Source organism: Telopea speciosissima, chromosome 7 (genome assembly GCF_018873765.1).
Source record: "Telopea speciosissima isolate NSW1024214 ecotype Mountain lineage chromosome 7, Tspe_v1, whole genome shotgun sequence".
Taxonomy (NCBI): Eukaryota; Viridiplantae; Streptophyta; class Magnoliopsida; order Proteales; family Proteaceae; genus Telopea; species Telopea speciosissima.
In genome coordinates, this window is record NC_057922.1 from 18,865,980 (window position 1) to 19,101,897 (window position 235,918).

The window sequence follows — 235,918 nt, forward strand, 5'->3', positions numbered from 1 at the left end:
TGATTACCGGGTCAGTGCACCATAGGTTGCTAGTGGGTAAGACCTAGGATCCATTGGGTTTCGGACCTACATTTGGAGTTTGGGTTAGGGCCTGGGTGCAACTGTAACATCCCCTCCCCCTTACAAGAATTTCGTCATCGAAAAAAAAGAGAAAATTCACTTGATTCAAAGAAGAGAGATAGAAATAGAGACTGCAGGCTTATCATCCTGCACCAGCGCTTGCTTCTTGCAAAAGCTATATTCTAGGCTTCTAACAATATAATTCCACCGAAAAAAATTATAGGAATATAATTCATACTCACATACGAGTGGGTCCCACATGAGATATCTAGTGGGATCCATTGAAATCTGGGTCCCGCTCACAAGTGCAGTCACGCTTGCGGCTTGCCGTAGTTCCCGATGCCGTGTTCGTGTCGACGTGTAGTGTCGATAAATTGAGAAAAAAACCAAAAAAAAAAACCCGGAAGAGACGATGAATAAGTAAGAACTAAAGAAGCCCACCGGTCCAAATCTCCGACTCCGACAGCTGAGACTTGATTGGTCTTACCTAGATCTCTGCGACTCTTGTGTGTCTCTCACCTTTGATTGATCTCCGCATCTTCTGACCTTCCTTTATTCCAAACAAAGGAAAAAGCTTGCTCTGTTCGGAGATACTCATCGTTATAGTGATTTCTATTAATGGCGGAGTATATATCTCATCCTTTAGTACTCTCTGACTACTTTTTCTGGTTTTACATTTACATTGGCTATTATTTTTTTCTTGAATTTATGTTATTTTTACTACATTTTGAGTTATCTGACACTCTGCTGTTTCGAAGAACTCCTTGTGGTCTAAAATTTCCGGTCAAATGGTGAATTTTAAGTGCCGCACCGGTCAATTCTCATGGCTGTACTCCCTTTTGTTGGCTTAGGGCTGTTGGATAATTTGTAGAGATTTCGAGATCTCAACGTTGAACATTAAGTTGCCTAATCTAGTTTTTGTTCATAATTTAATGATTGTCGTTTGCTGTTGAATATGATTACTGGTTCTGTTGTTGTGTTGCATCTGAAATTATTTCGGTGCTTTATGTTTATTGTTCAGGATAATGTAATTGGTAATTTTGGAATGGATAGAATGTAGAGTGTCTTGCTAATAGTGTGTGAATTCTGTAATTATTAGCGTTAGAGATTGAAAAATAAAAAATAAAATGAAAGTGTGTATGCGTGTGTTTTTCTTTTTTTTGGGAATATTTCCAGGCAGCAGAGCAATCCATGCATATTTGCCTTTTAATCTGATTGAATCATCAGTGACTTGCTGTGGGAGCCCCTGATCGCCATGGACGAGTATGTATCCTTTTTATATATATTTTTTTAAAGCTTGAAGATTATGGAGATTTTCCATTTTCATTTAATTTTTGGAAATGATGAATTCAGGGAAAATGCTTTTGAGCTTCTACAACGTTATCGTCGTGATCGACGTGTACTTCTTAATTTTATCCTCTCTGCCAACTTGGTCAAGAAAGTCATAATGCCTCCCGGTGCCGTTTCATTAGATGATGTGGATCTAGATCAAGTCAGTATTGATTATGTCCTAAATTGTGCTAAAAAAGGTGAACTAGCATCTTTAATACCTAATCCCATTGGAATAATTATAATTGTGATTTGCCATCTGAATGTGTTTGTTTATTGATGTAGGTGAAATGCTTGAACTTTCAGAAGCAATTAGAGCGTACCATGATAGTACTGGCTTCCCATCCATGGTAATCTATTTTTATATTTGCTGATCCATTGTGTATTAGTTATTCTTGACATGTTCACTCAATCGCTCTTACCTTGAGTACTTTGAAGGAGTTTATGGGGAAGTTTGTGACAGACTATAATGTTGTTCTGTTTTTTTTTTTTTTTTTACTTTTTGATAATTAATGTTGTATGTTTAGTTTGTGAGTGAAAGGGGGTACCCTCGTACCCTCTTGTGTACAGAATTAATACTACAAACATAAAGGCAGATTGGCTCTGTCAACAGGGTAAAGTGGAATCAGCTGCTACATTTCACAAAAAAAGATTAGTGTCCCGTGCTCCTTCAAAACAGATTAACAATTGGATAGGAAGGGCTATTTCTTATGAATCTTATCCTCCTCGGATAGTGGCTTGTTGAAACTCAAAGTTACCGTGTCTGGAACCATTGGCCATAAGAATTTTATTAGATGCCAAAAGCATTCTAGTACAAGTTAATGGTCATATAGCAGCATAGTTGTCACGGCGTCTAGGTGACCCAAGGCAAACCAAGGAGACACCAAATAGTCGACCAAGGCGCCTGGACGCCTAGGCGACGCCTTGACAACTATGTAATAGCAGATATACCAAGTTATTGTTGTTGACCTTGAGATATTATTACGACGAAGTAAAAACAAAAATTCAGTGCTTTGATTAAAAAATTATCTTGATTCATCTCCCCATAAGGAATTACCAAAGTATTGGACTTTATACTCATTCCATATGATGGATTACTGAATCAAATAATAGATAGTAAATGAGTAGGTTTGGAAATAAATGAGTTGTTAGTTTTAGAATATTATTCCTGCCAGACTTGAGCCTAATTAAAATGGTTCAGACAATTTTGATCTCCTTTGGCAGAAAGAAATCGACCAAGTATGGGGTTTGATGTGGACTTTTATCCCATTCATGTCTCATAAATGGACCGGCAGGGATAAATGATATTTTCATTCATTATCTATCCTTCCTTTACAAAACAGTATTTTCAGTACCAAACCAATGCAGTTAGAAAATAGAAAATCTATATGAAAGAAAGATCTAGCTGTTCGAATAACTCAATAAAATTTTTGGGAGGCTGACACAACACAAAATAGGGCTAGGAAATGGCGTAATGGACCAAAGTACTCTTATAGAGGCACAATGAATAAGGAGGTGATCGACCAAAATAAAATCCATTCAGACCTTGATTCGCCTCTTCAAAGAAATATAGTTTCTTCGGGTTCTAGTTCAAGATCAATTTAGCAAAACCCAAACTTATGGATCCGACTTTAAGATGGTGTACAATTCTTATTTCTTAGGGACTGATTGTAATTTATGAAATTGTTTTCTCTCCATAATAGTCTTTGGACCTTTACTAGGCTTAGTGTTTTTCCGATGGTCTCATGCCTCCCTCTCTCTTGGGTCTTGCTTAACAAATTTACCTTCTTTAACACTAAAAAGAAAAAGAAAACGAGGAAATGAAAAGAAAAAGGAGGTTGTTGGTTGATCCCGCATTCTTTGAACATAGGATGCACTCTCTTATTGTTGAGGATTTCCTTTGACTTGCCAGGTACTCTTGTTGTGAATTACCTCTACTTGTATGTACTTAGTGATATCTTGAATTTTAATTAATAGGTCTAGGACTAATTTACTTAAGGTTATTGCCAGTGTTGAAACTATGGAAAGAAAGACTTAAAAGAATTTTATGGACAAAATTATAATCAATTTTATATTTTAAGCACGATTGCTTCATCCATACTCTTTTTCTTCAATCGCTGTCACTTTTCTGCTCAGCCACATACTTATTTATAATAAAACCTAAGACAGCTTCTAGGAATAAAAATAAAAATCCTAAAAATAGAAACTTGAGTCTAACTAGGATTTCCAATTAGGATTACAATTCAAATAGGAAACTAAATAAATATCTAATAATAAAAATAACACCTAAAATCAACCCCTCTAAGCCAGCTGTCCATATTAGTCCCAAATTACTGTTTGCGTGAACAGTGTCGCTTGAACAGTACCGCAAGGTACTGTTCACGTGTACAGTAACTTTTTTCCGCCCCCCGTGATCTTCTTCATGGTTCGATCTACATCATTCTGTTTGTCCATTCCTTTATGTAAGTATAGTTTCTCAATACCATGGGGAATATGTTCTGCTGGTTTTATAGTATCTTAGCAAAATTTTTTTATTAAGTGTTCCTTAACTGTAATGATATGATCAATGATATGTGTCTGTTATCTGTTCTATGCTTCTTGTGGAATTTGTTAGATGGCTTTTGAGTTACTTCTCATGTTAACAACTTACTTGCAAGCTGTTATGTTTGTCAGAATAATGCAGGTTCGGCAGGTGAATTCTTTTTAGTTACGAGTCCTGAGCCTTCAGGTTCACCCCCAGGGAGGGCACCGCCACCAATTCCTGTCTACACACCTTCACCCATTGTGTCAAACTCGAACCTATCAAAATCTCAGTCCTTTCAATCTACACAGCTTCAGGAATTAACTGTGGATGACATTGAGGATTTTGAGGATGATGATGATGATGAAGAGGAAGTTGAGAGCCTCAGGGCTTCAAGAAGGAATCCAACTAATGCCAGTGATATTGTGTTAGGATTGCCTCCTTTTGCAACTGGTAAATATGGTTAAGAAATATACTGGGATACCCATGAAGTGAAGTTTTTTACTACTTTGTATGTATTATGAGATGAAAATTTGTGCAAGCATCACAATAGTGACTTAACTAGATTTCATTCTTTTAGGTAGCAGAATAAAGAATTTAAATAATCACCTATCTACCGGGACTTTCATTTGAAAAAAAAAAACTTATATCAGGATTATTACCATGGTTCTTTAATTTGAAATATTTGTACTTGTATTCTGAATGTTGTTTTATTATTATTGAATCACATCTATTTTATTTTCTCCTTGCCCTTTTAACAAGTTCAACTTGCTCCTTATGATTCCTTCTCATGGGGTCAGTCAGTAAATTTTCATTCACATTTACCCTTCTCAGCTATTGATGTTACACTGCTACTCCTTTTATCTCGTGATTTGGATGGTCTCATATTATTCATTCCAGTCTTGTGATTATAAACCATAAATGTTTGCAGGGGTTACTGATGATGACCTCCGTGAAACAGCATATGAAGTTCTTTTGGCTTCTGTTGGGGCTTCAGGGTATGCTTCTATGTTCTGGGCAGTGTCTTCACTTGAATGGATCCATGGATATTTTTTGGTAAATCTTTACCATTTTTGTTGTGTTCAATTTTTGCATGTTGAGTTCTCATTAATTAAAGTGTACAGGGGCCTAATTGTACCATCGAAGGAAAAAAAGAAAGACAAAAAATCCAGATTGATGAGGAAGCTTGCTCGTAGCAAGAGTGACCATGTTGTGCCCCAATCTGAACATGCCCCAGGGTTAGCTGGTTTGCTGGAGACCATGCGCATCCAGCTGGAGGCATGTTTACTTATTTTTAGTTTCATTTCCCTTCTGTGTTCTGTTATCCTGGCATGATCTATTTCACATCTATTCTCAATTTTTTATTTTGTTGAAAGTTGACACTGCTCATTTTTCTCAAGTCAGTAGCATGGGTTGCCTTTTGATATGAGGTTGGTCTCTTGTAGCATGGTTTCCCATCTTATATGTTCTTGTAATTTAGTACATATTCTCAGATTTGGCATGGTTTGTGGCAATCAGAAGCCATTACACCATTTATAAACTTCATGCTGGTAAGTTGGTTGTTTAATAGGTTATTCATGAATGTTGATTTTGTGGGGAACAATTGGGCACATATAACAGATGAAACTTTGCTATAATATCTTATCAGAACTCAGAAGTTGACTTTAATAAAGTACAGAAAACACCTTTACATTTTCTGCTAGTAACTTTCATCTGCATTTTTTACCTTTTATTTATTCTTTAGCCGTCAACCCTAGTTGCTATATATGTAGAGAAAAGGATTTAAAAAATGATGTGAGTTGCAATTAGTTTGGTGATCCATTGGTCGTGGCATGGTCCTTCAAATACATTTTTGAATGCTTGGAAATCAGTTTTTAAGTGCTAGGAGAAGGATATTGGATCGTGTCCCTGGTGCGGTAGCTATAGGATCTTGTTCCTGATATGGGTTGAAAGCTCAGGGCCTGTTTGGCATTGTTCCAGGAACAAGAGGAGACCATTCCATGCCAACTGTTCCTAGCGCACGTTAAAACATGTTTGATTATTATGTGGCAGTGTACCATTCATGGCTCAAAAGTGTGCTAATCAATATTGTTTAAAAAGATTGTTCAGCGATCCAAGGAATGAAATTTCGAATTTTGCTGTAACAACTCCAAACCCGGACAGGGTAAAAAGTCTGCCCTCACGGGCATTGATTAGGAATCACCTTCACATTTGTATAAATAACTCAACTCCCATAGAATTCATACATACATAGCGGAAGACTTAACACTACTGGAGTTGGGATTAAGACTAATGCATGGCATATATATGGCACTAGTGGCAAATTGAACAAGTATTACAAAGCTCTATGAATTTAAACCTTATTGCAAAGCATGTTCTTTGTCTTTCTCACATCATAGCTCCTATTGTTCACAAACACCTCTCTCAATCCTGTTCCCTAGGTTGGTGTACCATGTACAAGTTAGAACTCTAAGTTGGATCGATTCTAGGTAAGAGACAAGAGATTTGCAGCAAGAAGGAGGAGGAGAGAAGAGAAGAGAGATTGAGAGAATCGTGTGTGTTAGGAGAGATTCCTCCTTACACCTATTTTACTTCATTACAAACCACTTAGGGAAATTACAAAGGGCTCCCTAGGGAGGTAAAAGGTAAAAAGAAATAAATTAAAAAAATTACAACTCGAGTGACTTATAATAAGGACATGGACTAAAGTACCCCTAATACATAAACTCTAACATTCTCCCTCAAGCTGGAGAATAAATGTCATACATTCTCAGCTTGCACAATAGGGTACTAAATAGACCAGGAATGAGACCCTTGGTGAAAATATCTGCTACTTGATCTCCTGTCTTCACAAAAGGAGTACAAATGCAACTAGAATCCAGCTTCTCTTTAATGAAGTGTCGATCAACCTCAATATGTTTGGTTCGATCATGCTGAACCAGATTATGGGCAATACTTATATCAGCTTTGTTGTCACAATAAAGTCTCTTTAGCTCTTCAGTGTCAAAACTCAAGTCTTGAAGAAGTCTCTTCAGCCATATAAGCTCACATACTCCCATTTGAGAGCTTTGGGATCAAGCTTGGTGTGGGCTAATTTGTTGACATAAACATAACAAATACAACAAAAGATTTTTGGAGGCAATGAGAAGACTGAGGATTGAGGAGAAAGAAGAGCCAGGGAAAGTTTGGAGCCAAGGAGTGGAGATGGTGTCCGGTTGATAAGGAAGGTAGCAGTAAGAAGTGCATCAGACCAAAAAGTCTTAGGCTCATGCATACCAAAGAGAAGGCTCCTGGTGATTTCCAACAAGTGGTAGTTTTTTCTCTCAGCTACCCCATTTTGTTGAGGGTTGTCAACACATGTAAGTTGATGGATAATTTCATTATTAGTAATGAACTGTTGGAGCCCCCCATACATGTACTCACCCCCTTATTAGACCTAACAATTTGAATTCTAGTACCATATTGAGTACTGATAAATTGATAAAAATGCTTGAAAGCATCACAAATATCACTTTTTTATTTCAGCAAAATAGGCCAAGTGGATCTAAAATAGTCATCAACAAACGAAACAAAGTAACGAAATCCAGACAAAGAAGTAGTGGGAGAAGGCCCCCAAACATCAGAATAAACAAGAGAAAAAGGAACAGTGGATCTATTACCATGATAAGAATAATATGTGCGACAATGTTTAGCAAAAATACATGATTTACATTGAAAAACATAAGAAGAAGGAAAAGAAGTAAACAAATGAGGTAACTGTCTCCTCATAACAACAAAAGATGGATGACCCAAACATTAATGCCAAAGCATTATAGACTCTAAAGTACTACGGTCACTCTGACCACAAACATAAGCTGCAGCAGTAGATGGATCCGGTAACCGTGGTTCAAGAAGGTAGAGTCCTCCTTTCTCAGTTCCACTGCCAATAACCCTCTTTGTCTCCAAATCCTGAAAAAGACAATAGGAAGGAAAGAAAGTGACACAACAATTTAAGGATTTGGTTAGGTGACTCACTGATAATAGGTTAGTAGCAAAATCAGGGACATGAAGGATAAACTCAAGACAAATAAAAGGAGTAACTCTCACATTAGTACATTACCCTTACCAAAGACAGAAGAAAGGGAACCATCAACAACCCTTATGTTGTCCCGGCCAGAGCAAATGGAGTAGGAATCATAATATTGTGACATACCCGTCATGTGGTCAGAGGCTCCAGAGTCAATAATCCAAGTAGGAGCAGTAGAAGGGGTAGAGGAGACCTGCAGAGCTGAGGCAGACGTGGCTGACCCTTCAGAGGTAGAATCAGTAGCTGACCCTCCAGAGGTAGAATCAGTAGCTGACCCTCCAAGGTGTGACATCAACCGGCGGAAGGCTGCAATAGCATCCTGTGAAAGGGAATCAGGAGCAGACTTGGGTCCAGATGTCTCAGTCTCAGATGCCACAGAGTGAGCCCTAGCTGGCACACCCCACCCAAACTAACCCGGGTTATGTGACTGAATATCCACTGACATTCCCATTACCACTAGCCTCACAGTTAATAATCAATAATCATTACGAAAATCAGAGTAATGCAACGGAAGATTAATACTATAATATAAACATCATTAATTGAGTTCTATGTGATAATAGTAGAGTTCATGTACCATACAGTTCTTTAAACTTTACATGCATTATATCTACATAATATTCTAGATGAATATCTATACAAAAGAGATTGTGTTAACATATCCAACACCAACTACATCAAACCATAGCCACTGAAGGCACAATTGACACAGGCACATGCATCACCGTGCTCATTCTGCTAAGCTCCTTTAATGTCTGCTTCTTGCTCGACAACAAACTGGGATGAAGGGTCCACATCCATCATCGCCACGCCACCTGTCATATCTAAACAATAAGATATATCAAGGAGTGAGCTCCACTGAGCCCAATGAGTGGAATCACACAAACAAACACATGATTTATGCATGATGCGATATTAACATCATCAACAATGCCTAAGTCTCATGATAAGTCATATACTACAACAACTTCTATTGCAATGGAAGCCTGCCAGACATGTGTACATCCTGCTCGGCAAACCCCTATGTCAACCTTAGCTCTCCCTCAGTTACGGGCAACTCCATCTGCCATCTGAGTTCAAGAATAGTGCACCATTCCGTTGGTATCACTATCGGTTACCAACACCTTTCCCCCTGTTGGTAAGGGGTGTAGTATAGGGTACACTCTAGCCACATGCATTCTAATCATGATGTAATGCGCATGATTGAAGGTATGATCGATGCCCATACAAAGCCATACTAACCCTCTTACAATGATCAACATAATTGATTTTGTATGCGTAACCACGCCATGCTCATCTCTAAATCACAATCACATTCAATGCTTCTCACTATCAAACCAAGATCATTATGCCAATGTAAATATATGAATTATATCACACATGATGCATGTTTCAACATATGCTTCATACATAATATAAAATAAATAAACACTCCATAAAAAGAAATCACTTCCTACTCACCTTCAAATATGTGAGAGTTCCCGCAAACAATTCCCGAAGTCAACCCTCATGAGGCATCGCAGTAGTGTTAATCTCTAAGAAAAATAGTGTTTATTAGCTTAAGAGACTAAATGGTTAAACCCCAAGGAGCCCAAACCAATTGGGGAATAACAGAGTCAATAGAGAGGAATCGGATGGTCAAGCACACAGGGACCGGACGACCGCAGTGAGCCCAGCCTGACCATTCGGTGGTTGCTGCAGTACTCGAATTTGAGTCTAAAACTCAATTGGTTTTGTCCACATACCAAACCAAAGAGGGAAAATAGAGAGGAAAGATTATTAGTATGATGATAAGCACATATGAACTCAATTGAGCTTCAACTAGGAAGAATTAAAGCTCAACCAAGTTACGAAGGCTCAAAATAAGGGTTAGAATATAATTAACCTAACCAAGAGCAGATTCAAAGTCATAGTTGCTGAACTTAGATTCAAATCATTCAAATTAGGTTTATCATATCATGATTAAAGTTGAATACACAAGATGGAGCTCCAATAGACTCACATAAAAGGGTTTAAGGTCAAATTAGGTTGTTAGAGCTCAATACATGGAATAGGAAATGATCAACTCAAGGTTTAAGCAAAATCAGTAACATGCAAGATGATCCATTGATCAAATTACATGAACTAGGTTCTAGGACAACACAAGCATAGCCAATATGGCCATGCATGCAAGATCTAACAAGACTAAGGTTTAGAGCAAGGTATACACTATGACAAAGCATCAAAGAAATGGAGAACTTTGAGGACAGCAGATCCTACCTTGTGTAGGAATGCAAGAAGAAAGGCTGGGCAAAAACAACTTTAAAGAATCCCTTCCAAAACCGATCAAGGCTCCTTCTCCTCCACAGTTTGGTTGAAAGAATGAAATGGGAATTGAGAGAGAGGAGTTCTATTTATATGCTTTAGGTTACTAGGGCCTGTTTGGTTGGCCATTACAAGAATCAAACTCATTTTATGAGTTTAGTCTCTAAGGTTTGTTTGGTTGGCCCTAATAAGAATGAATCGAATTAAATGACCAATTGGCCCCGGTGGGGCCCCCAGGCATGACTTGGTTGATCATTTCGGAATGTAGATGGAATCCCGATTGAAATGATATGTGGTTGACTAAGCACAGAGGGGTTATGTGGGTCCCACCAATAAAATAATATTAAAACTAAAAAGATAGCTTTGTGATCCTACGGGGTTAGGTTGTATTGGACAGGCTGGAGGAAAAACACATACTATTAGTTGTACATCTGGGAATGTACAATATAGCTACATGGAGGAGGTATCCGTCTCCTTACTGCCGTTACTGGTGTGTAAGCTCTCACCCTTGGGGTAACTTTGTCTCTTTAACAATCTGGGTTAATATACAACCAATGTTCGAATCAGCCCGGATTTTTGGGTATGTGTGTAACACTAGCTCCCCCTTGCTTGCCACCACGGGCACTAGATGAACCACCACGCATAGCAAGGGGCTGCCCACGAAGATCCCAACATCAGTCCTTAGTGTGTCCCAGTTTTCCACAGTGATTACATTTAAATCTCTCATGGTAATCTCCCTGAGTTAGCCCTTGGCTTTTCCCCCCACTTTTCCAGTCTATGTGGGAACTAGAAACAAGAGCAGATCTTTCCATTGATGGTACAGTATCCATGGTTGCTGTCCTTGTTTCCTCACTTTGCAAGTAACTGCATACTTCATCCAAGTATGGAAAGGGAGACCTTCCTAGGATCTACAGACGAATGGGCTCATACTCTGGTTGAGCCCACCAAGTAGAGAGAAGATCCTTTCAACGTCCTGATTCTTGTAAACCTTGACTTCATCTTTAGAGTTGGACAGTCGAAGATACCTGTAATGATCATATTCCTGCCACAGGCATATAATAGTGTTGTAGTAGTCAGATATGCTCCTATAACCCTGCTTCATATTGGTAACTTTTTGGTGGATTTGATACACCTTTGCATAGTCACCAACTCGACCAAAGGTCCGGGCAACACTATCCCACGTATCCTTGGCAGTCTCCTTGTCCATAAATCTCCTACTGATCTCAGGTTTCATGGAGAACACCAACCAAGTCATAACTGTGGAGTTCTCAGTCTCCCACTTCAGATATCCTGGATCAGTAGTAGCAGGCTCCTTTAATAGAGCCAGTAATATACCCCAACTTTCCCCTACTGCACAGGGACAACTTCAATTCTTCACAGAACGAGACAAGTCTAAGTAGTTGGTATTGTCCAACTTCACAACGTAGATTTGGGTGTTGGGGTTATCAAAGGAGGTCAGAGTAGAGAAACCACTACTCAGGCTGCTCCCCACCCAAGCCTTTCTCATCCACCGCAAAATCCCTGCCCCCCCAACTTGTACCTTGTGCTGGTCTGGTTTTGAAGACATCGACCACCTTTTCTTTGCTTGCCCCTTCTCCCAAACCATTTGGAAAAAAACCCTTTCGTTCATTTGGCCTCGCAGCAGACGCCCCCTCCCCTTTGATAGAGAGTGGCTTTGGATGATCAGATCCTTCCCAAGAGGCTCTATATGCGATGCCATAGGGAAGCTAGTTTTTGGAGCTTCGCTTTACCATATCTGGATGGAGAGAAAGCTCCGGAGATGGTCTACCAATTCTAGATCTTTCGACTTGATTTGGAAGTCCATCACCTTTGACGTTTCTACGAAATTGAGCTTCCTCCCCCACAAGTCTTTGTTGGACTCTCCCAGGAATAGGCATATTGTTAGTGCCTGGAACCTTGATTGTACCATTTTAAAGCCCCCTCCCTAATGGGCTAGTGGCTTGTTTCCCCCCCCCCCCCCCGCTTTCCCTTGTTTTCTCTCTTGCCCACCTCGGGCTTTCTTTGGTAATACATTTTTTATTCACCAAAAAATAAAAATAAAAATAAAAATGCGGACACTTCAACAGTCAATATAGTGTTATGCTCAAATGGGGAGTACACTCAAGTACTCAACCCAAACAAAGGAGGCAAACCAGCAAACAAAGGGCTCCAAATCAACCAAATCAACTAGATAAGGAGCAAATAACAAAGCCAGAAGGCATACAGAGAGCAAAAAACTTGTAGAATACCAACCAAATCCTTGTAACACCCAAGAGTCTTCAGTCCATAGTACCCAACAAAGTTAAAAAGGTGTAACTCTTTCATCCTCATTCACTAATAGGCACCCAAGGCATCCGGCTATCAAAATATTTCAACCAAAGAACAAAAAACAGAGCTGGCGGTACCTATTCTGCAGCAAAAAGGGAGCACCACTCTCTAACCTTCTCCCTTCAAGAACCGAGCCCATGGGGCTTTAAAAGGACACCTCTAGGCGACTCAAAGGAGCCTAGCTTCAAGGCCAAACAATCTGCCAAGAGGCAGAATCGAAACTGAGACAAGAAAGACTGGCAGAAATTTCTGGGTAGCTCTTCTAGGGCTTTAATCACCTTCAACAGCTTCTAGACTCCCTCCATTGCAGATTGGTGCGAGGAATAGACCTCCAAAGAATGTAGTATGAGTATGCTTTACATAGTACAGCCTCTAGTGGAACCCTTTATCCTCTTAGGGTTCCAAAGAGAGGTGAAAGAAGATCCAACTAAGCTGAGTCGACTCTCAAACCAGAGGACTGAGCTCTGATACCAAGTTAGAACTCTAAGTTGGATCGATTCTAGGTAAGAGAGAAGAGATTTGCAGCAAGGAGGAGGAGGAGGAGGAGGAGGAGAGAAGAGAAGAGAGGCAGAAGAAGAGAGATTGAGAGAACCATGTCTATTAGGAGAAATTCCTCCTAACACCTATTTTACTTCATTACAACCCACTTAGGGAAATTACAAAGGGATCCCTAGGGAGGTAAAAGGTAAAAAAATAAATTATAAAATTACAACTCTAGTGACTTATAATAAGGACATAGACTAAAGTACCCCTAATACATAAACTCCAACAGTACACCCACAATCCAAAGAGTCTAGAGCTATACACACCTCTCCTCTGAAAAGAATATTTATAAGTGGGATGAGCCAACAACTCAGTGAGGAAATCATGTTACCATATAGGTGTTCGACAGAATGCTTCAACCGACTGTGCCTGGCTGGGCGCCCATGTGCAAGGGCCTCTGCAGGCATGACGCCCAGCACATGGGCCCTTGCTGCACCGTGCCACAACCATGTGCAGACGTGGCCGCACCAGTTGGCTGCATGGTTGTACCCTGTGCTGCTGCAAGGCCAAGCTGCCCTGCCACCCCATCAGCCCACGCCACATCACTTGGGCTTGCTCTCCCAGCACTACTGCCACTGAACCATCTGCTGTGCACAATTACCAAACTGCTCCTGGGCAATACGGATACCCCAGATTGATCCAGAATACTGTCGTGTCATGCACACTGTATATGTAAAAGACTCCCCCTCATGCTTCAAGCTGCCTTGAACCTGTGAACTAGTTAAAATGAGGAAAAGGAAGAGTAAATATTTCAATCATATTAGATGTAGTAAATGTGAGGATGTTAACATATTAATAAATGATGAAGAAATTAAAGAGAGTGGGAAAAACTACTTCTACAATTTACTCAATGAAAACAATACAAGTAATGGCATTTTAAAAAGATAATAATAACCCAAATCTTAGCTATATGCGAGAAATTAAGGTGTTTAAAGTAAATGAAACTTTAAAGAAGATGAAATTAGGTAAAGTAGTAGGTCCAAATGGTATTTCAAATTCCAATAGAGGTGTAAACGAGCTTAAGAGTTAACAAAGTAGTTTAATAAAATTATGAGCACAAGGAAAATGCTGGATGATTGGAGGAGAAGCATTGTGATACCAATTTATAAAAATAAAGGTGATATTCAGAGCTGTGATAACTATAGAGGAATAAACTTATGAGCCATACTATGAAATTATGGGAGAGAGTAATTGAAACCTGTCTGAGACAAGAAACTAATATTTCAGATAAACAATGTGGTTTTATGCCAGGAAGATCAATGACAGAAGCTATTTATTTGCTTAGGAAACCAATGGAAAGACTTGGAGAATTTAAAAAAGATCTCCATATGGTCTTTATTGACTTGGAAAAAACTTATGATAGTGTCTCTAGAGAGAGAATCTGGCAGGTGCTAGAGAAGAAACATGTTTCAAGTAAATATGTAGACATTATTCAAGATATATATAATGGTGTAGTGACTAGCGTAAGAACTGTGGGAGGGTAAGGTAATGAATTCCCAATAAAACTTGGATTGCATCAAGGATTAGTTTTGAACCCATATTTGTTTGCTCTAATTATAGATGAGCTGACGCGACATTCAAGATCTGGTCCCTTGGTGTATGCTTTTTAATCAAGGTATATTCTTGGTGGATGAGACAAGTAGGGATAAATGCCAAGTTGAAATTATGGAGATCACCTTGGAATAAAAAAGTTTTCAGATAAGTAGAACAAAAATAAAGGATATGGTGAGTAACTTTAGCAACAATAGGATTGAGAGCGGGTAAGTGAAAATATATGATAGGGAACTATCACTAAGTGATAATTTTAGGTGTCAAGGTTCAATCATAAATAAAGAAGTAGAAATAAAGGATCATGTTGTACAAAGAGGGTGGATGAAGTGGAGAGGTGCATCCAGAGACCGGTCACCGGAGTGTTGTTTGATGGACGCGTTCCTTTAAAACTCAAAGGAAAATTGCATAGGACAGTTATATGACTAGCAATGATGTATGGAGCTGAATGTTGGGCAGTAAAGAAACATATAAAGAAACTTAGTGTAGCCAAAATGAGGATGTTTGAGATGGATGGATGGTAAAACTAGAAGCTAAAATAAGGAGTGAACAAATTAGGGCTAATTATTTGTAGCTCTGAATCTCTGATAAATGATAAGTTGAGAGAATGTTGTGTGAGGTTGCACAAACATGTACAATGGAGGCTGTTGAATGCTCTATTAAGGAGCATTGATATGATTCAGTTAGAAGACCTAAAAGAGCCAGGGTAGCCCTATAATGACTCTGGGAGAAGTGGTGAGGAAAGACATGCATAGCTTAAGACTAGTAAGATGTTTGTCTTCCAATAGCTGACTCAATTTAGTTGGGATAAGGCTGAGCTGACTTGAGTTGTAATAGTTTCAATGGGAATATTTCCTCAACTTCCTAGTTCTAGTGGGTGATGCCTAGCATGATAACAAGGTCTTAACGGCTTACTAATTATTCCTGTTACTACCCGAGAATGAATTGTCTGGACTCTGGAATATGATATCTTATGTGATAAGTTAGGGCTTTTGGAAAGAGAAGAATGGAGGGTATTTAAGGATGAGACCTGAAGTCTTACAAGGATATGTTGTATGTATATCTATTGGATTCTCTTTGTTGCATGGAACTTTTGTCTCAAAGACAGAGAATATAAAGTCAAATTTTGTAGGAAGAAGATTACACTTGTATCTTCTTTTTGTAAGGCTTTGTATGGGGGAATGATTTTATAGGTTTTTGAATCATATATGTTTATAATTAAAATTCTCTCACCTTGAAAAGGGATTAAAAAAAGAAGAGAAAAAATCACTACTAATGTGCTGACATTTCACACTTCGTTGTGTCAATATCTGACCTCGAGAATTTGAAGATCAGTATCATAGTCTGGACTCTGGATTGTTCTCGGTGATAGAATCAGGTGATCCAGACAATCCAGACAGAAAAGGTATTAAAATAGTGAGGATTGGTTATCCAGTCCCATCCCAGATCAGGATGATTCCCAGATTTGGCGATCTGGACAATCGGTAACAATCTTTGAATTCAGACAATCCAATAACAATTTTTAAACCATTTCTGACACAGAATTTTCACATTTGATACCACAACATTTTCTGAATGTAAGTTACATATGGTGAGTTGGGCAGTATTGATCAGTAAAATTTAATGCTGTATGCTGCCTTTTCATTTCAAATTTTTTTTTTTTTCTGTTGAAATTTCTTAAAGGGCGTATACCCAGTGCACAAGGCTCTCGCCACTGCGGGGTCTGGGGAGGGTCATAATGTACACAGCCTTACCCCTGCTTTCGCAGAGAGGTCCACACTTGAACTTTTGACCACTTGGTCACAATGGAAGTATGGAACAACCTTCACCGTTGCACCAAGGCCCGCTCTCTTCTGTTGAAATTTCTTATTTTATTTTAATTCCTTTATGTCTGGCAGTAACACAGTTAACCTTGCTGCCAGTTTCGATTAAAGTTTAGAATTTCCATTTATCTTGTTGATTTGGACAATGTTTTCCACAGATTTCAGAGGCAATGGATGTGAGAACAAGGCAAGGTCTGGTTAATGCTCTTGTAGGTAAAGCAGGAAAAAGAATGGATACTCTTTTGGTTCCTCTTGAACTGTTGCACTGTATCTCGCGAACAGAGTTTTCTGACAGGAAAGCTTATGTGCGGTGGCAAAAGAGGCAGGTATATATTTTTTAAATTGTGAATCTGTGATCCGGAATTTTGGTGTAGTCAGTAATAAATTTGACATCTGTATTTCTTTCTCACATTTGTTTTGGCATAGCTAAATATGCTGGAAGAAGGGCTTGTAAGTTATCCTGTTGTGGGATTTGGAGAATCTGGGCGTAAAGCTAGTGACTTGAGGATTCTTCTGACAAAGATTGAGGAATCTGAGGTATTTTTTTTTATTTTCTTTTATTTTTCCCGTATTTATTTGAAATGGTTTTGTTTGTTATCTGTGGAGTCTGGTTGAAATATGTCAAATGGCGTACCTCCTAGTGTCTGTTACCTTGGCTAGTTATGTGGTCTTGGTACCTGACTGTTCCAATAGGGTGTCTCCCTTCCCCCCACATGGAAAGCATGTCTCTGGTAAGTCTTTTCTTAGGATGAATAACTGAATTTATTGAGGAAAGAAAATTATGTAGTAATATAATCCATTTAGGGTAATAGGGTATCAATCTCATGAGGGAAATAAAAAATAAGCAAATAAGCTAAATACAGTTCATAGACTGAGGCTAGGAGTCTCAGTCTCTGAACTGTTGATCCCATAACATTTATTAACACAGGATCAACCCTGGGTTCTCGCCGTCTTGCTCAAGCCCAACAAAAAGATGAATTTAATAACTGTAACCCACGGAGGTTGCTGGGTCTGCTGGACTCATGTTTAGTTGGGCTTGGGCTATTTGGAATTTTGGATAATCTTGATGATAATGGCATACACTTTTTGGTTGGTGGAAACAAAAACCACAGTTTTGTATTGGATTTGAATGTTCAACTCATACCTCTGAGCAGTCTGATATTGGTGGCAGCTAGAAACTCTAATCCTAATCAGCTGGGCATAAATTTCAAGTGGCCAAAATAAGACAAATTAATGGATCAATAGCTTAACAACACAATACTCAAAGACTGATTAGGTCAAACACAGGTCAAGTGACTAAGAAATTAGGATGAAAACTAGGGGATTTAATTAAAACTGAAACTAGGGCAGAATTAGGAATCGGAAAGGAGAAGATCAATAGCTACTGAACCACAGTTCAGAAGGGTCTGAAAGTCCAGTCGAGCTCTACTATCTAATGGCATAACAGTGGCTTGAATATGGGAAAAATTTTAAATTCTATGGGGATGTTAAGGCTGTTAACAGGGGGTATGAAAGGGATTTTGTTGGCTGGAACTAAGAGAATTCAGTATAGTAGTAATGAATATGAAGTCTGGGAAGAGAACTCAGTATGGTAGTAATGTGTATGAAATCTGGTTAGTAACGGGGCAATATTTTTGAAGTTGTGGACTAAACTAGACGGCTGGAAAGGTGTGTCAAAACAAATTGTCTACAGGGTACTTGGTAAAGAAGAATACTGACCTTTAAATGCTGGCAGAGAAGAGAACTAGTAGTTGCAGAATGGAAACATAGAAGTTCACCAGGAAAGTCCTAGGGAATCCACCCTTAGAGTGTGAGGAATCTACCTTAGTCAACCATTAAATCCACACTGATAAAACAGCGGCGTCAATTGTATTCAAATCTCAAAACTTGTGTATAGGAGGGTGTCAATCCATAGTTGTGAGGGAGGTATGATCCCTTAGAATTGCTTACAGGTAATAAACTTTCCTAATTTCAAAAATAAAACTTAGAACAGAAAATATAAATTAATAGTCAGTCTAATAGCTCAATCGAGTATCTAGAAGGTAAACAGAATAGAAACTCTATTCTTATTTTAAAAACAGAAATGGACAAATTCTAAGGCTGCAAAGCAACTGCTGATGCTAATCTCCTAAAAGGCTGGTGGTGAATTCTGAGAAGTGCTGGAAGAGCAGATCAATTAGTGCCTTTTTTGATCTTTTCTCTTGGCTGTCACATCAGATATGGGATGATAACGAGAGGTAATTTATGGTTAGGATAAGGAAATATGACACTGAATTTATCATTTTTGGTGGTTAGGGGTAAAATCAAATTATTCAACAATGAGGTTTTAGGTTGCAATCTTCAAGAATTAAATATCTTGAACCTTTTATCTAAGAAATAAAAGACATGGGTTTTTTGATACCAAAGGAAATAGATGTTTAGGCTAATATTTAGCCAATGTTCAGAATCATTCCCGTAACACATTCCCAGTGTTCCTAACATTTGTGGTAGTGATGGGTTACTGGGTCTTATTACTTGGAGTGCAGGGAACATTAGGACTGCCTCCCAATAATGATCCTAAGCTATACACTGGAGATCAAGGTACTAAAACTCAGGTCTCGGTACCAACTCGGCTAATGTAGTCCTAGAATAGGAATTAATCCCACTAGGAACCAAGTAGAACCAAGCTTAGGGTAAGCCTGCTGTTTAGGGCTGATTAGGGGCTGTTTTAGGGCAAAATTAGGGTTTAGGATGGGAATTTGGGAATGGGGTTTATAGGGTTTTAATCTGTAGGTTTAGAGGGTCATTATGATATAAAAATATCTGAATTTGAATAAGTTTTAATTTCCTGCAGAAATTAGGGTTAGGTTTCGGGTTTTGTAAATAAGGTAAACAACTAAAATTATGGTTTAAAGTAGGATTTAGGGGCAGGGGTTAAGGTCGACTGTTAGAGGGGCTAGGGGGAAGATTCGGTTGCAATATGGAAGGTTTCTGATGGCTGAATGTGTCCCAGCAGAAAATTAGGGTTTTTAGGGTCAATGGAGAAGAGGGATCTTAGGGTTTGGATGGACAGAATGGGCAGCAGCTAGGGTCGAGTGGAGATGGTGATGAGGGGAAGTTATGGTCCAAATCTGATCAGATTCCAATGGAGGAGCAGATCTGAATCAGAGTTTAGAGTCTTCTACGGTTTATGAAAGTAGGACAAAAGAGAAAAGGAATTGATTGGGGAAGGGAATAAAGGATAAACAGAAAATAATAAATTCAAACTCACTCTCGAATCCTCTAACAGCAGTTTGAATGGTTGAAGGATGAAGCCACCTTCGAAGAAAGAAGATCCTCCCAGCCGTCACGGCGTAAGGAGTCAACCGGATTCCACCAGTCCCTTTCCACCTTGATAGAACCACAAGGATGCACACTCAACAGAGCAACACTCAACAGAGCAGGGCAGCAGCTATGGCAGCAAACAAAAAGCTTTTCATTAATCAAATTCGTGTTCCAGGCTTTGCCCCCTTACAACCTTATATAAAAGACTCAAAAATAGACTTCTACTTTGAAAAGGAAAGGCCTAACCCAATCCCTAACCTATTAGATAACTTAAACTGATTAGGAAACTAAAATAGACTCAAAATAGAGTCCTAATGACTTAAAAACAACTTAAACTACTTAAAATAAAGAAGATTCCCTACTAGCCAATAAGATATAAGAACCTCTTAGCCAATAGGATCACTTCACTTAAATTAGACCAATTGAACCAATTGGATGCAACCAATTTAAACCGGTTCCATTAAAAACATAAAAATAGACTAAATATTGGGCTAATCCCGTATGCAACCTATGTACCCCTCTTTTAGGCCCATAAAAGTGGCCTATTACATAGAAAACCTATGGGATCAAATGCCCAACATACATATAACCCAACCCTAGACTTATTTCCAAAGAAATAAGCCCATTTTGGTGACGAATCTGCATCATCGGCTCTTGGAAAAACCGAGTCGAGTCGAGATCTCGCCGAGTTGGTGCATTTTTTTTTCCCCTGTCAAGTTAGGTAAATACATAGTAGATGGGTAATTTCCATGGGTCAACCCGAGATCTCGCCGAGATATGTTGAGTTCTGTCGAGTTAGGTGAGGTATTCAAGTGGTAGGTGGGTTAAAAAATGGGTCGAAACTAAGACCCAAACCGAGATCTCAGGCGAGATATTGCACTTTTGAGACTCGCAGGCAGTATTGTCTTGGTTTTTGCAAAAATCGAGAAACTCGGCGAGATCTCGAGATCTCGAGTTCTCGAACTATGCTGGAGATTCAATAATATGGATTCATTTAATAAAATGACTCCATATGCAATGCTTGCGTATGACATCATATGTTTATAGTGTTGTTATTGTCATTTCTCAAGGTGTTGCCTATGCCCCTAGGCCCTTCAAATTGAGCAAGCCTGCACTTGCCTAATTTTTTACTATTTGTCCTTTGCCTTGGTTGCCAAGATCTCACCTTTCTGGTTGCCTTGGTTCGTTTTTGTCTGGGTGGGTTCATTTTGGTTTTTATTCTATGCTTTTATCCTGCACCGTTTTTATATCTTTTAGGGGTTTAAAATTTGAAATACAGTAAAACTAAGACGTTACAATATAGAAATCAAATATAGCTATAGCTCAGCCCTAAAATCATGATAACTCAACTCAACTCAGCTTTATCCCAAATAAATGGGGTTGACTACATGGATCCTATTTCTCCAATCTCTTCTATTCAAAGCCATTCAAGATTCCAATCCTAAGCTGTACATGTCCTTCCTCACCGCTTCTTCTATGGTTATTTTAGGCCTACCCCTAGCTCTTTTAGCTCTTTCAATTTGTAATAAATCACTTCTCCGTATTGTAGCACTCAAAGTTCTCCGCTGCACATGTCCATGCCACCTCAGACGAGTTTTTCGCAACTTATCATGAATAGGGGCAACACCTAAGTTCGCTCTAATTTGTTCATTCTTTATTTTATCATTTTTGTTTTACTACTCATCCAATGGAACATCCTCATTTCAGCCACATTAAGTTTATGTTATTTTACTGTCCAACATTCAGCTCCATATGTCATTGCTGGTTGTATAACCGTTCTTTAAAATTTTCCTTTGGGTTTTAAAGAGATACTTTGATCATACAACACTCTGAATGCACCTCTTCATTTCATCCACCCTATTCTAATTCTAAAATCATGATAATTGGAATAAAAAAAAAAACGAATACTTCCTTGATTGTTTATTGCTTGTCTTGATGAATATTGAGTGGTCATTGATTTATTGGTGGATGTTCTGTCTCCTCTTTGGTTGAGTAGATTAAATATTAACATAATTTAGTCAGGATATTGGTAAACAACAAGTACAGTCATTATTCACATCCTAAAAGGTCCTAAACAAAACCCTGTTTTATGCATGCCTTGACCAATAAGACCTTGCTAAGGTCGCCTCTAGGTGCCTATGCTCGAAGGCTCCTTCCTAGCATCTTGGTTTGACTTGGTGCTTTGACAACTAAGTCCGTGATTTATGGTTTTCCTACATAGTTTTCAAGGCGTCGCCTAGGCGTCCAAGCGGCTTTGTTTGATTAACACCTTGGTCGCCTTGCTGGTGTTGCCTTACTTTTTGCAACCCCCCCCCCCCTCTTGACCGCCTTGGTTTGCCTAGGCGCCTTGAGAATATGGTTTCCTAGTCCTAAACAACCTTCGAATATAAAAGAAACTACCTTAGGTGCTCTGCATCAAGTAAAACTTCTAAAGATTTCAAATCTCACAATTTGATACCTGACCATCATTTTGGCCATTACTTTCCTTAAATAACTTCAATTCATAAGATTTATCATTGAAAAGGCAATTAAACAGTGTTTGGATGACACTAACTGTGCAGAACAGGTAATGTGTGACACATGAAAATTAGGATAATGAAAAGCGATGAAAATACCACTTGCACTTCCCTATAATTAGTAACTTAAATATGTGAGACTTTCAAACCGACTAATTTCACCCTAATGAGCTGAAAGCATAGTTCTAAATCTCGCTGAGATCTCAAATATTTCGAGAATCTCGAGCTCCTTTAGACGAGATTACATACAAAAACTTAAAACCTGCAGTGTTTCAAAAATTTTGGTCGAAATTTCAGCAAAATCTAAAAAATCTTGATGAAGTCTCGAGTCTCTCGAAAATCTCGGATATCTCGACCTGGTTGAGAAGAAACTACTCTTGTTTCTTCTTGAAGACTATGATGTGGTATTCATATGTCATGCGGATGGAAGACAATGCACGTTGGTTCAATCAGACCATGAGTGAACTTGATCCTGCACATCGTAGTTCATATCAATAGACAGTCACAGACTCACAATATTGTATTGTTGGGACATGGAAGACTATGGTGTCTATGACATATGTATTGTTCATTGTACTTGGCTGTCTAGTTAATATGCATTGTTCAGTGTACTTTGTTGTTTTTATTTAAAGTCCTTAACTATTTCTTTAATAATTATTCTATATTATGTGTCTTCATCCATTATTGCATAATTTACTTGTTTTATTTGCCCATTATGTCTCATAGCACTCAAACAATGTGTATAAACAAATATTACATAAGGATTTGACGTTTACTGTCAACCAAGGATGCAAATCCAAAGCAAAAAATTGGGTGCTTTTTTTATGATTTGAAGATTTAAATATGTTTATTAAGCCTAAAACAAGCTTCTCTTAAAGTTTTGGAGCCAACTATGCCCATTTGCCCACCGAAACAAAAAAAAAGCATTATCTCACCCCGAGATCTCGAGATCTCGACCTGGTCGAGACACCTCCTTGAGACGAGTTTTTGAACCTTGGCTGAAAGGACCTTCTGAGAATGGAAGGAAAATTTGGAAATCATGCAATCCATGTAACTACATTTGGGCATTTCGTAGGGCACCAATAATACCAAAGAGGAAAAGGCATGTGGTCTTCCAGTATCAGCTTTTTCTTGGGCTGGTCGATTATTGGATTAGGAAATTGGATGCCCTTGCAAGTTGCATTGCAATAGCTCGTATTGCTATTCTTTAGGCAGATGTATGTAAGTGTAACTATGCCCAAAATATGCATGGCTGGGCTCAACTTGGTTTGGGTTGTAACATTGTACAAGGCCTCAACTGAGCTACAACCTAATCTTGGTTTGGGCTTCTGATTTTCTAGCCCAAGGTTAACCCTGCATCTGATAAAGGTGAGCTTTGCCAGAGTAGGTTTTGGTTATGCAGATAATTGTTCATTCTAGCTGAATTTGCTACTGCTTACTGCAATATTGTGTCATGTTGAGGTACCCTCTTCCACACGTTACTTCTGCCTCCCTTTTCTGTTTCTGAGAACACTTTGTTTTTTGTGGCAGTCTCTTCCTTCATCTACTGCTGAACTCCAACGGACAGAATGTTTAAGATCTCTTAGAGAGATTGCCATTCCACTAGCCGAGAGACCAGCTCGTGGTGACTTAACTGGGGAAGTATGCCATTGGGCAGATGGCTATCACATCAATGTTAAGTTATATGAGAAGTTGCTCTTCAGTGTCTTTGACGTTTTGGATGAAGGAAAGCTTACAGAGGTTGGTCTAACCGCAGATGTTTGTTTATATAGATATATGTATGTATAAAAGTTATATTCGTATTGTGAATCCCAAAAAAATTCTTTACATGGATTTTATGCAACCAGCAGAGGGACCTTGAAAAGCGGCCTGCTACACAAATTCAATCAACCACCCACCGGTTGTATATATCCTGATTATCCCATACTCCGCAGGTATTGTGTCCCTTAAATCTGGGACTACAGACAACCAAAAAAAAATCATTTTCTTTGCTCTTCTGATCACCATCACCACAAAATAAATCATTCTCCAAATACTCTAGCTCTTCCTTCAACTGGCAGCCTTCTCTCCCAAAACCATGCAATGCCCATCACAGCGAATGCTGGTTTTTCTTTTCTTGGAAGTGTGCTTATATATCTTAATCCTCTGTCTGTACCAGTTAATTCTTGTTTTTCTTTCTAACCAGGAAGTGGAAGAAATTCTTGAGCTTCTAAAATCAACCTGGCGCATATTGGGAATAACAGAAACCATTCACTATACCTGCTATGCCTGGGTACTGTTTCGTCAGGTATAATGTACTTAACTAATTGCTTCTGTGTTGAAGTGCTATACATTTAATTATGCATTAATGTGATGACTTTGTAATTTTTTTTACTTATTAAGAGTTTTACATCTGGCATGTTTCTTCCTCCCCTTAGTTCATTAGCAAATTATTTTGCTCACCCAATAGAATAGATCTCTTTTGTTTTTCTCTTCGTTTCTCTCGTCTTTGAATTCTTACCTGTTTTGAGGATTGTGATGAGCAAGAAGAATCAACCCTCAATTAATCTTTCCCTTCATCGTCCTTCATTTGCAAACTTTTCTCTCCATAAAACCCTACATCCGTGGTCCCATTCTTTACCTTCCATTAAACCAGAATCGATCTTGACAGCAGTCATCTTTGTCTGCACCAAGTTGGTATCAGAGCTAGCCTGGTCAGAAAATTAACCCTCAATCAATGGAAGAAATTTCTGCTACTATGAAGCAAGTTCTTGAATCCATGCAAACCATGTCAACTCGAGTATTAGCCATAGAATAGCGGCAACTCCAGCAGCAGGTGAACATCGTGCGTACAGAAGTAAGACTAACTTGGAGCAAATTTATGGCACAACATTGAGTATGATGCCACTATCTTATGTACAGCCGCAACAAGACACCCCTAGTCCTCATGTACGGACTGAAGACTCGACCGAAGAAGTCCTTATTAGCGAAAATCGGGATGAAGTCAAGAATGATGAAACCATTGTTGCAAAATTCAGCCATGTTAGTGAACCCGAGGTCGAACAAGTCAGCCCCGAACTTGCCCCAGTCATCATTGAAGATCCTGTGATTGGTCTTCCTCTTGAAGTGGTTGATCCTACCAGTCAAATTTGTGTTGATAGTATTCTTGAGAAATTGCCTGTCAATGATATCCTACAACTTCCAGAGGCTGAAACTGAAGGTGACACTTTAATCCCATCGAAAATATGTGACATTTGTGGAAGTGCAGCGTGGAATGAATTGATTTTTCCTTGTAGCAAGTACAACCAGGGGACATAACACATTTATTGTATGCACCCGACTTTTGTTGACCCTCCACCGGAAGATTGGATATGTAAAAGATGCCAGCCCCGAATTAATGAGAACCACATGCTTGTCCTTCCTGAGCTTACTGAAACTCGTCCCTTTTAAGAAGGCAAGAGTTGATGCAGGGCATCAGCAGCCCCTGCCAGGCCCAGTCCAAGCCTCCTTGGCCCCCTGACTAAGCCTGCAGCCCAGGTTCCAAACCAGCCCGGTTCTGTCCAGCCTGGACAGAAGTTTTATGACTTTTCATTTTAGTCTTGTGACTTTTCATTGCTCTAGGTAGATTTATTATTCTTGTTTGTAGTTCCTATGTATGAGAATTAGTTTCTAGTTTTTTGGGGGATTGTTTCTATGTATGGGGGATTGTTTCTAGGTGTGGGAACTCTACTTAGCTTGGGAAGAACCGGTCATATGGTCGGTGATCCCTGGGTCGATAATCCAAGGAACGGATTCCTCAGAGGCATAATTGCCATCGACAGAGATACCTGAATGGACAAAGTTTGTGTCAGAGGTCATTAGCAGGGAGACAGCTGAGGCTGCAGAGGGTGAAGGAGATGTCTCGAACTTGGTCATCAGACGACAGAGAGTCAGCATCTCCTCTTGAGATAGAGACACTCCTGTGGGAGCAATCTCAAAGGTCTCGGTATGATGTGCCTGAGCTGATCCCAAACCATGGCCACATCCAGGACCATGACCATTAGAAGAACGGCCATGAAGCTTCCAACAAAATTCCTTGGTATCACGCTCTTTCCCACAATGATCGCATTTCATTGTTCCCTGTCTGAAACAGGGTGATCACTAGAACCACTAGATAAACCTCCACGAGATGAAGATCCTGAACTTGAAAAAAGTGCAGATCGATCCTAGGAAACAGGTTGCAATGTAGCAGTACGACGACTATCCTCTGATTGAACCATAGAATATGCTGCTCCAGTGTAGGAAAGGGACCACAATTCGGAACATGAGCCCAAATCTGATCAAACCTGACGTTGCGGCCAGCCAAAAAATATACACCCGGAGCTTGTCTTCCTGTTTCTCGAAGTTTGTGGCATTGGTGGAACAAGTAGCAGAAAAATCATCATAATAATCTAGTTCCTGCCACATACTTCTCAATAAGGAATACTACTGGGAAAGCGTCATCTCTTTCTGTTTAGTTTCATGGATCTTCTTGTGCAGCTCATACACCTGACCATCATTGCCGACCTGAGAATAGGTATCCTTGGCAGCAGAATCCAGCAAAAGGTAACCCTGGACAATGTTAGGATTAATGGAGTTGATGAGAAAAGACATGAAAAGGGAGTTGTCTGAACTCCATTTCCTCTGAGATGGACCAGCAGCAGTAGGCTTCTCAGATTCCTCGGTAAGATAACCAGAATAACCATTGGAATCAATAGAAAGGAAGCAGTCACATCAAATAATTGCTCCCATCAAGTTTGATGGAGCTGATAGGGAACAAATGACAGACACAATCGCAGACTCCGTCCTGGACAGTTGATGCAATGATAATGTCTAACATAAGTACATAACTACTGGTCAGAAAGAATCACAACCAAAAGGCTCTAACCATGGTTTAAAGTATCGACCGATACGAAACGATACGATACGGACCAATACGTATCGGTATTGGTCGATACCGATACGATACATACTGATACGTATCTTTTTTTTTAGAAACTAGTACGTCTCGATTGGTATCGTATTGTATCGGCCAATACAGACCGATACGATACGATACCGACCGATTCATATCGATACGTCCAGTAAAGGATTCTATGGGTGGTTTAATACGTATCGATATGTATTGATACGTATTGGCCGATACAGCTCGATACATACCGATACGTACCGATACATTCCAATACATTCCATAAAAAAGCCATTTTCACTCATAGACTCTATACAACTCCTATTCGAACGGAAAGATGAAGGAAAACTCTCAAGCAAGAGACTAAAATCTTGCATTTAATCTTGGTTTTTCACACTTTTGGACTCAAAACTGAATCAAGGAGTGCTACAACATCATCCTTTGCATCATCCAATATTCTTCATGGCTATAGATGATTACAACATCTAAGAAACCTCATCTTTTAAAACAATTTCAATTTAGTGCACTTGTTTAGTTATACATTATTATCCATTTTAGTGTTTATGCATGACATCTGTTGTATATTGCTTATTTATATTGTTTTTTGTTCCAAAAGTGAATTTCCATGTGTAGCTTGACCATTTCTATGCATATCTGTTGTGGTCGATACGTATCTCCGATACGATACGTCTCTTAAAATCACCCGGCCGATACGATACCCGATACCGATACTTTAAACCTTGGCTCTAACAACAATATAGCAAAGCCGAAATCTTCAAAACACGAATAGATTCCGGAGCAACATCACATAAATTACTAATCTTGGAAAGAAGATTTGAGATCTCTTCAACACTGTAATTATCCATTAAATATTAAATAAAGTAATTAATTAATACTTTCCCTATTAGATTCTGCTTTTTCACCAAGCAAAGGACTCTGAGATAAATAGATAAAGCCAATCAAGAGATAAACAGATAGATCAAATCAGGAGAGAGAGTGACAGACTCTCACAGGGATTCTTCCCATCTGGGTTTTGGAAACCCATCTATAAATAGGACCCAAAACACAGGAGGGGAGGCAGGCTTCCACGTTTTTCACAGCTATCCCCTCCCACAGTTTTGGCTTCCCCTCTCTATCTCTTGTGATTTCTTCTTCTTGCTCTCTAGTTTTGAGAGCTAGGGTTTTAGAAACCCAAATCTGGTTGGAGATATATTTGGATTGGCTTGGAGAACCTTGGTAGCACCATTGAAGGTTCAGATCTGTCTGCTTGGAGTGCTTCTTGGAGGAAGAACCACTGTCTATTGGAGGAGCAACACTTGAGGCTCACCAGGTTAGCAGTTCCTTATTAATTCCTTCAGTTATTTAATTATTAATATTTATGGGATGCGAAAGAAACTCGAATAGACTTATTTCCGCTATGCATTTGAGTATGGGATGGATCCCTCTTACCATGTGATGGATTAGAGATGAATTTCTCCATCCCTATTGTGATGAAAAATTTTATGGGACACAATAGGGAAGGAGAAACCCTAATAGGGATGCACCAGGGTTCCTATAGGCAACCATGGGAAACCCTAAAAATTAAATGGGGCACCAATGGGACACCATGGGATAACCCAGGGGTGCAAAACCCTAATTGGTTTATAATTGGTTTCCCTAGGGAGCCATGGTTTGATCCCTGGACCGTAGTTTGATCAACAGTAACGACCCTCAACATCGCATCCACACGTCTAATAAGAGATAAGGACACTTTTTTGAAAATCTGAAACCCAAAAAAGTACAGAAATGCCCCCAAATAACCCCAAACGACCCGCCTGGTCTGGTCGGGATAAAAAATGAACATATGTTGAAATAGGTATCGATTCGAAGGTCACGACCATCAACATCGCATCCACACGTCTAATAAGAGATAAAGACACTTTTTAGAAAATCTCAAACCCAAAAAAGTACAGAAATGCCTCCAAATAACCCCAAACGACCCACCCTATCACGCCCCTATCCCGATGTAATAAATATTGCCACATAGGGGTATGACGGGGACAACCACACATCTTCCCAACACCTACCACGTTCGCAGATACAGTGTCCCGAGCCACAGTCCACCCTGTCATCACATCTTGATAACAGAAAGGAACGTATAAGAAGGAATAAACCGTTCCAGATACAGAGTTAGCGGAAGCGAAATTAAATTAAATCATGTGAAATTATAGAGCATCGGTTCTCTAATGATAACACATATTACAATTCTAACATAATTAACCATTCATTACTCTCCCTATACATAGACATACAATTTAGGAACCAAAAAAGGGGCCCTCGGAGGGAAAAAAAAGTCACCACCGAGAGAGAGAGAGGGTAATTGCTCACATACATGCATTCTTCAGATTTCGAGGTTGAAAGGTTTAATTGAAAACTACTAGGCCAGAGCACCTGATGGTAATTCTCTCTAGAAATTCTACAAATTTCTGACTGTCTTGGGAATTTCAGTTTCTCTTTACAGCCATGTATGCTTCTAACTGTCCCACTGAGAGAGCTTCTCTTTGTTGTATTGCCACTCCTGTTGGGTCCCTTCCCTAGGGAATAGGTGGTGACTTCAATGTGATTCTATGGCCGTAAAAAGCAAGGTGGTGACCAGTTGGATGGGTCTTTAGTTATAGCCTTCAATGAATGTATTGAGGACATTGGTGTGAATGACTTGAGATGGTCTGGCTTTAAATTCACTTGGCACAATAGAAGAAGTGGGGAGTCTCGAATTTCCTGCAAGTCGGACAGGGTCCTAGTTAATGAAGCTTGGCTCTCCTCCTTCTATTCCTCCCATGCCTCCTTTGATTCCCTAGGTGTCTCTGACCATTGCTCCATCTCCTTGCCTATCCAGCCTTGTATCTCCTTCGTCCAAAAACCATTTAAATACTATGATATGTGATCTTCCCACCCAGCCTTCGTCTCCGCTGTCCAAGAAGCCATTTAAATTTCAATTTGCTCTTTTTGAAATTTGTAGAATTGTTCTCCTTCCCCCCTCCCCCCAAAGGAAAACTTCCTGGATCCACCCCTTGCAGCCTGATGCCAAATCTTCCCTTCTGTATATTCTTAATGGGAAAAGGTTCTCTGAGCAAGTAGGGTGGGATGGAATCTCCCATGCCCCCTACTCCTTCACCTTATTGACTGTCAGATCCCTTTTTCTGCATCTTTATCGTTCAACCCATCCGCTATTGCAATCCTATTCTGTCCACTGTTGCTGCTCCCCCTCTCCTTCTCTCTCTCTCTGTTCGTCTCTGATCTCCCCTCCTCTCTCTCTCTCTCTCTCTCCCCCCCTACGCCCTCACCTTATTGACTGTCAGATTTCTTTTCCTGCATCTTAATCGTTCAACCCATCCACTATTGCAATCCTATTCTCTCCACTGTTGCTGCACTCCCTCTCTCTCTCTCTCCCCCCAACTCCCTCACTTAGCATCCCTTGCTCCCCCTAAGCTGCATTGAGTGACCTAAACGGAGATCATGTCCGTTCGATACTTTTCACATTCTGATTACGGTGAGAGTAAATACGGCTACTCTCTTATGTGGCTCAGCCTCACTGGAACAACACGGCTTCTTCAGAAAGATCAGAGATATGCATCATTCTGTTCTTCAGGAATCTCATCGTTCCTCTCTCAAATGGGTTTCTCCCGACTCTCCAATAGGCTTTCAAGATTGGTAGAATTAGAATTTCGTGCTTGTCTTTCATCAGGGAAGACCATGATGGCCTCTAAAAATGTTTTTATGCTAGGGAAAGGGTGCCACCCACTAGGGATATGATAGGGAATAGCAGTGAAGAGGAAGAAAATTGTGAGTGGTTAACTGCCTCTGTTGAATGGAATGGACAAAAGGAGGCTGAGTTTAATCAAATGATGATGAAAATAATGGAGAGCAAACCTGCAAGATACCACAACATGGCAACTGGACCAGAGTTTCCCACCGTACAGATGGGTGACTTCTCTGATCACTACAATTAGAACCAGAATGAGAAGCCGAGATGCGAGAATGTTGGGAAGCAAGCAGAGAAAGAAGCACTAGTCAAAGTGATGCAAGAAGTCCTTGACCAAAGGAAAGCCACAATGGCCTCTAAAAATGTTTGTGCTACAGTGCAAACAGATTCCCCGGTTAATCTTAGACAATCACGAAAGAATTCATCTCCATCTATGCAACCCAAACAGGAAACCTTCAAACTTGCCATTTTAAGAAAAATCTTGCCTATTGCCTCATCTCCGCCTGCAACACGTAAGTCATGGCCATCCACACAATCCATGTAAGCCGGTAGGATAACATCAACAAAGGCTGCTTATGTGATCTCCTCAGCTGGCACTACACCAGCTTGTCAGAAGCCCCAACCAACATCATCATTTAATCAGCCAATCCCCAAAGTGGAAAGATCTCTTTAATAACAGAAATTGTAAAAGGAAACAGGACAGAGAATAAGTGCAGCTCTTCAGGGAAGTTTGTGCTTCTCCTCCTTGAGGTTTAGGTTCCTGTAGATTGATGATCCTTGGTGACTTAGTTCTAACTCTTCCTTGGAGACTGACACTGAGATCTCAATGATCAATGGAAGACACTGAAGAGTGGGGGGGGGGGGGGGCAGTGCGGTGGACAGAGATGCAGGGAGGGTGAGACAGTGGGGGAGAGAGGGGAGATGCAGTGGCGAGGGTGAGAGAGATTAGGTGCAGAAGCAGTGGAGAGAGTGGGGTTGCAACAGCAGATAGGTTGGACGGCTGGGATGCAAAGAGGGAATCCGACGAGAAATTTTTCCCATTCTTAATATGCATTTTGTTTATGCCCTTTGCTTTTATTTAATCATTTGGTTTGCTGCTGATGTCCTCTTACTAAATTAATTTTGGACATTCAGTTTGTTGTTATAGGTGAACAAGGGCTTCTGCAACATGTCATTGGGCAATTGAAGAAAATACCGTTAAAGGAACAACGGGGTCCACAAGAAAGATTACACTTGAAAAGCCTTCGTTCTAAAGTTGAAGGTGAAGGAGGGTTTCGAGAATGGACATTTTTACAGTCCTTTTTATTACCAATTCAGAAATGGGCTGATAAACAGCTGGAGGATTATCATCTGCACTTTGCTGAGGTTTGAAAAAATATCTTAGGAGCACTGAATTTATTTTGTTTGAATTTGGTTAAATGGTGCCTGTCTTGGATCTCCGAGCATTGATGAATCTGAAAGTGTGATTGCGAATATGTATGAGCTCTCTCATGGATACAAATGGACATATTGAGATTCATTAATCTAATATTATGTGTAACATGCTACTGTGGGTGAGTGCCCATGAGTATTCTTATTTCATAATTATTATGTACACCTATGGCTCTCATACTATTTTGGTTAGATACTGAATCTTAATATATTGTTGAAAGAGGAGAGTGAATAATGCACAAATATTGTGAGTGTAAGATTTTATCCACTTCAATATGGTTAGTAACTCTTATAGATTCATGTGCCTAATAGATTTTCCTTGTATTTTGATTCCTTTTTGTTTTTGTTTTTTGGTGAATAAAAATTCATTACCAAAGAAGGAAGGAAACAAGAGGGGCCCTAGAAGAAAAGGGGAAGAGGGACAGGCCCAAAGGAAAAAATCTAAAATACAAAATCACGCCCACTGCTAGAATCAATGGGGGAGGTCCCAAGAAGCAACAATAATAAGCCTATTTCTAGGAGAATCAATACATCTAGAGGGAAATTTTAAAAGCTTGCTCCTGACATCAAATATAACAGCGTCCCAAATTTGCTTGAAAAATTTTGAACTAGAGGTCTGTCCATCTTCTGAAATTGTGCTCCATCCAGATATGGTGATTGGTGAATAACGACTCCAAAAGCAAGCTTACCTATTCGATCACAAACAAAAGAACCACCAAAGGACATGTCTACCCATATCCATTCACGCTGAAATGGCAAAATTCTTCTTCTCTGGGGTCAACATATAGCAAAGGGCATAAACAAAATGCATATTAAGGAGAAGGGGGAGTTGAAAACAAGATGGTCGACATCTTCAATTTGCAAGGAGGCCATTCCAAATCCTTAAGGAGAAGGGGGAGTTGAAAAAAAGATGGTCGACATCTTCAATTGCATTTCAACGTAGACAACAATAAGGAGGAACAGAGATGTGCCCGTGGATGAGGAAGTCCTGCGTAGGGAGGCAGTAAGAGAGGACCCGCCATAATGTGAAACTGTGGTGAGGGATATGGGAGGAGAACCAAACCAAGTTACACCATGGCACAATCGGACCGTTAGATTGAAGGAGATCCCAAACTGATCTAGCTGAAAACAGACCCGAGGGGGAGGCTGACCCAGAAACCATATCTCCCCTCCCTACAGGCCTTCTGGGGATACTTGACAGAGAAGACCAAATAGAGGCCAGCTGGGGAGAGGGGGATGTAGGAGGAGCCCAATCATCATGCTGGATAATGTCAGAGACCTTGGCCATTCTGGTTGAGCCCAGACTGTATATAGCTCTATCACCCACTACATGGACGAGCCATTCTGGTTGATTCCTTTCGATATGGGAATTTAATAGAAGTATGGAAAAAAATTAGCCCTCAGCCTGCAAAGCCCTACCTCCACATTCTGAGTCTTCAATTTGCCTTTTACAAGCTGGATCTTGTTTGCTTATTTTGTTATGCTTTAAGAATATTCCTCCAAATAGGATTTCTAAGGATACTGTGGATATGTTGACAGACTACATCTGAGAAGAGGGAAGAAGAGAAACTCAGTTAGAGAATTTAACAATATATAATTGTATTCTCTAGTTCCTGTTTTGCCTTGGAATACTGCAGTTGTGAGTTGGCTGCAATGTTTGGAGTAATTGACTATCACTTCTTGGGTTTCGTTGGATTTCTTAAAAAATCATGAAACACTTTTTGTCCCACAAAGATTTTGAAGCTTGACAAATCTCACCTTTTAAGGATAATTTATTATTGCATAGTCTAGGCCTTGTGCCAAGTATGACTTCGGATAGAGCCTATTGGTGGGCCAGGATCCATGTAGCAGACCCCATCTAGCTGAGATTTTCCAGACTTGCTGGGTTGTGCCTCTTTCCTCTCACTTTCCTCTCACTTTCATCTTTCATTTCCCTTTTTATTTACAACCATTCATTTGTCATTTTCCATTTCTCATTTCTCATCTCCTTTCCCATCCATCTTTTCCCATCTCTTCATTCCCCTTTTTTTTCGTTTAGACCTCAGTTTTACCTACTTTGTTTTTTATGGATCCATGTAGCCGACCCCATTAAGTTTGGATAAGGCTGAGTTTGTTGTTATTAACTACCAAAAAAACTTTTTTTTTTTTTTTCCAATTTTCCTTAATTACCATTCATAGATTTTGTTGTTAACAGGAGAGAATTAGAGCTCAATGCTTCGATGCATTAATGAACACCCAAGCCCCTTTATTTCATATAAAAGAAGGATGAGACAAATTACATAATTAACCCCACACCACCGACTCGATTAATTAGAGTCGGTTGGATAGAGAAAAATACAAAAATAACCCTATGGTCCAATATTCTAACACTCCCCCTCTTGGAGCATAAATACCAAACATGCCCAACTTGACTAAAATAGGATGAAAGACTTTTCCACTTAACCCACCCTTAGTGAATACATCAGCTACTTGATCAGAAGACTTCACAAAGGGAAACCGGATCAGTCCTAGCTTTTCCTTGATAAAATGCCTATCAACCTCCACATGCTTGGTACGATCATTCTGAACAGGATTGTGAGCAATGCTAATAGCAGCCTTGTTGTTACAATACATCATTGGAAGACGGACAGGAGCACCTTGATCTTGTAATAAACCTCTAAGCCATAGCAACTCACATATGTCTTGTGCCATAGCATGGAATTCTGCTTCAGCACTAGACCTTGCCACTACATTCTGTTTTTTTGCTGCTCCAAGTGATAAGATTTCCATCTACAAAGGAGCAATAACCAGAGATGGACTTTCTATCGGAAGAACCAGCCCAATCAACATCGGTATACGTTTCCACTCTGAGATGACCATGAGGAGATAAAAGAATTCATTTTCCCGGAGCTGACTTCATGTAGCGAAGAATATGAAGAACAACATCCATATAAGAGGAATAAGGTTCATGCATAAACTGACTGACTTACCAAACTCACGACAATAGCTATGTCCGGCCGTATATGAGAAAGATAGATAAGTTTTCCCACCAGCCGCTGATAGCGGCCTTTGTCAATTGGTTCACCCTCATTTTCCTTGAGCCGCGTAGTAACCTCCATAGGTGTATCAGAAGGATGACATCCTAACAACCTAGTCTCAGATAATAGATCTAGGATATACTTCCTTTGAGAGAGAAAGACGCCCTTTGAAGATCGAGCAACCTCTATCCCTAGAAAGTATTTCAACTTTCCCAGATCCTTTATTTCAAATTCATGGCCAAGGAAAGTCTTTAACTTGTTGATCTCATCACCATCATTCCTAGTCACCACAATATCATCAACATAGACTATGAGAATGGTGACTTTATCACGAATCCATTTTATAAACATAGTATGGTCAGCATTACTCTGCTTATATCCCACAAAAACCATAGCCTTGTGAAATCTTCCAAACCAAGCACGAGGTGACTGCTTCAACCCATACAGAGCACGCTTCAATTTGCAAACCTTGCTGCTAGTTTTGTCACATGAGAAAATAGGTGGAATATTCATGTATACCTCCTCTTTAAGCTCTCCATGGAGGTAGGCATTCTTCACATCCAACTGTTGTAAATCCCACCCCAGATTTACTGCACAACATAATAGCAATCAGACAGTGTTTACTTTTGCAACAGGTGCAAAGGTCTCCTGATAGTTGATCCCATATGTCTGAGTAAACCCCTTTGCTACAAGCTATTCCTTATATCAATCCATGGTCCATCTACCTTCTGTTTGACCACAAACACCCATTTTCATCCAACTGGTCTTTTTCCTGGAGGAAGAACCACAAGATCCTATGTATCATTTTTTTAAGGCTCTCATTTCTTCCATCATTGCTGCCTTCAACTTTCCATCTGTAAGAGCTTCCTGCCAATTCTGGGGAATACGAACAGAAGAAAAAGAAGAAACAAATGCACGGAAGGATGGAGAAAGGGAATTATAAGAGGCAACATGAGATATAGGATGCTGAGTACAAGTCCTAGTACCTTTGCGAAGAGCAATAGGTAACTCAGGAGAAGGGGTCTTACCTGGAGTGAAAGGATGATCCGGATCCAGAGTCGGCAACTGGATGGGTACTGGTGTTGCAGTGGATGGAAGCTGCTTGTTGTTGGAACATCCTCTCTGATAGGTTTTGAGATTGGAGCCATTAATTCTCCTATGAAACTCACCAATGGTTTTTTGGACTGGAGTGAACTCCCCCTGAACAGGAACTTCATCATTACCAGTATCTAAGGTCTCCCCCTTTGTAGGATCCTCTCCGGTAGAAGGATTGTAAGAAACAAGAGGAGTGGGTTTAGGCTGGTTATACACAAGTGCCTCAAAAGGAACCTCAAGGGTCAACACATCTACACTGGAACTCTCCCCCTGAAGAGGTGTAGTAGGATAATAGGAAAGGGCTTCATGGAAAATGACGTCTAGACTCACCAGAGTACAATGGGTGGGTGGATAATAACATTTGTAACCCTTCTGGGAGGGAGAATAACCTAAGAAAATGCAGCGAAGGCCACGGGGCTTAAGTTTACCAGGGGACCTAGTATTCCGAGCATAACAAACACAACCAAAAACTTTAGGGGGAACCACAAAGGAGGAGGAGCCATGTAAAAGGTCAGCTGGGGTACGACTGTACGAGAGTCAAGAACCCGAGTAGGCAGCCTATTAATGAGGTAGGTTGCAATAAGAACATCATCCCCCCAATATTGGAGGGGGGGGGGGGAGAACATTTCGGGCAAACATAAGAGCCCGAGCCACCTCCAATAGGTGGCGGTTTTTTCTTTCAGCTACTCCATTCTGGGCAGGTATATCAACACAACTGGTTTGGTGTAGTATCCCATGGCAGCAAGGTGTTTTTGGAACTAACCTTCCATATACTCTTTGCCATTGTCACTCCTCAAAATTTTGAGAATGACATTGAATTGGTTCTAAACCAACTTATGAAAATGCTGAAAACACAAGAAAACATCACTTTTGTTGTGCATTAAATACACCCATGTACTCCTAGAGTAACAGTCAATGAAGGAAGCAAACTAACGATGTCCAGAAAGGGAAGGTTTACGACTAGGACCCCACACATTAGTATGAACCATATTATGAAGGGAAATACCTCTTTTATTAGAAATAGAATAAGTTGAACTTGTCTGTTTGGCCAGAACACAAGCCTCACAAAAAAAGTCATCCCTATGACGTTCCTTAACTAATGCTGGAAATAAATGGGATAAAGTTCCTAAAGGGGGGTAACCTAATCGATTATGCCATTGTTGAAGTTTAGAGGAGACCAATGAATTCTGATGAATGTTAGATGGTGGCTTGGGTGGAGGGGGACAATCATCATCAAGCAGATACAATCCACCATGTACTTTACCACATCCAATCATCGCCCCCGTTGCTAGATCCTGAAAAACACAGTGGGAAGGAAAAAAAGTCACTTTACAATTCAAGTCGCTACTAAGAAATGGAAAGAAGATTAGTAATGAAATTAGGTATATATAAAACAATGGATCAAGTGATAGCAGGAGAGTAACTGATAGAGCCTTTTGCCAAAGACAGAGGAGAGGGAACCATCAGCTACCCAAACTTTGTCTTTCCCAGAAGTGGGAGAATATCGATGAAAGAGGCTGGAGGATGTAGTCATATGATCAGTCGCACCGGAGTCTATGATCTAAGGGGTGGAGACTACCGATGCACAATGACCAGCAAACGAAATACCTGAATGGGCAAAATTGGAACCTGAAGTAGTGGAAGGATTGGCAGGAATCATTGTAGTAGATGCAGTAGAAGCCTGTAACATACGACGGAATGCCTGAAGTTCCTCCTGGGAGAGACCAATGTAAGTAGGAGGAGCTATGGTAACAGTCTCAGTATGATTGGCTTTGTTATTGGACTTCCCATGAGCAGCACGCTTAGCCTCAAAATCAGCCGGTTTACCATGAAGCTTCCAATAAGTGGCTTTGGTGTGATAGGGTTTGTGACAGTGTTCACACTATACAATCCCTTTAGAAGAATCACTAGGAGTAGCAGTGGCAGCAGTCTGTAAAGCAGATCGGTCAGTAGTGGGAGTATGTAACATTGCAGCCCTACGATTTTCTTCAGAATGGATCAAGGCATATAACTGCTCCAGTGTAGGAAAAGAAACCCTGCTCAGAACCTGAACTCGAATCTGGTCATATTCAACATTCAATCCAGCCATAAAGTCATAAACTCTGATTTCATCCACATGCTTCCAATAGGCAGCAATGTCAGTTGCAGTAGTGGGCTGATTATCAGAGTAATGATCTAACTGTTGCCATAAACTGCGGAGGGCAGCATAGTACTTAGAGATGGAGAGGTCCTTCTGAGTTGTGCCATGAACCTTTTTGCGAAGTTCATACACTTGGGCATCATTGCCTAGCTGTCCATATGTTTCTTTTGCAACAGAGCATATTTGAGAAGCAGTGTCCAAGAGTTAATAACCACTGGCAAGATCAACTTGTATAGAACCAAGTAAATAGGACATAACCAAGGAATCATTACAGGTCCATTGATCTTGGGCAGGACCAATTTCAGTCGGCTTCTCAGAAGTGCCAGTAATGTGTCCCGTAAGTCCCTACCAGCAATAGCAAGATATGCGGACCTAGACCACATCAAATAATTGGATCCATCCAATTTTATAGTATTAGCAGCAAAAGGAATAACCTCACTACGACCTTGTCCATCAGAACCAGAATTTGCAGTAGAGATGTCAGAACCAGCCATGGTGACTGAAGAAATCGATGCAGATGGAGGTGATAGCAAATCGCACAATCCAGCTGGCAGAACCAAACTAGAGTCGAGTTGTCCTCTTGTGGAGACCAGAATGTCTTCAAAAAACCAGCCCAAAAAATTGAGCCAATAGAGAGATCGACAATAGTCAGGGTTTTGGAAGACCCAAATTGTAGAGAGCTGCCAATGAAGAAAACTAAACCAAATTTATGCAGATAGGGCCAAGAATAGGATCGAGTTCTCCTTTGAGATTGGGAAGATACTCCAAAAATCAGCAGCAACAGCCAGCCAGAAACTCTAGATCGAAATTGTCAGGGTTTTTTCAAAACCCAGTGTATTGAAATCGATGGAGGGATGGAGGCTGCAATTTTGTTGATGAAGATAGAAGCTTGTCCAATGAGTCCCTGCTGGTCTTGATCTTTTAAGAAGGGAGAATTGATCCACAGTGAGTGAAAAGGAATCAGTCCTCAAATTGAAGTCTTCAAAAATCACAGGTAGAAGGGGCACAACTTCTATCGATCTTGTGAAAATTAATTAGGTCATTAATGATGAGGTATTGAGGGGCAGCAACTAGATCCACGGATCACCTCATTAATGCTGCCCTGTAACATTGGAGAGAAACAGAAAGAGAAAAGAGAAGAAGAGAGAGATGGAAGAAGAAAAAAGAAGTGGGAAGAAAAGGGAAGTAGGAAAAAAAAGAAAGAGGGATTTGATCTCACTCAAACTCAAACCTGCTCTGATGTCATGTTAACGGAAGAGAATTAGAGCTCAATGCTTGGATGTACTAATGAACATCTAAGCCCCTTTATTTATAATAAAAGAAGGATGAGAAATTACATAAATAACTCCACACCACCGACTCTATTAATTAGAATTGGTTGGATAGTGAAAATTACAAAAATAACCCCATGGTCCAATATTCTAACATTGTTCAACAACAACAACAAACTCAGCCTTATCCCAACTTAATGGGGTCGACTACATGGATCCAAATAGAACAAAGTAGGGAAGACAGAGTTGTAAAAAAAAATAGTACAATGAAGTAAGCACAACCCAACATGTCAAGAGAAACTCAGCTAAATGGGGTTTGCAACATGCATCCTTGCTCTCCAATAGGCTCTGTCCTGGGTCATATTTGGTACAAGACCTAGGCCATGTATGTCCTTCTTGACCACTTATGGTCATTTTAGGTCTGCCCCTTGCTCTTTTAGCTCCTTCAATCGGAATCATATCACTCCTCCTTGCTAGGGCATCCCTAGGTCTCCGTTGAATATGGTCGTACCACCCTAAACGATTCTCTCGGAACTTGTCATTGATTGGAGCAACTCCCAAATCCGCTCTTGTACGTTCATTCCAAACTTTATCCTTGTTTTTCCACACATCCATCGTAACATCCTCATCTCTGCTACACAAAGCTTATCAATATGACACTTCTTAACTGCCCAACATTCTGCCCCATACATCATGGCCAGTCTTATAACAGTCCTATAGAACTTACCTTTAATCTTTAGTGGAATATGCCGGTCACAAAACACTCCAGACTCACCTCTCCACTTCATCTGACCCACTTTAATTCGTTATGAAACATCATCCATGATATCACCTTCTTTATTTATGATTAACCCCAGATATCTAAACTAGTTACTTTGTGGTATCTCTCTTTCCTCAATTTGCGCCATATCAGTACCCATCATAGTGTGACTAAAATTACACATCATATACTCCGTTTTTGTTCTACTAATCTTAAAGCCTCTTGTTTCCAAGGTTGACCTCCAAAGCTCTAACTTAGAGTTAATGTCTTCTTTTGTCTCATCCACCGAAACAATATCATCGGTGAAGAGCATACACCATGGGACCTCGTCTTGAATGCTCTAGGTTAGTTCTTCCATTATAAGCGCAAAATGCCAAGGACTTAAAGTTGAATCCTGATGTAACCCAATCGTAATTGGGAATTCCTTGCCCTGACCTCCCACAAATCTCACACTAGTAACCATGCCCTCATACATATCCTTAATGACAGCCACATATTTACTTGACACCCCTCTCTTCACTAGTACAGTAGGACATGTTGAATTAGATTTCTAGGGACTCGGTCATAGGCTTTTTCCAGGTCGATAAAGACCATATAGAGATCATTCTTGCTATCTCTATATCTTTCTATGAGCCTCCTCAATAAGTAGACAGCTTTAGTTGTGGATTTAACTGGCATAAAGCCAAATTGGTTCACTGAGATATGAGTCTCTTTTCTCAAATGGGCTTCAATAACCTTCTCCCACAGTTTCATAGTTTGATTCATTAGCTTTATGCTTCTATAGTTATTACAGTTTCATAGTTTTTGTACAACTACATTAGTTCCCTACTCAACTAACAATTTATCCCCCTCCAAAATAGATAATCTTTGTGGATGGAGAGCGTAAATTGTCAATTCTTGGCTCCATATTCCTATTGGGGTTTGCTGATTTTTTTTGTGTGTGTGTGTGTGTGTGGATGGTATTACCGAAAAAAAAGTGTGGATAGTATTTGGGGAAAAATTATTTTGAAGTTAGTTCCATTGCTCTTGCATGGGGACTTCTGAAGGACTGAAACAAGATAATCATTATCGACATTCATGGGTAACTGAACGATATATGATGTTTGGCCGTTTGGGTGGATATTTGCTCGCTAGTTTGTATTGGGCTTTACATGTGAAGGAGTTCAAACTTCAAGGCATGAACCATAATGAGTATTTGGGATGATAACTACCATGTATGATTGTTTTATGTTCATTTTTAAAATTAAATCCCTTCCTTTAATAAGCATGGAGTTTGCACGGATTTTTGAAGATGGAGTTGCTTCTATCAAGATTACAACAATTATGTGTTGAACTCAATGGCCCATTGAGATGAGGGGGTGAATCAGTGTCACTAAAACATTCTTTCCTGGGAATGAGACTATGAATCGCTTTGTGTCGGCGAGCTTTCGACTATTCGACACATCCACACGACCACAACCACAAAACAGACAAACTAACAAAAGTAAACCACGAGCAATTAGACAAGATGTATGTGGTTCGACGGTGTGGCTATGTCCACGGTGCAAATGGCTGCTTGGGCTACAAGTCTACAACTCAAATGTAGGATGGGTGTAATGCACAATACACAGTTTGTGTGACATCCACCATAAGGAACACCAACCCCCAATGCTTGTAGCACCCACTCCCCTATCAAGCATCCAATTGATAGCTACAATATACGAATCAAGGTGGCTTATGCAATTGCCTACAATAAGCCCAAAATATTGAATGTGGCTTTTTATCGAACACCTAGCCTACAGTCTTACTCACATACAAATGAGAAAATGCAAATATAGAAATTACCTACATTGAATGTTGCATCTCCTTCTCTTCTCCCACTTACGAACTTCGTCTCAATACTTGAAAGGCTTCAAATGATGTTCCTTAGCATAAGGAACCTTCCTTGTGTCTTCTTCATAAATCCTAGGTTTGTAGGATATCTCTTCTCCTCCTTTCTTCACAACCCTTGATATCCTTTCAATTGCACATGAAGAATCCTTCTTTTTGTGATGCAAGGTGGCTTAAATGGAAAGCTTGAAGGTAGTCTTCTAGGCTTTCTCTTCTCTTAGACTGTCTACCTTGTCTTTCTCGAGTGGGTAATTTTCTTTGTGATTTTCGTAGGCCAACAACCCTCTTAATATTCTTTAATGACTTAAGAGAAAATGATCACGTGTAGCCGTGCTTGACGTACGATGCAACTTGGTCGACGTCGGGTGCGCATCGACCGGATCTCGCTCAGTGTCGGACAGAGCCTTTTCACCGTCGGATTCCTCAGACATGCGGATCGACCGTAGATGCATACTGTTCAACATATTGTCGGCGTCTAGTGACTGCCGACTGCCCTTTCCCAAACGTCAAAATGTAATGACTGTCGAGTTTCTCAGAAACACCATTCGGTGCGAGGCATTCTCAATTCGACCCTACGTCGACGTCGAGCACCTTGCGATTGGTGTTGACGAACCTTCATTCAACATCAAACGGTGTTTATTTGATGTTGAATCTGCCATGTTGCCGCACTTCTCCAGTTTACTGAAACTTTGTTTCTTCCTCACAGTGGACCACACTTCCTTGCTGACCTTGGCAATCCACTCATTTCTTGAGTGTGTGGTGACCAATTGACTGTGTTGACAACAATGACAACACAATGCTCAATGGATGGACACTTAGCTCAACATTTTGTAAAACCTTTGGGCTTTCTTGTGTTAGCCTTAAGAGCTGGTCCATCAAATTTTGAACTTTCTGACCACCCCAACCAACGAGAAGAGTAAAAGCACACATATCTATGCTTACCCCAGGATGTTGACATTTTCTCACTTAAGAATCTGATTTCTGTCCTTCACCAAATCCTTTGACAAATTTTAAGTGGAAGCTTTTTTGCAAAGAACATAAATGATTTAGTTTCCTTTTGTCTGTCAGATATGCATAATTGTCTTTGAAAATGAGTAATAGTTACTAAACTATATTTATGTCTTAATGTTGGGAAGTCAATATCTGTCCTATAATAGAGAACTGTTATTAGAAAATAAAAATCCACCCTAAAGCAGCAATAGAAGAACCTCCCTAAAGGCTCAAGGGATATACAGTGTACTATATCTTCTCTAACTCTTAGTAAAGCGCGTCCCAGTGCACGAGGCTCCCACTACTGCAGGGTCTGGGAGGGGCAAATGTTCACAGCCTTACCCCTGCTTCGCAAGAGAGGCTGTTTCCAATTTTTGAACCCACAACCAACTTTTTTGCAATAGCGCAATTTAACCGTTGTGCCAAGGCTCGTCCACTTCTCCAACTCAGTATGAATTCCAAATAGGAACATTTTCTAAAGCACATGGAGGTGCCTCTTTGTAATTCTTATGGATGTGTATTTGTGCTTGGAAGAGAATGGTGCATGACTAATTTACGTTGATATTTTTTTTTTGGGAGTGGGGGTTGGATTGATAGTTACAAAGTACTTAAAAAAAAGAGCGATCCAGTGCACGAGGCTCCTGCTAATGCAGGGTTTGGGAGGGGCAAATGTACGCAGCCTTACCCCTGCTTTGCAGGAGAGTCTGTTTCCAATTTTTGAACCCACAACCAGCAGGTTGCAATAGCACAACTTAACCGTTGTGCCAAGGCTCGCCCACTTACAAAGTATTTAAATGAAAAAAAGTATTGAAATTAAATTGACATAATTATTTAATTTATTTTGCGTTTATGTTCACTTCCAAAGATTTGTAAGAATTTATATTTTATGTCCTGCTTAGGTGAATTCTTTTTTATTATTTATTGGAACTTTGATTCTTCCCAGCATACATCTTTAACCAGTTGAACTGTTCTTATATTATGTTCTGAAGTTCAAATTTGGTGTCCCATAATCTCATGTCAAGTATTTTGCCACCTTTGTAGGGTTCAGTGAGGATGGAGAAGATAGTAACAGTTGCAATGGTTACTCGGAGGCTTCTGCTGGAGGATTCTGATTTGGTACGTCAGTTTCTTTCTGTTGTTTATTTATTATACTGCAGTTGATAGTTTCTGAAGGATAAGTACTATTGCATGGTTTTTTGAAGTTCTGAAGGGATTCATTGTTATCATAGTCAAGCTGCTCAATCTTATTCTGAAAGCAGGATTTTTTCTGAGAAAATATTTCTCTGGTTGAATGACTTGTCATTCAATGGAAACCATTTAAAGCTTTGATCTAGAAAGGTTGAAAGTGGTTATTGGTATTCCATGCAGGCCCTGCAGCCATATGATACAGATCGAGATCAGATTGAATTGTATATATCATCATCCGTAAAGCATGCATTTGCAAGGGTGAGTAATTTTGTAGTTGAATGCAGTCACTGCCATTGACTTTTTTTTTTTATTGGTAAACACTGCCCTTGGCTGACTTCTAAAGTTAGTATTACTGTTTCTTCCCCCTACCCCCCACCCTTGTTCAATAACTTAAATTTCATTAAGAAGTGAAGAACGTATTTTCAAAAGCTGAGAATATTTCCTTTTGTACTGAAAATCTATTTGTCATTTATTGCTACAGAAATGATATCGGTTCAATTTCTTGATAATCTAGTATATTTTGCTCTGTACATACATTGATTTCTAGCTGCTTGCTTACTCAGTTAAGAATGGCAATTTCCTACACAACCTGTCGACATCAATATGACCAGAAGTTAGATGGTTTGGATTGAGGAAAATTCAACATGATAGAATATGAAGTGGCATTTAGGGTCAAGGGTGTGTAACCCGCACAGTCAATTTGACACACGAACTTTTTGACCGTAAAATCTGAAAATAAGTAATACATATGTAAACTTGATTTAATAAATTGTCACTTGGTGGTTCAATGTATGCATGTTGTAATATGGGTTCAGGGGTAGAATAGTCATAAGGGTATTTCTGTCATTGTACTCATTCCAGGATGTTCTTCTCTTCATCATAAATAAAGATGGATGTAGTCTCTTTGACTCAAGCCAGTATTCACGGAATTCTACATCGCATTAAAGCCAAAAATATTCCGGGGATATGGGAATTGAATTTTTTTCCTTTTTTCCTTTTTTTTTTTCTCTCTCTCTCTTCTCCATCGTGATTCTGCCCTAAGGACAGCCACCACCGCAAGCAGCAGACCCTCTTCCACCTTCCGCCAGCCCCTCCACCACACTCCGCCACCGCCGCCAGGCCTTGACAGCCCCTCAACCACCACTGCCAGGCTCCACCAGCCTTTCCACCCCCTTCCAGCCTGCAGGCTTCTCTCCTTCTCTTTTTCCTCTCGCGAGAGGCTTGTTCCCCCTTGCCGCGATTTTTCCCCCCCCTTGGGGGTGAGTTGACTCCCACCGAGGGTTTTCCACCTTCCCTCCTTATGTTCTAAATTTTTTAGGGGGATTTATTTCTGTTTTTTTTACCAGTCATCATGCTTGACAACTCTGAGATCACTTCTGCCTCATCTGGTTCTGATGGTTCGTCGCAATGTGACTTAATTCCGTTCCCGATGAATCCCACCAAGTTGAATGGCAGTAATTATTTGTTATGGTCTCGCTCTTGTTTATTTGCGATTGATTCCCGTGGTCTCTCTGGCTACATCACGGGCGCTCAGGTCAGGCCTAAAGAGACTGGTTTTGCGTAGCTGCGATGGATTAACTTCAATTTCTTGGTTATGTCATATTTGGTTAATTCCATGGACCAAGATGTTGCCGAGCGCTATCTCCTTCTTGATTTGGCTGCGAAGATTTGGAAAACAGCCAAGGACACCTATTCTCAGGTTGGGAATGCTGCCAAATGTTATGAGCTTCGTCAGAAAATCCACTCTACCAAGCAGTTGGAGTTGTCTCTGTCTTAGTATTACAATACCATGTGTACTATGTGGCAGCAGTTGGACTTTCTGGGCACATTCACCGCCACCTGCGATGTTGATGCCACGGCCTTCCGTAAGTGGGAGGATGGCTTATGTGTTTTTGATTTTTTGGGCCTCAATATTGAGTTTGATCAGATCCGTGCCAATATTTTGAATGGCGACCCACTTCCATCTCTGGAGCAAGCCAATGCGATTCTCTCGGCTGAGCCATGGTTCATCATGTTACTCAAGAACGATCGGCTCTTATCTCTGGTTCACAGGCTTCCTGAGGAAATTCTTCCCAGTCTGCTAGTACTGATCGGCCATCTGGTGATCGCCCTGCCATTAAATGCGATCACTGTGGGAAGGAGTGGCATACCAAAGACCGCTGTTGGAAGCTTCATTGTCGCCCTGCAGAGACTCGCAGGTGTGGGAAGGGTGGTTCCAATCGGCCTTGTAACACCCGTGTTCATCAGGCAACTTTTGACGAACAGCCTGATCAATCTCTTTCCTAAGTTGTGACTGAATTGCAAAATCTTCGGGATATGGTGAATCGATTGGACACATCTTCTTTGGCATCAGTATCTCCTTCCATGGCTGCCTCGGCTTTGTCTCTGCCTACCAACACAAATTCCACTTCATCGACAGGTATTTCATTTGGTGGGAACTGCAGCTCGGTCATGCCCGATTCTTGGGTGATTGACTGGGGCAACCGACCATATGACAGGTTCTTCATCTGTTTTTTTCCAAATATTTTCCTCTTTCTGGTCATAACAAGGTTTGTGTTGTTGATGGGTCACTTTCTCCTATCTCGGGGAAGGGATCTGTCAAGTGCACTTCCTCTCTTAGCCTTTCCTCTGTCTTACATGTTCCAAAGTTTACTACTAATTTGCTTTCCAGTAGTAGCCTGGCCAAGGATTTAAACTGCAAAGTAACATTTTTTCCAACCTATTGTTTGTTTCAGGACTTGCCAACGAACAATACGATTGCATGTGGTAAAGTGGTTGGTGGTCTGTAAGTGCTTGATAGTTCCCTGGCAGCTTTGACAGCTCAGCTGGCATCTTCTGATTTTGATTCTGCACTATTTGAGTTGAATAATTGGCATCGTTGGTTGGGCCATCCTCCTATAGGAGTTTTATCTGCTTTATTTCCTAGTCTAGTGAAACGGTGTAGTAGACATAATTTTTCATGTGATGATTGCACTTTGGCAAAACAAACTAGAAGTATTTTTCCTATTTCCGATAATAGAAGTAATGTGCCTTTTGGTTTGATACATTTTGATGTGTGGGGCCCTGCCCAATATATTTCTATTTCTGGATTTAGATGTTTTGTCACTTTCATTGACTGTTTTAGCTGGACAACTTGGGTGTATTTGATGCATAGTAAAAGTGATGTCTTCACGTGTTTCACTCTATTCCATAAAATGGTCCAGACCCAGTTCGATGCCAAGGTGAAGATTCTCCGCTCAGATAATTGAAAAGAGTATATGGATGGTGCTTTTCGCTCCTATTTGGACAGCCATGGAATCATACACCAGACTTGTGTTGACACTCCTACTCAGAATGGAGTGGCTGAACGCAAGAACAGACATATCTTGGAGGTTGCTTGTTCTCTTATGTTTACTATGGCTGTTCCTCCATGTTTCTGGGGTGATGCTGTCCTTACAACAACCTATCTTATCAATCGACTTCCCTCACTAGTCTTAGGTGGCCGCTGTCCCTTGGACATATTGGTTGGAAAATCCACTTTTGTTGTGCCTTCAAAGGTCTTTGGCTATGTCGTGTTTGCCAGGAATCACCATTTACATGGCAAGTTTGATCCCAAAGGACTGCGGTGTGTTTTTTTTGGGTTACTCAGCTACCCAGAAAGGGTATAGATGCTATCATCCTCCTACACGAAAGGTCTTTGTCACCATGGATGTCGTCTTCCGGGAGTCTGAGGCTTACTTTAAACAGCCAGTACCTCTGCAGGGGGAGATTCTAAGTGGTGAAGAGGTCCTGCTGATTGCTCCTCTGGACATTGAGATACCTACCATAGAGGATGTCTCTGTTGAACTAGAAGATGAAGTTACAAGTCAGGAACAAGTGGGGCAGATTGAGCAACAGCAACAGGTGCAGGGGGAGAATAATGTAAGGACTAATGTGCAGACTTACACTCGGGGAACTGATTTTCCTTTGGAGGGCCCTCGGTACAAAGAGACTACCACCACCAACCCCTCACAATCGGCATTTGTTCCTGCTCCACGTCCTGCTCCGAGTCATGTTTCTGGTAAGCCACCTCCTGATCCCAGTCTTGATTTACCTATTGCTATTCGGAAACCAAAAAGGAGTTGTACACAACATCCTATTTCCAACTTTATGTCTCTAACTCCTGCTTTCCATGCTTTCGTATCTTCTTTATCCTCTGTTTCCATCCCTAACAATTGGTAGGAAGCAATAGCCGAACAGAAATGGAAGGATGCGATGAATGAAGAAATGCTTGCCCTTGAGAAGAAACAGACCTGGGATTTGGTAAGTCCTCTACTAGAAAAGAAACCGGTTGGTTGTAAATGGGTCTTTGTTGTGAAGCACAAGGCTGATGGCTCAGTGGAAAGATACAAAGCAAGACTCGTAGCCAAAGGGTTTACCCAAACCCAAGGAATTGACCATCAAGAGACCTTTGCTCCTGTAGAAAAGATGAATACTGTGCGGGTTATCATCTCATGTGCTGTAAATCAAGGATGGGAACTCCAACAACTTGATGTGAAGAATGCATTCCTACATGGAGATTTGGAAGAAGATGTTTACATGGAGATACCTCCTGGCTTTACCTCCTCTGAGACTCGGGGAAAGGTGTGTACGTTAAAGAAGGCTCTTTACGGTCTGAAGCAGTCACCAAGGGCTTGGTTTAGCCGATTCCATAAGGCTATGGTTGCTTATGGGTATAAGTAGAGCAATGCTGACCATACATTATTTGTTAAAAGGATGGGACAGCAAATGACCATTTTGATTGTCTATGTTGACGACATAGTGATCACGGGTTGTGATGCATATGAAATCCAAAAGTTGAAGACTTATTTGGGCACTAAATTTGAAGTCAAAGATTTGGGGAGATTAAGATATTTTCTAGGGATTGAGGTTGCCTATTCGGCTAAGGGCATATCTCTTTCTCAAAGAAAGTATGCCCTAGATCTATTGAGTGAAACATGGATGCTTTGGTGTAAACCAGCAGACACCCCTCTTGAGCCCAACACACATTTGAAGAGTAAGGAAGGTGACCTAGTGGACAAGGGTCGTTATCAGAGGTTAGTTGGCCGATTGATATACCTCTCTCACATACTCAACCAGACATCACATTTGCTGTGAGTGTTATCAGTCAATACATGCATGATCCTCACTCTTCTCATTTGGAAGCAGCATGCAGAATACTCCATTACCTCAAGTCCTCTCCTGGGAAGTGAGTCTTGTATTCTTCACATAACCATCTCCGGATAGAAGCATACACTGATGCAGATTGGGCTGGCAGTCCTGATGGTAGGAAGTCCACATCCGGATATTGCACATTTGTTGGAGGGAACCTAACTACTTGGACAAGCAAATAACAAGTTGTTGTAGCTCGATCTAGTGCTGAAGCTGAATTTCGAGCTATGGCACAGGGTATTTGTGAACTTCTCTGGCTCAAGGGGCTTCTTCAAGACTTGGGGATGAATGCTGATCTTCCAATGCGGCTCTACTGTGACAGCAAGTCAGAAATCAACATTGCTCACAACCCGGTCCAACATGATCGTACCAAACATGTTGAGATTGACCGACACTTCTTCAAAGAGAAATTGGAAGAGGGAACAGTTTGTATTCCATTTATCCAGTCTAGTGAACAGTTGGCTGATATCCTTACCAAAGGGATCAGCAGTAAGTTATTGTTAGCAAGTTGGGCATGTTTGATATGAATGCACCAACTTGAGGGGGAGTGTTGTAATATGGGTTCAGGGTTAGAATAGTCATAAGGGTATTTCTGTCCTTATACTCATTCCAGAATGTTCTTCTCTTTATTATAAATTGTAGAAACCGCTTCCTCTAAAAGGCCGACCTTGTAAGAAAGGGAGGAAACAATATATATATCATACAGGAGCTCTAACACAGCGGACTATTTAAAGGGGGATACGGATGGATAAATAATTCAACACCTGCCTGCTCCCAGAGGGACTCGATACCGTGACCCTTGTCTGCTTTGATACCATGTAGAAACCGCTTCCTCTAAAAGGCCGACCTTGTAGGAAAGGGAGAAAACAATATGTCTATCATACAGGAGCTCTAACACAACGGACTATCCAAAGGGGGATACGGGTGGATAAATAATTCAACATAAATAAAGATGGCTGTAGTCTCTCTGACTCGAGCCAGTATTCATGGAATTCTACAATGCATATTTTTGCTTTACCTTTGGAGGAAATTGATTTAATGTATCCATTTAATAAACTGGTTCATTGTCAATTTGAAAACAGATTTAGACTTTAATCAACATATAGCCTGAACTCAACCTATTGGTACTAAACTAACATGGCATTGTCACGATAAGGTCATAGCAGATGAAACTAACACAATTGCTGGTGCTTGTTGACCGAAACATGACCCATGTATTGGTGGGTCTTGTTAGTGTTGGGATGCTCAGTAAATGGATAACATTCAGGTTAAGGCAGTCTCTCACAACCTGATATTCATACGACCCAAGGCATGACTTCGCACAACCCATTGCCTTCTCCCTGCACACAGATGCTTGCTTGGATTTTGTTAATGACATGCATGTGACCATTTTAATCTTTCATTCCCTTGCCTGAAGGCCTGTCGGTATCAATTTTCTCTTTGTCAGTTTTTTTTTTTTTTTTTTCCAGCATGGGACTTAGGAATGAGATTTTCTCGTTGACTTTCCCAGACTTAAGTTTTTGCTCGGCATCTGCTCCCAACAACCTAACCTCCCTTTTTTCCTCCTCTCCACTCTCAAATCCACCACACCTACATAAGTGGAAGAAAAGCTCAGCCAGTTCATACAGAAAATATGGGCCACAAATGACATGTGACAGACACCCATACCTAACAACCACCAAGAACCCACAAGCCTCACCACCCAAGAGAGAGAGACCGGATGAGGGTTAGGAAAGGTGAACAAGAAATAAGCAGAAAGGAGAGGCAGGATGAGGGTCTGTCTATAAGGGCTACCCCTTCCTACCCTACAGCCCTACCTCTACCCTGATCTCTTCTGGCAGATCCTCTGTACTTGGAGCCAGGAGATCCAAAATGCAGCAATTTAGGTGTTGAATTTTATCCCCAGCCTCTAGATTGCTGAAAATCCCAAAAGTTCATTATTCATCTTAGCCTTGATTTTCTATTGGTTTAAAAAATGAGATCTTGTTTGCTTTCTAAAAATGTGTAGGCTGTTGAAGTCACATCAGCGACAGTGCAGGAACATTCATTAGCTTTACTTGCAGAAGAGACTAAAAAACTACTGAAAAAAGAATCAACAATATACATGCCCGTTTTATCTCAATGGGATCCCCAAGCAACTCTTGTTTCAGCATCCCTTCTGCATAAGCTTTATGGGAACAAGTTGGTAAGCTTATAGTACATGATGGTTAAAGTTGACATGTGGAATGGTTACTAGAGCTATTGAACTTATTTGGTGTGTTATCTTCAGAAACCTTTTGTTGATGGTGTTGAACATCTGACGGAGGATGTTGTATCTGTATTTCCGGCAGCGGATAACCTTGAGTACTGTGTATTAGCACTCATTGCATCTACAAGTGGAGAAGAAAATGTGGATGCCTATTGCAAGCAAAAACTTAAACTATATCAGGTCAGGCTTTTTACTTCACATCCTGGGACTGTTCTTTCCCCTTTTTTTTTTTTAAGATTTCCTGGATAAAATCTTTTGCTAGTATTACTTTATCTTTTGTGTCTTTTAACTCAATTTAGAATTAGCTAGGCACGATCAACTTTCGATCTTATTATTACATTCTCTGTTCATATTGAAACAATAACTTATGTACTTGTGGTCATGCATGCATAAGTTTTCATTTTAGCATATGCTACTTGTAAGAAAGGTGTCGAGTATTGGTATGATGGTATCGGTCAGCATAGCGGGGGGATGGTTATGAGAGACGTCTTGGAGATGTATCGGAGAGACGCTAAGAAATGCATAGAAAGGCTTAAGAAATGCGTGAATATGATTAAGATGCGTACTAAATGTTGTTTTGAAGCATAATACACCATAAATAAGTAGTAATTTCGTCCGACCATAGGACATTAGGCGGTCGGAACCAATATTCACTGTGTGGCAGATCAGTTAGGGCCCAAATTGTGTGCAAGTAGGTTGTGAGTGGTAGGGGGGCTGGGGGCACAGACCCAGGGCAGGGGGTCTGGAGCGTCCAATTCAGTTTCTTTTGATTAATTTTAACACCCTACTGCCCTAGATCTCGAGTAAACTATGAGGATGTCAGGTGGCATTTCAGTAATTTAAAGAAAAGGACAAGGGTATTTTGTTTTGTACCATTGAAAAATTGGCCGAAAGAAAGTTATTGGAATGATAAACAACTTCTAAAAGATGAAATAAAACAACTCAAAGTCAGATTTGCTTACATAAATTAACAACCAAAATTTAACGAAGAATAATAATATAGCTAACTAGACTCAAATCAAATCCCGATACAATTACTAAGCCCCGAATACTGAATATACCTTGTTTCCCAAAATAAAGAAAGTAAAAATACCTTGCTGCCCAGAATAATAATATAATTGGTCCTGTTATGATTTTATTTCGATAGCTTAATATTAAGTGGGCGAGCCTTGGCGCAACAGTTAATTTGTGCTATTGCAAACTGTTGGTTGTGGGTTCAAAACTTAGAAACAGCCTCTCCAGCGAAGCAGGGGGTAAGGCTGCGTACATTTGCCCCTCCCAGACCCTGCACTCCTGCAGTAGCAGGAGCCTTGTACACTGGGATGCTCTTTTTTTAGCCCGATATTATTAGGTCATACAGGGTCACTTGGTAGGGCTTATTGACATACTTTAAGAGTGGAGATACAATCATTATCCATAGGGTTGTGCACAGGAACTAATTGTACATCAACCCCCATTGTAAGTTCTGCCCATAGCTGTCTTTCACATCTTGCCACCTTCTCTCTCTCTCTCTCTCTCTCTGGATCTCAGTTCTCAAGGAACCCCTGCAACTGCAAGTATTGCTGCAAACATGGAGGGTACTCCACAAAGACGCTTTTCATTGAGGAAGACAATGATCTTAATTCTCTTGCGGATATGGAAGCTTTGATCGAGGGCCGATGCTGTGACTGCAACCCAACACCGGTAAGTATCTTCATCTTCTGTTTTTATCTTCTTCACTTCTTCTTGGGTTTTAACCTTCTTCTCCTTCTCTTCTCTTTTTTCCTTGCTGCAGCTACTGCCAGGTAGTGGGTTGGCATGGCTGATGCTGGCCAGTGGCAGTGTCTGCTCTCGGCTTTCTGTAAAATTAGGGGTTCCTTCCTCTTTTTGCAGGTTATATCTGCATCTTGACCGTTTCGAAGTGTACTGAGTCGGTATCGAACCGTCTGGGGTCCTATCAACTGAGACGGTCAATATTGGTTCGATAAAATTTATTTATTTATTACTGTGCCATCTTTGTACCTTACCGTATCAGTAGCTACCAATTGGCCCGGTTCGTATCTTACTTATTTCCTTGCTTGTAGACCTGACTGCAGTACTTGTCTGGGTCAGGATACTTCAGTTTTTCATTTTTCCATACTGGACATGTTTCTGTTTGCTTACAAGGAACCACCTTTCTCTATACCTTTTGCCCCTCAGAAGAGTGACTCTTTCAGGAAATGGTCCCCTATCTCTTATGTGGGGTTGTGGATAGGAACACGAGAACTTCATATTGAATGAAGAATAATATATGTGGCTGTTGTCTCCTTTTCATGCATTGGATTCCGTCTTGATTGTGTTTTCTAGATGAAAGAAATGGATATGAGTTTAAAATTTTGACACGGTTACTGGGTGCCTGACCTAGCACCTGTTGTGAAAATCTTACGCTCACTGAAGAAGTGTTGGTGCTGGCATTTAACATGGGTAAGGGCCACGTGGGGTTGTCCTACATGGAAGAATTTTGAAAATAAAGTCTATCTCTCTCTATCTCTGCCTCTCTCTTTCTTTTGGTAAGCAATAAGTTGAGTGTTTAAAAATTGAATCAGAAGCAATGGTACAAAGGCACGAGTTGCATGAAAGTGACAACTGAAAGTAGAAAAACAAGAGAAGCAAAGCCATATAATTTATGACATCCAGTGATACCTAGAGCTAATTGCTATAAGCAAGGATTTATGTATTGGTATCGGATATTGTATTAGAGGGGTAATTTTAAGACACGTATCGTATCACTTCTATCAAGGGAAGAACTCGGCTTACTCACTAGGAATGCACCCTAAGGGAAAGTTCCTGAGTCAGTTAATTCGAATCAATGACAGTCAATCAAATAAAACAAGAGCACTATATGTTCCCTACACGCTCCCTACTTAGGCCTATATCGGAGAGACGCAATGTACGGATGGAAATGGTCAAGAAATGCATGGATGTGCTTATGAAGTTGTAAATCAAAGGTAGCAATTTAGCAAAGAAGGAAGGAGATGATGGAGGGAAGAAGAGGTAGAAGAAGAAGATGAAGAGGAGGAGAGAAGCAAATGGCGGTAGAAAGTTGTGGGAGAGAAAAGTCTTCTCTCTCCTGTATTGAATTACTTAGCAAGTTGGCATTACAAGAGAATATTACATCCTTTGCCCCCAAGCTAATATAACATAGTCAAAGGAGGTAAAAGGTAAAAAAAGGTAAAACACATTATAGCAATATTACAACATAACACCCATGTACCTAAAGTACTGATGCAGGAGCAATCCCTTGGATCGGCCCAAACCTGTTGGGGGACCCATATGAAGGTGAACCTGGTCCAATTAATTTTTTGGGTTTAATAGGATATTTAGTTAGTTATTTATTTAGATTTATTATTGGGATTTTCTCTTGTAATATTTTACTTTGAATGGGTTACCTATTAGCGGTAGAGTCCTTTCTATGTTTAAATAGGCTAATTAAAGATAGAGTTGTTTTAGGGTTTAATCTCAGTTTTAAATTACCATTAGGAGTCTTTATTTCTTCTTTAAATACAAGATTGTAACCTCCACAAGAGATTGGTTTGAATTGAATTTGAAGAATGGGTTTACCTGCGGGTTAACAATATGAGTGTGCTGTCTCTCTCTCTCTCGCTCTAAATCTCTCTCTAAATCTCTCCCTTTACTTCTCCATCTTCATTATTATTCTTCTCTCTCCTCTTCACTTCCCAGCAATCATTCTCTACTCTTCAATTACCCCTTCTTCTTATATGTTATTTCCAAGTTTACTCTTTTCTATACACTATACTATTATCCACAATTTATTATTTTCCCTCAATTAGTTTGATTCCTGTTAATTACAAGTTTGCCATCACTTGTATTATCGAAGTGGGCTCATAAGTGATCCGATTTGGGTTTTGGAACCCGGATCCGCATCAAGTATCCTTATTACATGAACTCTAACATATGATACATATAAAATACAGTTTTGAAGCATAAAACATATTATTTTGCAATATGTTAGTATATTTCAGTTTGATGTTAGGATTTGAGTTTTTTTTACCTAATGTATTCATGTATATATATAAAAAAAAAAAAAAACGATTTGAGCACCCCAAAAAAAGTCTGCAACTTTACCTTTGTTTCGCCCAAATTTGTTTTGCTCCATGATTTGAGCACTATAAATCCCCAAAACTTGTTGAAATGGTGAAGATTAGGGTCATTTTTTTTTGTGCCTAATAATTTTCTCCAACTTAGATCAAAGTGAAAAACAAGTTTCCAAGGCCTTCGGTTGCTCTCAGTTTTTTTTATCTCACTCAAGGTTTGTGTTTTGCAGGTTTAAAGGAGGTTTATCAAGTGTATCTTACTTGTATCAATCCCTATCGGATCGTATCAGCTACGTATTGGACTGTATCGACTCTTATCGGTTGATACATTTTCTTTTTGAAAAATAAGTATCATATCGATACCCTCTGATACCGATACTTATCGGTCGATACAATATGATACACACTGATACTTAAAACTCAGGCTATAAGGCTACAAAATTAGAAGACAGAAAATACAGAAAATTCGACTACTCTAATAACATGAGTGAACCTCCGTGGACCCTTTGTGCTGGATTTAGCCCATGCAATGATGGTGGACAAGTGGAGAAGTGGTGAGGAAGGACATGCATAGTCTAGGTCTGGTCCCAAGTATGACCTCGGACAGAGCCTATTGGAGGGCAAGGATCCATGTCGCAGACCCCATTTAGCTGAGATTATCCTGACGTGTTGGGCTGTGCCTTTTGCCTCTTACTATCTTTCATCTTTCTATTTATTTCCAATCATCCATTTGTCCTTTTCCTTTGTGTTTTCTCATCTCTTTCCCCATCCCTCTTCTCCAATCTTTTCTTCCCTTTTTTTTAGAGTATATCTATGTTTTTCTCTATTCTGTTTGTTTAGATCCATGTAGCCGACCCCATTAAGTTGGGATAAGGCTGTGTTTGTTGATGTTTTAATGATGGTGGACAAGTTACCCTCAACTATATATTTTTTTTTTGTCAAAATCTTCTCTCAACACTAACTGCAGTCCCATCTTGAGCGAATGAAGCTCCACTGTAATTGAATTCACTTCTTCAATGGGACTTGTATATCTCCTCAACATTTCCCCTGTACTGGATTTAATAAGACTACCAACTCCTCCTGGCCCCAGTTGCCTATAAAGGTTCCATCAAATTTAGTTTCACTATTCCCTTGAAGGGGGGTTGGGGGGGAGTCCATACCACCCGTGCTTTCTCCTTGATGATGTGGGATCTTTGCACCTTGTCCCAATTTGTAAAGAAAAAAGTAGATGGGATATCCTTGAATAGTGAATTCGCCATTGCCTTTGAGCTACCGTCACTTTCACTTTTGTGACAAAACCAAGGAGAAAGCAAACCAGAATCTATGACTAGAAGAAGGAAGGAAGCGAGAGAGAGAGATGTGAGAACACTGTTGAACCATGATAGACTCAGAACGCTCTATCGTGGTCCTCCACGGCTCCACCTTTATATATATCTAGCTAGTAGCTAATAGACAGATTCTAAGTAGGAATCCTTGTAAGAGTACAAGTACAACTTTAGTTACAAACTGAAAAGGAACTAAAACATAAACACATGAGGATACTAAACCATAAACATATCACGATAGGGACACTCCCCCTATCGTGATCAATAACATTGAACCCAACAACCAATAGAGTCCCCTTTACCTTATACATTTAACATTCCCCCTCAAGCTGGAGCATATAATCCCAGGCTCCAGCTTGGAAGAACAAAGAACCCAACTTGTACTGTTAACCATATGTAGAAGCCAGTAGTCAGCAGCACCACCTTCAAGTCTCAATACAAGCACATTAGCCATCAATACAACAGTGGAGAAAAGCATTTGTATCAAATAAATCCATACAGCAACGAATAAAATAAGTGGTAGAGATTTCAACTGCTAGCCAAAATATCGTAGCATTAACAAATAACAACATCATACGGCCTTCTCAAGGAAGGCAAGTAGTAACCTTCACAAAGAAAGTGCATTATAAGTTGCTGTGAACCACTGGTAAAAGTGCAGTATAGGTTACTGCGGACCATTGATAAAGTGCAGTATAGGTTACTGTTGACCACTGATAAAAATGCAGTATTGGCTACTGCGGACCACTAATAAAAATGCAGTATAGTTTATTGCGAACCACAGAACACAACAAAAGATTGCTTGGAACCACAAGTAGCTGCATAAGGTTTGTTGGGAACCACAAGTAGCAGCATAAGGTTGTTGGGAACCACAAGTAGCAGCATAATGTTGTTGGGAACTTGCTGGGAACCACATAAAAGAATCTTATTGCTGAATACAACAAGTATAACCATCTTCATAAGAAAATATTGTTGCTGAAGACATGAGCAGATGACATGAACAAGCGAATAATAATAATCGTCAACTGATGACTAAAGTAGATAACAATAATAATTTTCGAATACCAGATGATAATTGTAATCTCTCTCTCTCACGTGTAGGACTACATGTGGACATATAATGCAGGTGAGAACACCAAACTGAACTGAAAGACGATCCAACTATGTGATACATGTCATCTTCAAGCTATAGATGAACAAGATAATGGTAAATCTGTAAGTAAACCATGCAATCCGGGGTTTAAACCCAATTATTGGCCCACCCGAGGGAGGGAAAACCCGATTTCAATTTTCAATGAAATAGTGGTGAAGGGAAGGAATGACAGAACTATAGATATCTCAAAGTAAAAAGAGGAATGGCATGACCGTATATAACCAAACAGGGGAGGGTCACTTGATAGACTAAAGGAGAGGACACAAGGGCAATTACTATTTATTGTTGGGGATGAACTTGGCAATAACATTAAATATGGTAGGGAGGAAGTTAGACACAAAGAACAAGGGTAAATTTGGAAAGAAAAAAGAAAAAAACTATTGTGTACCTTGCTGTTTTGCTTTCTATTTCTATCTTGGGTTGTACAAGGGGCTTGTTCCACTCTGGGGACATCAGATTCCATATACCGTGATGAAGTTTGCATCCTTTGAGACCATGGTAGAGATGATTTACAAGCATGTCATCTCCACTCCGAAGGACCAGTGCTGCAAATATCTACAGCTGGGTGTTAGCTTTGCTGGTGTTTTCTGTTCTGTTGTCTCTCATCCAGTTGACATTCTGGTCTCCTTCCTCAACAATGCCAGGGGGGCCACTGTAGGTGATGCTGTGAAGAAGCTAGGGGTGTGCGGTCTCTTTACTCGTGGTCTTGGCATCTTGCACTTCATATTGTGATGATTGGAACCCTAACTGGAGCTCAATGGGGCATCTAAAATGCTTTTCAAAGTTTTTGTTGGGCTGCCAACCACCAATGGAGTTACACAAGCTCCTCTACCCTATGTTATTTTTTTTAAAAATGTTTCAGCAACTAGGGTTTTCAGATTTGTTTCTCTTCTTCATAGCTCTGATACCATGTGACAAAACCAAGGAGAAAGCAAACCAGAATCTATGAAGAAAACAAGAAAGAGTGAAGAAAGGAACCGAGAGTGAGGACGAGAGAGACGGAGAGAGACGATGGAGAAGATGTAAGAACATTGCTGAACCATGATAGACTCAGAACACGCTCTATTGTGGTCCTCCACCTTTATATATATATCTAGCTAGTAGCTAATACACAGACTCTAAGTAGGAATCCCACTAAGAGTACAAGTACAACTCTAGTTACAAACTAATAAGGAAACTAAAACATGAACACATAAGGAGACTGAACCATAAACATATCACGAATTCACGATAGGGATACTCCCCCTGTTGTGATCAATAACAATGAACCCAACAGCCAATAGAGTCCCCTTCACGTTATACATTTAAGAACTTTCACTCTCTCAAAGATCACCGCCTCCGAAGCGAAAACATAAGGGAATAGTCGGCGTTTCTGTCCTTCCCAAAACACCACAAACCAATAGGAATGTAGCTCTCCACAGGAATCTCCTCCTGGCCCCAAATTGGCTCGAGTTCTTAAACCATATCAGTCCCACCACATCATTAGGGAAAGACCACTCTACATGAAAGACGGAGAAAGTGAGACTAATCCTTTTAGCAAACGGCACTCAAGAAGAGATGATCAACTGATTCCCCATTCTCTTTACACTTGTGGCATATGAAGGGGAGTGAGCAACACCTGCCATCCTCAATTGATAAATATCCAGAGTTAGTACCTTTCTGTGGGTAATCTCCTATCCTAAAGCTGAAGATAAAGTCCCTTGTTAAATAGAGCTCCATGCTTTACATCAGAAGTCAGCACTCAGAATGCCTAGACAGAAATTTGATGCCTCTATTGTGGAATGAGAAAATAAATGGTGTACCCAGTGCACGAGGCTCCCTCCACTGCAGGTCTGGGGAGGGTCATAATGTACACAGTCTTACGGTCTTACCCCCGATTCGCGGAGAGGCTGTTTCCAGACTCGAACACATAACCACTAGGTCGCAATGGAGCAACCTTACCGTTGCGCTGAGGTCCGTCCTCTATCATGGAATGAGAAAACGTGGTCTAGATAATACCGTTCTCCTTTTCTGACAGGATGTCTCATTCTTTATGGATAGAACCAAGTGAAGGTTTATATTTCTTCTGTTGTTGGCTAACTGTTTCCTAATACTGGAAGATTTGGATTACTCAATTGCATTGCACTATGTCACTGAAGCTGCACACAGAGGACACATTACTAGTGGATAGAATAGATGAAATATAAAAATTAAAGCGGCATTATTCGTTTCTTCTTCCTTTTATTTTTCCACCCTTTTCTCTGCGAATGTTTGGACATGTTTTGTTGACATTGCCTTTGTCATGTGATTTACACATTCCAAGGTTCTCATGCAATGTTAAAGAATGTGGCATGAAGCATGGTTAATTTTGAGGCATTCCATTTTTTAGTTAGTTTGGTTGTCTTCATTTTCTGCTTCTTTTATTGTTAAAATTGTCCATTTTCCTTTTTTTTTGGTTTTAGATCGAGACAATATCTGGAACTCTGGTGATGCGTTGGGTGAATTCACAACTTGGGAGACTCTTAGGGTGGGTTGAACGGGCTATTCAACAGGAGGTAATTTCTAATGGTCAAGAAGTAAATGTTTAGTTTGTTGCTTCTTCATGTATTATATTTCACTTTTGTTTGAGAATTACAATCACCTTGATATTTGATGAGAGATTTGTCTTTTTGATCAGTAAAATAGAAAATTTTCTTGTAGCTTATTCAGGTTGGTTGTTTGACACTATATGGTTATGGGCTACCTGTGATTTAAACATGTTATTGGGGTTATTCCTTGTTGTTTAAACAAGGGCATTGTGTCAGAAAATTGTGTGTTGGGTAGTTTTTTCTTTGGGCATACTTTGGTAATTGCAGTATATTTTCCACATTTAGCATCCAGAAATGGTGAAGTTTCAACTTTTCTTGAAAGTTGGCTGCTTGGGTTTTCTCCTTGGGATCTCCAGTTTGGTTGTCATTGTGGGTGGTGATTGAATTTATTTTGAATGAAAAATAGACAAGGATACAAATCATGAAGTAGGAGAAGAAACACACTAGAATTGAATAGTGTTGTCTCTACTCATTAATTTGTACCAATTTTTTTTTGGTTTAGAGATGTATATATGTAAACAGCCTTAGAACTGAATGCTTGAGTGATCAATATGGATCACCAAGCTCCTTTATTTATAATCAAAGAGTTACAATAATCATACTAGAATTAGGAAAGCTACCCTTGCCTATTCATATTAGGAATACCCAAATAAGAATAGGCTAAGGGAGAACAAATATAAAAGAGGACAAAACTACCCCTATCGGGTAGAACTACTTATTCTAACACTCCCCCTCAAGTTGGAGCATAAATATCAAACATGCCCAACTTGACAAGAATAGGATGAAAAACTTTTCCACTTGATCCCTTAGTGAACACATTAGCTAGTTGGTCAGCAGACTGCACAAAAGGAACACAGACCAATCCTTCTTCCAACTTCTCTTTGATAAAGTGCCTATCAACCTCCACATGCTTTGTAGGATCATGCTGAACAGGATTGTGAGCAATGCTAATGGCAGCCTTGTTGTCACAATACAACATCATGGGAAGACGGACAGGAACACCAAGATCTTGCAATAAGACTTTAAGCCATAGCAATTCACAAATACCCTATGCCTTAGCACAAAATTTTGCCTCGGTACTAGACCTTGCCACTACGTTCTGTTTTTTACTACGCCATGTAACAAGGTTTCCACCAACAAACGAACAATAGCCAGAGATGAATTTCCTATCAGAGGATCCAGCCTAATCAACATCAGTATATGCTTCAACACGAAGATGGCCATTTGGAGACAGAAGAATTCCTTTTCCTGAGGCTGACTTCAAGTAACGGAGAATTCAAAGAACAACATCCATGTGAGAAGAATGAGGATCATGCATTAACTGACTTACCATACTCACAGCGACTGCTATATTTGGTCGTGTATGAGATAGATAAATAAGCTTGCCGACCAATCTCTGATAAGGACCTTTGTCAATAGGTTCACCCTCCTTTTCTTTAAGCTGTGTAGTAGCTTCCATAGGTGTATCAGAAGGATGACACCCTAGCATTCCAGTCTTGGTCAGCAAATCTAGGATGTACTTCCTTTGAGAAAGAGCGATGCCCTTAGAAGGTCAAGCAACTTCTATCCCTAGAAAGTACTTTAGGTTTCCTAGATCTTTTATTTCAAATTCCTGGCTAAGTAAAGTCTTCAATTTGCTGATCTCATTATTATCATTCCAGGTGACCACAATGTCATCCACATAGACTATGAGAATGGTTATTTTTTCATCATTCTTTTTTATAAACTTGGTATGATCAGCATTACTCTGCTTATAACCACAGAAACCATAGCTTTGTGAAACCGTCCAATCCATGCACAGGGTGACTGCTTCAGCCCGTATAAAGCACGCTTCAATTTACACACTTTGCCGCTGGTTTTATCACATGAGAAACCCGGTGGAATATCCATATACACTTCCTCCTCAAGCTCTCTATGGAGGAAGGCATTCTTCACATCTAACTCCTGCAATTCTCATCCCAGATTTATTGCACTAGATAGTAGTACTCTGACAGTGTTTAGCTTTGCAACTAGTGCAAAGGTCTCCTGATAGTCGATCCCATAAGTCTGAGTAAATCCCTTTGCCACCAATCGTGTTTTGTATCGATCCACAGTACCATCTACCTTCTGTTTCACCACAAACACCCACTTACATCCTACTGGTTTCTTTCCTGGAGGAAGAACCACAAGCTCCCATGTATCATTCTTTTGTAAGACTTTCATTTCTTCCATCATTGCTGCCTTCCACTTTCCATCTGTAAAATCTTCCTGCCAATTTTGGGGAATACAAACAAAAGAAAGAGAAGAGACAAATGTACGGAAGGATGGAGAAAGGGAATCATAAGAAACTACATGAGAAATAGGATGCCGAGTGCAAGCCCGAATACCTTTGCGATGAGCAATAGGTAAGTCAGGAGAAGAAGGAGAAGAGATGTTACCTGGAGAACGATCTGGTTCCAGGGCTGGCAACTGGATTGGTACTGGTGTTGCAGTGGATGCTAGCTGCGTGTTTTTGGAATGTCCCCTGTGGTAGGTTTTGAGATTAGAATCATTAATTTTCTTTTGAAATTCCCTAATGGTTTGTTGGACTGGAGTCAACTCCCCCTGAAGGGGATTTTCAGCATCATCTAAGTTCTCCCCCTGGGGAAAATCCTCTCTGTCTTCAATAGGAGGGAGGGGAGGAGCAGAAGGCTCAAGAGGGGTGGGGTCAATATTCGGTTGGTTCTGTACAGGAGACATATTCAGCTAGTTCTGTACAGGAAGCTCAACCAACACATCTTCCCTGAAATTCTCCCCCTGAAGAGGTGTAGATGGATAATAGGAGAGAACTTCATGAAAGATAACATCCATACTGACCAAGGTACGCCGGGTGGGGGGGTGGTAACATTTATAATCCTTTTGGGATGGAGAATATCCCAAGAAAATACAACAGACGCCACGGGGTTCAAGTTTGCCTGGGGATATGGTATCCCTAGCATAACAGACACAACCAAAAACTTTAGGTGGAACGACAAAGGAGGAATATCCCTGTAATAAAGTAGCAGGGGTTTGTGAGTCAAGGACTCGGGTAGGCAGCCTATTAATGAGATAGGCTGCAGTAAGGACAGCATCTCTCCAATATTGGGAAGGAACAGAATGGGCAAACATAATAGCCCGAGACACCTCAAGGAGGTGGCGGTTTTTCCTTTTCGCCACACCATTTTGGGCTGAGGTATCGACACTACTGGTTTGATGGAGGATTACATGGGCAGCAAGATAGTGTTGGAACCAACCATCCATATATTCTTTGCCATTGTCACTCTGCAATATCTTGAGAGTGACATTGTATTGGGTCTGAACCATCTTATGAAAAAATTTGAAAACAGGAGAAGACATCACTTTTGTTATGCATTAAATAAACCCATGTACTCCTAGAATAACAATCAATAGAAGAAACAAACCAACGATGGCCTTTGAGGGAAGGTTTTCGGCTAGGTCCCTAAACATCAGAATGAACAAGATTAAAAGGAGAACTTCTTTTATTAGAAATAGAATAAGTGCAACGATGTTGTCTGGCCAAAACATAGGCCTAAAAAAAATTCGTCTTTATTACACTCTTTAACTAATGCTAGAAATAAAAAAGACAATGTGCCTAAAGGGGGATGACCTAGTCTTTTATGCCATTGCTGAAGTTCAGAAGAGACTAATGAGCTTTGATGAAAAGGAGAAGGAAGTGGTGGTGGTGAAGTAGGACTCCCATTATCAAGCAGGTACAATCCACCATGCATCTTACCACATCCAATCGTCACCCCCGTTTCTAGATCCTGAAAAACACAGTGTGAAGGGAAAAAAGTTACTTTGCAATTTAAATCACGGGTAAGACTACTGATGGATAGAAGATTAGTGGTAAATTTAGGGATATGTGAAAACAGAAGATAAATTTAGAGAAGGAGAGCAACTGATAGATCCTTTCCCAGAGACTAAAGAGTGAGAACCATCAGCCACTCGGACTTTATCTTTATCAGTAGTAGAAGAATAACGATGAAATAGGCTAGAGGATCCAGTTATATGATCAGTGGCACCGGAGTCTATGATCCAGGAAGAAGAGACTACCGATGCACAATGACCAACAAAAGAAATACCTGAGTGGGCTAAATTTGAACCTGGAGGGTTGGAAGAACTAGTAGGAGTCGATGTAGTAGAAGTAGCGGAAGCCTGTAACATACGATTGAAAGCTTGAAGTTCATCTTTGGATAGTCCAGTACCAGTACGAGGAGTAGTAGTGACAGCCTAGTATGATTAGCTTTGTTTTTCAATTTCTGAGCAGCACGCTTAGCTTCAAAGTCTGCTGGTTTATGTATCTTCCAACATGTGGCCTTAGTGTGCCACAACTTACCACAAGGATCACATTTGACTGCTGCCTTTTCAGACTTGGAATTTCCAGCAATAGGAGGAGTAGAACCAGTCCCAGTGTGTAGAGCTGATCGATCCGAAGGTTTAGTATTAAGCATAGCTGCACGTCGTTGATCTTCAATATGAACTAATGCATAGGACTGTTCCAGTGTAGGGAAGGGATCCTTGCTGAGAATCTGAACCCTAATTGGATCGTATTCAACATTAAGGCCAGCCAAAAAGTCATAAACCCAAATTTTATCGACATGCTTCCTGTACGCAGCAATGTCATTGGTAGTAGTAGGCTGATAATCAGAGTAATGATCAAGTTCTTGCCAGCACTTACGAAGTTCAGCATAGTATTGAAAGATAGTCAACTCATTCTGTTCAGTGTCATGAATTTTTTTCTTAACTCATATACCTGAGCATCATTCCCAACCTGGGAATAGGTATCCTTTGCGGCCTTCCATATTTGGGTAGCAGTGTCAAGGAGAAGATAATTGGGTGCAATGGAAGAATGCATAGAAAGTATAAGATATGACATTACCATAGAGTCATTAGATAACCACTGAGTCAGGGTAGGTCTTTCTTCAACAGGTATGGGAAGGCTGCCTGTAAGCATAGTACTAAATCTTGCGAAATCTCAGTCGAGATCCCGAATATTTCGAGTATCTCAACCTGACCGAAACGAAACAGCATCTCGAATAAAAAAAATGCAAAAACTTGGTCGAAATTTCAACCATCTCGCGATATCTCGGGACAAAATCAAAATCTCGCGAGATATCAAGATTCCTTTTTCAAAAGTAGCTTTATAAATACCAAAACTCGTTAGTCTCGGTCGACCGAGACTTAACAAGCTCTGGTTTTTTGGGTTTTTTTCTCCTTGTTCTTCATCCTTTCACTTCTCCCATACTATGACGTGGCATTCATTTGTCCTACAGTCGGAGAACAATGCACGTCGGCTCCATCGGACTATGAGTGGGGTCGATCCTGGACGTCAGAGTAATTATTATTAGAACATTTGTAAACATTTGAGTCACTAGATGACTACTTGACTTGTATTGGACTTTGGGGATATTGTCATATTGAGATTCATCTTCTTAACTTGTTATTTACTTATTGTACTTAATATTATGACTTAAGTTATGACTTATGAGTCATTCACTTTATGTTTCCAACTTCCAAGTCAATTTACTTGTTTAAATTGCTTATTAATCATTAATTTATTATGTCCTCTAGTACTTAAAGTCTTAACAATGTGTATGTGTAATTAACTAAGTTATACATTAGGTTTTGACCATACATTGCCAATCAATGGTGCAAATCCAAAACATCACTTTGGGTGACTATTGTTGCACTTTGAACATTTAAATGTGTTTATATAGCCTAAAATAGGGTTTCCATGAAGTTTCAGGCCTTAACTTGGCCTAAAACCCACCAAAATGACCTACCGAAACATAACAGAAAAATGCAAAATTTCGACCGAAATATCCGAAATTTCAGATATTTCGGATATTTCGATCAACCCGAAACACCGAAACGAAACGAGTTTTCGAACTATGCCTGTAAGGTGTCCTGTGTAGCCATGGCCAGCAATAGTAAGGTAAGTAGACCTTGACCACATCAAATAATTAGTCCCATCTAGTTTAGTGGGAGAAGCAAAAGGAAGGTACTCTTGACGAGCAGATCCATCTGAGTTAGTTGAAGTAAGATCAGACATGATGTCGAAAGTGTAGAAGACACGGGTTTTGAAATTCCCACAAATGGAACCGTCAGAATAAGCTCAAACTTGGATCAAATTCTCTTCAGGTAGTATGTAATAAGTCCTCAAAAATCAGCAACTTCTGATGAATAAATAAAAAACCCTAGTAGGGCAAATGTCAGAATCGAGTAGAATCTTGGGTTTTGAGATTGCAGAATTTTCAGCTGCCAGAATAGGCTGAAACTGAGGTCGAGTTTCCCTCTAGTGGTAGGGAAGATGTCCTCCAAAAATTATCTCCTTTTGATGAGCCAATAAAAAGCCTTAAATTTATGAAAATTTAAAAAAAAACCTTGAATGACAGAAATCGCAGGGTTGAATCTGAATTTGTGTTGATTCAAATCTGCAGTCTTCAATCCGGGAAGGGTGTAGACAATAATGGCAGGAATCAATCTCCAAAAAAAACAGAAATTAAGCTTGAGTTGAAGTAGCAGCTCGATCCCCAAGGTTGGAGGAAACCTGTGGCAGATTCTGATCACACCAAGAATATTTGATCTTCAATGAGGTGACATTGAGGGCAGCAGCTAAATCTTCATTAGATAAACTCATAGTTGCTGCCCTGCATGAGAGAAAGAGACCAAGAGTGGTGGAGAATAAAAAAACCAGAAACCAAGAAGAGTGAAGAATAGAAAACCTAAAAAAAAACGAGAAAGCTGCTCTTCTAGATCAGTCTGCTCTGATACCATGTAAACAGCCTTAGAACTGAATGCTTGAGTGATCAATATGGATCACCAAGCTCCTTTATTTATAATCAAAGAGTTACAACCATCATTCTAGAATTAGGAAAGCTACCCTTGCCTATTCATGTTAGGAATACCCAAATAAGAATAGGCTAAGGGAGAACAAATATAAAAGATGACAAAATTACCCCTATCGGGTAGAACTACTTATTCTAACAATATAAAAACTTAGTGGTGTTGAATACCTAAACATAATGAGAAACTATAGCAGTGTCCTATATAGGAAGAATTTATTCTCAACATCATTCATACTTGTTCTATCATGGACAAGTTGATGCAGATTGAATAGGTCCATCTGCAAATGATGGGTTTGGATGGGAGGAAAAGATTCTGGTCTTACAGATAAGATTACTCAGAGTGAAAGAAGGTGATGATTACTCCTTTGAACAGGAAGTCCATTATGACTGGAAGCCTCCACATTGTCTTGTGTGCAAGACCTTTGGCCATGATTCCAGTCTCTGCTATCCAAAAGTTGCCCCTGAATCTGATTTGGCTAATATCACCGGCAATGATCCTCCTCTGGCTGCTAGTGGTTCTGCTAGGGAGGCTACCCACATCACTCCCAACTGCCAGACTGAGGACCACTGTCCCTCTCGAGGTAGATCGAGGACCAGGCATCAGCGTCGGAACCACCGCCGGAAAGAGGTCCATGCTTCAGCTGCTTCAAAGGGTCACTCCCAAGACCTCCGGTCCTTACCTGTTGGTCGGAATAGGTTTGCAGTATTGGCCTCTGATGATGTGACAGACTCCATTGCCTGCCCTGAGGAGTTTCAAGTTCTCGTTACTCAAAGAATTCGATCTCGAAGGGCATCTTCTACTGTCATCGCCGGCAGGGAATCTTTTGTGGTTCGATCTCCTTTGACGTTGCTGTCGGAATGCCTGCAACCCTCTGTGGTTCGTTCTCCTTTGACGCTATCGTAGTCTTAACCTTCCTCTTTGTGACCCGTCTCTGGTACTTCCCCTAACTCTGTCACTCCTCTAGACTTTTCTTCTTTTAATCTTCTTTCGCCTGTGGGGCCCCCATCCTCTCCTACGGTCCTTACTAACCCATCTATCCTAACCCATGTGGTCCCCACTGTTTCTAGCCCACCCTCTTTTGAAACCTTTTCACGTGAACCCCATCATTCTGGTCCCAGGCTTAGTCCTTTGGGTTCTCGGGTTTGCTTTCCTAACCCGACAATCTCTTCTAACCAGCCAATCACTTCATCCTCTTTACCCGGCGACTCCACTTCGATTTCTTCCCCTCTGGTTTCAGACCAACCCCCTTCTTCCATGGATCCCAGCCTTCCTCTTGTCCCGCCAGCATGCTCTTCTCTTTCTCGCTCCTACCACCGGAGGCACCGCAGTTCTTCCCAATCTCGGTCGTTCTTCTCGAGGCTCCGAGGTCCAACCGAAACCTATACTAAAACCTGGCCCAAATTTAAACTGGGTTGATGCAGATCAATCAGTTATGATGGGTCTGATTGGCCTGCGGGTTATGGGCCCAATAATGGAATGGAAGAGATCCCAATATGACAGCTCGATATGGGCCATATTAACCAGTAGATCAAAATCTGTCCCATATCAAGCCGTCAGATTGGGATCTCTTCCATTTCCTTACTCATACTATTTGTGGTCAATAACATGAATAATCTATTCAGGCTGGTTTATTAAAATGATAGCCTAAAGAAAATGGAAAAAGAAAATAACAATGAAACTGTGGGTCCTTATTATGTATTACCTTCCCAAAACAATCTATTAGGAAATCTATCAATAAAAAAAAAGGAAAAAGATTGCCACGACACCAGTGTGCAGATTTTTGTGCAAGCCCTTTCACATCGCCGTTGACCCCATACACTTTCTCTCCTCATTGGAACCCCCAATTGGATGATTTGATTTCCCAGTTCCCACCCCCTCATCCATAAGCAAAAAATAGTTAAATTGTCTTTTGGTTCTCACCATCCTTGAGAATAGCATCCATTTAAACACATGATTACAGTGATTCCATGATTTTTCGAATGGAGTGGATAGTCACACTGTTTCTCTTGTAACCAATCTGTGTCATTGTTTGATTAACCTTCCAAACCAAGCTTTGTGTTGTTGCACCAACCTATGATTCTCATCAGCCTTTTTTAGTCATCTTTCTTTCAAGTATGAAATATTGAAGGAATATATACAACTTTTAGTTTTTTGATGGTTAGACTTTTTTATGCATAGTTAATAGAAAAACCAACTCAAATTCGCCACTGTAGAACAATTAAATGGGCTTGATTACCTAGAAGAAAAATCTTCTGACAGTCCATTGAATGAGTCTAACAGACGACTTTGTCAAATCTGGAAAAGAAAGGCGTACCTTTTAGTCATCAACCCAACTTTGTATTAATTGTTGTAAGCTTGTTGCCATTAGTCTCTCTTTTAATTGTCAGAATTTGCATGTGTGACTTGTCACCAATATATTCCTCCTCCTAACTATTGCTGCCTTGGATTGAGCGTAAGAAATCTTGTGAAGAAAGTAGAGGTTAAGAGCAGATAATACACTTGATCCTAGCCAAACAGCCAAGAAAGGTGTGAAGAAAGTAAAGGTTAATTCAACACAAAATTGGTTTACTGAATATTACAAGAGTGTATCTTTCTTCAAATAGAAGTGACATTTCAAAATCTTCCATATAGGGACAAGTACAAAAATGAGAAAGACAGAGAGTGTAATTGCTGCTTACCACTATATTTTTCGAAGGATCTAACATAGATAAGCATATCCTGTTAATTCTATCAATACAATCATCAAAATTGTGTGTGAGAAAGAGGGTGTGTTTTATGCAACTAATGTCGTTGAGTTCGACAAGCTACATCTATCCTCAACACTCCCACCCCTTCATGCCGAGGTGGGGGTGGGGGGAGAATCCTAGCTATGTTTTTTGTTGATAGAGATTACATTGTGTTAGTTCGAGTAAGCTAAGGATTAAGTCTAATTGCTTTGCTTTATTTCAAGCTATTAATCCTGGTATGGAGATTTGTGGTAAGCTACAACTTCTAAGTTTAAGGTTATTGTAGTTAGGTTTACATGCAGGCCATATGTTGCTTAATGATCTTGCTTTCCTTTCTTGTATCTCTCCCATGAAACTATAAGTTAATGCTTGCCTAAACCTTTTTACAGCGATGGGATCCCATATCAGCTCAGCAACGACATGGAAGTTCAATTGTTGAAGTTTTCAGGATTGTGGAAGAGGTATTAGCAAAAATCCTTCAAATTGTGTTATCATATGTTTAGGAGTTTTCCTCTTTACTATTATTTTTAAGAGCTTGGCCTTGCATTTTTGTGCCACTACTTTCTCATCCTCAATATGCATATGTTCTTTTACTCTCCAAGAGTGCTGCATGGGCAGAGTCAGACAGTCGGTGGCAAGCAGTGTTTTTTTTGGGTGAATAAAAAATTCATTACAAAAGAGAGAAAGCTACAGCAGCTCCCTTAGTGAGCGAAAGAGGAAACAGAAAAGATGGGCCAAAGCCTCAAACAGGGGAGGCTTGGAGAGAGATGGAGGAGAGACCCCAGGAGACAACAATAAGCCTGTTCCTTGGGGAGCCATTACAAAAGGTGGCAAACAGTGTTAAAACTTACTAAAAATTAAATCTGATACCAAACAGGAAAGTTAAGATTGGATTTCTTTGCTTTGTTTAGTTAATGGGAATCATGGTTTGTGGTGGAAATCGATTTGGAATTTTGAAGATATTAATGGCAGAGAAGGGGTGGGAGGGTTTGTTATTTTGAGACCTGCAACGTGTCTGTATGGGTTAGTGTAAATGGGTTTTGGTCTTCTAATATCAATCTTAGCCTGACAAATGGATCTGGTAGTCCACAAATTTAGTGTCATTTTTTATTCGTTCATTTATAAAAAAAAAAAACTTTTGTTGAGTCAAAGTTGGAGTTAGTGTATGAATTTAGAGTATATTCTGCTGGTCAGATTTCATCTACGTGTCGATTACTTGATTATGAAGTTTTGCTTTGATTTTCTCTCAAGTTGGCTTTGCTGTTCTGGTCATTTTTTATTATTGATTAGATTATAACATGTCATAAAACCTAACTTTGCATGCAGCTTATCTCTATTTTTATTGATCCTTTGTTCAATTTAGTGCAAACCTTCTGCGGGGGGGGGGGGGGATCTGATTTGAAACCTCTTTAATAACTCATCATTCTTTTTATTTCAAACCAACTCCTGAGGCGTTCCTGCCTGACTAACTGGTCTTTCTCCAAGTAAAAGTGATTCCTCTGTCTCCCTAACCCTTTATTAGCCAGCCATCTCAAGAAGGGTTGGAAATCCATCCACTATTTTTGTAATGTTTGGTTTGCTCTATCGTCTACATTTGAAGTTCCACATCGTATGGATGGTTTTTTGATAATCTTTTGGTACTTTTTGTTTAATTTCCCTAACGATTCCTGTACTCTTTTTATAAATTCTGGGTTTATAGTTGAAACTCTATGTTTCTATAACCCTCCTGCGTCAAATAAATATTTTACCTTTAAAGAGAGATCTATTTTGGATATTGTTAATTTTATATCTATTGTTTTGATCTTGGGATGATACATCAAAGTAGTTGGAAATATACTCTTCAGCAAAATGGTATATCTGAGAGGAAAAACTGGCATTTGCTGGAAGTTGCTCTTTGATATTTCATATAAATGTTCCCAAGATTCATTGGAGTGATGCTGTTTTGATTCCCTGGTACTTGATTAATTGCATGCCATCCGCTGTCCTTAACAATCTATCTACTTTTTCATGGCTTTTCTGTAAGCGTCTTTATTTGGTTTACCACCACGGGTGTTTGGTTGCGCGTGTTTTTTTCGTAACCTTTGACCTGGTCTAGATAAATTATTTCCGCATGCTACCAAATGTGTATTCCTTGGGTATACTCGCACTCAAAAAGCCTATTGGTGTTATGATCCTCGTATTTATGTTTGGTGATAATCATTCTCTCGTGTATTTGTATCTGGTCAATGCCATTCTATCTAGTAATTCTTTCTCGACTACTTTAAACTGCCAGAACTTCCCCTCCCCGCTCTCGGTGATTCCTTCTGTCAATCTCATTCTCTCATTCCATTCTTTCCAACACTCGGTTTTGGTCCCGCTACTTGGAGGTTCGAATCCTTCCGTCCCAGAGCAAACCAATTCAATTTGAATAAGAATTGTTTTCTTTAACAATCTTCTCTTTAAGAACAAGTGTAATGTTGGGCCTAAAATAGGTGGAGTACCAAGTTTTAGGCCCAAACTAGGTCTAAAACCCACCAAAACCAGCCTTTGAGTTCAAAAAAAAAAATTTACACCAACACACCGAGATCTCGGCCCAACTTGGTTTTTTGGCTGGGCGAAACCTGTACCGAAACCAAGTTCTTGAACCATGGGGAGGATCCCTCGATAACAAGGTTAGCAGCCACCCAATACCCTTTTCAAAACAATCTTGTGCCAGAAAACAATAGTGGCGCAAACTCTAACCAAGTACCAAGCTGAAGATGAACTGAAGAGGCCATTGGGGGAGTGGATCCAAGTGACAGTGTCAGCCGAGTAGGATGCTAGAGAAGACCCGATAGGAAGGGGGGGCAATGTTGTCATACTCCGGCCCGGTTCCTAAGGGTCAAGTATGACTGGATGTGTCTCACATCCAACCAACCCACCAGGATCGCAAGTGTTGTACTTTATTCGCAATTATATCCACAAATACAGAATTAAAAGCAGCGGAAGCAATTAAATACTTAAATAAGGCAGCAATAAAGGGAGACTAAACTGAACAGTGATATATATACATATTCAAAAGACCAGAGTTACAGTGATTCTTCCATAAACAAAAGAATTAAAACAAAAGGTCTTATGTACATAAACTATACAAAAGTGTATAAGTAAAAGAGGGGAAGAAGCCTGAATCTAGCAGTATCTTAGGAGAACGCACAGTCATTGCACGAGCACGAAGCATCGTGCACCACCGTTAGAGGAGCATCAACTCCAAGGGCTGAAGGAGAGTCCTACGTAGAGGAGACTCCCACAGAAACAGCAACAAGATCATCTGAAAAAAAAAATAAGGATCCACGGGGGTGAGCTCCACCGAGCCCAGTAAAGGGAAACACACAAGCAAGTGCAAATAGTCCATGATGCATGACCTAGATCTAAGAATGCACCTAACAGCAATACTAAGTCTCATGAGGTATAAGTGCTATTGTAGCATAGTTCAAAATCTCGCGAAATTTCGGCGAAATTTTGCCAAATTTCGTATATCTCGAGCTGTCCGAGATACGATAGCAATTCGAAATGGAAAAATACCATATTTCGACGATATCGACGAAATATCGTGGACTCACGATATATCGCGAGTATTGAAAAAGTCACTAAAAGTGTCACGTGCAATATTTCGAATATTTCGGAAATTTTGGTCATCTCGTTTCGGAAAATTTGGAAATCTCGGTAATTTCGGTAATCTCGTTTCGAAAATTTCGGAAATCTAGGTCATTTTGGCATTTTACAAGGTGTGAAAAATACCACATTTCGACGAAATTTCGGTATCTCGAAAATTTCGGTCAGACCGAAACGAGATTTAGTACCATGTACTGTAGTAGGTATGATATTCCCAGTCACGGAATGAACTCATCGGTCTTCCCAAGAATACCACTTTACTACGGTGAAAACCCGCCAGTTCCGGCATGAACTCATCGGACCCTAGCAGACCCCCAATGACTAACCCTACTGTTTGTTCCCACAGCGGAGTACACACGCTAACATGGGACAGTGAATGGCATTCCGGAATTAACCCCTCGGACCTCCCACAGGTTATCCAACACCTCAACCCCTGTTGGTAAGGGTCGTAGCACTGGGTTCATGCCAATCCTAACCCAATGCATACTATCATGATGACATATGAATCATAATAGATAATACAACAATTCTGTCTAACAACATCAACATCATAATAAATTCCAAGAATCAAGTAAAAAATGCAAAATGCAATATGGAAATGCAACCTAATATCATGCACATCTAATGCAAAGAAGTTTAAGCTAACAAAAATACATGATCAGTGTTATTAGTATGATGTATGACATGGCAACCATAACAAAACAAAATTAAATATCATAAACACGCCGAAATTAAAGTCAAAATCCCCTTACCTGAAATGTAGCTTAGTCTATTGCAATTAACTCTCCAAGACCCAAAGAAACAGATAAGAACAGAGAAATGCACTATAACAAAGATACAAATATCACTCATTAGGTCCTGAGACAGTCCAAGGCCAAGTCCCATAGGGTTTAGGTCATAGGGGCATCAAAAAGGGGGAGCCGAATGCAGACTTCTAGGGAGCCGGTCAACCGCCCCTGGGCCTGCAACAGCATCCGGCTCAGTGTCCGAATTTGGGGGTTTTTGCTTGAAATGGCCAGATCTTAACATGCATGGCCCTAATTGCAGGTTTTGAAGTATATTTAAAGTGAGTCAACCTGATTTCATAGTTTAATTTTTAAAACCATAATTAAATTGGGGGTTTTAGCTAATTAACCTAAATTAGTATTTTAGGGTTCAATAGAATAAGAGATTCAGCTGTGATTTGAAGAACAACATGAAATTCACAACTAAATCTCAGGTCTGAACCATTGATAAGTTCAAATTGAGACGTCAGAGATGGGTTCTGGTAATTTAATCCACCTATGCTAAGGTTTAATGGCAGATTTCTTTAGAGAGGTCAATTAGGGACAGAGATAAAAGAAGATGAGGAAGAGAACAACATGGGTTCATGGCTTACCTGAATTCAGAAATGAAAACAAGATGGAAACAGCCTTCACTATGCAGCTCAGCCTCTAATGGTGGTTCCAAAGGTTAATTCCAGGTATGGGATCCAAGCCTTCAAGAACAGCCCTCTCTTCTCCCTTCTTCTCTTTTCTTCTTTCTTGTTCTCCAAGAGAGAAATTCGTTTTTGATTTCTAAGGCTTAGAGTTGTGAATAGTGTTTATTTTAGAATGGGTTTGATATATATAACTTAAGCACTAAAGGGCAAAATGGTCATTTAGACAAAATTAGATTTAAATCTGATTTCTAATTTGATTTTAATGGAAACTTCGTACCTATTACACTAATTTAACCATAGAATGACGTCAGACAACATCAAGGGGGTAATCCGTACACGGGTAATTGTCTGGAACTGGATTCCCCACTGGGGATGTGGGTCCCACAGAGGCAATTTTACTAAAATACCCTTCTAACCCTATTTGGTCGTACAAAACATTATATAAATTTATTTAAATCATACTTATAATAATTCTAATTGAGGGAAAGCTTCTGCATAGCCTCCAGGCAGCAAATCCGACACAGGTAACTCCGGTGCGGGGTTCCATCGGGGTCCTCTGACTCCAGAAGGGCAAGTTGGGAAGGATCCTTAGAATCCTCCATAGGTGTGTCAAGTATTGCATCTGTGTCCTTGACCAATGCAGCCCATAGCATCGAAGCAATCATGGACACAGAGCTGGAACCTGAGATCATACAAGTTCCAAAAATTTTAAATTTATTGCGGATTTTACAAATGCAGCAGCCCAAATAGCTGCTAATGCTAGGGGAGGACTGTTGTTTGATATTGTTGGCTGTAAATCTTGACTTGCCTATATTTCAACTTGGCATAAAAAGTGCTTTTCTTTATGGTGATCTTGCGGAAGAGGTATATATGGAGCAATCTCCTGGGTATGTTGCTCAGGGAGAGAATGCATAAAAGGTTTGCCGTCTTTACAAGGCTATTTATGGGTTGAAACAGTCCCCTCGTGCTTAGTTTGAGAAATTCAATAAGGTTATTGGTGGTTATGGGTTCACATAATGCTTCTCTAATCATTCTGTATTTGTTTGTTGACGTGGGTCCAAGGTAGTTATTCTGGTGGTATATGTAGATGATATCATTATTTTTGGTGATGCTTCTTCGGGGATTGAGGATGTCAAGGTATATTTTTATCGAAACTTTTAGATGAAAGATTTGGGAACTCATATATTTTCTAGGTAATGAAGTTGTCCATAGGAGCTTGAGAAGCCATCTTGTACTGAGCATCAACTTCACTGTTTGGAGAGTTTTTAACCAATGCTTCCCCACTCAAGCTTTCCTCCTTCACCGCCAGCTCTTTGTCTCCCCCTCCTGTATCCTTTGTTGGAATAGTATTGATGACATCGACCACCTTTTGTTCTCTTACCCCTTTGCCTGCTCAATCTGGAAAAAAAGCTTTAGTCTCTTATTGGCCCCGTAGTAGGAGATCTTTACCTTTCTGTAAGGAGTGGCTTTGGATGGATATGTCGTTCTCCGGTAGTTTTATTTGTGATATAGTAGGTAAGCTTGTGTTCTGTGTTGTTATCTCTCACATATGGATGGCTTTAAAGATAGACTTCCAACTCCTACTCTCTTGACATGATTTAGAAAGCCATCTTTTTCGGTGTTAGCTCCAAGCTTCACTTGTTACTTCATAGACCTATTATGACTTCCCATGGAACATGCTTATTGTTGTCTCCTGGGGATTACCTGTATCTCTTCTTCAATCTCCCGACCCTTCCTACGGTTTGTGATTTTGTATAGTCCCCCCCCCTCCTTTTCCCTGTGTATTCCCCCTCCCCTTCTTCCCCCCCCCCCCCCCATTTTCGAGATTTGGTAAAGAATTATTTATTCAACCAAAAACAAAAAGTTGTCCATTATACTAGGGGTGTTAGTATGTCTCAGAGGAAGTACGTTCAGACTGGGATGTTGGGCTCTAAGTCTCTGGATACACCTGTGGATCTTCATTCCTCATTTTAAGCTTGGAGCGTGTGATGATAAAGAGTTTTCAAATAAACAATAGTACAGGCGACTTGTTGGAAGACTTATCCACCTAACTATTTACTCGACCTGATATTTTATTTGTTGTGGGTGTTGTCAGTCAGTTTATGGAAAATCCTACACAGGCCCACTGGGATGCCGTTTGTCGTATTTTAAGGTATCTTAAAGGTGCTCCTGAAAAAGGTCTTGTTTATTGATGTCATGGTCATACCGGTATTACGGGTTACTTTGATATTAACTGGGCTGGTGTTGATGGTGATCGTAAATCTACTACTAGATATTCTACGTTTGTTAGGGGAAATCTTGTTATATGGAGGAGTAAGAAGCAGATTACAGTGACTCGATTGAGTGTAGAGGCCGGATATAGAGCTATGGCCCATACTACAATTGAAACGTTGTGGCTGTAATCTCTTATTTAGGAGTTGGGATTCTCAGTCACCAAACTTGTGGAGATATATTGAGATAACAAAGATGTGATTTATATTGCCAGAATCCATTTTTTGAGGACTAAGCATATTGAGGATGACTGTCATTTTGTGAAGAATGTTGTTATGCAAAAATTGGTCTCTACTCAGTTTGTCAACTCAGGCAATCAACTTGGCAACATGTTCACTAAGGCGTTGTTTAGGCACACTTTTCTTAGTGATTGTTTCAAGCTGAGTATGGGGGAGATATATACTCCAGCTTGAGGGGGAGTGTTAATTGTATATCGTGAGGGGGAGTGCCCCCTTACTAGTTACGTCGAGATTAGGCTTATAGTAGGATGCAGGCCTAAGTCCAAGGGAGAGGTCGCTTGTTCATTACTCCCCCCTCCCCATCGGATTCTTGAAATCTTGTTATTCCCCCCCCCCCACCAACAACACCCTCACCCCTTGGCTGCCCCCTTGGGCTGCCATCCTAGTGGCCTACGGGCCTTCGACGGGATTGACCCAAAAAGATATATATATATATGTGTGTGTGTCAGTTGTGTTTTGTATGTTTGGGTTTAGTTTAGTAATATTATTAGTGTTATGTGTCTTTGGGTCTATATGTAACTGTTTCCTATTTGAACTCTTAGTTTAATAGCAGTATAAATATTTTGCCTAAGCCATGATAGGATTCATTCAGAATCCTACCGTGGCTCTAGGGGTTCTCTTCTCTCCATTGATCTTGTTCTCTCTCTTTCTCTCCTTCTCTCTTTCTCTTCTCAACCTTTTTTTTTTTGGTGAATAAAAAGTTCATTACCAAAACCCCAAACCAAGGAGAGAAAGGGGAGGGGAATACACAGGGGAAAAGAGGGGGGAAGATATAAAGACTCAAATTAGGGAGAAGGGCCAGGAGGCTGAAGAAGAGAGACAGGTAAGCCCCAGGAGACAACAATACGCTTATTCCTTGGGGAATCAATAAGGGAGCTATGGGGTAACATGTGGAGCTTGGAGCTGACATCAAAATAGATGGCTTTCCAAATCATCTCGAGAGAACGGGAGTTGGAGGTCCATCTACGAAGGTTCCTCTCCATCCAAATGTGGGAGATAATAGCACTAAACACAAACTTGCCTACAATATCACAAATAGTATTGCTAAAGAAGGACATATCCAACCAAAGCCACTCCCTTGAGAAGGTTAAGGGTCTTCTTCTACGGGGCAGCAGGATTCAAGGGCTTTTTTCCAAATAGAAGAGGCAAAAGGGCAAGAGAAGAAAAGGTGATCGATGTCCTCAAGACCGTTCAAACATAGGATACAAGAGGGGGAAATAGGCAATTGTCGATGAAGGAGATAGGATTGGTTGGAGAGCCAATGAGTGAAGGCTCTCCAGACAGTAAAGCGCTTGCGAGGGATATGACCTTTAAACCATACAAGGTTACGCTAAGGGACTATGGGAGCTTGAAGTCTAACATAATCCCAAGCCGAGCGGGAGGTAAAAAGGCCCGAGGGGGAGGGGACCCAGGTTACCCGATCTGAAGGTGAAGGGATTGCGCAGGGGGGGGGAGAGGCCTAGACCTGGGAGATAGTAGGTGGAGGGGGAAGGGGAGGGGGACCAAGACCCATGGGAAATGAGGGTAAAAACAGGTGCATGTTTAGGAATACCTGAGGGGTACACCGAATGGGCTTCTACAATGAAAAAGAGGACTCCTAAAGGATGCCAGTGATCAAGCCAGAGGGAGGTTGAAGCCTTGGCAATCTTGAAAATGGTACCTCTTAGGGCTAAGGGGCAGAGGAGGATTTTACACCAAATCCAGGATGAATCTAAAGGTTGGTGGACAATCAAAATGGAGTCTTTTATGAGGTGGTGGGAATAAACCCAATTGACCTAGATGGAGTCCTGCTTAAAGGATATTTTCCAAAGCAATTTGAGAATACCAGCCAAGTTTGACTCACAGATTCTGCGCAAACCCAGGCCATCTTCAGCTTTGGGGAGGCAGGTGGCAACCCAGCTAAAGGGGGCAGAGGAATTTGGGAGATTCCTTACCTTTCCAGAGGAAACCGCAAAAGAGAGATTCTAAGGCTTTGATGGTGGATTTGGGGATCCCATAGATGCCGCACCAGTAGATAAAGGAGGATTGGAGAACTGATCTTATCAACTCAACCCTCCCAGCATAGGAAAGAAGCTTCCCGTCCAGAGTTGGAGTCTTTTACGGATGAGATCAAGCATAGGAGTACAGTGATGACCAGTTAATCTAGCGGGGATCAACGGCAGGCCTAGGTACTTGACAGGGAGGGATCCAAGGGAGAATCCAGTTAGGTGGAGGAGAGTGGCCTACTCCACATTAGAGACTCTTAAGAGGAAGATATGGGATTTCAGAAGATCGATGCGGAGATCCGAGAGGGACTCGAAGAGATGGAGGGAGGACAAAATGGAAGATATAGAGGAGGGGAGGCCTTAGAGAAGATCATGAGATCATTAGCAAAAGCTAGATGGGTGAGCTTGAGGGGTTTACATTTGGGGATGGGAGAGATTAGGAGTTGGTCAGTTTTGGACTGAATACTCCTAGAGAGAACCTCGAGGGCAAGGGAGAAGAGGAAGGGGGAAAGAGGGCATCCTTAGAGAATGCTGATTTGAAGAGGAGAAGAAACCGGCGGGGGATCCTTTAACAAGGACCGAGAAGGAGGGAGTGGAGATGCAGGAGTGGATCCAACAGGGGGGAAGGACACTTGAGGTAGAACCGCATGAAGGAAGCCCCTACAAAGAGAATCAAATGCTTTATGGATGTCAATCTTCATGAGGGTAGCGGGGGAATGGGATTTACAGTCGCAACCACGAACACTTTTTTGGCAAAGGAGGATGTTGTCAGATATACTTGTGCCAGAAATGAAGGCTGATTGATTGGGACTGACAAGGGAGGGAACCACCAATTGAAGGCGGTTTTTTTTTTTAAACCCGAATATTACCTGGGACCAGGGCCCGCCCTTGAAATTTTATTAATATTCAAAAATTGAATAAAGAATATAAGGGGGGGACGTACCACATTACCCCAACCCAAAGGAGCAAATCCTCTCAACTCAGCTCAGTACCCAACCCTAACAAAGAAGAAGGGACAAGCCTAAACACTACCTTCTTAGGACTGGCAAGCCAGCACTGTCTTCCCGAAGAATACGCTGAATCTCCCCTGGAGGTTGGCTGCCAGCATGGTAAATGACGGAGGAACCTGAATCACACCAATTGAAGGCGGTTGGTCAAAATTTTGGCGATGAACTTATAGACAAGATTGCAAAGAGAGATGGGCCTAAAATCAGACATAGAAGAAGCACCATCCTTTTTAGGGATGAGACAAAGAAAAGTCTGGTTAACTCTAATGATTTGGCTGGGATTGTAGAAGAAGCTACGGATAGCTTTGATGAGGTCCTCTTTAAAGATATCCCTATAAGTTGAGAAGAAATGAGCAGAGGAGGATGTTATCAGATTTACTTCTGCTAGAAATGAAGGCCGATTGGTTGGGACTAACAAGGGACGAGTCCACCTAATGCAGACCCGGGTTGGAATAACCCTTATTTGGTTGCTTAAGGGCCCACCCAAGAGAAGAAGCACTCAAATCCAAAGTTGAATGGCAAAACAGTAACTATATGAAGTCTCACAAGAATAATGGCAGACTGGTAATTAATGGAAGATTTTAAGGGATGAGTGGCAGAACTGTAATTTAATAGAATCAACTAATAAAAGAGAAACAAGTGAATGGGCTAATAACGTGATAATGGGAGGGGTATTCCTGGAATTAAAGAAATAAATGCTGATAAACAGAATAGCATCAGGGAATATGGGGGGTTTTATGAAAATAATCTGAGTTGTCCTTGCTTGCAATTTTACAGACTTTTATGTCTTCTTCAACCTTGCAACTTCACGATAGAAAGAGAGGCGATAAATTGAGTCGTTCCAGCAGAGGAAACTCCTTCATATGAAGACGATTCTCCTTGCAATTTCTGGAACAAAATCTCAGTGCCAAGGTCTGCCGATCCCAACGAGAAAATAGCCTCAAAATTCTGCTTGCAATCAAATCTTAAGATCTGAAATCAGATCTGGCGGTAAAGAGAACCAAGTCTGAACCAGACTTCGAACCTTTCAAAGGGAGAAATATCTGGGGCCAAGATTCAGGGACTACAACCGCCAGTAGATGTGCTTCCTTCGATCCAGATTTTGGAGCCAATCGACCAGGATTTATAAACCAGCAAGGTTCTCTTTAGATTTGCAGGTTTTAGCGCCAGAACAGAGGTCTTAGAATATGTTAAAAAGAAGAAAGAAGAAGAAGGTGAAGGAGAAGACAAAGAAAGAATTAGAAGTGGGAGGAGATGCACGCACAGCTCACGGCAGCCATCAAACTAAACCAAATAAAATTTCATTATCCAAAACTGAATACTACGCTGGTTACAAGAAATATTTAAAGAGAAATTAAAATCCTAATCCTTGTCGAAGTCTAAATTAGAATCGACTCTATCTAAATCTAAAACAAAAATTTCAACTCTAATTGGACTGTAAAACTAAAACAACTTTGATTCAAGCTCTACTTGTATCTACGGCTGAAATAAAGGAAATAAAATAATAAAAAAAAAACTAATTCGTAATTTATCCAACGTTTAATTGCATCACCACCAAGCAAAGGCGGTTGGTCAAAATTTTGGCGACGAACTTATAGACAAGATTGCAAAGAGAGATGAGCCTAAAATCAGACATAGCAGAAGCACCATCCTTTTAGGGATGAGACAAAGAGAAGTCTGGTTGACTCTAATGATTTGGCTGGGATTGTAGAAGAAGCTACGGATAGCTTTGATGAGTTCCTCTTCAATGATATCCCAGTAAGCTGAGAAGAATGCCATACTGAACCCATTGGGACCGGGGGCGTGGTTGGATTTTTGAGAGAGGACAGCTTTAAGAATTTCCTCATCAGAGGGGATAGAATGGAGAGAGGCGAGAAGGGAAGGGGGGACAAATTTATTAAGGAGATCTGGAGAGGGGGGGGGGGGAGAGGAACGGGAGGGGCAGAAAGGGAGGAGAAGAAGGAGACGGCTTCAAACTTAAATGGAACAAACTTTTTAGGAGGGTGAAAGAAAGCCAAGTTGGAGTCACCAAGCTCAAGCCATTTGATCCGAGACTTTTGGCGGAGAAAACTCTCTTCTTGGGAGACAAGGGTGGAGAGCTCAGAGGCGAGCTTCTTCTCGTCCTCCGCTAAAACAGGGTTGAACAAATCAGCTTGGAGGCGAGATTGGACAAGAGAGAGGCTGGAACGACGCAAGGAGACCCTGGAGGTGATGTTACCAAAAGTGAAAGAGTAATAAATTAAGGGCTCCTTTGACGTTGGGCATCTTTTTGGCAAAAGCAAGAAGGGGGAGGGAGTATGGTTTAAAGTATCGACCGATACGATATGTATCAATATCGGCCAATACCGATACGTACATACCGATACATATCTTTTTTTTTAGAAAATAGAATGTCTCGATTGGTATCGTATTGTATCGCCCAATACGAACCGATACATACCGATACTTTTTTTTTGGGTGAATAAATAAATTCATTACCAAATAGAAGAAAAAGAAATACAAGGGGCCCCTAGGGGAAAGAAAAAACACAACCAGCCATAGCCTTAGTTAGGAGAGGCTGAAGAAACAAGAGAAACATTAGAGAGACCCCAAGAGTCAACAATGAGCCTGTTCCTTGGGGAGTTTAAACAACTAGAGGGGGGGGGACAAGAGATAACTTTGCTTTAATCTCAAAGGAAATGGAATCCCAAATCTTTTGGTAAGAACGAGAGTTGGAGGTCCATTTCCTGATATTACGCTCCATCCAAATATGATTAATAGTGGCACAGAAGGCCAACTTCCCTACCGCATCATAAATAGAGGAGCCAGCGAAGGTCATATCAATCCAAATCCACTCTCTAGAGAAGGGGAGAATTCTTCTACGGACCGGCCAGCACTTGAGGAGGATGCCTTTCCAGATAGCAGCAGCGGTAGGGCATTCAAAGAAGAGATGACACAAGTCTTCAGCATTGTTCCAGCATAGGCAGCAAGCAGATGAGACTTGGATCTGACGGCTTCAAAGAAAAGCCTGGGTTGGGAGACAGTTGTTGAAGACCCTCCAAGCTGTAAAACAGTGGCGAGGAATGTGATGCTTGAACCAAAGAAGCTTACGCCAAGGGACCAGTTGGCCTTTCAAACGAATGAAGTTCCAAGCTGCCTTGGAAGAGAAGAGGCCGGAGCTGTTAGTTAACCAAAGAACACAATCTCCTCGGGCAGCAGGCCTTCTTGGAATAAAGGGGAGGTCATTCCAAATAAGGCTAAGGGAAGTGCCAGAGGGGGGAGGAGCCCAACCATCATGAGCAAGGATATCAGCAACCAATGAGAGCCTATGGAGACCCATGGCATAAATGGAACGGGGAGTGAGCTGATGGAGAAGAATCCCCAAAGGGTGCCAAAGGTAAGTGGAGAGACCATCGCCAACTTGGGACCGAATGACCTAGAGCACATGGTGGCGGCTAGCAAGAATTTTGCGCCATATCCAAGAAGCATCAGAGGAAGAGGAAGCCGTCCAAATAGAGTCATGTCGGAGAGGACCCGAATAAATCCAGTCAACCCAGATGCTTTTCTTCTTAGAAGCAATCTTCCAAATAAGCTTGATGATACCCGCAGCGTTCACCTCTTTGATTCTTCGGATGCCCAGACCACCTTCCTTCTTAGGGAGACACAACGGCCAAGCTTAGGGGATGGAGAAATCTAGAGGAATCATTGCCCTTCCAGAGAAAGGAGGCTATAAGAGCTTCTAAGGACTTGATGGTGGCCTGAGGGAGCCCATAAATCCCAGACCAATAGATATAAGATGACTCCAAGACTGATTTAATAAGGATCAACCTGCCTGCATAGGAGAGAAGTTTGCTTTTCCATAGCTGTAGCCTTTTCCTGATCAAATCAAGCATAGGGGTATAATGGTGAGCAGTAAGCCTAGCCGGGATCAGAGGAATCCCCAAGTACTTGACTGGAAGCTGACCCTCAAGGAATCCAGACTTGGCAAGAAGAGCTGTTTTGAGCATCTCTGAGACCCCTGCAAAAAATATAAGAGACTTTGAAGGGTTGATGCGAAGGCAACTTAAAATACACTCAAGAGAGGTGACTGAGGCCCTTGAGAATATCATTAAATCGTTTGCAAAGGCCAGATGAGTAAGCTTAATGGCTTTACACTTGGGCATTGGCATAATAATCTACTGATCAGTGCAAATCTGAATCTCTCTGGAAAGGACTTCCAATGCCAAGGTGAACAAGTAGGGAGATAGAGGGCAGCCTTGGCGAATCCCCACAGAAGCGCCAAAATAACCCGCCGGGCGACCATTGACCAGAACCGAGAACTTGGGGGAAGAAATGCAAGAGCTAATCCAATTTACACAAGGCAGAGGGAATCCCATCTTAGTCATCACCTGAGCAATAAAATCCCACCTCAGGGAGTCAAAGGCCTTGTGAATGTCAATCTTCAAGAGGAAGGAGGGAGAGTGATTTTTCCGATCAAACCCTCGAACTAAATCAGTGCACAGAAGGATGTTGTCCGAGATATTCCTGCCAGGGATGAAGGCCGTTTGGTTGTTACTGACCAAGACATCCATAACACCTTTGAGCCGACGAGCAAGAATCTTTGCAATGAACTTGTAAAGAAGATTGCAAAGAGCAATGGGCCTGAAATCATTCATGGCAATAGCACCTTCCTTTTTGGGGATGAGGCAAAGAAAGGTGCTGTTGATCCCTGTAATTTGACTAGGGTTTAGGAAGAAGCTTTCGATGGCAGCTACAAGGTCAGATTTGATGATATCCCACGCAGCTAAGAAAAACCCCATGCTAAAGCCATCCGGACCCGGGGAACCATTGACCTTGAGAGAGTGAATAGCTTCCACAATTTCCTCTTCTTTAGGAATAGAACTCAAAGAACCAAGGGAGGCCCGGCCAATAAACTTGTTGAGCAAATGGTCTGGGATAGGGGCAAGAATCTCCTGAGGACTTGAAAAGATGCTCTGGAAGTGCTGAACTGCCAAATCTTTGATGTCTTTTACAGAGTTGACTAAGGATCCATCCGGACGGGTGAGCTGAATAATGGAGTTAGCATTAAGTCTAGCTTTCACCGATCGATGGAAGTAGGCCGTGTTTGAATCTCCCAAGTCCAGCGAAGTGATCCTTGATTTTTGCTTAAGAAAACTTTCTTCCCTAGCCAACAAGGAGGAGAGTTGAGAGGAGACTTCTTTCTCTTCAATGGTCAAGGAAACATTAAGAAGATCAGACTGAAGACTAGCCTGTATGTCAGCAAGCCTTTCCTTACACTCCAGAACTTGATGAGAAATGTTGCCAAAGACCTTGAGGTTCCAATCTTTAAGAGCAGCCTTAACATTTTTGAGCTTCTTAGAGAAAGTAATGAGAGGAGCAGAGAAGGTAAATACAGGCTTATTCCAGGCATCTTGCACAACAGATAGGAAAGTTGGGTGAGAGGACCACATGTCAAAATATTTGAAGGGTTCAGGGCCAAAAGAAGTGAAAGGTTGAATGGCTAAGGAGATGGGGGAATGATCTGAGATGTCTGGGTTATCAAAAGAGGCCTGAGAGGAAGGGAAGGCTGCCAGCCACTCTTCATTGCCAAGCATTTTGTCTAGCTTACAGGCAATGCGATTGCTTCCAGCCCTCTTGTTGCTCCAAGTGAGGGGAAAGCCAGTCCATCTGAGGTCATCTACCCCCAAATCCTCAATGCAGTCATTAAAGGAATTCATAGCCTCCAAATCCATATGGTCCCCACCCTGCTTTTCATGGCTGAACCTGATAATGTTGAAATCCCCTCCCACCCCCCCTAGTTGAGCTCCAATCTGGGCAGCAATAGACCTGAGATCAGCCCAGAGGACAGTCCTATCAGCAGGGCAGTTAAGAGCATATACCACAGTAAGGAAAAAGGAAAAATGGCCCAGGCAATCAAAGAACATGGTGTGCATGAACTGAGAGGAGGAAGAAGAGAGGGAGATGGAGATTCTGCAGGGGTCCCATAAAATCCAAATACGGCCATTGGTGTGATGAGAGTAGTTTGAAAGAATCGACCATCCCAGGGCAATAGAGCTGAGAATTTTGGTCGAATTAGGCTCTTTGATATGTGTTTCAAGAAGGCAGCAAAAACAAGAATGAGAGGAACTAATACGAGAGCGAACAGCGGATTGCTTAGAGGGAGAATTGAGCCCTCTGGTGTTCCAAATGATGCCACAGATCATTTAGGATGGGGGAGGAGGGGCAGCGATGACTCTTGGAGTCTAGTCAGAACAGCCTGAGACCTGGTTTCGCTGTGGTGACGGCGACGGTACGAGCTACGAAGGGGGGTGGCAGCTGCAGGAGGAGGGGGGAGGGGAGACTCACAGGGAGCAAGGTGGGCGAAGGATGGTGGTCTATCGGGTGAAGAAGACGATTGAACAGTCTGGGTTGGATAGGATCCAGCCAGAGAGAGAGAGTGCCCGATCGAAAGGAGGAACTGGGTAAAATTTGGGTAAAGGGAGTAAAAGCTTGACCCGGCCCACGAGAGGAGTTGGGTAAAATTTCGGAAGGGTGAGAGAAAGCTTTACCCGACCCGGAAGGTAGAATGGGGAGAAGCCAGGGGCATGATCCGCTGGACAAAGCGCATGAGAGGGGGGGCCCACCAAGTCAAGACCAGTAGAAGACCCAACGAAAGGGTTCAAAAAGGTCGTCGAAGCCAAAAGGGGGGTATCATCTCTTGCAGATGAAGACTCCACAACGCAGGCTTTTAAAGCTGACGGTGGCTCAGAAGCGCAGACAGAAGAGATCAAAGGATCTCAGAGCATTCGCCACACTCGAAGCGTTACGGGAAGGAGCAGCAGCTTCAAAGCCAAGAGTGGAAAGGTCAAAAGAGCAGCCCTCTGCCATACGAGATCTGCTCCGAGGTAAGACTGCAAACTGGGGCTTTTCGGGGCAAGAGAGAGGCTCCGTACACTCAGCGTCCTCGGTAGAGAGCAGGCTGAATCGGTTCTGAGCATCAGACCAGCGCTGCTCCTTCGATTGCGACTGGACATTTGAACTTTCCGGCCAAGTCTTCTTCCAACGCTGATTTCGGTATCGGAATCGAGATCTACCACGAGAAGGAAATCGAGCAACAGCAGCACGAAGGGCATCAGCAAGGGTTCCATCGCAGGGGATGGGGTTAGGTCCAACGGGAATAGCTCCACCATTGCCGAGGAGGGAGTCGTGCCCAAAGACTTTGCGAACCAAGCACTGACGGGGCTTTCAGTCGAAGTGCACCTCCTGCTCAAAGGAAAACTCATCTCCTTCGTTGACAACGATAAATGAGGGCAAAGGGTCTGCTGCCGAGACTTCGACACAGATGCTTGCATAAGCAAGTCGGTCCTTACGCCAGGTTCTCAAATCAGAGAAGAGAGGTTTGCCCAACACAGAGCCAATAGAACTAAGGCCATCCGAGCACTAGTAGTGCAGAGGTAACCCTGGAAGAGATACCCACAGTGGGATAGAGGATAGGTCAACATGTCGAAGCTGAAGCTGACGGTTCCATTGGCGCAAGAAAATCAGCATCTTCCCAACTTGCCAAGGGCCTCCTTCGAGAACACGCAACTTGTCAAGCGATGAGGAGAACTTGAAGATGAAAAAGCCATTATCCAGCAGGTAAGTGTTAAGTGATCCCTGAGGGCGCCATTGTTTGGAGAGAGAGAGCTTGACCACATGAAAAGGAGGACGACGACCCAAGAAATTACCAACAAGGCAATCTTCCCACAATTTTGCTTCGGATTCCAGAAGATCAGGAGAGCACATAGCGACTTTCGTAGAGCCAACAGAAACAGGGGGGACAAAGTGAAGCTGTAATCCATCTGAGCGAGAGGATGAACTGCTAGTGACAAGAGAGCTCCAGGAAGCTGGAATAGGAGCAGGTGGGCGCGGGGACAGGGAGATAAGGTCATAATGCAGGAGAGGGGAGGAGGGCATGCCAGGAGAGAGGGTCAAGCTTGCCGGAAGTGTCCCATTCCTGGACTTCTTGATGCCCACTACCTACCTATCCTTTTACTGCTTCTGAAAGATGTGATCTTTGTCTTTGCCATGTATAGTTTCCCATAGAATGCTCTCTTCCATGGATCTGGTGGCTGCACATACCGATACTTACGATATGTACATTGAAGATTCTGTGTGATTATCGATATTTATCGGTATGTATTGACCGATACGGTCGATACCAACCGATACATGTTGATACGTCCATTAAAGGCCCATATGACTATCAAACTATGATTATGCTTTTGAGACCAGAGATTGCTGGAGATTTCATAGAAAAAAGAGATTTTACACAAAAAGGTAGGTTTAAAAAAAACTTGATCTTTTTGTTTAAATCATGGTTTTTCTATCCTATTTTTTGCTATAAATCGATAGATTTAGAAAAAACTAAGTTTGTTTTTTTTTGGGTGAATAAAAGAATTCATTACCAAGGAAAAGAGGAACAAGGGCCCCCTTAGGGAGAAAACAACAGCCAACGGCTAAAGAAAATCAGCTAGGGCCAACTGAAGAAGAGAAAGAAACATTTGGGACACCCCAGGAGACAACAATTAGCCTGTTCCTTGGGGTGTCAGAACAAAAGGAGGGAGGAGCTGACAATAGTTTGGAGGAGATTTCAAAGGAAATGGAGTCCCAAATCTATTGATAAGAACGAGGCTTGGAGGTCCATTTCCTAATATTTCGCTCCATCCAAATGTGATTTAGCGCAGCACAGAAAGCCATCTTCCCCACAGTGTCACAAATAGAAGCCCCTCCAAAAGTCATATCTATCCAAATCCATTCTCTAGAGAAAGGGAGAATTCTTCTCTGGGTGGGCCAGCACTTAGCTAGAATACCTTTCCAAATGGCTTTGGAGGTCGGGCATTCAAAGAAAAGATGATCCGAGTCTTCTAAGTTGTTCCAACAAAGGCAGCAAGCATTGGGAACTTGTATGTGACGCCTGCGGAGGAAAGCAAGGGTAGGAAGACAGTTGTTGAAGACTCTCCAAGCAGTGAAGGAATGGCGCGGAATATGATGCTTGAACCAGAGGAGCTTCCTCCAACCAACCAAAGGGCCTTTGGATCGGATAAGATTCCAAGCTGCCTTGGAGGAGAAATTCAACGAATCATCGCTGTCCGGAGACACGATACCTCTAGAAGGCATCTTCTTTGGATTGACGAAGGTCATTCCAAAGAGGAGAGAGAGACTGGGAGGAGGAAGGGGGAGGAGCCCACTCATTGAGATGAAGGATGTCCGCAACAAGAGCCATTCTGTGAAGGCCTGAAGCATAGATCGTCCTTGGTGTGACAAGGTGCAAAAGGATCCCTTTAGGGTGCCAGTGATCCAGCCAAAGGGAGGTAGAGAGGCCATCTTCAATGCGGGAGTGGATATAGGGGAGAGCAAGGTGGCGAGACTCCAGGATCTTACGCCAAACCCAAGAAGCATCAGTAGAGACGGAAGCAGTCCAGATGGAGTCTTGCCGAAGAATCCTCGAATAAATCCAATCAACCCAAATGCTCTTCTGTTTAGAAGCAATCCTCCAGATCAGCTTGATAATACCAGCCTTGTTGACTTCTTTAATTCTTCTTATGCCCAGCCCTCCCTCCGTTTTTGGGAGACACACAGAAGCCCAAGAGGTGGGGTGGAGAAACCTGGATGTCTCATCTCCCTTCCAAAGAAAAGAAGCAAGCAAAGATTCTATGGACTTGATGGTAGCTTGCGGGAGACCGAAGATTCCAGACCAATAGATATAGGAGGCTTCCAAGACAGATCTGATAAGGACCAGTCTACCCGCATAAGATAGGAGCTTGCCTTTCCACAACTGCAGTCTTTTTCTCATGAGGTCCAGCATGGGGGTGCAATGGTGAGCAGTCCCTCTAGCCGGAATCAAAGGAAGGCCTAGGTACTTGATAGGAAAGTGCCCCTCTTGGAAGCCTGATTTGACAAGGAAGTCCCCTTTGTGAAGCTCTGGAAGACCCGCAAAGAAGATAAGGGACTTGGAGGGGTTGATGCGCAGACCTGAAAGCTCATGGAATTGCTGCAGGCAAAGCATAATATACTGGAGAGAAGCAATGGAAGCCTTTGAGAAAATCATCAAGTCATCAGCAAAAGCAAGATGGGTGAGCTTTAGAGCTTTGCACTTCGGAATAGGGGGGATAAGCTGCTGATCAGTACAAGTCTGAATTTGCCTAGAGAGAACTTCCAAGGCCAAAGTGAACAAGTAAGGAGAAAGGGGACACCCTTGCCGAATCCCTACAGAAGCTCCAAAATAACCCGCAGGACTGCCGTTGATAAGGACCGAGAACTTTGGGGAGGAGATGCAACAACTAATCCAGTGAACAAAGGGGATAGGGAACCCCATCTTGAGCATGACTTGAGAGATATAATCCCACTTTAAGGAATCAAAGGCCTTGTGAATGTCGATCTTGAGAAGGATAGTTGGCCCATGGTTTTTCCTGTCAAATCCTCTGACTATGTCATTGCAGAGCAAAATGTTGTCAGAGATGTTTCTTCCTGGGATGAAAGCAGATTGGTTGTCACTGACCAACAGATCCACAACAGTCTTGAGTCTTCTGGCTAGGATCTTAGCAATAAATTTGTAGAGGATATTGCATAAGGCTATGGGCCTGAAGTCATTCACAGCCGAAGCACCATCCTTCTTGGGGATGAGGCACAGGAAAGTATGGTTGACCCCATTGATCTGGCTGGGATTGTAGAAGAAGCTTTCAATGGCTGCAATGAGATCCAATTTGATGATGTCCCAGGTCGAGAGGAAGAACCCCATGCTAAAGCCATCTGGCCCAGGAGCACCAGACACTTTGAGGGAATGAATAGCTGCCAAGATCTCATCTTCTTTGGGGATGGAGCTAAGGATATCTATGTGACTGGGAGGAAGGAACTTGTTGAGTAAATGGCTGGGCAGAGGAGTATCTCCCATCGAGGGGGCATTTAAGATGCCCTTGAAGTGCTGAACAGCCAGGACCTTTATATCCTTGACAGTTGTAGCAAGAGAACCATCATTGGAAGTGAGTTGGGTGATGGAGTTTGCATTGACATTGGCCTTGAAAGAACGATGGAAGAAAGCAGTATTTGAATCCCCCAAATCAAGCCATTTGATCCTGGACTTTTGCTTGAGGAAGCTCTCTTCCTGTGAGAGCAAAGAAGTAAGCTCAACAGAAATAGTCTTCTCGGCTTCAGCCAAAGGAACATTGTGCAAATCTGCCTGCAGCTGAACCTGAATAGTGGCTAATCTCTCTTTGCACTCAGTAACTTGGAGAGAGATATCCCCAAAGGTGCTTCTATTCCAAAGCTTGAAAGCTTCCTTGACATTACGGAGTTTTCTGGAGAAGGCTATAAGGGGCGAGGAGAAAGCCAGCACAGGTTTAGACCAAGCATTCAAAACTGTGGGACGGAAGGTTGAGTGAGAAGACCACATGTCAAAATACTTGAAGGGTTTGGGGCCAAAGGAGATGTAAGGCTGGATGGGAAGGAATATAGGGGAATGGTCAGAAATGCCTGGACTATCAAAAGAAGCCTGGGAGGAAGGGAAGGAGGTGAGCCAGGCTTCGTTGACTAAGACTCGATCAAGCTTGCAACTGATACGGTGGCATCCAGATCTTTTGTTGCTCCAAGTTAGGATAAAGCCTGTCCACCGAAGGTCATTGACCCCAATGTCATCAATACAAGAGTTGAAACTGTTCATAGCCTCCAAGTCGAGATGATTGCCACCTTATTTTTCATGACTGAAGCGGATGACATTGAAGTCACCCCCCTGGCCCCAAGGAAGAACACCAATATTGCTGGCAGTGGCACGTAGGTCATCCCAGAGAAGAGATCTTTGGATGGGGTAGTTGAGACCATAAATGGCAGTGCAGAGAAAGGAGTCGAGGCCTGAAGGATTAGAGAATTTAAGGTGGAGAAATTGGGAGGAAGAGGAAAGAAGGGAGATGGAAATTTTTCTAGGATCCCAAATGACCCAGATACGGCCATTCGGATGGGAGGAATAGTTAGAAAGGTGGGACCAGCCAGGGGCGATGGACAAGAGGATATTTGCAGAATTTTGCTCCTTGATATGAGTTTCAAGGAGACAGTAAAAGACAAAGCGAGAGGACCAAATTTTGGAGCTAACAGTGGCTTGTTTCGAGGCAGAGTTAAGGCCTCGAGAATTCCAAATCAGGCCTTGGATCATTGAGGAAAGGGGAGAAGGGGCAAGGGGGACTCTAGGAGTCTAGCCATAACCGATCGAGATCTGGTAGCACTTCAATGCCTCCGTTTGTAGGAGCAGAGGCGAGAGGAATTGCAGGAGGTGCAATGGGGTAAAACAGTAGGTGTGCCGGGTGAAGGGGATGAAGAAACTGGGTTTTGGGCCAGGGATGGGTAGAAGGGCAAACCCGACCCGAGGGCAGGGGGGATAAGTGATGGGTTGAAGCAATGGCTGGACCAAGAACCGAAGGGTTTAAGTTTGAATGGGCCGAGCCATCGCACAACTGGCCCAAAGCAGTGGCATCAGCTGGAGTGGGCCCCAAGGATGACGCAGTAAGAAAGCCTGACGAGGCGTTTGTCTCTAAAAGCCCAAGGGGGGTGAGGCTCGAGATAAAGACGAGGTAGCAGAAGACAGCAAAGGAAGGCTTTCCAGGGTTGGCAGCGATGGCAGGTCTGTGGGAGAGCTGGAAATGGAAATTTCAGAGTCAAGGGCTTCCGACATCCTGGACCTGCTGCGAGGCAAGACATCAAAGTGGAGCTTTTCAGGGCAAACAAGAGCTTCTGTGTCGTCGCTATCAACCAAAAGGCTGAATCTGTTCTGAGTCAGAGCAACCTGGTCAACGGTACCTTCCTTCTGCATCGCCGGAGTTTGGTGAGAGCTCTGAAGAGGGTTCCGGTGACCAGATTTGTGCCTTCTTCTACCCTTGGACCTGCGACGATGACGAAGAGAGCTTTGGTGCAGAGGGATCAACTCGACAGCCGCCGGATGAGAGACTCCCTCCGACAAAAGACCTTCGACAGCCCCAGGGAAAGCAATGGCAGCATCCGAAGCAGCAGAGGGCTCGACCGGAGGAGGGGAGCAAAACTTGGAGTCGTGGCCGAAGATTTTGCAGACCGAACAATGGGGTGGTTTCCAGTCGTAGTGAATTTCTTGCTCAAAGGAGTAGCCTTCTCCCTCTTTGACTGTGATGAAAGAGGGAAGATCATCATGCGTAGACACTTCCACACAGAGTCTGGCATAAGCCAGCCGGTCCTTACGCCTTGTCCTCACATTGGAAAATAAAGGTTTGCCCAAGACAGAGCCCAGGGAACTGAGTCCATCAGTGCACCAGTAATGAAGCGGCAATCCAGGCAAAGAGATCCAAAGTGGAATCATAGAAAGGTCCAAACGCCGGAGCTGGAGGTGAGGATGCCACTGCCGGAGAAAAATTGGCTTCTTACCTATCAGCCAGGGGCCACCTTCTAAGGCTCGAAGCTTGTCAGTGTCAGAGGAGAACTTAAAGAGGAAGAAGCCATTGTCAAGCATAGGAACATCCAGGGATCCTTGGGGTCTCCACTGCTTGGAGAGGGATGCCTTGACAATATGGAAAGGCGGACGAGAGCCAAGGAAATTTCCCACCAGGCTATTCTCCCAGAGTTTAACTTCAAAATCCAGAACTGCAGCAGGGCAAACGGCCACCTTGGTCGAACCATCTAAGGTAGGGGAAATAAAGTGTAGGGGAAGGCCATCAGGGCATGAAGCAGAGACAGGATTAAAGAGGGAAGATCAAGGGGCAGTGGAGGGGGGATGGGAGGCAGGGGAGGAGGGGCCGGGAGAATGAACAGGGTTGCGGGAGGGGGAGGCCATCTCCCAGTTCTTTTCAGTTGCATATCATTCGGCTTAATCTAGGAGTTTCACCGAATTTGTAGGAGGTTGAACAACCTGTCATAAACCCTGATTTTATCTTCCCGTTTATTGAAACCAGCAACATCAATGGCGGTAGTAGGCTGAAACTCCTCATAAAAATCCAACTCCTGACACAGAGAACGTAGCTCAGAATATTACTCTGGTTTGATTGTTCAAAACTAGTTTGTTGATGCATCAAACTTGATCATTTGCATGGATTTGTACTCAAATCGATGAAAGTCTCTTGTCTAGTTATACGTTGTTCTCCATTTTAGTGTTTATACATTATACATGTTATATATTGCTTATTTAAACTGTTTTTTGTTCCAAAAGTGTATTTCCATGTATATCTTGACCATTTCCATGCATATCTGTAACATACAATACGGTACGATACGATACGTCGCTTAAAAGTTAAAATCACCCTTCCGATTCGATACTCGATACCGATACTTTAAACCTTAGGAGGGAGTGGCAATGAACAAGTTTATCCTAGGCCTCTCAAATAGTGGAGAGGAATTGGGAGTGGGCCAACCACAGATCAAAGAATTTGAATGGCTTGGGGCAAAAGAGGTGAATGATTGAATGTGGAAAAGACAAGGACTATGATTTGAAACACCAGGGAGAAGGAAATTAGCATGAGAGGTGGGGAAAAAAGAAAGCCAGGCTTCATTGATGAGGGCCCGATGAAGCTTGCATGCAATACGGTCAGAGCCAACTCTTCTATTATGCCAAGTGAAAGGGCAACCCGACCACCTTACATCGTAGATTCCTAGGTCATCTAGCAATCGTTAAAGGCATTGCCCGAAGAGAGGTCGGTGGAGCTATTGCCTAATTTCTCATAGCTGAAGCGGACAACATTGAAGTCACCACTCACACACCAAGGCTGAGAGCCAATACTAGAGCTAAGGAGAGAAATGTCAGCCCACAAAGGAATTCTATCTGAAGCTCTATTTGGACCATAAACAACGGTGAGGAAAAAGGGGGAGTTGGGGAGGGAGAGCTGAAGATGGATGAATTGGTGGGAAGAGGAAGAAATGGAGATATGGATTTTGGAGGGGTCCCATAGGATCCAAATGCGGCCATTTGAGGAATGGACGTAGTTGGAAAGGATGGACCAAGAAAGGGCAATCAAGGAGGCAATGTGGGAGGCATTTTTACGAAGAACCTGAGTTTCAAGAAGACCACAAAAGGCACTATGAGAAGATTTGATGAGAGCACGAATCTCAGCTTGATTTGCCAAGGAATTTATACCCCAGACATTCCAAATAAGGCCGGACGACATGAAGAGCTTTAGTTTCTAGAGCACTGACCCAGGGGAGGGAGGCTTTTATGCCTACAAAAGTGCTTATGGTAATAGGCTTTTAAGTCTACAGAAGGTTGGGAAGGGGGGCCTACAATGGGTTACCAAAGGGGGGAACCCCATTAGGGTTACGCCACAGGAGGGGAGAGGGGGAGGAGAGGGGAAGAGATCAGGTAAAGAGAGATGGGTCGGGTTGGTACAGGGTAGGCTTGGTAGGTGTTAAAGGGAGATGGGCCGGGTGACGGGCCAATAAAAGGTCTCGGATGGATAGGGTGGAAATTTAAGGGTGGTTTGTTTAAAGATGAATCGGGGTAGTCTTGGGTCACGAGGGTGGTTCGATTGGGGGGTAAAAGTAGACAAGGCTGAACTAGGGTTAAGGGTGGGGCTCGACAATAGGTTAAGTGGGGGGGGACCAGGGTTAACATTGGGAACGGTGATAGTTCGACAAAAAGGGGGGTTGGGGAGAAGGGGAGGGAGGCGAGAGGACATCAAAGAAGAGGAAAGAAGGGGAAGGGCAGTACGGTTGCAGGGGTTCGACGTATGGTTGGATGAAGCAGGGGTAGGTGAGCAGAGGGGGACAGAAGGGATAGAGGTGGAAGGAGGCGGTAGTAGAGGGAAAGGTTGCAGCAGTGTGAAGATTCAATGAAGTGGCTTTGCCTCGAAGGACTGGACACCTTCGGACCAACGGTAGCAGCATCGTTGTAGGTTCCCAACAGGAGAGCTTGTGTCTTCGAACCTGAGGAACCTTGCAAGACCAGCGGATCAAGGGGAGCTTGCGTGATTGACTGCTCGAGAGGACGAGGTTGTTGTATGACCGTCTACTCGAGAGGACTGGGATATTGAGATGTGGCAGCAACATTGGGAATTGTGACGGTCTTGGTAGACTAACCGATAGAGTAGGATCGGAGAGGTCGACAAGGGGGAAAACAGAAGCCAGCTGTTCTCAGAAGCGGTGGCAGCGGCGACGACGACGAGATGTTTTCCGGCCGCAACTTGGGTCGCAGGTTAAGCTAGTGGCGAGTGGTGGAGAAGAGTACAAAGAGCCTCTTGAAGAGGAGACCGAGGGCAAGGCAGAGGCGTTACTGGTGGACGACCATAACAGTGGTGGTGTTGAAGAGATCTACCGCGGAGTCACCGAAGTAGGGGTTTCTGAATCTTGCAAGGGACCAACATCATGATCATTTAAGTGCTCCAACAACAGAGAGGAATTTTTTGAAGAATTAGGAGAGCAAGATTTGGAGTGGTAACCGAAGACCTTGTAGTGTTGGCAATGAGGAGGGAGCCATTCGTACCAGGCAGGTTGCTCAAAGTTAAACCCCTCGTCATCGACGATGGTAATGGATGAGGGAGGAGGAGCATCAATGGAGACTTCAATACCGATGCTAGTGAAAGTTAGACGATCCATCTTCTTTATCTGTTCATCAGAGTAGAGGGGGAGCCCAATGACTGAACCAATGATGCTAAGACATTCAGGGCTCCAGTAATGAAGGGGAAGACCAGTTAGGGCAACCCATAAGGGAATGGTGCTGAGGTCCACCTTATGGAGTTGCAAATAGGGATCCCACTGGTGAAGGAAGATGAGCTTGGAACCAACTTGCTAAGGGGCGCCTTCAAGAGCATGAGCTTTGGCTTCATCAGAGGAGAACTTGAAAATGAACACTCCATTGTCTAAGAGGTAAGGGTCCATCAAACTTTGAGCTTTCCATTGCTTAGATAGAGAAGATTTGACAAAGGGGATCTGGTACCAAGAAAGTGACCCACAAGGCTGGATTTCCATTTGGAAATTTCGGGTGATAGGAGTTCAAGGGGAAATAGGGCAAACTTAACGGTACCATCAATAGATGGTTTGACAAAGTGTAAGGGGAGACCCAAACGAGAGGAGGGGAAGGAGTAGGAAAAGAGAGATGACCAGGTTTTGGAACCAGGGGAGGGGGAAACGGCGGAGGGGAAGGAGGGGGGGTCAGGAGAGCTCATCTCCATGGTCTTTTTTGTTGCAACATAGGTGGGAGAACTATGGGGAGGATCATGAATTGTTGCTTTTGGTTAAGCAGCTCTGTGGTCCTTCCTTGGTTATTATTGGTAGTTGGTTTACAGAATGTCGTTACCCTCTCTTCTCAAGCTTTCTCAAGCTTAATTAGGAGACCTCCAGGGTTCTCCTTCAGGTCTCCATATCCAACTATGTTCCATTCACTTCAACATCCGGCTCTTATAGAGCTTACAAAATCTAATATGGGAAACAATAAAATAAAGTAGACTCTTATTTGGGAACTTTCAATATCCTTCTTGACTCAACTTAGAAACAATTCTTAAGACTTCTAAAACTAGCTCCTATTGACGCTGCACTAAAATTGTAGAATAGAAGTCATAAAGGAGGGTAGAATTAAAAATATTTTCTTTATTCTCAAATTTGAAGATTTAGGCATTGAAGATCTCAAAGTCAATAAAAGGTTAATGGGAGACATGAGTCTGATTTATGGGAAACTGTGTGCCATTTCCTGTGATTTGAAAGGGGATGATAAGTAGTTGAACGGTGTTGGATCAAGTGCATGCATGTTAGAGACCAAATTAAGTTAGGGGAAGATACTGAGAAGAGGCTAATAAGCTATGAAGATTAGTGTTGAGTTTTCTTCTTCTTGTGGGACAGACAGTTAATGAAATCGTTTTACAGGAGATGGGGCCAGAAAGATAGACAAATCACAAATCATGGAAATTGTGTATTTCAGAGGTTCTAGATCCATTTACCCCAGAGCCATACTCAAAGCTGTAACCAAGGTTATAACTGTTGAAGAAATGGCCCCAAGGGTTATAAGGTATCTAGAGGAGATGTGCACTAAGGGAGAGTTAGGGTAGAGTGGTAGACTCAACTGGGTATGCCAACCAAGTGATTCTATTTGTATATATGGTGGATGGAGGAGAGCGGGAGGCCTTGGGGTTGTGGCTTGTTGCTTATTTATCAAGTTATTTGTTGTTAAGGGTCGTCCTCTGTTATTTTGGTGTCATTTTTCATGGGGCTGTCCTTGGTTATTGGTTGTTTTTAGTCTGTACTTGCCGCAGCACACTTTTGAGGTTTTGTCTGCCTTTGCTTGTTGTGTAGGGGATGCGGCTATTTCTTTGTATTCTTTTATCGGATGGTATTGCTTTCAGAGTCTTGTTATGCCTCTTACATTCTGTTTGGAGTTTCTGATTCTCTTCTTCTTAGTTCTTTTTTAATCGATCATATATTGTGTTGCTAATAAAACTTAAATATCCATCTAAAATACTTGTTTTGTGTAATAAGGTCTTTTTTGTTTTTTAAACCCTTCTGTCTCAGACAGCCTGTGTCCAAAATCAGTCCATATTCATGTTTGACAGCAATACTTCTGCTTTCTTTACTATGATTTTACAGCAGGTGCCACATTGAACACTGACATTTCATTTGCTTGACCTTCTTACCTAGGTAGACCCTCAGGGTATGAGAAATTTGGCTTAAAATTTTCCCTTTTGTGTTAGATTGGTTTGTACCAGTTGTAATCTTGTTTGGGGTGTCCCTTTTTTCCCTCTTACTTTTTGAGTCAGAATCCATGTTTATGTCTTAGTTTATGCTTTCACTAATATAATCACACATCCAATTAGAGGAATGTACTAATGCCTTCTGCACTTTCCTTGCAGACAGTTGATCAATTTTTTGCTCTTAAAGTTCCAATGAGGTATGGGGAACTGAGCTCCCTGTTTCGTGGCATTGACAATACATTTCAAGTTTACGTAAATCATGTCACCGATAAGTTGGGTGAGTGCCTAAAATAAATGTCTTAATTTTTTTACCTGCTAGAAAAGTATATATTTGGCTTACTTTTAAGCTGTGTAATTTTCGAAACATGAACTAATATTCTTTCATTCATGCCTTTGCAAAATCATCGTAACCATGAATAAGCAAATTTGTGTCATGATTCATGAAGTGATGGAAGTCATATTGTTTTATATTATGTGCTTCAAGACTGCTTTTAAGTGGTCAGTTTATTTTCTGCAGTAATTTGACAATCTCGATGGTTCATTTTGATTTCCGGTGCTTGCTTCTATTAACATTACAAGGTCCTGGCAAGGTCTCACTTTGTTCCTCACTCCCTCTAATGGGAAAGTCTAAAGATCCAGGATTTGTTATTTTTTGGTATCTTATTTCTCTTTCTTCCTTATTCCTTGTAAGCTCTTTCATCTTTGTGTTCCTTGCATCTTAATATCCCTTTGCTTCTTGTTTATTTCCTTATCTCCACTTTCTTTCACATCCATGTGGCAAAATTAGGAAGTATAAAGTACGGAATGACCTTATTAAAGTTGATTTGGGAGTTGCCCCGATATAGGATAAACTACAAGAAAGTCGTTTCAGGTGAAATGGCCATGTACAACGGAGGCCTTGGGATGCTCCAGTATGAAGGAATGATATTCAGATTGAAGGAACTAAAATAGCTAGGGGCAGGCCTAAAATGACCATAGGAGAAATGGTGAGAAAAGGCATGCATAGTTTAGGCCTTGTTTCGAGTATGACCTCGAATAGAGACAGTTGGAGGGCTAGGATCCATGTTGCCAACCCCATTTAGTTTGGGATGAGGTTGTTGTGTTGTTGTTGTCGAAGGTGTTTTCCATGATGTTGCTTAAGTTTTATAATTTGTAATGATGCTAGAGCCCATTGGAGAGCAAGGATCCATGTAGCCGACCCCATTTAGTTTGGATAAGGCGTAGTTGTTGTTGTATGAGTCTCTTGCTGTGGTTGGGGAGTCTTAGGCTATATTTGATCTCTCATTGTTGTATCAGTTGGTTTTTAATGGGTGGCAATTCTGAATCCGGCCTGCCTAACCCGCTGAAGCCTAATCCATTTAATAGTTGCACTATAAGCAGGTTCTACTGTTCAAGCCAATTATTTAAATCGTAGGGTTGGGGTATAGCTTCTCATAACCCATTTTATAATTTGGCCGGGTTTGGGTTGGGTCATTGTTCATTGACACCCAAGCTCAACCTGACTGGGACCAACTGATTGGCACCCCTATTTTTTAGCCCTCTCTCTCTCAAGTTATGAAATTTATCATTATTTGTCCTTTTGGCCATTTTAATTTTTAAAGCCCTTCTGAAGGCTTGCACTTGTTTTCCAAGTTTTATATGCTAGTGGTGACTAGATAATGGATGAAAGGAATGACTTAGTCAATGGTGAGGTGCTAGCCGTGCTACGGTTACATTCTTTATGAGTAACATCATTGATTAAGGAAGGAGAACTGTTTGGGGAGTTAGAAACTAGGTATGGATCGATTCTAACAAGGAACAAGGTGTGAGAGCTTGGAAAAGAAGAAGAAGAAATGAGAGGGAAAATTGTGGTCAGTAGCTTGAGGGCTTCTCTCACCTATTTGATTCATTACTAATATTCTTGGAATTACATATGCCTCCCTAGGGAGGTAAAAGGTAAAAAATAACAAAAGAGAAAATTACAACTCAATATGACTTACAATAAACTACTGACGTAACCCCTAATACATAAACTCTAACACTCCCCCTCAAGTTGGAGAATAAATGTCATATATTCCCAGCTTGCACAGAAGGGTACTGAATTGGTTAGGAATTAGATCTTTGGTGAAGATATTTGTCACTTGATCACTTGTCTTCACAAAGGGAGTACAAATGCAACCTAAATCCAACTTTTTGTTGATGAAGTGCCTATCGACCTCAATGTGCTTCGTTCGATCATGTTGCACGGGATTATGAGCAATACTTATAGCAGCCTTGTTATCACAAAAGAGTCGCATGGGTCCTAATGCTTTCATGGTTCGTATTCAAAATCACCCACCAGTTGAAATATCAAACATTGCTCCTAACTGCCAAGGCATCCATTCATTAGTAAGGGAAGTATAATTCCAGGCATCCTGATAGTGTAGTTGGTAATGTCAACTATTTTTTATGTAGATCGAAGCAGGATGCAATTCAGGAAAAATTACTGTTTACGAGTTACTGTTCAAATGAACAGTGGTGTGGACCCATACACCTTGCATGGAGAAGGAAGTTCAAGGAATATTTGAGATTCTGTGGGCCCCATTGAAGATAGCAAGAGAAGGGAGATTGTGTTGCTGATTTAGTTAGTTACTAAAGTTTCTATTTTTGTTTACTTTCTATTTTTATTTCAGTTTACTTAGATTAGTTAAGTTACTTAGATTACTTGGTGTACAAGCCTGAATATTCTCTTTTATGAAGCTTCTAGTAATTTTCTTTTCCATTACTTTCTAATTTTGTATTTCAGCAACTCTATAAAATTGTATGAGCCATAAAGCTCTCCCAATGATTTAGATGGATGAAAATTTGCTTTGCGCAATGAGAATGCTGTGAGAGACCATGGGTGAGAGGCCCCTTCTTCTCTAATCGATACCCCTTTTCTTCCCTATTCTTTTTTTTTTTTTTTTTTTTTTTTGGGAATTCTATATTTCATTTGGAGAAATTCCCTTGAGTTGCTGCTGCATATTGCTGATCGAAGGAGGTCTCATCCAACACATGTGATTCTGAGTTTTTCAAGGATTTCTGTTGCAACAACGACTCCACTGATCTGAGCATCCATCCATCCACTGTTGCTAATATTTGGAGGCTTGAGTATATACATATAATTCTTCCTTCGATACTGATTTGAAGTAGAACTGACGACTAGATTGGTCTACAGCATATTACCTTCTAGATCTGAAACCAACCTTCTATTTTCATGTCACTGTGATGTCTCAGCATTTAGCCATTAACATGGCCTGAGATTTTGAGTGTGTATTCCACATACCAAGTCTGTTGTTTGATGGTAAACTCTTCCCTTTTTGTTCATTGTTGATGTGTTTATTAGGAGTAGTTCATTCTCAGGTTTTGGGGCACCGTTTCTGCTCTGTGATAGGCTGTAATAGGCTGCTGTTTATTGTTCCTTGGGGTTGGGTTCTCAACACCTCTATTAGGTGCTGTTAAGGATTGCTGGGACTATCTTAACCTACTTTTAGTTGCTGTTTAGACCAAGTTCACATACTGCTATTAAGTCTGGAAAACAGTGGCTGTTTGAGGTTGTACTTGTGATCCTATTCTGGGGTTAAGTCCCTTGTGACTTGGCCTTACATAAATTTTCATGCGGTTTTTTTTTTTTTTTTAAATCAATTTATCAACATAAGCAGTGTCATAAAAGTAATCTTAAGTTCTTTTATGTTTCCTAAGTTAGTAGTTGTTTCTTGTGTTGATTTCTTTCCTTATTTGCTTGCTTATCAGTTTAACCCCTTGCATCCTTGTTGGTCATTCATATGCTTGCATATGCCATATTTATGTTCCTTAAGTCATCGTTCTCTAATGTATTTTGTTCTATGAATTTCTCCAAGTTATTCTATAAAATGAAATTTGGGCCTTGCAGTTAGCAAAGATGATCTGATTCCTCCTGTTCCTGTTCTCACGCGACACAAGAGAGAAAGTGGAATTAAAGCTTTTGTAAAGAAGGAAGTAATCGATCCTAGGTTGCCTGATGAGAGGAGGTCTAGTCAAATTAATGTGTTGTCAACTCCGAAACTTTGTGTTCTATTGAATACCCTATATGTGAGTTGACTCCACTCTTATTATTTTTCCTACAACTGGGTTATATCTCCTTATATTAGAAATCTATCATTTTTCTTTTCACAGACTTAGTTAAGGGTTTTCCCTTTTTCTTAGGGAGGGGTGTTAGTGGGGATAAACCTATTAACCTAGTTAAGTTGGGTTTTTGTTTACTAATGCATCTGGTTAAGGTTTTATTATTTCTTAAGCATACTAAATGTACATCTGTTAGATATATGGCCAGAATACCGTGGGGGTATTCTGGACCTTTTCTTTGTTATTTTATTAGTTTTGTATTATGTGGTTTAGTCCCACATTGCTCATGTACATATTTTACTATTCTATTATTCTTATAAATAAGAAGGTGCTTGGGATGAATTAATCATCCAAGCATAGAGTTCTAATTCAGATCCACTTAACATGGTATCAGAGCTGGTTATGAATTAGAACCATCCACGATTCCCTCCCCTTCTCTAATTCTCGATCTCTCTCCTGTTCTCTTCTCTCCTCTTCTTTCCTCTGTTTTGCATTGTTCTTCTTTGTCCCATAGGGCAGCACTGATGAGGTGATCTATTGATCCAGCTGCTGCCCTCCCTTGTTACCTCACTTCATGATATGAAGAATTGATCGATAAGGTGCTGCGCTCCTTTGCTGCGAATATTGAAGACTTCAGCCTTCATTGGACAGATTCACACTATATTGCAAGGATTTTGTTCACTATATTGGAGCTTCAGACTTGCGGCAGATCAGTATTCCAGCACCTACATCAAGCTACATCAAGTTCCAGCCCTCAAGATCGATATCTCTTCACACTTTCAGGGTTTTTTTCAAAACCCTGACAATTGTCGATCTTGGGGTTCCACTTATCAGTTAATTCTGATTTTTTTAGGAGTGCTTCACATCTGTTCAAGTGTCCTTCGCCTGCAATTTCAGCCTCATACAATCATTTTTCAGGCCTCACATCATCTTATCGATTTCAGCAATTTCAGGGTTTTTTTCAAAACCCTGAAAATATCGATCTCAAGGTTTTCTCTGGCTGCTGTTGCTGATTCTTGGAGACACTTATTCCTTCATTATTAGAAGGCTTTCATCCTTGTTTCAGCCCTTAACTTGGAGGTGTTCTTGGTTTTCTCTTCACAACAGCCCTCTTCTCCGATTTGGGATTCTTCACTGTCTCCATGGGTGACTCTGTGGATTCGACTGCTACTTATGTTGGTGATGGAAACAGCAAACCAGAGTATCATACTTTGTCTCCAAATCCAATCAAGTTGGATGGCACCAATTACCTACTTTGGTCTAGGTCCGCCTCCTTTGCCATTCTGGCCGTGGCCTCATCGGTCATATTAGGGGATCCACTCCTATGCCTACTGAGGTTGGGGCTGCTCAAGACAAGTGGCTTGCCAACAATGGAGTTCTTATGTCCTACTTGATTGGTTCTATGGTTACAGATCTACAACACAATTTTCTTCTCCTTGATATGACCTCGTAAATTTGGGCTGCTTGCAAGGAGACTTATGGACAGCTTGGCAATGATGCCCAGGTATATGAAATCAGGAAGAAGGCCCTTCACACTACTTAGGGAGAATTGACAGTCTCCAAATACTATGCTACCTTGCGCAGCCTTTGGCAGCAATTGGACCATTTTTCTGATTTTCACCCAAGTACAGCTGCAGATATTACTTCTTATAAGCAACACATGGACAAGATCAGGGTTTATGATTTCTTGGCAGGATTAAATGTGGAGTATGATCAGATTCGGGTTCAAGTGTTGGGTCACAAGCCTTTTCCCACACTTGAACAGTCATATGCCCTAGTCTCCTCTGAAGAAAACCGTAGGGCTGCCATGTTGCACCCTCCTATTACTGACAGATCAGCTCTCCAGGCTGCTGCCCCTGCCACTCCTGCACCTAGTGGCATTACTTCTCTTGGTGATTCTACTACAGGGTCTGTTGTTTGTGAGTACTGTCACAAACCTTACCACACCAAGGAGAAGTGCTAGAAACTTCATGGGAAACTGGCTGATTTTGAAGCTAAAAGGGCTGCCAAGACAAAGATAAAGACAAAGACCAAGGCCCATCGGACCGAGATGACTATCTGCAACTCCCTGCCACCGACACCTTGGTCTATCCCAGGATGATCTACAGGCCCTCCTACGTATGCTCAGGACTTCTGCTGCTGCTGCCTCTACTACATCAGCTACTGCCAATTCCTCAGCTCCTTCAGGTTCACACTTTGCCCGGTCAGGTATTCCATTTGTAGGTCATTGTGCTTCTGTGGCTTCCCATCCTTGGATCATAGATTCTGGAGCTACAGATCATATGACCGGTTCCTCTAGTCTGTTTCACAGATATTCTCCCACTTCTGGGAAAGATAAGGTCAAAGTGGCTGATGGGTCCCTTTCTTCAATATCTGGAAAAGGACTCATCAACTGCACTTCCTCTCTTCCCTTGTCTTCTGTTTTACATATTCCTAATTTTACTACTAACCTTCTTTCCATTAGTAGTATTACTCGTGATCTTAACTCCAAAGTCACTTTTTTTTCATCTCATTGTGTGTTTCAGGATCTGGCCTCTGGGAAGACGATTGGATTGGGTAAAGTGCATGGTGGCTTGTACCTGCTTGATGACGGTCGCTTCTCTCCACCACCATTGCCTTCTCCGCTGCATCAGAACTCCTTGGTCTCTTCTGAACTTTAACAGTGGCACTCTCGGTTAGGTCACCCCCTTTTAGGAATTTTAGCTCATTTATTTCCTCGTTTGGTCACCCTACATACTAAGGATGACTTTTTTTGTGAGGCTTGTGTTCTGGCCAAACAAACACGTTCAAATTATCCTATTTCAAATAAAAGGAGTTCTTCTTGTTTTAATTTGGTACATTCTGATGTTTGGGGCCCTATTCGCAAGCCCTCTATTTCTGGTCATCGCTGGTTTGTCTCTTTTATTGATTGTCATTCTCGGAACACTTGGGTATATCTTTTGCACACTAAAAATCAGGTTTTCTCATGTTTTCAGTATTTTCATAAGATGATTCAAACTCGTTCCAGGCTACTCTCCAAATATTGAGAAGTGATAATAGAACCGAAGTTTCATGAATCACAATTTCAAAAATATTTGGCTGATCATGGCATCATTCACCAAACTAGTTGTGTTGATACCCCTGCCCAGAATGGTGTGGCAGAAAGGAAAAACCGCCATTTGTTGGAAATGACCCGGGCTTTGATGTTTGGGAGGAATGTTCCTTCTCAATATTGGGGGGATGCGGTTCTCACTGCCGCCTATCTCATTAATAGGCTCCCTTCTCGGGTTCTTAATTCCCGTACCCCCTCTGATATTTTACTGGGCCATTCCTCCTTGATTGTCCCTCCCAAAGTATTTGGGTGTGTGTGTTATGCTAGGGATACAAAATCTCCAGGCAAGCTTGAGCCTCGTGGGCTCCGTTGTATTTTCTTGGGTTATTCTCCAACCCAGAAAGGTTATAAGTGTTACCATCCCCCTTCCCGTCGTACCTTGGTGAGTATGGATGTTGTTTTCCATGAGACCCTTTCTTATTATTCTTCACCACCTCTTCAAGGGGAGAGTTCTAGTGAAGATGTGCCCTTTGAGATTCCTCCACTAGAGGTTCCTCTGGCTGCTGTCCAGCCTCCTTTGACGGCACCCACGGCTGCTGCCCAGCCTCCTTTGACTGATGCCCAACCTCCTTTGGATGATGTCCAACCTCCTCCGGCTGTTCCTCCCTTACCTAATGGGAATCCTTTACAGGGGGAGACCATAGAAAATAGTGTTGTTCATGTTCCTATTCAGGGGGAGCTGACTCCAGTCCAGAGAACTATTGGTGCATTTCAGAAGAGAATTGACAATTCCAACATACTCACCTACACAAGGGGCAGAACCAACAGAGGGCAGTTGCAATCCCCTTTAGCACCAATACCCATCCAATTGCCAGCTCCAGATCCAGATCCTCCATCTCCTGGTAATCCCTCTTCTTCCGACCTACCTATTGCTCACCGCAAAGGTACTAGGACTTGTACTTTACATCCCATATCTCGTCTTGTTTCTTATAGCTCTCTTTCTCCATCTTTTCGTGCTTTTGTATCTTCTCTTTCTTCTGTTTCGATTCCTAAAACTTGGCAGGAAGCATCTACAGATGGAAAGTGGAAGGCAGCAATGTTGGAAGAAATGAGAGCACTGCATAAAAATAATACATGGGAGCTTGTGACTCTTCCTCCGGGAAAGAAACCAGTTGGATGTAGATGCGTCTTCGTGGTCAAAACAAGGCTGATGGTTCTGTGGATCGATATAAGGCACGTCTGGTTGCAAAGGGGTTCACTCAAACTTATGGAGTTGACTATCAGGAGACCTTTGCACCAGTGGCGAAGCTCAACACTGTCCGGGTGCTATTATCTTATGCTATAAATCTTGGGTGGGATCTTCAACAGTTAGATGTCGAGAATGCCTTCCTCCATGGGGAGCTTGAGGAGGAGGTATATATGGACATTCCACCAGCTTCTCTCGATGACAGACCAAGGGCAAGGTCGTCAGAGATCAAGCGTGCACTTTATGGGCTGAACATACTACCTAGGGCATGGTTTCGCGATTTCACAAGGCTATGATTTCAGCAGTTATAGGCGAGTAATGCTGATCACACTTTGTTTATCAGACGAGTTGGTGACAAGGTAACTCTTCTCATAGTCTATATGGATGATATTGTGGTCACTGGTAATGATGGTGATGCTATCAAGGATTTGAAGCTCCTCCTTGGCCGTGAGTTTGAGGTCAAAGATCTTGGTCCTCTGAAATATTTTCTAGGGATAGAAGTTGCTCGCTCTTCAAAGGGCATCTTTCTTTCTCAAAGAAAATATGTCCTTGATCTATTGACTGGCACAGGGCTGCTAGGTTGTCATCCTTCAGATACTCCTATGGAAGCTACTACAAAACTTAGGGAGAAAGAGGGTGAGCCTGTTGACAAGGGTATTTATCAGCGGTTAGTGGGCAAGTTAATCTACCTTTTCACACACGACCGACATTGCGATTCTTTGTGAGTTTGGTGAGCGATTCATGCATGATCCCTATTCCTCTCATATGGATGCAGTCCGTCGTATTTTGAGGTATTTAAAGTCTGCTTCAGGAAAGGGAATCCTTCTATCTCCCACGGGTCACCTTAAGATTGAAGCCTATACTGATGCCGATTGGGCTGGTTCTCCTGACAGGAAATCCATCTCTGGTTACTGTTCCTTTGTTGGTGGGAACCTTATCACATGGCGTAGCAAGAAGCAGAATGTTGTGACCAGGTCCAGTGCTGAAGCTGAGTTTCGTGCGATGGCCCAAGGAATTTGTGAACTTCTGTGGCTTAGAGGATTATTACAGGATATCGGTGTTGCTATCCATCTTCCCATGATGCTTTATTGTGACAATCATAGTACTATATCTCGCGATATATCGGTATCTCGGGCCTACCGAGATATCCGAAATATCCGAGATATCGTGAAATATGACCGAAATATTGCATTTTTTCTGCAATATTTCGGGGGTCCATCTCGGGGGGTATTTGGCCATATCTAGGCCTGAAACTTCATGGACAGCCTTATTTAAGCTTAATAAACACATTTAAACCATAAAATTGTAAAAATGTGAATTCAAATTGGTGTTTTGGGCTTGCACCCTTGATTGACATACGGTCGCCGACCCTAATGTATAAATAGTTAAATACACATAGATTAGGCAGTTAATATTTAATAATAGTATTTAACTTCATCACATATCAAGTTAAAGCCAATACACATTGATGAGTGCCATGATTCTCATAAACTCCATAATATTCAATAACTCGCTTAAAGCCTTAAAGGCAATACACTAAGTGTCAAAGTTAGTAAGTCACAAGACTCGCAACTCGCAAGTCACAACTCACAAGTTCATAGATCAATGAAATCACAACTTAAGTTACAAATTACAAGTGCTAAACGCTAATAGTAGTTCTTTGTGCCTCCCTGGATCAATCCCACTCATGCCTCGCCGAGTCGACGTCCATTGCTCTCTGTTTGAAGGACATATGTGGACCACGGTATAGAATCGGAGAAGAAACGAGTGTAGTCATCCACAAGTGTCACGTAAATGGAATCATCAACATATCGTAGGTAACCTATCCTAGGATATAAACTAGGGTTACCAATGGATCCATCGTGAAGAAGATGATCCACTGTGATATGATGTTGGCGCCGGCGCAAGAGGCGATGGCATTGGCTGCATGTATGGCTGGTGAGGTTGGTAGCTAGGTCCGCTAGGGTATGCAAAGATGTTATCTACAAAAGATGATCCAAGATGTCCCGGGACGGGATCGGTAGTCATAGTCCCCTACCCCACTAAACTGCCCATATGATGATGATCCATATCCATATCCACCGTAAGGTTGTGATGCACCATAATCCGATGCCAATGGAGTGGTATGTGCAAAAATTAAAATAATTATTTAAGAGCAGAAAAATAAATCCGACACCGTGAAGCCGTAGATCGGCCATTGGTGTCTAACATATATTTAATTCATTACCATCTAAGTCATATTACCCCTAATTATTTCCTATTTTAATTGTAGGAAAATGAATTTTTAAAACCAGAAAATTAAAAAAAAAAAATACATATGGAAAAAAAATTTCGACACCGTGAGGATATAGATCGGCCTCCGGTGTCTAACATATATTAATATCATCACCATCCAACAAAATTTGTACATAGTCTTTTCAAAAAAATAGTTTTAGAGGAATAGAATTTACCTTAAATAGTGGAAAAAGGCTTGGATGATGAGCTTAGATGACCCTCCGATGAGTTTACCGGCGAAAATCCGACAACAATGTGCTTGAACAATGGCTAGAGTGTTGGATGAGAGCTTGGAAGAGTGGAAGAATAGGCAAAAGACTGAAATTCCTTAGCAAATGCAGCTCTCGGTCGAAATATGGACCGAAATCTGCGAAATATTGTATTAAAGCCCCCCTTCACGTGACACTTTAAGCCAAAATACCATATTTCGCCGATATCTCACGAGATATCGAGATATCGAGATATCGTCGATATTTCACGAGATATCGTCGATATCTCACGATATCTCACGAGATATCGACGAAATATGGTATTTTTTCATTTCGACCTGATTTCGCATCTCGGTAAGCTCGAGATATACGAAATTAAGCGATATTTCGGCGAAATATCGCGAGATTTTGAACCATGGTGACAATAAAGCAGCCATTAGCATTGCTCATAACCCTGTCCAGCATGATCGTACTAAACACGTGGAGGTTGACCGACATTTCATCAAGGAGAAGCTTGAGGCCGGCCTCATTTGTGTTCCTTTTGTGAAGTCTACTGATCAACTGGCTGATGTGTTCATTAAGGGACTGAGTAGCAAGCTGTTTCATCCTATCTTAGTCAAGTTGGGCATGCATGATATATATGCTCCAACTTGAGGGGGAGTGTTAGATATATGGCCAGAATACCGTGGGGGTATTCTGGACCTTTTCTTTGTTATTTTATTAGTTTTGTATTATGTGGTTTAGTCCCACATTGCTCATGTACATATTTTACTATTCTATTATTCTTATAAATAAGAAGGTGCTTGGGATGAATTAATCATCCAAGCATAGAGTTCTAATTCAGATCCACTTAACAACATCTTTATTTATTTAGTTAGTTTTTACTCCTGTACAGTTTATGTTCTTTGTTCTAGTTACACCAACATGGCAACTTTGTTGCCGCACATAATCATGGCCTTCTGCATTAAGGCCTTCATCCATTCTTCAAATTTGAAATCCTCTACAATTTCAGTTACCTTTTCCAGAAAAAATAAAAAATCCTCTATAAGTTTGTGAGCTCCTTTTATGTTAATAGCTTTTGTTCATAGATACACTGTGTGATTTGTAATGTGATATTCATTAATGATTCCCTGATAAAGACATTATCTACTGAATTACTGCATCACATTCCCCGCCATTGTTTCACAGCCTGGAGGGTCTTCACCAACTGTCTTCCAACCCAGTCTTTCCTTCACAATCGCCAGATCTCTCTCTCCCTCGTGCTGCCTATGCTGGAACAATTTGGAAGGCTCTGATCACCTCTTCTTCGGCTGTCCTACCTCAGCTGCCATTTGGAAAGGCATTTTGTCCAAGTGCTGGCCGGCCCCTAGAAGAATCCTTCCTTTCTCTCGTGAGTGGATTTGGATTGGTATGACATTTGCTGGCTCCTCTATCTGTGACACAGTGGGAAAGATGGCTTTTTGTGCTACTCTCAATCATATTTGGATGGAGTGTAATATCAGGAAATGGACCTCCAACTCTCGGTCTTATCAACAGATTTGGGACTCCATTTCTTTCGAAATTAAAGCGAAATTGTCGTCAGCCCCTCCCTCTTCTTGTTCTGACACCCCAAGGAACAGGCTCATTGTTGTATCCTGAGGTCTCCCTTCTGTTTCTGTTGGCCCAGCCTCCTCTTAGTTGTGGCCTTGGCTTGCTTGTTTGTTGCTGCCTCTAAGGGGCTCTTGTATTCTTGTTTCTCTTAGTAATTTAATTCTTTTATTCACCCAAAAAAAAAAAAACTAGATGGCCCTCTATTGGAAGAATCTATGCTGGTTTGGATCTTTATTAATCTTTACATTTGTAACCATCCTATTAGAACTGTGCTTAATGTATAGCTCATGGATTCGAACATTTACCTTTGGCCATATCTTATACTTTGGGAGAACATGAGAGATTGTTCTGTAATAAATACATCTGTTTTTTACATTCTTAGATCTAACAGATGTTTAACTGGTACTGATTATTCTTTTAGTCTTCAATGTTTCTGATCTAGAACTTTGTGCTGTTAACAGTATGCAATCAGTCAACTCAATAGACTGGAAGATAGCATTTGGGAGAGGTGGACAAAGAAAAGGCCTCGTGACAATTTTAGCATCAGTATATTCCTAAAACTGAAAAAGAATTTACTTTTTCGTTCTTTTAATTATCTGTTATTAGTAATACTTTGTATCTTTCCATGGACAAAAATCTTGTCCCGTCAAGTCTGGTGGCCCTACCTTAGGTAGCAATTACTTATTTTCATTGCTCTCTCTTTGAAAGTGTTTAGTAGCTGAGTTCATTGGTATTACTATGAGAGGCGAAATATGATTTGTGGTGTTACTAAACCTTTTCAACAAAGGACGTTGTCAAAATTTACAAGAAACATTTTCTTGAGGTTGTTACCTTGTGCGCATATCTGTTGAGCCTATTCACAAAATTTGGTCACCTACATGATGCTTGATTTAGGGTTGGTAGGAAACTTTATTTGGAGCCTACAAATTTATCTTTTTCTTCTTTTTTTTCAAGTGAAACGTATCCCTGCATAAATATATTAAGGGAATACTGTGTAACTTAACCATAGACATGCTACTCACAGAGAGGGGGTGGAAGAAAAAACTGAAAAACCTTAGTCATAGGCATGTTTTGATCCAAGACACAAGTGCGGCATTCAACGACATGGCAAGGCGAGATAAGATAATGGTCATGATGATGACTATAACATTAAGGGAAAATTATAGTATCTCTCCATCGAATCAAATTAGCCAAAGGTGTGCATTCATGAGCCCATGCTAAAGTTTCAATCAATTCCTGCCAATTCTTAATTCTTGAGATGGGGAATAGATAAGATTTGAATCGATTGGGTTATGCCTAAAGGCAAGAGGGCGTTGAACCATAGCATTGAAGGGGTCTGCACCTCTGAGTGACCAAACATCGCCGCCCTTGCTGATATCAGAGTGCTGTCGTCTACCTGTTAGCAGCACTGCCATGAGCGATGTTTTCACCAAACCAGCCATTTCATTGGGGTTTGGGAGAGGAGGGAAAGTTCAGTTCATATAGTATGCTGCCCTACCTACCATATGTGATGCCTTAGTTGCTGCTGCTACGAAGATGAACTGAGGTCTCTTGATCTGAACTACATATATCTGCCCCATAATCCCATATCGAAGTATCCATCCATATTTCAAGGTGTAATCTGGGTTATTAGTCATTCAATATGGCGGTACTCTGTTTTTTCTCCAGATTTGGTTTTTGAAATTATTCTTCATGAAGTGGGAATCCTCTTTGAAGCTTCTAGGGTTTGATTTACATCATCAAGCAGTCCTTCGGTATTTTATTCAACCTGATCCAAGCACCTACTGAGGTGCTATAGATCTTCACAAAAAAAGCTGATGGTACTCTGCTTTTAGATACTTTGCTGGACAGGTTTGACCTCCAGATTTTATCAATCTGACCTTCAGATCAGATCATGGTTTTGGGTATTTAAAGGGCACTTAGAAACTGGCCTTTGACCAGGATTTTCACCAGATCAGGTCTTCTGACCTCATGGTATCTGCAATCTCTTATTATTCTGGATTTTTCCTCAGTAACGTCTATTGTCACTGCTGAATCTATTATTTCTCAGATTTTTTTTGTTTTTATTTGCTGCTTCTGATCAATTGATTAAGACCATTATCCATTGCTGCTTCCCTCTGAGTGACCTGGTCTTCTGATCAATTGATGAAGACCATTATTCACTGTTGCTATTGTCATCTGCTCTTCTGTTCAGTTGCCTCGGTGTGTCTTGAGTTATCATTTCCTCAACATGGAGACTAATGTAGTCCTAGATAGACAAGGGTCTACTAGGAGCCAGGTAATTCAGGATCTCACAAATCTGCCGGCCGATTGGGGCAGAAATGGGGAATTAGGACAGAATTAGGGTTAGGTTTAGGGTAAGAGGGTTGAATCTTATTTGAATAAACTAGGCAGGTTTTTAGGAGTCTAGTGATGTAGGATTGATAAGGTTTGAGTGAGGAATAGAAATTCAGAAAATTAGGGTTAGGATTTTGGGTTTTGAGAAGGAGGTGAGTGGTGAGTTTTAGGGTTTAGAGTTGGAATTTGGGTGAGGGCTTAAGGTCGAGTACTAGGGAAAGTAGTAAGGTGGTTCGGCTGAAGTTTGAGAGAATTCTGATGGTTGGATTGGTCTAGGGAGGTTTTAGGGTTTTAGGGTTTTATTGAAGGTGAGGGGGATTAGGGTTTAAGTGATGGAATGGGGCAGCAACCAGGATCGAGTGTAGGTAAGGCTGTGAAGGTACTGTAGTTGAAATTTGAGTGTAAACTGATGGGAGAATTGGGCTGAACAGGAATTTAGGGTTTAATGGAGATCGATTGGGAATAAGTAGGGCTTAGGCTGGAGGATTAGAAGAAGAAGGATAAATGCTGTAACTGTAAATTACTTACTTGAAAACTGATCTTCAAGGCAGCAGCAGCTTGAAGAAGATTGTGTCTCCTGATCTTCAAGATGCAAGGAGTTAAGAAGGAGATCCTCCCGGTCTACAAGACGCAAGGAGTCGATTGGAGATCCACCAATCCCTTTCACCTTGATATTACTCACAAGGTTACTCTCAAAGGAGCAAGGTAGCAGCAACAATGGCAGCAAGCATAAATGATTTTTTTTAAAGTCTGAATTGTGGGGGAGCCTCCCACGAATTTTATTTTTTTTTGGTGAATATAATCTATTACAGAACCCCAGGAGGGGGCAGGGAAAAAAGGGGGGAAGGGGATATACAAAGAGGAAAGGGTCAGAGAGAGAGGGGGGCAGCCGAGAGCCAACCTACGCAGAGGTGGGGGCCTGCAAAAGAGAAAAATCAAAATCCTAGGATACAACAATATTCCAGTTCCTTAGGGTATCAAGAATGGATCTATGAGGGATAAACTGAGCTTGGAGGAGACATCGAAGGAGATGGCTTTCCAAATCATATCAAAAGATCTAGAGTTGGAAGTCCATCTCCTAAGATTCCTTTCCATCCAAATGTGGTAGATAGCAGAGCCAAAAACAAGCTTTCCGACAATGTCACATATAGTGTCTCCAGTAAAGGTCATATCCAACCAGAGCCATTCCCTAGCAAAGGCGAGGGGTCTCCTGCTGCACGGCCAAATGGTTATGAGGGCTTTTTTCCAGATGGTGGAGGTAAATGGGCAAGCAGAGAAGAGATGGGCTATGTCCTCGGAGCCATTCCAACAAAAGATGCAAGAGGGGGAAACAGGGATGTGACAGTGGAGGAGTAAGGCTTAGGTTGGGAGACAAAGGCTAAGGGATCTCCAAACAGTGAAGCTATGGCGAGGTATATTGTTACACCCGCACCCGAAATATACCCCTATACCTCGGGGCACTTTAGACCTTACCAAAGGGTAATGCTTAGGTGGCTATGGTCAACATTAACGACCTTGAACCTAATATTTTATTATAAGTGTTCCCTCGAAGTCTTGAGAGTACAGGTCAATGCCCCGCAACTTTCCTTGAAGTTTGGGCCTTGACAGCAGCATCGGAGTCACGAACAGACTCACTCGAACTGATACCGCTCGTGGATCCGCCCGTGCTATTACCTGCCCTTTTGGTTTATTTTCCTATGGGACCCACCTCCCCGTGTCCCGGGGACCCGGACACCCTAATTAGATCCCCGGACCAGATGGACCCCCACCCTTACGATTAATTGGTTACTTGGGCCATGAAAGTAGGCCCACAAGGCTTAACTTAAATAAATAATGAGTTTTATTTATTTAAACCAAACAAACCTTAGAGGACAAATAGGTCTTATGGACTTAGGGTGAGCCCAAACATGACCTAACTAACTAAATGGACCAAACAAGACCTAAGACCTAATTAAACCCAAAAGACTAACTAGTGTTTGGGGGCACCTAACCAAACATGACCTAAGGCCCTTCTAACCCTTAAAAGATAACCTAAACCCCGTATTCCCTTATCTCTCCCCCTCCCAAGCAAACCGTGGAGGAGAAGAGACAAGGAAAGGAGGAGAAGAAGGAAGGAAGAAGAAGAAGTGGAAGTAGGAGAGGAATAGGAGGGGAAGGGAAGAGGATGGAAGCCATGCCAAGATGGTTGGCTGCCCCACATCTCCTCCTCTTGTTGTCCGAATAAGGCATGGAGAAGAGAGGAAGAAGAAGAGAAGGAAAGAGTAAAGAAGGCTCACCTAGCCTTGTCCTTGCTACCTCCATTGAAGGTAAGCCATCTCTCCTCCTCCATTTCTCTATTTATTAGCTTAGGGTTTTGCATTTTGAGCTTGAGCTGACCTAGGGTTCCATTTGGGACTCTAGGTGAAGCTCAGCCCTTACTTAGGAGCTCTAATGGTGCTGACCTAGACCCTGGTTCAAGCTCCTATGAGCTGCTTTGCAACCAATGCTGCTAATCCCTTGGTTTTAAACCATGAAACCCTATCCTTGGACTAAATGGAGCTAAATCCTTGTGTGATCTTGGATCCATGAGGTAAGCCTAGGTTCTAATGACCTTAAGGAGACCTAAGACACCCCCTCCATGACCCTGAGTGCTAGGGGTACTCCAAGCTTCAAGCTGGAGAAGAAGCCCTTTGAAATCTCAGAAAAGATTTTCGGCGGACGCACGATCGGAACCACCAGTCGTGGTACCGTCTATCAGTCCGCCCAGTGCAATCCCTGTGATTTGACTGGAACGGATGAAGGAACGGATTCAATCTGTTGCCTCCGCCCGTGGGTCAGTTCACTCTCGGGTATGTCTCAGGGATCGAACGGATGCAGGGGCGGATTAAGATGGCGCATCCCCCCATGGGTCCGCTTGCTCTCGGGTGTGTCTCAGAAATCGAACGGATTCAAGTAAGAAGTTCCGTCCGTGGATTCGCTCCTTGTATTTTTACCTTTTGGCCTGAACGGAGTCTGGGACGGACTCACCCTGTTGCTTCCGTCCGTGAGTCCACTCGTGCTGTCTTGGTTGAAACTTGATTTTAACCTTGGGGGCCTACATATGACCCCTCTACGCATCTTTTAATGATTGCTTTTGTGTTTTTTAGGCTACCCAACTCGATGGATAGCTGGTGCACCGGTGAGATTCATGTCAACCACGCTGGGTGACAACCGAGTTTGGTGAGTGGGTTTTGGGTGACTTGTTGGGTTTGAATATATATAATAAGCAATCTTAAGCATGCTATTATATACTGTAAGCATTGTGTGTATTGCATTATTTACCTCAATGGTGAACTGTTATAAATGTGATATTATTCTCACCATTGTATCAGGTGACGGTGCCGGGTGTGCCGGTACCGGAACCCCAAATTATTTAATTATGAAAACTGTTATATGCCATCCTGATCTGTATGTGTTGTGCCGTGCTGGTACCCGGGTACTAGATGGAATGGGATGTTGATGCACCCGGAATACCTCTCGGGACGATAGGACTTGCATGTAGTATATCTGTGGCTAAGATGCTTGCTCCCTTATGCTACGACCCTTACCAAAGGGGGTTTATGTGTTGGATAGTCTGAGCACCTGTTGCCTATGGAGGTGGGAGAGGCCAGGTCAGGGGTAGTGAAGGCTATCGGGGTCTGCCACTGGGTGATCGGATGGTTTCTACAGGCGTAGGCTCCCGTGTGATAATTGAGGTTTCCCTGGGGCGATAGGTTAAGTGACACTCAATGTCTCCCGAGTTATGACAGTAGCATACACTTGACTTATAGAATTGTGTGTTAGGTGGAAAATGAATCTAACATTAGCATGCATCATTCTGCTTGAAATTGCATATGTGTATGTATGTGCATTCCCCTTTGCTCCCTCACTAGCTGGTTTAGCTAACCCTGTTGTGCAACCCCTTTTTAGTTGATATGCAGGTAAACTCTTGATGAGCCCCGTTGGATGCGAATCAAGTGGAACTGGTGGCTGTGACTTGGTTGTCGGTGTACACCCAAGGATGGTGCCCTAATGGCGATTATTTATTATTTAATTTCTGTATTCATCCACAATCATGTATAAACTTTATGTTTAATTATAAGGAGAGATTGAATAGTTACAATTATTGAGATTGTACTATGTGTTATCATTAGAGAACTGATGCTCTATAATTTCACATGATTTCATTTAATTTTGCTTCCGCTAACTCTGTGATTCATAGTTATCAAGGCGTCGCCTAGCGTCCAGGCAAAAATCTGGGGGTATGGCGATGGGGCGCCTTATGGTATGTAAGAAAGGCGACCGCCTTGGTCACCAAGGCGTCTCCTAGGCGACCAAGGCGACGCCTTAGGACGCCTTGTGAGCAAGGCAGTCGCTTTTTGGTGTTTTTTTTTTTAATATTTTTGTTTTTTAACTTTTTTTATGTACTTTAAGTTATTCTAATTGAAAATATGTCATTGGTTGTACATTTTTGGTTTCATGCTGTGAGAAGCATGGAATCATATGTTAAACTTTAAAAAAAAAAAAACCAAAACCTAAATACCAATGCCAAACTCGATTCACCTAATCACCTTCGCGGGACATACCAAAATCAAAAAGAAAAAACGAAAGAGAAAAGAAGTAGCGCAGCAGCGACTTACAACTACTCCGACAGAGCTCAGCTCAGACCTCAGTCCTTCAAGGCTTCAACTCCTTCTCAGTCCCCATCCTCCACCGGTGTCCGGCGAGGCGGCGACTTGCAACGACTCTGTCAGAGCTCAGACCTCAGTCCTTCGACTCCTTCTCAAGTTCTCAGTATCGTGTTTTTTTTCCCTTTTTCCTTCTAAAATCTAAACCCCTTCCCCTTTTTAAGTTCTAACTTCTAACCTCTCCTCTCCATCGACGCCCCCATCTCAAGCATCCACCCCCACCAGCGAGAGAAGCAACCTCCACCCCTACCGGCGACATCTACAGCCTTGTAAGTATTTTGCTTTTTTTTTTTTTCTTCTTTTTTCCTTCTAAACCTAAACCCCTTCTAACCTCTCCACTCTCCATTGACATCTCCAGCCTTGTATGTTCTTCTGTTTGTTTCTAAAGAGGACCATGGACTGTGGAGTAACAGTTCCTTTAACTTCATTCAATCTTGTTTTTCTTTCTTTTCCTCCTTTTTTTTCACAAAATCGAATGATTTCTTTATTGGACTAAAATGAAGTGATCATAAGACCAGAACTTGTAAATATTTCATATTTATGAATGGTTTTGAACTTTTGATTGGGCCGCTCTCTTGGCTGGGAGGTCTTTAAGGTGTTTGTAGATATGCCCTACCCGTAGCCGACATGTCATGATTATGCTATTTTGCAATTCCTTGATTATGTACTTCAATTCTTTCATATTTATTTAGGATACAAGTAGAATGATATAAAAATTAATATGTTATTTATGCCTAATAAAATGGTTATATAAAAAAAAAACACTAGAACGCCTTGTTCGCCAAGGCGACGCCTTGAGGCCGCCCTATCGCCAAGGCGCTTAGGAAGGCCCTCAAATGCCATGGTCGCCTTGCCGCCTTGATAACTATGCTGTGATTGGAACCATTTATTCCACTTGGTACGTTCCTTGCTGTTACCACGATTGATGACTGGGTGGACTGTGGCTCGGGACATTGTATCTGTGATCCTGGTAGGTATTGGGATGACAAGTGTTGTCCCAATCACCCTCTATTTAATATAAAATATCTTCATCGGGATGGGGACGTAACATATATGGCCTTTGAACCAGACTAGCTTATGCCAAGAGACAGAGAGGCTAGGGTTCCTAAAAAAGTTCCAAGCCGAACTGGAGCTAAAGAGGCCGTTGGAGGGAAGCCAAATAGCCTTATCCGCATGAGCCGGGGAAGAGGGGGAGAGGGGGGGAGGGACGGCCAGATCTGAGAAAGGATGGTGGGGAGGGAGGAGGGAGGGGACCAAGAGCCTTGAGAAATAATGATTGAAAGAGGGGTAAATTTAGGAATGCCAGAGGAGTAGATTGATGTCGACCCAAAGACGTTGTAAAGGACTCCAAGAGGATGCCAAGGATCAAGCCAAAGGGAGGTGGAGGATCCGTTGACAATGGAGGAGGAGATGGCTCTAAGGGCGAGGGGGTGAAGGAGGAGAATCTTGCGCCAGATCCAAGACGAGTCAGAGGGGATGGGGACAATCCATAAGGAGTCCTTTTTGAGAAGATGGGAGTAAACCCAGTTAACCCAGATTGAGTCATGCTTGGAGGAAATTTTCCAGATGAACTTAAGGATACCCGCGATATTGGAGTCGCAGATGCGGCGAATGTCCAGGCCTCCTTCAGCTTTGGGAAGGCAAATGGATTTCCAACTGATAGGGTGGAGAAATTTGGAAGTTTCTTTCCCTTTCCAGAGGAAGGCACAGAGAAGCTGTTCCATAGGCACAAATCCTAATACAATCTAAATCCCTCCTTCACATAAATCGTGGAAGGGGTGTAACACTTTAATAAAAACTAAAACTTAAAAGATTCCTAGTCTACCAATAAAAAATAAGCACCTAACAATCAATAAGAATTAATCACTTAAATTGAACCAAGGCTGAACCGGTTCAATTTAAGTTACATGTAAACTGAAAAAATAAAGAGAGATGAACATTTAAAAAGAGACTTGGTGGTGGGATGATGAGGTCCAAGCAGCCATTAAGACTAAAAAAGATTGTTTTAAGACTTGGCAAAGGACTAACGAGGGAGAGGATAAAGTGAGCTATTATTCGGCCAGAAATGAAGCTCGAAAAATTGTGGGGAAAGCAAGATCAAAAAAATATGATGAACTTTATGAAAAGCTTAATACTAAGGAAGGGAAAAATGAGATCTATCGGATAGCTAAAATAAGAGAAAGGAAGAGCATAGATTTGGACCATGTTAGCTGCATTAAGAGCGAGGATGGTAGAGTACTAATACGGGATGCAGACATTATGGAGAGATGGGGTGAGTATTTTTATAATTTGCTAAATGGAGCTACCTCGACTGATGGGGTCACTTCGGAAGTGGAAAGCAATAGGCTTGAAGCCAACACACACCATGGATAGCTCCAACGAGTTGAAGAAGCCGAAGTTAAAAAGTCTCTATGAAAGATGAAGGTAGGAAAAACACCAAGACCGGATGAAATCCCAATTGAAGTGTGGAAGAGCTTAGTAGGAAGGGGGGTATCTTGGCTAACCAAGTTGTTTAACAAGATTCTAAGTACAAAGAAAATGCCAGATGATTGGAGGAGAAGTACTGTAGTTCCGATTTATAAGAACAAAGGTGACATCCAGAACTGCAATAACTATAGAGGCATTAAGCTAATGAGTCATACCATGAAACTTTGGGAGAAAATCATTGAAGCTCACCTGAAAAGAGATACTGATATATTGGACAACCAATTTGGTTTTATGCCAGGGAGATCCACGACAGAAGCTATTTACCTTCTAAGGAGGCTTATGGAAATCTTTAGAGCTCACAAAAGGAATCTATATATGGTCTTTATCGACCTAAAAAGGCATATGATAGAGTGCCTGGAGAGCTCATTTGGCATGTCCTAGGGAAGAGAAGGAGCTCAATTAACTATGTGGATATAGTTAAGGACATGTATGAGGGCGTGGTGACAAGTGTCAAAACTGCAGAGGGACAAAGTAGTGAATTCCCAATTACAATTGGGCTACACCAAGGATCAGCTCTAAGCCCCTATTTGTTTGCACTCATCATGGATGATTTAACTAGACATATTCAAGATGGAGTCCCTTGGTGTATGTTATTCGCTGATGATATTGTTTTGACAGATGAGACAGTGGAAGGGATTAATGCAAAGCTGAAACTATGGAGATCAAACTTGGAATCAAGAGGTTTTAAGTTAAGAAGAACAAAGACAGAATATATGATGTGTAACTTCAGGCAAACCAGGAGAGATGATGAAGTGGTGAAACTTGAGGAGAGAGAGCTACCACAAAGTGAATGCTTTAAATACCTAGGGTTAACCTTTAACAAAGAAGGTGATATAGAACATGATGTTTCCCATAGAATTAAAGTAGGATGGTTGAAATGGAGAGGAGAATCAGGAGTTTTATGTGACAAATGTATGCCTATTAACCTTAAGGGGAAATTCTACAGGACAGTAATAAGACCACCGATGATTTATGGGGCGGAATGTTGGGCAGTTAAGAAGAGTCATATAGATAAGATGAGTGTAGCGGAGATGAGGATGCTGAGGAGGATGTGCGGCAAGACCAGGAGAGATAGAGTAAGGAATGTTTGTATTAGAACCGAATTGGGAGTTGCACCAATCTAGGACAAACTTCGGGAGAGCCGCTTGAGATGGTTTGGTCATGTACAAAGGAGACCCACAGATACACCACGGATGCACCAGTAAGCAAGAGTGACCAGATTCAATTGGAAGGAACTAAAAGAGGTAGGGGCAGACCTAAAATGACATTTGGAGAAGTGGTAAGAAAGGATATGCATATGGTAGGGCTAGATCCTAGTATGACCGCGGATAGAGTTGTTTGGAGGTCAAGGACCCGTGTAGCCGATCCCGCGTAGGGGGATGTTCCTAGGATGCTGCTTTGACTAATGCTTAAACCCCCTTCTTTTTTTTCTTTTTTTTTTGGCCCTTTCGGATCCATGTAGCCGACCCCATTTAGTTGGGATAAGGTTATGGTTGTTGTTGTAAACTGAAAAAATAAACTAAGTATGGACAATAACTAAAGCTGAAATAAATTAAGTAATAAACTAAGGCTCCAAATACTAGGCCCTAATCTTAGGGCTTCTTCTTCTTCTTGCGGGTGCTTGGATCTGCATCAAAGACGTTTTGCGTCAGCAGCAGGGAAAGGGCGGAGGAGAGAGCATGAGTGGAGGTGGGGAGATGGGTTGTGTCGGCAGCAGGGGTGGGGGCAGAGTTGCAGGAAGAAGAAGAAAGAAGGGTATTTTGGGTATTAAAAGAACACTACTTACCCACGTCACGACTTAACAGACGGACGCTAACAGCATGGGTGTGAGTGTAATTGATTATACACTGTAGGGGTGGGGGCGTAATAATCAAAAATAGAGGGGAGGAATCTATAATTGGGGCAAAGTACAGGGAAGGGGGATGTAATTTTCCCTAACATTAATATAACTGTGGAATATTCGTCAAATACTAGTTACATTTCGGGTTTTATTTGACTAATTTTATCCAAGTATGTTTACTTCTACTTTCGCAAATCTTTAGGTAAGAATATTGAAATTTGAGTCTTATCCAAGTAACTTTACTTCTAGATGATTGTTATTCCTATAATTCATCTTTTACTGTATCAACTTAAAAGATTAGCAGCTTGCCACATCATCCATCAAAAGAATAACCATCTTTAACTGTATGATCTTCTTGGCATTTTATTTATAGAGAGGTCTGTAGATGATAAAATGCGAAGTTCTGTCCAGAAGGATGCATTTGATGGGAGTAGGAAAGATATTAATGCTGCTATTGACAGAATTTGTGAGTTTACAGGTAAATATTGTTGTGCCTTTCTAACAAACAGAATTTTTTATCGTTATGCACCAATCTGCTTTGGTAATCCTTGCAGGAACTAAAATTATCTTTTGGGATTTTCGGGAGCAATTTATTGACAACCTATACAAACCTAGTGTTTCACAGACCAGGTTGGAATCGCTAATTGAACCACTTGATGTGGTAAGGTTTCATCTCAGTAAGACTATTACTTTACATGCTGGCTGCTGCTTTAATATCCTGAAATGCATAACTACACATAGTGTGAATACCAATGTGGGGGAACCAGTTCCTACCGTTCATTGATTCCCAGCTGGGGTATTCTTCTGGTTAAAACTCAATCTGATTGGGTGACTGAGAAATTCTTTTATGAACATTTTTGGAGCTATTGCCATGCTTCTATGCCCATCCAGCAAAACGCTACAAATATATTCTCTATGATCACCTGCTCATGTCCAATCAAATGGGTGGTTGGTTGATCATTAACATTTCTGTCACAACTAAGTCATGAATTTCAAAAGATGTTTAATTTAATTTCTAGTGTGCATTTGTTTGGTGCTGTGACATAGCTTTTATCATTTTCTGCTGCAGGTATTAAATCAACTCTGTGATGTTATTGTAGAGCCGCTTAGAGATCGCATTGTGACAGCACTCCTTCAAGCTTCCCTGGTTTGTGCTTTACGCTTGCTGCTTTCAATGAGTTTCACTTTGTTTTTAGAATATATGATGATAAGTACACGGTATCCCCTGTCAGGATGGCTTACTACGGGTGATTCTAGATGGAGGCCCATCACGTGTGTTTTTCCCCAGTGATGCTAAGTTTTTGGGAGAAGATCTAGACATCCTTAAGGTATCTGAACCTTGCCGTTCTTGAATTGTCACTCTAATTTTTTGTACTGTTTATGGGCTACTGAGAATGCTTTTAAATGAGATGTACTTATTTCTTATAACATGTCTAAAATCTTATATATTAACTATTTTATCATCTAATGTATGATTACAAAGCTAGTATATTGGATAATTTATGTGAGGCTATATGATCTTTTAGAGGAAAATGGTCATAATACGTGAAGTATTTGGTTGAAGAGTAACCAGAGATGAGCCATTGGAAGCAATTCAAAGGTTTGGTTAGGATCTGTTAGTGAACTGAGAGAAACTGCATGATGCAGTTGCATTAGACATTAATCCCATACGGAGGCCTTTGCGCAAGCTTGGAAGGTCCATAAGGTGCTGGTGGCCTTCAATTGGGTTGAAATTGACCTTTGGGTAGTCATATTATAGGTTGGGCCTTTTATTTTTTATTGATTTTCATTGGGCCTAATTTATAAGCGCATAAAGTGGGGATAAAGTTAGTACACAGGATTAGAGTCAAGTGTTTGAGTTAGATTAGAATGCTTAATTGCTAGATAGAGATTTGTTTTAGGTTTATTTACTTTATTGAGAGTGCAAGTGTGATTTGGAGTCCTTTTATGAGTCAATTTAGGAATTTTAGAAGGTCTTTATATGTGTAATACACCCACCATCAATTAGAAAAGATTTGAGTAAAGAATATGAGCTATTTTAAGAGTTTTGGTGTTGTTGAGCAGTGCATACGGGATTGATATCCCATACCTGATTTCTTCTTTTCTCTTCTTTCTCCCAAGAAGATCGATCTCATCTCTTTTCCCTCTCATTCCATCAATCTGATTTCCTTCCTTAAACACCGCAATTGCTTCCTTTATCTCATATCTAATCATAAATTTGTTCATTGGGCCCGCTTGCATTTGAGATCCATACTATAGAAGCTTAAGAGCTTTTCTAGGATGGACAATGATCTTGTTGGACAATCTCAGATGGTCAAAATGGAGAAGTCTGAATTTTTTTTTTTAGATAGCCAAAATTAAAGCAAAATATTTCAATGGTTCAATCCCCGCCCCCCTTCCCCCCCCCCCCCCCCCAAAAAAAAGAAAAAGAAGAGGTTTAAACCTCTCTTCCAGAATATGCGGACCTTAATACCCCAAAGAATGAAGATATTAATTTGCTACTCCACTTATCAGCAAGGGGGAGCACCCATCCCGGTGCCAGCCTTTGGAGCTCCAATCAATATCACGGGCGGGGCCCCAGCGCAAGGCTAGATGCTCACTATATGTATTTTTTTTGGTGGATCTGTGGTTCTATGGTATGGAGGCCAAAGAGAGGTGGGTGGTTCCAAATTCCAATGGCGTGGATGAGTTGGGATCTTTTCTGCAGCACCACGAATGTCCAGTTGTGCGTTTTGGACTCTTTCCCATACAAGAACAAACTGATGCTAGATACAGCACTCTGACATACTTATAAAAGCTCTGTAAGAGGCACGTCAAAGTAGCAATCGAAGGTCAGCGATTTCGCTGAAGTCAAAGAGGCAGGTGCCTCTGCTGCCGTCACACGAACCATTTATGATGGCCGCGTCTGGGTGGATTGTGGTGCTACCATTCCTTTAGGATACCTTTCGGCTTCAGTAAAAACTCAGGGATAAGAAGCTTTCATCGTAGGTAAGGCAAAGCGCTCTCTTTTAAGGAAGCATCTAGTTCCATCTCTGTTGAGAATTGTCACCTAATTTCTTGTGTAGAAGGGTGTCACCTCTTGGGAAATACCCCAATGTATCTTTGAAAACGAGTATGTGATCAGGTTGAGAGACCCCTCCCAGAGCATTGGAGTAAGCTCACCCATAAGTCGAATCTGAAGCAAGTGCGACAGGAAGAGTTATTTTTTTTTTGGGTGAATAAATAATCTATTGCCAAAGCCCAAGGGAGGCGAGAGGAAGAGAGGGGGGATATACAAAGGAAAGAGGGGGGGGAAGAAACAAGCCCTGAACCCAACTAAGGGGGGGTATGGGGCCATAAAAGAGCAATATCTAAACCCCACGAATCAACAATATGCCTGTTCCTTAGGGAGTCCAAAAAGGCCTTTTGAGGCAGGAAACTCAGCTTTGAGGAGACATCCGAAGAGATGGCTTTCCAAATCAAGTCGAAAGACCTATAATTGGAGGTCTATCTCCTAAGGTTCCTCTCCATCCAAATGTGATAAAGGGCGGCACCAAACACAAGCTTGCCAATAGTGTCACAGATAGAGCAACCAGAGAAAGTCATGACCAGCCAGAGCCACTCTCTAGCGAAGGGGAGGGGTCTCCTGCTATGAGGCCAAATAGACGATAGGGCTTTTTTCCAGATGGAAGAGGTAAAGGGGCAAACAAAGAATAGGTGGTCAATGTCTTCGGAACCACTCCAATAAAAGATACAAGCAGGGGGGACAGGGATTCTTCGGTGGCGGAGGAAGGCTTGGGTCGGGAGGCAAAGGTTAAGGGCTCTCCAGGCTAAGAAGCTATGGTGAGGGATGTGACCTTTGAACTAGACTAGCTTGTGCCAAAGGACAGTAGGGGCATGGGTCCTAACAGAGTTCCAGGCGGATCTAAAGCTAAAAAGGCCGTTTGAGGAAGGGAGCCAAATAACCTTGTACGAATGAGAAGGGAGGAGGGGGGAGAGGGGAAGGGAATGCCAGATCTGGGAGAGGATGAGGGAAAAGGCGGAGGGGGGGGGACCAGGATCCATAGGAGATAATGGAGGAGAGGGGGCCAGACTTGGGAATGCCGGAGGACTAAATTGATCAAGCCCCAAAGAAATTATAGAGGACCCCATTAGGGTGCCAGGGGTCAAGCCAAAGGGAGATGGAAGAACCATCAGCAATAGTAGAGGAAGTGGCTCTGAGCACCAAGGGCCGGAGGAGGAGGATTTTGTGCCAGACCTAGGAGGAATCCGAAGGGATGGGGACAGTCCAGATGGAGTCATTTTTTAGGAGATGGGAGTAAACCCAGTGAACCCAAATGGAGTCATGTTTGGTGGAGATTTTCCAAATAAGCTTCAAAGTACCCGCAGTACTGGAGTCGCGGATACGACAAATGCCAAGGCCTCCTTCCAATTTGGGAAGGTAGATGGATTTCCAGCTGACTGGATGGAGGAAATTGGAGTTTCCTTCCCTTTCCAAAGGAAAGCACAGAAGAGGGATTCCATGGCTTTCATGGTAGCTTTGGGAAGGCCAAAGATGCCACACCAATATATGTAAGAAGATTGGAGAACCGATCTAATGCATTCAAGCCTACTAGCATAGGAGAGAAGTTTGCCTTTCCAGAGCTGGAGACGCTTGTAGATACTATCAAGCATGGGGGTGCAATGATGGCTAGAGAACCTAGCAGGGATGAGGGGAGGCCCAGGTATTTCACTGGGAGGGAGCCCAAGGAAAAGCTTGTAAGGCGCACAAGGGTGTCTCTATTAGAATCTGAGATTCCAGAGAGAAAGAGCTAAGATTTGAGAAGGTTGGTACGGAGGCTAGAGAGACTCTCGAAGAGGTGAAGGGAAGACATGATAGCAGAGATAGAAGAGGGGGAAGCTTTAGAGAAGATCATTAGATCGTCTGCAAAGGCAAGGTGGGTGAGATTAAGGTGCTTGCATTGGGGAATGGGGGAGATAAGATGGAGGTCAGTTTTGGCTTGGATGCTTCTTGAGAGGACTTCCAAGGCCAAAGAGAAGAGGAAAGGAGATAGGGGGCAGCCTTGGCGAATCCCAACCTTAAAGCGGAAAAAGCCAGCGGGGGAGCCATTGACAATGACAGAGTAAGAGGGGGAGGAGATACAAGCAAGAATCCAGCGGATGGAAGCGGGGGGGAAGCCCATCTTGGATAACACATCGCAGATCATCTGAGGGAATCAAAAGCTTCGTGGAGGTCAATCTTCATAAGGGCTGTGGGCGAGTGGGATTTTCGGTCAAAACCACGCACAATTTCAGAGCAAAGGATGACATTATCCACAATGCTTCTGCCAGAAATGAAGGCAGATTGGTTGGGACTGACCAAGGATGGGATGACGAACTGGATTCTGTTAGCCAAGATCTTCGCAATGAACTTGTAAAGGAGATTGCAAAGAGAAATAGGTCCGAAATCAGACAAAGAGGAGGCTCCATCTTTTTTAGGGATGAGGCAAAGAAAAGTCTGATTGACCTGAGCAAGCTGGCTGGGGTTGAAGAAGAAGTTGCGGACGGCTTTGATCATATCCTCTTTAATATGGTCCCAGCAGCAAAGGAAAAACCCCATACTAAAACCATCAGGGCCAGGGGCCTTGTTGAATTTATGGGACAGGATAGCCTTAGAAATCTCATCATCAAAAGGGATGGCAAGGATAGATCTAGCCAGGGAGGAGGGGACAAATTTGTTAATGAGGTCTAGGGGAACGGGGGAGGAGGAGGGGAGGGGAGGGTTAAAGAGGGAAGAGAAGTAGGAGATAGCCTCGGACTTAATATTGAGGACGAAGGAGAGAGGGGATCCATCCCGAGCAATGAGCAAGGTGATCGGATGTGTTGTGAAAAATTAAGTAACCGCAAGCTCACAGTTTATCGTGTAGCCAACGGGTCGATCACATGGAGATGGATTCCACTTTATCTTTCCTTTTTTAAGTAAGGCGAAAGTGTACCAAATTAAGATGTTTAATTAAACTAACGAATCCTAACTCATAAGCATCTACGTCCTAACACACATCCATCTAACCTACTATGCATCTAACGCGGATTAACGAAATTGGATGAATAAATTACCATGGCCACATACAATCAAAATCTAAGAAATCAAAGAAATAAAATTAACGAATATTGCTTGAACCGGACTGAAGTTGATTGGCTTTCTCTACCACACTTGAATTCGCGTACCAAATCTGAAAAATAAAAATAAAAATTATTAAACTAAGAACTTAATATAGGGCATGAAGATGAGAGTAAAAAAATAAAATAAAATTCCGAAAGAATGGAAGAACTAGAGGGGATGAGAGTGAGGATAAAGTAAATAGAATGGAAGAAACAAGAGAAAGAGAATAAGAGAAAGGAAAAAAAAATTGAATCAATACTCCCTTCTACCAAACTTGTAATTGCATGTATTGAATGGGCATTTGATGGATGTAGTTGATGAAGCTTGAATGAACTTGCATGTCTTCCTCTTCCAAGTCTCTAAGTCCTCTCACAAGAATTAGAAACCTAGAACTAGAAAGCTTAAAATAAAAACTAGAAACTAGAAATTAAAGAGATTACAACCAAATTGAAGAACACTTATTGAATTAAACTACCATTAATAAGAATTACAACCTTTGAAATCAAATTCATAAAGCAAACTAGAAACTAAAAGCCAAAAATTAGAGGAAGAAGAAGAAAATTCTCATTAAAATTGAACACTTGTTACAAGCTCAACCCTTGTGTATTTATAGGGAAGGAGAAAGAAGAGAGAAGAGGAGAGGAAGCCTCCACAGTTTTGGATGGTTCCCTCCAAAAAAACGTTGGAGTTTGGAGAGCCCTTTCTCTCTAGGATAGGTTCTCCTAATTTATCTCCTACCATTAAAAAAAAAGATTACATAAAATATTATCCAAAAAAAATCGTTGGATGAGATGCTTTCCTTCTTATTTTTTTTTCTCTTTCCTTGTCTTTTCTTTCTCCCACGATTTGGGCTTATTGATGGTGAGATGGAGAGCTAGGATTAGATCAAGGGGAGGAGAGAGAGATGTAGAGAATTGAGAGAGAGAGTCCGTGAGAGATGGGAGAGATTGGATCGTGGAGGGCTTTTGGGAAGAGAGGAGATAAATTAGGGGATAGGGATTTTAAGGAGAGATGTGAGAGCCATGGAAAGGTTTGAAAAAAAACAAAATAAAATAATAAAAAAATTGAAATGGAAAGTAGATGGGAGAGAGGGTGGAAAGGGAGATAAAATAGGGGAGAGAGAGAGAAGAAGAAGTTAGGAAAGAGGGAGAGAGAAACGTGAGTGGGAGAGAGTTAAAGAAGTTAGGGAAGAGGGAAAGAGAAACGTGAGTGGGAGAGAGTATCCTTTTTTTAATTTTTTCTTTTCTCCTCTCCTATCTCTCATATTATTTCTCCTTTCTTTCTTGCGCAAATCCCATCTTGGCCGATCCTTGCTTGCAGCCCACTTTCTAGTCAAACTTCTAATTTGAATATGAAATTCCTCCTTTGTCCTTGGTTGCTTCAGTGAGAATTATTCCCATCCTACCCTTGGTCACATGTGAATAGGTGTAGGTCCCATGTGGCTTTTCTCTCTCCTCCAATAGTGAAAAATGCAAAAAAAGGGTAAATGTTGGAGAGGATCTCAACCCTTGATCATAATTGTCTTCTTTGATGTCAAAAATACCCTTGGAAAGTGGCAGATTGGCTTGGGCTTGCATTCCAGCTCATTCCTGACCCATTATTCTTTTCTGGCCCAAAAAGAATAATCGCTTGCATGATGGCCTAAACGAATGCGTACTTGAATTCCGTCACGTCCATCTTGCTCAAAATTCAGTCCTCTTTACAGCCATGGAAAGAAATATGGTGACTTTACGTGTAGATTAGGAGATACAGCTCCCGATAGCCCAGAATAGCATAAAATGACCAAAAACCTGAAAAATATAGAAAAGCACCCGAGTAACTCTGTTCAATGTGGTAAAATGCTTGCTTTATACCCTAAGATTTCATACATAAATGTGTTCATCAAGATGCATCAATCCTACACACAAGAGGGTGACTGGAGCAAGCTCCGGTGTAATCCTCCGATGCCAAAGTCAGTTTTCAGGGCAACCAGCCAAAAAAGAGATGGGTTAAAGAGAAGATGTAGAACCAAATCAAGGTTCTTCGACCTTGGTCGAATTATGTCATGAATTGGATCTAAGATAAAGAGTTGAGTTCAACCTGCCTTACCCAAAGTTTTCCTCTGATCTTTATAGATGATTGGGAGGATGCGCTTTGATTTGACATGATGGGACTTCCTGTGTTTTGCGTTCCAGACTTGATTGGCTTACGTAAGCATGCCTTAAATGCAAAGTGGGCTTGCCAAGAGATAATTGGCCCTTTCGGTGGATGTTGGATCATCCTAAGCATGCCTACATTAAATGCCGCTGAATCATAACATGACTTAATAAGTTGAGACGGGACGTACCTGTGATGTGGATAATGGAGGTCCGTTCTCCGTTTCCCAATGACGAATAATTGGTGCCTGCACGGTCTTGATATCTGTGTCAAATAATAGGTTGTGTCCTACTGAATAGTAGACTGCTAGTCTTTGGTTCCATAAACTTCTATGGATCAATATGGAACCCTGCCTCTTTTGGACCGACTTTAAAACTCACCACGTCGTGTCAATCATCCGTAGACCAATCTTTTAGTGATTTATCATTTCCCACCTTGGGTTTCTTGTGCCTCTTCTCATACTGAGGGACTTCAGCATCACAATTCACAACAAGATCATCTCTACAAGGGTGAGGCAGCCTCCCATTCCATCTACTAACTAGAACTCCCTCTTTCTACTTTCCACATACTCTGTGTGTGTGTGTTTCCTCTATTTTGGTACTCCTCTTTGCACTTCTGTCAATTGAATTGCTGTTTTACACAGCATTCCCTGCAGTCTCTAGTGGATATGTCCACCAAAGAACCTCAGTGTGCATTGTTGGCCCACGGTCTACCACTCTTGGTCTCTCACCTTTTTCTGCAACTCATTGTATCTCCGTCCTCACAGCTGTTCTCCATAGCATTCCCATCTCCTCCAGTGGATATCTTCCACCAAGGCACCACATGATGCATCATTGGCCCCTAGGCCATCTGCCCACCTCCTCGATCCCGTTCATGGCGGTTGTGCTCATTGGCCAGAAAACCACCTGTAGACTTATCTTATAAGTCACTTCCCTTAGGTTGGATTTTTCTCCTGGATACATATGTAGTATTTGTTACACTAGCATTTATTTCTATGGACAGGCACACCCTGATGGAACTATGGATGAGGATCTTGTTCTGTCACATGGCAGGTTGGATGGAAATAGAAATTTGTGGATAGGTAGACCCCAAGGGCCCCTGCTCAGATGTCAAGTTTTGTCCTGAACAGAGTTGGCCATGTTGTAAAACATAGCATTGATTATTCCAGGATTTTGAAGAGGGAATATAGACAAAAATGGCAATTTATGCCCTTATATGGGAGGGCTAATGATCACATTTGAGTGAAAATTTTGACATGTGGCCAACCCAAGTCATTGCCTAGACATCCAATGGTCGGAATAGCTAGATTGGCCTTCCACGTGCCAAAATTAATGCCCATTCATATATTCCATATAAATGACTCCGTCCATAAAACCTTTTCCATTGTATTAAACTTCTTATTGTTGTTGGTATTGAAGAACCTATCTTCCACAGAAAATAAAATTAATGCAATTTTCTAGTGTAACTAGCAGAAAATCCTATGAGGTTTGTAAGAGTTACTGTCTCTATAGAACTAGGAGTCTGTATTTGTCAGAATTATGAGTGATACCCTATGGAATCGTCCGTTTCCTATCATAGAAACTATTATAAGATATTGCATCTGTTGCTTACTTTTATTACATAGTATGAGAGCACCAACTTTTTTGTTTAAACTAGGGTTACCAAGGAGCCAAGCTTGCTTATCGTGCTAGGGATTTGACATTATGTTGTATTATGATGGACATATAGTAATGTAGTCCTAGATAGACAAAGAGTCTACTAGGAGCCATGTAAATCAGGATCATCCAACACTGCTGGCCGGTTGGGCAGATTTGAGTACTTTTATCAAAACTAGGGTTAGGCTTAGGGTATTGGGGTTGAATTTATATGGTAAAGCTGGGCAGGTTTAGGGGAGTCTAATGAACCAGGTTTGGTTAGGTTTGAGTGAGATTTTAAAATCAGAAAACTAGGGTTTCGGGTTTTGGATTTTGGGAAAGAAGGGGATGATGAGATCTAGGCTTTAGAGGTGGATTTAGGGGCAGGGGCTTGGATCGAGTTCTCCTAGGGTAGGACTGAACATTCGGCCAAGATATGGGTGGGTTTTAATGGTTGGAATTGGCTAACTAGGATTTTAGGTTTTACAGTTTAATGGGAGATGAGGGAAATTAGGGTTGTGATGGGAGGAGGGGGTTGCAAGCTAGGTCGAGTGTAGGGGATGGTGTAAAGGGGCTGTGGCTGAAATATGAACAGATTCTGATGGCTGGAATGGTTCAGCTGAGGTTTTACGGTTTCGGCAGCTTGTGGGGGATGGCAGTTTTTAGGGTTTTGCAAGAGAGAAGGGGCTGAGAGTTGGATCGAGTGTAGGGTTGGGTGAGGGAAGGCTGTGATGGAATTATGGATGAGTTTGGATGGTTGGTTAAGGCTGGAGGATTAAAAGAAGAAAGTAATTGCAGAAAACTTTAAACACTTACTGATTTGCAGAATTTAATTTGCAAGACAGCAGCTTAAAGATGGATAAGAGAGCCTCCCGATCTGAACAGATGCAAGGGTTTGATCGGAGTCCACCAAACCCTTCCACCTTTTTTTTGGATGAATGAAAATTTAATTATGACGAAAGGAGAGGGAATATACAAGGCCAAGGGCCAACAAAACTGAAGCTGGAGACTAGCTAGGGCACAAAATGGAAAGAGGAAGACCCCAGGAAGCAACAATGGGCCTGTTCCTTGGGGTATCCTTTACATCAACAAGGGGGAGGGAACTAATTTTAGATGAAACATCAAAAAAGATGGCCTTCCAAATTTTGTCAAAAGAGCGGGAGTTGGACGTCCATCTTCTAAGGTTACGTTCCATCCAAATGTGGGAAATAGTGGCACGAAAGGCAGTCTTGCCAACCAAGTCACAAATCGAGTTGCCTCCGAACGTCATATCAATCCAAACCCATTCCCTGGAAAGGGGGAAAGGCCTTCGGCGAGCAGACCAACAATGTCGAAGAACACGGTTCCAGATTGAGGAGGCAAAGGGGTAGGTGAAGAACAGGTGGTCTGTATCTTCATGCCCATTCCAACAAAGGCAGCAGCTGGGAGAGACTTGCATGTGGCGATGAATGAGGAAAGCTTGGGTGGGGAGGCAGTTTGCTAAGGCACACCAAGCGGTAAGGCTATGGCGAGGGATGTGCCCTTTAAACCAGACTACTTTATGCCAAGGACAGGGGGTTCCTCTATGTCGAACCATGTCCCAAGCAAAGTGGGAACTGAATCTGCCGGAGGGGGAAGGGAGCCACAAGATGGTGTCGCCTCTACCTCGGTGACTAGGGGGATAAGGGGGAGGGAACTCCAAAGATCTGCGAGGGGGGGGGAGAGGGGGGGGACCAGGAGCCTCTGGTGATGACGGAAGCCACAAGGGATGATCTGTCCAATCCATAAGCATAGGTGACACGGGGGCTCACAAGGGAAGATAGGACACCGGAAGGGTGCCATTTGTCCAGCCAGAGGTTAGTCTGCAAACCATCATCAATCCTACAAGATATAGCGTCCCTGGCTATATGCCTCACTTGTAGGATTCTACGCCAAACCCAGGAGGAGTCTGTCACTGAGCTAACAGTCCAAATAGAGTCTCTACGGAGAGGCCCAGCGTAAACCCTTCCACCTTGATATGACTCACAAGGTCTTCTTGATATTACCCACAAGGAAAACTCACAAAGGAGCTAAACAGCAGCAGCCATGGCAGCAAAGCTAAATAGAATTTTTGCAAACTTCAATAATGAGGAGCCTCCCACGATTTTACTTATCTATAGTATGGCCATAGGCCCAAACCCTAATACAAGCTAAAAGATCCTCTCAGGACCAATAGAAATAGACAACTTTTAACCAATAGGAATGACTCACTTAAATTGAACCAAGGTTGAACCCAGTTCAGTTTAAGTTTACAAAATAAACTAAGTCTAGCCAATAGGAATGACTCACTTAAATTGAACCAAGGTTGAACCAGGTTCAATTTAAGTTTACAAAATAAGCCAAGTACAGAAATAAGCTAAGGCTCCAACTACTAGGCCCTAATCTTAGGGCTGCTTCTACTTGCGGATGCTTGGATCTGCATCATATACACTTAATCTGTGAACATTTTTGTGTATTCTTTGTAAAATTCTTTTCTGACTCATCCTCTCATTTATTTTACAAGTCTACTTTGGAAACCAGGAAATCTGTTATACCTTTTGTCAAAACTGAGTGCAGGTGTTTATTCTTCTTGTTTGCTTGCTCTAGGCCTGCAGGGAAATTAATTTCAACCTTCCATGGATCATAATAACAAAGCCTTGTTAGGTGTAATAAGTTAGGAAACAAACATTTATATTTGGTGTGGGCCGCATGCTTTGGCCTTTGAGCCTTGTGGTCTTCAGGCTTGAATTAATCTATTATAAGTTGAGGCCTGGACCACTGAGAGATATTTGTGATTGGATGTTAGGTGAGATGATCCTGAGTGAAGCTTCCTGTGCTTTGGCTTGCTGTACTTTGGCTTGCTTACAGTCCTTGTTGAAATCATATGAACTTGAGACTTGGTTTTAGTAATAACCCTGTCCCCATCCCTTCCAACCTTTTTCTTTGAGGGCATTTTGTTGTGTATTTTATAGACATTTTTATGCTAAATTTATGAGAATAACTAACATTCATTACCTTATATGATTACTATGTTTCAGGAATTCTTTATATCTGGTGGGGATGGGCTCCCTCGAGGTGCTGTTGAAAATTTAGTAGCACGTGCTCGGCAGGTGATAAAGTTCCATGGTTGTGAGGTTTGTTTCTATACTCCCATCTTGTTAGATAAGAATAACAGTCGTTGCAAAAAGCTACCAGATACGCTTGTCTGATACAAGTTTTGGTAGTTCTTGTCCTTTGTTTAGCTACTGGTTGTAAACATATCAATGGCCTATTATCCAAATAACAATAACAACAACAAACTCAGCCTTATCTCAACTTAATTGGGTCGGCTACATGGATCCAATCGAACAAAGTAGGTAAAAACTGCAAAGTGAAATAGAAGAATGAGAAAATGATATGAGAAGTGAAAAAAGAAAAATGACAAATGAACAAAGGAAAATACAAGAAAAGTGAAAGAGGAAAGAGGCACAGCCCAGCAAGTCAGGAGAATCTCAGCTAAATAGGGTATGCTACATGAATCCTTACCCTCCAATAGGCTCTATCCAAGGTCATACACAGCACGAGACCTAAACTATGCACGTCCTTTCTCACAACTTCTCCTATGGCCATTTTAGGCCTACCCCTTGCTCTTTTAGCTCCATCAATCTGAATCATATCACTCCTCCTTACTGGGGCGTCCCTAGGCCTCTGTTGAACATGACCAAACCACCTCAAACGACTCTCTTGGAGCTTGTCGTTGATCAAAGCAACTCCCAAGTCAGCTCTGATACGATCATTCCCTACTTTATCCTTCCTTATTTTTCCACACATCCATCTTAACATCCTCATCTTTGCCACACAAAGTTTCTCAATATGACACTTCTTAACTGCCCAACATTCTGCCCTGTACATCATAGCCGGGTGAACAATTGTCCTATAGAACTTTCCTTTAAGCTTTAAAGGAATACGTTGATCACATAGCACTACGAACGCACCTCTCCACTTCAACCATCCCAACTTAATCCTCTGTGAGACATCATCTTCTATGTCACCTTCCTTGTTTATGATTGACCCCAAATATCTAAAATAGTCACTTTGTGGTATCTCTCTTTCCTCAATTCGCACCATGTTAGTATCCATCATAGTGTGACTAAAATTATACATCAAATACTCCGTCTTCGTTCTACTAAGCTTAAAACCTCTTGTTTTCAGGATTGATCGCCATAGCTCTAACTTAGCGTTAATCCTTGCTTTTGTCTCATCCACCAAAACGATATCATCGGCGAAGAGCATACACCACAGGACCTCGTCTTGAATGCTCTTGGTCAGGTCGTCCATGATAAGTTCAAAAAGATAAGGGCTTGAGGCTGATCTTTGATGGAGCCCAATCGTAGTTGGGAATTCCTTGCCCTGACCTCCCATAGATCTCACACTAGTCACAACGTCCTCATATATATCCTTTATTATATCCACATATTTATTCGATACCCCTCTCTTCGCTAGAACCTGACGGATTAAGTCTCTAGGGACTTGGTCATAGGCTTTTTCCAGGTCAATAAAGACCATATGGAGGTCCTTCTTGTTATCTCTATGTTTTTTCCATGAGCCTCCTCAATAAGTAGATAGCTTTAGTCGTGGATCTACCTGGCATGAAGCCAAATTGGTTCACCGAGATATGGGTCCCTATTCTCAAACAAGCTTCAATAACCTTCTCCCAAAGTTTCATAGTGTGGGTCATAAGCTTAATGCTTCTATAGTTATTGCTGCTTTGGATATCACCTTTATTCTTGTAGATCGGGACTACAATGCCTTTCCTCCATTCATCTGGCATCTTCCTTGTGTTCATAATCTTGTTAAACAAATTGCCCACAACTTTCAAGAGTTTTCCTCACCTCTATCGGTATCTCATCTGGGCCTGGAGTCTTGTTTGTTTTCATCTTTCTTAAGGCTTCTTTAACTTCTGACATACTAATCTTTCTTACATACCTTTGTCGTGTGCTGTCTTGAAGAAGGATGTAAATGTCCGGATCACTTCTACTCCTATCTCTATTTAGAAGGTCACAAATATACTCATCCCATCTCTTTACGATGTCCTCATCCCTTACCAACACTCTTCCATCCTCACTCTTAATGCACCTCACCTGATCGAAATCTCTACTCTTCCTTTCTCTCATCTTAACTATCTTAAATAAAGCCTTTTCCACTTCTTTAGTTCTTAGGTTGGTATAAAGATCCTCATATTTCTTCGCCCTAGCCAACCCCACAATCTTCCTAGCTTCATTTATGGCATCATAATACCTCTTTTTATCCTCTAAATCTTTAGTCCTTTGCCAATTCTAAAAACAAACTTTTTTGGTTTTAATGGCTGCTTGGAGGACCTCAACGTTCCACCACCAAGTCTTCCTAGGGGCCTGACGACAACCCTTCGCTTCCCCTAGCACGTTTTTGGTAACCCTCTTAATACAAGTCATCATCTCATTCCACATCTCATTGGTGTCTCCCTCAGGGTCCCACTTTCCTTGTTTGACCACAATATCAGTAAATGTCTTTAGGGGCTCTCCTTTTAATCTCCATCACCTTCTCTTAGGATACATAGGATCCCTCCTCCTATGCTTCTGTGCATTGAGGCACATTTCCAGGATTACCAATCTATGTTGGGTCGTTAGGCTCTCTCCAAGGATAACCTTACAGACCTTACACACCATTCTGTCTGCCCTTCTTGTTAGGAAGAAGTCAATTTGACTGGTATGAATCCCACTTTTGTAGGTAACTAAGTGTTACTCTCTCTTTTCAAAGAAAGTGTTCACAATAGCTAGATCATAAGCTACCGCAAAGTTTAGGATTGAGGTCCCCTCCTCATTCCTCTCCCCAACCCTGAACTCCATGGACACCTTCATAGCCTCTACCATCGCTCCCAACGTGGCCGTTCAGGTCAGCTCCAATAATAATTGATTCCTCCTGGCCAAAACCCTGCAATAAATCATCCATATGGTCCCAAAATTGGCGCATCTGGTCATAGTACAAACTCCAAATATGGTGTTGATCTTACTGGTTGGGACACTATGATTGCCAATATAATTACTCTCATATTTCGAAATTTTGGGGGCATATTTCGGTTTCGACATTTGTCAAAACGAATGGCATGCAATTTGAGGGGTCTTCAATGTTTCAATTTTACCAAAATGGACTATATTTTGGTGCCATTTATTCTGTTTCGATGGTGTATTTTGGTCATTTCGGTGCCATTTGAATGGTATATATCGGTTTTGACCAGGGTTGAAATTCCAGTCGAAACTGAAATCTTGAAACTTGGAAAAGTAGTAGTTGAATATTCTCTTGTTTTCTTAGATGGATTATAATCATGTTGACAACAGTAAGAATGTGGATTCCTGGAGGGTTTATGGCGTAAGATATGTCTCTAATGCACCTGTTTGCCAGCTTTAAGCCTCATCCGATGCCCAGAATATGTTTATGGTTCTGGGAATAATATTACTTGTACTCTTTTCTTTAGGAGAGGTTTTAGAGATTGAAGTAGAAACAGTCCGAAGGCTTTTTTTTTTTGGGTAGAAACGGTCTGAAGGCTTATTACTTGCATTCTTTTCTTTGTTCCATGATGTCCCCCACACACGACAACCACAAATGATAATTTTGATTTTTAGTAGTATGAGTGTCAATATCTGACTTGACTTGCCCACCTGAAACCCTTGGTTAAAAATGAAATTGACCAAGTGTTTAATAGCCTGGTTTTGATCTGGGCTTGAGAAAAATTTTGCAAATATTTGATCAGTCCTGGTCTTAGCCAGTTAGACCAATGGAACCAACCAACTGAACCAAAAAACCTAAAACCGACCAAAATCGGTTAAAAGCCATATAAAACCCGTATAACAATTACATATTTTTATTGTTGTAATATATGTATGGGCCATTGGGCCTCAAGGCTCTGACTCTCTGAGCCCTATTTCGGGATGTAAAATCAATTAATTGGATAAAATTTTGAGACCCTTAAGCCCAAATGCCCAAAGCCCAACTGTACAGGCCAAGCCTGAATGAAAACCCCAAAGCCCAACAAGAAGATAGGCCCGCACCTCAATATAGACCGATTAACTTAAATCAATTCATAGTCCTAAATTGAACTCCAACCGGTTAGAGATCGTTTATAAACCAAACCGACTGTATATTAAACAATCTCGTTCTGGGCTAGTAGGACCAATTAAATAATTGGTGGGTTATGGTCTGACCCTATCTGTCCTAGGAGCCAAGGTCAATCCCGATTGAAAATAACGGGGACCTACCAATTGACACCCTTATTACTAATGGATAATTGGTCAGTTACTTCCACACATTTATCTGTTGAATTGTGTGACAATGTTTTCAAGGTGATCTGGATAAACCATTATGGCCCTTTCCTCACAAGTTGCTTTGGAAATCTGAAAACAGGAGATTGGGGGTTGGAAATAGCCCAGAAAAGAGATGGTAACTGGTGACCTGTACCCAAAGAGATGTCAGGGGTGGTTGTTTGATGTGCAAGGGGGATGCTGTATATGACTGTCCCCCTCCGCCCCCTCCCCCTGGGTGAAAGTGTTTGGTCCCATTTCTGAATACTTTTCTAATTGGCTTGGTCTTTCCCCAATGATGTTTAGGAATTATGCTGGTTTTGGCCTTTGCTTCCATCCTGTAAGAGAGGAAATTCCTTTCAATAGTTCTATCAGCATAAGTTTAGTGTTTGTGAGAGGAAAGGAAAACAAAATTGTTTTGAGGCAGATTTTGTAATGTACTATTGCTGTCTGGTGATTAATAAAAGTATGGGAAAAAAGAACTGTCCGGGAGTGTGGCCTACGCGAGCACTCGCGTGAGTGTCTCTCTCTCCTCCCATATGAAAAGACACCTCTACCCCCTTGTTTTGAGGAGGAGAGAGAGACACACACACACACACGGGAGTGCTGGTGTAGGCCACACTCCCGGACAGAAAACTACTTAGCTAAAAATAAAACGCCAAGGTAGCACATTGGGCTGTGGCAAGTGATTTGTCCCAAGGCATTCTGGAATCTGGATGACAGGTTAGCATTGTAGATTGTATGTTTTCTTCTTCGTCTTCTTTTCTTTCTTTTTTTTCCTTTTTTTTGGGTGGGGGTGGGGGGTACGGTTTTCAGTATTTTTATTTAATGTTTGGGGTGTTTCTAGTTGGCCTACCCCCTCATTGAGGTTGTATCTCTAATTCTTCTTACCCATAAAGTACTTGTTACTTAGAAGAGAAAAAGAAAAGACTCGTGCTTATGTTCCATGGATATTCTTAGTATTAAAGTGTGTCCCAGTGCATGAGGCTCCCGCTACTGCAGGGTCTAGGGGGGGCAAATGTATGTAACCTTACCCCCACTTTGCGGAGAGCCTTTTACTTTTATACGTAGTATATATATGTATTTTTTTATATCTGCCTGACTTGTCCATACAATTTAATCATTGTTCAAGTGGAACTCACGGTCCCAAGTTTATAGTAAATGAAGCTGTGCATGAGTTTTCAAGTCAAAAAGAGTGTCCTAGTTAAGATGGGGGAGCAAATAACTTTCTTTTCTCTATCCCTGAAAACGCTTAGAGAAAGTTTCAGAGTTGTGCTGAAGTTACCATATTGTATTTCAACTTTTTTCATATGGATCCACTGGTTGGGGATCTAATGCAGAAACAAAAAAAAACAAAAAAAAATTTTGTTTTGCAGACTCGGGTATTGATTGATGACTTGAAATCTGCAAGTGGTTTCGATGTGCAAGCTAATGGAAGCAAATTGGGTGCTGACACCCAAACTCTTTTGAGAATTTTATGCCACAGGAGTGATTCAGAGGCCTCTCAATTCCTGAAGAAACAGTATAAAATACCCAAGTCTGCTGCTTAGTGTTGTACCTGTTGGAGGTCCGGTCCACTTGGAGAAGGAAAATTTGGCATGTGTAGCAAGATAGCTTTTATGTGAATATAATATATATTTTTTTGAAGAATAAAAATATGCATTTAAAATATTTCATTTTGTGTTACATTGCACCAGTCTATTCGTTTAATTTGTAGTTATCCTTGTAAAATCCATACACAGGTTACTTTTGAAAATCTCCTCCAGTCTTGGATGCAAAAATGTGGAAAGACATCGTATTCTATTTTAAATTGTATAAAACATATATTTTTTTCTTAAATTACTAATGTATATAATTGGGAAAAAGATCTGTGCCACTCCGGGCCCAAACACAGGACCACATGAAATGATCACCTAACTCCCTAAAATGAGGCGAGCTCCCATTCTCGTACTTGAACGTACAAGAATGGGTTCCAACAATCCAGATGGCATCCACTGTGTGGGTCCCACCATGTGGATGCCATCTTGAACGTTCACGAACGAGAATGTGAACCCAACTCCCCCCCAACCTTGTGCCCCTGTGCATGTTCTCAGTGGGCCCTGCATTTGTGCAGTGGCCATTCAGCCTGGCAGCATTCTTCTGCCTTGTATAATATATGGGAGAGGGTTTTCTGAGCAAGTGGCATAGGGGTATATAGGAGGGTAGAGAGGTCATTTCATATGAGAAGAAGAGAGAGAGACACAACGGGGCGTTAGCTTCCGGTACGCAAACAGTGTGCCTAGTCTTTTCCCAGACCTTACATATTACATGGGTAGTACACTAGCGGCAAGGCAACCAGATGGGGCTACTGCTTCCAACCATTTTCTGCTTTGACACTGGTCACCTTCAAATTTTGTGGACTGTAGAGCACATCTCTATTTAACCATGAGTTGGTTTTTAACCCACTCTGCAATCACTACGTGTTAGAATGAGGTTTTTTATGAGAAATAAGGCAAATACTTAAGAAGATATTAAAAAAAGAAATTCTAAATCCTTATTTACAGTGAATGAAAGCTTATGAGCTCTCGTCCTACATGCCCATTTTTGACCAATCAAAACATCATTTCTAGTTATTTTTTAACAATACTTACACACTCAAAACACTTAATAAATTGTTCAAATTAAAAATATCTCAATGCTATCCCTTTCCACTTCCTTACATGAGTCAGTCGACCACATCTTGACAATCCGTCTAGACTACCATACGTGCCTACCCATCCTCTTTTGCTTCTTGCAATCCTTAGTAAACTTTCTGCAACTCTGCTTCTTATAAACTCTCTACAAAATAGTTATTTATCGTATGTTGTAATAAAATGTGAGTGAGATAAAGAATGAAGTTTTTTTTTTTTTTTTTTTTTTTTTTTTTTTGAGGTGAATGAGGATTTTTGAGAAGGCAAAAGTTTTTCTGGTCGACAGTCCAGGTAAGGGCATCCATGGTCGGGAGTAATCTGATCCATGGAATTGTTATCAATAGATCTCATTCGTTAATTAAATTTCAAAACATCATACGACATACGTTTATGTCATATGAAATAGTACTAGTAATGACAAAGGAAACATGGTGGGTCATATTGAGATATGCCACTAAATTTGGCTTATGGTTTTTCAACTAGCAGATACTGACAACTTCATTAAAGTTAAATGGTGTAGGGATGAATCTGTTTATAGTAGAATGAAAACCTAGAGTGCAATCCGGAATTATTGTAATATAGTGTACTCTAACTAGTCTATACATTTCTCTTTTTAAGTAATATATTTGCTATTTTCATCAAAAAAAAATTTGGGTAATGGCTTGTATGTAATGACCCGTTCACATGCAAAAGTGGGTCATGTAATAAGAATCTTTGTTCTTTAGTTTTTTTTTTTTTTTTTGGTAAATTTTGGTCTTTAGTTTCCATTTGGTGGGAATTGAAGAGAAATAAAATAAAAATAAAAGGTAAATTGAGAAGTTTTTCATTTTTTTTTTTTTTTTTTTTTTGGTAATAGAGAAGTTTTTCATGGACTGACAACAATGATGGTAATTAATTTAAAAAGGTTTTTAATTTACTTAAAATTTAGGGAAAATAATTCTACCTCAGTGGGTAGCGCTTGTGTCTATACACAAAGAGAGGTGAAAGGATTGCTCCACCTCCATGAATGCAAAAAATCACATCCTTATTGATGCTCTCGTGTGCATTGTGATTGGCCTCCGTGTTGGTGCATGGACCACACTACTAGGTAGAGAACTCTGTCCCTAAAATTTAAAATAATCTTTCTCATAATGGAGACTGAAGCGGATTTCTTCATAATGACATTTTTTGTCCATGATTTCATTCATATTCCTCATTAGAAGAGTAAAAAAAAATGTTGTCTAGCCATGTTGCCCAATGCCTCGACACAAGGGCATGCAAAATTACTATCCCCCTCTGTGAATCAAAAATCTCATCCATGTTGATTGTGTAATGGTTACTTTGTATTCCTCTAGAAGTACTGCACTTGTGGTACACAACGGTAAACCTTAGGCTCTGGGGAGGGTCATTATGACCACAGTCTTACCCCTGCTTTTGCAGATAAGCTATTTCGAGACTCGAACCCGTGACCTCTTACTCACAATGGATTAACCTTAACCGTTGCACCAAGCCCCACCCTCTTTTGTGAAATTTAGAATATGAGGGGAAATTTATTTATACAATGCAATTTTTATTTTCAGGATAACCAAACGTCAAAACGACTTCTATTGTAAAATATATTTCTGTTATTTCACTTCTCCATAAAATTATGGGAAAAAATTGTGCACAACACCAGCTCAAAAAATGAAATTGTACATCCCCTCACACATCACTGTTTATATGAGGGGGTGATATGTCATAAATGCCTCTCTCCTTGTTGTCAGATTCCAAAGGAGGTTCCCTCATTCGCCTAAAACTACTATCGGCCAGTGGAGGGAACCCTCTCCCAGATAATATTTACACTCTCCAGGCAACCAAACGAAGCATTTATTTTTCTTTTTCTTTCTATTCATTTCTGAGTCTCTGACCAAACACAGCCTTCACAAAGTGCATAATAAGAAAACCGACTGAATTATGAAAGACATAAAGAGAACCTTTGGAGAACTGGTGGGAATTTCTTTCTGAGTCTTCTCCTCGCGTTTCCATGGCGTCCGGTGGACCTGGGAATGCAGCTGTGGAGTGGCATCTGAGACCCCCAAACCCTAAAAATCCGATCGTATTTTTTGACATCACCATCGGTAACATCCCAGCTGGAAGAATCAAGATGGAGCTCTTCGCTGATATTGCTCCCAAGACCGCCGAAAATTTCAGGTAACTTGAAAAGAACTCTTATCTAACTAATCTATGAAAACTCTTTAGTCATTCTCTTCCACCTCTGTATTTGGCATTACTGTTCCTTCTGTCTGTCTCTCTTTCTCTCTCTCTGTGTGCGTGTGTCCTCAGCTGTTTCTGGCATGGTTGAATAGCTTCTTGAGAAAAATCATGACAAATTGTACTTTCATAATTAGCCTGTAATTAAAAGGTCAGCTGCTTCTTTGAGTTGTAGGCTAATTAGATGATAATGACGAAAATTTAAAGAAAATAATATAACCACAAGGAGAAACAGAGGCCACAAGAAACCTAGTTCAGAAAGACCTAGACAGTACAAAGCTGGCAGTTCAATGAGTTTCAAAAATAAATAGGTAGGAAAAAATATAAGGAACCACAGAAACAACAACACTACGATAGAATGCTCCCAGTACAATCTAGTGTAGAATCAGTGTTTGCAGTGTATTATTGTAGGAAATAGTTATAGGCCTAGGTATTATGTGGGATTTTTGGATATGTGTCCATCAAATCCAATATTAATATTTTAATTGCTATTAATTCTCATCATGTGTCATGGTTTGTGCCGTAAGGTTAGACCTTTAAACTGTTTGCAACTAAGGACCAAACTAGGCTTTCAGTTCTTAAGGTTGTTACATTGTATATTTTGATGTGAATGAAATTCCGGAAGTATAGGTGTGAGTACTCATATATTATGTGTATGAGGTCCTCACCGTTGCAGGTGGTCGCTCTGCGTTTTAGTGTACCAAAGGTTAATGCCAACAACAACAAACTCAGCCTTATCCCAACCGAAGATTAATGCCAATACTAGTTAATTACCGGTGCATTGGATTCATGACATTCATCTTTGAATGGATGAGAATCTCAACAAGGCATCCACTTCCTGAATAGAGAGAAAATTTAAGTGAGAATTCGTTGATTGTGATTGGACCAAATTCCAAGCTCGGTGGCGTTTTATAAAGTGTTTACAAATTGATTTTAATTATTATTATTTAAATAATTATATTTAAAATTGTCTTCTAAAGTTTTACGTCCAATCCACGGCCAAGATTCCCTATTTTAACTAGGTTTTTGATGGTGTTGACATTCCATTCTTGTTAATTTATGAGGTGATATTGTTAAGTGGGGAGACTAAGAGGTAAATTCTTTAGCCCATATGTGGGTTTTATATTACCGCCTTCTTAGGGTTGAGCGATTGGTAAATAATTTGTTGATCACTTAAGTTACAATACCTTTTGGTAAGGTGGATTGCAAGTTTGCAACAACCCTATCTGGATCACCCTTTAGAATTCCACCACTTGTCTTGTAGACTCACTCTGATTAGGGTTTCCTATTCTATATAATGAGGCTAAGGTAATACACTCGTACGAATTCTGAATTGAAAATTTTGAATTCCCTCTCCATCTCTTCCTAGGGTTTTGAACCCTAGTTTCCTTTGGTGAAGAAGGGAGTTTTGCAACTAAGTGGAGACACCTGCATAAGTGCTGAGAGTCTTTGGAGGTGTTGTGCTTGTGACACTACAGAGGTAATCCAAAACTCACTTTTAGTTTTTGGTGAATACTTACATATGCGAGGATGCATTCCCAATGGCCAAATTTTGATTTGGCATTCCACATCCACTAACAAGTCGTTGCTTGCATGCAGATTTATAGGCTCGCTCATGAATTCACCTTTATATGTAGTGGTTTCGATTTCTTGTTGGAAAGTGGAGTTTCAGGTGAGTTTCAGCAATAAAGTACAGGAACAAATATAAGGAACCACAGACGCAACCACTCTAGGATAGAATGCTCCTAGTACAATCTAGTCTAGAATTAGTGTTTGCAATGTCGAGTTCATTTTAATGTAACTAAACAATGTTGGCATTTAAATGGTAAGCTGATTCGTTGATTATGATCATAATCAGGTTGGTTTTTTGCATGGGAGTACTTCAGATCAGACCTTTGTTAGGGTTTAGGGTTTAAGCACAAGGTCGCTTAAAGCATTACACCCTGAGTATCTGGTTTGGAATACCCAGACTGCTGCCTCCAATTAATTGTGTAAGTTCATGTGCCAATAAAAAAGAGCGTCCCAGTGCATGAGGCTTCCGCTACTGCAAGGTTTGGGAGGGGCAAATGTATGCAGCCTTACCCTCGCTTCGTGGAGAGGCTGTTTCCATGTTTTGAACCCACAATCTGATGGCTGCAATATTTTTGAGAAACTAAAGAAATAAGGGTTGAGAGTAACCTTCTTTTTTATCATTCAGAAAGCTATTTTTTGGGGTGGGAGTGGGGGTGGGGGAGGGGGTCTTGCAAAAATTGTTTGGTTAATTTTATATTCATTTACTGACTTGGACAAATGATCCATCAGTCTGTTTCATCAAATTCTTTATTCAATCGTTTGAGCTTTCTAAATTTTTTGTGTTTTATCGGAATTGACTGCATATATTATAATTCTCTATTGAGTAGGAATAGAAAGATGTTATCTTGTTCTGAGAAGATTTTCATATTTCTAAATTAAATTTTTTTTTGTTGCTATTTTCATTCATTAGTTTTCAAAATGTGCTAATATTCTGTTCCCTAGGACTAACTTTCCTTCCCTTATCTTGCAGGCAGTTCTGCACTGGTGAATACAGGTGAGTGGATATTCTCCTTTTTCAGTAAACTGTAAGGTGATGGTTTTGGATATTGGTTTCTTCATTGGCGTCTAATATAGTAAGCATCCTTGTTCTGATAATGTTGGATAGAGTGGTTAGTTAAAAATAAAAGGGTTATTGGAAATAAATATTTGGGGAGGGGTTTCCCACCAGTAGGCATCGCGGGAAACAGTTTGTATACAGGGGTCATTTAATGTGGAGAGAGAGAGTGGGGTCCATGGTATGGAATGTGAGAGGGCATGGGAAGGAACCTGCACACTGGCATCATGGGAATCCTTTTCCTTAAATCTTTATTTGGAAGTTTGAAAAATATTTGCATTTTAATCTGTGTTAAACTCATACAATCGGTGAAGTTTGAAATTTAATATTTCTTCTCCTTCAAAATTTTATAAAATCAATTTTTTTCCCTCCTTTTAATGAGAGGCAAAGGGAGAAAGATTTCATTAATAGAAAAGAACATAGGGAATTTGCAATTGTATCTGCATCTGTATAACTACATTAATATCTCATCAATGAAAAAAAAAAAGAAAAGAACTTCACATCAACTATTGATTTGCTTGAGTGTCTAAACTCTCTGAACTAATGATTGACTGGTGAGGTTCTTAAGAAATTTATTCACTGTAGCCATAATGTAGAAGGGGTTCACTAAGAACCACTCTACAGTAGGATTGATGACAGGTTGCAGCAGAACATCATAATAACAATAAAACCAGAATTAGTAACTTAGGAGGTAGAGATCAAACCAGCCTGTAGAATAGTGTCAAACTTAGGTCGAGTGAAGATGAGGTGAAGGGATGCTACACTCCAAATTTCAGACAATTCCGATGGCTAAAAACTGAGATACGAAAATTACGCATAATTAGAAGGTTATGGAATATCGTGCAAACCAGCCCTGGGCTTGGGCTCCAAAGTGGATCAACTATCAGCCTTGATGAGATTAAGCTATGCTGCCACTTTGGTTCAGTTCTGATGGTCAGAAGTGGAGATCTGAGTTGGTCTTGAAAATAGAAGGTTGGACTCAGAATTAGAAGGTGATGGCCTGCAGAGCAATCCAGCCAACAACATGGGCTGGAATTGGGATCGAGTGGAGCCCCAACAGGCAACAGTAGTGAAGAACTCCTCCAATTCTTAGCCTGTTCTGATCACTGGATGTGGAGATATGAGACACAGAAGCTGCAGCACTAAATCAGATCACAGGGAGCAGCAGCAATCTTCAATCGATGGCAGCAACAGCAACATCAGACTTGGAGTTTTTGCGAATTAATTGCAGCCTTCGAAGGATTCTTCACAGCACTTGTATTGATCAACAGAGAAACAGCAGCAGGAAGGATCGATTGCAATAATAGAGAAGATAAGAGAAGAAGAGAAGAAGAAAGGGAGTAGGGGGATGGCTTTCTCAGCCTGGGTCTCTCACCCACAGCTATCCCAGCTGTTGAAACAAGGATATTCTCCCATAATCGAGTGCAACAGTTTGCCTCAAAAGTTCTTTCATTAATTCTTAAAATCGTGGGATGCCTCTATGGGCAGGTTACAATATATAAAGGCCCAAGGATTGAGCTCCAAAATAGAAACTAAAAATTAGAAAATCTCCCTTATAAGGCTGAGACTTGGGTTACAAGTAATGAAACTAAAATAGAAACTCTAAGTTGCAAGGTTCAAAATAGAAACTAAGTCTAGTTAAAAATGGAAACTTAAGCCTACTTTCTAAATCTGAAATTATAAACTAAAAAGCCAAGATTGCTTAATAGACAACCACAAAATATCTAAGAGAATAATTTGAAAAATAGAAACTAAACTAAACTTCTAATTCCCCACACAAAGACAAAATTGACCCTTCTAAGAAGTCTTCACTCGATCTGGTCTTGGGCCCCACAGAATCTTCTAACAATATTCTCACAAAGGCAAAATAAGGGGCTGTGACACTGTTCACGTGAACAGTATTTTGGCCTTTTTTTCTTCATGTTTTGTCCTACATCAAGCCATTGTGTTGATAACCTAATGCAGTATTTTAGTCACCTAAGGATTCATAGGGAGTATATGAATCATAACCAGCAACTGAGATTTAATTAAACAGAGAAAGGACAAGTCTGATGTGGCTAAAATTCTGGTGGACTGGGCTAACAGGGAAGGTGAATAAACCCTTACAGTTTGAACCAGATCCAACGATCAGATTTGAGTACAGTTGGAGATTACAAAATTAGTAACTTTGCTGAAGCTGGAATTCAGAATTAGTAACCACAGGGAAACAACAACTACTGTGTAGAAATAGCAAGAGTAAACAGAATAGAAATTGGGGAATGAAATTGGTTACTAAGGAAACAAAGTAAGAAGAGGGTGTAGAAAATAGAAACTGTTGCTACCGCAGGACACCAAGGAGAGCAATGATTTGAAACTTTGATGGAAGAAGAAGAAGAAAATAGAAGGAAGGATATTTTAGGCATCTCACCTAACTGTGGTGAAGGAATCCCACCAACTCCAGCCTTGGCATCTCACAAAGGTTTCCCTATTGCATCCCACAGTAGAGCAGCTCTGAATCCCATAGAACCATGCTACGCAAGGTAATAGTCTCTCTCCAGGTAATAATCCCTCTCCTCCTTCTAATGCTGACCTTCCATTGGTGTTAGGAAAATTGTCAGATCATGTACCTTTTACCCTATTTCCAATTTTGTATCCTATAAGTCATTATCTCCTTCCTATCGTGCCTTTGTTTCTTCGTTGTCCTCTGTATCCATCCCACAAGGCTGGAAAGAAGCCATCTTAGATCCTAAATGGAAAGATGCTATGGTAAAAGAAATGCAGGCCTTGAAGAAGAATGATACTTGGGAGCTGGTTCCTTGTCCTGAAGGAAAAAACCAGTAGGATGCAAATGGGTTTTTACCATCAAACAAAAAGGCAGATGGTACTATTCAAAGGTACAAGGCCAAATTGATTGCCAAGGGATTCACACAGACCTATGGTATTGACTACCAAGACATCTTTGCTCCTATTGCTAAAATGAAATCTGTTCAATCATTATTATCTTGTGCTGCAAATCTCGGATGGAACCTTCATCAACTTGGTGTCAAAAATGCCTTTCTAAGTGGGGATTTGGAAGAAGTATGTAGACACCGGAAATCCCTCCTGGTTTTAGTTCAGACTCCACAACAAGTTGTCTCCATAGTTGTCACGGCATCTCGGCAACACGAGGTGTTGGAGAGGGTCCAAATTCAAGGCGACACCAATTAGGTGTCCAAGGCGGCCGCCTAGGCGAGCAAGGCACCTGGACGCCTAGGCTTTGCCTAGTTGACGCCTAGGTGATGCCTTGACAACTATGGTTGTCTCCTCGGGCTTGGTTTTGCTGCTTCCAAAAGGCTATGCTGAAGTTTGGGTACAAACAGAGTCAAGCTGACCACACCTTGTTTGTTAAACAAAAGGAAAAGAAAATCATTGCCCTTATTGGTTATGTAGATGATATAGTTATAACGGGCAACAATCATGCGGAAATTTCCTTATTGAAGACTTAGTTAGCAGCATAATTTGAAACTAAGGGCCTTGGACAACTCAAATACTTCTTAGGGATTGAAGTTGCCCGCTCTACAAAAGGCACTTTCATTTCCCAAAGGAAGTATGTTCTAGACCTTTTTGAAGAAACGGGTCTGCTGGGATGTAAGCCTGTCGATTCTCCTATTGAGGTAAACCATCATCTGAGCTGCATATGAGGTGACCCAGTTGACAAAGAAAGATATCAGCGCCTTGTAGGAAGACTGATATACCTCTCTCATACTGGACCAGACATTGTCTATGTGGTGGGAATTGTTAACCGATTTTTTCAGGATCCAAAGACCCCTCATCCTGAGGCTGTATACCGGGTCCTTCGGTACTTAAAGTCTGCCCCAGGGAAAGGTCTTCTATTCTCTAAGCTGGAAGTTAGAATCTTTCACTGATGCTGACTGGGCAGGATCTATACATGATCGGCGTTCCACCTCTAGATATTGTACCTTCCTAGGAGGAAATTTGGTCACATGGCGTAGCAAGAAACAATCCGTTATATCCAGGTCAAGTGCAGAAGCTGAATACCGGGCCATGACACAAGAAATTTGTGAATTGCTCTAGTTAAAAATTCTTCTCAAAGATCTAGGTGTTACTTCTGAAGACCCGATGAGGCTTTACTGTGACAACAAGGCTGCAATCATGGTATAAAATCTCGCGAAATATCGGCGATATATCGCGATATTTCGTGAATCTCGACATGACCGAGATACGAAACAATGTCGAAATAAAAAAGTACAATAACTCGTCGATATATCGAGATATTTCGACGATATATCGTGGAACTCACGATATATCGCGAGATATCACGATATATCGCGAGATATTGTAAAGTGACAATAGTGTCACATTCAAAATCCTTATAAATTTCATTTTCAGCAGCTCTCGGTCGAAATATCGACCAAGAGCTGCTGAAAATGAAATTTTCTCTCTTCTTCCTCCCTTCCAAGCCTCATTGAAGCTCCTTGTCACGGGGAAGACGTCGGAGGGTCATCTAAGCTCATCATCCAAGCCTATTTTCATTATTTAAGGTAAATTATATTTCTCTAAAACTATTTTTTTTAAAAAAACTTTGTACAAATGTTGTTGGATGTTGATGATATTAATATATGTTAGACACCGGAGGCCGATCTACGACCTCACGGTGTCGAAATTTTTTCCCATATGTATTTTTTTTATTTTTTTTCTGGTTTTAAAAATTCATTTTCCTACAACTAAAATAGGAAATAATTAGGGGTAATATGACTTAGATGGTAATGAATTAAATATATGTTAGACACCAATGGCCGATCTACGGCTTCACAGTGTCGGATTTATTTTTCTGCTCTTAAATAATTCTTTTAATTTTCGAAAATTAAGAAAAATATATAAAAAATTAAAAAAACAGAAATAAATAAGGAAAAATATGAGTTTTAAGTTTAAAAAATAATGAAAAAATATGAAAGTTATTTCTATATGTTTTGAGATGCATTACATGTATATTATGTTTACTAATTCATAGTTTTGTTGTGTTAGGTCAATACTTATATTAACATTATATATAAAAAATTGGTTTTAATTTTGTGAAAAATATAAGGGTTAGGGGAAAAATATTAAATAACTATACAAGTGTATTAGTAATCTAAAAGTGTCAATTGAAGTGCATCTACATTAAGTTTTTTAATTATTTGTGTTACTTACATTACGAGTAAACAAGTATCATTATGGCGGATCGTGATAGACAACGTGCGAGGGGCAAGCAAAAGGGGGAAAGTAGTCAACAAAGGGGCGGACGGAACAAAGAGAACAGAGGGAACAAGAGAGACCAACCAGCCAAAGATAGGGTGACATTGCATGGTTACATGGTACTCCCATTGATGGGGATAAGAGAAAATCTATATGTAATTATTGTCACATGCAATTTATGGGAGGTGGGTCCAGAGACTTAAACAACATCTCGATGGAGGATCTAAAGATGTTGTAGGTTGTCATATGGTCCCCTCAAGTAGCCGGAGATTGGTGATAGTTTGAGGGGAAGAAAGAAGAGGAAGGTCGACAAGCAAAGGATAAGAGAACAACTTGAGGATACGGTGAGGAGTTCGATGGGAGGAGGAAGACGATACAATGATAATGATGACTCCTCCTCCTCCTCTCGATGATGACATTGCATGCACTGATGACATACAAACAAGCAGAGGAGGCTAGGGATTTTAGGCGGACTGCTTCAAGGAGTAGAGGAAGTTTTCAAGATGATCAAGAAAGACAAAGAGTAGGGGTAGTGGAGGAGTGGCGCTTCGGAGGTCCTAAAACTTTGAATCCTTTTAAAAGATCACAAAGTGTGAGGGCAACCCCAACACCTCTACCGATGCAGATACCACCATCAACATCGATCCTAAATTGCATAAGAAGAAAGGAAGCAATAACCCGAATCAAAGGAGCATGGAAGGGGATGAAGGGATTGGTTAAAGAATCAATAGCTAAGTGGATGCTATACCATACCATCCCAAAGAACATCGCACAAGGCCCCCATTATGATACCATGATAGATACCATTGCAGAGGCTGGCCCAGGATTCAAGGGCCCCACCCCATATGAGGTAATGAATGTTTATCTACCTCAACAAAAGAGTGAGATTGATGAGTACATTAGTGAGATGAGGAATATGTGGGAGACATATGGGGTGACTATAATGGCAGATGGATGGACTGGGCCTACAAGAAAGTCCATCATCAATTTCATGGTTTATTGTGATGGGAGGACAGTGTTCCTCAAATGGCTGGATGCATCCAAAGAGATAAAGGATGCAAAATATATTTACAGATTGTTAAAGGAAGTAGTGGAAAAAGATGTGGGTATTGAGAATGTTGTCCAGATTGTAACGGACAATGGAAGTAACTTCAAGCTGGCCGGTGAGAAGATGATGAACAATAATAAGTACCGGCTCTTCTGGACTCCTTGTGCAGCCCATTGCATTGACTTAATGCTAAAAGATATGGGAAAGTTAAAGTTGGTGAAGACTGTGGTTGAAAGTGCAAGACAAGTCACCAACTTTGTATACAACCACTCCTATGCACTCAATCTATTGAGGGAAAAATGTGGGGGTGACTTGGTTAGGCCTGGCATCACAAGATTTGCCACCAACTACATTGCCCTCAAAAGCATTGAGACAAAGAAGGCCGGGCTGAGAAGCATGTTTGCTTCTGAGGAGTGGTTTCAATGGAAGGGTTCCAAGACTGCAAATGGGAGGGAAGCACAAACAACGATGTCATCTGAGGACTTCTGGACCAAACTAAGCAAAGTGGTGAAAGTTTTAGAGCCAGTAATTCAAGTTCTACATGTTGCTGACTCCGCTCTGAAGGGCCCAACCATGCCAGTCCTATATGCTGCAATAGACTTGATGAAAGATAGTGTCTATAGTGTGGGTCCTCGCAGTAGCAAACACTTCTTAGATATCATAAATGCTCGCTGGGAGAATCAACTTATGCATCCACTGCATAAGGCTGGTGAGTAAATTTGTTTTATGTTTACTAATTCATAGTATTATTATTTACTAATTACCTATGCATTTGACAATACCTCTATTCTATATGTCATATTTCAGCATACTACTTGAACCCTAAGTATCAATATAACAATAGGCTTGGGTTGGAAACTCAACTTATTGATGCTGTGAAACAAGTAGTGAAGAAGTTGGAGCCAGATGGTGCACTACAAGCAATTTGCAACAATGAAGTGAGTTCATTTGGAAACTCAACTTATTGATGCTTTCAAATAAGTAGTGAAGAAGTACTTACTAATTTTCCACACGGTATAGATCAAGGTATTTAGGGATGCATTGGGAAGTTTTGAACTCGAGGTCATGCGATACAAGGCGAGCACGTGGTGATCTTGGTAATTCTTTTAAGTTTTAAATTACATATGTATTGAAATTTGAAAGTTGAAAGTTGAAACAACATTTGACACATGTCTTTTTGTTGTAAACTTTGTAATGCAATTGAATGGTGGGTGTTGTATGGGAATCATGAAAACTTAAGAAGAATAGCAATTAAAGTCCTCGCCCAAACATGTTTCGCATCCGGTTGTGAGAGGAACTGGAGTACCTTTGCACTCATCCACTCCAAGAGGCGCAATGCATTGGGGTCTCAACGCTTATCCGACATGGTGTATGTGCACTACAACTGAGGCTGAAATCGCAACACATACGCATGGGACATGAGGGACAGAGGGGCACCATTGATCTAGCTGACATCTTTCAAGTTGACTCAGACGATGAGGACCCTATTGTGGATTGGGTGAGGGATAGAGGTGAGCCAGTGTTGGATGAGGAGGGAGGTGGGCCCGACCCCATGATAGCTTCTGAGATTGGTGGCGATGTGGACGAGTATATGGTCGACGAGGGTCAGATACATGCGAGGAAGCCTCACCCATACCATTCCGACCACTGGTGGCAATGTTAGCGATGATGAAGACTGGTCTAAGTCCTCAAATGATGATGATGGTGATGATGGTGATCTTGGTGGTGGTGATGTTGGTGGTGGTGATGCTGGTGAAGAATATGACGGCATGCGAGAGCGTTATGTGGTAGGCCAGGAGGCCCAGGATTCGGCACCTGTAGACCCACTCCGATTCACTGGAGAGACACAGTTTGATCATGCCACACAAGATACGGACCACGGAGCACGTGCCCCCGCACCCCCACCCTCGAGAGGCCCCCTACATACATACAACAGGAAGCGTAGGGGTCGACAAACACGATTGCAACATTGATCACATGGACATTGATAACCTATCTAGCTCTGTTGGTGGTTTGAGTATGGGTGATAGGGAGGGAGGACCGACTGGACATTGGCGTGCCCCATCTTTTGACGCACATGCCACTCCATTGGCATCGGATTATGGTGCATCACAACCTTACGGTGGATATGGATATGGATCATCATCATATGGGCGATTTAGTGGGGTAGGGGACTATGACTACGATCCCATCCCGAGGGACATCTTGGATCATCTTTTGTAGATAACATCTTTGCATACCCTAGCGGACCTAGCTACCAACCTCACCACCATACATGCGCCCAATGCCATCGCCTCTTGCGCCGGCGCCAACATCATATCACAGTGGATCATCTTCTTCACGGACTGGATCGATTGGTAACCCTAGTTTATATCCTAGGATAGGTTACCTACAGACTGTTGATGATTCCATTTACGTGACACTTGTGGATGACTACACTCGTTTCTTCTCCGATTCTATACCGTGGTCCACATATGTCATTCAAACAGAGAGCAATGGACGTCGACTCGGCGAGGCATGAGTGGGATTGATCCAGGAGGCACAAAGAACTACTATTAGCGTTTAGCACTTGTAATTTGTAACTTAAGTTGTGATTTCATTAATCTATGTGTATTTAACTATTTATACATTAAGGTCGGCGACCGTATGTCAATCAAGGGTGCAAGCCCAAAACACCAATTTGAATTCACATTTTTACAATTTTATGGTTTAAATGTGTTTATTAAGCTTAAATAAGGCTGTCCATGAAGTTTCAGGCCTAAATATGGCCAAATACCCCCCGAGATGGACCCCCGAAATATTGCAGAAAAAATGCAATATTTCGGGAATATTTCGCGATATCTCGGATATTTCGGATATCTCGGTAGGCCCGAGATACCGATATATCGCGAGATATAGTACTATGGCTGCAATCAGCATTGCCCATAATCCAGTTCAGCATGATCGAACTAAACATATTGAGCTAAATCGACTTTTCATTAAAGAGAAGCTTGAAGAAGGCCTGATTACCTTTTGTCACTACTGAAAACCGATTGACTGATGTATTCACCAAGGGTTTGACTTCTAAGTCATTCCATCCTGTTATATTCAAGTAGGGCATGAGGGATATCTATGCACCAACTTGAGGGGGAGTGTGGAGGATAACTATGTCCAGACTCATTGTGTGTAGGCTAAGGGCTGTGACTGTGTTATGACTCAGCCCTAGCCATCATACCTTATTTGTAACTGTTATTCTCAATATAAATAAGAGTGGCCTCTGTCATATTTGAGATGCCAAACCATTCTCTCTTTCTCTTCTCTCAACTATCCCTAATATTTGGAGTTATAGAATTGGCATATTACACTAGTAAATCAAAAAATATTAAGCCCATGGCCCATATAACCCATTGGACACTCAAAATTAAACATATTAGTCCATTGTTGGTCCTGTTTGATGGCCTGGTTTGCTGTTGGCCTTGTTCTTTTGAACTGCATCATAACTCTATCAGAAATTTTTATTTTAAGTGAAAATGCCAATTGATATCTATGAGCAATCCAGTCAGCCCATAGATAATTTAGATTGCTCAGGAACAAAGATTGGCTGTTTCAATCACTTATCAAACTGAAGCATTCCAATTGACATTTTTCCTTATGATAATGAATATTAGGTATGCTTTTCTAGGGGAATAAGGGTGAAAAAAAGAATGAGATTATCTTCATCTTAGGAATTTACAAACATTTAAAGGATCTCGTTTTTTACCAAGTCTGCATTCCATTGTTCATATACCCCTAAAAATAAACTTGGCTGATTACCTCTTATAAAATTAGTTCCAATTTCCTAATTTGGATACCAGGACAAGCTTTATTGGTTTTATTTGTCCATTGTTGCCTTGTTGGTAGCTAATCAGTTTTCTCAACAAGCCAATCAAGTACTTGTTTCACTAGGCTGATCATTAGCTGTTAATTTCTGAAATGTCCAGTCTGCTGGGGCATCCCTTTGTGATGGTATGGTAAAAATGGAAATCTGGGATGTGAGGCCACCTTTAGTGTTGGCTGTTACTACTCACCCATGCAAATTCCTTCTTATGCTAAACAGAAGTAGATGACTCAGATAATGGTTTACTGAACTAGCTGTGGAGTAAGTTTATTAATCATTTAGTTGTTTATTGTGTCGCTTGACTAACTGATTTCTTTTTGTTTGAAGTCTGGCATCCGATGTCTGTTATAGCTTTGGAACAAGTTTTCATGTATATTAATATTTCACTGTTTATTGGTATGAATTGGCAGAAAAGCACAAGTTCCAGTTGGTTACAAGGGTTGCCAGTTCCATAGAGTGATCAAGGATTTTATGATTCAAGCTGGTGATTTTATTAAGGTTTTTTCCCTCCTTCAGTATTCTTGAGCTTCGTTCTCATTTTATATGTACAATTGGTGCTTATTGAATGCCACTCTAGCTAGTCCCTCCCCCCAAACTATAGCTGGTGTTTGATTTCACCTTCTGCAGCTACATTCTGCACTATTGGTGGTTAGTTTTCGTGAGTGTCAAAATTGTAATTTAGAAGATCATGCTAACAAAGATTTCTTGTTAAATTGGTTAAAAATAAATGTTGTGAGAATGGTTAGCTCATACCTGTATGACACACCTTTTTGCGCAGACCAGCATGTTGGATGATTAGGTAAAATGCATGTGATTATATCTTGTTGGAATACTTTTTCATTAACCAATGCTGCTGGAATGCATTATTTTGAATGTGTAAGATGCACTAAGTACAAGGGGATGGAATTACCAAGTCACAATGCAAGTTTCGCTTGGTGCTGGTGTGACAACCCTAGCAGTGATTATAGCATTTGAACTCTCATCCCTCAGTTTGTCTTTTATGGATTACTTTGCCGAACTGCCTTAAATAGTTATCTGAAAATGGAAGGCTGATTTTGATTGCAAGAAATTGAAGAACTATAACTGCCTGGAAAATGTGATATCTTATCATTACATTTTTTTCAACCTTAGAAAAGGGCAGTCATTTGAAGTTTTTTTGTTGTTAAATTAGTAGTATCTTATGTTAACCTTCACAAACTTTCATTTGTTCTTGCAATCTAACAAAATGATCTTTTTTGCAGGGTGATGGTAGTGGATGCCTCTGTATTTATGGGAGTAAATTTGACGATGAAAATTTCATTGCAAAACACACTGGTCCTGGTCTGTTGTCATTGGTATGTGTGATGACTTTACTAATGATATTTCACTCATGTGACAAACCTAGAACCTGGAACCAATACCTGCAAAGAGAGGAGAGAAGAGAGAGAGGATTTGCTGAACCCACGATAGATTCAGTCTGGGTTCTATCGTGGTCTATTTCTTATTTATAATCAACCAAAATAATGAGTTGTAGTCTAAGTAGGAATTCCTAATTAGAGTACAACTCAGATTACAATCAAAGTCATATAAGGAAAGAAGTACAACTCAACCATAACAATGCAAACATAACTCAATAAGGACTCCCCCTATCGTGAACACTCACAAACTCTCCTATTGCCAGCTATACCACAAGGGGAATGACAAAAATACCCCTTGCGGTATGTACAGAACTTGAACACTCCCCCTCAAGCTGGAGTATATAAATAAAGAAGGCTCCAACTTGAAACAACAAGAATAGATATTAAAATCAGTACCAGTCTTTAACACATATAGCAGTCATAGATGTTGGTGAGCACAGAGAGAACTTCATTCTAATAGCAATATCAACTCAAGCACATCAATCATTAACAACATCGGTAGATAAAAAATTTTGTGTCGAATAAACCCAGCATAATCATCAGCAAGGAACAAAATATGCAGTGGAGAACACCAATCCGCAATCCAAAATATCATATCAACAAAAACAACATCATAAGCTCTTCTCAATGAAGGCAGGTAATAATCTTTACAAAGAAGACGGATAAAAGTGCTGCTTCCAACAGCTACATCATAAGCCCTTCTCAAGGAAGGCAGGTAGCAAGCTTCACAAAGAAGACAGATAAAAGTGCAAATATCAATGCATTTATGAGCCCCAAATAGAGTTCACTGATAAAATTGCAGCATAGGTCGCTGCGAACCACTGGTAAAAGTGTAGTATAGGTTATTATGGACCATTGATAAAAATGCAGTATAGGTTACTACAATCCAAGTAGCAACATCAGGTTGTTGGGGACTAAGTAATTCAACATTAGGTTGTTGAGGACCAAGTAATTTAGCATCAGGTTGTTAGGGACCAAGTAGCAGCATTAGATTGCTGGAGACCAAGTAGCAGTATCAGGTTGCTGGAGACCAAATAATTCAGCATAGGTTGTTGTGAACTAAACAGCATAAGGTTGTTGTGGACCACTAATAAATTGCATTGTTGCTGAATGCCACAAGTAACTATCTTCATAAATAAAAGATTTGCTGAGGACACGAACAGATGACACGGACAAAGTAATAATAATCTCCAGCTAATGACTTGAGCAGATAATAAAAATAATCTTCAATCTCCCCCTCAGGTGTAGTTTTACACGTGGATAAATATGCAGAGGATGAACTAAAAATAATTCACCATCATATGGCAGCAATAACCAGCATCACATAAATAGCATAATCAAGAGCAGCCGCAAACAAGATCCTAATAAAATAATCTCCATTATCCCTCTCACGGCAACAAATAAAATATCAGATAAGCCAGATTTGAAGAAATCTGAGTAAATAATCACCAATAATAGTAACAACCATCACTCCATGCAAATACCAATCTTCAATAAAAAATTGCAAATCCCAAACTTATGTGATCTGGGGTCACCAAAGCTTTAAAATTGCAAATATACAAGACCAATGTCAATTCTGTAAACAATTCATGGAATCCCTGGTTCGGAAACCCTGTTTGGGCTTGCTATGGACCCACCCAAGTGCTTGACTTGGTCAATATAATGGCAGGGGCAACCCCGTACTTAAATTCAAAGGACATAACCCAATTGAATGAGTAATGGCATTTTAGTAAATAAACAGAAATTGTAAGGGCCACTTGGTAGGATGAAAAGACAGGACACAAGAGGGATTTTTAATTATATAAGGGCAGACTTGGAAAGGACTACAAACTAAGGACAAAGGGTAATTAGAGGTAAGAATAGGGGTAATATGAGAAAACAAAAGATAAAGAAGTGACTTTATATTCTTGCTGGTCACGTACATAACCAGCAGGAAAAACTTGCAAGAAAAAAAAAGAGAACCGAAAACCAAGGGAGAAAGGTGGTGGTAAGTTGGTAACCAACATATCCTCCTGTTGTTAGTCACGCCAACGATAGCAGCAAATCAGCCGAAAACTAGGATAACGATAGCAAAAAATCAGCGGATCGATATCAAATACTAGACGATAGCAAATCAGTAGATATGGTTTACTCAACCTACCAGCAGAATCCCATTCTTATGAGGAAAGAGATTGCGAGAAACCAGCAAATTGATTTAAATGATAATCAGGTCAGCAAATCGACATGAGTTAAATACCCTGCCAAAATAGAGATCAGGATCTGCAAATTGACTTCAACGAATAGACACCACTGCCAACAGTCCAGCAGAAGAATAGACAACAGCACCAGTACCCCTTCGAACCAGCAAACCTTCAAACTTTAGGGCAGCAGCAAAAATTGAGAAGAACACGATAGAAGAGTTCGAGCAATCAGCAGTATATCATTCAGTTCGAAAACAGCAACATCATCAGATACAAAAAAGATGAATCGACTCAGGGATGATTCATCAATATTCATTAGTAGGAGATACAAATACTTAAATCTTCATTGAAACCCTACTTCTTCTTCTATGAACTAGGGTTTCACCACAAACCAGAGACTTGAACGACTCTCAAAACAGCTATTGGTTGCAGCTCTGATACCATGTGACAAACCCAGAACCTGGAACCAGTACCTACAAAGAGAGAAAAGAGAGGATAGAAGAGAGAGAGGATTTGCTGAACTCACAATAGCTTCAGTCTGGGTTCTATCGTAGTCTATATCTTATATATGATCAACCAAAATAAAGTGTTGTAGTGTAAGTAGGAATTCCTAACCAGAGTACAATTCAGATTACAATCCAAGTCAAAGAAGGAAATAAGTACAACTCAACCATAACAAAACAAACATAACACGATAGAGACTCCCCCTATTGTGAACACTCACAAACTCTCCTACCGCCAGCAATACCACCAGGGGAATGCCAAAAATACCCCTTGCGGTATGTACAGAACTTTAACAGTTCCTGAGGAACAGAAAACAGCTGAAACGCTTTGCAGGTGCATTACCAAATGTAAACCAAGTGAATTGTAGGAATCAAGTGCTTATAGGTCAAATTATTGAAAGGGTTTCTTGGAAAATAGAATGTCTCATGTAATAACAGACAGTAACATATTTGTCAAATGCAGACTAAGTGAATTGTAGGAATCAAGTGCTTATGGGTCAAAATATTAAAAGGATTTCTTTGCAAATAGAATGCCTCATGTAATGACAGACAGTAACATATTTGTCTTGATGGGGTGAAAAAGAAGGATGCTTGTAGGAAGAACCTTGCAATATGTTAACCATTGATATACATTGTTGGGTGTCCTTCCTAACAGCTCGAGCTTTTGGGATAAAAGGTTTTAACATGGTAGTAAAAGTTAGGAGGTCGGGTGTTCGATCCCGGGTATATGCGAGGGGTTTGTGTTGTGTGTTATTGTGCCCCCACTCCTTGTACCCTTGGTGCCACATGATGGCTCCACCACCTGTTGGTGTCACGTGCAGAGCCATGTGTGTGTGGGCATGCACAGGGGGGTTGTTGATATACATTGTTCTGTGCCTTTCCTAACAGCTTGAGCTTGTGTTGGTGACGGCTTTTTTGAATGATTGAAAGTGGATTGACGATCGGAATCAATACCAATAATATATACAATAGTGGAGCGAAATTCATTTGCAAACCCACGCCATAAACATCAGTTGAAAATCAAACCCGCCTTGAGTGGGGGCTTTCCAAACAAGCAACAAAGATAGACTCTAAGATATAATGAAAGAACAAAATTGTTGATGGGCTAACCAATGTTGCCAATTTTAGTGAGTATAGTTTTGAATATGTAATTTCAAAATCTGACAGGCATTTTTTGCACATCTCTGTACAGGCAAATAGTGGACCAAATACTAATGGATGTCAGGTACTATCGTACTATCTCTATTTATTTTTCTGATTTGTCTGTTTTACTCTGGTCCTGTATGTTCCATTTTCAGATTCTAAGGATAAGCTAAATCATCCTTCATTTTATGTATTTGATTTGAGTTAATTTGGAGATCATGAAAGCCATTAATGCAGACCCAGGGGGGGTGACCTGCTATGGTGGGCTTCACAGAGAACAATAGAAGAATTAGAAGAAAGGAGGGGAAAGGGGAGAGGGAACTCACGCTCACACACACTGAGCTTCACAAATAAACTTCATTAATCAAATCTTCAAATCTGTTGCTCTCCTATGATTACAATAAATAGAAAATAGCTTTGCATAGGAATAGAAACCTAACTAAAATAGAAATAACTCAAAAAGGAAACTACCTAAGAAGCTCCTACGTAATCTACCCATGTAATAAAATAAATCAAACTAAATATTGCAGCCTAAGTGAACTACCAGCCATTGCCAGACCAGAAAACAGGTTTAGGACCAGTCTTTGGTTTGGGTTTCCAAAGTGGGTCATGTCGGTCCAGCCATGCTGTTGTAATTTTTGGTACTGGCCAAAGATTTAGGCCTGTTTGGACTTGTTCAAAAATGAGGGCCAATATGTGCTTTGATAAGTGAAAAATATGTGCGCTGGTGTCTCTGTATGGTACGTTTGTTCAATCATTATTTTAGCAAATAACCCTTAGAATGAATTTGTTCACATTAGGTTCTCGATTCCCCTCCAGTCAATGACAAATTAAGTGATTACCAAAAAATGACAAATTAAGTGAATCCAACTTGGATGTCCAACTTGCACCCCCCCCCCCCCGCCAAAAAAAAAAAAAAAAAACAACCTTGGATGCCCAACTAAGCTAAAACTCATAACTTGAGCCTTGATGCCATTGAAGATCTGTCTTGGTTCTGCACCAAAATTGGCTTGCGTACTAGTAGCAGGTTTCTGGAAAATGATATTTCTTGGGCTCGAGTGTTTTAAATTGTTCTCTCAGGTTCCATTTGTTTGAATGGGTGTAAATTCCTGTAATATCAACTTATTTTTCATTTCATTTTTTTTAGTAATTTGTGCATCACAAGGAAGCGTGTTTGGACATGATTCGTGGAGGAATCCAGCCATATGATGTGGGTAGTAACCATAATGGGTGGCAGCAATTATATCATTGGTCAAGATGCCACCACTTTTCTTTTTTGTTTTCTTTTGGGGGGGGGGGGGGATTAAAACACCCAGAGAATAAATTGGAAGTTGTTTTTTTGGATATTCTAATTGCATTTCAGTGAAATAATTCTTTTTTCAAATTTATACAATTTATTTTTCATTTTTAAGGCAATTCCTATAAAGTATTTTCTGTTAAATCATAGGAGCCTTACAGCCAGGCCACAGACACATAGAAGTTAATATTAGCAGTTTTCGTGCATTTAATCTTGAAGAGGAGATATAGTCTTGATTTCCTCTAATTGGACCTAATTATCACTATTTTATTTCACGATGTTTTTGTCATTCTAATCCAAATTAAATCCTTCATGTTGTAGTTCTTCATTACTTGTGCAAAATGTGATTGGCTTGACAATAAGCATGTCATCTTTGGGGTATGCTCTTAAGCACCTTGATTTTCTGGTTCAGTCTCATTTCTTGTATTTCCTTTCCCATTTTATCTTTGGAGTATACTTCTGCTTGTTACTTCTTAATGATTCCATGGTTTCTTGTAGAGAGTACTTGGAGATGGTCTCTTGGTTGTCAGGAAGATCGAGAATGTGGCCACTGGACCCAACAACCGGCCTAAACTTGCCTGTGTTATAGCAGAATGTGGAGAAATGTAGAGTCCCGATACCTTAACAATGGTGTAAAACTTCGGTTTTTTTAGCAAAAAAAGGGGGAAAAACAACTGTATAAAATATTAATCTACATTGACTGTTATTTAGATAAATATATACTGTTGAAAGGATAGTTTCTCAATCTTTCCTTAATGATAGTGGTTTGATTTTTCTCTTTCCTGATAGCTTAACAACTCTATAAAACTGTTTTTTCAGCAAAGAAGAAATAGGAACTGTATAAGATATTCATCTACATTGAATGTTATTTAGATAACTAAGATCATTGTCGAAGGATGACTTCTCAATCTTTCCTTAATGATAGTTGTTTGATTTTCTTTTTCTTTGTTGGGATTACTTGATATTAGAATTTGATTCTGGTAGAGTCATCTTCTTTCCTCTCGTCCACCTTGCAAAAGAAAAAATAAAAATTATATTAATTGGTGTCCCATAAATCTATTTAGGAACCCTGAACATATTTGCTGCAATCAACTCTATTCTGAAATTTGGTGCACTTTGTTGTTGCATTTAACAATGCAAATTTAGGCTCATACACTTTCATAGCAAAACTAGGCTCTGGTTATTTGCATGGCGAAGAGCAGTAATCTTCTTCTTGTTGTTCTCCCCCCCCCCCCCCCCCCTCCCCCCTCTTTGTTTGGTGGTGGGGAAATAAGATCATAACCTGCACGCCAATGTTTCAAAAACCAGAGTTTGACTACCGGTTCAGTGGTTCTGTAATAAATTGTTTTACAATTCTTGATTATGATCTATAATTGTCCCCTGATAAGCGATCGGCTCATATTTGGGCATGATGAATCACTTCATGCTGACCTGTTGCCAATAAACTTTCTGGTCTCATGAGAATGGAAAATTGGAGCATTTTCTGCATTGGTGGATGAAGAATCGCAAACTTAATAATTTCTGGTTTTGTGTGAGCTACATGCCTACATCCTTGCTATGTAAAGAATTCCATTACTTAGCAGTTTTAGGTACAATGGCTATAAACCAGGGCCAAGCAGGGTCTTAGAACACTGCCCACTTATTCATAGATCATAGATGGAAGATATGTGATAGGATGCACTAGGAATTAATGTTCCTTTCCATGATTAAATTGCATGCTTGCACTTATTCTCAGTTTTGCATATTTGCACATGAATCTTAGGCATTGTACCTCATCTGGGGACTGGCTCCAAACGTTAAACACTGAGAAAAATGTAGCTTGTAAATTTTTGAGCAAGAGATCGCTGCCTGGTAATGAGAGTGCCCGTAGGAACATCAACATGGATGGTTTTTTTAATTTGAAGGGTGGGATGGTACATTTGTGCGTTCTTGTGTCTGGGCGCAAGAACCATGTGACCAGTCAGCATTTTTTTTTTTTGTAAAAGAAAAATCATATACTTCGTCTTGAATTAAAACTATATATATATATATATATGTATGCATGTATTTTTTTTTATTATCCATGCAATACATGTATTTTTTTAATCACTTCATATTTATTGTATTCTTATTCCTTTGACATATTTATATAGGAAAATAAACTTTATCTGGGAGAGTAGTGTACGCTAGCGCTTTCCTGAGTCTATCTCTCCTCCTCTACCATGAAATGACACATTTGCCCCTCAAATACATCATGAAATTCAAAACTCTTCTAATTCCTTTACAGCATCGGTTAGAAACATCTTTCTTTTCTCTTTTGTTTTTGAGTCATGAGCATTTCTATGTTTTGAGATACATTTAGAGGATGCAATAATAGAAAAATTCAAGCAATCAATAAAATTAGCCACAAGCAGCAATGTACCAAGGTTTAAAAAAAATTGGAACCGATAAGAATGCCTTCTCCATTGATTATGATTCGAATGATTTTGAAATGGGCCTGAAACATCCTAAAATTGGTCAGATTTAGTTGGAATTGGCCAGACTAAATCATCAGTGCGGTCTCTTTCTCTATCTTAGTCCGCTCTCCTTTCTTCCCTCCTTAGTTCTCTTTCTCAGTAACGTCCTCGATCTCCTTGGCCCGAACGGTCATCACGTCTCCCCTTCACGTACTTGTTCAGACTCCCTTCTCTCACAAGGTTTTCTATCTCTCTCTTGAGTTGATAGCATTCCTCTGTGTCATGCCCATAGTCCTTGTGGAAGAGGCAGTACTTGTTAGGGTTGTGCTTCTCAGGTCATGCCAGCATGGGTCGTGGCCATTTAACTAGGTCACGGTCTTGGATTTACATGAGAATCTGTGACCTGGTGGTGTTGAGGGGTGTGAACTCTAGGCTGCTTGCCCTCTCACCTCTCTCTGATCGACGATCACTTCTTCCCTATGGGCGATCGCCCTTCTCCTGTCGTCGCTCAGTCCTTGATCTTTTATTCTCCTTCCGGTCATCTGGTGCTGACCTCTTGTTGTATTGGGTCTTGTCTTCAATTGCCTTTGTCCGTGACTGTACTATCTCGACCATGTTGGGGAACTCATTGCATTGTTCTAGGAGCTCTTTCATGGTCTTGGTCTCATGAAGTGTCAAGTCCTTGATTAGTTCCATGTCTCTGATGCCCCCTACTAGGGCTACATGCTGGGTCTGGTCATCCAAGTCTCTGACATCCAAGGATTCCTTGGTGAACCTGCTGACATACTCCTTGAGGGACTCCCCAGGGTTTTGGATCACGTTCATCAAATTGACCGTGGTCTTCTTCTGTTTGACGCTGCTCTAGAAGCGGGTCACGAACTGTTCACATAGCTTTGCTAACGATCCGATCAACCGTGGTCATAGTCTGGAAAACCATGAGGTCGCCACACCCTTGAGGGATGCAGGGAATGCTCGATAGGACACCACATCCAATCCACCATATAGTGTCATCATGCCATTGAAGTAGTTGATGTGGTCATTAGGGTCGGTGGTACCACTGTAGAGTTCAAAGGTAGATAACCTGAACCTGGATGGCAGTGAGGCTGACATGATCTCTTATGAGAAGGGGTGTTGTCCAGGGATCGAGTGTGTCTCACCCTTGGTTTGGTTCTTCAACCCTTCCAGCCTTTCGTCCAACTCTCAGAGTCTCTTGTCTAGCTCTTCATCCTGCGTTTGCCCTTCACGTCTAACTGGTCGTTCGCTGCGAGCTCGTTCACGTCCTCTCCTGAAAGTCCCCTCCCATCTCGACTGTTGGCGAGATGGTGAAGGGTCACGTCATGATGAATCTTGTCTTGACCGCGAGGGGCTTCCTTTACGGTAAGTCTGGCTTCGCTCTGGTACATGACTTCCTTCTAGTCGACCATCAAACACCGACCTCCGAATGGACCCTTTAGGGTCAAGTACCACGGATTGGTGTGATGGTGTTCTCCCCCGGTCCGACTGTGCTGGGAGGTCTGCCGTTCTCCTTGGATGTTGGGAGAGTTCTTCCGATTGCCTAGTGTGCCTCTCGGACCTATCACCCCTGGGAGGTGATCTCCTAAGGTTTTGCTCCCGCCTCTGCTCCTGCCTACGACGATGGGTGACCGCCTTCTGCCTGAGGTATTCACAGAAGAGTCATTAGTCGTCGAGGATCTAACGCTGCAGGTCGTTAATCTGACCCACAGTGGTTGGGGCATTGGGATCAAGTACTGGCTCCGCACCTTCAGCGACTGCTTCGGGGTTGAGGTTGGCTGCCTCGACCTGTTGATTCTCTGGGATCTCCTCCTCATGAAAGACATGGTCATTGACCCTGATGTGAACTCTCTGGAGGAGGTGATCTGTTTCCCTCCCTCGGGGCATTGTTGGTGGAGGGAGCGGTCTTCCTGCGTGCCATGGTTGAACAAGTATGGAAACAAGCTAGTAAAGGTGATGGCTAGCGTCATTCCCACAGATGGCGCCAATCTGTTGCATCAAGAAATCGCTCAGCGATCCTTCGAGTGCCGTAACCTGCAAAAGACCCTGGGTGACAAAGGAGAACCGGTGTGGTTCTGGCCTAGGACTTTGCGATGCCTAAGTTAGATATCTCTGAGCAAACAGATGAATAGTCGTATTCAATATGAGTTAAGATGTCCCCTATGGGGTTGTGTGCTGTTGCGTCAAGAAATCGCTCAGCGGTCCTTCGAGTGCCGTAACCTGCAAAAGACCCTGGGTGACGAAAGAGAACGGGTGTGGTTCCGGCCTAAGACTCTCCGATGCCTAAGTTAGATCTCTCTGAGTAAACAGATGAATAGTCGTATTCAATATGAGTTAAGATGTCCACTATGGGGTTGTGTACCTTGTCTTTTATAGCAGTGTATGGCGGGGTGGAGAGTCCCAGTTGATGTAAAGTGTTTGCCGTACGTGATAGAGTCCCTGAGTAGCAGGGCTTATCTTGATTGGTTGTCTTCCCGAGAGATGTAGTGTCCTTGATAGACTTGATAGTTGTCTTCCCAGGAGATGTAGTGTCCTTGGTAGACTAGGTAGTTGCCTTCCTTAGAGACGTGGTGTCTTTGGAAGTTGACTTCCTGTGGGACGTAGTGTACGAGTGGCCTTAGTAATCTTGATGGATAGACTCATCTACATGGTAGATGGAGTTCATGGTGTATGAGTCCTTTCACTCCACGTGACTCGATAGGCAGTGGCCTAGAGTCCTTGGCAACGTTGTCTTGTTGATGGCGATCTGAGGGAGCTTGTGCTTGGAGTTGACATGTGTGGGCACGACGTGTGCCGGGGACGTCATGCCCAAGTCCGGGTCCGCGCCCATGATCCGCGCCCGAGGTGCCCATGCTGGGTTGGGTCAAATCCTTACTTGATTCTTCATCTTTGGGTTCTTGTCCTGAACCGGTCTTCCTTATTGGATTTGGACACGTGGCGGCCCCTAATTGGTTGGTGAGAATTTGGGCTCATCACAATTCGTTCCAAATATCACAAAGAGACACGCTAGGAAAAAACATTTTTCTGATTGAACCCACCACATCATTTCTAGATGAATATATATTCATCCCAATTCTACTTGTAGTAAGGGGCTTGACCAAAATGCTTTTTTTTTTTGTTTGTTAAATAACAAATAGAAGGTGAAATAAAAAAAAAAAGAGGGAATAGATCCATAGATTCGATAATTTAGATGATCATTTAACAATCATGTTTCCATTAATTCCCATCACAAACCCATTTTAATGAAGAACATTCCCCAATCATCTCATTCTCGTCATAATGTTTCCTCCCACATTGAAATTCTCCAATAACTAGTAAACGTTGGGAGCAATGTGTATTGATTGACAACATAATAGAGATTTGACTAATTGACATCATAGGGAGAGGTGTCCCAATTGATAGACACATGGTAAATCAAACAATTATTCAGGTAGAAATGGCATGAATCCAACTGATAGACTTAGAGAAACCAAACAATTATTCAAGAAGGTTCATGTACCAAAATCATGGCAATCAAACAGTTATTCAGAATGATTCAGGTCATGGAATTAGGGTAACCAAACAGTTAATTTGGGACGATAACGAATCGACAGTTTTTCCATGGAAGCACCACCATAATTGGTACATGCATCAACAAATTTACGCTACCAAACACAACCATAATTTTTCACTGCTAACTTGGAAGAAGGAAATATCTTGGAAAAATTACATGATTAGCTACTTTTGGGTTTTCATTACAAAATTGTCCACTCTATCTTTGAGTTAACAAAAATAGACAAAAACAAGTTAAGGTTTACAAAACTGGACAAAATAGTGTCTCTCCCTCCCTCACTTACTTTTTTAGACATTTTTAACCCTGCAATTGCCTTCTCGCCCAGGCATCCTGGGTAATCACAGGAAAGGGAAGGGAGGGGCGGGTTTGGGGTAGTAGAGAATGGCGGTGGCAGGGACAGGGGTGGGGTTGCAGGGAATGGAAGATGCCTGGGCGAGAAGGCAATGGCAGGGGTAAAAATATCTAAAAAAGTAATTTTGGGAGGGAGATGCACTATTTTGTCCAGATTTGTAAACCTTAACTTGTTTTTGTCTATTTTTGTTAACTCAAACATAGAGTTGACAGTTTTGTAAATGAAAACCCAAAAGTAGCTAATCATGTAATTATCCCAAATATCTTTTTGACACTGTCTTTGACTGGAACATTTGTGATTTTTTTTTTCTTTCCTTTTCGTGTTATTGATCGAAGTGGAGATTGTTGTTTTTGAAGTTCTTCTTTGTGAACTTTAACATCTTTTTAGGTTTCAGTGATTTAGGCCTTGTTTGTTCAGAGGGTACCTAGGTGGGGTGGGAGAATTTGGATGGGAAAATGTTGATGTGGCATTTCAAAATCCTACCTCGATCTTGTTTGGTTAACCTGGGGTGGTGAACTTACAAAAGCACAAGAAACATCATTAAATATTTTGTTTGTTGATGTGGCACTTCAAAATCCTGCTCTATTCTATCCAAAGTCCCACCAATTTAGTATAGATTTGTTTCCATGTAAAAAGGTGGAAAAAGAAAATTATCCTATAAAATAGGATTTTCTTATTGTTTGGGTAATGTAAAAGAAAAAGAAAATAAATATTGAAAAATAGTAAGACATTTTTGTAAATTATAGAATGTTATGAACTTGCCATGTGACCCACATAGTTGGTTGAACAGAAATTTTGCGATGCACTTCGAAAATCCTACTTAGATCACATGACAACATGGTTTGTTTAAAGCTGCGTTTGGTAACACTTATCGGAAACGATGTCATTGAGTTTTTTTGTTCTTCGAGATTAGTAGAATACCGTTTGACACGCCGGTCCGTGTTCTTTTACTCACACTGAAGTTCTGGTCCAAGAAGTGCTCAACGAATAGCAGTTTTTTTTTTTTTTTATTTGGCTTTTGCTGCTCATGAACAAATTTGCGCGAACGAAAACATCCTGGAAAATCAAAACTCCCTCGAATATATTGGCCTCTACTCAACTCGACTCTTGCACACTTTTCTCTCTGGACTGAGACACACGAACCAGGAGGCAAACGCAAGAACCCAGGTACTCTTCGGCCACGGCCTTCATCCTCCACCTCCCTCTCTTTCTCTCTCTCTCTCTCTCTCTCTCTCTCTCTCTCTATAACGTTCCTCTGTGTGTGTGTGTGTCTTCTTCATCTCCCACTCTATTCGCTTGTCTGCAAGTCCATTATTGGTTTGAGTTTTCAATCCCAAACCCTAGAACCATATAGATTAAATCTCTAATCGAGCATAACCTTACCCTTCAGCCGTTTACTTATTTTTTTCCTTTTCCGTTCAGAGTCCATTGCAGCTATGCGTTCATCTACATCTGCAACTCAAATAGCAACTTGTGTTCTCCAGACTCACCATTTTTTATTTCCTTTTCTTTCTATTTCCCTGAATTTCCCTTCCTGTTTCTGGTTGTGCGGTTTCTGTAAATTATGTTTGGCTTTCAATTGTTTGGCCTATGCGATATAGAAAGATCAGATGTTTTTTTAAATTAAGATTCTTGTATACTGATTATTGCTTGTAAACGTAATATTGAGATTGCTTGTATAATCAATCAAATAGTTTTTTGGTCTATTGGTTTTCAAAGTATTGCGTGTATACTGAGATTTTTGTTTGGCCTATGGGTTTTGAGATTATTGCTTGTATACTGGGATGTTATTTGCCCTATGGGTTTTTAGAATATCGTCCTAGACTTAGGATTCAGTAAATCCAGAGACTGTTATGATTATAACTCCTTTATGTACTATTATCTGAATTCAGGAAAGGCCTTGATACAAATGTTGTTGAAGTGTATGTCTGATGAGAAGATCTGGGCCACCTCTGAATATGCCTTCCCTTACAATTCTCTTTTGAGAGGATTACTCTCTTTAGGGATATGGGAGTATGCATTTTGTTTCACGTAGGAGGTGCACAGAAATGATATACTATCATTCAGTCTTGTCTATATTGTTGAAAAAAAAAATTCTGTCAAATGATATCCAATGGCAATACACTTGAAAGGATAAAAAGACACCGCTGTCCATGTTTTACGGTTGGATTCTCAAGTGTGGTGCATTGGACAGTTCACCGCATTTGAGAGGATGAAAATCCATAGGATAGAGTGATAGACCAATAAATAAAAATAATAAAATAGAAATACCAATATATCCCGTTTTCCCTGTCGCGTGGCTCCAATTCCAATTGTGATGTAGACCAATGATATCCAATGGCAATGCATAGTTGGCATCCCTTATTTTGAAAATTTTCATCCATTCAGTTGCACCGCTGTACACAGCCTCCTGGCACAAAACAAGTTTACTGAAGCTAGGTTTCTGCTTTACAGTGTTCAACTTAATTCATGGAGTCTTTCCTAGGGTTTCAGCAGAAAAAAGAAGGGGAAGATGACAAGTCCTGCAGTTACAAGCTGGTTCCATGGTTAAGCTGGGATGAATGGGACTTTGTCAGAGAATCTCTTTTCTCGTCTTCTCCAGACTCGATTGACGCAGCTCTTAGAAGAGTAATGCACAAAAACCCTTCGTTAAGGAATGTAGTAACTTTGAATTTGAACACTAATTTGTGTGTGGTTTCAGATATCCGCGTGGCGAAGCAGAGGTTGTCTTCCCGTTGCGATTGATGTTATGGCCTCTATAGTTGAAATTCAGCAGAAAGATCCCTTTTTTGGGTACCCATCTTTTGTCATTTCTAGTTCATTTTTTTTTCTTCTAATTATCATTATCTGTAACTTTGGGTTTGCACTCTTTCTCTATGTATCTTAATGCCCTCTTTTATTATCATGAAAACAGCACTATTGAAAAATGTAATAGCCATTGTGGATGCAATTGGCATTATTAACATTTTGTTTGAATTTTCTGGCATTCTTTCCTACAATAAATATGGGTTTTTATGTAATCTTCTAGATGTGTCTTTGGGTGATGATGGGAGTGTTTAACAAAATTAGAAAGAAAAAAGCTCTTTAACTAACATTATGATGATAGTCCAAATTGATTGCAGCTTGATTGCTATTTTTCATTTTTGTCTTGGTTGGTTGCAGGGAGGGTCGCGCTAATGATGTTTTGGAATCAGAGGAAATGCTGGCTATGCTATATTGCATGGCTATCATGAGGTGAGGTATTTTTGGTGAATATCATTCCTGAATACATTTGCCCCTCTCAGACCCTTGCAGTAGTGGGAGCCTTGTGCATTGGGGTGCCTTTTATCATTCTTGTATACCTTATGGGTTTTTGATACTTAACACATGTACACTCTTTTGTCTCTGAATTTTTATCCTTACATGGCCTGATTAGGATGACACTTACTATATAAAAAATTTACTGGCTGATGATGAAATTTAATATTTTTATGGCTTGAATAAAAATGTCAGAGCCTTCACCAACATGATTATCATAGAATGAATTCGTATAGATTTCTATGTAAAACAATAGTACAAAATCACTATTAAAAAAAAATTAGAAAGAGGTGGGATGAAGCTTTATGTTTGGGAGGGTGCTAAATTTTTCCTTTAATATTTTGTTGTTGTTACAAGATTCACCCCAGGTTTCAGCATGCCGTGGACTTATTTAATTTTTTTTTTCTTCTAATTTTTAATGGGGCTATGCTCACTAAACAGTAAATAAATTCCCCACCCACAAGAAGGACTGTCTATTATTAGACGTAAAATTTGGTCAACAACAAGGATACAACGACAATATTGTACCCCCCAAAGATGTTACCAACAATTACTGCAGATCAATGTAAATAGCAACTTGCTATACAGAATTAGTAACTCTGTATAACTCACAAATCCTAGGGTAGAATATCTTCAAACTGACATCGGTAATAGGTTTTTGACACAATACAAGAACCCTAAATTATCACAGCCAACTGATTATCAGATCACAAATTACAAGCCCAAACAAAAAATAGCAACTACTTACTAAAATAATAAACCTGCAGCAACCAGCCGATGGAAGCAACAGATGGGGACACAATTCCTGTCGATGGAAGGGGTAGTGTGTATCGTGGCATTTCAAAGAATCACCAAACTCTGATGGCTGGAAGGTGGTGCAACAGCTGATGAATGAAATTAGAAACTATGGAAGAAAATGGTAACTTACAGACCACAGCAGATCCTGCCACTAGACGTGGCTGAAATTGGTATCGAGGGAAGGATCCAAGGTGAGACTTTGCTTTTAAAACACCAAGCAAAACTATTGGACAGATCAAGAGTTAAGAGGGTTTATAACTTGCTGCAGTAGAAGCCCAACAGGCAGTGCTGCAGGGATAGATGAAGACTTCAATCTTAACTCCTGTTAATGGATCAATGGAACACCTCTTCAAGCGATCAAACAACAACAGTAACAGGGTTGTATAGGTGGATTGATGCCTCACTGATCAGACCTTGTAGCAGTGTTGAAATATAACTTTGAGGTCATGACTCATGAGAAACTTGTGAATTGATAGATATTCTGGCATGCATCTCTGAGAAGAGTGGCACGGCCAAACATCATCCCAGAAGCGAATCAGCTTGTCATTGCCCAACCAAAGTGATGCCCAAGTTCTGCCTGAAAGTCTCTCTGTACCAAATAATACCTTTCTAGATAAAGGATATTTAAGAGGTGGGTTGGTCAATCCATTTTTGCCATTGGAGAGGTGCTTAGCAAATAGAAACTAAGGAAAGAAAAGATAGAAGAGGAGGGGAAAGAATAAGAGGGAAATGATCAAGGCTTCTCACCTATGTTGAACCAGAATTATTGAATTAAGAGGTTTTCTATATCTCACAGACTCACAGTAGGTCAACCTAATTAGGACAGAACTCCGGTCCAGTGTCACAGATAAGGTGGTGAACAAACCCTCAAAACCTGGTGTGCTGGATTTGGAATTAAGGCACTGATATGAAAATAGAAAGTTTCCTAAAAACAGATTTAGAAAGCAGTTGAAATTAGCCATAAGTCTCAGAAATCAGAAACTAAACAAATAGAAACTTCCAAAGAATAGAAATTGATGCTGGAATTAGAAACTAAAGCTTGATAGAAAATAACAACTGATGAAATTAGAAACTAAACTGAAAATAGAAGCAGATTACGGAAATTGAAAGTAGATCAGTATCAGCAACTGGAGTGAAACCCTGCATTAGCATCAGCACAGGGAGTTCAGAACAGAACATCAATGACTGAAAATTCAATAGTTCAGTTGAGAACAAAACTGACTGATCATGAGATTCAGAAATAGCAACTGGAGTCAAAACACTGCGTTAGCACTTAGCACCAGCACAGGAGTTCAGAACAGAACATCAGTGAGCTGAAATCATTTCAGTTGAGAACAAAACTGACTGATCCTGGGACTTCAGAAACAACAATACACATAGAAGTCAGATTCAATGGTATGTGTGATTTTTAACTGATTGGAAACAGAAACAATATCAGTACCTCAACCAACAAGGAAGGAGAAAAGAAGAAGAAAAGGATGGAAGATAGAAGAATTCCCACAGTAGAGCGGTTTTGAATCCCACAAAACCATGCTCCGTCTCTCATAGAACTTACAAGCTCAAGGCTAAATTGTTTCTCAAATCAGTGGTTGTGGGTGTGATCCCCTACTCTCTATTTATTGCTTCAATGAAATTAGCAAATAGTAAACCCCTATATATGAAAGGGAGAATTCTTTACAACTTAAGTCTCTCTTCAAAATAGAAGCTATTCTTAAACATTACTAAATAGAAACTAACTACTTAATCCTTTATATGACTTAAATCCCTAATAGAAGTGGCCCATTACAATAGTAAACCCAAAAATATCAAGTTCATGGCCCATATATCCCATGGGGCACTCAAAATTAAGCCTATTAATCTATTCATGGTCCAGTTTGATGGCCTGGTTTGCTGCTGGCCGCCTTGTTCGAACTGTATCAATTTTCCAGATGCTATTTGTATAGAACCTTCTAATTTTTAAAGCAAAATATCTGTGAAATTTAAAGGTATCCCGTCTTAATCCTGGTAAAGTTCAAAGCTGAATTTCTTACATTTTTTTTTTTTTTTTTGATTTACTTGACTTCCACAATATGTTTGAGGTTAATATGGTTCTAATTTATGCTAGAATATGATTGTTCTCCTCCTATCTCTAGATTACACATTGACTATAATTGCCAATGTTTTTTGGGTGAATGTATAATTGCCAATTTGCTTGTATTTAATATACCTATGGGGATGACCATATGTTGCACTAATGAAGAATTTGATGGAAAGAACACACTTAAGTATATGACATCTTATGTATGTCTTTTTTCTCCCCCTCGAAGGCTTGTGAATGGTGTCATTGAGAAAACACGTAAAAGAAAAGAGGTTTCGATTGCTGAAGCGGCTGATGCAATTGGTATTCCTCGTATGCTGATCGACATTCGCCATGGTCAGTAGATGTACTGATGTACTTTATTCTTATGCTCTCTCAATCTGCGTGTGTGACTGTGTGTCTTTTTGGTTGTCAATGAATTTTCTTTACCTTAACCTTGGTGCTAACGACTCTTGATATATTCTATGATCTCATTTGAATTTTTGTAGAGGGTTCTCATCGTGATCTCCCCTCACTTCAGCTGGTTCGTCTTGCCTCTATGAAGGTAAACCATGTTATTTGGTGATCAGTTCTATTTGTTTGAGTTTTTTCTTCCTCTTTATGTATATATTTGTTCCTACTACCCATAAGTAGGTTGCAAACCTCTGAACATATCTGTGATGCACTATCACAGACCTACTTAGTGTTCAAACAGCAGTGCTTTTAAAATTAAGACAATGTCTTCTTACATTTCAAAGTCTTTCTAGTCCTTGTTTGAATTTTTGAGGTTTAAATTAATTAAGAACTAATGTAGAGCTAGGATGCAACTATCCTAACCCCAAACATGATCACAATACAACCCAATGTAGGTACTGATTTCAGAGTTGGGAACAATATGTAAATATGAACTCAGTAGCAATTACAGCAGGTTATGACAAGCCTTAGAACTCCCAATACTCCCCAACTCTTACAATAAATATCCCCAGCAAAATAGGCAACAGGCAGCAGCCTATAATTCCCTATCGCAGAACACCTCTAGTGGTTCAAAATTAGGAAAATAAGTCTGAAATTAACTGAAACAGAAAGAGAAGAGAAAATGGAGAGATAATACCATTAAGGGTAGGAGAATATGGATGGATTCAGACCTCCAAGTTTCATGCAAATCTGTTGGACAGATTAGGAGATGCACCAATTCTTGATTTAGGGCACAAAAGTGGAGATTTTTTATCTCTCACAAACCTGACCTCACAAGAGGTCAATCTCCTGGCCAAGTATAGCTTCCAAGGTGCAGTTTTGGTCCACCAAATATCACCCCAGGTGGATGGGTGGTTGCTGAGATCTATGGTCTCGAAGTATCAGCAGGTTTCAAGGAGAAAACCAGAACCGCAGGTGCTTTTGGGTGTTCAAGGGGAACTTCAGTAGATGAAAATAGCAACTCTACTGAAGCTCAGATGGTCTCAGATGTGCCCAGAAAATAAAATTCAGAAAGGGGAGTAACTGTGGATTGATTGTAGAAGAAGGATATGTGTATCTCAGCCTTAGGTATCACACCCAAGGTCTCTCACCTGACAGCATCTCACAGGTTGTCATTGCAGAAAGCACAAGTCGTTTATCTTCATTAAAATCGTGGGGGAGCACCAGTAGGTCCATTACATTATATAGCTTAAATTTTCTAAAAATAAAAATTACAGCAATGGGGGAAACTAATAGCTTGTTTCCCAAGCAATTACATAAAATGGAAAGTCTATGATGCAGTTGCCTTAGCCTGGTTGGACCAACATGACCTGCTTTAGAGGCCCAAACCAAAGACAGGTCCTAAACCTGTTTTCTGGTCTGGCAAGGGCTGGTAGTTTAGTTTAGGATGCAATATTTGTTTTAGTTTATTTTATTTCATGAGTAGATTACGTAGGAGCTTATTAGGTAGTTTCCTTTTGGTTAGTTTCTATTTTATGTAAGGGTATTTTCCTTTAAATTGATGTACTACGGTAGAAGAATCAGACTTGAAGATTTGATTAATGAGGTTTATTTGTGAACCTCTGTGTGAGTATGTGTGAGCCCTCCTCCCTCCCTCTCCTTGGCTCCTTCTCATTCTTCTATTGTTTCTCTCTGTGAAGCCCACCGTAGCAGATCATCTCTTTGGTCTGCATTAGTCTACCTTCTATAAACTGAAAATAGAAACTAGTAAGGCTTTATAGAATTCGGCCTTCTAAACAAACATGGATGCTAAAATAGAAAGTAAACAAAATAGAAACTTAAGTAAATAGTAATTAACTAAATCAGCAATAAAATCTCCCTTGTCTTGCTATCTTCGACAGGGCCCACAGAATCTCAAATATTCCTTGGATTTCCTTCTACATGCAAGGCATATGGGTCCACATCACTGTTCACATGAACAATGTTCCATGAACAGTAACGTGAACAGTGTTTTGGTCCTGTTCTTCTTCATGCTTTGATCTACATCAAGAACTGATCTCAAGCTCAAGGGTTTTGATTAGATCACCTGTTCATCCTTCTGTATGGAAGTTGTTTCCTAAGAAATATCTGTAAGCAATGTCAGAAAATGCTTTGTTTAGATCCTTGATGTCCAAACCATTATGGCAATTAATTATGAAAATAGAGGAGAAAATCACATGGGACTCACCATATTCACATCGCACCATATTATTAAATTGAATTTTTCTGCACCACTATTATTATTTACTTTATCTCCGAATTCATCTCCATGGTTGAAGGAGTCAAAAGCCTTGTGTTGGTTTGTGTCTTTGTTTGCTGCTGTAATCCTTTTGGTTTTTCCCATTTTGTATGTGGTTGGTTTCTTTCCTCTTGAACCTCGTTTGCCTCGGTAGCTTCAGTTGAATAAATTGGTACTCATAAAAAGGCCCTTCTATACATTTGGATTTTGTACTCTTGAGGAAGTGTGGGATTTTACCTTGTTATATTTCAATTCTGAACACCTAAGCTACTCTTGATAACTAATTTCACATCTTAAACTCATGGGAGTTCGATGCAGGACAGGGTATGATAAACACATATACCCTATTCTGCAGGGATGTTGCTGTCCTGAGCAGTAACAGTGTATGGGTCTTGCATGGGATTAATGGTCATCCAGGGGGGCTGGATTCACTTTCACAGCCTGAAGGGACTTCCTACCCTTAGATTTTGTGAACCACACACACATAAAAGAGATTTTGTAATTTAAGGACATTGATTTCTTCATTAGCATGAATCTTTTAACAGATACATTGGACTTTACTTGAGAATTGACTCGTAGGGACTGGAGGAAGTCAATAACAAACTGCCTAAGAGACTCATCCCTTGAGCTTTAGTATTTGACTAATTAACAGCATAAATAGCTGTTTTCAGTACTTCCCTAGGAGACTCAAAGCAGAAATAACAACAGCTAAATGCTACTTGGGCTCCCTTTGGGTGTATGTCGATTTCAATTTCAGGGAGCTATTTTAATTCATCAGGCTGTTTGGTATGATTTTTGCACTTTAATTTCAGAAATTGAAATCAAGTTAAATAGAAATCTTGAAATAGCTGGGGAGTTGTTTCACAACTTCTATTCCAATTGATTTCAATTTATTTCATGACTCTCTCTCTCTCTCTCTCTGTATGGGCAAAACATCGCCTCGGATTACATTTCATAGCCTTATAAGCCCCTATTAATGTGATTATCATCATCATCATCATCATCATTAAAACTGAAACAATACTGGATCTAGATGATACAGAGATAATCCTTCCTATCGTAGGCAGCAAAATATATAGATGGACTCTTAGTAGTAACCTACTAAGAGTCAAATACTTAATTACAAGATAAAGTAAACCAGAAATAAGAGTCCTACCAAGCCTAGTCTACTTACAATAGGAAATATAAAGAATCACTAGCAACTACTTAGACTTAACCCCACGGTATAGAGGTCCATGGACACCCATGGACCCCCAACCGAGACATACACACTTAACAAATGGCATGCAATTTATCAAATAACAAGCAGTAAGAACTTCATCACTCCAAAAGGATTTGGGAACATGCATATGAAACATTATGGAGTGGGTAACCTCAAGCAAGTGCCAGTTTTTCCATTTAGCAACACCATTCTGTTGAGGAGTATAAGATCAACTAGTTTGATGTATCGTACCTTGAGAGAACAAAAATCAGATATTTCACGTTGGGTATATTCAAAGCATTGGCTAATGGTGGAGTCCATTTTGGTTGACTATGTTTAGCCTAACATGTATCAACAATACGATTTAGCTTACCACAAAAGGAATACTATCTGCTGGGTCGATCACCTTGCTGTCCACCTATACGTCCACCACAACCACGACCTCTCCCAAAGAAGTTGGAACCTCGGTCTAATGTAGTTCTAGATAGGGTAAGGCCCTACTAGAAGCCAAGTAAAATCAAGTTCTGATCGAGTCTGCTGTTTGGGGCAGATTTGGGGCTGTTTAGGGCAAATTTAGGGTTTAGGCTAGGGTTAGGGGTGAATGTGATATATGGTAATGATCAGCAGGTCTAGGGGATTATTTTGTTATAAAAATATTGAGATTTGGATGAGTTTAAAATTCCTGCAGAATTAGGGTTCGGGTTTGGGTGTTAGGTTTCAGGTTCTAGGGTGAAATTTAGGGTATGGATGGGGGTTTGAAGTTGGGTTTTAGATGATCAGATTGGGTTCAAACTAGGATCGAGTATAGGGGCTGGGATAGGGATGATATGCCTGAAATCTGAGAGGAATTGGGTGAGGGGATCGGGCTGGACAGAACTTAGATTGAACTAGGGTTTATGAAATTAAAACAGAAATTAAAGGGGGATCGAATGGGGAAGGAGAAGGAATGGAAAACAGAATTTGAATTCAAACTTACCACAGGATTCCACCGGCAGCAGCTTGATCAATGAAGGATGAAACCACCTCCACAAAGAGAGAACCTCCCAGCCGTCACGGCGTAAGGAGTCACAGGAAGTCCACCTGTCCTTCTTCCTTGATAGATCCACAAGGCAACACTCCAAGGAGCAGGAGCAGCAATCGGCAGCCAGCAAACAGTCTTTTTTTTCTAAAATTCAATTGTGGGGGAGCCTCCACGATTTATCTTATTTATAATATGGCTGTATGCTAAATCCTAATACAAATTAATTACCTCCTCACTTAAAATCGCGGAAGGGACCTAATTAAACAAAGCTAATAACTTAAAAACCCTGAAAAGACTTAATTACCCCTATTAACTTAACTTAAAAGATTCTAACTTAAAACTACTGATTTAAAAGAAGATTCTTTACTAGCCAATAGGATTTAAGAACCTATTAGCCAATAGGAGCACTTCACTTAAATCAGACCAACTGAACCAATTGGAAGCAACCAATTTAAACCGGTTCAATTTAAAAAACAGAAAATAAACTAAGTATGGAAAATGCAAGCAAAATAAACCTAACCTTTGGCTCCCTAATTAAATCCTAAGTTCAGGACTTCTTCTTCTTCTTCTTCTTCTTCTTCTTCCTACTTGGGGCTGCATCACAGTCACTTCTAGCAATGAAGGCAGAGATGTCTTTAGGGGAGGTATCAGCTCGAGAAGGAGTGACTATCCACTGAAGGTGGGCAAAGGACTCATTAAGTGAAGGAATTTTCTCCCTAACAAGCAGTTGACTCTTAACAGACTGATAATCGGAGTTCAATCTGGCCATGATTTTGGCAAAGGACTAAAGAAGAGGAGGATCTGAAAAGGTATAAATTTGCCAGAAACGAAGCTAAGAAGATTGTGGGGAAAGCAAAGGCGAAGAAATATGAAGGTCTCAATAATAATCTAAACATAGAAGGGGAAAAACCTATCTATAGAAGAGTAGGGATTTCGACCATGTTAGATGTATTAAAAGCGATGATGGGTACTAGTAAGGGATGAGGACATTAAGAAGAGATGGAAAGAGTATTTTTGTAGCTTATTTAATGAAAACTTTTCGATTAATAGGGCCCTGAAAGGCTGCATTACTCATCTTGACACCACATGACATATATATATGCAAAATTAGGGTGTCTGAAGTAAAAGAAGCTTTAAGAAAGACGAAAGTAGGCAAAGCACCAGGTTCAGACTGGGTACTTGTAGAAGTGTGGAAGAGCTTAGGAATCTATGGTTTATCTTGGCTAACCAAGCTGTTTGACAGGATTATGACCACAAAGAAAATGCCAAAGTATGGAGGAGAAGCATTGTGGTCCCAATTTACCAAATAAAGGTGATATTCATAGCTGCAATAACTATAAAGGCATAAAACTAATGAGTCATACGATGAAGATATGGGAGAGGGTTATTGAAACCCGTATAAGAAAGGAAACTACTATTTAGGAGAACCAATTTGGTTTTATGCCAAGAAGATCCATGATGGAAGCTATTTTCTTACTTAGGAGACTTATGGAAAGATTTAGAGACAACAAAAAGGATCTCCATCTGGTCTTTATTAACCTAGAAAAAGCCTACAACAAAGTCCCTAGAGAGTTAATCTGGGCATATACTAGAGAAAAGAAGGGTGTCATGTAAATATGTGGACATAATTAAAGATATGTATGATGGAGTGGTGACTAGCGTAAGAACTAGGGGTAAGTCAAGGTAGTGAATTCCCAATTAGAACTGGGTTACGACAAGGATCAGCCTTAAGCCCTTATTTGTTTGTGCTCTTCATGGATGATTTAACTAGAGGCATACAAGATGAGGCTCCTTGGTGTATGCTTTTTAAAGGGTGTACTAGTTCACGAGACTCCCGCCACTGTGGGGTCTAGGGAGGGTCATAATGTACGCAGCCTTACCCTTGCTTTCACAGAGAGGCTGCTTCCAGACTCAAACCCACAACCACTTGGTCACAATGGAGCAACCTTACCGTTGCACCAATGCCCATAACCACATTTAAAGGGTGTATACGTTATGCTGATGATATTGTTTTGGTGGATGAGACAAAAGCAGGGATTAATGCCAAGTTAGAGTTATGGAGGTCAACCTTGGAATCAAAAGGTTTTAAAAAGAAGTAGAACTAAGACGGAGTATATGGTGTGCTACTTTGGTTACACTAGGGCGGATAATGAGGTGGTGAAAATTAATGAGAGGGAGATTCCACAGAGTGATTATTTTAGGAATCTGGGCTCAATCATATAAAAAAGGTGATATAGAGGATGATGTTTCACATAAAATTAAAATAGGATGGATGAAGTGGGGAGGTACATCCGGAGTGGCGGAGTGGTGTGTGATCGGCGTACTCCTTAAAACTTAAAGGAAAATTTTATAGGATAGTTATACGATCGGCTATGATATATGGTGCGGAATGTTGGGCAGTTAAGAAGCATCATATAGATAAACTAGTGTAGCAAAGATGAGGATGTTGAGATGGATGAGTGGCAAAGCTAGGAAGGATAAAGTAAGGAATGATCATATTAGAGCTGATTTGGGAGTAGCTCTGATACATGATAAACTACGAGAAAATCGTTTGAGGTGGCATGGCCATGTTCAATGGAGGCCTTTGGATGCTCCAGTACAGTGGAGTGATTTGATTCAGATTGAAGGAACTGCTGGAGCGAGGGGCAGACCCAAAATGACCTTAGGAGAAGTGGTGAGAAAGACATGCATTGCTTAAGCATCGTATAAAATGTCCTTAGGAGAAGTGGTGAGAAAGACATGTATTGCTTAAGCATTGTATCAAATATGACCTCGAATAGAGCTGATTGGCGGATCCATGTAGCTGACCCGATTTAGTTGGGATAAGGCTGAGTTGTAGCTGTTGTTATTGTTGTTGTTGTTGTATAGCTCTTAACTGTTACTATACTCTAGCTAAATTTATGGATGATCTGACCATTGGATTGAAAGATGTCTAGTTTTATCTTATTGTTATCTCTTCAGCCCCTGCTCTCTTCGATCTATTCCTAAAAGATCCTGGTCATAATCGTTGTTCTTGCTTCTTGATTCTTTCTAGAACCATGAACTGCTTGAGCTTGGAGCTTATGGGATAAGAGTCCAAGGTCCTTTATACAATGATAAAAATTATGATCAGAAAATACTCATTAGGATTGATATTGAAGGCTATTTTCCTCAGATTGCATCTAATAACATGAGTATGATTATAGGTCTTGAAATCTTGCAAAACTAACACAAGTAGTACCCTTCTATCATTCAAAGTCTTCTTTGAATCCTTCAGACTAACATACCTCCAAGGTTCCAAATTTCGGTTTTGATCCCAAAATATACCAGTGAGATCTGTGAAATGCACTCGAAATTTGGTCCATTTCGCAAGTCAACTTGAAATTGCCATTTCGGTGGCCGAATGATGGAATCCCCCCCCCCCCTCTCGAAACTTCTTGTAGTTCCTATTTAAGCTTGTTTACACATGTTTGAATCATTAGAGTGGAAACCCCCCCTCCCCCAAAGTGGTAGTTTGGCTTCATACCCTAGGTTGCTTGTTTACTTCATTGCTTACTGTATCCTTTCCCTGATATAGGCTATCCTACACATAATTTAGGCCTATAACATACAACATTCAATAAAAGATTGAAATATACAACAAGAATGAACAACTACAAGATTGGAAAGCATTACACAATTTTGATCATTTCGACCATAGTTGTGAAGGCGGTGGGGCCTAGGCGTCCAAGCGGTTTTGTTGGGGCTTAGGCGACCTCCACCTTATTGCAAGGCGCCTTGCACTAGTTTTTTTTGGTATCGAACCCGGTATTGGCCCTTAATTATGCCAAATATCATTTAAGTAAATGTTTTTATATTTGGTATTTCATCTACTTAAGTTATTATTCATAAATAAGCAAATACCCCCTATTTGAATCCAATAAAAATAGTTAAAAAGTCAAATTCCAAAAGGATAAAAAGTCAACCCCCAGTTCAAGAACAAAAACTAGATTTTCGGTGATGGGTAAAATTTTCAACTTTCTAATATTGGGGTTTTTCTCAAATCTAAAAATTCTATTAATCTTAATATGGAAAAACATTTCTAAAAACCAAAAGTGCGGTAAAATATTCATTTGTTTTGATATCTAAAAAAATATTTTCATTCAGAGCAATTTTGACAGCATTCGTGCATACCAAATAGGGTTTGACCGAAACATAACTTCTTCAATATAAATCAGATTTAAGCAATATTGGATTTGTTGGAAAGCTGGTTTTGTGCTCTACCTAATACTAAAAGTCTCATTTAAAAATAAAATCATTTGACTAGTCAAACTTCTTAAAGAACAAGAACATTTCTCTAAAATCTAAATCGAGAACAATTTAATTACTCATAGATAAGATCATATTTTCTAAGAACAGTATAAACCAAATGTGAGGCTAGTATAAACCAAATGCATGTTTGATTGTTTCAAACTTCCAATAGCTTGCTTCTTCAGTTCTGTTGTCTTCTAGTTCTATGTTGATTTTTGATGATTTGCTGTGGCTTAATATTGATTTTTGAGGATTTGATGTGACTTAATGTGGCTTAATGTTGATTTTTTATGACTTGAGGAGGTTTAATGTTGATTTTTGATGATATAAGGTATATATTGTAGAATACTAAATAATGTTAGAAAAGGGGGAAATAAAAAATAACACTTGGGGCGCTTTGTCGCCTAAGCGCTTAGACACCCCTCCAACGCCTTGGGTCACTTTGCCGTCTTGACAACTATGATTTCGACCATTATGAGCAAAATTTTGACCATTTCAGTCCTTTTGCTGAAATTTTGACCGAACCCTTGTAAATTATCAAGTCAACGGTGGTTTCGTTTGACTAGTGTTGAAACCGTGATAAACTGTCGAAATTTTGGTATTTCGACTGAAATTTCAAACTATGCATACCTCACTTTCAACTCTAGATCTAAGTGTCTGCCTTCTATTTCTGATTGTAATGTAGCATGATCACCACTATTGGATGTGGTTTAATTTTTTTATTTTGGGCCTTTGCTTTGTACTTTGTAACTTGAATATATTTTAATAATGTAGGCTAGATAGATAGGATAGTTTTTTTAAGTTGTTTTGAAGTTCATCTCAGTTATTTATTCAGTTTAGGAGTCCTCCCTTTTAAGTCTTCAATAGGGAGAAATTTCTTTTTTAGTTGGTCTCTGTTTCTTTTTTTAATTAGTCTTTGAGTCAAATTAGGACTCTCCTTTTTAGCTTATGGCTGGAAGAGGTGATTAGATTCAGTTTAGAACTTTAGATTGTTATTTCTTTTATTATTTTACTGTTTGTCTTTGGTTGGTTAGTCTTCTATTTTATGTCTTTTTCTATTTTATCAATACATGTAAGAGGCTAGGCCTCACCCACGTTTTGAGTAATGAATTGAATTAGTTGTTTGAAGAGATTGTTATCTCTCTCTCCCGCCTTTCTTCCCCTGGTTGTCTTTCTCCTCTACCCTCTCCACGATCTGCTCTCTCTTCTCCCTCTTTCCCTCCCCGTTTTCACCTTTCTCTCTTCCCATTATCTTTTCTATCTTTCTTCTCTCCCCCCCCCCAAATGACTGTCTTCTCCCTCATTCTTGAGGCACCATTGCTAACAGGTTCCCTCTTCTTCACTTCTCTATATTTTCTTCCTATTGATCTCCACCTTCCTTCTCTGATATTTAGATCTGAAACCCACTACCAGAAGATCATCTTCCATCGATTTGATCTGCATCAGATTGCTTTGGGAAATAAGAACCCTTCATGCAGCAAAACTGTTTCAACAGTATTTAATTCTCTATAGTCTATAGTCAATACTTTCGAAGTCAATGCCCTATTTAACATTCAATGCAATTTTTCATATTTTTCAAGTGACCTTGTTGAAGACTAGTTGATCTAGTTTGCATAAACATTATCTAGGAATTCAATTGCATTAGCTTTCTTTTGCACTTGTGAAGATAGATTGTTTCTGGTGGCTTGTACCATAGACCTGGGTGCAGAACCGGTCTTCTCCTGTAACCATAGCATAGTTGTCACGTTGTCATGGCAATCCAAGTCGGTGGAGGGGTGTCTAATCGATATGTCGACAAGTCGTCCGCCATGGCAATTGCCATGGTGATCATGGCGACCATGTTTTATTTTTTATTTTCCCTATTTTTAATGTCATTTAGTGTGCTATAATATATATCCTATAACATAAAAAATCAACATGAAAGTGTACTACTATGGTTTAAGTGTAATATCCATTAGTGTATATGAAATCATGGAGGCTGAGAGTCGCTGAAGAGGGGTTCGAAGAACTGCATCACCGTCGCCGTCGAAGTGTTGAGCCGAAGAAGACTTTCTGTTTTTGATTTCTATTTTTCCCAACTTAGGGAAAAGTTAGGGTATAGTATAGTAGTGTTTAATGCTTTTTTATGTTAGTGTATATTGCAGGTGTAACTTGAAAAGTTACACCTCCAATACACATTAAGGAAAAAGCATTAACTCTTAAACGGTTAAAAAAAAGTAATTGTCAAAAACTTATTTTTTATAATCTAATACAAGAATATCTCCCAATATGGCCATATGTCGTGGTATGGCATCCATGGAGGCCATATTGGTTGACATTCTTGATTCACCCATATCGTTGGTCGATATGCACCCATCTCCACCAATATGATGCCATGACAACTATGAACCATAATATTATATCTCGTTTTGGAAGGCCATTTTGGCCAGACCGAAATTTCCAAGATACCAAAATTTTGTATTTTTTCTATGAGTTTTGCTTGGCGATTTGTGGGTGTCAAATGTCGAAATAACCGAAATTTCAACGAAAACAGTGCATTTTTTAGACTGAAATTATCAAGATTTCTGAAATTCCCGAAATAGAAATTTCCAAAATATTGCATTTTTTCAATTCGATGTTATATTTCGTTTCGACTCAACCAAAATACTCGAAATATTCGAAATTTCGACCGAAACAAAACGAGATTTTGAACTATGCCTGTAATGACTAATCACTACAACTTTTCTACTGTCCTTGCTAAATCTCTAGATTAGCTTTCTACCTAAGAAATAGGATGCCCATAGTTATGGGACCACCTCTTTTCTTTGTCATCTCTATAATTTGTCTTATATACTTAAACTCATTTGAACTTTTCGAATATTTCTTTGTTGTGGAATAGGGTAAAACTTACTATCACCATTATTTTGGATTCTTTTCTCTTGACAATTTCAGGCACTTGATTGGTTGCGATCTTATTATTGGGAGCCTCAAAAGAGTGCAATTCCATTTCAAAAGGATAGGGTTGGTAACATTAGAAAAGAAATTATGTCTCGACTGCGTGAATTTATCTTTCATCTAAAGAATAGGCAGTCTATGCATTCAACCAAGGGAAAACGTGAGTATAGAAGGTTTTTCTCCATTAAGTTTAAGCTGTAAATGTATACAGAAAGTTATTTTCTATATATCATGTTATAACTATATGTTGATATCCTTACTTTCCATGGATGACTAATGTGTCTTTCTTCCGCTCCCTCTCGTGCGTGCATATAATTATGTGACTGTTGATCGGGTATGGCGAAAAACAGTGAAATACTGACTACTGAGTTGAAAAACTAAAGAGGAGTGTAAAAGAATACAATATTATGAAACTTCAGTCTTCGGCTTCATTTTTTATTGGAGATAATTGCTGCTTGGACATATAGATTTGATTAGTTTTAGATAAGCAAATAGATTTGTTTATCTAGGCTATGCTTTGTAATTGTAATATCCGAATTCATGAGCTGTTACTGTTAACTTATATTGCCTTCTTTCCCCTATTTTTTTTAGCTTACCTAAAACAAGCCTTTGATTACGTGCTTTTCTGAAAATACATATGTACATATGTGAGTTTAGTTTTCATAAACTTTCAAAAGAAAGAATCCAAGGTTAATAAGTGTTCTATTTATTCCGTTCAACAGAGATCATGGGGACACTTGTACATATTTCTTAACTATTGTTTGTTGAAAATTCGTTGAAAATGGCCATCTTGCTACAAGCCTACAACTGGCAGCAGTATATTAGAATTGAGGCAGTGTTAACCATGGTGACTACATAAGAAACCTTATATATACTTTACTTGTATGATTTTGAATCATATACCACCATTATCAAAACAAGACAATTATACAAAGTAGAAAGTGAAATATGCTAGCTCTTTTATTTTCTTTCATTTTGTTTTTGGTTATCAAACTAAGGAAGGTACAAACTGAAAAGTGCAGGTGCAAACTGAAAGTGCATCAAATTTGGATTCCTTGAGGAAGTTTTGGATGGATTGGGTTTTTCCCAGGGTTATAGTTGAGCTAATGTGGCTTTGGCCGTGTGCTCCTTTTAGTCCTTGTTCCTTTGTACTGCTACTTGCTTAGCATTGTCTGTGGTGCTTATGGGAGGAGAGGAATGCAAGACCTCTAGAGGTTCAAAATTTCCAGTTCAGGTAATCATTCAGAGCATTACGACTAGGGTGGCCCAGTAAGCAGTAGTGTCCAGATATGATTGGGATCCAACAGCCAGATCTAACTAGAATGGAGAGTTTTGCTGTGTGAGGACCCATGTGCGTACTGTGAAGTTGAACTTGGGTGGCTGAGAGGGTGAGTCATTGAAAGTGGGGCTTCTTTCCTTGAGAGCTACTATGTCTTATGTGATCAGTGAAGGGTATCAGGGGGTCATTGTGCAGGGAAAATTGGCTACCATTATTGGATATGTTCATTGTGGAGGTGTTTGCCTGTGGAAATTTTATACACACTGTGACGCACATAATTCATTTGGTCTTCGCCTATATTCATGAGATTTTTTTTTGGGTAATTTAAAATGCATTTACCAAAGAGAAAATCCGCCGGAGGGGATACAAAGAGAGCTCAAAAGGAGCTAAGAGACAACAAAATTACAACCCAAAAGGGATAGGCCAAGAAGAAAACAAGAAGATACAACCCTAGGAGGCAAAGTTCCAAGAAGAAACAATGTGACTGACGCGGGGAGATCCTGAGTGACACAGAGGGATTGCCGATAGCTTGCTTTTGATTTCAAAGAAGATGGAATCCCAAATCTGATTGAAAGATCTGGATTTGGTTGTCCATCTTCTAATATTTCTCTTAAGCCAAATTTGATGAATAGCAGCACCAAATGCGAGTTTACCCAGGTGGTCACGAAAAGAAGAGCCTCCAAAAGTCATATCCACCCAAATCCATTCCCGATAAAAAGGGAGGATCCTCCGGTGAACGGGCCAGCAACGAGCAAGAATCCAAGACCAGATCTTCGAGGAGAAAGGGCATTTGAAGAACAAGTGATCAAAATCCTCAAGACCGGACCAGCACAAAATGCAGCAAGGGGAAACAGGGATGTAGGGATGTGTCTGCTTATGAAGAAAGCCTGGGTAGGGAGAGAGTTGCGAGCGCATGCCAAAGGGTGAAACTATGTCGCCATGTCGGGGAATGAAGCTTGGGAACCAAACCAATTTGTGGCAGATGACAGAATCACCACGAACTCTAATGAGATTCGAAGCAGATTTCAGACTGAACTTGCCAGATTGAGAGGTTTTCCTTTGTCACCTCTACCAGGGGGGGGGGACCTGAGGATATGACAGAGGGCAGCTCAGATGAGGTCCAAAGGTGTGGGGAAGTATATGGAGGATCCCAGGATGATCTCCTAATGATGTGAGAGGGGTTCGAGCAAACAAGGGGTTATCATTCCCAAGAGTTTGATGCAACCCCGGGTTCCAAAACCCTGCTTTTGGGTTGCTATGGGCCCATCCAAGTGATAGAAACTCAAGTAATAGGGAGAACGGCAATTTTTTAAATTCAAAAACAATTTAGGCCCTTGAGAGTGAAAGAAACAAATAATAGGGTCAAACTGTAAATAAAATTTCAAAAGAAGGGATTTTCTGGTATTTAAAGTGAAGTCGGGATGAAATAGAATTGAAGTTCAGAAATGAGGGTTTTTTTTCTCTTGGGTAAGGGAATTTGCCCTTTAGTTGTAAATAAGACTAGACGTTGTCTTCAACCTCTCGACCAGAACAAGAGGCAGAAGAATGGGAGTTGGTCTGGATGAGAGAACTCCCTCGTTTGATCATCAATCAACCTGAGGTGGTGGTTCACAACCCTTGGACCTCTTGAATCGAACTAAAGGCAACCCTATAAATCAACTAAAGAATTAAAGGGAAAGCGCAGAAATAAGATCTGGCAGAAGAGAGAAACAGGTTTGAATTTCCGTTCGAAACTCTCAGTTTTACCAAGGTTTTGGACTGGGGATTTGCAGGTAGTGTGGGTAGTGCAGAAGCTGTCCTCGAACCAGGGAAACCAACGGGAGATCGATTGCAGCCAGGATCAACACTATAAGGAACAAATTAAATAACTAAAACTCTTTTTTTTTTATTGTTGTTTTTTATTACATATGAATGGAGAACATAAAGGATAAAAAGAAAGGAGAAGAAGATAAAAACATCAGCAATACTCAGAAGTGAAAAGGGATCACAACAGCCTTTGAATGATATTCTCCAGTAGCAGCAACAGTCACAGGCAACAGCAGTTAAACAGAGATCGAGCAGGGTAATAAAAGAGGAGAAGATAGAGAGAAGGGGGGGGGGGTAGGGGAATGGGTCTCTCACCCACAGCAATCCCACATAGTTCTAAAACTCGTCTTGACTCGGCGAGATCTCGGCTCTCGTCTCGGTTTCTCATCCTCTCGGTTTTCTGAGAAACCGAGACGAGATGGCATACGGTACATAAAAGTGCAATATCTCGTCGAGATCTCGGGTTGACCCATGGAAATGACCCTTCTACTATGTATTTACTTACCTAAGTCGACAGATCTCGACATATCTCGGCGAGATCTCGAATCTCAGGTCGAGATCTTGGGTTGACCCATGGAAATGACCCATCTACTATGTATTTACTTACCTAACTCGACAAAACTCTTATATGCTTGTTGTGGAGCACTATATGCAATATTACAACAACACTATGTCATGGGAAGACTATGTGACACTAGCGGGGACTGAATACTTGATTCAAAGTCATTTTATGGGATGATAGTCGTAACACTGTTAAACAGTTTGATGTATCACTTTAACATTTCTAATTCTTATTTAAGTTGTTTACCTATTAATTGAATGTTTTGCATGCTTTCTATTACTAAATTATGTGTAGAGTAGGGTATTTAGGTACGTCATCGCCTACCAACCTATGGTCTGAATTGAAACTCAGATTTGGACTTTGTTTTTGCAAAATCTGATAGTGCCATTGTGTTTAAATGGCCTAAAATAGACTGAATACCAAGTTTCAGACCCAAACTAGGTCTAAAAGTCACCAAGTTGAGGCTTCGAGTCGGAAAAAAAAATGCACCAACTCGGCAAGTTCTCGACTCCACTCGGTTTTTCCAAGGGCCGAGTTGTTACCAAGACCTGAGTTTTTGTACCTTGCAATCCCAGCTGTTGAAACATGGAATTCTCCTATAATCGATGGCAAGCTTGGCCACAAATTCTGTTCCTTCCTTACAATAGGGGCCTATTAATAGCTTAGGCAAGCTTACAATAAAAATAGAAACTTTCTAAAATAGAAACTAACTGAAAATAGAAAGTAAGGAAATAAAAACTACTAAAACCTAACTAAAATAGAAGGTAACTAAAATTAGAAACTACTTAGGCTTTATAGTTCAGCCACATGCAAGAATAACTAAAATAGAAACTAATAGATTTAGTAACTAAGTACTACTAACAGAATAGTAACAAAATAAAATAAGATCTTCAAGTCTTCTAGCAGAATGTAAATTGTTGGCGGAGGTTGGCTGTGATCCTGTGAGGAAAGTAAGAGTTTTGTGGAATGGAATTGGAGGAATCCCCAAATTGAAGCAGACTCTTTCCTTTATCAGAAGGTGCCAGCTTATCAATGAAAGCTTTTAGGGATGCCATAAGGGTCTGAAGAAAAGTAACAATTGTGTTGTGGTTGTCAACACTAGTGGTGAGGTGATCAACCTGGTCTATCAGATGGGCAATGTCTGCCCTAGTTTCTTTCTTATGGGAATTGAGTTGCTGAGTTACCTCATTGTTTGCCAAATTGTCAAGTATCGGTATCGACTAGTGTATTGGAAAGCTGGTTTAAAAGACGTCTCAAACGTATTGAAGAGACGTTAGATATGCTTTGATACACATAGATATGCTCATGATCACAGTTGTCAAGGCGTCACTTAGGCGTGCACCTATGCGTCTAGTCTCCTTTTCAGGTCCAAGGAGACAACATGCCTTGTTTGATGCAAGAAAGACGTCTGCCTTGGATGCCTAGGCTTTGTCTTGTGGCCTTGTGACAGCATGTCTTATATTATATCAGTTTTTGACATTTCACGAGTTTACGCTGATTTATGTTATTGCTTTGTATTATCCCCAAGACCCACCTTGTGCCTCCTCTATGTCTGACTTAGACCCATCTCTCATTGTAATTTCCTCTACAAATTCCTAGCCAAAATCTTGGCTGACCGTCTCTAGTTGGTTATCTCTTCCTTGGTTAGCCACTTAGCCCTAACCAATCGGCCTTCATTTCGAGTAGGAGCGTTTCTAACAACATTCTCCTATGTTCAAAAATTGTTCATGGTTTTGATAGGAAATCCCACCCCCTGCAGTCTTGATGAAAATTGACATTCACAAACCCTTCGACTCTCTCCGTTGGAACTTCCTCTGTATTGTCCTGACTAAGATGTCCTTCCTCCTATCTTTATCTGCTGGATCCACTCTTGTTACTCCTCCCCCCATTTTTCTGTCCTCATTAATGGTTCCCCTGCTGGGTATTTCTCCTCCTCTGCAAGGTTCAAAAACTCGTCTCGAGGAGGTGTCTTGACTAGGTTGAGATTCTCGAGATCTCAGTGAGACAATGCGTTTTTTTGGTTTTCGGTGGGCAAATGGCCATAGTTGGTTCCATACTTTAAGAGACGCTTGTTTTAGGCTTAATGAACATATTTAAATCTTCAAATTGTAAAAAAAGAAAAAAGCACCCAATTTTATGTTGATTGGCAGTAAACGTCGAATCCTTATGTAATATTTGCCTATACACATTGTTTGAGTGTTATGAGACATAATGGGCAAATGAAACAAGTAAAATATGCAATAATGGATGAAGACACATAATATTGAATAGTTATTTAAGAAATAGTTAAGGACTTAAAGTAAAAGCTACAAAGTACAGTGAACAATGCATATTAAATAGACACCCAAGTACAGTGAACAATTCATATGTCATAGACACCATAGTCTTCCATGTCCCAACAATACAGTATTGTGAGTCTGTGACTGTCTATTGATATGAACTATGACGTGCTAGATCAAGTCCACTCATGGTCCGATGGAACCGACATGCATCGTCTTCCGTCTGCATGACATATGAATGCCACATCATAGTGTTTGAGAAGAAAAAGGAGTAGTTTCTTCTCAAGCAGGTCGAGATTTTCGAGATTTCGCCGAAATTTGGACCGAAATATTTGAAACTTTGCAGGTCTTAAGTTTCGTATGTAATCTCGTCTTGAGGAGCTCGAGATTCTTGAGATATTCAAGATCTAGCCGAGATCTTGGTGAGATTTGGAACTATGCTCCTCTGTTGCTATTCGCCAAGGCTGCCCCCTCTCCTCCTTCGTCTTCTCCTTGGCTATTGAGGTCCTCTCCCATAGTATCCATTATCCAATCCAAAACTAACCAGCTCCTCATCTCCCCTATCCCCAAGTGTAAAGCCTTTAAGCACACCCACCTCGCCTTTGCTGATGATCTTATGATCTTCTCCAAGGACAATCCCTCCATCTCTTCCATCATGTCCTCCTTCCTCTTCAAGGGCCTCTTTGGCCTCCGCATAAACCTTCTTAAATCCAACATATTTCTCTCTAGTGTCTCTGAAGCTGAGAAGGTCTCTCCCCTCGGTCTGACAGGATTATCCCTTGGCTACCCCGTCAAGTATCAAGGGCTTCCCTTGATCCCTGCTTTCCCTTGATCCCTGCTAGACTGATTGGTCATCATTGCACCCTGATGCTCGACCTTGTCCGCAAAAGACTCTAACTTTGAAAGGGCAAACTTCCCTCTTATGCCGGGAGGGTAGAGTTGATTTAATCTGTTCTCCAATCGTCCTATATCTATTGGTGTGGTATATTCGGGTTGCCTAATCCACTATCAAAGCCTTGGAATCCTTGATGTATGCTTTCCTCTGGAAAGGAGCGGAAACTTCCAGATTTCTTCACCCCCTCAGTTGGGTTGTTACTTGTCTTACTAAAGCTGAGGGTGGTCTCGACTTAAGAAGAATCCGTAGTTCCATTATTGCGGGTATCCTCAAGCTAATCTGGAAAATCTCGTCCAAACATGACAGTATCTAGGTCAATTGAGTTTACTCTTAACCTCTCAAGAAGTATTCCCTTTGGATAGTTCCCCAATTCCTAAACTCTTCCTGGGTCTGGCATAAAATCCTTCTTCTCTGCCCCATTGCTCTTAGAGCCACCATTTCTAGGATTGCTGATAAGGCCTCTACTTCCCTTTAGCTTGATCACTGGCACCCTATGTGAGTTCTCTTTTCCACTGTTGGTGCAAGGACAATTTACTTCTCTAGTATCTCCAAGTTCTCCATAGTTGCCTCTATTATCTCCCATGGTTCTTGTTTGTCCTCCTCCCTTGCCCCCTGCCCTCTCCTGGGTCCCGTTTCCTCATTCCTCTCCATTCACTCAGTTTCTTGGCTTCCCTCCCCTAATGGCCTCTTAAGCTCTTACTCTGTCTGGGAATTTGTCAAACTTCGTGCCCCCATAGTCCTTTGGCATAAGCTTGTTTGGTTCAAGGGTTATATTCTCCGTTATAGCTTCACTATCTAGAGAGCTCTCACCCATTGCCTTCCCACCCAATGCTTTCTCCTTCGTCACCATATCCTAGTTTCCCCCTCGTGTTCTTTGTTGGAATGGTATAGAGGACGTTGACTACCTTTTCTTCTCTTGCTCCTTTGCCTCTTCAATCTGGAAAAAAAGCTTTAGACACTTGTTGGCCCCGCCATAAAAGAATCCTTTCCTTCGCTAGGAGTGGCTTTGGATGGACATGACCTTCTCAGGCAGCTCTATTTTTTACATTGTAGTTAAGCTTTTGTTCAGCGCCACTATCACTTACATCTAGATGAAGTGGAATCTTCGAAGATGGACCTCCAACTCCCGTTCTTTTGACTTGATTTGGAAAGTGATCTTCTTTGATTCTAGTTCCAAGCTCCACCTGTTACCTCACCGTACTGTTAATGACTCCCCAAAGAATAGCTGAATTGTTGTCTCTTGGGGTTTGCATGCTTCGCTACTTTAGTTCCCTGTCCCTTCTTCTTAGGGCTTGGGTTTGTTGTATATAGCTTCTCCCCCCCCCCCCCCCTCTTGTGTATTCTCCCCCTTCTTTTCCCTCCCCTTTTGGGGTTTTAGTAATAAATTAGTTATTCACAAAAAAATGTTATTGTTTTGTATTTTAATAAATATGCTTATAGTATATCCTATGGTTTGTTTATTGGTTTTCTCATATTTGGTCATTACGAGCATAATTATATCATATTACATTGATATAGAAGTGTGGAAGGCCCTAAGAGTATGGGGTTTATTGGTTAACCAAGCTGTTTAACAAGATTATGAACACAAGGAAAATGCTAGATGAATGGAGGAGAAGCATTGTAGTCCCGATCTACAAAAATAAAGGTGATATTCAGAGCTGCAATAACTATAGAAGCATAACACTAATGAGTCATACTATGAAACTATAGGAAAAGGTTATTGAAGCCCGTCTGAGAAGAGAGACTCAGATCTCCATTTGGTCTTTATTGACCTGGACAAAGCCTATGACAGAGTCCCTAGAGACTTAATCTGTCATGTTCTTATGAAGAGAGGGATGTTTTGTAAATATTTAGATGTTATTAAAGATATGTATGAGGGTGTGGTGACTAGTGTGAGATCTATCCTAGGGCAAGGAATTCCCAATTACGATTTGATTACATTAGGGATCAACCCTAAGCCCTTATCTGTTTGCGCTGATCATGGATGAATTAACCAAGAGCATTCAAGATGAGGTCGAGTGGTGTATACTCTTTGCAGATGATATCGTTTTGATGGATGAGACAAAAGCAAGGATCAATGCTAAGTTAGAGTTGTGGAGAGCAACCCTGGAAACAAGAGGCTTCAAGATTAGTAGATCAAAGATGGAGTATATGAGGTGTAACTTTAGTCACACTACGATGGATAATGATATGGTGAAAATTGAGGAGAGAGAGAGATATCGCAATGTGACTATTTTAGAGTTGTGGAGAGCAACCCTGGAAACAAGAGGCTTCAAGATTAGTAGATCAAAGATGGAGTATATGAGGTGTAACTTTAGTCACACTACGATGGATAATGACATGGTGAAAATTGAGGAGAGAGAGAGATACCGCAATGTGACTATTTTAGATATCTGGGATCAATCATAAACAAGGAAGGTGACATAGATGATGATGTTTCACAGAGAATTAAGGTGGGATGGATGAAGTGGAGAAGCGCGACTGGAGTACTGTGTGACCGACGTATTCCTTTAAAGCTTAAAGGAAAGTTCTATAGGACTGCTGTTCGACAGGCTATGATGTATGGGGCGGAGTGTTGGGCAGTTAAGAGGTGTCATGTAGAGAAGCTATGTGTAGTAGAGATGAGGATGTTAAGATGGATGTGCGGAAAAACTAGGAAGGATAAAGTAAGGTAGGGTTGTAAATGGATAACCAAAAATCCGAATTCGATCCGCATCCGTATGCGTTTAGGGATATCTGTATTCATTTAGAGATATCCAAAAAAAAAATCTGAATACTCCGATAAAAATCCATCCGGAATAAATCCGAATACTTAATAATAAAAAAAATAAGTAAATAATGATCCTGAGGGTTTTTGAAGATTCAACAGGTTCTAGAATATAAGGAAATGAGAATCATGATCTAAGAGATATGGATTGAGAGTGAATTTTATCTGCTAGGGGAGGAAGGTACGGGTTACACAAGGTAGAGATGTAAACGGATGGTCGAAAATCCGAATTTGATCCTCATCCGAATCCGTTTAGAGGTATCCGTATTTGGCCAGGGAATATCCAAATCCGATCACATCCAATCCGTATCTGAGCCGAATCTGATCCGTTTACAAGCCTAGTAAGGAATGATTGTATAAGAGCTGATTTGGGAGTTGCCCTGATCAATGACAAGCTCCGAGAGAGTCGTTTGAGGTGGTATGGTCATAATCAACGGAGGCCTCAGGACGCCTCGGTAAGGAGGAGCGATATGATTTCGATTGAAGGAGCAAAAAGAGCTAGGGCAGACCTAAAATGACCATAGGAGAAGTTGTGAGGAAGGACATGCTTAGTCTAGGTCTTGTACCAATTATGACCTCAGATAGAGCCTATTGGAGGATAAGGATCCATGTTTCCACCGATCTAGCTGAGATTTTCCTGACTTCCTGGGTTGTGCCTCTTTCCTTCCTTTTTTTGTTTTTTAACTCGGTTTTGCAAGGATCGATGTAGCTGACCCCATTCAGTTGGGAGAAGGCTGAGTTTGTTGTTGTTGTTGTTGTATATTACTACCCTACTAGTAACATATTAACCAAACCTGAAAAAGTGTGTAACTATTAATAAGTAGTACTTAACAAACATAATTATATATTATAGATCATAAATCATTCAATATTATCTAAATATAGGTCAGTTTTCTAGTTTAGATGTGATACTTGGCAAAAACAAGCAAGAAAATCCAGGACTCGAGCCAAAAAAAATTAATTTTTAAACTTATTTTAACCTCCAGCTTTGATGTCTGATCTCCACTTTGATGAACTTTAATGCAATATTTTGCTTGTTTAATCACTCCTATATCCTTTTGAGTGTAGATGGGATCTACTTAGGTTTTGGCAAAAGAAAAAATAGGGTAGGAAGACGTTCTCTCTCAAAAACTGGTATTTTTGGATTTTAGTAGCCAAGGTGTTGGAGAGTATCCAAAATAAAGGCGTCTAGGCGACCCAAGGCATTGGAGAGGGTCCAAAATCAAGGTGGCACCAACAAGTCGACCAAGGCGCCTGGATGCCTAGGCGACGCCCTGACACTGTGTATCTATTTGTATTGGTTCTGTACATAAATTTTTTATGTATCTAATATGTGTCGTGTCAAGATTTATTGATCTGTATCATTTCGATACTTGATACCACGATGTTGGCCACCATGGTAAAAGGTAAAAAAAAAAACAGGATTTTCGGCGGTTCTCATACCAGTTGATGCAACCTGGAGTTTCAACACCCTTCTTTTGGGTTGCTATGGGCCCACCCCAGCTAATAGAAACTCAAATAATAGGGAGAACGGCAATTTCATAAATTCAGATACAATTTAGGCCCTTGAGAGTGAAGGAAACAAATAATAGGTTAAAAACTTTAACTGTAAATAAAATTTTCAAAAGAAGGGCGTTTCTGGTATTTATAGTGAAGTGGGGGTAGAGCTGATCTGGTTACCTGGACTGCTCCTCTTCGGGCCGATTCAGTTTGAAGTCTGCTTGGGATCTTCTCAGACCTTGCAGATTGGTGGTTGCTTGGTGCAACTTAGTTTGATTTCCTAGCCATATTCCCTGCCACAGTTTCACAGCTTGGAGAGCCCTTAGATATTGCCTGCCGACTCAGTCTTTTCTCATTCGGAGGCACATCCTTGCTGCCCCATTCTGCATCCTATGTTTGAATGGAATTGAAGATGTTGACCACTTGTTCTTCAGCTGCCCCCCTTCTCCACTCGGATCTGGTCTTGGCTTCTTTCTCGTTGTTGGCCCACTAGACGGTGCATCCTTCCTCTTCAGCGAGAGTGGATCTGGATTGACATGACCTTCAGAGGCCCATCAGCTTATGATTGTTTGGTTAAACTTGCTTTCTGCGCTGCTATTCACCACATTTGGCTTGAACGTAATCTTAGAAGATCGACTCCCAATTCCAGATCCTATCATCAGATTTGTGATTCCATCTCCTTTGACATCAAAAGCAAAATTGTGGGTGTGTATACTCCCAACAATAGACATATTGTATCTTCTTGGAACCTCCCCCTTTAGCTTGTTATAGGAGCTTTTTTGTTTGTTTTTTCTTCTCTTTTGTATTTCCCTTTTGGGCTCCTTTGGTAATGAAATTTTTATTCATCCAAAAAAAAAAATGAAGTGGGGGATGAAATAGAATTAAAGTTCAGAACTGAGGGGTTTTTGGTTAAATAAGGGAATCTGGCCTTTAGTTGTGAATAAGACAAGAGGTTGTCTTCTACCTCTCAAACAGAATAGGAGTTGTTCAGGATGAGATAACTCTTTTGTTTGATTACCAATCAACATTTTTAGGTGGTGATTCACAGTCCTTGGACCTCTTGAGTCCAACTAAAGGCAACCCTAGAAATCAACTAAAGAACTAAAGGAAAGCTCTGAATTCAGATCTGGTGGAAGAGAGAGAGAAGCAGATCTAAGTTTCAGTTCGAATAAGGTTTTGGGCTGGGCTTTGCGGGTTGGGTCGCCCAAGGGTAAGGATTTATCTCCTAAAGTTTTAGGAAGAAAGGGAAAGGGATGAGAGGGAGACGATGGTCAATTGTGACTGACTGTGAGTTATCACTAGGACTAAACAGGGGAAGAAGAGAAGGGAAGGACAGGAAAAAAAGGAAGGAGGGAAGATACGACTCACCTAAGAGGAGAAAGCTCTGAACCGAGCCAGAGAGAATGACAGAGAGAAACAGATTTAAGTTTCAGTTCGAACAAGGTTTTTGGCTGGTCTTTTCGGGTCATCGCCCAAAGGTAAGGATTTATCTCCTAAAGTTTTAGGAAGAAAGGGAAAGGGATGAGAGAGATGATGGTCAATTGTGACTGCCTTTGAGTTATCGCTAGGACTAAACAGAGGAAGAAGGGAGGGAAGGACAGGAAAAACAGGAAGGAGGGAATATACGACTCACCTAAGAGGAGAAAGCTCTGAACCAAGCCAAAGAGAATGACAGAGAGTTTTAGGAAGAAAGGGAAAGGGATGAGGGAGACGATGGTCAATTGTGTCTGACTTTGAGTTATTGCCAGGACTAAACAGGGGAAGAAGGCAGGGAAGGACAGGAAAAACAGGAAGGAGGGAAGATACGACTCACCTAAGAGGAGAAAGCTCTGAACTGAGCCAGAGAGAGAAGGATCAGTAGCAACAACTCACACCCATGAGGAACAATCTCAAGCTTCAATTCAATATTCACTCTACTCAATTTGTTGGATTACATGTATATAAACAAAGGAAGAAGACTCCTAATTCAACCCGAAATATAAAACAACTCAAACTAGGAAACTACTAGACACTCTCCTGTGTTTCCTATCTCCATAATATAAAATAGATAACATAAAAGATTACAAGATTAATCTCTATTGGCCAGAATCCAAGTTTTGACCTGGTTCATCTCGATTTGGGTTTTTCCAATCTGACTATGCCGGTCCAGCCACACACATGCAACTGCATCAGCGTTGGTATGGGAACTCCATTTCATTGTGAGGTTTCAGTTTCTATTCTAGTGTAGGCTTTGGCTATTTCTCGGCTTTCTTACCTTGGTTTGTGAGGGCTCTTGCTCTTCCCTCTAGGGGGATGTTGTTTCGTACTTGTAACATTTCTCTCTCATTTCAATAAATCTTTGTTGCTTATTATAAAAAAAGGACTAAGTTCCTCTTCACCCATAGAGGACGGGTCACCCACCGTCCTAGGGTTCACAACTCACAACCCCTCTTAGGGTTTTGGTATGTTCCAAAATACCCTCCCGATACTCTTTCCTGCCCTCTCCTGCCCCGTGGTGAATGGGGTCCCATTCACCATGGTGGAGAGAAACTCAGTCCAAAAAAGAATGTGTAAATTTCGAAGCTGAACTTCATTTTGAATTTCATTATTAAATTTAATATTCAGTTACACATCCTAGTGGAATGGTATATGCTTTATAGAGGGAACTTTGCTACAATGAGACAATTACATTTCCTTTACTGGATTTTCAGGACAGAAGAGGGAACTGGCTGTTAGATAATTATATTTCCGATTAGGTGTGGTTATACTGATATGCATATTTATGATTGATTGAACACCTTCGTTCATATATTTCCAACATCAATGGGTGATTTTTCTTCATTGACTTTATTTTTTATTTTTAGGTGTTAAACAGTCTGAACTATGGTGCGGGGGTACTAAGTTCTTCTCCCGTATGGCTGGGAAGCTCCAATCTCCAAAATCTCAAGGTATGATGATCCAATCTGATTGCAATCTCTCGATGGGACTTAGTCACATGGTAGGTCCCATCACCTCTATAGTTAACCGTGTGTATTGTAAACAATGAGAGACAGCTATTCCTTCCTCTCTGCATGTGTTTCTTTGTGTACTTGCTGTTATGATCGAAACTTTTTGATACGATGGATGAAAATGCCATCATCTAACCAGAGCCAGCCAACCAACCATTCAAGACTGTTGAGCCTGTATGTGCATCCATAGATGCACTAACAAGGAGCAGTTACACAAGTGGTCAACCATCCAGGTCCTCAAAAGTATTCCTTGACCAATGTGTGAAGGACTAAACCATACCAGGGGCATCCTAGTCCATTCCACAATCTCCAGGCACTGTCTTGAGCCCATCCAAGATACCTGATGGTCTGTAGCTCACAATTGGAACAAAGCCTGCCTATTGGGCCATGAGCTGCTACGAAGCACAAGACCGCAAGTTGCTCTTTTTACACAGAAAATTGCACTGCTGAATCCCCTTGATCTGACATTGACTCATACACTGTCTCTTGGACAGGTTCATCCATGAACCCTAGAGCTTAGGACAGCCCACTTGGTTCTTGTGTAGTTATTACTGCTGCATAGTGCTAATGTAAAGCAAAGTCAATCCTCCAGCATGGTCATCCCTGTGGTGTGACCCCTAAGGTTGATGCCTAGCACTTTCCCAGATCTCCAAGCATCCACTTCTGGTCGAGGAATCCTATACACCTTTCCAAGTGATCTTAGGTCCATCCCAACTCCATTGTAGATATTCCCACAAATTGTGAATAGTGAACCACAAGTTGGGGGCTGGGGCCTAAACGCACCCACACATCCTTAGAGAGATTTCTGCCTTTAGGGTTTTATTCCAAATGGGAATGCTCAGGGGACCACCCCTTGAAAGCAGTCCCCAAAAGTACCTGTGCTGTTTTGGAATCAGGAGCAACCAAAAGAAGCCCTAAGGCTGCCTTATAGTTGCCTTCATTCCAAACCAAGATAGGTCCTTTGAGGATGCTTTGAAGGAGCATTCCCCTTAGCATCACTGCATCCTAAAAGAAAGCAATAACCTGCTTGGAAAATTATACTGGGCTTTTCGGAGCGATGAACACCAGATTCTTGAGCTCTCTGAACCAGAATCATGCATTTTTCCTTTCTGGCCTCACATCATCTGTGGGCTACTACAGCAATGCAGAATGGCACATAGTATTGCAGCACAGTGCCAGGCCACTGGATAGATTGGACATCCATACAAGGTTGGAGCAAACTCAAAATTTACAAGGATCATACAATATGCCCATGACTCCACACAGCCTAGACCACTGTCAATGCTGCAGCCTAAGTAGAGGCATGCAGTCTAGACTGTAGTACTAGCTGCAGCCTATGTGACAGACACTCATCTGTGTGTATTGAAGTATCCAAGGTCCTAGAGTTAGTTGATGTCTAACTATTCCCATTACTGTGTTGCCCCTCTTTTGGGCAGCAGTACACATGGCACGTGTGGACTCTCTTTTGGGTGGCCATACACATGTATCGTTAAGGTGACGGGCCTGGTGGCTCTGATTCAATTGAATTATCCACATAAAAGCTTATGCTTTAGGTAGAGAAACTGATATGTGAAGTGCACTAGGGACCCAGAGCTAGTTGATGTGGGATTATCCCCAACACTCCCCGGAACGTGGTACCACTCTTTTGGGTGGCAGTATACGTGGCACGTGTGGCCTCTATTTTGGGTTGCTGTACATGGATGTATCACTATCATAATGGGTCTGGTGGCTCTGATACCATATTGAAGCATCCAAGGTCCCATAGTTGGTTGATGTTGGACTATTCCCAATAGTGTATGTGCATGCACGTCATGTCCTCCATAAACATTTATTTTTTTTGGGTGAATATGTCCTCCATAAACATTTCAAGCTTCTGTCGTCTAGTCTCCTTAATTGCTGATGGATGTTGAATCTGATTTCAGGACCTAAAAGACAGATTGCCAAGATTATACGAAATCTTGTTCATTTATATTCTTTGTTCCCATCAGAAGTAGTTTCGGTGTTATTGGAGTTCCTACTGAAGGCATCCGATTTCTCAGCTGGAAATAGGGTAGAATCCTCTGATAATTTGCTAGCGGACTACTCTGGAAATTCAAAAATCCTCACAGGCACAATTGATGACTGGAAATACTTAATAATGCGGCTGTCAAGCAAGGAACCGGAATTGCTGCTGACCATTTTCAAGTCAGTTCTTGAAATGATTGAGACTCGGGTAGCCATGAAAACTGAAATTGGTAAATTTTCTACTCCTTCCTTGGGATTAGTTTGTTTACCTTGAATATTATGCAGGTTTATGTGGGATCAACCTTTTATGGGGATCCCTCTAAAGTTCTAAGTGTTGTTGGGAGAACGAGTAGTTTGTGAGACTGTTTATTGAGGCTTCTTGGACATGTTGGTCACTGAGACAGCATGATTGACATTCTCTCCAAAACTACCTTTCACCACTCACATATTTTCTTTTATCTGACATCAAGTGGTTAAAGTTCAAGTCAAATTCACTTAATGATAAAAGATTTCTCTTCGTCCGCCTTTAACCCTTTTTGTTCTTGGATTGGTTGTTGAATAATAGGAAATCATGTGATGTCTGCATATGGCTTTGTCAAGTTACGTTTGCTTTTAAAAAATGGAAATGTTTATTTTATGGCTGGTCCAATATTAAACCAAGTGGTCAACCTTGAATTGGTCCACATGCCTTTGCTCCATGTTTGTAGTCCAAGACAAACAGCTGCATCTTTTGGCACTTTCACTTTCTTTTCGCTAGTTTTTTGCCATTATATTCCTCTGCTCTTTCCTTTTGATACTTGATTCATGAGAATAGCTGCGTCTTTTGTTTGTGCTATAGGTATTAAATTATTCCTAAATCAATGATATTCCTTGTTCAAGTTGGGCTCAGATCTGAGATCTAAATCAATCCGTTTCTAATCTAACCAGGTTAAATCAGGCCTATTGTTGAAATTTGTTTTGGAGATGGTTTGGATAATTCAAATCATGGTCTTGGAAGCTTGTCATTACATTATTCCCCCACCCCCAATCTCCTCTCCCCCTAAAAGATGAAATGGGGGGAAAAAGAAAGAGATCCAACCTTTTCGGGTCCCCCCCCCCCCCCAAAAAAAAAAAATCACTTTGATGTAGGGTTGAATATAGATACACAGGAATTGGATCCAAGTGGATAAATTAATGCACGTTGGATCTGGATACGGGTCTGCACAGATGTATCATGATACCTCTGTTGGATTCATGCTGTTTCTCAAGTAAACATTTTTCTAAAACCTATATTTTCTCTTTTTGGTTATTTCGTTTCATGTTTCTATGGCAGGACATTATTGCATTTCATCAGAGCATAAGGCTGAGATTGTTCAAATTGAACATCTTTCGTCACTGGTTCCATGGCTCCTTGGGAATCTTACTGAATTAAAACAACATAGAGACACAGGACATTTGGCTGAAACCGATGTCTCTGTGGTGGAAACAAGTGCTATATCAAAAGCAACTTTAAAAGAACTCCTACGGAAATGTCTTTTGATATTAGCTAGGGGCAACAAACAACTCACTGGTTCTACACTACTGCTTGCAAACATGACAGGAAACAGTTATCTGGTAGAGAGGATCAAGAAACTGCCTGCGGTAAACTTTCCAGACTATGATTGTACCATTGAAAGCTCTACATGTATGGGTATGGGAGACTCCCTTCTTCAACAGGAGAATGACATAAAACAGGCAGCGGAAAAGCTGGAGTCTCTTAAACGGCACCGGATGAAGGGTGAAATGGTCAATATAGTGCCACCAATTGTTGATGAGGGAACAGAGAAAAACATGTGGTCTGTAGCCAAGTCGTGGAACCCATGTCCAATTGGTATGTTGCCTCGTGCTTTAGGTTCTTCAGGCATTCTTCCTATTCTTGACAGAACAGTTGACCACCCAAAGGTCCACCATCAAAAGGTTGAAGAATTCTCCGAAGCCAATGAACACTGGGAGCTGAATCGTTGTAGTGGAAAGAGAGAAACGAGTTGTGATATTCGGCTTTTGGAGGGCTCAAGTGCCACTAAGAAAATGAGGGAGACATCAGATGGTGGTCGCTTGAACAGTCAGGATGGTTCATCACTGAAAGCCGACAAAGGTTTACTGATGATTGATGGGATTTGGAAGAAGGTTACAACCCAGGAATTACTAGCCATTGGATCTGCTGTAAGGATTTTGGTATGAACAACCTGGGTGGTTGTTTCTACATAGGTTGTGAAGGTTACAATCAACATACACTGTTGCAAGGCAGTTGAATACAAGTCTTGGATATGACAGATAACGAATCACAATATAACAGTTGTCATGACAATTAAGCAATTCTGTAGTTTAGTTTATTGCATTTATTATAATTAATCTATTTGGTTCACGTCTTTTTCTTTTACTTTTTATGTTTGATGTGGGAACAATTTATTGATAAATCAAAATGGGTTTACTTCTTATTTCAATGTTCCTTAATAATGGTTATCGTTGTGTAAAGGATGCAAACTTCTACTTAAAAAAAAAAAAAAAAGGTGTAAAGGATGCAAACGTGTAAAATGGAGTGCAGATAATGACAGTTTTTGACAATGAAACAAAACAATTTGGTTCTATATTCTACAATGCTTGCTTGCTGTACATGCTATTTGAACAAAAAGGAATCTGTGCTGCCCAAGGTCGCTAGTTTTCCTTAATGAATGAAAAACAGTTTATTGAGGAAGAGAAAGTCCCACAGGGGAAAAGAGTGAGTCTCCAATTGTATTCTTTTTAAGAGAATTGAAAAGAAATTTTATCAAGGGGGGGGAGGAGTCATGGGAAAGGGGATGTAAGGGGGAGACCCTATTTGTTCGTTTCTTATGGTGTCTGATGAGGAATTTATTTAGTTGTAGGCAAAGTTTGACTCTCATTAAAAGGTCAAGACTTCACACATCTGTTTTATGGACTTTTCCATCCCAGTGGTAGGCAAAGTTTGACTCCCATTTAAAGGTCAAGACTTCACACATCTGTTTTATGGACTTTTCCATCCCCTTAATATATTCTTTTTGTTTAAGTACAAGTGGGGCATCCTTCTCTGTCACTCTTTTCACAAGGACTAATACTCTTTAAATGAAAATTTTTTACTTGTATCAGAAAAAGTAGACAAGTGGGGCCCCTCCATTCTAGGGAGGACCCACCTCTAGAGTATGGGACCCATGTTCCATGGAGGGGTTAGCTCTGTCCCCACCTGTCCCCATGTGGGTAGTTGATTTGGAATTCTCCCTCCTCCCTCCTTTAAAATTGTTTGTATATTAAGCCCCAGTTGTTTAGAGAGGACTTAGGTGGAATTTTTATCCTCTCAATTACACTGCCCGTACTTGACGTCAAGTACATCTAATAGAGGGAGGTGGACCCGACATGGACCCTATCTCGGGCAATGTGTTCGGACAGGGGGTATGATAGTCATTTCTGCCTCCTCTGTTAGATGTACTTGAGGTCAAGTACGAGCAGTGTAATTGAGAGGATAAAGATCCAACTTAGGTGAGGTAGGAAAATGGTGATATGACACTTCAAAATCCTATCTCAATCTTGTTTGATTAATTTGGAGTGGTAAACTACATCATTAATTGCTTTGTCTGCTGATATGATACTTAAAAATCTCACCAAATTAGTGGGACTTTGGTTACTGAGAAAAGCAACTTTACTTAAACACTTCCACCTCAACAAAACCCCACCAACATGTGGTCCCTTTTCCCATCAGGACTTCTCCTCAATAAATTCCTTGAATTTAAGTGAAGGCAAAAGGTTTTATGCACAATCATGCAAGTGTACAACTAGCTTCATGGGCGTTTGATGGGTATAAATGCCTGATTGATATGATCGTAAGCCCTCCCTTCTATTTGACACATCGTCGATGCCTCCTCCCCTCCTGTACACGAATCCCTTCCCCATGAAGTCGTGAATGATCATGCATGGTGAATGATAGCGTGTATAAATCCGTTGGATGAAGATGAGGAAGGTGCACCATAAATCCTAATTTTCCATTCAACAGTTGTATATATAACCATGCATCATGCACAGCCGTGCACAAAACCTTTCGCCATACAAGTATTAAGTTTTTTCTCTCTTTTTTGAATCTGTGTGTCAATCATAGAGAAACAGAACATGGTTGTTGTTAATGATATTGGAATCTATTCAATGCAACAGACATGCCATTATTTGGGCATGTTCCTTTCTCCAATAGGTCTGCCGTGGATAATACATGGAATTAGCCCAGACTAGACAGTGACACACCTTCACTTTTTTTAGGGAGGCAAAAACGTGACCCACCTTCCTTGTATCACCTTTCACATCCTTATTCTAATATGAGTATGTTCTCTTTTCTTTTTCGTTTTTTTTTTTTATTCTCTTTTTTTATACACATTCCACCTATGGAGATTACGTGCATAAATGAAAATTTCTAGTCTGGCAAGTTATCTATATAAACTAAGCTTATTAAAAGCACAGCGACTGAGCTACTATGAATTAATTTTCAACAATGACATGGTCTAACAACTCCTTGCACCACTTTTCAACCAAAAAAAAAAAAAAAAAAAAAAAAACAACTCCTTGCACCACTTCAAGAATAAAAAATTTATAAAAAAAGTGAAAATGTTTCATATATGGCCGTGTATGACCAGGGTTAATACTTCAGCCGTTGGATTAATCGGAATATTCGATTCTCCTTCATCTATCCGTTGGCCGCTGAAGTATTGACCATGTTTCATACACAACCGTGTATGAAAAGCCGGTCCCACAAAAAAAATTGGGAAAATGTTCTATAAGACGATGGATGGGGTAGGATACATTAGCACTTACGTGTCTATCTCTCTCCTTCTCAAGTAAAATAACTTCACTGTCCTCCGATTTAGGATACCATTTTGTCACACTTCATTGGTGTGTTCATCTATGTCACTTCCTTAGAGAATCCTTTCCCAAAAAAATTATATGCATTAGTTTACGTACCTAATTCTAACTTTCTTTTTTTTTTTTAAATGTATGAAGTAATTCTAATCTTTATATAAATGTTCATCAGCAGGGGAATTGTGAGAGTCGTTGTAGTAATAGTAGTAGTAGTTGAAATGGAGAAGCAGCAAGGAAGAAGAAGATCTAGTGGTGGTGTTGGTGGTCACTTGGTACTTGTCCCATGTCCCCTGCAAGGCCACATGAACCCTATGCTTCACTTAGCCACCCTTCTTCACTCCAAAGGCTTCTCTATCACAATTGTTCATACACAATTCAAATCACCAAATCCTTCCAAATACCCACCTGACATCAACTTTGAATCCATCTCTGATGGAATATCAGAAGGTGAGGAGTCCAATTTAGTATCTCTCATCTTAAAAATCAATCGAAATTGTGAAGATCCATTTCGTGATTGCTTGTTGCGAATCCAGTCCGACCGCGAAAAAGACCCCATTTTGGGTATCATCCATGATGTTGGCTTGTATTTTGCATCAACCATTGCAGATGAAATGAAGCTCCCTAGGTTTGCCTTCAGAACAAACAGTGTGACTTTCTTTGTTGGTTATTTGCTTACCATGCAAAAGGGTTGTTGTCATCCAATCAAAGGTATGTATTTGACATCATATATGTCTCTGTTTATAATGGATTTTCTTCTCTACACATGATTCAATTCTAGCTACCACTATATATATATATATATATTTTGTGTCTCAGGTGAGGAATTGGAAGAACCAGTAACTGAGCTACCATTCCTTAGAATGAAGGATCTTCCAGAGGTCAAATCATCTGACTTGCATATACAAGTTATTCGCATGGCTGATACTACAAGGACTGCAACTGGAGTAATTTGGAATTCCTTGAAGCAACTTGAAGAAAATGCATTACACTTGATAGAACATGAACTTAATTCTGTTCCTGTCTTCCTTGTTGGTCCTCTCCATAAATACTCATCCATAGAAGAAACAGATAGAAGTTGCATTACTTGGCTAGACACCCAAACACCTAACTCTGTTATCTACATAAGCTTTGGTAGTTTAGTTAACATCAGCAGAAGTGAATTGGTGGAGATGGCTTGGGGGTTAGCCAACAGTAAACAACACTTCTTATGGGTGGTAAGACCTGGTTCAGTCCAGAGCTCAAAATGGGTAGAAGAACTGATACCCAAAGAGTTTGAAGAGCTAACAAGTGAAAGGGGTCAGATTGTGAAATGGGTACCTCAACAGGAAGTGTTAGCCCATCCTGCAATTGGAGGTTTTTGGACACATTCTGGTTGGAATTCAACATTGGAGAGTTTAACTGAAGGGGTACCTATGCTTTGTTCACCTCACTTTGGTGACCAAAGGATAAATGCTAGACTTGTAAGCTGTGTGTGGAAAGTGGGAATAGAAATAGCTAATAATGAAAGAGGATTGATAGAGAAGAGCATAAGAAGAATTATGGTTGACAAAGAGGGGATGGAGATGAAGGAAAGAGCCATGGATCTTAAGGGAAAGATACAACTTTCTCTCAACAAAGCTGGTTCTTCTAATGTCTCTTCAGAGAAGTTGACAAATTTTATCAGAAATGGATATATAGAATAATAATAATGTTCATGGGCAGCTTTTAAATCTTATAAATAAAAGTAAAAACTGTACAGATGAGAGCAGCAAGCAATCAGCATATCCTGAGTATGTATGCTTTTAGTTATTATATATTTACTTTTGAGGAAAGAGGTTCTTCCAGGCATGTTTAATTGTAGATGTTGCTGTCAAAACCAATGTAAATTAAGCTGTAATGAGCTATTATATGTATAGAGTATAGATCTCTGGATCCAGTTGATTTCCAGCTGGTTTACAAGAACTTCACAGAAAGATTATTGCACTTTCTTAATCAGCATTTTTTTTCCTTCTTATTTTGAAACTCTTGCAAAAGTATATATGTCTATGATGACAATATAATCAAAGTTCATTGATGGTTTGAAAAAATTGGATCGAATAGGTTAAATCGGTGGGTTCGGATTCCAATTTCACCCGATTCTTCAACGCGGAAAGAGGATTGGGTGATCCAATCTTAATCAGACTGATTCACCTGCAACTCCTCATCCACAACCCATTTTTCTAAGATTTCTTCGGTGTTAAGCTACCTCGGCTTAACACCGAAGAAATAGTGTCGAAATCGACCAAAACCCTTTGATTTGGGAGATCTAGGGAGCTTATTTTGGGGTTTAGAAGATATACCACAAGGTAAAACTCAAAATTTCCCCCCTTTTAATTTATTTATTTTGGCTATGTGATGTATGTTAATCTTAGGCAGACATTGAGAGGGGGTGAATCAGTGTATTTTAAAATTTTTCTCCCAAGCTGTAACCCTAACTGACCACTCCACTATCTACTGATGTCACACTCTTACAATCCCTAACAACACTATCATTGGGTACACTCAAGCAACATGACAACACATCCCTAACTAGCTCACACACATAGAAGATGGCATTGGCAATTGTCACATACAATGATACGCACTAATCTCCCTTTTGGCACTCACACATGCACCGTTTCACTACCGACACCAACTACATTGTCTCAAGCAATACTGCAATGTCTCTAGCTAGGGAAATCTCAAGCTTACCAGTCTCCCACACACATAGTCACAAGCACAAACACACGGTCGTGTGACACACTTGTCTCTCAATCACAAGCCTAAACATCAACTACCTCTATGGTAAGGTCTACCTGGTGTGCATATCCATCCTACCGCAAATATACTCCAATAGTCACAACAATAAAACAATCACATGTACAGGACACCAAATATACATGGTTCAACAGTGTGCCTACATCTACTGAATAATACCCTAACCAAAGTTTCGTATTATAACCAATACGCAACACAATTTTGATCACTGCAATGGCCAGGTGCTTCTACACCCCCTTCAATTATCTGTACAAAAGCAAGGGCTTCAACCCCAAGGTTTATACTACATCAACAAAGAAGACGTTACAACTTCTATGTGTTCAATTACAACTGAACACCCCTAATACAATAAAATTGGGCTTATATCAATGTTTTACAATGTAGCACAATTACAAATACTAGTCCACCCAAATACACTACGAACATTCACATGAGCATTTTTACAAACACCTACACGTGAAATACAATGAAATAGAAAAACGCAAAAGTGGATTACCTTAATCGATGTAATCCCACAATTTTTCAGAATTGCCGGTGATGGACGTCTCCACACAACCTTGCAATCCTCACAACCTTGCAATCCTCTTCTTCGTCCTTCTTTTCTTTTCTTTCTTTCTTTCTCTTCTTTCTATCCCTTTCCGTACCTCTTTTTCTTGAAAAAAAAAAAAAACTCATAGGTTGGCTTCAATGCTCATACACCATGCTCATATCATCAAGTCATACCTATTCATTGTGCCATCATTACCATGCCACCCTCATGACCACTGCCATACTCTCTTATACATTGCTAGCTGCCAAATCATTGTACACACTAGTAAACATCTATATTGACAACTTAGTACACCTGCCACTACACTCTGTCTATTGATACTACTAGCCATTGTGATGTTGCCATGTCATTTGCTCTATCATTCATTAACACTGAACTGTTGACTCAGTAGATTGCACTATCTTGACGATAATGACAACACATGCACTATGTGTATAACAATATATAGATTATAAATTTATATGTTTAGTTGATGAAATTAGGTGTTTAGTGGGTTTCATTTTACAAATTTTTGAAGAACATAAAATTATATGATTTTTTTTTTTTTTGTAATTTTAAATAAAAATTAAAAAATGAAATTGTAGTGGTAATTCATGATAAACATTGCATTACTCTGGGTATATTTAAGACTATTATATGCAAATTTATCCTTAATTTTAATAGGGAAAACGGACTCTGTCAAGGAGAGTGGCTGTTGCGCCCAAACACAAACTGGGAGATATGACTTTCCTGCCCCCATGAAAGATGATCTCGCTCCTATTGATGCTTTTGTGCGTGCTTCCATTGGCCCCCGTGCTAGTGTAGAGGATACACTCCCGAACAGAATACTCTTCCCCATTTTAATAAATCCAAAAATAGCTTTTTTTCTAAATCTATCATGTTCTATATTTATGTCTAATATGATTAGGCAATGAGAAGGTACTTATGAGTGACACATCTTGTAATTCTTTTAATATTTTTCCAGGTTGAAGTAGGGGTGTCAACCGGTCGGGCTCGATCGGGTTCGATTGGGCCTAACCGGATTTCACTAATTTTTTAGGTTGCACCGTGTCCGACTGTTTAACCATTCGGGCTTGCATAGACTGGATATGGTACTATTTTATTTCGGTCAATCGATCGATGTTCGATCTTTAATCGAGGCAGCCTTACATGGCTTGAAGATGCTGAAGCTATGTGGCAAGATCGCCCCCAATAGGCAATAGCACTCGGCCCTTCAACAATTTGATGAGGCTTTCAAGCTTTTTTAGGGAGAATTATCAGAGATAAATTGGGGTTTGTGCCTTTGTGGGTAAATACTTTAATATATCTTCCAACTTCTATCAATAGATATCTTGTCATTCCAAATCATTATTAATTAGTATTTTATAAATTGATATATATTAGTCAGATACACATTCTCGTGTTCAAAGCCCATTGATATCTTAAGTCTTAACCATAAAAAAGTCATTTGCAACAGATTTTGGTCATGGAGTCGGGCTGATCGTCGATCTCTCAGTATACACCGAGAAGGACCGATTAATAATCGGTCGGTTCTTTAGCCCGACATATTTGCAAATCGATCGAAATTGATCTCGGTTTTTCATCGATCGGTACCGATCGACTTTGCCGGTACGGGTCTATAATTGACATCCCTAAGTTGAAGGGTCATATTTACCTTAGACAAAATTTAAAGTACCCCACATAATTTGTGGGCTCATTTCATTTATAAAATAAAAGATGCACAAATTAAGCCTGAAAATTAGATTATGGTCAGGTTACAATAATTATCATCTAGCACATAGTAGACTAGTAGTTACCCACTAACTGTTTTTATTTATTTATTTTGAAATACCCGCCACTAGCTGTTACTAGTGATCATAATAGCATCAAGAATATTCCCGGCCCATTCCTGAAATGGTGGAACCGATTCCTATCCGTAAGGACTATGTCACGAATAAGAGAGCCTTGGACTGTGACAATCTCTGCACACTCTTTCATGTTCTTTAAGATAATTATAGTTGATCCAGCTTTGGTGAGAGTTAATGTTAAATACTTTGCATTTATTTATTATAACAATTGATGTGTTTTTTTTTTTTTTTTGGTACATGTAATAAAGTGTTTGCACCTAAGGATAGAATTAGGCATTCGTACCAAAAAAAAAAAAAAGAGGATAGAATTAGGTATTCTGTTCATTTGGTTGTCACGTTTAATACTTTTTGGAATGTGACTAAAAAATGTGCATGTGTGTATACTGTATTTGTATCGAATTAGATCATTTGAAAATATTGTATGGATTATCGTAAGTTATTTTAAGTAAACGGATTCTCTGTGATAGTTGTTGATCCACAGACCAGAGAGGTCCTTACCATTGCAGTGTAACATTGTCTATTTTGGTGTGTAAAATATTGATGACTATATTGGCTATATAGTAATACACTGAATATGCAATGTTAATCTGTTAATGGAATAGATGCTCAATAGAAAATCCACTCCCATTTAGGATGAATATCTTGAGAGGGTTAGTCGATTAAGATTGGACAAAATTTGAGATCATTTATTACGAGAAAGAGAGAGAGAGACAAAAATGAGGGAGTTTTCTTTCATTCATGCAAAGGATTATGAAGGATTCAAATGGCATGCAATGCATATGAAGGAACAGTTTTATCTACTTAATTTGTACTATGAAGGTACATCACATTTATGACCAGAGTGATAATTTTTTTTTTTTTTGGTAAGAACCAGAGTGATAATTAAACCTAACAGCAACTGGTGTCTTAGGGATCTTTATCTCCTCAATTTTCTTGTCCCTTAATTTCTTCAATTTCACCTAATATAGAGTAGAAATGACCATCCTATCTCCTATCCGAATACACTGCTCGAGATGGGGTTCACCTCCTTCTATTAGGTTCACCTCCTTCTATTAGAGAAAATTAAGATAATTGACGGACAAGTAAATTGAGATGATATTTTTACGGGTCTTAGGGTCTTACACTCTTACCTAACATTCCTGAATGTGGATGTCTCCCTTTGACTTTCTTGGTTTCGTCAGAGTTCGAAATTTTCGAAGTTAGTGGGTTTATAAAAACTGAAAAGGACTCGCTTGGTGGCCCACACATTGAAACCTAAGCCATAAATAAGCCAACAATGTTTGTTACCCTGTCATTTTCTAGCTATTGTATATAATATATTATTTTCTTTGTCAAATTAATATGAGTTTCAATTCCCTGACCACTTCCATCTATGTTTTAAACCTTCAGATTCTCAGCACTACAATGGTTGGTTAAGATCATAGTTTCCAACCTGTTTTGCTGTTTAAACTAAGCCTCTAAAAACAAGAGAGACCCACCACAATGGTTTCATCCATAACAAATAAAAAAAATTTAAGTTTTTCTTCCCTGTCACTACGTCTAGTGAAGTATAAAATGTTTCACTATTTGTTACATGACAGCTACAAAATTCTCATTAGCACAATTTCAGCTTAAATGGAGTAAATGAAGTAGTTAAAATTACAAAAGACGATGCTATTTTATATTTGGGCTCACATTCTCTATCTGGGAGAGCAATTGAGCGCAGGCTACGCCCAAACAAATGGGGGTGGGGTTTGGGTCATCCTATAGGGCGGGGCGATCATTTCGCCCACCCCCATGTGACTGGGCAACCCTAGTGCAGAGAAATTTATCCCTTTATATTTATCTCAATTTGGTAATTTTAGGGAGAGGGTTAAGTATGTTGCCAACTTTCAGTAAACTAACGGCATACACTACTCACAAAAATTGAAACAGAAGGGCAAGTGAATCTTTTCCAAAAGGAGAGGAGAGAAGATGACACATGTTGGCACTCTAGCGGCATGCTCAATGTTTTCCCTTTAATTAAAACTTTGAATCAGAGTTTGAACAACTTTCCTCGCTTATTTTGGACTAAAATTTTGAACATGATGTATATGAGGTCTTCTATCACACGAACTAAACCATGTATTGCCAAATGACAAATAGTGAAGCATTATACTTTGCTAGGCATAGTGACACCTAGAAAGACCCAAAAGCTTATATATCTGATATCCATAAAAATATACTCATACAAGTGTCGATACAACTACAAGGACTTCTGACATTGTACGAACAAGTGGGCCCTCATCATCAATGCACTTATAATATCTCGACCTGAGAAGACCGACCAAGCAACAGTGTCGGCTGTTACAGCTCACTATCCATTCAGTCGAATCGTAAGGCAAACCGACCCGGACTATATAAAGAACAATATCTGATAGAAGCAGGTAGAGACTTTATAACCGTAACCTTATTTCACTGCATATCGCTCGTTGCTTGTTTTTGACTTAGCCATCGGAGTTACCACGGGTTAACCTCGCGGTCACCCAACCATCCACTATCTTCATTACAAGTCATCTACTTCAGCCCGGTCAGAATAAAGCAGCAACAATATCCATACCCAGCCCACTGGTAGATGGTGGGCCTACAACCCAAAATGTGGGCATCTCTATTCTTAAGATCAGTTGGATGAGAATAAAACAGGAGAAGTAGAGAAGAGAAATTTGAAATTCACTATTCAGTGAAGGAAAACTAGTTGAAGATCTAACATTTTGTGGGGCATTTGAAAGTTACAGTTCTTTTAACTATTATGATGCAACTCACCTTTAGCTTTAGCTTTACAACCACCCAGAATAGACATCTTCATCTTCTCCTCCTTCTTGTGAGTTGTCACCAATCTCATAAAAGCTTAAAAAGAGAACGGACCACCAGTTCATATAGATACATGAAAACCACGTGTACGGCCGTACAAAGGCGGCATATGATGATCTGTAAAATAGATGGGGGGTTTGATCATTTCGACTCCATTATTCTCATTTAAAGGTATCATGCGCGATCATGCAATATGTACGGTCATGAACGAATCCTTTTGCCTTAAAAAAATCCCTTCGATTCAAAGCAAGGTTTCAAAAATGGAATTGAGAATCTAATGATCGAGTCAGTGCCAATTCTGAATGAGACCGGTCTTAATCGATCAGAATCGGCCGGAAAGGGAATAAAATCAATTGGATCGGTCATGGCCAATTCCAATCCAAATCAACTGTCCTTGGCGATTTAGCTGTGTTAAGTACAAAAAGGTGCAGAAGCCCACTTACCTTTGTAATCCCAGCCCATTAAACCAGGTTGATATCTGGTGCTTAGAATCATTATTGTCTGTGGTTCCCTGATCGGTGCGGTTCCCTAGTGCCTCTCACAAGAGGGGGGTGGGATACACCGGGGCACCTGACAGAACACTCTATCGGGTGGGATTCATCCTCCTCTTGTGAGAGGCACTAGAGAATCGCACCAGTCAGAGAACCGCATACAATAAAAATTCTGGTACTCGCCCCTTTATCAAGGATTCTTAGATGGGCTGGAGCGGTTGAACTTAGGCATGGGCCTTGAACCTTATAAGTTCACACACTCCTTAAGTGCTTTTTTAACAAAAAAATCGAACACCATTTTGACCAAACTTTTTTTTTTTATCACCAAAAACCCTAGCTTTTAAAACTACACACCGTTTTAACGGCACTTTATCTCTGCATCAAAAAACAAAGGGCACTTTATCTATCTTAAAAATCCCAGCTTTCAAAATTTACTTCATTTTGTCGGTTGTTTACTATTTCCCCTGCAATCGATGATTTCGTGCAACTTTGTTTTCGTCGTTTTGCTTTGTGCGCTCTAGCCTTCATGAGCAAAGTGCCATTAGGATCTGCTCACCCCTGCCGATCTATGGTCTCGGACAGATCTCTTCTTTAACTTTCAACTATTTCACAGTCTCAATCAAAGAGAAACATTTTATAAATACCTCATTTTGTCATCTTCAGAAACCACTCTGACGATCATGAGTATCCATTGAAACTGGGAGTTCTCTTATTTATGGATCAAAAAAGTTGCCCACACCCTTGGGCTTATTCACAAATCATTCATCAAATGACCAAAATACTCGTGACACCAAAAAATGTCAAAAGTAGATATTAACCCAAAATTTTGTTGGTATGTCTGATAATGTGGATTGTTTCATCATATCGACACTTGTACAAAAATGAGCTCATATACCCTTTGAAAGGGAGAAGATTTTGTTTCAAAAGAGTGGGACCCACATAGGAGGGGATCCATGCTAACTAGTACAATTCCTAATCTCCATACCAAGTTAAAGTATGCAAAATAAAGAGACAATGGTATTTGAAGCACTCGATTGGGACATACGGAGACTAAGATATAGGCATTCAAACGTTGTACGACCAACCCTGAAGAAGCCCAACCTGGCCAAATTCTATTTGGAACTAGTCCGATTCAAAAGCGAACCGACCATAGCGGCAAAAAATGACATTCGACATTCAAAAGGGAGGTCGACACTCCAAGGCCCCAACTCGCCAACGAGGGACCATCACATGGACCCCCTAGCTCATTGTTGAGAAGACCCTTCAAAACATCATATAGTACCTTTCCAGGGTCGAGTCCATCAAATGCAAACCTCGACATGCACTTAGGCCTGGATCAACACTCTTCTAGGTATCCAACAAGTGAATTAAGCACAGGAAATGGAAAATCACATGAGGAAAGCTATAACTCTTTAAGGATGCAGTACAATTCATCTAGGTTTCAAGGGGGTGAACTCTTTTAAGTTCAAAGTCATGAGTCAATTCATTCATTCAAATTCTGTTCATCCCAGTGAAATTCGATACAGATAAATAGAAAAAATAAAAAATTTTAATTCTCAAGCCCTACCCTTATAATCCTAGGACTAAGAATAAAGAACAAAAGATGAAATAAACTAACTTAAGGTAACCATAGTCGGTGGGAGTTCCTTGGCACACAAAAACCCTAAAAAAGTATTTAAAACAAAATATGGAGAGAGACCCCAAATCGTCCCCTCTTGGCTGTCCATGGTTGACGGCTCCTCCTCCTTGCTTTGCAAGTCAAGTTCTTTCCAATAATAGAATGGAAGAATATCTTCTTAATAGGTCTTTCTCAATTGAGATGAATCAAGCTAAGTTCACTTTCCAAATATAAAGGTGGAAATATTGTTAAAGATCATGGTCCAAAAATATAAGAGACTTCTTGGCAAATTCTCCAATTACGTAATAGGAAGATGGCTGAACAATATCTCCAAGGCAACAACCATTTGTTGGAGGATCTCTAGAAGGCTGAGTCAGCAAGAATAATTATCACCTCCAATTCGTGGGCACTTTCAATTCCTTCAATTCCTCTAATAGGGGGGAGTGGATCCCACCTTGCACAGTGTTTTCGGGCAAAGGGTAGGATGATCATTTACGCCCTCATGTGAGGAATTGGAGGAATTGAAGGGGGCAACAAATTGGAGGGGATAACGATTCGAGTCAACATCCACTAGGGGCGTGTGAATGAGGGAAAGGAGCCATAGTACAAAAAATACTACAGTACATGGGGATTGGGAAGGGAAAAATCCTCTCAATTCCTTAAAATGCAGTGCAGTGCGGTGCAGTTTGGAGTGAAGAACTTCACACTTGGTAGGTGCGACATCCAACCGTGTCGAGCTTGAGAAAAAAAAAACAGAGTCAATGAGCTTAGAGCTTCAGATGATTGGATGATCACATCTGCCAAGTATCGACTTCTCCACCCTGAACTATACCGCACTGCACCATTGGAGAATTGGAAAGGGTTTAAATCCGAACACAATGACATGATAGCATAGATCAGTGCTCTTTCACCAAAATACATTATGTGTACATTACATGAGTTTTAGATTCATGAACGAGATAAATCTCTTTGCTAAAGTAGTATGCATAATCAATTAATGTATCCTACATTTATTTATTTAAAATCTTAGTGATTTTATTTTTTACTTTTTTGGTAGAGAATCTCGGTGTTTGGTTCTCATTAGCATACAATTTATTTCTAGGCCTTTTTATGGAAGAACTTCCCCTCTAGTGCACTTTCCTCGTTAGACCCTTGACCATGATAAATGTGAAAGATTTTTTCAAAGATTTGATTCTTTTTCCTATTGACATTTTTATGGAAAATGTCATCCACCAATTTGCTTTTCCTCACTGTCATTAAAATCTTATGATAACGCCTGATATTTTCCTATAAACGGAAAGGGTTACAGCACTCAATATAAGGGGTTTTCCTTCTCAAACTAGATTCATAGAAAAAAATTCAACCTTCACCAACTCAAGATTTTTAGTTTTCTCATCCTGAGCTGTCTCATGTGTTTCTCTATGTGTTGATTCAGCCTAAAATGTTTGAGCTTTATGTAGATCCATGTTCTATGAGGTAAATATTGTTAAATTTTGTACATAGATATCCGTTCACTTAGAGTTTCCGCATTTTAATTCTTTTACTGTGTTTTAGTTTGTTTTGGTTAATTCAAAAATGGTAAATGTAGTACAAGCTAGACCATCAGTTCTAAGTCCTAGAGCTATATAGCTTGCCCCTAAATGCATTGAAAAACTTCGAGAAATGGCGGTACCTACCATAAGGAGAGTGCAGAAAAAAATCTTATAGACTCGTATAGAGATGTTTGGAGGACAATGATCCATGTTGCAGACCCCATTTAGGTGGATTTTTTCTGAATTTCTGTCGATGTTGTGTTCTTTTCTTTTTACTATTATTTTAGTTATTGTCCATACAACCAACCCCATATGGTTGGGATAAGGCTAAGTTGTTGTTGCAAAACAAAATCTTATAACCTAATTATAGAATTACTACTTCGGTTTTACATGATACTATATACACCATTGAGTAATATCATCTATGGATCACAGACGAGCAATGCGATTCACTACATCAAATGATGAACACCAGGGATACATGAATCTCATTGAATTTGCTCTGCTCTACTTGTTTCACGAGGTATGACTAATCCCATGTTAAACTAGGATAAACTGATTCAATTGCTCTTTGACATAGTGCATAATTATCTTGTCATATTTTTTATGGGTCTTTCTATTCACTACTTTTTAGAGGATGGGCCTTGGTGCAACGGTAAAAGTTGCTCTATTGTGATCAAGTGATCATGGGTTTGAGCCTGGAAACAGCCTCTTTGCGAAAGTTGCATCCATTATGACCCTCCCCAGACCCTGCAGTGGCGAGGGCCTAGTGCACTGGGTACGCCCTTTTTTTCCCCTCTATTCACTACTTTTTGGTAAGAAAATATGAATACCTATCATTAGCAGGGTAGCGATGATACTGCAGATGCTCTTTTTTCATTGTAATTAAAAAAAAAAATGGATCCTTTAAACCCTGTGCCTCTAGGATCCTAGAAAACCTTTTCTGATTTTATTAACCAAAAAAAGGGGAGAAGGAAGAAATGGGGGACACCAAACCTAACCCTTGAACCATTAATGAAATATATCACACCACTCAAAAATTAACTAAAAAACTCACCCAGAGTTCAGTCATCAAATAAGAGAAAATAGTATCAATGGAACTGGAATACTAGAAATCTCATCTGGTCATTAAATAAGGTATACATAATTATGTATGGTTTAGCTTTCTTTATGTTACTTTGAACATTTTTACAGGCTAGTGAAGTTTCAGATTTTTCATTACAATTAATAAAATTAACATCAAGTCAGTGCTGACATTATTGAGATGGTTACTTGGCAGCTGAGGCTGGGAGGTGCATCACATCAACCTTATGTGGGCATCTGTTTTGCTGGGAATGTATCATATGAGTTTTATGGGTGCATGACAAAATGCCTTTCTGGCCACATGCCACTCTCCAGAGCTATTGTACAGTGTCTTCTTGCCTAGCCGAGCTTGATCATTGAAAATGAGATTGTAAGAAACTCGTAGAGATCTCCCTTATGTATTTTGCTTAAGGGAGAGATAGAGCTTGATCATTAAAAATGAGATTGGTAGAGACTCGTAGAGATCATCTCCCTTATGTATTTTGCAGAGAGAGAGAGATGCCCTTCTTGCCTAATTCCACTATCCAGAGCTAGCGACACCATGTCTTCTTGCCCAGCCAAGCTTGATCATTGAAGATGGGATTGGTAGAGACTCGTAGAGATCTCCCTTGTGTATTTTGCACAAGATCATTGAAGATGAGTTTGGTAGAGACTCTAGAGATCTCCCTTATGTATTTTGAATAAGAGAGAGAGAGAGAGAGAATAAGTATCAAAATTACAATATTTCGTATACCAGTGAAATATTATTTTTTTTATTTCTTGTGCACTCCGTGCTCCACCAAATTAATTCTATCACGTTGCAAAAAATATACAATCAAGACAGTGAGATGAAAAAATCTTAACCGTTATGATGCAAGTATGCGTACCCTAAACTATATGAACAAGAGATAAGATGAACTATAAATAGTAACTAAATCATGCAATAAGGCCAAAACAGAAATGCATTAACCCTAAACAAGATGCAAACCTAACTTAAAATAGAAGCAACCAATTACTAACATGAAACATAACATGAGAAACCTTACCCCATTATGAAGAAGGTAACATCAAACGATACGATGTAAATCTAAAGCTAAACATGAATTGAGAAAGAAATACACATGACACTCACATGTAAACAATGAACTACACCAAAACAAGGAAACTAATGCAATGCATGAACATGCAAAACTTAACTAACAGGAAAACAGTAACATAAACTAGTTAGTAAACAATATTATGAACCTAATTACCTCACTAGACATGTATGGACTACATCCATGCTTAGGAGTGACACATACCACCGCTTTTTTGCTGAAACAGAGGTGGTATACCTATGATAGATACCCGACCCTATAGACTCTGGAGGACGTACACAACTCAGAAGAAGACAACTCTAAATTAGGACAACAACATTGTCAAGACATTACTGAAAAAACTCTCTCTAGCACTCAAAAAAAAAACAGAGCAAAAGGCCCCTAGGACATGGGTTAAACCCTTATTTTATAGCTTGAAACTCTCCTTGAATCTATCCACTTTAATTAGCAACAAATCTTACTCAAAACTGTTGGATTTTGACTGAGACATAGCTAATATGGCATGAATGGTAAGAAAAACAGTGTCTAAAAGACCTCCCACAACTCAAATTGAGTGTGAACACATGCTTGGCAAGGTTTTATTGCTCCAAACTATGTGGTGAAGTATCCAGGGAGAGTGAAAACTCTCATGATGCTTTGGAGGCAATTGGAATGATGTTAGGAATCCAAGAGTCCACACCTAGCAATCCTATTCGTAGTATAGAACCCAAAGATTGACATCCAATGCGCTCGGGTCGACACTAGATGGGGATCTGTTGACGTTGACTAGCCATTGGCAAGCCATCAATTGATGTTGGCGGGCCTCTATTGGATGTCGAGTAATTGTTAGACTCCAATCTGTGTAACACCTGATTCATTTTTTCCCCAATTTGAACCTCAACCAGGTCCAAACCAGGTTGGTCCATCAAATTGGGATGGAAATCATTAAATTTGCAAGAAACGCAACTCATTGACTAACCAACTTGGCTTGGACCCAGCAAACTCTGCCAAGGTCATTTTCGAAAGTAGATGCCAAATGTTCAGAAAATCTATCTAAGTGGAGTCTGAAGTGTGGGAGAACCTAAAGTTACTCCACAAATCCTAAACCACGTCCATGGAGATTTATTTGTAATCTCCATGCATGACCTCTAGGGTGAAAAAAATAAGGTGTCCACATGTCCTTATATACAATTTTAATTGAGAAGTAGAGATATTGTAATTTTAAACTACCAGTGTTTTGCTACCGGCAGCCAAACCTGTTGTTGTTGTGATGTAATTTAAGGAATCATAGGTGGATTATGCAATGGGATTCCACACTCGTACCGATTAGAGCCAAGTAGGGTTTCTAGTATCATCTTATTTATAAAGATAAGATGCTCTCTCAAAACCTATTGTTGTTGTTATATACTTTAAGGAGTCATAGGTGGCAATGGGATCCCACTCATACCGATTAGAGCAAAGTAGGGTTTCTAGTAGCATCTTTTTTCTATAAATATAATAGAGAGAGGATGTAGGGGGAGGCTCTCCACACAGACATCTCACTCTCTCTCTCTCTTTTCTTGAGTTAGGGTTTGAACCCAAGACATGTGGAGAAGAAGATCTTCTTCTTCCTTACACAAAGAGTTGGTACAAAGACCCGTGGCGTTCTATATAGCCCGATTGGAGAAGAGCGTATTTCATATAGGGATGTAAATGGATATTCGTAACCGATTCGATCCGCATTCGTATCCGTTAGGAGAATCGAATCCGTCGAAACTAATCGGATACGAATATGATAATCCCCTATCCACCGATTATTATCCGATTCGTTTAGCTCCAACGGTAATAAAATAGAAATATAACTCTATGTTTGTCTATCCTTTTAAGTTACCTTATTGGATTTTGTTATCTTATTTTTATAAATTTATAAGTTAAGATATTGTGATTCTTTTTCTAGATTTGCTATTGGTTTATGTATATTGTTTTATGCAATGTGATACATGGAATTACATATCTATTAAAAAATCAAAAGTAAAAAATGTAAGAGAATAAAAGACTAAGAAGAGTAGAAAAAGGGTAGTTATTGAACTCTCAAGTTTCAACCCTAACCCTCATCATAAAACGGTAAATATGTCAACGGATAGTCGAAAAATTCGTGATTCGATTCGTATTCATATTCATTTAGAAGAACCCGTATTCAAAAAATCACTATCTGAAAATTATCCGAATCCGTCCGAAACCGATAGGATATTATCCGAATCCGTCGAATATAATCGGATACGAATATGATAATGCCACTATCCGACCGAATCGATCCGTTTACATCCCTAATTTCATAGGAGGTATTGCGCTTGTGGTACATCAAGTAACCCCTGTCTCTCCATATGATGGATTGAATATCCTAACCCTGCATGAGTTTTTATCTTAAATTTATTTTTGAATAGAAAATCTTCGAAGGGCATAATCAAGCCAACAAAGTGGTATCTAAGCTTTCTAATGTCAGTTAGGGTTTCTATCTTGAAACAAGGATTTCTTATTGAAACAAGTATGGGTTTGAATATAGCTGATTTGAGAAAAAGGATCAATGTAACCAACCACATTTAGTTGGGATAAAGCTGAGTTGAGTTGCTCACCCTCAAGCCTGAGTTATTTTATTTTAGGTTTTATCACAGTTTTAATCTCAATTATAGTAAGGAACATAAATAGGTGGATGGTCAAGATTGTTTAGAATTTTTCAAACGGTTTTCTTTTTCCTTAAATATGTAATTGTAAAACCACTTGAACCGAGTTATTGATATTGAATTTGACATTTATATATCCTTTTTGAAACCTTGAAAAGTTTCAATTCCAAGCATTGAAGACTTTGAAGACAAGCCTAGAAGAGCTTGTAATTTGCGTGGAAGAGCACATTCCCACCTAGATCGAAGAGCCTATGTGTGTGTGTTTTCTTATTCTTAACCATAGAACTTCAGGACCCCATGCTACCCTTAAATAGCCAAATAGCACCATAGTACATGGAGATTGGGAAACAGACAACAATAACCCTAAACGGAAGGACATGGAAGCTTAGACCACTGATCTTTCACCAAAATACAATGGGTAGGACCCAACTTCTGAATCTAATGCTTAGTGAAAAAACACGTTGCATACATTACATGAGTTTTATTCAAAAGGTTCATGAACAAGGTGTATCTCTTTGCTAAAGTAATACACGTAATATGTTAATGTATCCTAATATTTTTATTTTATTTATTTAAATCTCAGAGGTTTGATTTTTACTTTTTGGAAGAAAATCTTGGTGTATGGTTCTTGTTGCATTACAATTTATTTCTAGATTTTGTATGGGAACAAGTTCCCTTCTAGTGCACTTTCCTCGCTAGACCATCGAATATACCATAATGGTTAAGATTTTTCCATAACTGTGAAGGATTCTATCACATCTTAAAAGGCGTATTGGGTGTCTTTGGAAGAAAAGTAACGAGATTGGTATGTCTCCATCTGTACAAAAGAGGCGTCATACAACTTATTGGAAACTTTTGGTTCCACGCATCAGTGTCTCCCTAATTTTTTTATTTTTTTCAAAGATTTGATTCTTTTTCTTACAGAAATTTTTATGGAAAATCTCACCCTCCATTGTGTTTTTCCACACTATGTCATTAAACATAGAGTTAAATACACGTACCCCCCTATAATGCACCCAATATTCCTCATACCCCCCTAAGGTTCTGACAAATACATGTACCACCCCTGATAATTCCACGTACCACCCCTACTTTACCCCCCTAATCCCATTTAAGTCCACACCAAGTGTGAAATGCTAAAAAATGACCACACTACCCTTTCTTCTATCATTTCTAAAATTTGAAAAGACCTAATTGCCCTGACCTATTTGCTAAAATTTGAAAATACCAAAATGCCCTTATCTTCCCCAAATCATTATCTCTTTTACATACCCAATACCACCACCACCGCCGCCGCCACCCACCAAATCAAATACTAAAGGTGCTTCCATGAGTTCAGGAGAACGAGCCACATTCCCCAAATCAACCTGCATCATTGATCGAACCGACATCAAAGTCCTAACCCTAGATTTTGCTAGACGAGGTGGGGTTTTAAGAAGAAGAACTGAAACATCAAAATATTAAAATGTATAGAAAGTAAACAAATGAAAATCTCCGAAAGAATCGAAACAGAAGAGAAATAAGAGGGGATGATAAATTATTACAGCTCCAATCTTCAAGAAGCCATCGAGGGTGAGGTTAAGGTAAGGATTTCCCAAATCGATTGCAACATCGACCTTCGGGGATGAGTATGAACCTGAAAACCTAATGCTCGGCATCTTCTTCGTACGCTGCTATCTCAATAATCTATGGAACAGAAAGCTCTAACAATATCTATGAGTTTACGATTTATTACAGAGCACCACCAATCACTATATATCGAAATCGAACTATCCTATTCTTCACTTCTTCTTTGCTCCCATTTAATATCGACTCCTTCAAGTGGAAAGTTGTCGGTTGCTCGGATTTTGGCTGGATCCGCGACTGTGTCGGTGACTGTGTCCCCAGCCTCCACATCCCTGATTCCATTGGCTCGTTCTCTTGAACTCGTGGAAACACCTTTAGTATTTGATTTGGTGGGTGGTGGTGGTATTGGGTATGTAAAAGAAGATAATGATTTGGGGAAGATGAGGGCATTTTGGTATTTTCAAATTTTAGCAAATAGGTCAGGGCAATTAGGTCTTTTCAAATTTTAGAAAAGATAGAAGAAAGGGTAGTGTGGTCATTTTATAGCATTTAACACTTGGTGTGGACTTAAATGGCATTAGGGGGGTAAAGTAGGGGTGGTACGTGGAATTATCAGGGGTGGTACGTGTACTTGTCAGAACCTTAGGGGGGTACGAGGAATATTGGGTGCATTATAGGGGGGTACGTCTATTTAACCCTTAAACATATTATAGTGGCTGATATTGTGAGCATTTATTGTAAGTTATTTTGAGTTATATTATTTGAGTAGAGTACGTTACTAGGAGTTAAGGGTGGTGAGTGGTTATAGTAACTGTATATGCATATAATGTATGTGGAAGATCTGGAGTGAGTTGTAATTGGCAATGGTCTCTTATGTTATCTTATTTATTGGTATTAAGAAATAGAGAAAATAAGATTGAATTCCCTAATTATTCTCTTATGAAAAGTGAGGCTCGGGCCGCTCGGCTACCTCCTAATTAGTCAAGTAAATGCCTAAAAACTCTCCTTTCTTCTCACTACTTTCTCTCTGAAGAATTGAGGTTGTCTTCCTCCTAATTTAGCCGATAATCTCTTCAATCACTCCCTATAATCTCTCTCTCTCTCTCTCTCTCTCTCTCTGCCAATTGATCTTGTCTTATTGTGCCATAAACGGGAAGGTTTCCTGCACTCAATATAAGGAGTTGTTCGTATCTTGGTATTCTCAAACTAGACTCATTGAGAAAATTCAACCTTCTTCAACTTGAGGTTATGCTGATTAACTCTGGAGGTTATGCTGATTAACTCTGGAATGTTTGAGCTCAATGCAGATCCAAGTTCTATGCATTTTGAACATAGATATCCAGTCATCTAGAGTTTACACATTTTGATTTCTTTACTGAGTTTCAGTTTGTTTTGGTTAAACAGGAATGGTAAATGGAAAAGTACAAGGTAGACCATCAGTTCTAAGTCCTACAGTTATATCACTTTTTGCCTTGCATGCACTATAGAAGGTCTAGGGGGAAAACAATAGTCCTATGGAGAATCATGCATGCCGTCGTATGGCCCTAAGTGCATCGATAAAATTCGAGAAATGGTGGTACCTACTATAAGGAGAGTGCAGAACAAAGTTGCATACCCCAATAGCCAATTACCCTAATTATAGAATTACTTACTACTTGGGTTTTGCATCATATAAACCATTGGGTAATATCATTTTTGGGCCAAGGGCAAGTGATGCGATTATAGGAAGGACGAATGATGCAATTCACCACATCAAATGGTGAACACCAGGGATACATGATGATCATTGAATTTGCTCTGTTCTACTTGTTTCACCAGGTATGCCGAGTCCTATGTTAAACTAGGATAAGTTGATTTGATTGATCTTTAACACCGTGCATGATTATAATTTCATCTTCTTATTTTATTTTATCAGAAATTCTCTACTTTTAGGTAAGAAAACATGAAAAACCATCACTATCAAAATAGTGATGATACTACACATGCTCTTCTTTTCTTCTTCTTCTTCTTTTTTTTTTTTTTTTTTTTTGTAATAAAAGAAAATTGGATCTTTTCAACCCTGTAACTCTAGGACCTAAAGAAACACTTTCAAAATTTATTAACCGAAAAAAGGGAGAAGGAAGACATGGGGAGACACCACACCTAACCCTTGGCCCTTGAACTATTAAATAAATAGATAACACCATTAAAAGTTAACTAAAAAATTCACCCAGAGTTCAATTACAAATACCTAAGCACTTTCATCTCGTATCCTCAACAATCCTTCAATTCTGCTTTCTAGGGTTCCATTTCAACCTTCAATCTCAGCAACATGGAAGAAAAACAAATTTCCCCAAAAAGGGGGAAACCCTAGAGTGACCAATCCCATTGTCTCTTTGACGGTCAATTCAGAACATCACTAACCCAAGTACTCTTGACACCATAACTCTCAACAGGAAAGAAACACCTAACTGGTAAGGGGTTTAAACGAAAGCAAGGGAAGACGGCATTATCACATACTCGAACTTACAACAAAAATAAACGAGGAGGCGGCGGCGGCAGTGGTGGTGTTGGCGGTGGAGGAGGAAAGAAATGGGTGTTTTAGGTTGAAGATGATGAAAAGGGTATCATTGTAATTCTAATTGTAGTGTTTTAGAACAAGGGTAAAATAGTTTTTTTCAAACAATAACTAACAGCAGGTTAACACCGTTAGCCAGAGGGGGTCTGGGTATAATTGGGAAAAGTACAGGGGAGGAAGTATAAATGGAACTGGAAAACTAGAAATCCCAACTGGTCATCAAATAAGGCTGGCCTGATATTCTAAGACAAATGCAACACCACAAATAAGCACTAAGATATTTCTAATTTGCAGCATCTTTCAACGGCAAATCTACCACTTTATGCACCCTTTGAAGGAAAATCGGATTAGGTTGACTTAGTATATTTTGAAACCATGACCGTCGTCATCTTTTTTTTATTTTGAGTAATGATGACAATTCTTTCCCAGCCTACACCAAAGCCCTACTCTGGGTTATATAATTCCAAACCCATTTGAAGTTGTGCTGATTATTGTTAAAAGCTTATTGTTTTGGAATAGACTCATGTGGTTCCATAAAAGGAAGAAAGACGTGGCTGGGAGAGCAGGGAAAGCCAAAGAAAGACTGGTTGCAAAAGGTCATTAGAATTTCATTATTTGTAGTTCACACTGTAATAGTCACAGATCTGACAATATGAAGTAAAAATTACTTTCTATAATCAATATCTTGAGAAGATAATTGACATATTGCCGAGGGGGCTTTTGCTTCTCTTTGAGAAGAAAAGTAAGGTGTGCAAGGTATTGAGATCTATTATTGGTCTTAAGCAAGCTTCTAGGAACCCAAATATCCGATTTGATCTATTTTACTATGTACTGCAAGCTCAGACCCACTTTGAGTTTCTTCTTCTTCTGCTCCTTCTGCTTGCAGGTTGCAGCTATATATCATGGCAGACAAAAGAGACTACAGCTTCATCTTTTACATCCATCTTTGTCAATAAATGGTACCTGATGCCATGAATCTGTGCTCACTACACGGTCTTGGGATAATCTATGGTCCCACTGCAGGATCATAGAGCTTGATGAGACCTCCTTCTTGGACGTCGATGGAATGCATAAAGAGTTGGCTGATGGGGACATATAGTTGGCTATGCACCTGAAACTTGTCAGGAGTAGGTTCATTGAGTATGCCAAATGGGTGGCTTCTCACTTTGAGGCACCATTTCTCTCCAAACTAGTCAATCTAAGATTTCTTACTGACCAGATTCAAACTTTGATCTTGGTTTGTGTTAAACTTCAAAGCATCCAAATAGCCGACCCCATTTAATTGGGATAAGGCTGAGTTGTTGTTGTTGTTGTAATAGGGTCTATTTGCATGGTGGTCAGTCCAGAATATTGCAGAGCTTTTTCTCTTCTACTTAAAGGGTATGATTCAGTGAGATGTAGTGATTATTAAGTTGTGATCTCAGGGGTCCATTATCAGAAGAAATTAACAGTGGTTTACAACCGTCTTGTGTCATCACGTCAAAATAAGCAGCTCCACTTCTCTCAAACATAAATCAGACATTATTAAGTTAATGCTATTCAGGAAGCTAAGTGGGATTTTTAGATTTTTTGTAAGCTTCAGACTGCACGACTAAATACACTTGAGCAAACCTTGACATCCAAGGAGTTGATCAGAATCAAGAGCAGTAGTACCATAGCTTTGGGATATAGCCATTAGACCAGAATTCAAGGAAACAAAATAAGGGGTAATTACCATCATTGTCAGACCAATCACAGTTCTAGTACAATTAATCATTTCAGGATTGTGATAAGACATATATATATGATTATAAATTCATGTTTAGGGTTCGGGAAAAAAAAAACGTGAGTGAAGTAAAGAAACTTACTCTGCCCTCAGGGCTCTGCTTCATCCTTTCAAGAACTCTTTGGAACGCTGGCTTTCCAGGTGTCTCCCCCAGAGCTGCTATTAGATCTGCTCTTTTTGGGTTCAATAATGGACCAAATGCTGAGCCAAGAGCAACAGCTGCCTGCTGCCATCCATTAAGCTTGATCTGTGCACCTTTTGGCATAGTGTTGGTCGTTTAAATTCAAGTTCTAACCTTTAAGGTTTAAAGAATTAAAGCAATAGAAGAGGCAAGATGTAAGTGATGCTGCTCTCCTTGCCCACCCCCCACCCCCCCCACACAAAACCGAAAAACATTGAAGAACGAAGGAAACCATTGTTATCAGAAATTCTAACACGAGGTCCATAGTTTGGAAGCTTGTCAATCGGTTCGGTTCAGGGTATTCGGTTCATTTTGATTTGGTCCAAGGGAATACTAATGTGAAATTGTCAATACAAATAAAAAATTAATATATGTTCATCTGAGAAATTGAACCAATTTTTTGGTAACATGAAGCTTTACTGATAATCATGTGAGGGTCCTTGAACTCCAAACATGTGTTGGAGAATGTTGGAGTCAAGGAATGGAAATGAGCCAATCTGTCATACATATGCTAGACAGGACCCTCCTAGCCAAGGTATCTGCAATAGTATTTAGATCTCGTGGAATAGAAGAACCCCCCCCCCAAAAAAAACACACACGATCGAAAAACATTGAAGAAGGAAACCATTGTTAGGAACTTTTGTTATCAGAAATTCTAACACGAGGTCCATAGTTTGGAAGCTTGTCAATCGGTTTGGTTCTGGGTATTCGGTTCATTTTGATTTGGACCAAGGGAGTACTAATGTGAAATTGTGAATACAAATAAAAAATTAATATATGTTCATGTGAGAAATTGAACAAATTTTTTGGTAACACGAAGCTTTACTGATAATGTGAGGGCCCCTAAACTCCAAACATGTCATGGAGCCAAGGAGTGGAAATGGGCCAATCTGTCATACACATGCTAGACAGGGCCCTCCTGGCCAGGATATCTGCAATAGTATTTAGATCCCGTGGAATAGAAGAAAATGAAACAGTAATAAAAGAATTACTTAGGCGCATTACATTATCCATAATTACAATTGCTTCAAGGGGAGGGTGCATAAGAGAACCCTGAAGGTAGAGAATTGCCTCTCTGCAGTCAGATTCTACAACAAGGTGTGTTATTCCCAGAGTGGCTGCTTTGGCAATGGCCATTCTGATGGCAAGAGCTTCACCTTGAAGTGCAGAAGTGAAATTTAGGGGAGCAGATAATGCATGTAAGGGCATTCCCACATTTGATCGAAACACCAAGCCAATGCCTCCCTCCAAGCTACCTTGTTTCAAAGCTGCATCACAATTTACCTTTACAAACCTGTTGGAGGCGGAAACCAGTGCGAGACATGTGGAGGCTACAAAGGAGTTGTTGTCATATTGTATTGCAACCCTTTTGTTGAATTCCAGAAATGCACTCTCCGCCACCAAAATTACTTCTTGAGGGGTCCATTCCTTCGTGCCAAAGACATAGTCGTTACGCACTCGCCAAATATACCAACATATAAATGCAACTCTTGCTAATGATTATTTGGTTAATTTTTTGTCCCTCCTAAGAAGGTCCTCCCAACTCTGTAGCCATAACAGAAATGAGGGATCTTGGCCAGTAGGAGGAATGTATGACATGGAACTCCCAAACGAAACGGCCCTTGCGAAACAACAACTAAGAAGGATGTGGTCTGACGTCTCCTTCATACCCCCACATCTACAACAATTTGGATCTACTGGAATCTTCCTAGAGTGAAGCCCTTCACCTGTTGGAAGACCATCCGCACATGCCCTCCACAGAAAGGTCTTAATCTTTGATAAGATATCAATATTCCAAATATGATTCCAAACCTTGTCCGAAACCAGATCCCATTTATGCAGTCGTGAAATAGAAGCATGGTTTACAGCAGATGCTTGAGCCATATTAGACAACATATGGCATGCTGATTTCACACTGAACAACTCATGCTTTGCGGCACCCCAAACCAATTTATCGTCTCTTGGGAACATACTAAGGCTAATAGATTGAATAGCCTTCCTCTCCCCTGGGAAAAATAGAAGTTGAAGCAAACTCCTTCGCCAGGTGCAAAATTACAATACAAATGTTAAAAAGAAAAGGTTTTGCACAACACCTACTCAAAAATGAAATTGCACACCCCCTCACATATCACTATTCATGGGATCTTTATCCCCTCCAGTTCCCTGCCCGACCCAATACCCCTAACAAGGGGGTGCCATGATTATTCTACCCCTGTCCGAACACTCTGGTCAGGTGGGGTTCCCCGCCTTATTAGAGGCACTAGGGAACTAGGTCGGGCAGGGACTTGGAGGAGATAATTTTCCTTGTTCATGTGAGGGGGTGATATGTCATTAATGCCCCTGTCCCTTTTGTCAGATTCCAAAGGGGGTTCCTTTATTTGCCCAAAACTAAAAAAAATCTAAAAAATATTTTTAAGAATGCAGAAAAATATATTAATAATAAGATATAAAAAGTAGAACATAAAGTTACCTACTCACATACAGTATGTAATTTAATAGAATATTAACTTGAAAAAATAGCAAAAAAAGTACATTAAAACAAAACAAGCAATCAACATTCAACAGAATAGAATACCATCCATTCATCCAACAAGTATAGAAATAATGATGTTACAAATTACATGTATCATCCCA

The 235,918-nt window shown here is 40.5% G+C and overlaps 4 protein-coding genes across 6 annotated transcripts; all 4 read left to right on the forward strand.

Annotated features, from left to right (window-relative positions):
• Positions 1-490: 490 nt before the first annotated feature.
• On the forward strand, positions 491-142,689 carry LOC122667665 (protein unc-13 homolog). Of its 2 annotated transcripts, none has more exons than XM_043864037.1 (27): positions 491-649; positions 1,225-1,323; positions 1,414-1,589; positions 1,675-1,739; positions 4,063-4,363; positions 4,842-4,908; positions 5,035-5,188; positions 16,681-16,848; positions 16,949-17,059; positions 23,872-24,081; positions 24,527-24,628; positions 32,124-32,354; positions 44,604-44,678; positions 44,931-45,008; positions 51,928-52,104; positions 52,189-52,347; positions 61,157-61,249; positions 71,265-71,336; positions 100,201-100,318; positions 103,931-104,109; positions 112,954-113,038; positions 124,215-124,319; positions 124,396-124,502; positions 124,911-124,988; positions 125,074-125,169; positions 136,768-136,863; positions 142,419-142,689. In XM_043864037.1, the coding sequence occupies exons 2-27, from the start codon at positions 1,316-1,318 to the stop codon at positions 142,590-142,592; spliced, it is 3,285 nt and encodes a 1,094-aa protein (XP_043719972.1). In that variant the 5' UTR covers positions 491-649; positions 1,225-1,315; the 3' UTR covers positions 142,593-142,689. The 2 variants fall into 2 exon arrangements, with proteins under 2 accessions (XP_043719972.1, XP_043719973.1); XM_043864038.1 differs by lacking the exon at positions 491-649 and adding an exon at positions 668-686 and having other exon boundaries at positions 1,237-1,323.
• Positions 142,690-145,664: 2,975 nt separating this feature from the next.
• On the forward strand, positions 145,665-165,992 carry LOC122670041 (peptidyl-prolyl cis-trans isomerase CYP22). 2 transcript variants are annotated; one of them, XM_043866985.1, is made up of 7 exons: positions 145,665-145,880; positions 148,483-148,506; positions 159,095-159,182; positions 159,926-160,018; positions 163,957-163,989; positions 165,526-165,582; positions 165,703-165,992. In XM_043866985.1, exons 1-7 carry the CDS (start codon positions 145,714-145,716, stop codon positions 165,811-165,813), a joined length of 573 nt encoding a protein of 190 aa, XP_043722920.1. In that variant the 5' UTR covers positions 145,665-145,713; the 3' UTR covers positions 165,814-165,992. The 2 variants fall into 2 exon arrangements, with proteins under 2 accessions (XP_043722920.1, XP_043722921.1); XM_043866986.1 differs by lacking the exon at positions 159,095-159,182.
• Positions 165,993-173,961: 7,969 nt separating this feature from the next.
• Positions 173,962-208,365, forward strand: LOC122669497. Its single transcript, XM_043866268.1, has 9 exons — positions 173,962-174,184; positions 174,258-174,349; positions 174,719-174,790; positions 177,958-178,064; positions 178,217-178,272; positions 189,822-189,984; positions 203,756-203,839; positions 205,822-206,133; positions 207,216-208,365. Exons 1-9 carry the CDS (start codon positions 174,026-174,028, stop codon positions 208,100-208,102), a joined length of 1,932 nt encoding a protein of 643 aa, XP_043722203.1. The 5' UTR covers positions 173,962-174,025; the 3' UTR covers positions 208,103-208,365.
• A 2,628-nt stretch (positions 208,366-210,993) lies between these two features.
• On the forward strand, positions 210,994-212,501 carry LOC122668318 (UDP-glucose iridoid glucosyltransferase-like). The gene is made up of 2 exons (XM_043864904.1): positions 210,994-211,483; positions 211,592-212,501. The coding sequence occupies exons 1-2, from the start codon at positions 210,994-210,996 to the stop codon at positions 212,455-212,457; spliced, it is 1,356 nt and encodes a 451-aa protein (XP_043720839.1). The 3' UTR covers positions 212,458-212,501.
• Positions 212,502-235,918: the final 23,417 nt, after the last annotated feature.

Coding starts and splice junctions, on each gene's coding strand:
- LOC122668318 (XM_043864904.1), top strand. CDS start 210,994: ATGGAGAAGCAGCAAGGAAGAAGAAGATCTAGTGGTGGTGTTGGTGGT. Junction 211,484..211,591: donor TTGTTGTCATCCAATCAAAG/GTATGTATTTGA, acceptor TTTGTGTCTCAG/GTGAGGAATTGGAAGAACCA.
- LOC122670041 (XM_043866985.1), top strand. CDS start 145,714: ATGGCGTCCGGTGGACCTGGGAATGCAGCTGTGGAGTGGCATCTGAGA. Junction 145,881..148,482: donor AAGACCGCCGAAAATTTCAG/GTAACTTGAAAA, acceptor CTTATCTTGCAG/GCAGTTCTGCACTGGTGAAT. Junction 148,507..159,094: donor TTCTGCACTGGTGAATACAG/GTGAGTGGATAT, acceptor ATGAATTGGCAG/AAAAGCACAAGTTCCAGTTG.
- LOC122669497 (XM_043866268.1), top strand. CDS start 174,026: ATGGAGTCTTTCCTAGGGTTTCAGCAGAAAAAAGAAGGGGAAGATGAC. Junction 174,185..174,257: donor TTGACGCAGCTCTTAGAAGA/GTAATGCACAAA, acceptor GTGTGGTTTCAG/ATATCCGCGTGGCGAAGCAG. Junction 178,065..178,216: donor GCTGATCGACATTCGCCATG/GTCAGTAGATGT, acceptor GAATTTTTGTAG/AGGGTTCTCATCGTGATCTC.
- LOC122667665 (XM_043864037.1), top strand. Junction 16,849..16,948: donor TGCGGTGGCAAAAGAGGCAG/GTATATATTTTT, acceptor GTTTTGGCATAG/CTAAATATGCTGGAAGAAGG. Junction 24,082..24,526: donor ATGAAGGAAAGCTTACAGAG/GTTGGTCTAACC, acceptor CTTTCTAACCAG/GAAGTGGAAGAAATTCTTGA.